This window comes from Triturus cristatus, chromosome 2_2, assembly GCF_964204655.1.
Source record: "Triturus cristatus chromosome 2_2, aTriCri1.1, whole genome shotgun sequence".
Lineage (NCBI taxonomy): Eukaryota > Metazoa > Chordata > Amphibia > Caudata > Salamandridae > Triturus > Triturus cristatus.
In genome coordinates, this window is record NC_140582.1 from 75,382,633 (window position 1) to 75,605,044 (window position 222,412).

General features: G+C 44.8%; 1 protein-coding gene across 4 annotated transcripts; it reads left to right on the top strand.

Moving 5' to 3' along the window:
- Window positions 1-37,852: 37,852 nt before the first annotated feature.
- Window positions 37,853-170,976, top strand: LOC146861881 (uncharacterized). 4 transcript variants are annotated; one of them, XM_085641052.1, is made up of 8 exons: window positions 37,853-38,063; window positions 49,165-49,285; window positions 106,607-106,717; window positions 120,619-120,741; window positions 139,824-139,934; window positions 148,201-148,314; window positions 154,647-154,763; window positions 169,907-170,976. In XM_085641052.1, the coding sequence occupies exons 1-8, from the start codon at window positions 38,040-38,042 to the stop codon at window positions 170,584-170,586; spliced, it is 1,401 nt and encodes a 466-aa protein (XP_085497178.1). In that variant the 5' UTR covers window positions 37,853-38,039; the 3' UTR covers window positions 170,587-170,976. The 4 variants fall into 4 exon arrangements, with proteins under 4 accessions (XP_085497178.1, XP_085497179.1, XP_085497181.1 ...); XM_085641053.1 differs by having other exon boundaries at window positions 120,619-120,729; XM_085641055.1 differs by lacking the exons at window positions 37,853-38,063; window positions 49,165-49,285 and adding an exon at window positions 84,339-85,198 and having other exon boundaries at window positions 120,619-120,729.
- The last annotated feature ends 51,436 nt before the right edge of the window (window positions 170,977-222,412 follow it).

Below are 222,412 nucleotides of genomic sequence, written 5' to 3' on the forward strand. Positions count from 1 at the left end.
GCAGGCAGCCAGCATAAGAGCGTGGTTTACAGGCAAAGAAGATGGCTAATCTGACACCAACATTCCATGACATCACTTATATACATATAGAGTGTTCCATAATGACATAACAATGCAACAAGCAAGTGTTAAGGTGCTGAATGTTGTGAAGACAAACTATAATAAAAAACAACTTTATAGATAATAAAAGTAGGATGCACTACATCTCCCTTTAAACAAAGGGGTTAAAACAAAACAAAACAAAATCATGATACTTAGTTGGCATTCTAGAAACTATTCCAGAAATTGTTGAAGTACCATGAAAAACATTTTGTAAACAAATGTTACTAGAATCCTGCTGTTATTGTTCAAATTGCATCTATTAGAATTTGTGCTGGAGGTATAATATGCCTGCCTATTTACAATAGGTGAATCAGAAGTTTCAATAGATTCATCATGTTGTACGGCATTACTTGAGTTAGATATACGGTTGTCCAAATTACTAGTACACCATGCCTCAGCATTATTTTTACAATGTGGATATATAACAAGTTCTCTGTTTCTGCCCTTGGCGCTCTCAAGTTCATAATATAAATAATAAAAACTGTGAGTCAAATATTATGTGTGACCTTTACGCTACTACAAAACTGAAAATGAGTACTCAGTAGAGTCTGGCTGCTAACGTATATATATCAATATGTATATATATATGCATATGTAGAAAAAGGATTCCCATCACCCACTAGAAGTGGCTCGCTTCATCATCTGGGAACCCGGAACTAACAGAGAACCATCCTCTACTACAATGATGTAGATATTGGTTCATTGTATGTCCCAGATGCATATAACAGTATGTTATTCTTATAGTGAAGGAGACAAAATAAGTGATGGTTTAGGGTGATGTTTGCAGTGCAAGTGATAAAGGAGAAATATGTGCTGTTTAAAATTGACTAACAAGGCACAAAAAAGTAGTTTATTAAGTATTAAGGCGCAGCCCTGATGCCAAAAAATAAAAACAGTGCTTTAACAGTTTGAACAAATAACTGTAATAGAAAACTGGTCTACATGTTTCAGCCAACGGATATTTCCATCCAGGCTTTCGTCAGGACCAAAGAACAGCTACTGCAAAAATTAGTGTTGTTGTGCAAACATAACAAAAAAGAATCAGTAACAATACAACCTGAACCCTGCTGTTAGTCCAGGATGATCTATAGAGAGTGGCTCTGGAAGGTTTACCCGATTTGTTGTGGGTGTGCACCTCGCCTCACCTGGCAACCGCTCAGGCTAGGAGGCACCGCTCTCTCCGTCGGTATCCCTCTCTGGTGCTGAACTGGAAGGGGAGGTCATACACACCATTCTCCTTCTTCTGATAACATTTTTTTAGATTTGTCTATAAGTTCATGTTGTCCATGTTTGAGTTTAATGGCATGACTTTTGTTTCTCCACCCATTGTTAGTTAAAAGAACTGACCCTCCTGCAACTTCAATTATCCTACAAGGTTCTGAATACACAGATTCTCCTTTTTGAACTTTAATAGGTTTTCTCACAATTACCCAATCTCCTTTTTTCAAATAGTTTCTCTTTGTACCTTGTCATGAAACATTTTTGACAAAAGTTTTTATTTTCTGAATTCTATTTTGGACTTAAAGTTTATCATCATCAATGGCAGCAAATTGCTTAGTCTTGTTAACATTTGCACCAAACTTTGGAGAAAGTAAAGTATTACCCCTTCTGCCCCTCATCAAGAAAAAAAGGAGTCTATCCGGTTATTTCATTGGTCGTGTTATTGTAACAATGAACTTTTTCTTGAATAAATTCATTTACAGATACATTTGATGCTAATGCAAGTTGAATTCCTTCTTTAATGAATCTGTTGACTCTTTCAACCTGCCCATTAGATTTAGGTGAATAAAAGGGTGTTTTCTCCTGTATGATTTTCATTCTTTTTCAAGAATGAATTCATTTTGTCTGATATAAATTGTTTTCCATTGTCTGAAACAATTACATGTGGTAGATCCTCATTAGAAAAAAGAAATTCTAAAATGTAATTACACATTCTGTGTTAATTTCAGCCAAGAATTCAAAATAAATCCATGTACTGTAATAGTTGCTTACAACAACAATAAATCTGGAATTGCGCTCCAAAACATTGAAGGAGCCTGCAAAATCAATGTCGATTTTTCTCCATGACAACGTTGGTATGCTTACTAATTGCATTTCGTTTACTCATGGTGTTCAGTGTTTGTCAGATTTGAAACAAACTGAACATTTATCTACATGGAGATTTACATTGGTGTCCAAACCTGGCCACCAACAATACATTTTCAGAAGCCTTTTGTAGAAGTAGTCCCTGGGTGACTACTGTATGCCAAATTAATTAACAGTTTCCTAAGTTTTGTAGGTGGAATGAACAAATCTCCTCTTAATAACAAACCATTTTCAATACTTAACTCATCTGCAACCTGTTGATATGGTTTCAATTCACTAGATAAGTTCCTAACGGGTGGCCATTTACCAGTGATATGCTCTTTGACTTTTATAAGCACTGGATCATTATTACTTAAGTCAAACCATTCAGTTTCAGAACAAGTGCAATCAGTATCTTTAAAAATATCGACACACTCTGTATCTTTATCTACATTTGATTCTGAATCTGAGATTGGAAGTCTTGAAAGACAATCTGCACGAATATTATGTTTTCCTGAAATATGCTTGATTGAAAAATTAAATTCCTGTAATTTAGCCAATCATCTTACAAGTTTTGAAGATGCCTTGCCATTGCCTCTCCCACATTCATCCATCATGTAAGTTAAAGGCTTATGGTCCGTTACCAGTTGAAAATGTTTTCCCCAGAGATACATTTTGATCTTCTCAACAGCCCACGCGCAAGCTAATGTCTCTCTCTCTCTCTCTCTCTATATTGCTGTAATAGAGTACCACATTATGTAAGCTTCTAGATATAAATGCAACAGTTTGCACATTTCCTTTAACCCTTTGAGTGAAAATTGCACCAATACAAACTGCACTTGCATCAACTGTAACAATATTACTTCCTTCAGGACTATAAGGATTCAATGAAGCTGCTTCCACAATTGCTTTATTGATATCTCTGGATGCATAATCCTGTTCTTCTGTCCATAAATATTTGTCACCTTTTCTTAATAAGACACGTAAAGGTTTTACCTTATCAGCATAATTTTCAATGAACCAAGAATAATATTCACTAAGACCTAAGAAAGATCTAAGAGAATCTTTATCCTCTGGATTTGGTGCCTCTGCAATTGCTTTGACTATATCAAGCTTTGGTAAAATACCATCTGACCTTAAAACATGTCTCCTGCTTAAAAATGTTTCATTTACTCCTTGAAACTGTCATACTTCTTTTTTTTAGATTATGAAGAACTGTGTAAAAAATTATTTTGTGTTCTTCAACTGTGCTTGCATGTATAAGTATATTGTCCTGGAATTTTTCGACCCCTTTTACATCCTTTAAAATATATTCCACCTTCCAACAACAGTTTCACTTATTTCAAACGAACTGACCTCAAATAAACTTTTCTTCAGATTGTAGAAATCTTGCTGTGACGTTTTCTTCAAAAATTAATTACGCTGTTGCAGGCCTCTTTGTTTTAATCGAACAGTTCTTGCCAGGAACTCATCGCTAATTTGTAGTGGCAAATGAAGGTCGATGCTTAGAATTAATCAATAAAACATTATTGATAAAAAGGCCAGCAGGCAGCCAGCATAAGAGCGTGGTTTACAGGCAAAGTAGATGGCTAATTGGCACCAACATTCCATGACATCACTTATATACATACAGAGTGTTCTGGTGGAGCAGGTAAAACAACATTTTGTATACCTTCTCTATTTTGCATGAAAATACTAATTATGTAAATTTCTAATTACTAAAGTATATTAATTGTGTGCCGTGGTTTAATTAACCAACCTTACAACTTAATAAACACAAATTACACGTGGGACTAAATGCAAACTGCATGGCAAATAACCCTAATGAATAATTGTGGTACGCATATTAACGGTAGATTGTGTTGATATAGATAATTGCATGGTTATATTGCTTTTGTGATGTTTTGCGTTCCTGCTAGGACGAAATGGTGAGTAATATTGCTTTAAATGTTGCTATAAGCTAGGAAAATACTAATATAAAAAGGGATTAGTGTGGGTTTAAACAGTAGAATCGTAATTTCCGTATATTCATTATTCTTTATGTTTGTTTCGCTTAAGTTGGCATTCGGGCCTACTAGGCCGCAATATCCAAAATGGAGTTCTGAAGTGGCCACCGTCGTGTGAGCGCGATGTCTACTGCGCAGAATCAGATGGCACTGAAGATCTCCAGGCATCCTTTTGACCAAATCACAGTGTTCCTCGTCAAGGATAGGAACGTGGAGGACTGCCAAAGTTCAACTAGTGTGACTGTAAGAGAAACAAAGGACACCTATTCCCAATAGCCGTGATATGGATACTTCGGACCCTTTCACATGAGAACTGTCCCAGTCATAGAATGACTTCTTCAGTAGAGTATGGGAACCAAGGAATTTTTCGAAAAGTCATCAGAATTTGCTAATTTGATGGCTCGACCAATCGGAGCCGTCTCCAAAGTAGTAAATGTAGTAGGATTATCCAAAGTTATTATAAAAGGGGGGTTAGTAGATGGGTGTTGTAGCTGCGTTCCAGGAGTGTGATCCGAATCCCGTTAATTGATTTGCTTGCACGAGGGTCAGGTCCCCGGAGATCTTTAGGACTGTGTTGTGCGGGGCAAAATAACTTTTCTCCGGACTAATTGGGTCTTAGCCTGCATTCGATTGGAGGGTTATATCGGAAGAGCTTTGATTTATGCAGGGCTAATGGTCGCTGAAATCCAGATTTAGGTAAATATAATTGCCATGCTAAATTGTGCTGAATAATCAAATTTGAACTCTGTGTTGACCAAAATGCTGATTATACCAATGAAAGCAAATTAATTAGATAAACTAAACATTGATTAACAGAAAATGAGTTTGTGATTCTTTAGGTAAGGTATTGATTAAAGATTCAGATGCTTTAATGTGTTTTAGCTGGTTCTAAATCACCATCAACCAGTCCAACTAATTGGTCCGTCGACCAAGTGGTGGAGTGCCTTGATGCTAAGGTTAGGATTCTATAGGTATTGATGTAAATATGTACATACTGTAATGAATTTCTTTTCTTATAGGTAATAAGGTACCCCCACATGTCCAGCGCTCCTCTTCCTCCTGTGTGCAGATTCGAGTGAGACATATGAGTGTTGGTGTTATGGGCCCCACCAATGAATGTATGTGTGAATGAGTAAGAGTGATGACGGGTCTGTGACGCAGGGAGGATACGTAAATGTGCCCTTTCCGTGCTGGAGCATTTTTTCTGGTAGCAGAGTTATTGTTTTATTGTATTGGTTTGGTGATTATTGATTACTGATTGCGGATGTTTTGTTGATTATTGATTTATTTTCTAACATTCTATGTTGAGTCGCGTTGCGTTCTATGTTGTCTTGAAGACTTCCGGGATGTAGGAATTTGGATGCCCTGTAGGTACACGGGGAAAACGTGTGGCAAGTGAAGTCGTACGGTGTATTGTCTTGTTACCCTGTAGGTACACGGGGAAAACGTGTGACGATTGGAGTCGCACAACGCATTGTCTGGGTTCGAATTGGTAACATCGTCGTGTGTTATCGTTAGGGACATTTCTGTGTGTAAGTGCGTGGGTGAAATAGCATCAGGTTCTCTCGTGAAACTCTGGCCTTAATTCTCAGGAGCAGTGTAGTCTCCACATGTGTTTTATCCCCAGAGAAACAGTTAGCCTTTTTGCTTGTTAGAAGGGTAAGGTAGAGGGAAGTGCTACTTTATCGACGAAACGGAATAATTTCGTGGAAGGGCAGAGGTAAGCGCTGCTCTCGAGAAATACGGAATTCTTGTGTAATTGAACAAAACTCTCACTTTGGTTTAGCGAAACAGGCAATGGTGGTGTTTTTATGTCGTTACTAACAGATGTTTGAATGAAGAGAAAGTAAGGAAAAATGTTGCCGATAAATCTTGTAAAGGAGGGGTCAGCAGAAGCCGGAGTAGCAAGGAAAAGCTGATGTCAGTAAGACCGCGCTGGGATGGCCAGCTGTGGAGTGACGTAGACGCACAGGATTGGTGCGCTGGTGAGTGGCGCGCTAGGGGTGGAGAATTTCCAGTGTGACGTGAACGCTCTCGATTGGTGCGTTAGTGTGAGTCGCGCTGCAGTCGGAGAATTTCAGAGCAAAGGGAACGCTCCCGATTGGTGTGTTAGTGTATGTCACGCTGTGACTGGACAGCAACCAGAACAGTTGTAATAGACCGATTCCAGAAGCCTAGTAAATCGAGACTACAGATTTAAGAGAAAATGATGTATTATGATCCACCCGAGAGGGAGAAAAAGTCATGGTTTGGGAAGATCAAGAATTTATTTAAAAATGATAAGCCGATTGTGACTAGAGAGGGACAGTTGCTTCCTCCACCGAAATCACCAGCATCCTTCATGATTGCAAAATATGGGTACCACACTTGTATCTGGCTAGATAATTGGGCAAAGTACACAAAAGATGATAGAGTTTTAGCCTTTCCAGAAAATCGTTCTTTTAATTTAGCTGTATTAAAGAACTTAAGAGAAAAATGATGAGATTAGAACCGAGACCTAGACCTACTCAGTTTGAAGCTTTAACGGAATGGGAAGATGAGATGTACGAAAGAGAACGACAGCGGAGTGGCGGAAGGTATAGTTATATGTTTGGTAGACCGTATGGACAGGAAAATCATGATGATAGGATGAGGAGATGGCGGAGTGCGAATATGGCTGATGGGATGTTTCCGTTAAGAAATGCATAAGAGACCAGTGGTAAAAAATGTACAGAGAAGAAAAACAATACAGGGTCAGAAAGCTACAAGTATGGTGTGACTGAGTCGGAGGATGATGTGCTTGAAGACATGTTTTATAAAAATCCTCCCCCGTACCAACCAAATTCAACGTTGCTGATGCTGAGTGCACCAGTAAAAGAAGTTCCACGAAGTAAACCTTTTGAACAAACACCCCCTGATGTAGGAAAAATAATCCCTTTAGAGAGTCTGAAATATCACAACCCGTTAGGATGCTAAATCAGAATTCAGCAGAATTGGCTAGGACTACTTTGGAACTGACTGAGAAAATTAGGGAATTGACTAAAAACATGGAAGCTGTAACTGTGCCTGTAACTATAGGACCAGTGATGCCTGTCTTTGATAAACAGAAAGATAGCGAGCATTGTTTGACCATTCCATACCATAGTAATAAACCAATTGAGACAGAAGCAAGACGTTCGGGAGAAAATCCATTGGGAAAATTAGTAGGAACGTCAGGATTAAGTACTCCTAAAAATCTGACACTGAATCAAAGCCCAGCAAGTAAAACGCTAATGACTACAGAATCAGCCCCAGAGACCCCAGAGAGAAGCGTAGAGCGAATAAGGAATGAAACGATTCCTGTAGGTCCCACGTCTGAAGAATAAAGTGATTGGTTAAGAAGCTTACAGCGAAAAGATACAGAACCTCAACCTTTAGATGTGGCAAAACTAAAAATAACACTGGAAGAATTGATAGTAGGGACGATTCCAACTGAAAAATTAAAAGCATATCAGGACGAAGAGTTAATGTTTCTATGTAAAAGTATAACTTGAAGAGCTAGAAATTTGCATGAGAAATTAGAAGAGACAGCAAGCGAAATGGGTATTGATTTTGAAAAAATAAGAACCTTACAGAAACCATATAGAGTAGATTTCTCCAGAAAAGATATCGAAAATGTAAATACTGCAGGAAGACTAACTCAAATAAAAGAACTGATTGCCTTACTAAGGAAATGGGGTGATGTGGATAGGTGAAAAAGTAGATGGTTTCGGAAAAGAGATGAGAATACAGATAAGACTTTTTCAGCGTTTCCAGTAAGAGAAAAGGAAACGGTGGTAACAGAATGCCCCATGAGGGAGATCCCAGGTGGAGGGTATGTGCATGTTCCTTGGACTAGACAGGACATTTTGTCATTTACAAATGATTTCCCCCGACTTCGCGAGAAACCCATGGAGTGGTACCGACAGGTAGAAAGGTTTGTAAAATTATCAAAAGTACTGTGGATAGATTTAAATGGTCTGTTCGATATAATTGTACCAGCAGATCTATGGGCAGAATGTAAAATTACAATTGGTTGGCCCACTCAGGAGTATCCTAGGGACCCTAAAACAGGTGCCCCTGACCCCGAAATAATGAGAAAGTATGAACAGGTTATCACCTTTCTGAAAAATAAAGTGCCTCAGAGAGAAACGGATTGGGTAAAGATTGATAGAACCCATCAGGAAGCAAAGGAATCTGTACATGCCTATTATGAGAGATTACTGTTGGCATTTAAACAATACAGTGGTGAGGAAAAACTAAGTGAGAAGGATTTAAGTCATTTTGTATATCGGTTTGTGTATGGGTTAAGGCCTGAGGTAAGTGAGATGATTAAGCAACATACAGTGGATTGGCAAAATAAAAAGATAGATGAAGTACTGAGACATGCAAAATATTTTAGCGACAACATTTAAGCAAAGCAACGCATGTTAAAAGAGAAGGCCATGTGGGCTCAGGTTAAAGTAGCGGAAAGACAAGAAGCCCAACTGATTGAACAAGCAAATGGGATGGGCAATGTAAAATTAAAACCAAATATTGGAAAAGGAAAGGGACAGATTAGTTTAGAAGAAGCCAAGAAGAAGTGGCCATGTCATAATTGCGGAAAGGTAGGGCATTGGAAATTCGAGTGTAAATTACCCCCAAGTGCTAATGGCGATAATGCCTCATTGAATCCACAGGTGCAGAATGAGGTGAGTTGTCAACCACAGCGACAGCAGCAGCTTGTTGCCCAATAGTGTCAGGTGCCAAAGCCACCTTTTCCACAGAGCGTAAACCCTCAAAGATACAGTAATGAGACAGGATTCTACACCGAAGAACAGGTAACAAAGCTACTGTGCTCTAGTGCTGTTTCGCAGTATTGGCTGAACCGCGATGAGAGTGAGTCAGAAGAGAGTTATTGACGGTGCAGAGGAGAGGAGAAGATATGAGGTTAGTGAGAAATGTAGACCCTGTAAAGATTACTATAAAGGAAGGCATAAGTTATCCAAATATGCCTCAGCATAAATTGACACCCGAAATAATTGCAGGAGTTATTCCTATAATAGACAAAATGATTGAACAGGGTATTTTGAGAGAAATAATGAGTAGTCCATGTAATTCACCAATCATGGGTCTGAAGAAACCTAACAGAACCTTCGGAATAGTGCAAGATCTGAGAAAAGTGAATAAAATTGTTGTAGCATGTTGTCCCATAGTACCGAATCCTTCAGTGATACTATATTAGATTCCTCACGATGCAGAATGGTACACGGTCATCGACCTGTGTCATGCTTTCTTTTCCATCCCATTGCACCCTGACAGCCAACAGATTTTTGCGTTCCGGTTCGGCATGGTGCCGAATCCCACAGGGGTATACAGAAAGTCCATCAATATTTAATCAGATTCTAAAGAAATCCCTGGAAGATCTAAAAATGCCCGAAAACTCAGTGCTAGTTCAGTACATCGATGACCTACTGGTGGCATCGAAATCCCGAGAAGCCTGTGTAGTAGATACAGTTGCATTTTAAATCATTTGGCAGATGGAGGACTTAAAGTATCCCCATCAAAATTACAGTTTTGTAAAAAAGGAAGTACAGTACTTAGGCCATAAAATCGAAAAGGGCTTGAGGAAGGTGACTACAGACAGGATCAGAATAATAAAAGGAATGAGAGCACCAATGACACAAAGAGAAGTGAGAATGTTTCTTGGAATGGTTGGATATTGTCGTCAGTGGCTCAGCAACTTTTCGCTGATTGCAAAACCCTTGGTGCGATTGACGAAAAGTGATGTGAAAGACCCTCTTGAGTTGAACAAAGAAGAGTTAAAGACTTTTAAACAATTAAGAGACAGTTTGTGTGAAGCCCCAGCCCTTGGAATGCCTGACTATGAGAAGGAGTTCGAGCTTTATTGCAGTGAGAGAGATGGATGTGCACTTTCTGTGTTAGTTCAGAAACATGGAAAATTAAGACGACCGATTGCATATTTTTCAGCTGTGTTGGATCCTGTAGCAGTGGCATTGCCTGGTTGTTTGAAAGCAGTGTCTACTACCTGTAAGAGCTTGGAACAGAGTGAAGGAATTGTGATGGGATATATTGTAAGAGTGTTTGTACCACATGATGTGGCAATCCTTTTAACCAGGAGCCGCACACAATTTATGACGCATAGTCGTCTAACTAAATATGAGAAAGTCATTTTGGGAGCAACGAATGTGAGCCTGGTGAGGTGTCTCAATGTAAACCCCTCAACGTTGTTCCCCGATGCTGAAAATGTGGAAGTGAAAGAGGACATGGATCATGATTATTTGGAAGTGCTTGACTATTGCACCAAGCCACGTCCGGACATAAAGGATGTGCCTCTGAAAGAAAGTGACCATGTGATGTTTGTGGATGGGTCATGTTTGCGAACAGATGAAGGGATTTTGAGTGCAGCATATGCAGTGTGTACTGTGGCAGCTGTATTGGAAGCGTCTTGTTTGAAAGTTGTGAAATCAGCTCAAGTTGCTGAACTGTTTGCGTTAACAAGAGCGTGCAAGTTGGGAAAGAATCTGAGAGTCACTGTGATTACCGATAGCCAGTACAGCTTCAGAGTTGTGCACGACTTTGGGCAGATATGGTCCCAAAGGGGGTTCTTGACATCAAGTGGGACTCCTATAAGGAATGCCGAAGTGGTTGGAAAGTTGCTTGAGGCGATACAGCGGCCTAAGCAATTAGCAGTGGTAAAGTGTGCTGCCCACTCGAAGACCGCTGACTATGTGTCAGCGGGAAACGAGTTTGCAAATGACATAGCGCAGTATTGTGCGCGTAATCAGAATTCGGTAAACAGAAATAGGTAAAAGGAAATGAACTCATGTCCCTTACTTTTTACTAACACCGTAAATACGTGGGACGAAGTGAGACAATTGCAGGATGAGGCAGGAGATGAGGAAAAGAGACAGTGGATAAAATCAGGATGCGCACCCAGAGAGTCAGACAGAGTTTGGGTTTATCGGGATGGAAGACCAGTCATGCCTGACAGCATGGTCTCTACCATGGCACAGATGTACCACGGGCAAGCACATGTAGGAAGGGATGCTATGATCAGACTTTTCAAACAGACATGGTACAATGCTAAGTTTCGGCTTGTAGCGGAGATCCTTTGTCAAAGATGTCTCTCATGTCAACAATACAATCCAGGAAGAAAGACAGTGGTAAGTCTGGGAACAATAGGACGGGAAGGAGGTCCTTTCACCAGAATGCAGATTGATTTCATTGAAATGCCCCCATGTAATAGACTAAGATATGTCTTAGTAGTGGTTTGTCTGTTTTCACGATGGGTAGAAGTGTACCCAACCAGAAGGAGTGATGGGGCTACAGTAGCCAAGCTCCTATTGAGAGAATTCATTCCTAGATTCGGTTTCCCAGTTACGATCGAGTCAGATAGAGGAAAGCATTTTAAAAATGAAATTATAAAATTGATTTGTGAAGTATTGAATGTACAACAAAAACTGCATTGTGCTTACCGTCCAGAGGCTTCTGGAGTGGTGGAACAAGTGAATGGCACCATTAAGAATAGATTGGGAAAAATGAGTTTGGCCACAGGATTAAAATGGCCTGATGTCTTGCTTCTAGTGCTCATGACTATTGGATCTATCCCTGATAGGAACACGGGACTGAGTCCTCACGAAATTGTCATGGGTAGGGCGATGAGACATGTTTTCATTCCTGTCAACAAACTACTGCCTATAACTGATGACTTCGTGTTGGATTATTGCAAGGGGTTGGCTGATTCCATTCATTCTGTGTTTCATCAGGTTGGATCGGATGCCACCACCCTTGAAAAGAAGCCAGCTCATGATTTAAGTCCAGGAGACTGGGTAAGGATTAAAGTACATAGAAGAAGAAATTGTCTGGTCCCACGCTGGGGGAAGCCACGTCAGGTGATTCTGACCATGACTATGGCTATGAAATGTGCCAGAGTAAAGAATTGGATTCATGCAAGTCATACTCTGCGAATTCCTAGTCCAGTAAATAGACCTGAAGAAGAATATTTTGGAGAATCCGATACCAGTTCCGAGTCGGACTCAGAAGAAGCCAGAGCAAGACCAACCCCAACAAGGGAAGAGTTGGAACCAAGTCCAAAGAATTTACCATTAAGAAGGCGATTGGAGATTTCTGATACCAGTTCAGAGTCAGATCCTGAACAAGAGAAAATATCAAAAAGCGTAAAGGAGAATATTGAAGAAACTGTTAAGGAAATTCTTGAAAAGGAAGCTCCAAGTGCAAGTACATGAGAAATTCCACCTGAGATCGTAGAAGTAGAAGGTGAGGAAATAGATACAGAGAGTAAGGGTAAGATTATTGCGGAAGAACCCCAAGGAGGTGTAGGGAAACCACACATCCAGGTAGAAGAAGGGACAGTTAGTCAGCAGGAAGATTCCCTCTGTGAGCTCTGACCAGGTCCCCAGCGCCAGGAAGCCGCTTGGCCGCAGTGCGCTTTATTAAATACTTTTTTCATTTCATTTCATTTCATTGCGTGGAAGAAACACGAGGAAGGACAAATTTAGATAGAAAACAGGAAGTTGTGGAAGGGGATTATACAGAAGGTAAAAGTCAAGTTGAGACTGAATCTGAGGATAGTGAAGGAGAAGTACAAGAAGGAAGAGTCCTGAGAAAGAGAGCTTGGAAAACCGAAAGAGGTTAAAAGGGAAATAAGTTGAAAAGGCCAGCGAAGGAGGAAATTTGGCCAAAAAAGGTAAAAAGATAGAGGTATCGACTGACACGAGTAAAGTCATCTAAAGCAGAACAAGTGAATGAGGTGTCTAGCCAAGAAAACTCAAAAGACACTGATCAGACACACCTGGAAAAGGGAAAACAAATTAAGAAACCCAACCAGAGGTATAAGTCGCCGGAATGGACATATGTGGCACTTCCTGAAGTACCAGAGGAAGCAGATAGCCAGGAAGGTCTAGGAGCGACTGTACCGGAAGGGGTTGAAGAGGAAGAGGATTCGGAAATCCTGAGAGTTATCTTTTCGGATATGAGAGAAGAAGCGGATGTTCAGGAAATTATGAATCAAGATTGTGAAAACAAAGTGAAAGACGATCAAATGCCAGATTGAAACTATAAGAAAAGGCTGCGGAGAGATTGAATTACCGGATAAAGACATATGACTGAAAGAACCAAGTAGGCGCTCAGAGCCTTGGGTTTAGACAAAACTAGTTGTGAGTGGACGAGGCCAAGTCAAAAGACACTAATCATTTCCGAAATGGCAAACACAGAAAGTAGAAAATCTACATGTGTGTTCCTTCGAAGATGGTGCAAAGAGTGTTGTTGTTGTTGTACAGGATTACTAATGCTTCTATGGAGTGTATTAGCTTTAATAATTTCATTAAAAGTAACGTTTGAAACGATAGAGGATTATACCGAGAATAAGACTAATAAAGAAAAGATTCATGATACTCACACAACCAGATTGATAGATAGAACTGATTTACATAAGGATAGGTCCATAACTGATTTTTCTAACAACGTTCTTTCGAAATTATTGTATGAATATGTCAAAACTATGGACGTTGGAGACTGTTATGTCTGTATTCAGTTACCTGCATCAGTGTCAGAGGGTGTTACATATCACCACCTTCCTGTGACTTATGGAATAACATGTAGTGTGTTAGGAGGTCTGTTTTACAAAACAGGGAAATTAGAATATTATTGCTCCGATGTAGATAATATTTTTTCACAAGTACCTGTAGTCCCTGAATTGAATAAGATAAAACCTGGTAAAGTTTTAGGTGAATATTTCTTAGAAACTAAAGAATTGACTTTAGAGGCAGTATTTAAGAATAATCTTACTTGTAGTTTAAAGAAGGAAGAAAATACCTTTTTGGACATGGTGGAAGAGAGGAGAATTAAGATGCAAAGAAAGATACCTGAGGGAAAAGGAGAGAAGGCAGTTTGGGGTGTAGAAAGAGAAAAACATTTGAAGGGAGAAACCAGTGCAGCTATGGCTTTAGATTGGCCTCAGAAAGGGTGTGTCTAGCACCAGAGTCAGCCATGACCCTCACATCCTTATTTCCAATAGTAATGGTGCAAAACGGAGCATCCTTCATGGTACTATTAACCTCATACACAGCTAAAAGAAATTCATCATCATTGATGTCATCTTTAACTTCTTTATCATTTTCATCATTATGGCTCCTATGCTCGACATTTTTGTTTCTTATCCTGTTCTTATTTCTACACATCCTTGTATAATGTCCTTTTAATTTACAATATCTGCACACTTGACCAATTGCAGGACACCTTTTGTCGTTGGCCAAATGACCAGGAATACTACATTTAAAACAAATGTACTCCTTTTTTTCTTGAATGACCTGAGTTTTAATTTTCGCTTTACCAGAAGAAAATTCCATAGGATTAGATTTGTTGACAGTGTTGACTTTGGATGCTTTTTGCTCAGCAAGTTCTTTTAGACCCAGGTCCATATCTTCAAAGCAATGAGCTATGTCGAGAGCTTTATCCAAGGTTAAATCTTCTGCAGCCAGTAGTTTTTCTTGAAGTCTAACATTGGCAACTTTGTGTACCATTTGATCTCGGATCATTTGATCGTGAAAAGTGGAGTAATTACATTTTGATGCTAATATTCTTAAATCATTAACAAATGTATCTGTTGATTCATTCACTAGTTGACCTCTGCTAAGAAATTTCTGACGTGACACTACTTCGTTGACTTTTTTAATGTACCGTTTATCCATTTTTTTTTATCGCTTCTTCAAACACATCAGTGTCATCTTCGGACGAAGATAAGTGATCTGCACTGGGTGGTAGATGACTTCATATATGTCTCCCCTCAGCACCAAGACAATGTTTTAGCATTGCAAGTTTCCTTTTTTCAGTATAATCTTCTCCGCCTATTGCTTCAATGTAGGCTTCAAACCCTTCTTTCCAGCGTTTCCACTCTAACACTGGTTCACCTGGTGATGGCAGGAATGGAGTAGGGGCATTGAAACCTTCCATTTGACTAAACGGCAAATTTCGTAAAAAAAACAAACTATATTTAAAAAAAATACTGATGATAATTAATCTTTTTTTTTTTTTCCTTATTGCTCCTTTTCTATATTGTGCCCCTCAATGCCATGTCAAGTACATGTGCATTGAAATCAAAAACACAAAAAAAAAAAAAAAAAAAAATTAGATATGACAAATAAGTCTTATGCCTTATATGCTTTCAGTAGAAAATGCATTTCACTAGTTTATAAAGTTTCCAGTTGTGGGATATCAGCTGGTATGTTAAATGTAGAAAATGCAGCTCAAAAGGTTGCACTGCTGTGAATTTGGCAGTTCATTGCTAAATTGGTTTAAAACTCTGACTTAAAAGATGCTTTCTCCCAGAAAGTAATGTGTTCTTTATTGCACCTTTGACATCAATTGAATTAAATTAATTGCTGTGCGCATCAGTGATGCACAATTTATATATATGTAGACAGAAATGACAGCAAATAAACGTTTTGTCCAGTTCACACGGCTCGCGTAGAACTTAACACGCTAAATTGACCTTAAAATGTCGGTCACGTTGCGTGCCGATATCCCAAAGTATGGCCACCGATCTTCATCTACGCGATGACGTGGGGCACAGAAAGTGCGCATGCGCGTATAGAAAGACAGAGCTGAATAGGATTTTTTTTTAAATAGTCTAAATGCCTCACCGGATACTTTTTAAAAGTCCGCCTTTCAGTAAATAGCAGTCCTGAACGCGTGTGTCACTCGACAGTAACACAACGCTTACGAGGATGACAGCCACGCTTACGAGGATGACAGTCCTTGATCCGCTGATGACGGGACTCCAGGCTCGCTTCCTTGAGTTTTCCGATTGTCGCCAGTGTAATAACGAGAGAGAACTGCACGTTTGATGAAAGGTAAGATGATTTATTCTCGGGAGAGATGAATAACAAATCCTTTCTACGAGCCCGGGTCTAACTGTCTCCTCCGGAATCTCGAGCACATCAGGTGTTCCAGATTCCAGAGGCGTCAGCAAGACACCACAATGTGTTTTCTGGAGGAGCTGCCACTGCCGTCTCAGCCTTAGTTTTAGTACCTCACTGACATTTTAGTAGGGACTGTGTGACGCTTTAGGCGATCATTGGTGCGCTTATAGGAGCTTCTTTTTTTTTTTTTTTTTGAAACCGTTTATTACAGAATCCAAAAAATATACAAAGATGGGCCTACAACCTTCAGGCCGGCCGCTAGCAAACAGAAGGAGCATGTAATACAGACAATAGAACGCACGCTGCGGCAAAAGGGAATTCACAGGAGTTGAAAGAGACGTTGGCAGCCACACCATCCGGACCCCACACGACGGTTTCATTTTTATATAAATAACAACAAAAAACAAGTCCACAAGGCAACCCACAGTCGGAAACAACAGCATGTGCTCCCCTAGGGGGGGGACCCCACCGATTCATAGGAATATCGAGGGGGGGAATAGGTCAGGACGGGGACTAAGTAAACTCATTGCCCAGAACCGGGAAGACAAACAGGCTAAGGAGACGGGGCCGGTGACGGATCAGGCAGTAGCGGCGGGGTACAGATTCCCCCACGGTAAGCGTTCCAGGGGCCCCATACTTTCACCCATGTCCCAGGCTTACCTCTAGCAACATACACCACCTTTTCCCGAAACATACACCAATCCATGTTGTCCTTCCACGCCGAGACAGTCGGCGACCTCTGGGAACCCCACAGTTGCGCAATGTCACGTTTGGCCACCATATATCCCAGAGTCGCCCACCACGTCTGTGGCACTGAGTAGTCGGTTGGCTCCCATACATTCAAAAGACATCTCCTCGCCTCAGGCAACAGCGGCACATGCGTAACTACCTGCAAAACCTCATGCACACCACGCCAGAATCGCATCACCTCCGGGCATTCCCACAGAATATGGAGAAAGGTCCCTAAAGAACCACACCCACGCTTACACAACCCGTCCACAGCATAGCCCATACGCATCAGCCTCGGCCCCGTAACATAGACCCTATGGAGTATCTTGAGCTGGACGAAGCGAAGGTGGGCCGGTATGGCCACCTCTTTCGGGGAGGCCACCGCAGACACCCAGTCCTCGTCATCCAGCTCCAATCCATCAGCCCCCCACGCCTCACGAAGGCCGGTCAGCAGTCCCGAACGGTCATTGATGAGCTTTTTGTAAATTAATGAAATCGTGCCGTCCGGGACATGCCCATCTAGCACTCTATCCTCCAGAGGGGAGTACTCCGGGATGGAGGCCACGTCCGGAAATACGGAGCACAACGCATGACGGATCTGCATATAACGAAAGTACTCCCTGTCCTGCAGCTGGAATTCTGTCTGCAGCACATCGAACGTTTTGAATCCCCCCCTCATCCAGAGATCGCCCACCCTGCTGATGCCTATCATGTCCCACTTCTCAAAGCCCTTCGAGGTCCACAGGGAGCCCAGCCGCTCAGATGCGTATAGTGGCATCGCCCGGGTCAAGCGATCCTTCCACCCCATCGCCACGTTAGCCGTGTGCCACACCCGTACCATGACCCTCGTGGGGCCCGTCAGCCGCGCGTCATGCGAGCTAGAATAAAGCGCCCGATTATAGTCACCACCCGGCAGTAACATTTTATCCATCTCAAAGGCCGGGTTTAGGGCGGGCCCGTAAAGGCCGTGATTGATCGCAGCCAGCTGGGAGGCCCAGTAATATCGCTTGATATCTGGGAGGGCAACCCCCCCCGTCGTACCACGGGAGCGTCAGCTTCGCCAGGGCGATACGCGGCCTACCCTCCCAGAACAGTCGGCGCTGCAAACTCTCCACCTCGCGAAAGTAGCGCGCCGGGACAACATCCATTGTATTCTGCAAAGCATACAGGAAACGTGGCAGCGACATCATCTTAAACAATGCCGCCCGGCCGAGCGGCGAGAGCGGCAAGCGCCTCCAACGCGCGACGTCCTCCTTCAGGCGCTGGAGGGGGGGAAGCAAGTTCTGGTTATATCGGGCCTCCGCGTCCAGGGTAATGAAGACACCCAGGTACCTAAATCCCCGCGGGGCGATCTGGATAGGACAACCCCGCGGAAGGATAGGATCCTCCCCAGAGAGGACATACACACACGATTTAGCCCAGTTGATGATCAGGCCGGAGTTGAGGCCAAATGAGTGCAATACATCAACCAGTACTATCAGTGATTTACGTGGGGAAGCCAGGTACAGAAGAATATCATCAGCGTAAAGAGATACGCGGTCCTCATACTCGGGGGTCCATCGGAGACCACGAATAGAAGGATCCCACCGCAGCCACTCCGCCAGGGGCTCCAGGGCAAGCGCGAAGAGGAGCGGTGATAATGGGCAGCCCTGCCGCGTGCCCCTGCCCAGCTCAAACGGAGCCGACACTCTACCGTTCACAACCACCTGCGCCAGCGGTCCCGAGTACAACAATTTCACCCAACCGATGAATCCCGGGCCAAACCCAAACTTCGCCAGTGTCGCCCAAATATATGGCCACTCAAGTGTGTCAAACGCCATAGTGGCGTCCAGGGATGCCAAAATGGCCGGTTCCCGTATAAACGGGGCACGCTCGAGCACCCCATGCAAGCGCCGCAGGTTAAGCGCAGTGTTGCGATGAGGGATAAAGCCGGACTGATCCTGGTGAATCAAATCGCACACCACGCCAACCAGCCGATTGGCCAACACCTTGGCGAGAATTTTGGGCTCCGCATTCAGCAGCGAAATAGGCCGGTAGGACGTGACCCGGTCCCGCGGCCTCCCCTCCTTGTGAATGACCACGATAGTAGCCAGACGCTGGTCTAGCGGGAGGGAACCCGCCGAACGGGCCGCGAGGAACATCGCACGGAGATGCGGCGCCAGCGTATCCGGTCGCAGCTTGTACAATTCGATGGGAAGACCATTAGGACCCATGGCCTTGCCGGAAGCGACCGAGCGTATGGCGAGGGCAATTTCTTCAGAGGTTGGGGCGGCGTCCAACAACACTCTGTCCTCCTCCGAAAGGGAAGGCAGCGCGATATCCATAAGCAGGGCATGGGAATCCTCTTCCGAGCGGGAGGACACCGGGGAATACACCCCACGGAAATATTCTGCAAAGCAATCGACTATTTCTTCCGGTTCCGTGACACACACACCATCCAGTTTCTCAATCGACGGGACAACTCGACTCGCTCTCTCCTTTTTATCCAGCCACGCAATCAATTTCCCAGCCTTATCACCCACATCATACAGTCTCCCCTGTTGCTCTCTACTGAGGCCCCTGGCCGCCTCCGTGATGAGGGCCTTATAGGCCGCCTGCTTGAGTCGGAGAACATGTAACTTGTCATCCGTCACCCCACATTCGAGGTCGCCCTCCAACTCAGTTATTTCAGTTTCAACACGGGTCACCTCCTCCCGCTCGTGCCTCCGGGAATGGGAAATAAGGGACAGGGCATCCCCCCGAATCACCGTCTTAAATGCCTCCCATAGCGAGACCGCAGATGACACCGACCCCACATTCTCATCAAAATATCGCTTAAGGGACTTAACCAACTCTCCGCGAATGGTGGGGTCACGCAGGTACCAGGGATTAATCGGGGCCACCCTACCCTCTCCCCTCGGGAGAATATCGAAGTGCAATAAGAGCGGGGAGTGGTCTGAAATACCCCGCGCCAAATGGCGCACCTCCCCGATCCTCCCCGCATGCGCCGCCGGCACCAGGACATAGTCTAGCCTTGATAGACTGCCATGGGCCCCGGAATGAAAAGTGTACTGTTTCTGCGTAGGATGTTTCAAACGCCAACAATCCACCAGCCCCAAGGCATCCAATAGGCCAGACAACCACGCTTGGGCACGGGGGAGATCCCTAGGGGGGTGACGGTCCTCAGTTCCGGAAACCACAGCGTTAAAATCCCCCCCAACCACCAGAATCCCCTCCGGAAGGCCAAGGAGGAGGCGCCCCAGATCCGCAAAGGTGGTCGTCTGCAACCCTGGCGGGACATAGACAGAAACAAAAATAATCACTCTGCCCTCCATTCTACCCACCAGAACCGTGTAACGTCCCCTGTCATCATGGAGCACCTCATCAACTTCCAACGGGAGCGAGGTCTTGGCCATGATGCCCACACCCCTTGAACCCGACGTGAAGCCCGAATGGGCCAGAAGGCGGTAGCCCCGTCGGTTCATAGCACAAAAGGAGTTGCCAATGAGGTGCGTCTCCTGCAGAAAAACTATGTCAGGTGAAATTCGTTTCAGGAACTGCAGGACCACACCTCGTTTTATCCTGTCCCCCAGTCCATTAACGTTCCAGGACAAAAGACTCAGTCCCCTACCCCCCATCATAAACGAAAGCAATCACTCGTCCCCCCGAGAGCACTTTGGGAATAGCACGACGATACTTTTGCCTTGTGGTACAAATGAACAACACCCCACCCCAACCCAACCGCCCCAACAAAACTCCCCCCTCCCTGCACCCCTGCATGAGCCCAAACAGCCCCCCCAACTTGCAGTGTGCCTGTCGCCCCTATATAGTTGAAACTAGGTAAACCCCCTAGAGGAGGAAAGAGTACCCCTTCGAGACCCCGCACCACCTACAAAGGAGGGAGAACGAGTACAAAAAACGAGAGACCCTAAGCTTGGCCGAAAGCGGCAGCATCTTCGTCCAGAGTGAGTCCCAGTATCAGCACCTCAGTCCCGGTCCAGTGGGCCTTCTCCTCCCGCAGCCCCCCCCCGCCATCCCGATCTCGACCCCCAGACAAAGTGTCCAGCCAGTCCCCGGCCATTTCAGGACGGTCAAAAAAGTGAGTGCGACCATCCACCTCCACCCGCAGCCTGGCCGGGAAGAGCATGGCGTATTTTAAGTTCATGTCCCGAAGCCGCCGCTTGACGCCCAAGAAGCTCAGTCTTAAAGGAGCTTCTTTACTTGTGTGCTGTAACTGCTTTGGGTCATAAAGCATTTTCTATTTGGACTCAACATGGCCGTGTTCAAATTATTCTAGCTCCTCTTGTTGCACTTAATGGATCCAGTGCAAGCTCCCTCTGGATCCTGACAGAATGGAGCAGGGCTGGGACCAAAGGCGAGCGCTTTGGGCGGGGGCACGAGTTTGGTGCAGGGACCTTTACTGGTGCATATTGGTCTGGAGTCCTCGAGGTGGGTGCTGCTGCCTTTTTACTTATGGAGGGTCTCCGCCGGGCCCCATTTTAGAGTCAGGCACCCAGCTCCAAGTGCTCCTTGCCGCCTCAGAGCCCCCATCAATGGGCCTCCACCGACCCCCAGGCTCGTTGTTGTCCCTGTCGTAGACGCAGCAGCACCGGGACTTCAGGCAAACTTTATCGCTGGGAGCACGATATCTAGACTGGGGGCCGGTGCCTTCCTTTAATTCGCACTTCAGGTCCCGCGCTCTCCACTCACCGGCACCATCCCCGGCGATGTCCAACTTCTCTAGGGTGCTCTGTGTGGTGTCAGCGTCCTGGACAGTCAGCGGGGCGGTGCGGGACCACGCCTTGGCATCCTCGCCACGCTCGTCGGGTTCGGCCTCGGCCGCAGGTTGTGTCTTGGCCCGGGCCTAGTTCCTCCCGGCCCTCGAGGAATCTGCCACCATCTGCAGCCGATCTCCTCCTCTCGACCCGATCTGGTTCAAGCACCTCATTCCTACTGGATCAAGCGGTAAGAATTGTCATTTTCCGAGCAGAATTGTCCACTAAAACATGCTCTAATAGGGCCTCAGCAACGGAGCCCCAGCTTCTAAACATAACATCAACCTAACCAGAAACTATTTCCAAACTCCATCGCTAAACTATGCATTTTTTCACAACTTGTTTGGATATCCTACTTGTAAGTCTAATCTCTATTTTCCTGCCCCACCTTTTTGTTACACTAATATTTAAACTCTGTTTTACTGCAAACCGTGCTGAAAGTTTGGAGGAATTCTGCTGACCGTGATCTAAAAAAATCGTAGATCTTCACGTGGTTGAGAGTGGGCAATGTTATTCTTTTGATAAAGTCTGGTTCATGTATTGTTAGACATACAGCATTACACTTAATAGGACCTCCCACCAGAAGCAAATTCACCTGTGGCAGGGCCTTGCTTAGAATGTGACAATAGTTACAGGATGCAGGTAGCACAGACTAGCAAACATTAACACAGGTGCATTGCTCACAATAGAGTTTTACTTCAAACTCCATCCTGAGTAAAGGAATGCATCTACGTTAGCTGGAGATGCCATGCTTGGTGCTTCAGGGACACACAGTGTGTGCAGTGCAGATACACAGAGATGCTGACTTACACAGATTTGGCATGTGTCACATATTGCACGTGACACCACCAGAAAGTGGACTGATCCTCTAAGACTAATGCTTTAAAAGCTTTTTTCATCTTTGAAATCGACAAGATCCAATAAATATGCTAGATGGCAGCTTAAAGCTGTTACCGAATGCCGTTCCCAAAATTGTGGTTTTCTTCTGTGTTTCATGTATATTCTAAACTTCAGAGTTTCTCTGCTCAAGCTATTATTTTAAATGGACAGCCTCAAAGATCAAGTTAGAGATATTTGCTCCACTGGAACATGCAATATTTATGGGAGTTGCAAATAAAATAGGTTATTTCGGAAAGTTGCTGTTAGCAAGTATATTGTAACTTGCTTTAAAAGTGAATGTTTCAGTTAAAATAGTCGTAACGTGTACCATATTTGTTTGTTTGTGGACACCCTTGAAAAAGAGCACATTCTTATTTTCCACCAAACTATGCAGTGTATTTTCCTTGCATATTTAGCTGAAAAACATGTAAATAATTTGTTGTAGTGTGAAAGTGCATGTAAAACAAAATCCGAAAAAGCTCATTTATTTACGTATAAGTGTAACGGTTCAATAGAAAACAATGTGAGTAAATTGATGGTCTGCCAAAGAGCACCACAATCTTAGAAATATTGTTTACATATAATTCCAGAAATATAACACTTGCAAACATGCAGAAATCACTCTATGATCATCCGTCTTCCCTTTAAAAAAACAGACTCGGATGAGCTACTCTTATCTGCAATTGAGCATGTTGAGATCTCTGTATTCACTTTATTTACATTGTAAAACAAAGCATAAGCTCTTGCTTTAAGCACGCTCTTTTCACTGTAACCGATAAATAAATGCATGTGCTCTAATATCAAACAAGCATTTGCAATGCAATAGGTCTCGCATTACTGAAAGTTTGAGCTATTGGTGTTGCATTATTATTTGCAATGCCAATAGGTAAAACTTTCAGTAATGGAGACCTATTGCATTGCAAATGCGTGTTTAAATCTTGATCTTACCTCCGGGATCCCATGACCTTCTTCAGCAGCCCAGTGGCCTGTAGAAAAGGGCCTAAATGTTGCCTCTCTAAATAACGACACAGATAGACACTGCATTTCGCATGATGGGAGGGGAGGGGAGGAGGGTGTGCCAGGTTGGAGGCAAGAGGTGGCCAGCGCTGGCCAACCAAAAGAATCAATTGGTGATGTCAACTGAACAGAGCACTGAAAGGCGGGACAGAGGCACAATATTAACCAAACCGAGAAAAGGATTTTTAAAAAGCAGCCCAACTAACCAACCAAAAGTGGTGGGCGTGTCCAAAGTCCCCGATAACCCATATAAAGTAGGCTGGAACCTGATGTGGGACTACTCAGAATGCCCTGTCTAGTTGTACATATCAGGCATCAGTAGTTCACCGTTCCTTTTCAGATATATTCGATGACTTGTACTTTTCAAGTTTTTATTATAATCCCAAAAATGGCACATATGTGCACTTAATGGAAAGTAAAAACACTTTCACCAGTTTCCATGTGCCCTGCGATAAAACACAATCTAACATTTGAGAACATATGAGGGAGGTTTATAAAAAAACAAAAGGAATGTAATTTAGCAATTGACTTGCATTAAAGTGGAAGAAATCTGGTGAGAGGGGGTCTAAACAAAAGATATTTAAGCTTTTAAAAAAGGGGGGAGAAATCTGAAATGTTTTCTGTAACAGATGTGACAAACCGACCATTGTGTGAGTGCCCGATTCACTGGCGAGTTTAATCAGACAAATACTGGGGCATCTACATTAATAGATATATTTAAACAATGATTAGAGATGATTAAGGCCTGCTAATGGATACGTTTGCAGAACAAATTGATAGATGGATATTGCTACCATTGGCAATGATGGGGAGAATAGCATTAATTAAAATGATAGTGCTGCCGCAATTACTTTATCTCTTCACTAACATCCCCATTCCTCTGAGTAAACATGTATTTGCTAAGGTTAGAACACAGTTTACTAGACTGATCTGGGAAGGCTGCAACTTTAGGATGACATGGGAAACACTCGTGTTGCTATTTGGGAAGGGAGGTTTTGTGGTCCTAGATCTTGAGAGGTATTACTATGCTGCACAATCTTCATTTTGCTGTCTATTGGTTTGATCCACATAAGCGTGCACCACATTTTCCCATTGAAAGGGATCAGTGACAGGCAATCTGAAAATGGCTATTGCGATATAGTTGCGCAAACCTACTCAATACATACAAACAGTCCATTGCACTAACTGGTTGTTTTGAACTATGGCCTGGGTAGCCATTTTGACACACATATATATATATACCCTGTCTATCAAACTTGCTAATAATCCAGCATTGTTGCAAACATTAGACAAATGAGTGATAAATAGTTTTGGTAAAGCAGTCCTAAAGCAATTGGGACAACTATTTATACATGTCAGATTCCCCTCTCTAGAGTAGTAGAGATGGCCCCTCTGAACCTGATAGAATATGTAGGGTGGGTCTGTGAGCATCCTTTTTGACATTACAAATTACAAATCATGCTTGACATGTCTGCTGGGGTCTTAGATATAACACTTGGGGCACACTACAAATGGTGAGAACAGGATGCCAAAACAATTCTTGTGTATCCACTTGTCTGGTTGCTGGAAAACTATGCTTTATTCTACCACACTTCTGTCTCTGAGTTTATTGTGGGTACAGTGGCTGCTCCAAACTGGATTGCAGTGTTAGATGTGGGAGGACACAAGGATTACCATAGTACACTCCCTCCCACACCCACATAACCCACAGAGTCCAAGTTTAATATAAACAAAGACTTATGTCATCTTGAAAAATGCCCAAAGTTGGTAGGATTAGCCTTAGGAATGTTTACAACATTGGTTAGGGTGTGCCCAGGAGACATTTCCATCCCCTAGTGCGTGCCATGATTAAATGTGGCCTCTCCAGGCATGCACTTCAGAACCCTCCTAGGCCTGTGGAATATGAGAAGAGTACTGAACCTGATGTCTGGGGCCTGAGAAGAACCCTTAAGGATTGGGACTGCTCTCTTTTGTACCAGTGGACTCCAGAGGTCATAAGGCTGACCTCCTGTTAAAGCTACGGGGACACGACACGCTACAAGAGGCCTTTTCCTTCAATTGCCCAGCTGACAAGTGTCAATTGGACCTGGACGTGACCCTTGCCTGTCAATCTGTGAGTTTCTAAGTGTCTCAGAGCAAAGGAGGAAGTCCACATGCTGCAGTCCATGACTCAGGAGGAAGAAGATGAAGGGGCTGAGCAGTTGCAGGAAGTGACTAAGAAAGAAAAAAATGACATTGCAGCGATTCCAGTGCCAGGGGATGGTGTGCCTGTAGGTGCTAGATCATGTGCATTGTCCAGAGCAGTGTGTCTTCTTGCAGGTTGGCCCAATCAGAGTTAAAAGACAGGCAGGCAGAGAGGGCAATGAAGTTTAAAATGGCTACCTTGACCATGAAGGAGAGGAAATAGGCAGCAGCAAACATGGCCCTGGAAGAGAAAAGGTTGCCTCTGGAGGAAAAGAAGAGTCTGCTGGCCCATGAGAGAAGCCAGAAAGAGCTGGACCTGAAGGCCAAGAGGTCCTGAGTCCAGTGATGATGGTGGCAATGACAGTGAGGTGCCTATGTGAGAAAAAAGAGTGCCAGCGACAATGAGGTGCCAGGTGAGCTAAAAGAGTATCCATCGCCAAAGACCTGGTGCCTAGTTATGTATCACAAATGTGGTATCTCCAGGCACCCATTTCAGAACACTCCTGGATCAGAAAAGTAATGAAGCTGGCATCTGCGACCTGTGAAAAGCCATGGAGGACTGTACCTGCTCTCTCTTGTACCTAGGACAAAGAAGTAAACTTCATAATTTGATTTCTCCTGTATATTGTTTTTGTTGGTTTATAACGGATAACATTTTCAATAAAAAGAATCCCCCCCCAAAAAAGAAGTAAACTTCAAAGGTCAAAACGTTTACCTCTTGTTAAAGCTACAGGAGCACAAGCTACAAGAGACTTGGATGCACTTAAAGTGGAGATAATGTAGGTATATTGTTGAGCTCAAATAGAATTGGTCTCCATGGATTAATAGGCATATATTGCTAAATTTTAAATTAATAAATAGATTGTATTGTACCCCTAGTTTTCTACACAAAATTGATAATATTATGCTACCATACTGTATGAGATTCCCCCAGGACTCAGCTGGCTTTTTCCATCTAGCATGTGACTGATTGCTGATACGGTAATTTTGGACAGATATAATTCTGCTAATATAGGAGATAGTTGGTACGTGTACTAACAGTACAACCTTGATGCTGCTATCGGGATGTATTAAACCACTCCTGAGTCTATTTGGAGATTAACTGCAGTACTAATATTGTTAGCAAAGTGCGGGTTAGTATGTTCATGGATGAAAGAAAATTGCCCTAAAAGTGACACTGATTAAGAGATGCAGTATATAGCATTGACATTGCAGAGGCATTTGCGGAGCTGCATGTACAGCAGACTAGACCGAGAGACAAATGGGATTCCCCCAGACAGTATTTGGCAAGACAAGCTGGCAAAGTACCTACATGAGGAGGGAGACAGTGTAGTGTTGTGAGACTATGTGCACTAGGAACCTTGCATTTCTGGGCGGACTCAACAAGGAATTACGTAACTTGTTAGGAAGTGTTAAAGGTTTGTTTATTAATTGCCATGACATATTGAGAGGCAGTTTCTGATTGTATGCTGAGGAGTAAAGATGTACACTGCAGAGCTCCATATGTGGCGTACTTTTTCGCATGCTTCCGGGGCTCGGGAGGACGCTACAACTGGTGACGTGGATGGGATCTGTGCTCCGAAGAAATAAGACTGCTCTTTCCGGACAGTTTGCAGCACTACATCAAACTGCGTGTACATACCAAATGCACCCAAGTCAATGAGAAGTGGCTTGACATTGGTGTGTGTGGAGTTGAAGCCCTGCTGCAGCCCATACATGGCCCTCAAAGAAGGTGAAGGCACTGCGGAAGAGCGCATTCGAAAAGCCCGCCACAAAACCCCTGGTGAAGCCAAAAGAAGAGATATTGCACCACATCATAACACAGAGCCATCATCAATACAAAACAAAACACTAAAGGCAGCCAAAATCAGGTATGATTCAGAAAGCTAAAGACAGTGATGAACAAGTACGAGAGATTAAATCATTACTGACTATCAAGAAAGAAAGTGCCACCTTTCTGATAGGGCGTGATGACCCAAGTACAAGCACACTGACGGTGCTTACAGAAGGTACCAGCCCAGAAGAACTGCTGCCATCATCTGAACAGCATATACTCTCAACAGCAGTAGAAAATAGTGTGAAGTACGATGCAGCTGTGTTTCTGAAACTACCACCGCCATTCGACACCGTCAAAAAGCTAAATATTGGCACGAGGTGGACTGCATGGATTGAGAAGTTTCATGACTTTATAGATGACCTAGAAGAAGCGGATGATAAGAAAATCATTAAAAATTTAAAGAAGCTTGCCAGTGACGGGGTGAAATAAGTGATAAAGAACATTTCACAAATTGAGGCTATATCATATCATCAAATCAAAGAAGCATTGGGAGCCAAGTTCAATCTAATGCTCAATGTTGACTATGAAAGGAACATTTTCGATCAAGCGAGGCAGCAAGCTGGTGAAATGATGGAGGAGTTTGTTGAAAGACTTGATGTGCTTACCATTAAGAAGCCATCGTCTTTGAGTCACCAATGGCGTTCTTTCAGACTCTTTTAGAAGATGCATGTGGGGAAAGACACTCAGCTTGGAAAAAGTAGTAATGGTTGCAAGGGCAGAGGAAAGAGCAGATATGGAAGCTAGAGCGGTGAAAAATGATTTCAGCGTTGTCATGAAAAGCAAACACAAGTACAAGGTAGATGCATGCACATCGATTTCCACAAAGAAGAAAAAGTTTTGTTTCTGATGTGGGTTTTCATTTCCCCATGAAGGCAACTGTCAAGCCGCGGGACAGACGTGCAAAGGTTGCGGTACAGAAAAAGACTTCATAACGGTTTGCAAAGCGAAACAGAAATTAACGAAGTCACTGCGAAAAGAGAAAATGAAAGTCGGAAGGTTCCAGAAGCATTCCTGCAACACCCACAAAGCCAGAAAGCAAGATCAGGTATGACAAGTAGAAATCAGAAAAAGTAGATCGTCATCAAGTTTATCCTACTAAGGCTCTTCAACATTATTATCGAGCGCCAGTGAAAAAGCTGTTGCAGACTCAAGGATCATTCATAGTGACACAATCAATCAGACATATGTTGGTTGCGATAAATCACCCCTGGGGGTCTTGAGGCACTGGAGCTGTTTGCTGCTGCATGGAGGTTTGAGCATTAAAACATCCAGGTCTTTAGTTCTCTTCTGAATTGCTGAAGCAATGGTGCAGTCCTGGAGTGCAGAGGGAGGTCGTTCCAAGCTTTGGCAGCCAGGTGCGAGAAGCAGCGTGCTCCGCTGTTGGCTTGGTGGATCCGTGGGATGTCTGCGAGGGAAAGGGAAGCTAATCAAAGGTGTCTGGTTGGTTAGTGGAAGGTCAACTGTTTATTGATGTATGCTGGTTCTTCATTATGCAATGCCATGTAGGCGTGAGTCAGCATCTTGAACTGGCATCTCTTCTGAATCTGGAGCCATTGTAGTTTCTTGAGATGGGGTGTGATGTAGATCCTTCAGGAGGTTGACTATGAGTCTTGCCATTAAGTTCAATATTGTCTGTAGTCTCTTCATGAGGTGTGCCATGATTCCTACAAAGAGTTTGTTTCCGTTGTCAGTCTGCTGGTGATGAGAGCCTGCATGAAGGTCTATCTGGCGTTTACAGGGAGCCACGTAAAAATCTGCAGGGCATCAGAAGGGTGTGGAAGCAGGCGGATGAGACTGCATTGACTTGTTTTTCATGGATAGCTTGCTGTCCAGGATGATGCTATGGTTGCAGGCGTGGTCTGTTGGGGGGGTGGGGGTGCCGAGTTCTGCAGACCACCATGTGTCATTCCATGGCGAGGTATTGTTCCCAGAAATTAGGACTTCTGTCTTGTCCGTGTTGCGCTTGAGACACTTGTCCTTTATCATTTCTGTGACGTTCATCATGCATCTGTGCAAGTTGCCTTTTGTAGCGAAGGGATCTTTGGATAGTGAGAGAATGAGCTGTGTGTTGTCGGTGTAGGAGATGATGTTGAGTCTGTGTGATCTAAGGATGTCAGCCAAGCGGGTCATGTAGGTGTTAAAGAGGGTTTGGCTGAGGGGCGATCCATGGGCCACTCTGCAGATGACCTTCTTGGGCTTTGAGGTAAATAGTGGGAGATGGATCCTTTGAGTTCTGCCGGCGAGGTACGAGGCGATCCATTTGAGGCTGTTTCCTTGGAGCCCGATGTGGTGAACTCTGTTGATAAGGATGTGGTAGAAGACTGTGTCAAATGCAGCGAACAGGTCCAGGAGGATATGAGCTGTTCTTCCCCATAGTCACGGAGGGCTCTGATGTCACTGGTGGCTGCGATCAGGGCTGTCTCAGTGCTGTAGTTGGCTCAAAATCTGTATTGAGATGGGTCGAGGAGTTTGTGATCTTTTAGGGGTAGGTGAGTTTCTGGTTGATCACTTTCTCAAAGGAATTTTGCCGAATAGGAGGAAGAGGGATGGGCTGGTAGTCCTTTAGTTTGGCTGGGTTAGCAGATTACTTTTTCAGGAGGGGCCTCACTTCAACATGTTTCCAGTCCTCAGGGAGGGAGGCTGCAGTGATTGAGGTGTTGAGGACATTCCTGAGTTTGTCTGTGATAGTCTTGCACCCGAGGTTGAATACGTGGTGGGGGCATGGGTCTGTGGGTGCCACCGAGTGCACGGAGTTCATGATGGCAATGGTGTCTTGCATGGTGAGGGGCTCCAGTCGGTGAGGTGCTCAGGGTTTGTGTTTGTAGGTGTGAGCTGGTTAATGTGGTCAGTGGTGGATGGTTGAAGTTCGAGGTTTTCGTGAATGGCTGCGATCTTGTCGTGGAAGAAGTTAGCTAGGTTGTCGCACAGTTCCTGGGAGGAAGGGATGTCGTTTTCGCTGGTTGTGGAAATGATGAATTCCTTCCCAATGGTGAAGAGTTCCCTGCTGTGGCTTGTGCTGGCTTTGATGCAGTCTTCTAGGGCATTCTTGGTTTCTTTCAGGAGTTGGTGGTACTGGTTGAGAGCAGTCCTGAAGGCGGTGTGGTCTTCCGTTTTTTTGCTGATGCGCCACTTCCTTTCAAAGAGACAGAAGTTGCATTTGGTGGAGTGCTGTTCCTCTGTGAACCAGCTTGCTCTATTGCTTGGGTCTTTGGCCTTGGCTGTCTTGGTGGGGGCGATGGCGTAGGCGAATTCTATGATCCATTGGGAAAAGTTATTTGCTACTTTCTCTGGGTCGTGTGTGAGGTCTGCAGGTGAGAGCAGAGAGTGTTGTTCCATTGGTCTTCTGATAGCTTTCTCCAGTTTCTTTGTGTTGATCTGGGGGGCACGGTGCCAGAGTAGGTGGGTCCTGAGATGGTGAAATGTATACTGTGGTGATCGGACCAGGTGAGTTGTGTGGTTGTTCCTGACTCTGTTGCTGAGGTGAAAATGGGGTTGAGTGTGTGTCCTGCGATGTGGGTAGGGTCAGTGACGAGTTGCTTGAGGCCGATGTGGCCCGTGCTCTCCAGGAGGTCGGTGCCCTTGGCGTCTCTGGGGTGATCGAGGTAAAAGTTGAGGTCCCCTATGAAGATGTAGTTCTCTGAGTCAATTGCCAGTGGGGTGATGAGTTCGAGGATGGGGTTGAAGAAGCTGGGTTGAGGTGCTGGTGGTCTGTAGGCAGGGGTGCCAATGATGATGCTATTTTCGTCCTTGTGGAGTTGGAATTTTAAGTGTTCCATTACCGGTGTCGGGTCATTAGGTGAAGTTGTGCAGCAGGTGGTGTCTTTGTGGATGATGGCGATTCCACCTCTGTGATTGTTTGTTCTGTCCCGGTGTTTTATCTTGTACCCTTTGAGGATGGCGATGTCTAGAGCGGAGGCGGGGTTTAGCCAGGTTTCTGTGAGGAAGATGATGTTCGGGCTGAGGGAAGAGATCGTGTCCCAAATCTCTGTGGCGTGTTTTTTTAGTGAACATGCGTTGAGCAGGATGCACAGGAGTTATTACATGGTAGTCGCGATCGACGTAGTGGATGCAGTTGCATTAGCAGTATCTCTGGTGTCATTAGTTGCATCGGTGCTGAAGGTGAGGTGGCAGTGTTGGACGGAGAACGGTCTTCTGGTAGTCCGTAGGGATGTGATGCAGCAGTGGTTGTTGGTGCGTCCAGGGTCCAGGGCTCGGCTAGGGTGTAGCTGTGCGGGATGGAAGAGCTAGGGAACTGGGTGCTGGGCTAGGTCGAGGCATAGATGGATGCAAGCGGGCTTGCTTTTGGCGTGCCTGCTGCGTGCGGCCTCAAAGTGGCCTCCATAAGTAATCCTAGGAGGTGGGAGGGGCAGTCAGGGAGGTGGGAGATCAGCCGGAAACTGGCAAGAGCTGGAAAAACAGAAGGAGGAGAAGGATAATGAGACACAAAACAGTATTAGTCCAAGCGCAATTTCACCTTCTTCAAGGAGCCTCGCCAAGTGCAGGCCTATTCAGTTTCGCCACTGCTGATGACATGGGACTGATATCTCTCAATTACAACCTCCACACTCAATCCTAAGTTGTGAGTCAGTTCCCGTCTTTATTGTATGGCCTAAGCAAGTTCAAGGGGGATACAGTAACAATTAAAAAAGCAGTGTGCCAGTACACAAGAGAAATATTAGAAATGTTATATATCAATTTATCAAAAAGATATAAAACAACTGTAGCAAGTTTTAAAAAAACAGATAATCATACATAGTATATTTTGTTCAAAATCGAAAAACATCACACTATAGATAAACAAATAAACAAATGAACAAACTCTATAACAAAGACAATTCAGATGAGAGTATTGAAAGACACTAAACTTTGTCATAAAGGGACCATATCCGTGTAAAGTAACGTTGGGGCTGGACCCTGATGTACGAAAGTGTTCCCAGTAACCTTTTCTTTGAGTAAAAAATGTTTTTTAATGCACTATAGAGTGGCCATTTAATAGTAAATGGAAGTTTAATTTGTGGGGTGTATAGAAGCACGTCTAGATTAGTATGTCTAGATAGGACTATCCCCCTTAGTATTGCAGTCCTGCCCTGAACATATGTAAGATGTTCTTTGTTTAGGCCCTATCAAGTGAAGGGTAAGAGTTTTCTTACTATTTGCCAACCAAAGGATATACTGGTACTTTTCTAGATTGAACCCTAGTCCTTTGGTTTAAAAAGGGTCCCTCTCATTTTTTCAAGAGAACTAGGCAAGTTCAAGACAATGAAAGAGTGAGTGCACATCAATGAGGACATTCGCCCTGTTGCCCAGGAACATTGCAGAGTCGCTTTCCACTTGCAAGTAGCTGTTGAAAAAAAACCTGAAACACTATTGAAGAATGACATCATTTAGAGCTCCAGCAGTCCTACGTCCTGGATTTCGCCCATAGTGGTGGTGTCAGAAAATCATAGTGGAAGAGTAGTGCCTATCTGTGTTGATATGCGCCAGGCCAACAAAGCAATTGGGAAAGAAAGACATCCTGGTCCTACATAGCAGACATGATCTTGCAACTGAATAGTGCCAAAGTCTTCTCCCATTTTGACCTGAACAAGGGATACCATCAACTTGAATTGGAAGAAAACTGCAGGTAAATCACTACCTTTTCTACTCATGTTGGCTTGTTTAGATACAATAGATTGATTTTTGGAGTGTTGTCAGCTGCAGAAATATTTCAGGATGTTATACGTTGAATAATTCAACCAGCAAGCCATGCTTTCAATTACAGTGATGACATATTGGTATTTGGGGCCATGAAAAGGAGCATGATAAGGTTCTTACGCAAGTGTGCCAGTTACTTGCTTATGCAGGTCTCGCTTTAAATGCAGCAAAGTGTGACTTTCACAAGGTCAAACTCAAATTCTTGGGGCACATATTCACTGATGGGCAATGATTCCTGATCCAGATAAAGTGCATGCACTATCAGCTACCTGCCCCCACAAGTTGTCACTATGCTGAGATTCTTCTTAGGCATGGCCAGTTATTGCTCAAGGTACATTTCAGGCTTTGCTACTTGGAGTGTTCCTTTAAGAGACTTGACATAACAAGATGCTCCTTTCCAGTGGTCTGCCAAATGTGATCAAAGCTTCAAAAGAATAAAACATGCGATTGAAAATGCAACTGAGATGGCCTATTTTGACCCAAAATGACATACTGAGATCACAGTCGATGGAAGCCGGGTGGGGTTAGGAGCAATCTTTGCTCAGCATAATGGTCATTCGACACATTGTGGTCCATGCTGCTCGAAGCCTGTCTGACACCCAACTTGCCTATTCTCTGCCATAGGAGGAATGTCTGGCTGTAGGGTGGGACTGCGAACATTTTCATGTGTATCTATATGGAAATGTTTTACTATAATTACAGACCACCAAATGCTGCTCACTATTTTTAGACACCCAAAAGCCAAGATGCCCCTAAGCATTGAGGGGTGGGGGGGGGTTGCACTTGCAAGAGTATGACTGTGCAAGTATACACAAGCCGGGTAAAAATCAGAACCTTGCTGATTACTTTTCACGAGTACCGTTACAGCGGCACAGCTCGACATCCAAAACAGCTGAGGAGTACATTAACTTCATTGTGAGGTCCAGCACGTCGGCATCCCTATCCATTTAACAGATCACTGCTGCTACTAATGATGAGAAGAACATGCTTACTCTCAAAGACATCATTTCAACTCAGTTGTGGAAGAAACATGCTCAACCTTTTGCTGACGAAGTTGAATTTCAAAAATTTGAAAATGTAGAGGATAAAATGTCCGTTACCAAGGAAGGTGTTGTATTGAGAGACTCATGAATCGTCTTACTTGAGAGCCTAAGACAACAAGTCATTGAACTAGCGCATGAAGGACATTGTGGCATTGTAGCCACCAAAAGAGCTCTAAGAGATTGAGTGTGGTTCCTGCGCCTGAATGAGCGAGTGGAGGAGGAACTAAAGGAGTGCCATCTTTGCAACTGCCTTTCTCTCAATGTGGCGCAGCACCCACTGACAATGTTTGACCTTCCTGCACATGCATGGGAAAGACTGGTCGTTGATTTCTTTGGACCTTTAGATAATGAACATCGTCTCATGGTAGTTATCGATGAGTATTCACATTTTTCTTTAGTAGAGGAGTTCTCGTCAACTACCCATGACAGGGTTATCGAGCGGCTGGTTGACATTTTTGCAGCATGGGGTATCCCCGCCAATCTCAAATCTGACAATGGTCTGCTGTTCAATAGCAAAGAGTTCAAGGAATTTCTGGTGTGGCTAAATGTCAGGCATCAAAAGAGCACACCTCTGTAGCGCCAAGCTAAAGTTTTTGTGGAACGATTTATGGGAACCCTCAAATGTGCAATTTAACGAGCATTGATGGAGGGAATCAAGTTAAACCAGGCCCTGTGTCAAGCCCCCTGTGCCAATCATTCAACTCCTCACTTCTGAACTGGTGAGAGTCCTGCCACCTTGCTATTTGGGAAAGCCATCTGAACCAAACTGCCACAGTGGACAGTAGACCAATCCTTGAATACAGATACAGTTTGTGTCACGGACACTTCTCGGAAATGCCAGATGAAAACATATGCTGATCGTCATCCACAAGCTCAGGAAACAGCCTTCGATGAAGGTGACTGGGTCCTGGTCAAGCAGAAATGAAAGTGAAAAACAAACACTTCATTTGCTGTCGATCCTCTGAGGGTTGTGACATGCAAAAGACATATGGTAACAGAGCATCGTTCAGGAAAGTCCATCACACGGGAATTGTCACACTTTAAGCACCTACCTCAATGGTCATCAGCTCCTGAAATCATGAATGAAGCGACCCAGTATGACAGTCCAGATAAACCATCAGAACCTGTGCCATCCTGTGCACAATCTGAGTGCACTTCATCCATTGTATATCACTCGATCTGGTTGACTAGTGCGAGCGCCTCAACGCCTTATTGAAGAAATGTGATGTGATCATTGTTTGTACTTTTTATTTAGCAAGGGGGAGACGTGGTGTCATGAGACTATGTGCGCTAGGACCCTTGCGGTTCTGGGCAGACTCAACAAGAAATTACGGAACTTGCTGGGAGGTGTTAAGGTGTGGTTATTAACTGTTATGACATAATGAGAGGCAGTGTGTTTGATTGTATGCTGAGGAATAAAGACGTACAATCCAGTACTCTGTGTGTGGTGTATTCCTTTGCATGCTCCCAGGGCTGGGGAGGATGCTACAGGCGGCACTGGGATTGGTAGGGCCTCAGGTGGGTTACCTGTCAATGCATAAGTTACAATTGATTAGATATCCGACTACACGGTGGAAGAAATTAATGCAAGTGGCCCACTGAACTATATTGCTAATGTATATGCAAGCATGCCAACATTTTCAAGAACGGAGTTGTGGGAGATTCTGAAAACAAATTGGGGTAATGTATCTTCCCCAAAGTATTATATTGAAACAAAATCAATTATGGGCGGGAAACACCTAAAATAAAGCCATTTTGGCAACAAAAATGTGGAGTCTTCCCTCCTAATCGGATCTAATGACATGTATCTATGTGCGGTTTAGACTGAATGCATCATATTGAATGTTTAACCCAGTAATTTATATATGATTTAAGATGGCAGCCTATACGACTCAGTTACCGGTTGAATTCAAACTCATTGTGTGAGATGCTCGCATTTGTTAATGTACTTATGTATTATCAAATTAAAAAAGGGCATCCCCATAAATTTGGAGTGTGGACCAGTATGAATAAAACGCCATGCATAAGGCATGTAGCGTCATCAACAGGCACATTAAAAATTGAAACATCCTACAAATCCCACACCAGCACCCTGCCAAAGCCCTCAGTCCCATCTGATGCAGGAAGCTGCCAAAATACATTCAAGCACTGCTTTCTCATACTGATGGAACAGTGCAAGCTGCATCGCAGTAATGATGCACACCTGGGAGAGATCACCATCGCGAGCAGATTTCAACACCCCCTGTTTCCGACAAGCAAAAGAGAACCAGGCGAGGTTATCCTTGGTGTACACTTCCAGACTGTGTGCTCATCTCACTCAACATCAGGATCATTCCTGCCCTCTTGCAATTCTGAAAAGAGCAACTTAAGGGCCTTACACTCCTCACATTTTACTTTTAGCCAATAGGAAGTCTCCGTGATTTGAGCCATAGCCACTACAGTTCTTGATTTTGATTCCTACAGAGGTCAACTTAGCCCTCCATCCTTCCTCAGGTTGGTAAATTGAGTGCTATAAATTGGGTAATGGTACCATCTTTTTCGAACTTCGCTTGGAGCCATCGGTAAAGCGGTACAATGCCCTACATAGATGTTATTATTTATTCACCTTTATGCATGGCTCATTTGCCATTCTCTCATTGTTTTCCCTTCTCCTACAACCTCTTGCTCCTACATCCTAGAAGAACCCAACATCAACCTATTAACTTTTAATTCTTTGTATTAAAATCGGGCCAGTGTTTACATCCTTTCCCTAACCATATTTCTGTATGCTGTAGGCCACAATGTTATCCCTCCGCTATCCTTCTCACTCCAAATAATGGACTGATATCTGCCACTCAAATTACTTTCATATTTCACTATACCAACTCACCACTAATCCTTTACGGGTTCCGGAGTAGCGTGCTACTCGCCAAAAAAAACGCATCAACACCCCATCAGGGGTAGCAAGCGCTATATAAATGCAAACCTTCATCCCTCTTCTATCCCTGCACTATCCTTCTAAATCCAAATAACTGACTAACTTATCCACCACTCAAAATACTTTCATATTTCACTATACTAATTCAACACTAATCCTTTATGGGTTCCGGAGTAGCGTGCTATTCGCCGAAAAGCGCTTCGACGCCTAGTCAGAGGTAGTGCTATATAAATGGAATTACAATACACTACATATGAAAAGTGAAACTTTAGCAGCTACAACACAGTCAGCTAGACTTCAACCTACAGCAGTCCACCACACAACCCCAGAGAGCATGCGCACTGGAAGGATACTTTTCAACGCTGTAGCGCTCTCACCTGTGTGAGCCAACATAGCAATTACATTTAATGTTAATCTTATTCATTCATGCTTGATGCTTGCCGTGACCGGCGTAAGGAGTAAGACTGATGATCACCGGGAAGGGTCTTTTAGAAAAGCAACAATGGAAGTACAGTCCCTAAACCCACCCCCCAACAACACATATCCCTCCCGGAGCAGTAACGCTTCTATTGAGCGTGTCCAGTCAGCTGTTGTTGGGCTCTACGACTGGGCATGCTCCGAAAGTTAGTATCGTTCCACCGAGCGTGCACAGTCCGGGTCTGAACCAATCAGAGCTCTCCTACCTGAGTTACAGAAAGGAGGAAGGCGGAAGCTGTGTATCTGCACCGCCGTCCCAGTGGCAGTGCTGGACTGTTTACAGGGAGGAGGAGAGGCAGGGGGCCTCTGGACTAATTCTTCTTCTTCATACTCTCCATAGTTACAGCTCAGACGTTGACCATTCACGTGGACATTATTCTAAGAATTTTAGAAGAAAATGCCCCCTCTGAATTCAGATAAGGTGAGAAATCCCCTGTCAAGTGTGTTTCCACGAATAACAAGATTGCTGTTAACTAAGTTACTATACTGGTTGTCGTCAGTTACTATTTGTTAAGCGCAGGATTTGACATTCCTGTGGTGTCTTGGCGCTTTTGTAATATTTTTTTCCACAATGTGTATAAAGTTGATTATTTTTAATCATAGGACGCATTTATCATCCATCCAAGAATCTTCGTCAGTCTTTCCTTTTTCGTGTGGTGACCCCGTCTCTTTTTGTCTTCGTTTCAGTGTCGCTGTCTGCCTTGATAGGGTAAAACAGTGCGATCAACGGCAGATATTATATTTGTGTGAGCGCGTGCTTGAATATGATGGGCCTGTGCTGACGTAAATTGTAACAGATAGCTCCGTCCTCCTTTAAAACTGCAGCCAGTTGTCCAATGTGGTCGGTGCTGGAATTGGAAACAAATTAAGCCGAGAACCCATAAATTGGGCGTCAAAGTGTGACAGAGGAAATCCAATTAAAACACCAGTCCCACCAGATTTCCTTTAGTCTTCAAAATGTTCTTTATTAGGAAACCTTATACAGATTTCAATGCTTCATGTACGCAACATTTAGCAAGTGACAGCCAACGTGTTTCGAGGAAAATCCTCTTTTTACAGGCATATATTTTAAAGAACAGATGACATAAATCTCACTAATTGAAGCCACACCCTTATCTGTTTATTAATCTGTCTCTTTCAGACCGAAAATATCCCAATTGCGGGTTCTGTCTAGCAGACTACCTGCTTGTTTATGAGTAGTGCCGGTACTCTCCAATTAAAAGTATAGTATTTCTCTTGAGAAGTGCCGGTACTTTCCCTGGTTTCAGGAGTAGAGGATACGTTCTTATCCCGCTCGGTTAGGCTGGGCGTATGGAGTTTTCATCTACATATCTACATAGCCGAAGAGTGTGAACACATTACTCAAAAGTGCTAAATCTCTGAAATGGTGCACAAAACAGCCAGTGGAGTTTGCCTTGTCCACACATTGCTGCTCTGTAGACTGAGTTTCATGTGGTAAAACGTTCCGCCAATTGTGAAAGAAACAATTTAAAATCTAATATAACAATGGGGCCCCAGGGGGAGCGGAGAAACAGTCTCCCCCTGGGCTTTTCGCCCGAATGGAACGGGCCACGTAGGGACGTAGCGAGGGGCGCGCGCGCGCATAGATAGTTTTAGTCAGGTGCGCGTTTTGAATAGGGAAGCGCGAGCGTGAGGGAGATTAAGCAACGAAGTCCCACCGTCCCAACCCAAAAAAAAAAAAAAAAAATATATATATATATATATATATATATAAATAATAATAAAAAAGAAAAGCCACTATTAGACAGGTTACTCTTGGGCAATGTTCGTTGGTAAAGCAAGGTTTGGGGTGGGTGAGGCAGGAGCGGTCTTACCCGGCATCCCAGGAAGACGGGTAGGAAAAAGGGGAAGAAAAGAATGACAACGTAAAGGTAACACAGAGAAGTTTGAAGCTTGGTTTAAAGTTTTGAAATGGGGAAATGTGATTTTAGAATTGGTTTTGGCTCAGTATTCTAAATTGTAAAGAGAAATAATAAATTGCCGAGTTTATTTGAGAGTTTATCTGTTCTAAATAAAGTGGCCTTTTCTACTGTACCAAAGATGTGTGAGGGTCAGTTCGTTTTGGGCGATGTCTTTCTCGATCTTCGTGGCCTTACCAAAGCTGCTGCCTTATATCCATTTGCATGACTGAGCAATCTTCGTCTGATATAATCATTTACCGCTTGCTCCTAAGACGGCCATCTGAATGCTATGGAACTGCTACTGTGGTGAATGCGAATGACATGACAGTTTCTTTTTATGCTTTTTGATCCTTATAATGGGCTATTTGAAGATCTGTGAAATATAATGTATTTGCTGCTTTTGAATTTGTTGTGGAACTGTGGTGCATGTTGGTGATTTTGCTGTGAAGATTGTGAGCTATTAAGTGGTTTCTGAAATGTTTTTTTAGTATTCATTCCTTGTGGATTGTTTGTTATCTTTTTAGTGATATTCAGTAGTGATGGGATTCTTTTTCTACTTATTGCTATGACACCTTTTGTCTCAGAAGAAGCAGTGATGTGGTACAACTAAACATGTGCTTGCTGTTGGGAAGGTGAACTTGCGCCACTCAAAACAGTACAAAATTTGGCTCCCAAATTAATCTCAGTCAAAAGAAAATTTGACCATGTCACCACATACCTCTTGATCTCCATTGACTTTCAATACATGTAAGGATACATGTCAAGTTCTGTTCACCTGACAAATATGATCTGCTTTCCATTTGAAGTGGCCAAAGAGGCTTCGGACATCAAAACTCCTTACAAATGAAATTAATTAGATTGAAAGCTTTTTTTGCCATTAAGAACTTCTCCTTCACTGGAACCACGCTACCTGGAACTCCAAATCTTTTTGACATAATGAAACAAACCCATCCCATTTTTAGAAGGCATTTAAAATTAACACTTTCAGTCTCATCTTAAGCCAATACAGCTTCCCTTACTTAAACCTACCAAATGTCATTCTAACCCTTGATGTTAATTCCATGTAAGAACAATACATCTTCTGTACCGAGAACTGTATACTACTGGGTGGCTGGTGGCCTTGTCTTCCTCAAGGAATTTCCCTGTATGGAACAGGTACGGTTAATTTTCAACCCCAAGCAGTTCTGTTAAGGCTTCCTTCCTACAGTTTTTCACACAGTTTTTGCAATTAACCAGTAGGTGGTCAATATTCCCTATTTTTTACAGTTTCTACCTACTCGCAGCTTGTGGCGGAAAGAGGTTTGAAACCCATGGTAGAACCTGGAAGGCGATACATTTCTGAAAAGCTGGCAAATGTCTGAATTCTGCATGAGCTCATTTGTGTAGATTGCTCATGATTTTCCCAAAGAAGTTAATTGTTGAAATAAAGAAAAAAATAGTGAAATTACATATATGAAAAAATAGAAACAGATGGCAATATTTTCATCTGTATTTTTTGCATTGAAGAATGATTTACGAAAGTAATATGCCGTTATGTCCCTCAGACATTTCTTGGTATGAGCAATATACAGTGTTTGTCAGTTGGCGAAAAACACCAAGGGCCATATGTAGGTAGCTAAATACCGGTCGGTAACGTCCGAAATTCGGTAAATACCCCGTTACCGACCGGTATTTAGTCAAGTGAGATGTAGGAGGCCAAAAAGAAGGTTTCGGTAAATATGAATCGGTAAATACCGATTCATATTTACCGAATTCTAAATTACCGATTCATATTTACCGAATACATATTTTCCGATTCGGTAAATATGAAGTGGTAAAACGAGAAAAGAGATGTGGGTAAATTCGGTATTTAAGAAATCCAGGAAATTCAGTATTTAAGAGTCGGTAATTAACACAGATTGAAAGCAGGTGGTAATCAGCAACAGTGCATATAAGCAATCCCAAAATGCAACAGCGTTGACACCATGGCCGCTCTGTATGTGATTGCAAGGCGGCTACGTCTACAGGCAGCAGGTCTGAGGATTTGGAGACGGGAGGAACGCATTTACAGACAGCGCATCACACTCTTTCAACAGACTGAGGCTGAGATACATGAAAGGTACAGGCTACACCCCCAAACCATCATGGACCTGATAAGGGACCTGCACCCACTCCTGGACCAGCCAACAAGAAGGGCGCATGCCATACCACCACATGTGCAGGTTCTCTGTAGCCTACATCTACTTGCATCTGGCAGTTACCAGGGGGTGATAGCTGCGGTAGGCGGGGTATCCCAGAGTTGCCTGTCCCGTTTCTTCAGGAAGTTCCTGGATGCTATGATGCAGAGAATGCAACACTACATCAGCTTCCCAAACACACAGGCTGAACTGCACAAAACCAAGACAAACTTTTACCAGATGGCACAGTTCCCGCATGTCATAGGCTGTATTGATGGCACACACATTCCAATCTGCCCACCAGCAGCCACTGAGCACATCTACAGGAACAGAAAGTCCACCCACTCCATAAATGTGCAGGTAATCTGCGAGGCAGGCAACATAATCACTGATATCGTGGCTAAGTTTCCTGGGAGCACCCACGACTCCTACATCTTCCAGAACAGTGGGATCTACACACGCCTGGTTGCCGGAGAATTTGGAGAAGGATACCTGCTAGGTAATACATTGTGACGCTCCCTAATACTGATTGCATATGATTGTGTATTGAGGCATGTGACTAACGCTACTCTCTTACTCACCTAGGCGATAGTGCATATGCCGTGCGGTCATTCATCCTCACTCCCTACCTACACCTCAACCCTGAGTGAAAGACGATATAATGTGGCACACAAATCTACACGCAACGTTGTGGAGCGCACGTTTGGACTATTGAAAAGCAGGTTCCGCTGCCTCCACAAAAGCGGAGGCGCACGCCAGTACACACCCATCATCTGCTGCAAGATCATTGCCACTTGTGCAATGCTGCACAACCTTGCCACGAAGAGAGGTACAGAGGTGGAAATAACTGATTGCGAGGACAATGATGATGAGTCTGCATAGCCAGAGGCCAACGCAGCAGGAGTGGCAACAGCAACAGATGGGAGAGAGAGACGGGCAGAGATCACATGCAACTATTTCTGAGTAAGTAAGGGAACACAGCCAGTAGTTGGATGCCATGACGTAGTTTAATCATGCGGCACTACGCCACAACACAAAGGAAAACCTGTCCCATCAATATTGTGCAATCACTATTTGTGAGTCAAGGGTTACTGCACCCAATTGTCTCATGCTATTGTGTGCAGCATTAGTGTCTGCGCCCACGCACTCCAGTGCGGGATGCCATTGAGTGTGCGTCCTCACTGGTTGTGGGACCAGTGGCAGCCCCATGCCGCCTGCTGCTCCTCCGTGTGTCTGGGACAGGGGGGGTAACGCTGCTCCTGCTGGTGGTTTCTTCGCTGTCCCCAGCATCCACAGCACCAGTTGTGGCAGACTGGCTGGTGAGCAGCACTTCTAGTGCACTGGTGACCCTCACCATCCCCCTTGACACGTCAGTGCTGCAGTGCGCAAGGCCCTCCTGCATTGCCACCGAGCGCCTGCAGAGCAGCGAAGTGGCAGTTGCCAGCCCGTTCACTGCCCTTGTGTGGTGGTCTTTCCTCTGACGTTCCCGGCGCCGTGCTGCCCTGTCCTCATCAATCTTCGAGCACAGCAGCATGACGGACTGGGACATGTCCCGCATGCCCGCAGCCATCTCAACCATTCCCTCAGCCATAGCGCTGATGCCCCTGTCTATATTTACAAAAGTATCATTGAGGCCCCGCATTTGGCGCTGTACCGACATCATTGCCTTTGCTTGGAGGCGCTGTATTTTTACCATGGTGGCCTCAAGCCCTGAGAAGACTCCATGGCTCTCACCTTGTGGAGGTGGACTTTGCACCCGAGCCCTGCGGCGATGTCTGGCACCTGTGTGTGCTCCCTCAGAGGCGGAGGGCACACTGGCATGGCTAACATCCAGGGGCACAGTGGACGTTTCCGCCCCCCTCGAGTCTTCAGATGAGGACTCCGATACATTCAACCTGGCAGCAGCACGCCTCCTTGACCTGAGCAATGCAGGTGGTGATGATGCCGGTGACTCCAGCAGGAGTGGCGAGGCTGGCTGTGGTGGTGAGGCTGGCTGTGGTGGTGATGCTGGCTGTGGTGCTGATCCCTGCCCAGAACTTGTGGTGGCCTGGCTGTGGTGGTGAGGCTGGCTGTGGTGCTGATCCCTGCCCAGAACTTGTGGTGGCCTTCTCAGAGCTGTCCTTCCGGTGTGCCCTCTCTCCCTTCTCATGTGCAGTTCTGCGCAAAGTATCGCCTGTGGACAGAAATGCAACATCAGCTAAGTGTACCTGAAGCACAGCATTGCTAGCATCACAATACATTTCTGAAACACTCTCTCATTGTCCTCTGCCTGCTTCTTGCTAATGTGTGTAACATGCCTTGTTGTTCTGTGCTATTCGTCTCATGTTTGGGGTTTCAGGGACTACATCTCCCATAATGCATTGCTAGTATGCACTAACACCTGTACTGGAGTGGGATTCTCATTGCCCATTTGGGGAGTTGGGATAGGGGTAGGGGGGGGCCCATTGCTGTGCATGCGTCTTACCTTGTTTGGTGGCGCCTCTGGCAGAGCTGTCTGCATCCCCAATGCCCACGACACTCTCGGGCTCAATTGTTGTCTCCACCATCTCCTCAAGTTCTGTCAGGGCAGGTGCCCTGTTCCTTCCCCCTCCTGTCCGGCTGGCCTCTTTCTGCAGTTTCCCCAACTTCCTCTTTGTGACGATACGGAGGTCGTACCACCGCTTCTTCAGCACGTCGATGTCCCGGGGGGTCACTCCTATTGCATTGACCTGCGCCTGGATTCCCAGCCAGATCTTCCTTTTCTCGGACTCAGGCACTTGCAGGGACTGCTTCCCGAACAGCTTCTGGTGCTGCTTGACCACCTCCTCCACTAGTACCTGCAGTTCCTTTGGGCTGAATTTTTGTTTTCTCCTCCTTTCCCCTCCATCTCTCTGTCTCCTGGCTGGACATTGTCAGTTTGAGGTTCACAATCAGGCACTGGCTCCCTTGCTCTGCTCTGCACTACCAGCCTCTCCAGAGTCTGTTGATTGTGTGCACCTGCCTGGGTGTGGCCACTTCCTGATTGGGTGGGGTTGGCCTTGCACAGGATTGGCTGATTCATCAAGTGATGTATATTTGAATTACCGATTCGGTAAACTCCGATTCGGTATTTACCGATTCGGTAAATACCACCTCGGTATTTACCGATTCGGTAAATACCGATTCATGATTCCGGCCGGTATTGTGGATTCGGTATCCATTTACTGAATTTTACCGAATCGGTAATTTTTACCGAATGTTTACCTACATACTATTTACCGATTCATAAATACCGATTCGGTAAAATTCGGTATTTATGAATCGGTAAATGGTATGTTACCTACATATGGCCCCAAATAACTAAAGTCATCAACTGGGCTGTGGCTTACAAACTTTCCCCCATCTCCAGGGAAGCACACCCAGTACTATTTAGCAAGGTGAAATTGAGCTCCCCTCTGGACCCGGCACCACCCCATATACTCCTACAAGGAGCACAAGTGATCTTCCCCACACAATTGGACCTCCTCAATCTATCTCTTACTACTGGACTGGTCCCCCCAACCTAGAAACATGCGGTGTTCCAAACTCTAATTAAAAAAAAAAAAAAAAAAGAATTAACCCCTCATGTCCGGGGAACTATAGACCGATCTCCCTGCTTCCAGCCATAGGGAAGGTGCTGGAAAAACATGTTAACCAAAGTCTCTCCTTATTACTGGAAGACATCTCTCTCCCTTACCCCACACAGACAGGATTCCGACCAAAATACGGTACGGAAACCGCACTGCTACAATAACAGAGGAGTTAAAAATGCTGCTGGACCAGGGAGGAGCTGCTGCCAATATCCTCCTGACTTGAGTGTGGCGTTTGATACGGTGGACCATGAAACCATTATACAAAGGATGAGTGAAGCCGAAATAAAGAACCTCTCTCTTAATTGGCTCACTTCGTTTCTAAAAGATAGTTCTTTCCAAATCTGCGAATACTCATCCTATTCAGACATCCTCCCCCTGAAGTGTGGGGCTCCGCAGGGCTCTACTTCCACTAGCTGACATTGTCTCATCAGGTGGATACAGCTTGGTTCCAGTGATGCAATGTGCACGTGACCCACGTCTGTGCAACCCGTCCCACTTAGCTCGCCATATTAAAGCATACAAAATGTGATGGATGGAATGCTTGTACCCGATGAGGAGCCCATAACTAGGGCAAAACTGGTCGTGTGTTGCTTGTGTTACGGTTCAGAGCGGACCAGACTTGGCAGTTCGGCCTGGACTGTTCCCATTGGAGCAGGATCAAGACTGATTTGCATATGACCAGGTCCAAACTGAGGTGGCATGGTGTGCAAAATAATAGTGGACTGGGATGCGGCCAGAGTAATTACATGTGGCTGAGATTAATTCAAGCATTCCATCCATCACCTTTTGTATGCTTTAGTATGTTGCCGTAAGAGGGACGGGTGTACCCACACGTGGGCCCCGTGTACACTGTGTCAATGGAACCAAGCTGTACCCGGCAGAACCCCTTCTATGACGATCTGCCCAATTGCTCGGCTACTGCAAGCCACTGTGACTTGAATTACGTACAGCGATGAGTTTCCGTGACCTAAAACACCAAAAGCTAGGAAGGATTGCCCCGGTCACCCAAACAACACAATTGCTAAGTGCTGAAGTGACTTGTGCTGACTCTGCGGATTGACACAGTCTACACTTGACACTCTCTCACATGCTAGCAGAGTTCCTGGGCAGATTGAAGCGTTCTTACATCCTGAGAAAATCTGGCCTTCATCTAACTCAAAAACCCTGGACATACATTCATTGTATTCCAGCATCAGTATCCAGGTAAGGAACAATTGAACTTCCATGTATGCCTCATGTATTGAACTAAAGTGGGTTGGGGCAATGCCATAACTTTAACAACTCAGTGCTGGGACATATGTAAACACTGACCTACTGGTCACAGAACCAGGAAGGCTGCTCATGTATTCTTTAGTCAGCCTTCACCTGAGCCCACTTTAAACCTGAATAGTTTCTGAACAGAAATCCCTATAGTTCATTATTTCTGCGTGTAGTATTACAACATTATGATAAAACTTTCCCACGGTCTTATCTACGGCCCACTGTTCTAGCATGCCTCCTGTATGTGGGAATAACATCAAGTTACTCAAACACAAAGTTATTCCAAAGTAGGGTAGGCATGTTATAGCAGTGGGCTATATGAAAGACCATGGGATTTTTTTTGAGTTATATGTGTACGAGCATAGGAGTGGATATGCATCAGAAGCCTTATGTTGGGCTCTAGAAGGCATCAATGTGTTAGTATCTCATAGAATCTCACTCTTGAGACTCTTAACAAGGTAAGTGTTGTGTGGAAATTTTCATATGATTAATTTCTATATGAAATAAAAGGAGTCCTGAACTCCATAGTGAATTCATACTTTTTGAATGAATGCTGGTCTTGAAGAAGGTGGCAATAAAGGAATAGTTGCCACCGAAACGCTCATTGGCTGCCTCTTTTTAGGTGCATCATCTTGGGTCCAATAGTGTGCAATATATATATATATATATGTCTACACAGCACACCAGTACCTGTTGTGGGCACAGTGTGAGATGTCTGGTAACCATTGTTAATTTAGAGAATGATAGAGTGTGAATGAATGCTGTCGGTACAGGGTTAAAATATTTTGAGTAAATTGATTTAAAAAGAATGAAATACATTACTTTATAAACAATTAACTGTTTAAGTGTTAAATGTATAATGCATTTTAGAATAATTTTGTATAAATACATTGCCATAATATTTTTATATGAAATGAAACTGAATAACTTCAGTTTGTAGTGTGATATGTCATATATCCTATAGATGTTTCACTAAACAGAAGAAATACAGATTGAGTGGGAGGTTTGTTGCTGGTCTTATTACCCCATGCCCGAACATAGAAGTAACACCTGGGGGGTTCCTTTTGGGTGCACACTAAGGGCCTGATTACAACTTCCGCAGTCCTGGAGCAGGACATCGTACCGATGCCTCGCTTCCTCACTCCAGGACCGCCCAAGCTGTCCACACCCCGCCTGCCGGATTGCGAGTTAAAATCCGACGGGTGGTCCTGCGGCAGCTGGCCCATGGCGCTGCCTTTCAAAGGCTCATTGGAGAGTCTTAGAAAGGAAGCGCCGTGGGCCAGCCACAGCGTGTTCTAGAATGGCATGAACTGTAAAGTCCATGCCGTCCTAGATTTAGTGGTGCAGGAAGACAGGTGCCCCCTTGCATGCACCTCTGTGTACCTGGACAAGAGGGGTCCCTGTAGGGCCCCCTTTCTTTCCTCACGGGCAGCAGTAACATGGAGGAAGAACCTCCATGACACCGCAGGCAGTGAGGAAAGTCGAAATATGCTTGGCTGAGCCTCAGGGCACCTCCAAGCAAAATGCGGTCCTCAGACTGCAGCGGGACCGCAGTTGTATTGCTGCGAGCAGTCGTGCAGTGCAGCGTTTGTCAGGCTGCCACCGCGACTACGCTGGGCCACCCTTAGTCAAAACCTGCATCGGAACATGTCTGAGCAGATTTAGAATTCATTTTAACAAAATCTCCTTCTTCACTAGCAGAAAATTGTAATTTGAAATTACTTTTTCTGTGCCGCTACATGCATGATTGTTTCTACAAGCACCTGTGTATTCCACCCTGGTGTTCTCACATATCCATCCATATATTCATGTAGTTATCATTCAATCCATAGACATTCATCCATCCTTTAACACACACCTACCGACTTTGCATACATCCCCACTCATCCATCATCTACCAGCTCCTAAGCACATACCAACCACCTAGACCCAATGATTGATCCATTAACTGATGCTTACGTCTATTTCGCTATGCAGCCACATACAACTATCCAATTGTATGCAGTCTCATCCATTCAGCCATCTATTCAACCTTGTATACAGCAACACAGCCACCACACCATCCATGCAACATAGAGAGAGAGAGAGAGAGAGAGAGAGAGAACACATATATCTGGGTATTGCTAGTGCGCATATGGGTGTTTATATGTACGTTTTCTGTTTGTGCATTCAAACATGTCACACAACAACATACAATCATTACAAAACAAGAACATTTAGCCCTACAACAAGCCTGGTATGTTGACTTTGTCAAAGCTTCTATTTATTATGTTAACAAGTTAAAGGAAATTGTGGTATACTTAATCCTTAAGAAATGTTTTTCTGAAATGTATGTTAATATTAATTTCATAAGTTGCTTTTGTTGAAGTAGTGATAGGATTTATTTTTGTCTATTCAGAAATGTAGTGCTTTTAAAACCCCGTATCTAAGGAAAAACAGTGCCGCCTGCTAACATGTTTTAAGCTAGGACCTGCATGACCCTGTAGTCTTATGAAAGTCTATCCCATTTATGTGACTATATTGTCATTTCACTGTTGACCCCACTGCTAGAAACTGCTGATTATGTGATGTAACATGTATTGACTTGGTTACAGGTTACATTCCAGGATGTTGCTGCCTGTTTCTCTGAAGAAGAGTGGAAGCTTTTACATGAGTGGCAGAAAGAGCTTTACACCAATGTGATGAAGGAAATTCACCAGGCCTTGGCGTCACTGGGTGAAGTTTACAGTTTTTCTTTATTGGAAGGGTTTTGATTGAAAGAAACTGACACTATTGTCAGATAATAGTTTGCATGTGTTTATTTTGGCATTTATTTTAGGATTGTTATACAGCATGACCTGAAGATTAGCATTTGGTTCAGTGAGCCCCTTGGGCCAGTGTTTTTCAATTGTTTTGTTGGATCATGTTAAAACATAGGTGCTCTACTATGTGTACAGACATCCCTGGTACCTATTAACTTGGAACTCAGCCCTCTGGCTTTCATGGGAAATATGCTGGTAGAGAGTGTGATATCCTAGGTGGGGATATGTGATGTAATTATCTATGAGGCCCAATCCCTTTCAGGGAGTACTGGGGAGTCTTACTGATGGTATAAAGGCTTGGCACAGCTTTACATTATTCTATGACTGTTGTGTTCCGGGTTAGAAACTACATTCCAAGCTATTTGAATGTTTTGGCCACAGCATAGTGAGGAACCTTCCTCCCTGTGTCTATCTTTTGAGCCTTATTTTGCAAAGATCAAGTGGGCTTAGGACCGGTGGAGATAATGGACAATGGTAGCCATACACATGCAGTGTGCCTTGTGCATAGTGCATGGTGAATGTTATTTATTCATCATTTGTCAGCCAGTGAAGCCTTCATGAAGGTGGGGATCCATGTTGATCTTTTATTGGGGTTGCAGCCATCCGAGCTGCCCTGAGCTGCAGGATTGTTTTGGACTGGCCAGTGTTTATATGATATATAATGCAAGAGAGCCCACCCACTCAAGCTTCAGTGGGCTTCAATATATTTTAATGGGGTACAAATCAGTATGCTTTTTTACCACAGTTCTATCTCCAATAATTGTAATACAGTAGTGCTGAACTCACTAATATTCTTCAAACATTTCTCCAAACATACATTCAGTGGAATTGTGTTGCCTTGCGACCTGATATTGGGCCTAATCTATTTTACAATAGGTCCAGTGAATGTAATTATGCCTCTTTATCGTGCTCTGATCCTGCATGCAATATCTTGTGCCTTCCACCTCTGTTTAGTTTGCTCTCTATACAGCAGAATTGTGCCCATATGTGTTTTGACAAAGCTTGTGCTTTTATGCTGTGTCTCATTTCTGGTTACCATGCCTCAGTATCTGCTGTATATCATAAAGGCTCAATTTAAAAGAATGCAGTTTTTGACATTAACAGTTTACATCAGTTGACTCACTTGACTCACACAGGCTTTCACCATGTGCCTTGGTCGACCACTCTTCACAAATATTTATTTAGTTAGCAAATTACTGAATATTCACTCCTGTAGTTGTGGACTTTTTCCATAGCAGTAAGAGCAATCTGCTATTGCGAACAGCAGCCTACTTTGTATTACCTGATGAAACCTGGTCAAAGTGTACCTCATCCATTTGAACTTGTCTTTGCTCTGGTCAAGCAACGTGATTAAATCCCTCCACCTACCAATGCCCTCCATAAGCAAGATCTACACAGTACCTTCCGAGCAGATCATTTATTTCAGTCAGTTGCTGCTCTAAGATCTCCTGCGTCATGAAGGGTTAATGATTTGCCAATTGAAAGCCATTTTAAGCTGTGGGTTTCTTCAAACTTTGACCTCTACACTATTAACTTCTAGGGCCCCAGCAAGCACTTACTCTAAACTAAACATAGCCAAGCCTCTAGGACTTCAGAATCTGGTTGTCCATCTACCTTGCCTTTCTGCCTACACTCTGGTATCAGTCTGGTAAGTGCTCTGTGTCTGCTACATAGTGAGGCGAGGCACATTACATCAAACCCCCCCCCCCCCCAATAAAAAATATTTCAAATTAAATAAGCATGTGCATGGTTAAAAGAAAAAGCTCACCAGTAGAGGCAATTCCATCCTTCACACTCTCATTAGAAGAAATTTAAAAAGAAAATGTGAAGTTTCCAAAGCAGGAAACCTCATACGAAAAGCAATAATGCCAGAACTTGTAACAAGACCGCCTTCAAGTGAGATTCAGAAAACAAGGAGTCATTGAAGACCATTATCCGTCACATCTTCAGTACAGGAGTGGGCATCTGCCACAAAGTTACAGCTTCAACAGACATCTTTTTGTATTTATCAAAGATCTCCTTTTATAGCCAGACAAAAAGGCATATGTTTATCAGACTACCTTTTGGACTGCTCGTGTTAGTCACCACCATGTCTATATTACAATGTCACTTGGTCCTACTTATAATGTTGATCTTGTTGAGCTAATTTGCAACTTAGGCCTAGTAAATAAAACCCTGAGCGTCATCTTCAGTGGTTGCCAGAAATAGAGGACTCATGGGAGTCTGAAGATGTCAAGACAGTGATATTGGTGTTGTTTCTTCTCCTCTGGATACTTGGTGTCTCTAGTCTGCTGACTGTAAATATCCTCTCTCTCTTGATGAGGAGGTGATCTTTCTCTATTTGATCGAGGTAATCTAAGTAACAATTGCAAGCACTTTATGTTGTCCAAGGATTAAAATCAATCCCTCCGGAAAAAGGGAACATTAGAAAACGTATTGCCCTGCCTATAGCAAACTGGATATCTGGGAGGTGTATCAGGAAACATAAAAAAATAATGCTGCATTCTTGTGGTTGCTAAATTAAAGGGACTCAGAGCATCGAACCTCAAAGTAAGAGGCAGTGGGTATCTGTTCTCAGCCTTTGATGCAATCAGAGGGTGTCTGCCTCATAGAGTAAAGATCAGGTCATGGATTGTTATCCAAGTGTCCCAGGCAAAACAGTAAGTGTCACTGCTGAATTGAGGGAAAAGGTCTTTGTAGCCAGCGCCCTGTCTGGGAGGCATGGCAACTCCCCCATGATATTTATAAGATAATTCAAAGTGTGAAATGATATCTGGAGATACACAGACCACCTCCCTTGACCGGATTGGTTAGTAAACAAAGCTTTCAGAACCTAAACCACTACAATCTCTATGAAGTGAGCATTTTGACCAGAGATGCTTAAGACTAGCTCACCATTTCATAGTATGAACCATTTCACTCAACAGTTCATTTATTTCTGAGTTTTCTAAAGCAATGTGTTGCCTTTCTGTAACTTCAGAGCACTGAAGTTAAGGAAATGGTGTCTGCTGCTTGGAAATGGAAGTTAACGTCCAATTGGAGATGGAAAGTAATTATTCACCCATTTTTCTTACCCACACACCATTTTTTTATGTTGATCTCAGTTAAAAGCAAGGATGAAGACTTCAATTTCAGGAGTTTCCTAAACTTGATATTCCACTTGTAAGGTGTTGTTAAGGGTGTTACAGAGTCTTGGTCGCCCAGGTACTTAGTCTTGAAGGTTTTTCAGCAAAGGTCTCTGGTAGGGTGTAGTGAGGTGTCTGTATCTGAAGGTATGCTGGACCACTGTCCCGGTTTGCTATGTGATAAAAAAAAATATATATAGGCGGTATGTAGTGGGGTTCAATTAAAAACAATATGAGTTCTTCACAATGAAACAATCAATTGTCGTTAGACACCTGATTTAATCGGACATGATTTAAACAAGGAGTTAACTGGAGAGGACTCAATTTATTTCCTTACACCTTGTCAATCAATTCAGTCGTCACAAAAAATTATTTAAACAAAAGATTCCTCTGTAATGAAAGTCGACACAGTTCAGCCATGTAAAGTTCTGCCCTCCTCAGGACAAAAAGAAAGACAGGAAAGAACGTACATATAGAAAAAGACCTGTAACAACACGTGTATACCTATTTACAGAGATGCATTCTGACATTTTAACTACTTTAAAAAAAATTATCTTTATTAACATTTAAGACACTTGTGACAAGACATACGTACATTCTCGGAGTTACACATTAAATGGTGTTGTATAATCATAGGCACAAGTATACCTGGATTAATTACGTTCCACAGCTTTGTATTAGTTCCATAACGAACACTTTAGCCCCAACGACGTGGGCCCCTTGATATCGATCCTCCTGTCTATAAAACTGAAGTGCCTGATCCAGCTTTTCATTATATCCAAAAGTACTTCTGTAACAAATACCGCAACCCCCCCCCCCTCCCAACCCACAACTTTATCCCTCCCCACCCCCCTTGTTTGGTATACTCTATATAATATAAAACTGGGTGTCCGCCAATTGTACAGTTCACTGCGTTATCCAGCACATCAATTATGTATGTTCTCCTCTGTCTCTCAGTGGTCTCCCGACTCACTACCCAATCTTACAATTCTAGTAGCCTTCTCCCGTGATTCCTCATCCCCTTCATCACTGTTAAGATCTTCTATCATCACCATCCATGCCCCCAGATCATCTTCCAGCTTTTCATCATGCCTGACCTGTTTCATTCGAATTACCTCCGCCGTTGCTTACTCCTTCACATCCCCCACCCATTGTGCTTTTTGAGGTGGTTTGCGACTTAGCCAGGAGATGACTATCCGACGTTTGGCTAACACTAGTCCCAGCATGGCAAACTTCCTACTAAGATTTTTAGGTCTCGCCTGACACAGCGCATGCGCTGGTCTGGCGAGACTTTTTGAGAGGGTTCCAAAAAGTGCTACCAGTCCAGCCTAGAGCTACAGTACATGTACGTGGGCGCGGGCGCTGTGCTTGACCGCGATTACTTTCACTTTCGCGGCAGCACGGCCGCTTTGATGTTTGATCGCGATCACTTTCACTTTCGCGGCCGCACGGCCGCTTGGCATAGCCAATAGGTCTCGCTTTAGGGACCTTATAAGTATTTAGTTATGCAACTGTTGCATGGCTAAACACTTATAAGGTCCCAAAGGCGGGACCTATTGGCTATGCCAATGCTTGTTGTTTTTGGGTCGGGGTAATAAACCCAGCAGGACCACCTGTATCTCCTGTGGTAGTACCCACTCCGTTGCGGCTCGCAACGCAACCAAGACACCATCCCAAAATATTTAGAGCTCTGGGCAGTACCAGACCTTATGAATGAATACAGACTCTGCTTCCCCACTTCTGTAGCATCTTTGGTGTGAGGTATGTCTGGTGTATACAATTAAATTGGATCAGCTTGAACCGTGCATTGGAGCTCACCTGCTTAACCACTTCATGTATTTTAGTCCAGTCTGTCTCTGTTATAGCTCCCTCTGTCAATGTCTCGTATCTGCAGTGCCTGGACCGTCTTGACATCTCTGATGGATTGATATAGGTGGGATATCAATCTGCATCCTTTAGCCATCGTTATCAGGGTCTGTAACACCCTGGACACGGGGGGCTCTTCGGGAAACATGGTCCAGACCTCTCCAGCTACCTGGGCAATCTTTGCATTTTGTAAGAACTGTCCTGGGCCCAACGTAAAGGCCTCAACTGCCTGTTTGTGTGTGATATATTGCTTATTAATGTACAAGTCACCCATGGTGAGGCATTCCCCTCCCGCCATCTACGCACAGACAGATGTGGAGATCTGGAGAAAGGGGCGAACAGCCTATAGGGGCATATCCGGGGCATATGGGGCCTTTTGCAGCACTCTCCGAACGACAAGCTTCCAAATCTCCACCACATGTTGTATGATATACGTGCTCGTTGAGGGTATCTGTGTCCCCATCATTAACAATTCAGGGAGTGTTTTATTTCCGTAGGTCCCCGCCAGCAGGGCCTTCTCCCAGTTCCCCTCATTGTCCAACCAATGTACCGCGTGTTGCAACTGAGAAACTGCATAGTAAAATATCAAGCATGTAACCTCTAGTCCACCATTCTGCAAGATCCTTTGGAGAGTGACCAGTCTTACCCACTTACGCTTGGGCCCCCACAGCAAGTCAGTCAGAAGTCTATCTAAAGTGATAAAATAGTGTCGGGGTATCTTTAAAAAAGAGTGTTGCATTGTATAAAGGCATCTGGGCAGGACGACCATTTTAGACAGGGCTATTCTCCCCATAAGCGACAAAGGTAAATCTCGCCAAAAGCGTACAGAGCCTCGTAGTCCCTCAATTACCTACCCGATATTAAGCTTCAAATATTGTTCGCCCGTTTCTGCCAATCTAACTCCTAGATATTTAGGCCCAGTTCTCACCCATGGGAGCTCCACCCTTGGTAGTTCTCCCTCCGGGAGCGAGGCCAACCCCCCCAGTGGGATTAATTTCGACTTCCCTGCATTAATCCGTAATCCTGATATTTGCCCAAACCTGTCGAGGACGGTAAGGAGTACCGGTATCGCCTCGCCGGGGTTTCGAAAGTACACCAAGGTGTCATCTGTATACATAGACACCACATGGTTAGTCTCCCCTAGCTGGATCCCAAAGGTCACCATCTCTCCTCGTTGTCTCACCGCTAAAGGTTCCATTGCCATGGCGTAAAGTAATTGCGACAATGGGCACCCTTGTCTGGTACCCTGGTGTCGTCTAAAAGCTTGCGACACTAGCCTCCCCATCCTTATCTGAGCATGAGGTTCCGACTACAGGAGCCGCATCCAGCTCAGGAAACATGGGCCCACACCCAGCACCCTAAAGACCTCCCAAAGATACATCCACCCAACTGAGTTGAATGCCTGTTCAACATCTAACAGTGCCAAGGCACACTCTTCCTGTCGCAATAGAGGGGAGTGCCACACATGGGCTAACCGCTGCAAATTGTGCGCTGTGCTGCGTTTGGGGATGAAGCCCGCTTGATCAGAATGGATCAAATATTGCATATGTGATTGCAGTCGGGCCGCCATGATCCCACTAAGGACTTTTACATCAATATTTAACAAAGAGATAGGCCTGTATGATCCCGGCAGTTGAGTATCCTTATCCGCTTTGGGGATCATGACCACTAATGCCTCATTCATAGAAGGCGGAAGCGTACGATTCTGGAGCGCCTCAATATACACCTCCAACAGGCAATCCACTATCAGGGGTGCAAATCTCTTATAGAACTGGGCCAGTAGGCCATCACTTCCCGGGCTCTTTGCGGATTTCAAAGACTTTATACCTTCTAATTCTTCCTCCCTCGAGATTGGTTCATCCAATAATTCATTAACCTCATTGTCTAGACTGGGTAGGTTCAGTGTGGTAAGGACTTCCTTTATGTGTTCCACATCAGACGTAGGGCGCCCTGCGTGTACCCCTGCCAGGTGATCAGCTAGGGTATCTAAGATCTTCTACTGACTGTACACCAAGCTTCCATCGGCAGATCTCATTTGCTCAATGAGAGACGTTGGTTTCTCATTTCTAATTAGTTTAGCAAGCAGTGCCCCGGACCTGTCACCCTCCACATGCAATCGCTGTAGATATGCGGTGTAATTGAACTTCTCAAGTCGACAGAGCACCGCCAACAGCTCTTCCCATATCTCCTTCCACTCATTTAATCTGTCCTGGTTTGCGGGCAGGGTCGCCTCCACCGTAGCAAAGTTCTCTTCTAGAAACTTATTGTCCCTCTCAAGTTGCTGTCGAACCTGATAAGTCGTACTAAGACAGAAACTCTGATAACCACATTAATTGCCTCCCATTCTACTCCCCTTGAAGATGCCGAGCCCCAATTTGTTGCTAAATAATTCACTATCTCTTCCTGCAGCTTCCCTGCAAATGGCGGATCGGTAAGGGACTCGGTCGCCAACCACCAGGTGGGGATTGCCGCCCTGGGTCTATAAGTACTTAGAACTAAAAATCACTATTAAGGACTCGCAAACAGCTACAATAAATCTGCCCCATAGTCTCTAAATGAAGACCTTTCTCTCTCTGTCCAAAAGATGTACATAACAACTTTATCAGTACTTAGTGCACTGCCAGATATCTTCGTTTATCAACAAAGATCAATATATAGGTAGTATGCAACCCACTTAAATAGAGGGTCTCACTAGGCACACAACACAAATGCCCTGGTGGAAATTGTTGCCCTTCCATTTAGATCCAAAATCTTGTCAGACCCGTTGTGATAATAGTCTTGAACCATTTACATCCTTTATTTATAAAGTAAAAATGCATTTCCGAAGAACAGGAAAAGACATTTGGGTGATACCCACTCGCGAGATTTCCCGTCATTTGGCATAATTCATCTGATAAAAACACGTCTCTATATCAAGTGTGCAGTCTGTAAACACACACAGAGCTTTGCAGAGTTCAGGAATTATTTTCCGCATTCAGTTCTTTTTGAGTTCTGTGTAATGTTCATTTATCAAGATTGTAAAGTGTCCATAAAGCATCAGCATTCACAATTATTCAATAGTGTTGTTTCTGATGATGGCAAGTAAATGAAGTCACAAAAAGAATAATTATTATAGTCCACAATGCATTTCGGACATGCAAGTTTACTCAATTTGCCTTAGCTAACACTGTAAAGGAAAGGCATTGTGATGTTTAAATAGCCCCTGTAAACTTGTAAACCCTCCCCCCCTCCATGGAAGAGTTAGCGTACATTCCTTTCCAAGTGAGTTATTATGTTTAGGGAAAACTGCTAAGAGTGAACTATCCTCCACCCGCCTGGACCATGGCCGCAGTTGAAAAGATGTCCAGAAGCACTGCACTGATGTGGAACTACGTTTATTCAAGTTCTCAGCTTAAAGAAGAGTCTGATGATCTTGATGTCTCCACTGATGAAGGTTTCCAGATATGTCCACGTGTGAGAAGACGCTCATGGCGTCACTGGACAGACTATGCACAAAAGGTTGACAATATAAAGACTAAAATCATGCCAGTTGAGAAAAAGCCAAATGCCTTGTCAGAACTGTGTTCTAGCAATTTAGGAAGAGGCCTGATGAGGTGGAAGTTTTTGTTACATGAAACAAGAGACAATTGCAATTGGGCCGACTTCACTCACTGTGCTGTATTTTTGATTAAGTGGTAGCCAGGTACTGAAAGATCTTTTGATGACAAAATTACAAAAGCATGTGTTTGGGGTATCAAAGGGCTGTAAAAAACAACTAGGTTTATCAGTATAAATCAATAATTGTATTTTTAGGTTAAAAAAATGTTTTACAGTCGGTTCCTTTATGGCACTGGAGGAACTGTGTTAGCAGGTGAACATTCAATTTGCTTCATTGTAATCCATGGCCCAAACTGCGCCAAGTGGGTCAGCAAAGCATTTGAGTCACTCAGAGAAGGATTGCTATTTAAAACAATGCGCAAAAATGGGAACATGTTTTAAAAATATTGGGCTAAACTGTTTTTATTGAAAGTTCTGAAAGAGACACTCGTAGACTATTCTAAATATGTTAAATTTTCTAGCTAACACAAAAGAACATTAAGAGTTCTATTAAGGACAAGGAAGTGTCCAGGAGAAGGGGGTAGGCTCAACTTTTCTTTTACTGCACAGTATAAACACCAAACAAAAAACATTAAACAAAAAAACTTCAAACAGACCACATTTCCTAGATCACTCAGGAAATTAACTACATAACAACATGTGGCTTGTTGCCACTGAATTGACCATGAGCCGCAGAAAATCCCTAGATTGAAGTCCATTCGTGTGTTCTTTCACTGGCATCTATCAGTCTGGATCTGTCATCTCATATTTTCTGTCTTTATCCGTGCTTTTCCATAGAACCTGGGAAAATTGAAACATGTACTTTAGGCTATGCTAATAGCAGCATTCCTAATTATGAAGATTAATTCAGATTTAGTTTTGTTATACATTGGGTCGGTAGCAATCCTAAAGTATTTTGTAGTTTTCGGGATGATAATCCTCTCCCCGGTATACTGTAATTTATAGTCTTTGTAAACAAGGGTGAATTTATGTCCTATTGGGCAGTAAGGAGAAGTGATAGGTCTCTCCTTGGGTTCTTCAGTTGCAGTGTGAAGGTTGTCTGTATATTGCCTGACAAAGCTTTCTAGACTAATTTGCCTGGGTGAAACACGCCATCTGTTACAGTTATATAAATCAAGGTCTTCTGTTTCATTGAATATGAATCAAAGTTTACTCTTTTCATCATGACCCAGAAGTCTAACATCAACTGCAAAGGACTACAACAGTACCTAAAGAGAGTGCTGCATCCATAAGTCTTGATCTGCAGCTGAAGTACACTGAATTTGAAACTGGTCAGCCTCGATACAATGAGGTCCCTGAAACACAGACCCCCACCTTTCTGCAACTGCTTCTAAGACTGTCAGGCCCATTCTTCAATCAATGGAATCCATCAGGAAGCTGAAGCGATGGGTTTGGTTTTGCCCCAGAAATACTTCACAGTTATTGGATTTCCCAGCCCAGGCTTACATTGGCAGATGTCTTTGGTCAGATCTCCCCCATCCTGGACTTAGTGGCTCCAAGTACATAACGTGCCTCACTGCCTATGCGTTGCCCATCGTCAAGAGAATTGAACTGTGGAACTTGTTGTTTGAAATACATGGTGATCACAAAAGAGACGATTAGTATATGTAGTTACAACTTGATCTCCTGCCCATTTTCCTCTGGTGACCAATTATTGATAGCGGACACCCAAGCCAAATCTGCTGGTGTCTACTTGATCTGTTGATCACCATGTCCAGAATGGACCCATAAACGGCTTAGCCATTACAGACATCCATGTGATCCAGCCACCACACAATCCCTAGTTTTGGCCTCCTATGATACATTGATCTCTTCTTAATATAAAACCTTCTTCCTCAGAAGCAAAAGCATAACTTTCACTGAATCCATGAACCTTAATTTTGTTAGGGACCAGATCAGGTTTTGTTGTGTTGCTAGTGCATCACAAGTCCTGCAGGTGAAGTTTCCCCACTTGGAGGTGGCAGATCCGAGTGTTCCTTTCCTGAGTGGTAAAATATTATGTTGTCTTAATAAATGATCATTCTCACTTCCTGGACCATGAGTTGGACCATCATAGGTTTCTGGAGACTGAAGACAGGCCTAATGGTAGACTGAAATCTCCGACCTTCCCCTGCTGCGTAAACTGCGTTTTTCAAATGCACCAACTTCTTTTCTTCCAAGAAAAAGCTTATGAGTTGGCCATCGTGACTGTGCATGAGATTTGTAGAACTCTATCCTGAAACTCCGTGCTACAGGTAAGATCCATGCATTGAGTATGATCTCTAGCCACATTCAAGGACACAAGATAAGCCTCCCTCAAACTTGGAAAGGAAAGGAGGAAGGGGGGCATCTGTGGAGTTTCCAATATCACATTTTGCACTTATTCTGAAACTTTGTCGCCCAAGATTGAGATCCATCTCTTTAAAGGGCCCAATCCATCTAGGGATGGCTAATTGCAAATCTGCAAGTTAACCGCAGTTCAGCTACCAGATTTGTACATGTATTCATAATCTACCAATGAAGAAGGAAGAGGAATGACCTTTTGATCAACTAGTGGGGAAAATGTCTTTATGCTTTAAACCAGTCTTATTTATACTCCTATAGCAACTGCAGTACATGTCCTGGTGAGCTTTAGACTGTATTATGGTAATTCTGTCTTAAATGGTGTCCCTCAATCGCATCTACCTCCTTTAAAGTCAGATTTACATTCTGCACCCAGGCTAGTGACATTGTCCAGAATGTAAAGCCACACCTTGCCAATACTATGTGAACAATATTAAGCAACCATTGTCAGCAAAGATCATTTTCATATTATGCTGCCTAACTTACAATTTATTAAGTTCATATACTCTATTTTACCTTCTGGCCCTTCCTTTCATCTCTATAGGCAAAATAATATCTGTTACTAGAATGACCTGAGAATAAAAATCCCCAAATGGAAAATGTCTTTTATCAGATTAGATCCTTCTCTGGAGTTACTACTTCCTCCAACAACTATCAGAACTCAGCGTGTTCTTATACAGAAAACACCCAAAACACATTTATTTTGTCTCTTACTTGAATAAAACCTTTCACTACTTCCCTTTTGCCTTCTTGCTCCTCCAACCCTCTTACATCACCTCCTGATTGTTCATACTGAGCTTGTATACTACCGTTATGTTTGACTTTCCTGTCAAAAGCGCTAAAACGTTACTAGTGAGTTAAAAAAAAAAACTTAAATGTATGGTTACTGTTAATTGCAAAGTAACTAAACGGATGCTAATGTGAATGGACATAAATAAATAGTGATAATCATAACGATAGTAGCAAAAGATACAGAGAGAATAATATAAAAACATTATCATCATTGTTTATTAGTGAGAATACTAGTCTACTTTTATTTCCAGCTCTGCCAGGGTACCTAAAACCCTCCCAGCATACTGTGCTAAACCCTACATGACTGGACCACTGGTTTATTGACCGTGGTCAGCATGGCTACAGTGAGTACAGATGCTTTTTCCCCTCTCATGGAAGAGACCAGGTTATGTAGCTTTATTCCTGAATACGGTGGTTGCCTGGCAGCGATGGCACCGCAGCCAGTTGCTGTGTACGGGTGGATGGCATTCTGGTGCTGGATGAGCATGGCTGATAACCCATGACTAGACTTTATTGCTGAATAAGGTTGCATAGCCATCAATTACTGTAAACAGTTTTCACAGGATCTCAGCTTGAAAGCTGTTCATGAATCACACACTTGAGTAGTAGTTGTTAATATAGGGTATGTATAGTTTGAAAACTAACTAGACTGCCTGAGAATGCGGAACATGCCTCCATTCAGTTCAATCATTGGCTCATGTCGGTAGCTGATAATATAGCTCCCCACAAAAAAGCCTCAAGTAACAGGAAAGTTCTGTCAGCTCCTTGGTTTTCAGAAGCCCTTAGATCTAAAAAACAAGATTGTAGAAGGCATGAGAGAAGTTGGAGATCAAACTATTATGGAAATGAGCTCTCCCGGTATAAGACTTCACTATCTTAATATAAAAATCTGATCTTGATGGAAAAGCGTTCCTACTGCGCTAAACAAATCAAGGAGGCAAAAAACTCCACTAAGGAACTTTTCCAGGTGGCAACCAAATTGTCCGTACTCCCAGAAAACAATGTGAATGAACAGTCCCAAGCCTTTTGTAATTTACTAGCCCAGCATTTTCAAAACAAAGTGGAGCAAATCTATGTCACTTTTGACAACAGGATCAGATCTGATACACATGCTTCGGTAATTCCGCGATCCCCGAGTGCTCCAGTATTCGAATTTAGACCAGTAACCAACAATGAGATAACAACTCTTATCCTACAGGCCAAATCGGGCTCTCCCTATGACCCTATTGCCCCCCAGGATATTCAAACAGGTCCCTGAGATTTTCGGCCCTAGTCTAACCACCATCTTCAATTCTATGTTTACAGAAGGGGTTTTTCCTTCAGTTTGGAAGAGGGCATCAATTCTACCCCTTCTGAAAAAAAAAACGTTTTGAACCGAACAACTACCAGGCCTATCTCGCATCTTCCACTCTTGACTAAACTGGTGGAAATAGTCATGAATGACCAGCTTACACTCTATCTTCATGAACATAATTTTCTAGATGAGTCCCAGTTTGGTTTTAGGGCAGATCATAGCACCGAAACAGCCTTAATAAAATCTACAGATGAAATCAGAGCAGTTCTAGATGTAGGAGTTGCTGCGGCCCTTATCTTGCTCGACCTGTCGGCAGCGTTTGACATGCTCAACCACAATCTGTTACTCAACCGTCTGAATACTCTTGGCATCACAGATAATGCACTAGCATTGGTTTCTTCTTTTCTATCTGGCGGAACACAATTGGTTGCCTTGGGCAGCTACGAATCCACGTCCTTTGTTCTCCCTTGTGGGGTCCCACAGGGCTTCTCAATGAACCCTACTCTTTTTAATATGTACATGTCAGAATTAGCAGCGCTAATCAGATCCTTTGGCTTGGCATTAACATCTTATGCAGACAACACTCCAATTGTCTTGTCAGTCTTTAAAAAACAGCATGCCACGAGTTAAAAGATTCAGGGATTGTATCATGAATGAGTTCACACTGCATGTAATCAGGAAGGGGGGACACGAGAGCTGGTTGTTTAAAGAGGTCCTGTTCTAATGCTCCCAGGGGTCTACGTAGGAAAAGACAGGTAAGAGCAGTTCCTCTAAATGGCCAATTTGGAAAAAATAGTAATGATTAATCTGATCTGAGAAGGGAAAGTTCAATTTCAGATCTTGTTGCCCTCACACACCTGTTAGGGTGTCATGCTTCATCATTGGGCGTGCTCCTCGTCGGACCGGCGCTGCAATGTCCGACGGGCCTGGTGGCATCTTTATCGGAGATCTTTTGATCTGAGAACGCCGTTTTGTGTGAAGACCATGTAAATGATTGTGGAGGGTAATAGCTCCTAAGAATGTGGGGATTCGAAAGGATTAAAATAGGCCCTGGCCCCTCAGTAGTTTTAATAAGGTTAGGTAGGGCTGGGACTAGGTAAAACCAGGGAGGCTACTCAGGTGATTCTAGGTATCAGGGTAGCCTATAGTTGACAGGGGTCAACATGTTTCGTGTCACAGATGCTCAAGTTCGAGCGACACTTCTTCAGGACCGTGGGACCAATAATAAGTACATATACCTCAGTTTCGGGGTATTGGAGGTCAACCACATGTAAAGCTAAACCTAAGTATGGTACAGAATAAATGGCTCCGCCTCAGAGTGAGGGGTTCAGAGCTTCATAGGTAAAGGAGTAGCAACCGGACCACTGGAACGGTCCCACCAAACGCTGGCGGGGGGCAGGCCAAAACAGGACGTGTCTGCTCCTCACCTGAATATATATATTCCTGTTTTGGCCCTACCTAACCTTATTAAAACTACTGAGGGGCCAGGGCCTATTTTAATCCTTTCGAATCCCCACATTCTTAGGAGCTATTACCCTCCACAATCATTTACATGGTCTTCACACAAAACGGCGTTCTCAGATCAAAAGATCTCCGATAAAGATGCCACCAGGCCCGTCGGACATTGCAGCGCCGGTCCGACGAGGAGCACGCCCAATGATGAAGCATGACACCCTAACAGGTGTGTGAGGGCAACAAGATCTGAAATTGAACTTTCCCTTCTCAGATCAGATTAATCATTACTATTTTTTCCAAATTGGCCATTTAGAGGAACTGCTCTTACCTGTCTTTTCCTGAGTTCACACTGCCTCAAGCTGAACTCAGGAAAAACAGAGATTGTCCTTTTTGTCAACTATTGCCCAAGATGGTCACAGATCTGGTGGCCGGACGAATTGGGGGCAATACATATCCCAGCTCCCAAAGCAAAAAAATCTAGGAGTGATTATTGATGAGAAATTGAACTTTGAGGCACAGGTCAATGCTGTCGCCTTATCTAGCTTCTTTTTACTTAAGGTGAATAAGAAAATCCTACCTTTTATTCCAGCAGATAGTAGGAAAACTGTGGTTACATCTCTAGTTCTTGCACAACTGGACTATTGCAATGGGCTCTATCTCTGCATGCCCGAGAAGCAGTTACATAAGCTTCAGATGGTTTAGAATGCCGCTGAAAGGCTTCTTCTAGGGATCCCCAAGTTTCAATCAGTAGGAAAGCATCTTCAGAAGCTGCACTGGCTTCCAGTTAGGAGTCGCATTAATTTTAAGGCCTTATGCATTACATATAAGGCACTGCATGGTACCGGCCCTCAGTTTTTTAGGCGGTCACTGCATTGGTATTCTCCAAACAGATGCCTTCGTTCTGAAGGGGCAAAACTGATGCTCCCTCCCAGATTTTGTGAATCCAACTGGGGCGGCAGGAGCTTCACAGCGGGGGCTTTGAAGCTCTGGAACAGCCTCCCCATTTCCATCAGATCTCTCCCTTCTCTGACAGCCTTCAGGAAGGCTCTCAAAACTTGGCTATTCATCAAATAGAGGTCCCAGCTCGCTCCGGCATTTGCGTGCTTTATACATTTTAATAATTAAAAAAAAAAAATAGGCTGTATTAGTTGCTTTATATGGTTATGACGCAGTGCTCACAGCCAACATTCTCATGCCCTTTAGGCTCATGCCAGGGTTCCCACTTAAAGGATATGGTAGGCATGGTGAATGGAGCCTAGGTTCAGGGTCCCTCACATGGTCTGCCTAAACTCACCGGGGTACCATTCAGGGAAAGCCTCTACTGTCCTGCAAAACCTTCTCCCTGGGCAAACAGATGATAGAGAGCATAACATGGAGCTGGGGGGAATCACATGGGTGAAAAAGCATCACTTGGGGCATAAGCACACAAGAGCATCACAGAGGAGGGTAATGGAGATGCATACCGGCAGCAAAATAGCCTTCTTGATTTATACAGTGATCTTCAAGTTAGTGCTCATGCTTTCCCATGTATCGGTGAATACAAATACATTGCTGCTTTGGTTTGGAGATTAAGATTTTTATCTTGAACAGTGTTCAAAGGCTTGTTACCTCTTTCCTTGGGTGTTTCAGTTTGATTATTGTTATTGAGCCATGGAAGAATGTCACTGGCGTTTTCTGTGATATATATCACAGTTTCTTCTATGAATTCCACAAAAGTTTCTTCATATCTTCATATCTTGGATTTTTAGGTCTCGCCTGAGCCAGCGCATGCGCTGGTCTGGCGAGACATTTAGTGAGTGGGCTTCAGAAAATGCTACCACACGCTTTTGCTGGCCTCAAGCTTGCGGTTACACGCGTTTACGAGCAGAGGCGCCATCTGGCTTTCCTCGTCATGCTCATTAAGCGCATCGTTCACTTTCACAGCCGCGTGGCCAATGTTTGTTAAATAGGCAATTATTGCATACGTCTGACATGACATGCGCACATGTATAAAGCTCTGTTTAAAAACAAGCTATCAATACTTTATCATTGTAGAGGAATGTCGAGGCGTCGAAGCGCATTTGAAGCCTGTGCTTTCCTTGTCTTCACCAAGCTAGCATCTCACAATTGGTTTCGCTGTAACCCCCATAAGCCCGCTTCCACCGCAATGTTCCTCATACCCGTGGTGCTTACCTATTAACATGGTGCCCGCTTCATCCACAGCCACTCAATACCTTTAATGTACACAGCTGCCGAATACTTAGTTATTAACATGGCGCCCGCTAGTCACGCACATCTTAGAGTTTGCATTTGCAAGTAATGAATCCTTCACTAAATCTAAGTTACGCGTTTCATAATTGGTGGCACTTAAACACTGGCTCGCACTGTATGAAGTCCAAATAACTTGATAAATGTGCTTGTCAGGGTGGAATCTAAACGTAGATCTTTGCTTATGTCAGCTGCTTTCGAGCCTAATGAAGAGTGTCATGCAGTAAAGGAACGCCCCTGGTTGCTGCCTGCTTGTATGGGGCACAACACAAGGTAAGGACCGGTTTATCTTTCACTGCTGCAGGTGTTCAGAATTCAGGTGAAATGCGTGGTTTGTTTTTACATTGTAATGTAATATATTCACACCGCAATGCCCGCATTCGTAAGTCACTTTGTTAAGCCATCTGTCTTTCTCAGCCAAAGATAACACAGTGTCCCTAACAACTGCCAGTCACAGCAAACACCACAGCTTCTTAAACCCCCCTATGACTACACAGAGCCTAGGCTATCAAATCATAAAGATTTGCTTGGGCTTTGCTGTACCTTTTAATGCGATACCTATTGCTTACAGTTCAGCAATCTTCTCACCTAGGCATATTGCCTGTGTATTTAGGAAATGTGTAAAAACACATGCCACATATCCTTCCCTCTATTAAGTCAGATGGTGCACACAGAATAGTGTCTCTGTCTCGCTCACTCTCATCCCTCACTCGTTCTGCTTCCTTCATAAACACTCCCTTTTTTCCTCTACTGCCTTCGAATTTCACTTCACTCTTTTTCTCACTGGCCTGCTCCCTTCCCACTCCGTTTACCTTTCATTTTTACTCTGCCTCAATCTTTCTCTATTTTGCTCCTTTATCTCAATCTTTCACCCCTTGCCCCGCCTGTCTCATCCCTCCATTCCTGTCTCGCATTCCTTCCTCTCTCTCCTCTCACCTTCTTCTTGAGAGCCACACTGTTTTTGCTCTGCCTGCCCCAGTCGCCTTTCCTTCAATCTATTTTCTTTCTCCCTGCACCTTTCCCCTGTACCCTCTCCCCATCAGCGACTATCTCACCTTCTGACTTTTATCGGGTCCCCTCTCTCCACATATGCTCCTTTCTGTTTACCGCTCTTTCTGTCACTTTGATATTGTGCTGGATAACTTCAGGTCAATATCCTTGGTGCAACATCAACTGTTGCATGGCTAAACACTTATAAGGTACAAGGTTTAGCCATGCAACAGCTGATGTTGTTGCACCAAGGATATTGTGCTGCAAAACTAAATACTTATAAGGTCCCAAAAGCGAGACCTATTGGTTATGCCAATGCTTGTTAGACTATGTTTACACTTTCCTTAGTCTGTCTTTTAGCCTAGGTAGATTTCTGATTTTTGGCATTTGTTTTGGCTTATAAAGTTTGGCCGTCTTTATTGTTATTTTGTTTTCATCATTCAAATCTATTTCGATAGTAGATGCAGGATGAATATTAAGTCTCACTTCTCGTTCTTTCCTCTCAGATCGCACCTTTTTTCTGCAATCTATTTGTTGCTTTTGTTATCGAAAATGTGGAGTCATTAGCACATTGATGCTACTTTTAATCCCATATGTGTTTTAGGTCTGTCAGCAGCGATATTTGTTCTTGTGACCATAGGTTTTTTTGTTGTCATTTTGATAGAAAGCGCTGAAAGTCTAGCGCTTGCGCTCTTGAGTGTTCATGTCTTGCATGTTGAGAGACTCAAATTTCCATTGCAAACCTTAAGGTACTTAAGGTAGATAGGCATTGTAGCTCTTTTGTTTTTTTACCATTTCATCCGGCATAGTGACATGCAGTGTGGTGGAACTCAAATTCTTTGTCACATTTCAAGCAATATGTTTTTAACCAGAATACTTTGTGCTTATTAGAAACTTACTTTTTAAGTTCTTAGAAGTTTCCCATTATGCCTATGCATAGATTGCAACGTGAGGGTATTTCCACTAGGTGACTTTTCTTAATGAAGTCAGCCTTTATTCTCATTAGGTTTGTTTGCAACATCATAGACGTCTGGCAGTTTTTCAAGGTTCAATGTGCTTGTCACTTCAATTGATGAGGCTACAAATGTAAGACTTTCACTGAGATCAATGACTTCCTCATTTTCAAGTAATACAGAGGGTGAATATGGCAATTATATTGTGATTCATTTTATTGTTAATTGTGTTAAAGGAGTGGGGTGTAAGGTTCACCGAATCTTTGAGGAGGGTAATGATTTGTGGGAAAGACACCACCTCCTTTTACCATCTTAATGGGGAGAATTGACGATCTCTGCTCTTATCTAGAGTCCCCACCACCCCAGTGGGCGACACCTCATCCAGCCACGGAGCATGCACAGCCTACTTTATAACCCAGCACTTAGAGACAATACCTATTCTGAAGTTAGGTATCTGACAGAGGATGTTAAGCTTGGAGACCTACTGCTTATATGGGTATGGCATGGGGTGAGATTTACACTGGATTTTCAAGGAGCAGCGAGAGCTCCCCAGACACCGCTGGAACAGCAAAGCTTTCCTGCTCTTCACAAAGAAAAGAACACTCTACCTGGGGTACCTGCAAGATTCTCTGGGATTGTTTGCAGTACTGCACTGGATGCTGTGATGGCGTCCGTCTCTGCCACTCTGGATTTTAGGATCTGAACCACACTCTTTTTTTGATCAGCTGAGGGAAACGAAGGCTATCCTTTGCCCCTCTGAACAGTACTTGCCCAACTCTTTGGAATGACTAACTCCTATTCAACTGCTGATCATGCAGAATCCCTACCCACTTTGGCTTTCCAAGTTATTGTTTGAATATTTGCTCTTACCTCCAAGATTTGCACCTAAGGAAGCTCCACCTGGGCCCTCGATCTGGGCTTTCATGCTTACCACAGCAGTCCCCCTGGCTTTCAGCGAGGGCCGGGTATTGGCCTGACGATCCATTTTCATGGCTAGTTGATATGGTAGGTGAGTTGTTACTTGCTATACACTAATAAGTAAGACACTTATACCCCCATGTTTTATAATACTGTATCACATGACACAGGGGAGACTGCATTAACAAAGCAGTGTAAACCACGCGTGCTATTTCAAGCAAGGGTTACCACTCTTGCCTTTACCACTCTTGCCTTTGCCACTCTTGCCTTTGCCACGCTTGCCTTTGCCACGCTTGCCTTTGCCACGCTTGCCTTTGCCACGCTTGCCTTTTCCACGCTTGCCTTTGCCACGCAATTGCCTATGCCACGCAATTGCCTATGCCACGCAATTGCCTATGCCACGCCTATGCCTTTGTAACGCTTATGCCTTTACCATGCATATTCCTTTACAACGATTGCCGTTGTAAAGGTGATAAAGGCATATACGTGGTAAAGGCAGTCAGCAGTCTAACATTGGAGCGAGTGGGCGGGGTATGGAAGGTGTTGGAGACTTCCTACAGATGACAATGGGAGAAACGGCAGCTTGCTGAGTAGTTTTTGAGATTTTTAGTTTGGGTTGGGGACAGGGTATTTAACAGGGCTGAGGCTGAGTTTTAGGGCTCAGGGGGGGTCGGATATTTTTCAGGGCTGGGGCTATGTTGTAGGGCTCAGGGCAGGAGGTCGGGTAGTTTTTAGGGCTGGAGGCCGGGTTTTAGGGCACAGGGCGTGGGGCTGGGGTGTTTTTAGGGCTCGGGTTGGGGTCGTTTTTAGGGCTGGGGTCGGGGGCGTTTTAAGGGCTGGGGTCGGGGGCGTTTTAAGGGCTGGGGCTGGGTTTTAGGGGCCAGGGCGGGGGGCTTGGATGTAAACTTTACCACTCATTTACTTTATCAATCATGCTTTTCCATCGAAATTTGTCATAAAGGCATGCTTGGTAAAGACGCGGTCATGGTTATGACCGCGTCGTTAAGGCAGGCGGAGTAGTCACATGCGTGACATAATGGGCAAAACCTTCCTCAGAAAGGAGTAAAGCCACTCCACAATGCAAATGAATGCTAAGAAGAAGCATGCTTCCCGTACCTACTTATTTTGGCAAAATCAGGTAATTCTCTTCCCTCTAGATACCTTTTCCAACAATAACTGCATGCAGAAAGTGTCCTTCACAAACCTCCTTTTTCAGTATCCCTATAACAGGTCTTGGAACATGTTAATGAGGTCTCGCTTTTTTCATTCATTAGTTACTACATCTCCTGAATATGTGAATAAATAAGCAGCATACAAGTCTGGAACCTATCTTAGATGTAGTAGTTGTTCACCTTGTTGATACCTCTTGTACATAACTTTGGCATTGCTAAGTTACCAGTTCTCTTAGGGTACAGAAGTGCATCACTGTCTTTAGTAAATTCATAGGCCCTGTATCGAACTGATTCATGAAGCATCTTTAAAGATTCTGTCCAGGAAGACCGCTTTCTTAGTGGTGATCACATCGGCCAACAAGATTAAAGATACTGGGGCTTTGGATTCTCTTAAACCAAAAAGAGTTTTCTATAAGAACAGAATTACCATGAAAACTCATCCATGTGTCTCAGTAAGGATGAAGAGGAAAGTGAGGTTAGCAAGCAGGGTCTCAGCTAAGATACAAGAGGCATCAGTAATAAAACAAAGATGAATAATTTAATTTGAATTTTCATATCATATAAACACAGGCATCTTTTTAAATGCATGTTTTAATTGACATTTAAAAGTTATACAGAACAGTAAGACTGAGTGAGGTAGGAGAAGTTTGTTAAATATACATTTTCACACCTTTCCCACATGGAGTTGTTAGGTTACAGGGCACATTTCAAAATGTCCTTGCAGTGGTTCCCAGAATTTCTGATGCTGCTCAGGCCATCTGAATGAGTTTCTTTTTTTTAGGAACATGCATTTGTTCATTCTCTGGATCCATTCTTTAAGGCTAAGGACATTACTTGTTTTCCACTATTCTGCAGTGTCTCTTTGACCTCTGGCCAGACCAAGGTTAACTAGGGTCTTGAGATATTGGTTAGCTTCAGTCTCTCGGGGGGGTGGAATTTATTATAATATCTACTTGTCCATGGGGCAGGTTGCTTCATAAATCTACTTGTCCTGGAACAAAATCCACTTGTCCCTTTGGTGCCATGCAGTGCGGTGACAAATTATGTCAGTAATCCCATTATATAAGAGCTCTGATATAGCTTCTCTGATTATGCCAGGGCTCATACCATAGTAGTGTTTGATTACTTGCAATGTCCTTATGTTGCCACGTTTCCACAGATCTACATACTGGGGCTGAAGGTAGTGGTAGGCAATAGTTCCAGGGTTATAATGCCCTTTTGAGTCTGTGCAAACCTACTAATTTTCATGTTTTCCCATACTGAAAAAATGTTGGAAATTGAGTCCTGATAATGGCAGATGTAAGCCTTCATCGAGAGTCGAGAAAAAAGTGGTTAAATGGAAAGTGAATTTGCAAACACTCAGATTTTCACATGAGAAAATCTACACATGCATATCTGCTCATGCTAAAATGCAGTTCACAAATATTTTCTAGGAGTACTATTTCTTGTTCTACTTTTGTATATTATTGGGAATTCACAAAAGCTGTATAGCTGCACTTAATGCAAGGACAAATACCATGGGTGCACTTTTGAGACTTTCTTTAATTGGGCCTCTAATTTAGTCTGGCCATGACCTTTTGCGCTTATTAAAATCCTGTCACTCTCCCTGTATCAGCTGGCTTCACTGTGAGTGACAGCGTTCTGCTCTTTTACAAGGAGCATATCGGCACACAAAGTAGGTTTGTTCAGTGCCAGTAACTACTGTGGCAGTGTGTGCTTTTTGAGACCAAGAACAATTTTTGCTTTTGCCAATATTTGTTATAATTGTGAAGGCACGGCAGCTCCCACACCAATAAGGTTTTGCAAAAACTATGCCAAAACAAGTCACACATTGACAAAACTAAAAAGCTGACCACTGAATTCAGACCTACTGACTTGGCCAATGCTTGTTTATTTTTGTTTCCCATAATCTTATTGAAACTGGTTACACTGATCTTCCATTATGAATTGTTTGGGAAATACTAGCATGCACCAATACATATTAATAAATGATGCTGCAAAGAAATAGTACCTGAAAGTTTACAGTAGTTTAGCTAAATGTTTTTTTTTCCTGCTTTCATTTTTTTTAGCAACATTTTATTTTGAAAGCAATGATTCATCAATCTTGCTTTCAAGCTTGTGCAAATATTTGCATCCAATCAGAGAGCATTCTGGGAGCATTAGCTATACCCTCATATTGCTAAACTTTGAAAACATGTGTACACATTTTTATACTGGAACCATTGTCAGTAGTGCAGTCAAGCTTACAACATTTACGTAGAGCTCTCACCCTAATATTAAAGGGTAAATAACAGGGGAATTATTCAATTCAGGAAGAACAGAGGTGGGAATCCTAATACATGTGAATAAAACAGAATACCTCTGACACCATAAATCAAAAATCACTTTTTTCCCAAAAAGATTTTTTAATTATTCCTGGGTTATAGTGATATATATATATATATATATTTGTACACTTGTTTTACAAAACATGAAATCCCGTCACGAAACAAGCTAGAACAAAACCTGCTTGCCTTCTTTTATATACATCAAAATCATAAAGGTTGTAATCAAAAACATTGATAGTGCATTAACAAAACATAAACATTTGTGCTTTTTCAAACATGGACCTTATTGTGCATAGAATCCAATTTACATGTAGCATCCTGGAAAATACATCAGGCGAAGAATAGTCCTACTAATTTTTACAAATGAAAAAAATGCAAGGACCTTCTCAGTGGGCTCTATTGTGTCCGATTTTGGGACCTAGCTTATACTCTGTTCTTAAAGGAGCTTCTCTATTGTTTGTCTTTTTTCGTTCACATACTTAGAGTTCACAACTTCGCCCGCCAAGGAACCCGCGAGTAATAGGAAACACGCTTGCCACTACTGAAGAAACCCGGAATAACAGGACTTTCTCCACCGGACCGGGAACGCTGGTGAAGGTAGAACAGAACACAGCCTTCCCAGCTCAGAAAGAGACAAGCATACATTACTTGGTGTGAACGAAAAACGACAAAGTATTTCCCCGGTTCCGCCTTACAAGATGCGAACATATACACGATACATAAGTCCTCTTTGAAAATACCTTTCCCTGATGAAGACCTTCCTATCAAGACACGCCATCTAGAAGGTCGAAACGTGTTGGCTTTAACAATAGAGAGGCTCCTTAAAGAACCGAGTATAGGCTAGGTCCCAAAATTGGACCAAATAGAGCCCACTGAGAAGGGCTCTATCATCGAGTTCTGAACATTATTCTGACCTCTCGCTGGCTTAGATAGTAGTGAATGATGAGGACAGAAAAGTAAAATCAGTCCTTGCTTTTTTTTCATTTGTAAAAATTAGTAGGACTATTCTTCGCCTGATGTATTTTCCAGGATGCTACATGTAAATTGGATTCTATGCACGATAAGGTCCATGTTTGAAAAAGCACGAATGTTTACGTTTTGTTAATGCACGTTTTTGATTACAACCTTTTATGATTTTGATGTATATAAAAGAAGGCAAGCAGGTTTTGTTCTAGCTTGTTTCGTGACGGGATTTCATGTTTTGTAAAACAAGTGTACAAAAAAAAAAATATATATATGACTATAACCCAGGGATAATTAAAAAATCCTTTTGCGGATAAAAGTGATTTTTGATTTATGGAGTCAGAGGTATTCTGTTTTTTTAACCCTAGTATAGGCTTTCAATTAATGAACCATATATAAAAGTTTGAACATCATTCACATATGGACAAAAATATTACTTTAACTGCAGACAGTGCCCTTCCCTGATCCATAATTGTGGTACTTCACACTGGCAGCCAAAGGGTTTGTGCTTCAGGGTGCTGGGCCTACTTGTCCCAAAGACAAAATACACATAAAAATCTGTTGCCCTTGACCCCAAACAATGTGTCCTGGGCGTCGGCCTATAAGAATTCCGCATCCCTGCAGTCTCTTCTAGGATGTGCAAGAAAGCGGATGTAGGAGAGGGCGGAATGGACCCACCCAGGACTTTCGATAGTAAATGAAACAACTTTGCCCCAAAATATTTGAATGAATGGGCAACCCCATATCATATGGAAAAACCGTTTCTACCTTGAATTTCCATCAGAGGCATGTCAGAGTGTAATCTCCAACTATGCATCATAGCTTGACCCTGAACAACAAACCCTGTGCAAATATTTCTGCAGCATAAGTTGATAGTGACGAGATAGAGTGACTTATCTTGGGACTCAAGGGTGCCTCGCCAATCTTTGCCTTTCAGGATTCCTATCTCCTCCTCTCAAACCTCTCGTAGTTTGTGAGAGTAGATATTAAATAGGGAGTGGTATAAAGGGATACTTTTCTTGTTCTTGAGGTGGCCCATTGTAAGTTTGACTTATTATAGGTTAAAATTAGCCATGACACCAGCATCTTCCAAGTAGAGGGTGCTAGCATCTTGTAGCTGAAAATAGTGGAAATATGATATTATTGAAGGAGAACTTCTTTTGTAGCTCTGCAAATGGCCGGAAATGGTTCTGGATGATTGCACCCTGCATTAGGTCTTCTTTTTTATGGGTAGTATTTAATCATTGTGTATTTGTCAAGATTCTGTTAACTTATGAACTAACTTACTCAGGTTATGTCTGCATTCGTTAAAGATTTAACAGGCATATCTTTTTAAACACATGGTTTTTATCGGTTTTTAATGGTTTTTTTTAATATACTTTATATGTGCCGGCTTTTATGAAGGCGTTGCACAATTCGTAATAAGCTTATTTGATTGATTGTAACTCAACCAAGAATAGTTAATGGGTGAGGTGACCACTACTCGGAGTTCCTGTGTAGAGATTCCACACAGGGATACTAGGTAGACTCCCAAGCCTCTGAAGCCCACTGAGACCACCTTTAATTCTGGACACAAAAGTGAAGTGTCTTTGGAGCCTTGTACCAGGAATAAGGTTAAAATAGGCTAGTTGGAGTGCAACTCTGAGAAGCATTTGCAATGTACAAGGATCGGTATTACACATGGGTCAGACAGCAGCGGTAACCAGATAGATTAGGAGGCAATCGACAAAAAAGAAGACACCGTCCTGTATTCTCGCTGCCCAGCGCAATCCCTGTATAGTTGTATCAGTTCACCAAAGTCTTGCAATGGGCTTAATAGCTTGTCAGGTCCCCCTCTGATTGTGGAATGGTTAAGACAAAACGTCATTGTCCCATAATTTTGCTCTGGGGTGAATTTGTAAGAGGTGAACATAGTAATGAAGCAGGAGGTAGTACCTGTGCTTTAGAGAACCTTAAATAGGTATTTCCAGCCTAAAGAATCGAATGTTTTCTGAAAATATATTAAAAGAGAGTGAGGAGGGTCTGTCGGTTCAGCAGTTTTAAAGATTGTTCAGCTTCACTTTGAGGTCAACGAAGAGAGTCCAAGGTTCCGCTTTGCTGGTTATGCTGTGGCACCGCCTTCAAGGTTCAGTCGAAAGGGGTGTCTCTTTCATTTTTATCACCCACTTCTCCCACCAGCTTCAGAAAGTCCTTGGCGTTAACGTGAGTCTTGTGGAGTTTCAGGATGCTGCCTAAGGTTAGACCTCTTACATCCATGCGTAGGCCACTTTGGGGGTATTGAAAGAAGTTTTTTTCTTGGTGGAGAGCTTTGAGTTTGGCGGTGTGGTTGCGGACATAGAGGCTGGCTTGGCTGTTGGCATTGTAGCAATAGCTTTGTAAACAGGAGTGGTCACGAGCTCGGTTCAAAGTAGCTACAAACTGGGCTTGTGGATTTGGGTAAGTATACAGTTTAGTGAAAGCAATGATGACAAAGCAAATCAATGTGGTGAACTGGACAGTCCTTACTGTGGATTAACATGGGTGTGTGTGAGTAGTACTGTGGAAATCGACAGAAATTGCCTTTAGCATGAGCTGAATCCATCTTAGTTGTGGCAGACATTTTTGTTAAGCCACGTGATTCTACCGTCTTCACTGTTGCTTGCTTTTCTATTCTGCTTGAGTCATCAACTGTAGTTAACTCCTTCAGTACTGAGCCAGACCTATGTATATGCTCAGAAAGGCCTGTAGCTGCTAGAATGCACCTGTCTTAGAGTGTAACTGTCAGGCTATTCCAACTGATGTAAGCAGTTCTGTTTCTCCTCCCACCCTGCTGACTAAGTGATTTGTCCATGTTAGTCAATAGCTATTCCTGTGTATCACTGTACTTTCCATTTGAGTCCCCATGCTTACTCAGCAACAAAGCCTGTATAAAAGGCCCATGGTTTCTGTATTCCATGTACTACCTCCTACAGTGGCCCGAGGGTACTGTATTGATGTAGTCCCACTCATGAGTGATTAATAAACTTTTTCTTTGATATTCCAGCTTCCGTGCCAATCTCTACTTTGTTGGTTTAAGAACCAGTGGACAGATAAGTGTGAACCCCTACACCGGTGGGCCCCTAAAAAGGCTCATTTCCACAAAATTGGCTTCCAACTCGTGGGGCTCATCGGAGACGCGGCTATCCGAGGGAGTGGTCTTGACGGAGGACAGGAATCTACTGAGGAGGTACCCTGCACGAGGAGACCCTTTGTCTTTGCAGACCGTCGTGTTTTTCCTGTTTTTCCCGATCTGACCCTCCAGGTGGTGGCCGGTCCCAAATGAGATCTCCCTTGTTGTAAATTTTTTCAGTGACCATTAGGTCGACCCAGAGATTGTCAGGTGGAGGTTGGAGACTTTGGTTTGGTAAGGTCGCTGATGCGACACTCTTGTTTTGGATTTGCTTGGCCAAGATTCTGGTTTTGTTTGTTTTATTTACTTGTTGCAATAAGTAAAGGCAGGTAATGAGGAGATTTTTCTCTTTTTGAAATATTTGTGATAGGTACTATATTTGGGATAAGTACTACTTTAACTATAATGTTATATTTACTATAATATTTTTGGCATGCCTGCTCTAAGCACACTTCGTGGAATGTATTGCTGTCTTGGAGGTGCCAATATGGATCTGGAAAGTAGTCACCCGTTTCCCTTAGAGGGGACACCTAATAGGTTTATGTATATTAAATATGGTATTTCTTCCATAATATATAGTACACTGTGGAACAAATATACGAAAAAGGATCCTAATCTACGATGGCCAGTAAATGGGTCATTTGATGTTAAGAAGATTCAGTATGTTGAGCAGTGTTTGTTTAAGTGAAAGAGTCGGCAAGATATGTTTGTTTGTGTACGAATGTGGGAGAAAGAGGTGAATGAGAGAGTGAGGAGAGAAGAAGCTATAGCAGAAAAAGAACAGTGCAAAACTATTTATGCAAAAGCGTTAGAATTGAAAAATAAAGAAATGAAGGAAATAAGAGAGAGAAGATAGGGAGCATCATTTAGAGGTAACTAGCCAGTACCCTGTTAGGCGCCCTATTTATCCCATCCTTAATAGACCTCAAAATGATTCTATTTTGTTATAGACCTCCGCCCCCATATAAATTCCCTAGTGCCCCTGAGAATGAAGGTTCTGATGAAGGGCATTTTTCTTTATATGAAAAAGATGACGATAAGCAAACTGGGCGAACAACTCGCTCTAATTTATCCACTGAGAATAAGGCCACTCTTAGATCCGCTGCCCGAAAGGCAGCGTATGGGAATGCCTCCGCTCCAGAAATTCTAGCAATAGTTCAGCAATGGTCCGATCTAGAGCAGTTATATTTTTTAGAGACGTTAACTTGTGAAGTAATAACGAGTTTTAGAAAACATTCTGGTGATCTAGAGCCTGCTGATATAAATTCTGATTATAAACAGTTAAGTGATGGCACCTTTCCCTCTTTACAAATTTCCGATCTAATTAGGAGAGTGGTTAAATTACGAATTGCTGCAATCTGTCTGCGAGACGAAAAAAAGGCAGCTGGTAAAGCTACAGCTGAACAAACAGTTCAGATCCCAGCGCAACAAGAAGGAGCTACAGGGACAGATAAAAACACTAGTAATCCTGTAGTTACTATAAAACCAATGCGTGAAGCTGCACCTTTGTATGTTCCCCCAAAGGGAACGGGGACAAGTGACGATAAAACTTCAGATAGGATATTTTATTTATAATTGGGTCTATACCCCTGGGAGTAAAGCAGATGTTATGGCTCTTAAAACTGCTTTGCCTGATCCACGCAAAAATCCAGCCGCTTTTTATGAGGAAGTGGAAGGAGCTATTAGTTCTTGCACTATGACATTGCCTGATATTGACATGTTCTTTGGACTTATTTTACCCCCTGATATGTGGAGATCAATTCGGAAGGTAGATGATAATGTAGCTTATGGTGATACTTGGGTGCATTTAGAGAAAACAGATGCCGATAGAGAGCCTGCGCAGAAACCAAAACAGGTGATATGAAATCTTCCTAAAGCTATTGTAACTAAGTTGAAAACTTATACCCGCTAAGAAAATAGATTGGACTACATTAGCGTCTTGTAAGCAGAAAGCAGATGAGTCAGTTTCTGATTTCTTTACATGATTCGAGGAGACATTCCATGACTTTAGTGGGCAGTCATTGACAGATGACACGGGTAAGCATCTGTTTGTAGACAAATTTGTCGCTATCATGTTACCAGAAATAGCTTATCGCCTAAAGGCCAGCGAGAGTTCATGGACTACGTCCTCCCCATCTCCCTTTTGACTATGGCTCAGTATTATGAGCGCCAGGAATTAGAAGCAAAAGGCAAAGAGGATAAAAAGGTTAAAGTTTTAAAGCAAAAATTATTTTGGCTCAGGTCTATGGTCCACCATTTAGAGGTGGTGGTAGAGGCGGACGTGCGATGTATCGCCCTGGTGCACCCCCTTTCCCTTGAGCACCTTTGTCTTCTGATCAGTGTGCTTATTGTAAGGAGACTGGACATTGACGTTTTGCGTGCCCTCTTTTGCAAGGTCAGCAGTATCAGCGGGGTAGAGGAAACATGAGAGGCCGCCCCGGGAACATAGGAAATAGGGGAGGCCTGGATAATCATACTAGATTTGAGGCAGTTGAGCACAATCAAATTTTTTTAAATACTTTTGATAGGCGCAACCAATATCAAATGTCTGATTATCCGACTGATAGTCCTTAGGATTCTGATTATGCATAGGAATGCCTAGGATGGGGTAAGGAACCGGTTGAGGTCCCAGTAGATCAGAGGGGTCCCTATGTCGATGCACACGTCTTGGGTTCTACTGATCAGTTTTTAGTAGATACAGGAGCTACTCGTAGTGCTCTGTCTAAACAATTGGTTCCTTGGGCTCCCCTGTTCGGCACAACGATAACGTCAATAGGATTCGATGGGACACCTTCCCGTAGCCCACTGTCACAACCACTTGCATTTTAGTCTTGATAAATTCACTGCATCATATCCATTTTTGCTTTCTCCTAACACACCGGACAACATTGTGGGTATCGATATGCTTAAACATTTTCATGCTACAATACGTTGTTTCCCAGAAGGTGTGCATGTTATTTTAAATGACAACTATCCAATGGTTGAGAGTTCTTGCCTTATTAAAGAGGATATTGCTCTGGCATCGCTACCTAGTACCTTGTGGGCTACATCAGATACTGATGTGGGACAAATGGTTATCCCGCCAGTCCATATTCAAGTGAAGGAAGGTGCTTCATTGCCTCGATTGCTCCAATATAAAATATCTCGGGAAGGTGAAGAAGCATTAATACACATTGTTCAGGATTTAATCAGAGTGGGGGTTGTGAAAGAAGTCCCCTACAATACCTCTAATAGCCCTATTCTTCCTATTTTGAAAAAGGACACTGGTTCTAAAGTCTATAGATTTATCATTCACTTACGAGAGGTCAAAAAGATAGTAGTGCCCCAATACCCGGTAGTCTCTGACATCACAACACTTCTTACTATGATTCCGCCTACTTCAACTACATTTAGAGTAATTGATTTGAAAAACGCATTTTTCCTGATACCTATTCATCCTGATAGCCGTTATTAGTTCGGCTTCACTTTGAACAATTGATCCTTCAGATTTTGTAGAGCTCCACAAGGGTATACAGAGAGTCCTGGCATCTATAGCCAGGCATTGAAAAGGCAGCTTGATTCTTTCCCTGTGCCAAAAGGGGTGGCTCTTATTCAATATGTCGATGACATCTTGTTGGCTGCTGATACCCTTGACCAGTGCGAAGAAGGACCACTGTTATTGCTCTCATTTCTTGCATCTCATCATCACAAGGTCTCTTGGAAGAAATTGCAATATTGTAGACAGCAGGTTACCTACTTAGGTCACCTCCTGTCTAAGGAGGGAAGTGCACTCACACCAGACCGCATTCAAGCTATTTTAGACACGCCTGTGCCCTGTACTCAGAAGGATGTTCGTGCACTGATTGGCCTTACTTCTTTCTGTAGGCAATGGATCCCTAACTTTTCCTACAATATCAAGCCCTTGTTGGCCCTTTTGACTAAAGACTCTCCGATGCCCCTCCCATGGACTATTGAATGTCAGAATGCTTTCCCACAGTTACGTCAAGCTCTTTGTTCTGCACCAGTATTAGGAACTCCAGACTACACTAAGGCCTTCACACTCTATGTACATGAGAGGGACAGTTGTGCCCTCTCGGTTTTAACCCAGAAACACAGTGATAAGCAGCATCCTTGTGCATGTTTTTCAGCTGTACTTGATCCAGTTGCTCGCGCGTTGCCTGGGTGTTTTCGAGCGGTAGCGGCGACAGCTGTGTCCATACGTCAGAGTGAGGGAATAGTCTTGTCACATAGATTGCTTGTGTTAGTACCCCATGCAGTTGACTCCCTGTTAAACCAGACGAAAACACAGCATTTGACTAGTGCTCGCATGACAGGCTATGAATTGACACTTTTGGCCCCTCATATTACATTGAAAAGATGTTTGACTTTAAACCCCACTACACTATTGCCATTCCCAGCTACTCAGTCCCAGTCACATGAGTTGCATGACTGTATATCCCTTACTGAAGAACAAACAAAGGGTCGTGTTGACCTACAAGATACTCCCCTTTCTAGTGTCGATGGGGAATTGTGGGTTGATGGGTCCTGCTTGAAATTGCCTGATGGCACAACATCAGCTGCGTACGCAATTACAACACTTCAGACAGTAGTTGAGACAGCCCGCATCCCACAGAAGTCAGCTCAGGCAGCTGAGTTGATAGCGCTAACAAGAGCATGTGAGCTTAGCAATGATCTGCTCGTTAACATCTACACTGATAGCCGATATGCTTTTGGAGTGGCTCACGGATTTTGGGCTACTCTGGAAGGAAAGACGCTTCCTTACATCACATGGGACACAAATAGAGCATGGGGAATTAGTACATAATCTCCTTACTGCCTTGACATATCCTAAGAAAGTAGCGATTGTTAAGTGTAGCGCACACAAGAAAGTGACTGATTAAATAGGACAGCGCAATGCCTTTGCGGATCACACAGCCTGTGAGACTGCAATGCAGCGGAGTACTACATCTGTGTATGTGGTTAAGTCACAGGCTGAACGTTGGCATGATGCCGGGCAAGAAGTGCTGGACATGCAGCGATCTGCTTCTGCTGATGAATTAGACCAATGGTCTAAGGAGGGAACATTGGATGATGAGGGCTGTTGGAGGAATAAAGAAATGACCAAATGGAGATTACCCACAGCCTAATTACACCCCATGATTCACATGGCAAATGGGCCGGCACATGTTGGAGCATCCTCAATAGCAAGTTTGGGATCATCCAGATATTGCCGGCACAGCTAAAAAAAATAGTCCAGTCTTGTCTGATTTGTCTTCAGTATAATCCTGGAAAGTGAACACAAACTCTCACAGGAGGATTTGCAACACCAACTGCACCTTTTGAGGTACTGCAAATGGATTATATCCAGCTTGAATGCTGTGATAACCTGAAATATGTCCTAGTAGTGGTATGTGCCTTTAGTAAATGGATAGAGGCATACGCTACGAAAGATAATACAGTTCTTACTATAGCAAAAGTGCTCCTAAAGGAGTTTATCCCCAGATTCGGCGTTTGCCGAGTTTTGTGGAGTGACAACGTACCCCATTTCATTGGGCAAGTTGTTGAGTATGTCTTGAAAGGATTGGGAATCAAGCAGAAGTTCCATGCTGCTTTCCACCCACAATCAGTAGGGCTAGTGGAACAATACAATTCTACCTTTAAGCTTAAGTTGGCCAAAATACAGGCTTCCACATCTCTGAAATGGCCTGATTCACTGCCCTTGGCATTGCTATCCATTAGATCGGTACCACATACACGATCTGGCCTCACACCGCATGAGGTGGTTTTCGAGCGGCCAATGAATATTTGAGAGATTCATAAGCCATGCTCTAAGCATGATGTACTTTGTGTGTTGATGAGTGACTACTTGTCTCAGTTGACTGACAGCTTGCTTTCTATTCATCAACAGGTTCGGGAGACATTTCCAGACAGGTCGCAGGGTGAGGGTCATGATCTATGGCCCGGGGACTTTGTGGTGACAAAGTCCTTCCAGAGAGCCAGCTCCCTAGCCCCGAGGAGCCGTGGCCCTGAGCAGGTGCTCTTGGCTACCAGGACTGCGGTGCGAGTGATCAATTGGATGAACTGGGTGCATGCAGCCCATTGTCGGAAGGTTCCCCATGACTTAGTGAGCCCAGCTGTGTTGGCAGATCACCAGGACATCCTGGACACAGAGAAAGGACAAGCCACGTCACCTGAAGAACCTGAGGAAGTCTTCCTGGACCACACGATCCCTGGTGCATCTCGATATCAGCTGCGACCCCGGAAGAGAGACACGTTGTTGCAAAAAAAGGAGACCGTTTGAGCCACTGTCCTGGGTTAGTGAAAACCTGAGTAGCAAAGGGGGGACCCTTGTAGTGATACCCGTCTCAACCACAGTGAAGAAACCAACGGCTGCCCAGGATTTCAGGGCCCCATCTGCCTTGTTGATCAATGTCGAGATGAACATGCCTGCGGAAAAGAAATCAACTGCTACGAGAGTCTGTGATCGAAAGACTGTGTTTATTATTGGACTTACTTCCATGGTTATCATCATTGCTACGATAATATGGGTTGTAGAGGGAGTAACTCCTGCTCGAAATCTACTGACTGTCACTACTCCTGTTCCCATTGAGCATAAGTACTTTACTCTCCCTTATCATGAGCAGCAACACAGGATGTCCTACCTCAACAATACGTTTGTTCAAATGTTGCATCACACCCATAATGCTACGAACATCACCAACTGTTGGGTGTGTGGAATGATGCCAGCTCATCAGAAAAAGGGAGGAACTCCTTTCATTCCTCTGCCGTTTTCATACAATGGTTCTTGTAGGGCCTGGTTTGCGCTTCTATGGGCATCTGAAGTTGCTAACATTACTTATGCTGATGTAGGTGTATTGAATGCCTGGTTGAACAGAGTTTGCTACCCTGATGAGGAAGGAGAGCCACAAGCTAAAGGAACTGTATGGGAAATGGAGGAGTATCGCCAAGGAAACTCTTCCATGCGCTATGTTTTCCCTAACACTCGAACTGTCAAGGGTAATGGACCTCCTGTTATAGCTGTGTCTAGAGCACGAGCAGACCTGTGTGTGAACTGTATTGGAAGTATTCCTGTGGGGAAAAGTTACTGTACTCTGGTGTTGAATATTACTGGAGTAAACAATAGCAGTTTTATGTCATCACACAACACCTATTTTATTTGTGGAAATAAAGGATATTAGCATTTACCCATTGGTTGGTCAGGAACCTGTTATGTGTCCTTTTCGCTACCACATGTGTTTTTGGCTCCTGCATTCTACCATAAAGACTAAACTGTACAAAGACATTTCTAAGAGCCGATCAAAGAGAACAATAAATCATGATGAGGTGGATCAGACTGATACTGCACTGCAGCAATATGTTGACTTTGATTTGGGACTGTTCTTCTTTGTTGGTGCTTCCTTAAACAGACGGAAGATCAGACGCTTGACACATGTTGTAGAGGCTGTAACCAATCAGACCGCTATGGCACTTGGAAACATCACGGAAGAGCTACAAATTGCGAGAATTGTGCGCTCCAAAACAGGATGATCCTCTACGTGGTTCTAGCGGACCGTGGTGGAGCATGCCGCATCATTGGGAGCAGTTGCTGCGTGTATATCCCTGACCACGCCCCTTCAGATGAAATTTCGAAGTTGCATAAAATAGCCTCTGAAATCCATCCGAATTCAGGAACTTGCACTTTTACTGGACAATGACCACTACCTGGGGTTGGAAGCTATTGTCAGCCTTTTTTTCTGCTGCTTATGTATACAATGTGGACCGATGCTTTGTTCCCTTTGTGCTGCTACCTGTACCTCATGTATCCCAATCAAACAAAGTACCAAAAATGTAAATACCCGACTAGTAACTGACCAAGAAATAAGAAAACTGATGCTATTTGATGTTAGTGATAATTTTCATGTTTCTTCTATTGCATAGCGAATGCCTTCAGCTAATGCTAAAAGGGGCGCCTGTAATAATCGACAGAAATTGCCTTTAGCATGAGCTGAATCCATCTTAGTTGTGGCAGCCATTTTTGTTAAGCCACGTGATTCTACCGTCTTCACTGTTGCTTGCTTTTCTATTCTGCTTGAGTCATCAACTGTAGTTAACTCTTTCAGTACTGAGCCAGAGCTATGTATATGCTCAGAAAGGCCTGTAGCTGCTAGAATGCACCTGTCTTAGAGTGTAACTGTCAGGATATTCCAACTGATGTAAGCAGTTCTGTTTCTCCTCCCACCCTGCTGACTAAGTGATTTCTATCTGTCCATGTTAGTCAATAGCTATTCTTGTGTATGCCTGTACCTCCCATTTGAGTCCCCATGCTTACTCAGCAACAAAGCCTGTATAAAAGGCCCATGTTTTCTGTATTCCATGTACTACCTCCTACAGTGGCCTGAGGGTACTGTATTGATGTAGTCCCACTCATGAGTGACTAATAAACTTGTTCTTTGATATTCCAGCTTCCGTGCCAATCTCTACTTTGTTGGTTTAAGAACCAGTGGACAGATAAGGGTGAAACCCTGCACCGGTGGGCCCCTAAAAAGGCTCATTTCCACAGCACTTCAGTCAACCATCGAAGAATCCAACCCAAAGTGAGGAGACTGCAGGAGAGCACTTTCTAACCTAGCATGGCCTGCGCTGTGAAAGTAAATTGAGTGCTGGATGCCCCAAGGCTGGGTGAGCCCTTCTGTTACAGCATCATGAAACTCAATGGTTAATAGTAGAAGGGATCTAGAAGAAGCCTGTGTGTCATTTGTCATCAGTTTAACATACTTATTGTGGTAGGTTTCTCTGGAAAAGTCAGGTGAATGGTATCTCCACTCCTGGGGTGAGCGCAGTATAAAACAATGTAAGTCTCTTAATTTGTTATCCTGCATTGTAGTAAGTTTGGGTATTGATCCGTAAGCTGAGCAGTATATCAATATCTGGCCGAATGAAGTGCCTGTGCTCCAGGTCTGCTGATGTGTTGGTCAATAGCTGAGCTCCTGGAGCGAGGGGTGGAGGGCCCCACCACTAGTTGAGTGGCAGTTAATCAATTTTAGACCCCCTATTTGTGGCAAGGCTTGCCCCTGGCTGAGGCAGATCATATCTACCCTGAGGAAGGAGACTCAAGCAGCTGACAAGCTTCACATCACCCAGGGGTGTGTAGGGACAATTAAGGGAGGAGGGCAAATGGCAGCTCACCCGGATGTTGCACTGCCACTCTGTATAGAGGGTACATTGGGCTCAGGAGAGCAAACCGCTGTAGCGTTGAAGCAGCACTGGTAGCTGAGCCCCACTACTGAATCAAGTAGGTGGTAGAGGGACGTATTGGCCAGAGTGGGCATCCCTTGTGGCACCAAACCTCCAGGCTCAACAAAGCCGAGCATCCGCCTGCCACCTGTTAGCCACATCTCCATTATTATCGGAACAGCCAAGAGGTCAGAAAGGTATTGACGTGAAGTCGCCGAAACAGGAGATCTCACACCAGCAATTGACACATGTAGCCTGGCCAGCCAACCGTCCAAGCCCAGAGTGCATCAATTCCATGGTGGGAGGCATGTACAACTGGGGTATACCCACACTGCTCCCACAGCGATGAGGTGGTAAGATGGTGCCGCAAGCCCGTGCATTAGCCTATTTATAGGCGCAGGAAGCAGAATGGTACAGGTGTTGGGTCGGCACTCCTTCAAAAGACATTTGCATCATGAGCAGTCCGATCACTACCCATAAGGAGCATCTTTACCAATTGGAATATAGAAACATTTGTGTATTGTAATACTCCGGTTGGCTCAAGTCAATTAGTATCTGAGCAATAATGATATCAACACTCTAAATCGTAGACATTTTGAGACCGGTCAGATAATGAAGTCTCGCCCATTCTCTGGAGGTCTCAAGTAGCTCTCTTTCACAAAGCCTCCTTAGTTATCAATCCTCTTTCTTCTCTCTGTTGGAGCGCTGTCGCTACCATTTTCAACTTTAGTTTGACTATCTGGGCCTCAAATGTTTCAGAATTGGTCAAATTCAAGATTTTCATGGCTTCTTCCCTGTGTTGGACTGAATGTTGCTTCTCATTTATGGTGAAGAAAAGATAAAAGGGAAACGTCAATCAATATAGAATTTTTTCATTTTGAATCACATTGCTAAACTATATGCAAACATTTCCTCTATATTCATTCCAGTCGTTACAAATGCGGGACCATTTTTTGGGACAACCCCTAGCTACATATAAAGATTTTTCACGAAACATGCACCAGTCCATGTCCCTCTTCCATGCGGAGATCGCAGGTGCCCGTGATGTCCCACATTTCTGAGCGATGTTACGTTTCGCTATCATAAACCCCAACGTGACCAAAGTGATACATGTATTGTTTAGATCCGTGGGCTCCCATACGTTCAGGAGACATCTCTTAGCCTCCAGAGGGAGTGCATGCTCTAACACTTCACTCACCACCTCATGTATCTTCTTCCAGTACTTCTGGACAAATGCGCATTCCCAAAGTATGTGGAGGAATGTACCCTCACTTCCACAGCCTCTTCTACATTTGCCATCTACTGCTCTTCCCATCTGCACCATACCGGGTCCCGTGATATAGATCCGGTGCAAAAGTTTGAGCTGTACTAGCCTCAGCCTCGCTGCAATGGCTACCTCCCGTGGTGAAGCTACCGCTGTAACCCAGTCTTCGTCGTCAAGTATTATACCATCCCTTTCCCACTATTCCCGCAATTTCACAAGGGGGTCTCCGGAGTGATTCACTAACTTCTTGTATGTGGGGGGCGCTAGAGGGCGCCAGACCAACATGGCCGCACATCCGTGAGGCTCTCGCCCGCCGGGCGCTTTGAATCTCCATTAGCCCATCCTACGTCTAAGGGACACGACTCTGACCAGCCCTATTTGATGGGCAGTGGGCGCGGAACAGGTTCACCGACTTAAAGAACATTCTGGCCGGTGGTTCGCCAGCAAAGACCGCCGACGTCCCCCGCGGCCGCTGTGACTGCTCGGCTGATGCGAGGAGGCCGGCTGCCGCGCACACGCTGCAGCGGGGATCTGACGGGCGCGCTGGGCCGCAGAGCGCGGCCAAGGCTGAGAGCAGATACCGGCGCCGGACGCTCCTGCGGTGGCTTCCCCCTGCCCATCGCCGACCTCCAGACATACCGGTGAGGCGAGGGTGAGCTGAAGCTCGGAGGGGGACGCGGAGCTGCGGGGCTGCCTTCGGGGGCCGGAGCATGCCTTGCGGGGCTGGCGAGGAGTGCCCCATCTAGCTCCGGACGGCCCTGGGTGCGGCGGGGGGTGCGTTATCTCTGCTGTTGATGCCCCCCCCCACAGGGCGCGACACGAGGACTCCGCTGCTTGTCCTGGCTCTCCGCTATAATATCAGTGCAGGAGGCGCCTGATTGAGACTGCCCCCTGGGCTCGTGGCCCTTCTCCTGGCAAGAACTACTGCCTCTGACGCATGGTGGCTGTCTTTGGACCCTCCGACTTACCAACTTCGCAGGATTCGCAGGCGGGTCGCTGTCGGCGGTAACCAGGGTGCAGCCCGGCTCTCTCCCTGCCATACACGTCCAGGCCCTAAATATATTGGTGGGGCTGCTCCGTGTTGGGGATCGGGCTCCGAGGCCGGGGGGCCGACCGACACTATGGGGAAGACGGATGCCAAACACGCCAAACAATCCCGGCTTCCATTCGAGGCTCCAACAAAAAAATCCCACGCCCCTCCGCCGGGAGACGATGATTCTGCGGGAGGCGGCACAGAGGAGGTGGATTGGAAAGCGCTCCTCCTGAACATGCAGACCAGCCTCACCTCCATTGACGCCAAGATCGATGGTATGTCGCGCCGCCTGGACTCAGTGGTGCATAGACTGGACCAGCACGAGGAGCGGTTTAAGGAGGCGGAACAGCGGGTCTCCGGGTTGGAAGATGGCGCAACGGTCACCACGTCCAAGGTATCGCAGATGGAGCGATTGCTGAAGGTAATCGCTGACAAAAATGAGGATTTAGAGGCGAGATCGCGACGAAACAATGTACGCCTTATTGGTCTGGCAGAGACTACCTCTGTGGGCAAGATGGAACTTTTCATCGAGAAGCTTCTCTCCGACCTTTTCGGCACGGACGCCTTCTCTCCCCAGCTGGTGGTGGAACGGGCTCACCGCACCTTGGGCCCTCGCCCCGTGCCCGGAGCGCCCCCAAGACCTATAGTAATCCGTTTTTTGAATTACAGGGATCGGGACACCCTTCTACGACTCGCCAGAGAAAAACAACCAGTCCTCTTCGAAAATACCACGCTCTCCTTCTTTCCAGACTTTACACAATCTGTACAGGATGCACGTCGCAAATTTGTACAGGTCAAGAAACTACTGCATCAACATGGACTTCAATACTCCATGTTATACCCGGCCCGGCTACGGGTTGTCCATCATGGCAAGCCCCACATATTTCAGGATCCTGCCCAGGTTGAACTGTTTCTGAAAGACCACAAAACTGAACTGGCTCACTCCCCTTCCGGGAGTGCGCGATCCCGATCACCCACTTCTGCCCTTGACTGACTGGGGATCTCCAGCTGCCATTAAGCTCCGCTTATGTTACTCTTTTGATGTACACTTGTTTTGCCTCTGCCAGTTTTTCTGTGAAGTTAAATTGCTGCTCCATATGTGACTCTGTGCGCTCGCCGTTATGGTGGAGCTACCACCTATCAGTCCTTGCCCTCCCTTATTGTTTTTTGATGGTTCCTTGACGATGTTTTAACTTGATTGCGCCCTGGCACCAACCTCCCCCTCCCGTGTTTCTCCACTGGGTCTAGGCTCCGGGGGATAGCGGGTGCGATATCGGGGGAGTGGGATGGCGGGTCTGGACCCCTGGTGTCCCCCACTTGGGTGTTCTCCAATGAGTGAATGACAAAACATTGTAGGTTTGTGAGGGGTTGGGAAGATGCCCGGCATGATTGGGATGTCGGAGTGGGAGGGTGGGTGGGTTCTCAGGGATTCGTTACAAGTTTGTTGTTTTTTTTTCAGCATGAACATTGCACGCATATTTGTTGATATAGCACAGTATGCCGCCCTTACTATCTGGCTGCATGTCTGGGACAGCCGCCGGTTGGATTTAGTGACCTGGGGTTCCCATGTCCAAGAACCTAGCGCACGCCACACACACTGAGCCAGGTGGGGGGGGACTGCTCACCGCTATTTCTTGGAATGTCAGGGGACTGGGAGACCCGAGGAAGAGGCGGCGAATCTTGGGTGCTTTGGATAGACTGCATGTTCAGGTCGTCTTCCTACAGGAGACACATATGGACCCTCTCCGTAGGGGATCCTTTGCTGCTAGGTGGGCTGCTCACTCGATCTTTGCATCATACTCATCCTATGCAAGAGGCACTGCTATTCTCTTAAAACGCGGGGTTCCTTATGTTCCCCTGGGTACAGCCAAGGACACTGAGGGCCGATATTGTATAGCGTGGGGCAGGATAGGCATCGAGACTATTACCCTGGCCTGCTCTTACGGTCCTAATTCCGATGACCCACGCAGTTTCATTGCTCTGTGGAACAAGATCTGTGAGGTAGGCTCCACGCACCTCATTTGGGGAGGTGACTTCAACGCTGTTTTAGACCCTGCCATGGATAGGTCCAACCCCTCTGCTTGCCACTATGATAACACACACAAATACCTGAGGGACATATGCGACACTCAGGATGTCGTGGATACCTGGCGCCACTTACACCCGACCTCCATGGAGGGCACGCACTGGAATAATGCTTATGCCACATGGGCCAGACTAGATTACATCATGGTAAATAGGGCACTGGCCCCCTCCCTGGTTACTGTACAACACACAGGCCGCACATTCTCCGACCATTCTCCAGTGCTCGCCAAGTTCCGCCTACCAGACATAATGGGTAGATCCCCGACATGGCGACTTCAGCCCAATATCTTACTCGATGAACTGTTCCGATCCGAACTATGTCAAGAACTAGAAGACTTTCTTTCCGGTAACAAGGGATCGGTAGACCACGTGGCCACCCTCTGGGAAGCACTGAAAGTCACGATTCGGGGAGTCTGCATCTCTAAGAGTTCCGGGGTGTTAAAGACCCTACGCGCCACACTACATAACTTAGAATCCACGCTACATACCCTGGAAACTAGTCCAGACTTTGCCGACAACACGGATGCGCAAGCGCAGTACCGCACGGCGATGTCAGAATACACTTCCACTGCTGACAGAGAGGTACGCTTCCGGGGCAAATACTTCAGGGCTCGGGCATACGGGGAGGGTGAACGTCCCGGTAGATCCCTTGCGAGCGCGGTGCGGCCGATGCGTGGCTCCAATTTTGTGTTAGAACTTAAGGGGGAAGAGGGGGTTCCCATACGCGACACACAGTCGCTCTTGGTGGCTTTCACTACACACTATTCTACACTTTACTCTTCCACCAGAGTTGGCGCGCTGGACATGGACGACTACCTGAGAGAGCTCACCCTGGGCTGGCTCTCGGATCGCCAGCGTGAGTTCTTGGCGGAACCCATAGGCCTGGACGAGATCAGAGATGCAATCAATCAGATGGCACCTGGAAAGGCCCCCGGTCTGGACGGGTTGCCCATGGATTTCTACAAGGCCTATATAGATATCCTAGCTCCGGTGCTCCGTGAAGTTTTTCTGGAGGCACATGAGTCTGGTGCGCTCCCCCCATCAATGCAGGAAGCGCTGATTACTTCTCTACTGAAACCGGGTAAACCGCCTCATTCTTGAGACTCTTACCGCCCTCTTTCTTTAATTAACTGCGACGCAAAAATTCTGGCCAAGGTTCTAGCCAACCGTTTACAGTTGTTACTGGGCGGTCTGGTGCTGTCTGATCAGGCTGGGTTCGTTCCTGGCAGAGCCACTTCCAATAATCTTCAGACGCTTTTCTCCATTATGCAAAAACAACAATTGATGGACAGAATGCAGAACAATGTCATACATTCACCCCAGTACAGAGATCTGGGCCTAAATCCATCGTTTTTTTGCTCACCATGCCATTCCAGTTTGAACCCAGCCATATGCAAATCAGTCTTGACCCTGTGCCCCATGGGAACAGTCCAGCCCGAACTGCCAAGCCAGGTCCTCCCTGGACTGGAAACAAGCATCCTAGGACCGGTTTCGGGCTTTCAGCCCTCGTCAGCCAGGATAGCCTGATTCCAGTGGCATGGAGAGCAAGGGACTCACGTCCGAGCATACCCTTCCCACTCGGGGTGACAAATGCAAAAACAACAATTGATGGACAGAATGCAGAACAATGTCATACATTCACCCCAGTACAGAGATCTGGGCCTAAATCCATCGTTTTTTTGCTCACCATGCCATTCCAGTTTGAACCCAGCCATATGCAAATCAGTCTTGACCCTGTGCCCCATGGGAACAGTCCAGCCCGAACTGCCAAGCCAGGTCCTCCCTGGACTGGAAACAAGCATCCTAGGACCGGTTTCGGGCTTTCAGCCCTCGTCAGCCAGGATAGCCTGATTCCAGTGGCATGGAGAGCAAGGGACTCACGTCTGAGCATACCCTTCCCACTCGGGGTGACAAATGCAAAAACAACAATTGATGGACAGAATGCAGAACAATGTCATACATTCACCCCAGTACAGAGATCTGGGCCTAAATCCATCGTTTTTTTGCTCACCATGCCATTCCAGTTTGAACCCAGCCATATGCAAATCAGTCTTGACCCTGTGCCCCATGGGAACAGTCCAGCCCGAACTGCCAAGCCAGGTCCTCCCTGGACTGGAAACAAGCATCCTAGGACCGGTTTCGGGCTTTCAGCCCTCGTCAGCCAGGATAGCCTGATTCCAGTGGCATGGAGAGCAAGGGACTCACGTCTGAGCATACCCTTCCCACTCGGGGTGACAAATGCAAAAACAACAATTGATGGACAGAATGCAGAACAATGTCATACATTCACCCCAGTACAGAGATCTGGGCCTAAATCCATCGTTTTTTTGCTCACCATGCCATTCCAGTTTGAACCCAGCCATATGCAAATCAGTCTTGACCCTGTGCCCCATGGGAACAGTCCAGCCCGAACTGCCAAGCCAGGTCCTCCCTGGACTGGAAACAAGCATCCTAGGACCGGTTTCGGGCTTTCAGCCCTCGTCAGCCAGGATAGCCTGATTCCAGTGGCATGGAGAACAAGGGACTCACGTCTGAGCAAACCCTTCCCACTCGGGGTGACAAATGCAAAAACAACAATTGATGGACAGAATGCAGAACAATGTCATACATTCACCCCAGTACAGAGATCTGGGCCTAAATCCATCGTTTTTTTGCTCACCATGCCATTCCAGTTTGAACCCAGCCATATGCAAATCAGTCTTGACCCTGTGCCCCATGGGAACAGTCCAGCCCGAACTGCCAAGCCAGGTCCTCCCTGGACTGGAAACAAGCATCCTAGGACCGGTTTCGGGCTTTCAGCCCTCGTCAGCCAGGATAGCCTGATTCCAGTGGCATGGAGAGCAAGGGACTCACGTCTGATGTCTGGCTGATGATGGCTGATAGCCAGAAACCGGTCCTAGGATGCTTGATTCCGGTCCAGGGAAGACATGGCTTGGCAGTTCGGGCTGGACTGTTCCCATGAGGCACAGGGTCAAGACTGATTTGCATATGGCCATGTCTGAACTGGGGTGGTGTGGTGAGCAAAATAACGATGGATTAAACCCAGATCTGTGACTGGGGGTGAATGTTTTGCCATTGTGCAACATTCCGTCCATCATTTTGTGTGTTTTGCTGTTCACCCTATGTGGGAAGGGTATGCCCAGACGTGGGTCCCGTGCTCACTATGCCACTGGAGTCAAGCTATCCTGGCTGATGATGGCTGATAGCCAGAAACCGGTCCTAGGATGCTTGATTCCGGTCCAGGGAAGACATGGCTTGGCAGTTCGGGCTGGACTGTTCCCATGAGGCACAGGGTCAAGACTGATTTGCATATGGCCATGTCTGAACTGGGGTGGTGTGGTGAGCAAAATAACGATGGATTAAACCCAGATCTGTGACTGGGGGTGAATGTTTTGCCATTGTGCAACATTCCGTCCATCATTTTGTGTGTTTTGCTGTTCACCCTATGTGGGAAGGGTATGCCCAGACGTGGGTCCCGTGCTCACTATGCCACTGGAGTCAAGCTATCCTGGCTGATGATGGCTGATAGCCAGAAACCGGTCCTAGGATGCTTGATTCCGGTCCAGGGAAGACATGGCTTGGCAGTTCGGGCTGGACTGTTCCCATGAGGCACAGGGTCAAGACTGATTTGCATATGGCCATGTCTGAACTGGGGTGGTGTGGTGAGCAAAATAACGATGGATTAAACCCAGATCTGTGACTGGGGGTGAATGTTTTGCCATTGTGCAACATTCCGTCCATCATTTTGTGTGTTTTGCTGTTCACCCTATGTGGGAAGGGTATGCCCAGACGTGGGTCCCGTGCTCACTATGCCACTGGAGTCAAGCTATCCTGGCTGATGATGGCTGATAGCCAGAAACCGGTCCTAGGATGCTTGATTCCGGTCCAGGGAAGACATGGCTTGGCAGTTCGGGCTGGACTGTTCCCATGAGGCACAGGGTCAAGACTGATTTGTATATGGCCATGTCTGAACTGGGGTGGTGTGGTGAGCAAAATAACGATGGATTAAACCCAGATCTGTGACTGGGGGTGAATGTTTTGCCATTGTGCAACATTCCGTCCATCATTTTGTGTGTTTTGCTGTTCACCCTATGTGGGAAGGGTATGCCCAGACGTGGGTCCCGTGCTCACTATGCCACTGGAGTCAAGCTATCCTGGCTGATGATGGCTGATAGCCAGAAACCGGTCCTAGGATGCTTGATTCCGGTCCAGGGAAGACATGGCTTGGCAGTTCGGGCTGGACTGTTCCCATGAGGCACAGGGTCAAGACTGATTTGCATATGGCCATGTCTGAACTGGGGTGGTGTGGTGAGCAAAATAACGATGGATTAAACCCAGATCTGTGACTGGGGGTGAATGTTTTGCCATTGTGCAACATTCCGTCCATCATTTTGTGTGTTTTGCTGTTCACCCTATGTGGGAAGGGTATGCCCAGACGTGGGTCCCGTGCTCACTATGCCACTGGAGTCAAGCTATCCTGGCTGATGATGGCTGATAGCCAGAAACCGGTCCTAGGATGCTTGATTCCGGTCCAGGGAAGACATGGCTTGGCAGTTCGGGCTGGACTGTTCCCATGAGGCACAGGGTCAAGACTGATTTGCATATGGCCATGTCTGAACTGGGGTGGTGTGGTGAGCAAAATAACGATGGATTAAACCCAGATCTGTGACTGGGGGTGAATGTTTTGCCATTGTGCAACATTCCGTCCATCATTTTGTGTGTTTTGCTGTTCACCCTATGTGGGAAGGGTATGCCCAGACGTGGGTCCCGTGCTCACTATGCCACTGGAGTCAAGCTATCCTGGCTGATGATGGCTGATAGCCAGAAACCGGTCCTAGGATGCTTGATTCCGGTCCAGGGAAGACATGGCTTGGCAGTTCGGGCTGGACTGTTCCCATGAGGCACAGGGTCAAGACTGATTTGTATATGGCCATGTCTGAACTGGGGTGGTGTGGTGAGCAAAATAACGATGGATTAAACCCAGATCTGTGACTGGGGGTGAATGTTTTGCCATTGTGCAACATTCCGTCCATCATTTTGTGTGTTTTGCTGTTCACCCTATGTGGGAAGGGTATGCCCAGACGTGGGTCCCGTGCTCACTATGCCACTGGAGTCAAGCTATCCTGGCTGATGATGGCTGATAGCCAGAAACCGGTCCTAGGATGCTTGATTCCGGTCCAGGGAAGACATGGCTTGGCAGTTCGGGCTGGACTGTTCCCATGAGGCACAGGGTCAAGACTGATTTGCATATGGCCATGTCTGAACTGGGGTGGTGTGGTGAGCAAAATAACGATGGATTAAACCCAGATCTGTGACTGGGGGTGAATGTTTTGCCATTGTGCAACATTCCGTCCATCATTTTGTGTGTTTTGCTGTTCACCCTATGTGGGAAGGGTATGCCCAGACGTGGGTCCCGTGCTCACTATGCCACTGGAGTCAAGCTATCCTGGCTGATGATGGCTGATAGCCAGAAACCGGTCCTAGGATGCTTGATTCCGGTCCAGGGAAGACATGGCTTGGCAGTTCGGGCTGGACTGTTCCCATGAGGCACAGGGTCAAGACTGATTTGCATATGGCCATGTCTGAACTGGGGTGGTGTGGTGAGCAAAATAACGATGGATTAAACCCAGATCTGTGACTGGGGGTGAATGTTTTGCCATTGTGCAACATTCCGTCCATCATTTTGTGTGTTTTGCTGTTCACCCTATGTGGGAAGGGTATGCCCAGACGTGGGTCCCGTGCTCACTATGCCACTGGAGTCAAGCTATCCTGGCTGATGATGGCTGATAGCCAGAAACCGGTCCTAGGATGCTTGATTCCGGTCCAGGGAAGACATGGCTTGGCAGTTCGGGCTGGACTGTTCCCATGAGGCACAGGGTCAAGACTGATTTGCATATGGCCATGTCTGAACTGGGGTGGTGTGGTGAGCAAAATAACGATGGATTAAACCCAGATCTGTGACTGGGGGTGAATGTTTTGCCATTGTGCAACATTCCGTCCATCATTTTGTGTGTTTTGCTTTTCTCCATTATGCACAATGTAGACCCTGAATTGCCATTGGTGGCGGTCTTCCTGGACGCCACCAAGGCCTTTGACTCCCTGGAATGGGACTATCTGCACTGTATCCTACGCAATATGGGATTCCCGCTGGGTTTCACACGCTGGATCGATATCCTGTATGACCGGCCGATCGCTAGGGTGGGGATAAATGGGCGGATATCGGAGGCTTTCGCGATCTCGCGGGGCACCCGTCAGGGGTGCCCACTATCCCCGTTATTGTTCGCGGTGGCGATGGAACCGCTGGCTGCCCGGCTCTGACAACATCACCGAGACAAGGCGTTGCGTTGTCTCCAGAGAGAGGTGCTAATCTCCTTGTATGCGGATGACATCACACTATACATCCGGGATCCCGCCACTAACCTAAATCCCATCCTTCGGGAGTTTATTCGCTTCGCGGGTTTGTCTGGGGTTCATATTAACTGGGGCAAGTCCACTGTCTTTCCGCTTACCGCGTCTGCTCAGCCGTTCCAGCTGGAATACCCCTTACGCTGGGAGGAGGATGAAGTCAGATACCTAGGCATACTTCTCTCTCGTGATCGGGAGGAGTTGATGCGGCTGAACTATGGTCGCACCTTTGACCACATTCAGACCTGCGTGGCCAGGTGGATCACGCTGCCTCTCTCCCTCGCAGGCCGAGCCTCCCTCATCAAGATGGTGGTCCTTCCTAAGCTCCTCTACCTCTTCCTAAATATCCCCTATTACCCTGGCCGGTCCTTTTTTCAACTCCTGCGCTCTGAGCTTATTCGACTGGTCTGGGGAGGAAAGAGGCCACGTCTCAGTTGGGAGACATTGACTCGTCCTTTCGTGCAGGGGGGGTTGGACCTGCCGAACTTTGAGCTGTACTATTACAGCGCACAAGCCCACTTCGTTCACCACTGGATCCACCCCACTCCCTTCTTACCACAGACAGCTGTGGAACATTGGCTGGCGGATCCTATCCCACTGACAGGGGCGATATTTAGTGCGCCAGAGACACGATCGACATATCGCACCACTATTTCCAGCTCCATTCTAGCGTGGCGATACATAGCGAAACTCACCGACACGACTTTGCTCTATTCTCCATTGCTTCCCCTGGCATATCACCCCCTACTGCCCCTCTTACAAGAACAATTGTTTAAAAACTTTATGGCCAAATTCCATATCAAGACGTGGGGGGATCTCTATCATGATGGCCTCTTCCGCTCCCTGACACATTTATTCAATGACACTGCCCCAACCTCCATGGACACATTCCTTTATATCAGGCTTCGTAGTGGTATCCGAGCACTGACGGGGGACTTCCCTAGCGAACCACCTATTTTAGAGCCCCTCCATCAACTACTCAAGGCTGTCACTCCTTCACACGCGGTCTCCACCCTATACCACTCATTACGCACTTCACCAGATTCCCTGCCTTGTAGGGCACGGGCCAAATGGGAGGAGGAATTGGGTCAGCCCATAGATGACGAGCTTTGGAGCTATTGTTGCTTGCAAACCGACCAAATCTCCTCCGCAGTAGGTTTAGGGTGATTCACTATAAATTCCTACATCGGCTGTATTGTACTCCGGCGCACATGCACAGGGTGGGTCTCCGAGAGGAAGATCTCTGCTGGCGCTGCCATGCTCCCGCGGCAGATTTCCTTCATACGGCATGGGGATGCCGTGAATTAGCCACTTACTGGCAACATGTGTATTCCGGCATTTCAGAAATGATTGATGTCCCTCTTGTACCCTCTCCGACGCAGGCACTATTGGGCTACACCAAAACTATTAAGAAGCCGGTTCGTAGATTTGTCATTATCGCCCTTCTCATGGCTAAGAGACTCGTAGCCTGTAGATGGGGGAGGGGTAGAGCTCCCAAATTTAAGGATTGGATCAAAGACATGCTTCATTGTCAGGACAATGTGCTTCTATACGCAGAACTCCTCCCTTCCGCATCCCGGCCAATTGACATTTGGGGTCCCCTTCAAACGTATCTGTTGTCACACCCGCAGATATAACTCACTCTTTCCACCCCGTCAACATTAGATTTTCATGCAGTTCATTGTGAGGCTACACCCCAACTGAGGAGGCGGGAATTATTGGGATGTCGCCAAGCAACGAGACCTTAGTCCCCCTCTACCTCTCTTGTTCTCCGGCATGGATGTATCTCATGGTACTGCTATGTTGCGCTGGGTGTTGGAAGGGGGGGGAGGGAGTAACATTACACAGTACTGAAAGTCGCCTTTACACGCCCGGGGTATGCTACTATGAAACGATTACTGACTGCGAAGTCTTCCATGGTAGATATGACCTGTTCTTCGAGTTTGCCTCCTATTATCACTGTTTATATGCCGCAGCCGGCCCCTAGAGGGTTGTAGGCAGGCAGCTGTGTTCAACTCTAAACTCCACCTTCGTACCAGGCCGCCGGCCACTTGTTGGTTGTAGGCATGGGGCTGTGTAATGTGTAATCATGCTGAATAAAGGTTTTTGAAATACAAAAAAAAAAAAAAAAAATTCTTGTATGTGAGCAAAATGGTCTTCGTTGGTAAATAGCCATTGAGGAGTCTGTCCTCAAGAGGCGTGGACTCAGGGGGGTCTCTCCCTTTTGGAGGCAGGATTGTAAGGCTGGCAGGTATCTATAGTACTCTGTGGGAGCAAGATCATATTGTTGCAGGGCGGAAAAAGACTTGACCTCACCTTTTACCCATTGGTCGCCTATTTTTGATATACCTATGAGGTCCCACTTGTCGAAACCTTTAGTTGACCACAGGTTCCCAAGCCGCTCTGAATCCCATAGTGGCGTAGCCAGGGTTATCCTATGGTCCCACCCCATACTTCTGGTGGCTGCCTTCCAGACCTGCACCGATTGCTTGGTTGGTCCGGTCAGGTGGTGTTTCCCGGCGTTCGAATAGAGTGCACGGTTACAGTTCCCTCCTGATAGTACCCAGTGATCCATTGCATAGCCCGGGTCGCCCGCCTGCCTGTAAGTGCCATGGTTAATGGCTGTCAGATGAGCTGCCCAATAATATTTTTTAAGATCGGGGAGGGCGATTTCCCCCCAATCATACCAGGTGAGGTTCAGTGCAATACGTGGCTTCCCATTCTATAGTAAACGGCGTTGTAGAGTCTCGATCTCTTTGAAATAGCTTGCGGGAACGAGGTCTAATGAGTTTTGTAGGACGTAGAGGAACCGGGGCAAGGACATCATCTTGAAAAGGGAAGCTCTGCCCAGCAGCGAGAGCGGAAGCTTCATCCAACGCTCCAAGTCTTTCTTCAATCTTTGCAAGGGAGGGAGTAGGTTCTGAGCGAATCTATCTGTGGGGTTAAAAGTGAAATAGATACCGAGATATTTGAAGCCCTGTGCAGTGATCTGTATCGGGCAGTTCCTGGGAAGTCCGGTGAGAGGTCCCTTTAGGCCATACAATACTGATTTGAGCCAATTAATGGAATACCCTGAATATCTGCCAAAGATGGCGAAGATATTGAATACCGCTGTGAGCAAGGTCTTCGGGGATGTCAGAAACAACAATATGCCGTCCGCATACAATGAGATGCAGTCCTCCCAGGTTTCAGCCCACTTAAAGCCACGAATCACCGGATCCCTCCGGACCCAGGATGCCAAGGGTTCCAGGGCCAAGGCGATTAAGAGAGAAGAGAGCGGGCATCCCTGCCTAGTGCCTCTATCCAGTTCGAACACCTCAGATTTTTTGTTGTTTACGACAATCTGGGCTAGTGGTTTCGAATAGAGGAGTAGCACCCACTGGATAAATTGGGGCCCAAAACCCATTTTCTCGAGAACTGCAAATAGGTATGGCCATTCGAGCATATCAAATGCCATAAAGGCGTCCAGAGACACCAACACCACCTCCTCCTGTATGGTGTCTGCCCTCCCCATCACCCCGTGCACGCTGCACAGGTTTAACGCTGTGTGGCGCTGAGGCATAAAACCGGATTGATCTGGGTGTACCAGGTTATTAATGACTTTGATCAGTCGATTGGCGAGGAGTTTAGTTAAGATCTTTGGCTCTGCATTCAACAGGGAGATGGGCCTATAGGAGGAACAATCTGTCCGGCATTTACCTTCTTTGTAGATCATCACTAGGGTTGCGATTCTTTGGTCTTGAGGCAGCTCCCCAAGCTCCTTACTCTCCTCAAACATTTTATACAAGTGGGGGGCAAGAGTGTCTATCCCGAGTTTCTAAAGCTCAATCGGTAGACCATTGGGTCTCGATGCCTTCCCCGAATTAAGCCCCCTAACTGCCAGTGCCACCGCGTCCGGTGTGAGCGCCCCCTCCAGGTATTCTAACTCTGACTCTGAGAGTTTAGACAGCGTTATATCTTGTAAGAGGTCGATGGAGTCATGTAGCGTGTAGGGGTTCTGGGAGGTATAGATCTGTTTAAAGTGGGCGGCGAATGCATTTGCGATGCCCTGGGGGTCCGTGATTATGTGTGCGTCTTTGTCAGTTAGTTCCGGCACCAGTCTACTTGCTAGTTTTTGTTTGTCTAACCATGCGATTAGTTTCCCTGCTTTATCCCCTTGATCGTATATTCTACCTAGCGTTTCTCTTCCCAGTTCCTTGGCCCTGTCTGTCACTAAGGCCCTATAACTAACTTGTTTTAACTGTAAAATGTGTAAGGTGTCTGGATGAGGTTGCTCCTTCGTTTCCTCTTCCAGTCGGAGGATCTCCGTCTCTAGCGCTTCCTCCTCCTTAAGCTTCTCCTTTCTCACCCCCGCTATTTGGGAGAGGGCTTGGCCCCTAACCACCATCTTAAATGCCTCCCATAGTGTCTGATACGAGCTCACCGATCCCTCATTTTCTTGGAAGTATTGTTCGATCGTGGTATGAAGTGCTTTGTGGACTACCGGATTGCGGAGATGCCAAGGGTTGTTGGGGGCCACCCTTCCCACTCTATGATGGCCCACTACCAGGTGCATCCACAACGGGGAATGATCAGATATGCCCCTCGCCATGTGCCTGACATCCTGTATGTATTGCAGGTGGTCTGGGGGAACTAGTAAGTAGTCTATCCTGGATTGGGTGTTGTGGGCCCCCGAGTGGAAGGTGTATTGGGTAGTGTCAGGATGAAATGAATGCCATGTGTCCTGCAACCCCAAAGCCCCCAGAAAATTCAGTAACCAGCTGTTGGATGGGCGAAGCTGTCTCGGCGGGCGTCTGTCTTGTGTGCCGTCCAGCACTGCATTGAGGTCCCCTCCCACTATTAAGAGTCCCTCTGGGATCGTCAACAGAATAGATCCCAGGTCTTTAAAGGCTAATTCTTGGAGAGCTGGCGGGACATACACCGACATGAGGGTCAACACCTTCCCCTCCCATTGTCCCGTGATACCCACGTATCTCCCCCCGGCATCCACCCATGTAGATTTAATCGTCAGGGGAAAGGAGTTCCTCCGCAATATGCCTGTTCCTCTCGACCCTGAGGTAAAGCCTGAGTGCGCCACCAGGTTGTAACCCCACCTGTTGAGGGCTTTACACGAGTTACCCACCAGATGTGTCTCCTGTAGCAGTACTACGTCAGGGGCATGTCTCTTCACATATTGTAGCACCACTGTTCTTTTAACTTTGTCCCCCAGACCATTAACATTCCAGCTCATCAATTTGAACCCTTTGTCCCATTGCGTACTCATTGACATTCACGTGTCACCTATGTGTCTGTGTTGCCGGATTGCGATGCCTTGACAATTCCTTAAAAACATTTAACAATACTTGAACCCCTCCCAGCTCCCCCTTATCCCTGCAGTCTGGGCAAATATAAACGGTATGCTAGGTCTTTCGCATTCCAATCGGCCTGTACTGTCCATAAAGAGAAAAATTGAAACCAATCAATCAAACGAAATCCCACCACCCCGAACAAACCCCCAATCCAACATCCCCCCAGCCTGCTTCCCTGCACTCTGGGCGCCCAACTGCCCATGTAAACATGCAGAGCGCCTGTCACCCCAACTAGTAAACTAAAAGTAGAAAAAAGGGGGGTATACTACCAGCCCCGTTGCCCTTCCCCATGCATTACGTTTATGAAACCCTTACCCCCTCACGCAAGTCATTGCCTACTGGCATCTCAGTCGACTGACCGGGATGGGCTCCAGTCAGAGAAAGGTCTTCCTCTGCCTCATATAGGTAGAGGACGTCGGCGAGGATCCGGCCACTTAGCAGTTGCGATCGCTAACATGTAAAGTCAGCGTCAATCTTCTTGCCAGGCTGCAGAGCGGTCACCACGACTGGACTGTCCAGGATCACGGTCCATTTGATTGTCTAGCCATTCCGAGGCTATCTCCGGTTGATCAAAGAACCACACTCGACCCTCCGCCTCCACTCTGAGTTTAGCAGGAAACAGCATGGCGTATTTGAATCCTCGCTCCCGAAGTCGTTTCTTTACTGCCAGGAAGGATATTCTCTGTTTTTGAACCATCTGAGTGAAGTCTGGAAAGAAGGTTATGTTGGCATTTTCGTATCGGAGAGGGGCAGTTGTCCTTGCGTTTTGTAGGATGACATCTCGATCCCTAAAGTTCAACACCCTCGCCAGCAGGAGACGTGGAGCGGCCCCGGGTTTCGGACATCCACCCGGTAGTCTATGGGCCCTTTCTATGACGAAGAATTTGCTGAGCCCTTTAGGCTGTAGGTGCTTTAGGATAAGTTCTTCAACTAAAAGGTCCGGTGTCTGTCCCTCCGCCTTCTCAGGGACACCTAGTATGCGCAGGTTGTTTCGTCTAAGGCGCCCTTCATAGTCATCCAGCTTGTGTTCTGTGAGTTTATGGAACGCGCACAGGTCATGAACATTTTCTTGAAGGTGCGCTACATCTTCTACCAGACTCGCCGTCGTAAGTTCAACTTGTTTGATCTTCTCAGTGGCTTTGGTCAGATCCGCCCAGATGAGATTCATTTCACTGGAGAGCGAGTCCATTTTGTGCTCCAGCGAGGTTCTGATTCCAGCTATGGCCTCCATGACATCTTTGAGTGTCAGTTCTCGGCTTTCTCCTCCCGCTTCAGGGATCAGGCGAGTCACAGGACGCGAGTCTGGAGGCGAATCTCTAGGGACCGTGTAGCGGTCCAGTTTGTTTGATTGAACTGACTTGTGGCCTCTCGGGCCAGTAATTTTCAGTTTTTCAGAGGTCGCCATTTTCCTGTTGGAGGCCGCAGCAGTTAGGCCCAGTTACTCTTCTTGCGCCCGTTTGCCTCGCAAATTGAAGGGAGCTGCGTGGGATGGCCAAGGATTTAGTCTTCTTCCGCCCTGTAAATCAGTCCAAGAGAGCAGCACCGCCAATGTGGGAGCGACAGTCCCAGTTGAGGTCCCTCACTGAAGATGGGGTACACTGGGCACTACTTCAACCCCTCCCAGAGTCCATCTATGCGAGGAGCACCCTTGTCCGCCTTCAGGTCGAGTTGCGACAGTGTCTCTGTGTGGGGAGGGGCAACCATGAGCACACAGTCGCATCAGCTCTCATAGAGGGGGGGCCTTGGGTGGGGAGGCCAGACTCAGCACTGGCACCAGGAATTATCCCCCAGCCTCCGTCTTCGTCCCCAGGGACCTCCTCACCCCCTCACCTTCAACCGGAGAGCAGGAACCACCGCACCGGCTTCCAGGCACACAAATCGCCACCTGGCTTCCGGAGGGTGTTATACCGGTAGTGCACGCCCCCCTCCGAAACGCGGGGGGGCTCTGACGATCAGCACCAGGCGGCGGCAATTTTTGTTATGAGGGCCGCCCGGGAGTTGCGTCGCCAGCCAGCCGCGCCTCCTTGTTTCCACACCGGCCGCAGTCAGCACTGCAGGTCCCGGCTCTTGAGGACGTGCAGGCCCCACAACAGCGAGGGATGTAACTCTGGCCCCCTCTTTCTGATGGACACCGGAGTGCCCTGGGGGGAGTCCGCACCCCCTCCGGTAAACAAATCTGGCGTTTGGGTTTCTGAATCTATGAGGCGGATAGACTTTGGGGAGAAAACGAGGACGGAGCACTAGGCTTACACGGCCATCTCTCTGCGCCGCTTGGCCACGCCCCCCTCATCCTCTATCTTGTTCCATGCCAAACCAGTGGCATCCAAACTACTTATAATTACTACTGGGAGTCTTACATGAGGATGAATTTGACAAGACACCCACTCCAGCGTTTTCAATGTTTGCCTTTGTTACCCATATGTTTTCTTACATTGCTATGATTTTGAGATTTCTGCTTCCTTTGAGAGCAGTCTAAAGCTCTCGTATGTGCACCTTTATGCTGATCAGCTGACTTTGCTGAAGTTGTGGTGTAGCTGTAACCTGGTTATAGCACCTATCAAAAGTACCTAATATAGCACTATCTCACAAGTGAACAATACAATTCTTTCTCCAGTTTTGCATTTTCAAATTTCTCAAAAAGCATCCTCTTTTTAGTCCTAAAATCCTGTATGAAATACTGACCTTTCCTTAAAGCTTCTGTTTGTTGCATCTTCTTTGTTCCTTTGAATGAGCCTCTCCTTTTCTTCCATTTTCTTCATGCTCCTCTCTTTGAGCTCAACCTACAATAAGTCACATGCATGTTCCGGTAATTCCCTTATTGTTTTGTACAAATTGCGTACAGCTTCTTTCAAAGATCACAACTGCTACTTCTTTTAAAGTCTTACCCCTGCAACTTAACGTCAGCTAATCTCAGCTATCTCATCTATTAACCCCACCAACCATCTGCATGCACTAGCACACACCTCCCTCCGCTAATGATCACACCCAACTCCTATTAATGTAACCTAACACCAAGGTACTGGAGTTAATTTGTGTCTGCTTGAGAGCCCAAGACTAATACAAGTAACCAACAATAACTCTGGACTAACCACTAACTTTGGGTTCTGGAGCAGCATGATGCTAGACATAAAGTACTATATTGTCTCATCAGGCATAGTAAGCTCAATTTACACAATTAAAATACAGTGTAGGCCAATCACTGTTATATCCAGGTGCAATCCTCAGGCGCATATTGAATTCATTTCCCTGACTCAATTCTCTTTAAAGCTCTTCTAGAGTCCTGCTCACTCCCACCTGTCTTCAAGGCACATTGTGGACACTTGACAGCAATGTTGAGGATCGATTAATTAGCCTCTCTCTCTCTCTCCCTCCCTCAGTGGCATTTTGGGATTTCGTCCTCCACAGCTCATCTGTAGCTCGCCGGGCTGGCATTCAGCTTCAGTGACATTTATCACCGCTTTGCTTCGCTTCTACACCTCTGGACGTCTGATCTTTCAGTGGTGTAGTTTGTCATAGGAGAGTCACCCCCCTCTGCTCCCTGAAACTCATGTTCATAACGGCTGATGTGACCATGTTGGATCTCTGCAGGGCAGAGTAGATAGTTACGGGTCCAATTGTAAAGGTCACAATATAATTGACACCGCTATGTGATTGTTATTTGGTGCTCCACTTGTTGCTTGATATTAGAAAACCACATTAAAACATATTGGAGGGCCTCACTTGGACCTCGGTCATAACAAGTACTATAGGCTTTGTAATATTGACCACATTATGCAAAATTACATTACTGCCCCCCCTAGGTCGGATTACCAATATTAACCACTCCTGCGCATCAGGTAAGGTGACGATCAGTATTGTCATAAAAGCTTTATCAATATGAAATACCGGTGCATCAGTAATGCAATAGCAGATAGCGCAGCAAGTCCCCTCTAGGCCCGAAGAAATATCTGTAACTTTACTTGCCACGTCCTCACACACACATTGTGACTGACAGCAGAAGGGCTTGGGGGGGGGGTGTAGCTTCAACAATTCCATTCACCATGCATTTTTGTCCTATTATGACTGGTTATGCTTCAAGCCCCTTGATGTCAGTCACACTGTGTGACGTTGGGGGCTCTACCATTTGTTTTTGTGTATTTGTTTATCACTGAGCAGCATAGTCTCCTGCTTCTTGTGTCTGAAGCTGAGCTCTTAACACCTCCAAACCAACAGAAAGACAAACTATCTCTGATCTGTTAGCCAGCGCCCTGCGAGGTACGTAATTCTTCATGCCGTTGACACCGCCACAGGAAGATTACTGAATGCGAGCACCAAACGAACAAAGTAATGGGCATGATGCACCACACATACAGCACATTCTTTCCTGATCAAATGCCGGATGGGAAAAATTGATAGATTTATTATGCTAAAATGTAAATAGCTAATTCATTAGATGACTTGCATGAGAATAGGCATGGTATCACATAGTGTGTGCCACGCCCTTTGTTATTTGATGAATGCCCTTTAGGCAAATTTGTCTTTATGGGGCAAAGGAGGAGCTGCGGCGGTTTTTACCATTTCTGTAATATGACCCTTATTAATTATTGTCACTGCCCAAGATGCTATGGGGTTCATTCCCCTAAGCTCCACATAATGCATTGGTATACCATACTGAATACTGTGTGAGGGCATAAGGAGCTTTTGATTAACTTTTATTTTCTGTTTTCTTCTAATTGTAGGTCCTCTTATTGCTGCCTCTGTCTTTTCGTTGAGCACAAAAGAGAAGGATGATGTTTGTCATATGGACTATAGGAGTCCAGAGAGACAGCACAGCAATAACCATTCTCCAAGTGAGTATATAGAACAGATGTGTTTGTTGAGAATCTGATTGTGTGGATTCACCACCTCCCTTTCTTTTTAAACGTATTTATTGGGTTTTACACTATGTACAACATTTATGACCAGGCGTGCCTTCCGAATTTCAATTACTAATGAGCATACCATGGAAACATACATTGATGCAGCAAGATTGTACAGTGGTACCTACATAGCATACGAATGCCAACAAAAATCATGAAGAATTTATTGTTATGGGCTAGTGAGTACTACCTGCACCTTGCTGCAATGTCGTGAACTGCGGGAGTCCAGAAACTGGGGAAGAAAGAGGGCATGTAATAGAGATGGCGACAGCAGGCCGAAACTGTTGAGAGGAATAAGTAAACATAGGTTGGTGTGCTTGTTGAGATGGTGTCACGAAGTGTAGCTGGCAATGAACAGCAAGTAGGTGGGCCCTCAGGGAGGGGAGGGATGGGGGTGGAAAAGAGAGACCTTGCTGCTGTGCAATCTGTGAAGGACAGGAATCAGCGTATCATTCCAAGTCTCCAGATGGGGAGTCCCCACCCATGTGCATGCTAGACAGTGTCCACTGGGCTATCCGGCATAGTTCATTTCCCTCCCCTTGCAGGAATTATGTGGATTTGCCACTTTCTTGACACAACTAGGATACATGTATATGAGTAAACACTCAGTTAAAGAGCCTCATTTGAGCACACATTTTTTTTCCGCTTTCCCCCCCGTTTGCCCCACCCACGCAGACCACACATGAAACCTCGGCATCATCCTCGACTCCTCCCTCTCCATGAACCGCCAGATCAACGCCATCGCCTCCACCAGTTTCAACTGCCTATGCATCCTCCGCCAGATTTTCAAATGGATAATCCCAGACTGCAGAAGAACCGTCACCCACGCACTCATAACCAGCAGACTAGACTATGGCAACGCCCTATACTCCGGTATCAACAGAACCCTTATACACAAACTCCAAACCATCCAGAACGCCGCAGCCAGACTCATCCTCGGGGCACCACATCACGAACACATGACCCAACACCTACGAGACCTCCACTGGCTCCCCATCGAGAAGAGGGTTACCTACAAACTTCTCACCCACGCCTACAAATCACTCAACAACATCGGACCCAAATACCTCAATGAGAGATTATCCTTCCACGCACCCAAGAGGAACCCCCGATCCGCCGATCTCGCCCTGGCAGAGGTCCCCCGCATCCGCAGAAACGGAACAGGCGGGAGAGCCTTCTCCCACATCGCAACCAAGACCTGGAACGAGCTCCCTGTGAACATCAGACGCTCCCCGACCCTTCACACGTTCAGGACAGACCTCAAGACCTGGCTCTTCAACTGATCTGGAGCTGCCCACCCCCACTCCCCCAGCTCCTTGAGACCCTCAAGGGTGAGTAGCGCGCTATAGAAGACCCTGATTGATTGATTGAACATACAACAAACTTCCACCCTAAACATTCAAAAGAGTAATATTAAAGGAATACTAATTATTGTATTCATCCAAGCTTTCATTTTAATTGAGTTTTCAAGTTGACCAGAAGTCTCAGAGGGTAGTCTGGAATTGTTAATAAGCTGAAAGATTATTTCATTATTTTTACTGCTGTTGAAGGCACGTTGGGTATTTGCTATATTGAACCAAAGAAGGGGGACTAGGGCTTTTCAAGGTCCAGCATATGTGCCCAAAAAAGTTAAACACAAACGGGTATGCAGTTCCTGGTAAGGCAAAAGGAACGAGGTCAGTTGAGAAGAAAAAGGTTGTCCCTAGGAGAGGAGGGAAAGGGGGATCCCTCCTTTCGGAATTAGGGCCCTCCCACACCCAGCCAGGTGGATGTCATGCTTCATCATAGGGCTTGCTCCTCGTCAGGTCGGCGCTGAAATACCTGACGGGCTCCTCATGAGCGGCTCTTTGGCAGAGATCTTTTATTCCTTACTGTTTGGTGCAGTGGGTTTGACGGACCTAAAAGTGTAGGTGTACTAACTGAAGGTCAAATGACCGTGCAAGAGTAAAACAGGAAATGGAAGTCCAAAGAAAATCACTTTAATGAATTTGGCTCCCAACCTGGTTAAAAAGTAGAAAGTGGTGTCTACCTGATGTAATGCCTCAGGATGTCGCGTTCAACTTAATGTGGTCGACATGTTTCATGCCTATGTGTCAGATTGATCTAGCGGCAATTCATCAGGACCTAAAAGGACTGTAAAACTACACTATTCATGGTGTTCTGGTTGACTAAACATGATATACCACACAAAGCACCCTAAATGTAGTACCTGTAGAGGCGGTGGCCAACCCAAGATCTTTTGGTGACTGGCACCATCAACTCCCGGCAGGTAAAGACACATAGTGGTTCCAGTGTCGTGGCATCAACCGCGGTGATGTCGGAAGACCTACCCATACGCTGCCGGGGGCCGGTATGTACTGGTCATCTCCCTCATTACCTATTATTAATTGATTCAGAACACAATTGTTAGATTCATGTTAATTTATTTGTTTTACTTTATATCCTTAATAACTCCTTTGTCTAGATAATGCCGGTACTATCGGTTCCCTCTCAAACGCTCTGTCCTAATAGGAGAAATGTCTTCCCTGCTTCTTTTCTACTCTTTCCCTCCCCCTGGGGGTCCCATTCATTGCCTTCTCTTGCCCGATCCGGCCGTTCTGGTTTTTTTCTCATCTCACTCCGGACCTTGTGTCCACCTTCCAACGTGATCACGTCATAAGGACGCTCGCTCACACTCGCACACTCCGACCGTCTTCACGGCACCCTGCTTGATTTACGCCTGACGCATGCTGGTTTACCGACTCCGGATTTAATTTGCCCTGAGCCTCCGCAGGTCTTGCATTCTTGCAGATACCTTCCCGGGTCAGCCAAATTACAGATAACCTCTTTCCAGCATCCGACCCTCTGCAACATCACCCGTCTCAATACAGTTTTGCAGAAACTCCATGACTCACACCCTTACCTTTTACCTTCTCTCCCCAGCTGGTTCCCGGAATCCCGTTTACCCACAATCGAGCTTGGACTCATTACGTGTTTGTTCCATTCCCCGAAACACGTCATTTAGTGACCTCAGGCCTCACTCTTACTTGATTGTCTCTAGCTCCTTGAGAATACTTCCAATAACCGTGGTAAGCCTTTACGTTCCTTCATCTATGACCATTTTTCCTAGGCTTATTATCCTCTCATGCTCTCCGTAATTATTCCTTTTTCCCCCCTCAGACTGGCCTAAGAAGCTCTTCCCTTGCATTGATTGACCCCACTCCCCACGGGTACCTTGCAACTTCAACAGGTAGTCCTCTATGTTCTCCTTTTACCCCTTTTTACCCTATTACGCCATGTATAAGTACCTCCTGGTTCTTATCTTTCCCCTTGTTTCACCCCCTATACAGCACTCTTGTAATCTATGTAACCCGGTCCTGATGATGACCTGGATTTAGGTTGAAACGCCATCAACCTTCTAGCGCAATCGTGGGCGCTATTGTGTGGTTTCCTTAAACAGCTGAATCTTTTTGCAGAATTACTTACTGACTGTTTTCGTGACCATAAATCAATTTGTTTTTGCGCCTTGTCCCGCTTTTACTTCACTATTTTGTCACGTGTCACTTGCGCCGTTCACTTGCTTCACGAGCACGTATGTTAATATTTTACAATTTGGTTACTTTTGCATATAATGTAATGTAGTGCTGATATAACTACTTTCATTAAAAAATATACCCTATTTTCTTCTCTCAAGCTTTTGTGTTCTCCCTCACTACCCTCTCGTCGACATTTAATTGTCTTTTTTACTTACTCAATGATTCCCGGCTGAGACATTGTTACTTTGTAAAACTTCACCAGGAGTTAAGCAGCACAAGCGCGGTGGTGGCAACAAACCATGTAACGTTCAGTAGGAGTAGACAGGTCCTTTTTAGGTCGAGCTTAGCGCAGCGCGCATGCTTTGCTCTATGGGAGGCTTCATGTTATCACTCTAAACTTTTCTGTGTGGGTCTGACTCCCCTCACGCAATTGGTTTGCTGTTTGCTATGCCAATTTGAAATGGGAGGCTGCAAATGGGTATAGACGGGTGCATGTCACACCTCTTTTGCAAATGTTCACTCCCACAGCGTTTTGCTTGCGCGAGCGAGCATCGGTACGCAGAGTGGCAGCTGCATTCCTTACATTCCTTGCAGCACACGCGCGCGCACCACTTGTGGGCTTGTTTTTTTGTTTTCACAAATGTAGCACTGACCCTGTCCTTGTTGAACCTCTTTCCTTCTCACAGAAGCCCCTTGATCTCCCAGCAGTACGGCCTCCCAGGCAGGCACTCTCCCCCGGTGCGGGGGCCTGTGATCTCTGAGCAGCGCAGCGTGCTCCTCATCAGCCAGCCCTGTGATCTCCTTGTGACTCACCCTTGTGTTGTTCCCGTCTGGCCAGATTCCTCCCTCTGTGGGCATACTGAGCGGCCGCAATGTCAGGGGGCTTTACTGTGTTCTCACTACCACACGGACTCCTCCCAGGAAGTTATCCCCTGGTTTGAATCGGCCCCTGCTGGGCGGTCTGGTCTATGGTCGGGTCCCCGACTTCCCCCTTCCTTCCTCATACAGTTGCGCGGGTCAGAGCGGGAGCATCCAGACTTACAACTCGTAATGCCCGGCCCTCCCGTCCTGCATCCCATGCATCACCGGCGGGGAGCAAGTCTGCCTGCACCCTGCCGGGGGGCAACCAGTACGCAAGAAAGCACTTGTGGTTGCATTAAGGGCGGCATCCCACCTGTCCCTCAGTTTGGGAGGGGCTGGTGAAATATGTGCACACTGGCGGCTGCTAAGCGGCATTTAATTTTGAGCACAGTGGAGTGCTGAACCGGGCTGCTGCTCACATCCTGGGCCCCTGGGCAGTGCCTCGTGGAGGCCCCATGCTTGCCCCGGCAGCTCACCACGGGGCCGTTCAAGTTCCCGGACCTTCCAGAGATAGTGGTCTGGCATCAGCAGTCTGGTTGCCCCTGTATACCATATGTTGCGTGGTGTCCGATATGTCGCATGGTCACCGTGTTCTCGAGTGGATGGGACTTGTGGGTATTGTTTTGCGTTCTGAGGTGGAGATGTGGCTCAGAGGCTGTATGGCTGGTCACCGATGGAGGTTCAAGCACCTCCGCATGTGGAGATTAGTAAGGGGCTCTTCTGCTGAGCGGGGGCTGAGCTCGGTGGCAATGCTTTAGTGTCCCTGGTTGGGTTCGGCATAAGTCTGATTCATGGGGTTGCCGGGCCCTAATGTGAGGACATCCAGTGGTTGTACTTGGGGCACAGCGGGGGACATGAGACGGTTTCTGCCGTGGGATGAGGACTGGGTTAGGCAGGCACATGTCTTGGAGCTTTCACAGGGCCTTCATTTTACAATCATTTATTGCCATTAACCAACTGTGGCGAAAGAACCTTGGTAGCGTTTAGTGTAATATTTGGTAAATTTTACAAGCAGTTAAACTGGTCGCGGCACAGGTTCAGCTCCTTGGTGAGAGCAGCGAACTCCTAAGGTATAGAGACAGAGAGGCCAAAGAATGACATGGGGTGGGAGACGCACATGCAGCGCACTTTACACTCAAAGGAGCCGTGCTTTACAGAGAACATTTCATTACTGTAGCACGAGCAACAACCGGCATGTCCTGAAATGCTTGCGTTGTACGCTGCATGTGTGCACTGTAAAATGTAGCCACAATCATATTTTGGTAGAGGGCGGTCGTCTGGGTTACAACCAGTGCTGGAAATGGAAAAATAGAAGTGCAGGTACTCTGTACCAGAGTACCTGCTTGTTTTTGATAAGTACCGTCACTCTCCAATTAAAAGTATTACGTCTCTCTTGAGAAGTGCTGGTACTCTCCCTCTCAAAATAAAACCAGCATTGGCATAGCCAATAGGTCTAGCTTTTGGGACCTTATAAGTATTTAGTTATGGAGCACAATATCCTTGATGCAACAACATCAACTGTTGCATGGCTAAACACTTATAAGGTCCCAAAGGCGAGACCTATTGGCTATACCAATGCTTGTTACCCTGTGTCACTGGGTGGAGGGCTACATGCGTAATCACTTTTTAAAGTTCCCCTGCTGTGTGCTTAACTCACTTTTGGCCTACATTAGGTAACTGTGAAGTACTGTGCAGTAAAGGAGTGGGCACTCTGCACTAATTGTATGTGTGCCTAGGAAGGTTACAGTACAGGTATAAGCAATGCTGTGCAGTGCATGCATTGTGAGTGAATGCACCTGCAAGAAGAATAGTACATAAAGGGTGGAGTGTTATGCAGAATGCATGCGGTGAATGACTGCACTGGCTGTAGGTGTGCCTGCAAGTGGCACCATACAGAAATGCTAAAGTACTGAGCAATGTGCGCAAAGTGAATGTGTGTTGGGTGTATGTCTTCCCGTGGTGGCAGGTAACAGTGTTTGACTGTGTTTGTGTTCTGCGTGCATACATTGAGTGCAAGTGTGCCTGTAAAGGTATGTTATATTGTGGCCTGCCTGGTGAAGAGGTGAGAACATAGAGGAATCCTCCCAGACAGATTCATGCATTACTGCATTCCTGTGAGGCACACTGGAGAAAGGAGAGCAACACCCCCCCTGTAGACTTCAAAGGTTGCTCTTTGATTCAGTGAGAGATCACAAAGAAGGGGCCTTGACACATCTCAAGAAGGAGATGGGATTGATAAAGGAATCATAAAGAGTGGGGCTGGGAGCCCGATAATAAAGTTTCGATGCACATATAAAATCAGTGGTACCGGGGTATGGGTGAGGGCGACAGCAGGAGAGAGAATTCCTCCTTATGGAATGGAGACCCTCACACACCCAACAAGCGGGTGTCTTGCTTCATCATCGGGTCTAGCTCCTTATCGGGTCGGCGGTGCAATACCCGATCAGGCACCCGAAAGGGGCCTTCTTCGCGGAGATCTTTTTTCCAATGCCGATGGGTGTGGTGCGTGTGAGGGCCCTATAGTAACTAGTGTAGGTGACAGTGATGTGTGAAATAAGTGAAATATATAAAACAGGAGATAGTGATCCACTCTGAACAATTTTAATGAGTTGTGGTCACTACCCTGATTAAAACCAAAGTGAAACGCACATTCTCACTCTAAGGTTTGTGAGGGTATGTGCTGGAAAGGTCAACATGTTTCTTGCCTGTTTATCTATTAATTGGCAATTCGTCAGGAACAGGATAATTTCTACCTACACTTTTTTTGGTGGTGATCACGACCTCATGGAGGTATCAGAGTTGACCACACGTACACCACCCTAAAAAAATGTGTAGTACCAGTTGATTAACATCACAACCCTCATTGGGTTTGTGGTGAGTAGCATCGGACAACAGTAGAGGAATGCACTAGAATAAAGTGTTGATTCTTGAGACAATAACCATCCGTATTCCTACTCCTTCCCTCTACCGGACCGGACTGCTTCCGTGTGGACTCGTAAGCGGATGTTTATCGTCGGCCGGCAGAGGGTGGGAGGCGGGACTTCCGGCGGGACCGGCATGTTGTGTGAGACAGGGACTTGCCAATTAAACACTAAAGCACCAAACTCAAGGGGGTAATGTGTTGGTGTCTGTGAATACTGTAACCGACCTTTGAATGAGTTGTAAATAAAATACTTATTTTGGTAATAAAAGTAAGTATTTGGCTGGACATCGATTTATTGCTGCTGCTGCGCCCTTTTTAAGTTATGAGCCGTGTTCGCTAATCTGTATCCACACCTCCTCCCTGAGGGAGCCTTAGACTGCTCATTTACATCTAACACTAAGAGTCACGTGCAGAAGGGGTACTTGGCCAAGTTGCTCAGGGTCCATAGTAGGTCTGACTCGAGACATTAGTGGTAAAAGGTCTGGACCCTCAGGGTTGGACCCTGTAACACCTGTGTGCCCGATGGCCCTCTGAAAGGGGTTCTGATACCTAGGTATATAGCATCAGAAGGACTGAGAAATGTGATCAACAGCATGAACCCAAGGGTGGAAACATGTAAAAGAATATGTTGAATTTTCTCCTGAAATACCCACTTCTCTTACCCACAAGATGGATAAAAAGTACCTCAGAATTATCGACACCTGGAATACAGATTGCAACTATCCAAAGGGCCTAAATCTCCACATCTATTGAAGTAATCCAAACAAGTATCAAGTAGGAACAAGAAATCCTTTAAATCCATATTAAGTGCCATAAAGATGAAAAATCTAACCTAATGTTTTCTAGAAGGAAAACCCCCTTGTCCTATCCAGGATCACCAGTACAATCTCAAAATCCCATCCAAAAACCTAAATAGAGCTCTCCATATAACCCTCGCAAAGCAAAGTCCAGAACAATACTAGTTCTGCATATGAAAAATAGTACAATAAAGACTCAAGTGCCCCCACCCCCCATAATGCTCACTGTTACAAATGGACCAACAGGGGAGCCTCCCGTGTTCAAGGGCACCATCTGTAGATAGTTGTGTTCCACAGGGCTGCTTGTGCGGACTCCTCTTGTATGCAGTCCAACTTCCTTGCATAACCTCTGCCAGGCCTCTCCCGGTTTTTGCACATCCTGTACGACTATACCCATACTTGGTAATCTCTGAAGGCATCATTTATTTCTGCAGTACTGAGCTGCCCTACTCCATGTCAGACCGCATGGACTGGAACACTGCAACACATTGAGTACTGACAAAGGGGTGCCATGCTGCTGACTGCCAAAACCGCCCAGGTGATCTTGTTGGTATCCTTGTTTGAGTGGACTATCAGATGGCATGCTGGAAAAGGCACCCAGCTCCTGACAACAGGCCTGTGAAATTGGAAGCAAAATTGCTCTAGCCTAAAACCACTTATTGAACACTAACTGTTTATTGGCATAGCCACACTCCTCTAATGAACTGAAATCTTCCTATCCCTACAGAAGCTGCATGGAAGCAAATAGTGAGGAAACGTATTGCCCCATGAATGCCTACAATGATCATTACGAGTTGCATTGAAACAAAGTATGAGGAAATGTATGGAAATCACGCATGAAAGTTGAACCATCTCAGAACTGTCCACAGTGGGAAATAATGTATTTTCTAATTAGGGATGAAATAAAAGCATTTTTTCATGGAGGGTGTCAGAGATACATATCTATTCATTTTTTTAGAGGTTTTTCAAACCTGGCTCCAAAGAGCAGCAGAACACTTTGCAGTGAACATTTTGACTGTGACAGGAGCAACTAAAACAAAAGGTGTTGTGCACAGAACAGCACTGTGCCTGGGGCATGGACATCAGGATGTGCTTTATGTATTTTTGTGAAGGTACTCAAAATGTGACAGTGCTCCAAAGCCATACAGAAGGCAAGGCCTGTGCAATAGAGGTCTCTCCAACATACAAAATAGAATAGTGTTTGCTAACTCTTTCACTTCTTTGTGTTTTAGAGTCACACGGTCGTTTGTTAACACTGCAGTCTATTCTGTTAGGGGGATTTGAATCTTGCAGACTCTGCCTAACCTGTGTCAGCTTTGGCAGTGTTATCTTGTATGTACAATATATTGTGTGCCCTTCCAGATGACCTGCACATGGTAGAGTCGTTCTAATGTAGTATTTGTGACACTTTTGTCATGTCTGGGTTGCATTATTTCAGATTAAGGGAAGAGCAGCAGCTTCGCTGTAAATGAGTGGGCCTCAAACCTAGGCCTTAGCAGTGTTGATACTCCGCAAAGTGCCCAAGAAAGTATGCCGCACTATGCGGAGTTCCACAAGCGGAGTGCGTTCGGTTAGGTCACACCGTTCAAACACATTTTTAGTGCCAGGTGTTTGTCCCGCACTAGAAAATCAGCGCGGAAGACACTACTTCTTTCTGCCAATTGAATAGATATTCTACCCGAGCAGCAGCTTCCTCAAAGCAAATGGAAGGCTTCTCAACGAGAGCGGTAGTGGTCATCTGCAACCATTCGGCATTGTGAAATCTTGCTGGGAGGTGGTCTGGAGTAAGATACTCCTTTCTCGCCAACTTAAAGTTGGTGAGCATGAGCGAGGAAAAAACTCTGCTCCTTGCGGAACTCCACATGATGCGCAGAGCGGGAAAAACTCCGCAAGTGGAGCGAAATTTCATGTCCAAGCCTACTCACTCCCAGCCAAATCTGTGGTTCCATCTCCTTATTTAGAGATGAAGGGGGGCATAAGCTTTCCAATGACTTCGCTGTCTCTGCCATCAGAAACCTATGATCTGGTAGCCCATCCGTGAAAGATTTGCCCCGTCGATGTGTTGGAGGTCTGCTTCGCTTAGTATCTTGTCTTCCTGTCTCACGAGAGATCTGTTGTCTTCTTGCCCTATTCTTGTTCTCGGGTCTGTTGTCCTGGTGATTGTCGTTTCCTGCCCTCATGTCACTCTGTTAGAAGCTTCCACTGTCTCCTGTGCCCCATGTTCTCCTCTTATTTTCCATGCCCCACCTGACTTGAGTCTTTTTTTTTTTTTTTTTTTTTTTTGTAAAAACCTTTATTGACATTTCAACAAAAGACAAGTATGGGCCTACAACCCCCGGGGCCGGCCGCTAAGCAGTCAGAGTAACAGAAGCAAATTTTAATCACAGGCAGCACCTCGGGGAGCAGATTCTCCATGCTAGCATACTCTTGGTCACTGAACAGCCCAAATAGGGACCAGGATACAAAAGGTTTTCATTTTATAATAAGGGATAGAAGGATCAGGTGCCAAACAATTTCCCAGCAGCAAAAAATGGCAGGCAGAATAGTAAACGCCAACAATAAACAGCAATCTATCCAGGCAATGGCGCTAAAACAGGAGGTTCAGGATGTGGAGGAATATCACGGCCATTTGCGCCTGCAGTCCCCTGCCCTAAGACCCAGAAATCACCACGGAAATTGAGGCACACATAAAAAAGCAGTGATTGGCAGCAAAGGAGACCTACCGTGCTGACCCCAGAAAAGAAGACAAAGAAGAATAAGAGAAGAAAAAGGAGGCCATAGAAACAAAGTAAAAAACTAAAGAATCCCCTCCCCCAACCCCCCACCCTGCACCTCTGCAGATGAGTACGGCCCCCCCCCCCCCAGCAGTGTGCCTGTCGCCCCGGAACCAGACCCGAAATATAGAAGAAACAGAGAAAATGGAGTAAGAAAGGAAACCCCACCAGACGGGGGAGTAAAGAGAGTATTAATAAACTGGAGGAGGGCCTTCAAAACATGCCCCCGGCTTCTCCCTCCCGCACAATATGTTCCTCCCCTAAGCAAACAGTAAACAAACACAAAATCGACCATGTCAAAGAAAAAATGGGGAGCATTATGCACCTATTACAATATTAGTTATGTCGTGAGAGCACGCAACCCCTGTGCCCGCCCGCCTGTTAGATGACAACCTCTGAAGGATCAGCCTTATCCTTGGCCACTCTTTGCGAATCCACCCATGCATACCCATCGACCCAGTGCCATGTCCAATGTTACAAGGAAGAGGAGCGTCCAAAAAAGACCAGGAAGCGACACACACATGTAGGGTGGACGTCTCTGAACACCAACACAGTCAACATTATGGAGGACCATCTTTCCCAGTACTGCCCCAGGATCTGTAATGCACACAAGGTCCAGGAAGGCGGAATCAGCCAGAGCAGGCGACTGTTGCTGGAATATTGCCTGGGTCGCCGGAGGTTGCGCGTGGGACAAAGCCACCACCCCCCGCTCAAATCCAAAACCTCCGGAACAGACCGGACCCACAGCCAGCCGATCACACGTTGGCACATTGTCCGAAGTTTCCAGCTTTCCCCTATTCACAGGGGCGGCCACGACACTGTCCTCCTGTGTGAAGTGTGACAAGTCCCTGTGTGCCTGGGGACAGGCAGATCGCAACTGTTCCGACGCTGAAGCAACACTATCAAGCTTTCTCCCCAATACCGAGGCGCCGTGAACCAGGGTGGAATGAAGGGCACCGAGAGCTTCGAGAAGGTCACCGTACTCCGGCGCCCGCTCCGCTACGCTCCTCTTAGGCACACACTCCCAATCTTGCTGAGACCCAGTGTACAGGATGATAGACTCCATCCTAGCAAGATGGCCGCCGGGTAGGTTCATCCCAGATTGGGACCGGGACTCAGGCACAGGCGCATCAAGTTCCATGTCACTGGAAACAGGGTTCCGGGGGCAGACAAAAATATATATCCAGTGTGTGGCCACAGGTGACAGTCATCCCCACCACGGACCAGCGCCCGCGAAAATCCGGGAGCAGCCCGCGGAAATCGGGACGCGTTACGGGCAGCGTCCGGGCAGCTCACCGGCGAAGGCTCAGGCAATTACCGGAGAATCCTGGAATTGCCACCCCGGGCATGCACTCGTTCCGCTACGCTCAGTGGTAGGAATGACCACAGCGAAATTCAGGCCAATATTTGCACCGCTCCGGTACTCCGACTCCACCCAGTCACCAATGGCCGCTGTTGTTGAACTGCCGCCCGGCCATGTTGTCCACCCGAGGTCCCGGTTCCAGGGTTGCACAGGCCGCAAACTTCAAATGGACATTTCTCCGGCGGTACCGCCGCCAGAAACTTCAGAATCACACGATCGGTTGCCGCTCTCAGCCACCAACACGGGCATATAGCGCAGGCTAAGGATCTTATGCAGGATATCTGTGCGGGATGTGGAGGTTCACGGAGCCGGGAGCCTACGCTGCCGTCCCGATCGCCATCTTGGCTCCTCCTGACTTGAGTCTTTTGTTTCTTTTTTGTCCACAAGGCTCTTTGCTCCCTTACACTGTTGCTCAGGCATCCTTGTCAAAGAGAGCTCATTTGGATTGATAGATGTAGATAAAATATCAAATGAAAAGATACATGAATAAAAGTATGCACCATGCTAGGAATAAATCAGTGGAGCGAAGCATAGTCCTACTGTCTCTGGCAGGTTAAGGATAGGCCTACCATCTACAGTGTGTGAGTTATCTGTCAGAGGAGCAAGGGATAGCTTTGCTGGCACAATGTAATCAATAGGTTTCCTATCTGATGTATGCGAGGAATATCACTACTGTCTGTGGCAAGCAAGAGTTAGCTCTGCTGTCCAACAATTGAAGGATTGCTTTGTTATCTCAACAGAATAATGAGGTATCAGTCAGCTGGGTGAGGGATAGCTCTGATATATTTCACAATTTTGAAATAGCCTTGCTGTCTGTAGCAAGTGGGGAAGCACTGCTGTTTGCACCGAGCAAGGAATAAAACTGCTGAGCATGAGATTGTTCTAGTGACTGGTATGCGAGTGTTTGACCTATTGCACATGTTTATGGTCGTGTGACAGTATATTGCCTCTCCTATCACTAGTGGGTGAGGCTGCAGGATTTGGCAGGCTGAGGGAGCCTGCAGGAACAGGAATTGGCAGGCTTTGCTGCTCAGTCTCACTAATCAATACATACACCAAACACCTCAGCTCACTTTTAATATCTATTCATTTAGGATAATGTTCCCTACTTAAGCCCTGAATGCGTGGTGTTAGAAGTACAATTATTCCAAAGTATCGCATGTTTCCCTTTTGCCCATCAGAAAAGGTGATATTGTATCTATTCGTTCTTATGCCTCTATTTGGAGACCCACTACCAGAATTTCTGATTTATTAAGGTTATCTGAAAATCAGATACCTCTATAGATATGCAGTAGTTCTGTCATCCTTCTGATGGGTTATTCAGGGTTCTGTAATGGTAACAGTATATTGTTATTGAAAACAGCGGAAAAAGAAATGCAAATAAATACCTAATAGGGTATATACTATTTTAATTGGCATTATTATGTGTTTTTATATCAATTGTTGATTATTTAGTTTATTATCAGTCTTATATGCAAGTCTTCTATATCTAACTAACTTATTGTGTGTAAAACTATTATTAAAGATAAAGACTGAAATCCTAATACGAATCAATACACTTGAGAAATTCTAAATCATAGCTTGCTCTTTTTATGACAGGTGAGGCGATTATCAATACAGAAGTGTTATTCAGAACAAAAATAGAAGAAACCCAACACCAGAATAATGCTAGAGACAAAGGAAGAGTCCGAAATGATTCCTTAAGCACAGGTGATAAAGAGAGTATGTGTTAATTCATATGTTTACTGTTTTAACCCATTACTTAAAATAATCATCTCTACACGCTCATTACACCATATATAACAACTGTGATATGTGTTTCAGCAGGACACAAATCTTAAATGTTTATGGAGTAGTAGATCAAAGCTAGCTATTATAAAAGGTACTGAATTTAGCTAGAAGGTGTTTATTATATGTGTGGTTGTTAAAGTGACCTGTATACCGGAAATTAACAAATGTGCTTTTACAAAGGTGAACATTGCAGCAGAAAATCACAGGGAGTGGCAAAAGTACCTGCTGCATTAATATTTATGGAGCTGAAGTCCTTTTATGACTCCCTGTAAATGGCTCTTAATACATGGATGTAGGCATGTGAAGGAAGAATCGGCTTTCAATTTTTTCTTGTGTTTATTGTGTGCTATTAGGATTGCTTTTGATTTCCCGAGGGTTGATCTGCATATGAGATATGGATGAGGTGAAGCATTTAGTTAAGTAAGTGTTATTATTTGCAGTGCTTTAGTTGTGGAACATGCATTGGTATTTAAAAACGTATAGTTATCAAGGAAAGTGGCTATGTAATTCTGACCTCACTCAGCTTTCTCTTGTGCACCTGATTTCTAAAAGTTAACTCTCTATTAGCATGTGTCATTGACTGTTGGTTCATCCTTGAAGTCTTGAGAGGAGCATGATGTGCTTGTGAGATTTATAACTTTTTAATACATTTTTCACGTTTGTCAGGACCTATATTGTACGCTCATAATCCTCTTCAATGTGCTTCAGTCCATTTCTCACTCTCCCTGTTGGCTTTTCTCCACATTCTCTCTCTGATCTGGCTTTGGCTTAGACCCAAGCCTGTCACAGCAGAAAGATCAAAACACATATGTGCTAGCCCGATCTCTGTTCAACACAATCATGAGAGACAAAGGTGCCATGGACTAATGAAACACTGAGAACATCAGATTGTCAGAATAAAAAGCATTTGTGTTAAATAACTCAAGTACCACTGCACTGTAAAGAAGTCTTCCAAGAAGTGTGGTCACTCTTTATAACGCTTTAGTCGACAGAACTCACTGAATTAATGTGCTCTGAATACTTAAAAGTCTTATGTATCACAGCCTACAGCTTGAACCTATTTATATTGAATTAAATCTGTGCAAGGTAGGAGCACGGAAGCATCAAGAATCAGGGTTGAGAAACAAATTCTCTGAAATCATTGTGGGGCTAAGAGTTAGAAATCCCTCTTGTCACCGTATGAGTGTGGGGAATGAGTGGTGAGAACGTCAAGTGGGGTTATTTGTTCTATTTTACTTCCATGATGCCAGCGTCCGGGTTGTAGGCGTGGTTGTATGTTTTATTTTCTATTGTATGCAGAAGTTCATAAAAATAGACTGGATCCATAAACATCAGGTTTAGAATTAGACTTAGAATAATTCCCCGGTGTGTGGGGAGCCTGGACCACTTCAGATCTGCATAGTCTTAAATTGAGTTCTACTTTGAAATAACGAGGTAAACCAAAGAATCAAAGTCAACCACAACCTTTCCAACAGTAAGCCGGTCTCAATTGGAGTTCCACAAGGATCCGCACTCTCACCAACTCTTTCCAACCTATATCTGGAACCTCTTACCGAAATTCCGAAACGGACTAGCTTACAATATCCTATGTAGGCGTATGATACTCAATTGTATATGAAAATTCCTTCACCGGACGACATCAGTACTCTAAACTATGCTCTTTTAAAAACCTAACAATGGTTATCTCACAACCAACTTTTGATTAATACACTCAAAATTGAATTCCTTTTGTTTGCCCTCCACACTCATTATGCACCCTTTCAGTACTGGCTCAAACAACTAACAGCCCTCAACTGCACCCTCCACTAGATCACTTGGCCAAATCCTGGACAAATGCCTGAATATGCAGGATCACAACAGTGTGACAACAAGAGGAGCCAATCACCAACTCTGCACATTAAGGAAAATCAAACCGTTCTTGTTGCCCACTGACCTGCAACAAGCTGTCAAATCCCTTGTTATCTCCCGTTTAGAATACAGAATTGCGACCCTGGCTAAGCTGCCCAAAGCTAAATTACCCCCTTTAAGGGCCACTCTGAACTCTGCTGCCAGAGTCATCACCAGCTCAAGAAAGCGTGACCACTTCATACCTGATCTAATCCAACCAAACTGGCTTTCCCTCAATACCAGGACGCACAAAGCACTGCATCAGAACACGCCCATTTACCTGGCAAATAAACTTGAACTATCAAGTGGGAATCGCACCCCAAGAAGTTCAAACACTTTACTGCTGAAACCACCTAAGTTCAAAAAGAAGGGAACCTACAACCGCACCTCCTCCGGTCTTGCTCCGATGATATGGAATGCTCTCCTGCCAGAAATCAGAACAATCCCCTAGACCTCTACATTTAAAAAAGATGTACATACTCTTGCGATGTAGTGTTGGGTTTGGAGCTAGTTTTTTCGAAGAACTCAGAATCACGAGACTTGTTGTGGCTCCTCCTACAGTCCACAATGCACGAGGACACAGGATCCACATACATTTTTTGCTTCTGTCATTAGGTTTGAATGTATTGAGTACTTTGTCCTTACTATTCGGGCCTAGCTCTTCAGCACTTCAAGACAAATTATTCAGAAGACAACCGGCAAACCTCAGAACAAGTGCTTTCTCAGCAAATCATGGTTGTGGACCTTCAGCGTCCCGCAACTCGAACTTTGGCACTGACCTCCAGGCTCAATCCTTTATGAAATATGGGTGCTGTAGTCAGAAAATGCTTAGGGGAGAATATGGAATGAACAATATGCAACATCACCCTGGGTGCAACATCAAATACCGGCAGTTGAACCAGCACATGTTTGTAACTTTTGTCTCTCCCTGATAAAGGTCTAATGTTTATAGACCTAATATATGTAGATCAATACTGGTTATCATGGATGGTACAGAATTTTAAGGTAGATGGTGTTTATTATATGTATGGTTGTTGAATTGACATGTAGACGAAAAATATATAAAAATGTGTTTTTACAGACTACTAATGTTGAAAGCATTGCAGCAGAAAATTACCATTCACACGGAGTAGCAAAAGCACCTCCTGCATTAATAATATGTATGGGGCAGTAGCCCTTTTCTGACTCCATGTGAATGGCTGTGAATAAGGGGATGGAGGCTTAAGAGGAAAGAATCGGCCACCAGAGTTTCCATATCCCTCTTAATTGGTAACAGAATGGGTTGTAACTTCCTTAGGGTTGATATGGTTGAGATGAAGCAGTTAATCGAGTAGGTGTTATTATATGATGTGCTTGAGTTGTTGAATGTGCATCAGTATTTAAAAACATATAGTAATTGATGCAAGTTGCTGTGAGAGCCCAATAGACAACTAATTTACAAATTGGCAGACTGAAAACATTTGTATTCAATGAATCAAGAAATAACGGTTATACCCCTGTACTGTAAAGGAAATCAATACTTGTTAGCACCAGCAAAGTCATGGTATTATCTTCACGCCATAAATATGAATGAATGCAGAAATACTGTTTTTTTTAATGTGATAAACACTAAAATAATTCCACTGTGTGTGTGGGAACCCCGGAACACCTCACATCTCTATCTACATCTATATATATATATATATATATATATATATATATATATATATATATATATATATATATATATATATATATATATATATTCGTAGAATGTGTGGCTGTAGATACACATGCTCTGCATGCTGCTGCCATTTGGTGTTGTGCACAGACGTTTTTGTTCAAAGAACTCAGAATCACAAGACCTGTTGTGACTCTTCCCATAGTCCACAATACATAAGGAGTCAGGCTCCACTTCAGTTTGTTTTCTTCTGCCATTGGGTTTGGATGTTTCGAGTAATAGCTCTGAGACCAATACGTTCCCGCTACTTTTCAGAAGACAGCTGCAAACCTCTGCACAATAACTTCCTCAGTGATTCCAGGTCGAAACCTTCAGCTTCCCAAACTCTGGCACTGATCACCGAGCACAAACTTCAACAAATATGGCTATTGTCATCAGAAATTCCAGGGGAGGATATGGAACATAAGTCTGTGGTCCGACCAGTACGTAGTTTGCAATCTTTTTTTCCCACCAACTATGAGGACACCTCCTGCAACTTCTGCCTTGCCATCGGCTGTAAGAAGACAGTTACCACAGAGAAAAAGGCTGGGCTTCTCCAACTCCTCCAAAGATAATCCAGACAAAGCCACATCTCCAATTCTTAAACCTTACTGCCTTTAAACCAGATCCACAACCAGGTTTGCAGCTCATTGCCCAAAGGCTAGCTAACAAAGCCTCAACCCCCAAAAGTGTGCCCAGGCCAAAGCACAGCGCCGCTCCCATGGGAGTCGGGCATCGAACCCTGAGCCAAGCCATAAAAGGCAAAACCTTCTGGTTCAGCTTCAACAGCTGGTTGACCTCGAGACCGGGATTAACACCTTCTGAGCCTGCGTCCAAAAGCATCAAGCCACACCAGCTGGTAACTCTGCATCGATCCAAGGCAGTGAGTATCCTCCTGAGTTGAGATCGATGCCAAAAACCTCAAAAGCAGCTGCAAAACTGATGCAGAAACCATCTTCATTGCCGATGTCAGACACTACCAATTCGTTCAGAGGGATGCCCAACACCACAAAATGGACATGCACATCCCTTAAGATGAGGGTTACTTCTCTGTAGAGACGCTTTCCAAAACTGAGAGAATGGTGTAATTCCTTTCCATACTGAAAGGCATGTTGAAGATCACCACAGACAACTTCAGGAGCCAGTTAAGGCTAAGATTGTCATACCTAGATTGAACAAAAAATTCAAGGCCTCATCCTCTGGCCCTACATTCGCAGTTAGGTTACCCTAGGCTCACTTGCTGTGTAAACAGCAAGGAAACCTGCTTCAGCACAGGTGCTAGGTGAAATCCCTCTGTCGGATTAGAAGCACGCGTGTATTGATGCAGCTGGAACTCATTAGCGCATCGCTAATTCTATGGGCCTCCTACCCCGATATAGATTCCATTGAGAGGAGATGGAGGAACTGGTAAAGCACCTCCCAGAAGCCCATAGGCAAGGGATACAAGAGTTTGTGGGCCAGAGGTTATCTCTAAGCTAACATCCGCTATGCCCTAAATGCAGCAGCTATTGCTTTGTGGCTCATCAGCATAAGTATCTTCCTGCGGCACGATGTGTAGCTACAGACCGTGGGGTTCAGGCCAGAGGGGCAACAGCACCTTCTCAATCTTTCATTTGATGTAGAACATCTCTTCGGCCCTCAGGTCGATGAGATGCTAGAGAAAATCATGAAAGATACTCAGACATCTAAATCTATGGCTGCTATTAAAGCTACAATCCTGAAAACGTTTCAGAGACAGCAGTTCAGTTGCGGAGGGAATACCACTCTACCCAGTCAAGTCCAAGGTTATCAGCGCCACAGGAGTCCTTTTAGAACGCTGTAAGAAATCTACCTTCTGTGTGGTCACCCCAGAATTTTGCCCGATCTTCTTTGCTGGCTTTGGAGCTCTGTGCCCTTTACCCCTGTTAACCTGAAGTAAAAGTGCCTGTACTTCCCCTTTAAACACGGTTGAAGTAGCTTATTCAAATTCCCTATAAGTGCCTAGTATGTGGTGTAGAAAGTGCACCCAGGGCCTGAAAGTTTAATACCACTAGTGGACTGCAGCACCTATTGTGCAATCCATTACCCACTACGGTGACCTGGTAAACCTCACTTCAGGCCTACCCTGTATTGCATACCTGCTACAGTGTAAAATCTTCAGTATAACCTGTTATAATAATTTTTGACAGGTTAAAACTTCCCTTTTCAATATTATTAAGTCACCCTGTCTAAGCCTTAATTCCCAGCAAGGTAGGGTGCATGATATTTAAAAGTGGGCCATGCCTAGCTATCATATGAAGTAAACCAGAGTATAGCTTAAAATACTAATTCTGCTAACTTGGAAAAGGAACCAGCTAGAAAATTATTTAAAACTCAATTTTTTACTATTTATTAAAACACCAATTTAATAATGAAGTCAGATTGTTAAATATATATTAAGGAAAAGTAACTGTTAGAACGTTACCCTTCACCTGCCTGAACTGACAGAAAGCTCTGCCAGCCCTCAGACTGTGCTCGGCCTTCAGTAGGTGTGAAAGAGGTGTGAAATGCCTCCCAGGAGCAAACGATAACCCGACCTGACTGGGCAGAAATTACTTCTCTGAGCTCAGCAGAATATTCAGAGTGGGGGCTGTGGGTATCCTGTGACACCGCACTGTGAAATCCTGCTTGACTGGTCTGTTGAGCCACATGTAACACTTGAGGCATACTTGAAAGAGAGCAAACAGATTGCCTAGACATTTTTTGTGGATCCTCTGTGTGGTTGCTGAAGGGCCCTGCTTTTATTCTAACAGACTTCTGCTTTTGGGTTTTTTGTGGTTACAGAGCCTGCCTCAAACTGGATTTTAGTGTTAGATGCGGGAAGACACTAGAATTACCATAGTACACTCCCCATTCTCACCCCCAGCACTCAAAGCCCAAAATATCTGAAGACTTTCACCTTCTAGAAAATGCCCTGACACATTGCATTTTGGGCCTGCTTGCAGGAAGATAAACACGCCTACTGAAATAGTGGGGTAAGATTGTCCCAGTGAACATTTAGCCCATTGGTTAGGGCATACCCATGGAGTCACACCCAGCCTTTAGCTGGTGCCAGACATAAATGGGGCTCCTTTAATCACCCACTTCAGAACACTTTCTGGACATGCTGAAGATCAGAATAGGTCTAACCATCCTATCTGAGACCTGAGAGGAGCCCCAAAGAATTGGACCTACTCCTTCTTCTACCCAGGAAAAAAAAGTGGACTCTGTCAGCTGACTGATCTCCTGTGTGGCTACAGGGAGACAACAAGTTGCAAGAGGCCTTTTCCTGGAAGTACCTAGCTGACTAGTTGCAAGTGGCCCTTGACTGGACCCTACTGTTGGCTTATACTGACACTGTGTAAGTCTCTATGTACCTCCCAAAGGGCCTGGGGCTTTATAAGTGTACTCCGGTGGTTGATTGGGACTTAACAGACTAAGTCAGAAGAGTTTGACCAGAACAAACCTTATTGTTGAACACAACCCTTGCTCCATTGCGGTCAGTGTTAGTTGCGCCTTAACGCTGTTCTACTGCGACCATTAACTATCATTGGCACTTTGCGGTTCTTGGTGCTATTTCTACCTAAAACTTTAACAATTCATGTCTGTGGTTCCATTTATTTGATTTTTGTCAATTTGGTGTTGGGATTGTTATTATTTTGTTTTTCAACATTACTACTGTTTTAGTATTGAATGTATACTTTACAGATTGCCTCTAACCTAAGCCTGTCGTCTCTGTGCCAAAACTACCAGGGGCTTGTGCTCAAGTTTATTTAGTGACTTTAGTGGGTCACCCTGGTAAGGATTGTGATTATTACTTGAGGTAGGTACTTACTCCCCTCGACTAATAACCCAATATACTTGCAAACCCATACTGTTAAAAGAAGGCTGCCACAGACAAACACCTTTTTGTGTGGTTTGCTTACCATCTTCCCTTTTCCTTAAAGGAATGCAGGTTCTGCAAAACAAGATGTAGTAAAGGACCCTCAAAGACAGGGAGGGCATCCGACTTAATGGGAAGTTAGAATACACAAGGGAAAAAGAGAGGGAATAAGAGCCAATGGGCCCTGGAGAGAACGTCCAGGTTTCACAACACTTGTGCCTACAACCCCTAAGGACACTCAGAGCGGCAGATCCTAGGTCAGAAAAAGGAGACCCAGACATCCTCATTCCCATGAGTGTGGTTCCTGGTTGGCGTGAAAGACTTTGACATCAGCTAAAGTCTCAGCCTGACATGTTCAGTGTTAAGAACTGAAATGACCTCAAAACACCTTCAGCATCAATTTAGCAAGTCTTCAATGACTAAGCACTCTAGTCATACACTGACCCATTTAACTCAATGTCACTACACCAATCGCCATCAGTGCCAATGCCGCCAGGACACTGTTTGATGTTGCCCAATTCAAAGCTGAGGTTTTCAATTTTAACTTTCACACTAGAGAAGGATTTTACTTCTCAGAAGAGAATAAGACTATTACCTTCTATGAGCCAATCCAAAAAATTTCATGAGCACCAAGGTAAAGGTGGTGTCAAGGTAGACTTTCATACCGCCTATGAGGAAACTAATTTGGCCACCCAGACCATCTCTGGTTGGCAGTATCCCAATTAAATGGCCTCTTTCATGGATTTAGGTTCACCCCATATGCTAAAAAAGTGTGGGCATGCCAGATCTCTTATGCCATCAATGTCTTTCTTACTCTGGCGATCAGGACATGAGATCTCCTGCACTGCTACATCTTCTGCTGGTTCACTTTTGAGAGTCCACTTAGTGGACATTTCCACTTTCCATGATGTTCTAGTGCCAGAAACCTCCAAATGGAACATACCAGTGGAGTCTTTACCAACATAGTTGCCATTCATCAGTCAAACTCTCCAGAACTGAGAATCACCAAGATCTCGTGTTACCTCTGGTACCAGATTAACTAGAGATGTCTAAATAAGAATTCCGCACTCCACCCTCCGTAAAAGCCTCAACTCCTTGCCTGCTCAAGAAGTACAAGCCACCTCCACAGACATCTGACGTCTTAAAAACAGACCCTAAGCCAGTCTCCATAATCTCTGCAGTAAGGAGACATCATTCAGCCCCTGAAAATGTGGCACCTCCCAGTAGGGAAACAGGGAAACTGAGAGGATGGACGTTACAGACAAGATGTGTGGAACTGTTGCCACAGCACTGAAGGCAGCTACTGCTACTGATTGTTTAGGCTGGAAAGTCTGGGATGGACTTAAATAATTTTCCAAAAAATGCTTAAGCATAGCAGGCAGGATTTTGAAGAAATGGTTTGGGAAGATGACCTTATCTCTTCTGTTAAGGCTGATGCTCAGCTTAAGACTCAACCTATCATTTTCTGGCGCTTCATTATTCAGAAAACACCCAGACACCAGGGTAAAGAGAGGAGATGAAGTATGAAAAATGAGGCAGAGACTCTGAACTTGGATCTCTGGAGAGAAGTTCTTCAAACACCAGTAGAGACAGAGAAGCCACCACTTTTATACTTTCCTGAAAGTTTAGTACCCTCTTTGGCCCTATCTGAAGCAACAGAAGTAACAAAATCAGCAGCTAAAGGTAACCTTACCATCAGACTAGAGAATTCAAGAACAAGTCTGGCCAGTCCCAACCGGCCAACTGTTCAGGGTGACCACGTTTAAAAAATAATATATGTCTTTTTTTTTTAGTTTTATATAGTGCGAACTCGACCTGAAGGTATCAGAGTGCTTTACTTAAGCACCAGTTACGTTACAAACGGACACATTCATTTTTGGTAGGCCCAGGGTGATTAAGTGATTTGCCCATAGTCACAGGATGTTGAGCGTCTGTGCTGAGACTCTAACCCAGTTTCCCAGCTTCGAGGTCGACCACTCTAGCCGTTAGGCCACATTCTTATTCACTAACTATTCCTCTGACCCTGCTATCCGCTCCAATATAGAGCAGGGTGGAAGGAGGAGAAAGAGTGGGGAAAAAATTTAAATGACAAATGGGTACTGACTATTGTCAGATATTTTCGATATATTTCAAACACCTCCTCTGCTTGTCAGAAATAAATATTCAATATATTTCAAGCAGCTCCTTTGCTTGTTTCACCAAAGCTGGCATAGCAATTCTACCTCGCCGACCTGCGGAAGGAGTACTCTATATTGCTGAAGAAATGTGCTATGTAACCTGATCCTTCCCCACATGGGGTGTGGCTTTACTCAAGATAATTTCTGTTTTAGAAAAAGGTCCAAATAAGTAAATCAGACTGGTGTTAATTTTTTTGCTGGGCAGCACGTGAAAATACTCAATTTATTAGTACCCCATAAAATATTTCCGCATCTGACATGGGTACTGTATGTGTAATGCAGATCTGCAAGATTCCTACTTCCACATTCCACTAGCAAAACGACACCGAAAATTACTGAGATTTGTAGCAAGAACATCACACTACCACAATGCAATTCATCCCTTTGCCCAAAAGTCTGCTCCTTGGACATTCAAAATGCAAGGCAGTAGAGGCAGCCCACCTGTGATTTTTCTGTATCTAGATGATCGGCTCATAAAAGCCAACAGTGCTAAGAGAGTAGCACAGCACTAGAGAGAAAATCCCTCTTTGTGTGTAATCACTCACAGTTTTCTTCTATCTGGCATTGCTGTTTTAACTCTGCACACTGGGGGTAGTGCTGTCCAGTCCTTGGTGTATGTTCCATGTCCTCTAAAACATGGTAAAATTGTCTAATGCCCAATTGGCATATTTAACTTCTCAGTCAGGGAATAGTATATGGTGTAGGAAAACACACCAGTGGCATGGAAAGGTAAATTTCACCTATGGATTGCAGTAGTATTATGCAATCCACTAGGATGACAAGGCCCCCAAAATCAGACGTAGCTCTGGAACTACAAGTGTAGTGTGACTGCTGTCTGTCAAAATAATCTTTTTTGGAAGGAACGAATCATCCTTTTACTACACTTAGGTAAGGTACACTGGGGTAGAACTATTTAGAAGCATCAGATGAGTATTCACATTTTAGCCTGTGTTATTTATGTATGTATTTTTACGAAGATATGTCATAGCTACAAACCATGCTATTGCAGTATTATTTTATCTTACTGCTAAACCTGTACGTATTGTACTTCGCATCCTGTCTTACGATTGTAGCAGTTCATATCTCTTGCATGAGAAATAAGACTGTTCAATAAACCCTTTTTATTGAAACGCCTGTCTCTCTATTTCTTTGCAACTCTGTAGAAACGAAGCATGCACGATTGACTGAGTGAAACTGTTATCTATTGTTTCCACGGTTCTGAGATTGTTCCGACTCTAAGGGAAACAAAATTGTCAATTTTATGCGGTTGTCAGAAACTAATCCCTTCTTGTATATTCGAGAAGTCTCTAGTGACCTCTGAGTTAGCTGGCACACACAAGTAATTAAGTTTAATGTACTTGATAGAGACATACTGACCTCAGTCCTATGTCAAAACTATAGTGTATATTATTCCAATGCGCAGAGCCTATCAGGGATATAGGAACTACACTACATGCTCATTTTCCTAGACATACACACAATTGGGACAGCCGCGAGGACAGAAGAGTTCTACTATGTTGGTTTTCACTAAGAATAGTGCACTGTGGTATATTTGCAGTAAGACAAATAGGTTGTGGTGCAAAAGGGCAAAGGGTTGCTCCTGAGGACTTTCTGCTCATCGGTTAGGAAGTGTCCAGGAATGACGATTCTCCAATTATTATGCAGGGAGAATCTTGATTTCATTAAAGACAAACGGAGGCTAACGTTTCACCCCCACCCAATGACTAGGAAATCCTATAAAAATGGCACCTCACCCCCAGGTTTATTCCACCGGCAAAAACTTTCCTCAGTCAGCGTAAACCCTTCTCTGATGGCCGGAGATAAGCCATCCGACTGTCTGCCCTATTTAGAGTGGGTGGGTGGTCCTCTGGATTTTTTTTTCTAATGCATTCAACGCCAGGAATATCCGGGTGGTGAGGAATCGTAAACATCAAACAAATGACCCACACCATGGAAAAAAACTTACGGAATGTCAAGGCTGCTAGTGTTTTCTTTTACATAAATAAACTCCCACTAAGTAGTTTGTTTACAGAAAAGAAAAGTGTTTAAAAGTTTGGTGTAAGGGTCCGTGACAGAGGTTCATACAAACCCAAAGACTTTACCACAGGACCATCAAAGAAGAGTAAAGGCAGGATGGCAGGCGTAAAGTCCTCTGCCAATCTGACTGCCTTTACTCCGTCTGCCAAACTGTCAATCATACTCAAGATAGCTGCAAGGTCTCATATTGATCCGTTATACATTTTCATTAAATGCGATGCCATCACCACCAGTGCTATTTCTCTCTTTATTCTTTCTCACGGTAGCCTGGCATCAGGAGAATCTGTCGGCACCCTTATTATTTCGAGCCCTTCTGCAAGTTTTTCGACAATCCTTTTCTCTTTCCTTCTGATTCTAATGTGCTGTTCCGTTGCCAACACCCACTCCAGCACCGTAGTGCTGCGAACCTGTGTCTCATTTTGTGGCCATTTTAGGTCTCGCCTAGCGTTGCAGCGCGCATGCGCTGCTCACTCTGCAAGAGCTATAGTAATCGATATTTTAGAAGGACAAGTTTTCAATTGGCTGGCATCCTAGTTTAGGGTAAACGCTGGCTTGTGATTGGGAATCTTGCTTTTTGGTTACCGCCCTGTCGCTTTTTGGGATGGCCCATCTGGACTGGGCCACGCCATCTTTGTTTCCCGTGATGTAGGAGGGTGTGTTGGTAGCTTGTTTACTATTTTCTGATTGGATTTTGTGCTTTTTTGTTACCACCTTGTATTTTTTTCGTACGGCCCATCCAGACTGCTTTGTACATTGGTGGTCACACACACACACACACACAGAAGGAAAGGAGGTGCGCTTGTTGTCTAGGGTCTGTAAATGTTAGATCTCCGTCTTTGTTTCTTTGTACAAGTTTTTTTGTTTTTTTTTATTTTCTGCAAGTCTTACGTGAGTATAAAATAGATGGGGTTTGGCTGTAGGGCTTTTAGCGGCTACTGGTGACGCCTCCCATGGTGTCAAGGCCCTTTTTAGGTGTCGCCTAGCGTTTCAGGTCGCATGCGCTGCTCGCTCTGGTGTTAGCCACGCAAATAAAAAATGGCATATGTCACCCTGACCCCTACTAATATATGAAAATATGACACAAATGTTCCGAGTCGTGTTAGAAACCTCCTTTTATCTGGGGTCAAACTTTACCCTGATTAACTTCTAATGTTCTTTGGCGGGACTGCCCGTCTCCACACACTACATGTAAAAATATTTTCTGTATATCTGTTGCGCCCACCAGTTCGTGCTGCAACAGAGCGCTTATTGCAAGGTTAAGATCTAAGCACTATGCACGACAGGAGAGGAAGGTTCGAGATGGTTTACGAGAGGAAGGCGTGGACCCTAAACTACCTAATGCTGCTGTTTTAGCTCGAGGGACACTGATTGATTTAAAGGCTATTTATAGTATAGAATCATTCAGGGGACTGTGTTACATACGCACACACACACAAACACATAAACAGATACGTACACACACAAACACACGCGCACACATACATACACCCACACATATAGATACTCACACACATACATAAACACACACACGCACCCATATACAAACACTTCCTTTTGTTGCTCAGCTCGCTGAGATGCATACATGGCTTAGGTACTAGAGGGATACAAAGAACAAAAGTTTCTCCATCACTCCCACCGAATCCCAGTGGCAGGCGTGTGACTTGCAACTTATACGGTATGACCCCTGCGCACGCAACAGAGCGCTCATTGCAAGGTTGAGATCTAAGCGCTATGCCCGATAAGAGAGAAAGGTTGGAGATGGTTTACAAGAGGAATGCGTGGACCCTAAACTACCTAATTCTGCAGTTTAACCTCAGTTTCAAGGCTATTTTCAGGGGACTGTTTTTGCAAAAAATTAAGCTATTACTATTGTAAATAACAATGCCTTTTAATTATGTTATAAAACAAAAAACATTACTAAAAGGCATTACCATTTACAATTTCAGTAGCTTAAACTTGCATAAATGCGAGACCTATTGCATTGCAAATGCCTGTTTTCTTTGGGAATACCATTGCAGACAGTGTTTGATGGTTTTCTCGGATAACTACCCTGTGGCCTGGTGCAGTTATTGCATGACTATATTCTAGCATTCCTGAATGTGGGGGCACAGCCATGCCTCATGTAGGAAGCCACATGGGTCATACCGGTGATCTAGCAGGATGCATCATGTCTGTGGTGTGAGGTGGGTTTTATGAAGGTACTAAAAAAAGAGCCTGATTCGCGGTTGCCATGGAAGATTTTGATGTTAGCAATTTTGCTTTTGAGAGCTTGCATGACCTCAAAACTTCGTCTTCAGCATCAGTCTGCTTGAACCTGGCATTGGTTGAGACATTAACTTCATCTTCAGCATTAATCAGCTTGGACCTTGGACCTGGCATTGGTGGAAACATTTCACCTGCACACAGACCTTCTTCCATTCCCCATACGATATCTGGCCTAGGCAAGCTTATGACCATTTTCCCGCACCCTGGAGGCCTTTCCCTGTCTGCCCTTCCCTGTCTGCCCTTACTTGCTGAGTATAAGTTTGTACCTAATCTCCTTCTCCCCACTAGGCTTAGTATTATGTTTTTGTGATCATTGTGGGGGATCGTCTAGGAATGTTGTCCATACCTTTCTTGCTGTGCATTCCAGCTTTAGCATGCTGTCTAACCTGAACATGACCGTGTTCCACCCCGAATGTTTCCTCTCCTTTTCTAAAGGTGAGCAACATTCTTTTGGAGATACAAGTCACCTATCGTCTTAGATCTCACCCTCCCGTCAACTGGTTACTGACATTTTATGTTTTGTAAGGCCTCAATCACCCGTAGTGGCATGTCATGTGCAATCGGCGGGTGCTTCATTTTTGCTTTCCTAACTGCTGAATACATACACTTTATTTGCAGGTACTTATAATTTGTTGTGTGTTGCAACAAAACACCCTGTGGCTTTTCCTTTCATATTCCTTCTATCCCAGAAAGATTGTCACACAATTCACTTTTTTTTAAAACTCATCTCACTTTGCAGTCAGAGAAAGAAAAGTAAACACCAACAGCAATTTGTCAGAAGACATAGCCTGACATTTAACTCTGTCTTTGTAGCACCGGCAAATGTGACAAGTTAAACACAGAATTTAAAGGCATCTTCATTTATTGCTCGGACTTTCCGGACATTCCAAAAATTATCTCACAACCACCGTTTAGGAAACGCTGGAGAGGTTGAATCATCGGCTGTTGAGTCGCCGACTGTGGAAAAAGAAGATATGGTTGATTTTACTGTTCGTTAGTGTTATTTTATTCGATTTGTATCAATTTTGCACTGTTATGCACTTTTCTCACTACATCGCCTACATTTTCACTTTCGACACCCATATAAATCATTTGTAATAAAGTTAAGTTTTCATTTGTCTCTCTACCCCCACCTTTATGATTTTGCTTTAAATGTATTAATTTTATGGATTTTGCCTATATTGAATGCATACGTGTTAAGTTTTTACCCACACCTAAAACTTGTAGCACTTTTTTGAATGAGTCCAGAAAACAGTCATTTACGTTGTGTTCATACCCAAATCAACCTTAGATATACTTGGGTATTTACGTTGTGTTCATGCCCAAATCAACCTTAGATATACTTGGGTACCTTTGTGGTTTTTTTTTTTTACTCCTCCCTTGATTTTTATACTCATTCCAAGTACATTCTGTGTCATATCTTGGGACTGAGAATCATCCTGAACAGGACAAGGCAGACAACTCAAAAATATGCACAAATCTCATGTATTTAACAGTACTATTGGTTAGGACAGAGAGATTTTACAGGTTCCCAATGAGGACAGGTTACACCAATATTACTGAACCAGGTCCCAGATAGCTGTGAGGCTAATGCTTTATCAGTACAGATGATGCAAAGCCCCTGCTCTAGTCATCAAACAAGAGCACATGCCCTCTAGCACCAGAAAAAAAACCATTAACAATGTATTTCCCTAACTCTGCATGAATTGTTGCTCAAATTTCGCTTCGTATTTATATATTTTTATAGCCAGTCATTTTGTCACCATATATCGGACTGACCGTGTATGAAATTATATAGTTCTGCAAAACCCTAGATTTGCATTCTCATGAAAAAAAAAATCTCTATAAATAGCATCTTATTCGTTTTGATAAACATGAAGGAAGGTGTTTACACAACAGCTTGTCATTGTCTTCAAGTTTTCACAAGTACAGCTCTAAAACATGGGCAAATACCGCCTTGCATGCTCATGTCTCACCATCACATGATAGCAATGCTTATGATAGGCCAGGCATTGCACTATTACGTACGAAGTGGGGTGCTGCACACCAAGGATAGCAGTGTATGGTAAGTAGTGCTGTCATTATGCTAGGGCCAGCATTATACCAGAACTGGCCACAGTCATGTCTTCGATGCCCACAGTGTGCCGAGAGTAGGCCTGGTCGGTGAACTTTGCTCTATTCGCGGAGTTTGCAGAGTTTTCTGCACTCCGCGGAGCTCGCAGAGTGCAGTAAACTGCGCTTCGCGATGTGCAGCAGGTTTTTTTCCCTGCTCGCGATCATGAACAGTAAGTTCGCGATCGCGAACAGTTATTTTGCGAGCACGAGCTGCCGCTCGGGTAGAATTTCTACCAGAGCTGCAGAAATACCAGCACAAACTGCAGTTCGCACTGCACTCCGCCGCTCGCAGAACTTCGCGGAGTTTTATTTGTAAGTTCGCGGAGTTCCGAGTAGCAAAACTCCGCAAACTACGCCCAGACTTAGCCAAGAGATACCACCATTATACCTGGGTCACCATTAAAGTACAATAGTAAGGAGTATCATGCCATGAATATCCACGATATGCCAGGAACTACCACCATTATGTCAGAAACATCATTATACTAGGAATGGGACCCATTATGTCAGATGTGCGAGGGGGAGGACACCAGAAAGCACAGGTGACTGTTGAGGGTTGGGTATGAAGGCAGGAATGGACTCTTCTATGCAGTGTAAATAACAGTGCATGTGTTACAGCAAACAAATGATGGACGGAATGCTGACAATGCAAACATTCTCCCCCAGTCAAAAGATCTGACTTAAATCCATTGTTCTTTTGCCCTCTATGCCACCCCAGTTTGGACCCAGCCATATGCAAATCTTGAACCTATGCCCCATGGGAACAGTCCAGACAGCACTGCCAGGCCAGGTCCTCCCTGGACCGGAAACAAGCATCCTGGGACCGGTTTCAGGGTATGTCACCCTTCTTCAGCCAGTCTAGCTTGAATCCAGTGTCGCAGTGAGCAAGGGACCCATGTCCGGGCATACCCATCCCACTTAGGGCGAAAAGTGCTACAACAAACAAATGATGGACGGAATGCTGACAATGCAAACATTCTCCCCCAGTCAAAAGATCTGGGTTAAATCCATCGTTCTTTTGCCCACTACGCCACCCCAGTTTGGACCCAGCCATATGCAAATCAGTCTTGACCCTGTGCCCCATGGGAACAGTCCAGACAGCACTGCCAGGCCAGGTCCTCCCTGGACCGGAAAAAATCATCCTGGGACCGGTTTCAGGGTATGTCACCCTTCTTCAGCCAATCTAGCTTGAATCCAGTGGCGCAGTGAGCAAGGGACCCACATCTGGGCATACCCATCCACCTTAGGGCAAAAAGTGTTACAGCAAACAGGTGATGGACGGAATGCTGACAATGCAAACATTCTCCCCCAGTCAAAAGATCTGGGTTAAATCCATCATTCTTTTGCCCACTACGCCACCCCAGTTTGGACCCAGCCATATGCAAATCAGTCTTGACCCTCTGCCCCATGGGAACAGTCCAGACAGCACTGCCAGGCCAGGTCCTCCCTGGACCGGAAACAAGCATCCTGGGACCGGTTCCAGGTTATGTCACCCTTCTTCAGCCAGTCTAGCTTGAATCCAGTGGCACAGTGAGCAAGGGACCCACGTCTGGGCATACCCATCCCACTTAGGGCGAAAAGTGTTACAGCAAACAAATGATGGACGGAATACTGACTGATTTGCTCAAACGCTTCGTCCATCATCCCCTTTGGTATTGCTTTGTTCGCCCTAAGTTGGCAGGGTATGCCTAGATGTGGGTCCCTTGCTCACTTTGCCACTGGATTCAAGATAGCCTGGCTGATGAGGGTTATGAACATGAAACCAGTCCCAGGATGCTTGTTTCCTGTCCAGGGAAGACATGGCTTGGCAGTTCGGGCTGGACTGTTCCCATGAGGCACAAGGTTCAGACTGATTTGCATATGGCCATGTCTGAACTGGGGTGGTGGAGTGAGCTAAAGAATGATGATGGATTAAACCCAGATCAGTTGACTAGGGGTGAGTGTTTGATTTGCTCAAACACTCCATACATCATCTCCTTTGGAATAACAGTGCATGGCCAGCAGTATAGCTAATCACATTGCAGGTTGGACTGCACAATGTTTGCCTAGGTGACCGACCCGTCACTGTTAATCATGCTGTAAGTGAGCGCACAAGACCTACCAGAACCCGGAAGAACAGAACAATTCCTGTGAGCTACAAGCTGCAATTTCAAGACCCAGCTCTCCAATGAAGGGTTAGTACACCACCCCCTCCATCACGCCATCACACAAATGTTTTTTTGTTTGTTGTTCCTGTCATTCAAAGAATTTGGAGTTGTTAGGTGCAGCGCACAGCTGTAGACCTTCCCGCCCCCCAGAGTGACAGGGAATTTTCCAGTAGCACTCCACTGAATGCCCAGATGGGTTAAGCCCGTTGAGTGGGCTACGCTCACTTATTCAGTCGCAGGCAGTCCCACATTTGCTTGATAAAAATATGGTAACTTTTCTGTGTATGAGTATAGATCTTACAACCCCCTCTCCCTGCTCAATCACTTTCTATTTTAAGAAAACTAGAATGATAGGAGCATGTTGACCATGTGTAGCACTACACTGCCTCGCAGCTTAGTTTGTGCTATGCAAATACCAAATACATACATACATAAATGAAACCAACAGTAAACAGACCGGAGCAAGAAGAGTAATTTACTATATTAGTCTTTATTTTGATTTATTTGTACAAGGATTATTGTTTAGCCTCTAACGAATAAACGTAAGGGCCTTTTTAAAAACGTGTCCGAATTTTCAAAATCCTGTATCTAAATGCATCATTTGAATGTGAAAATCACTCTGTGAGTTGCAGGAAATGTATAGTCCCAAGCAAATCTGAAAGACTACACTGTGTATGCTTTATAGTAGTAATGTGTCACAATCGGGAAGTTTAAAAATGTTTACAATCCCTTCCGTCTTATCTGCTTAATATAGTTTGTTTGCAAAATGATTTGTTTTACAAAAGCATTTCTAACATTTCCTACAGGCTATCCTTTTCACAATCCCAACATTTGTTTAAGGAAAGAAGAGTTAAGCACCAGTTTGACAGGTAACCCAGGTGCAGAAGTGGGAGAATGCTGCGTTAGCCCCAGCTCAGGTAATGTATTAAGCAATTTCTTGTGATTTGTAACAGTTCTGTGATTGGTTAACAAGTCATACTGTTTCTAACTTAGAAGTAATACAAAAGATTTTCAGTTACTAAAATACTGGGATTCACTGAGTGTTCAGCTTCCAAAGCCTGCATATTACAATCGCTGCCAATGCCCTGCCACACGGATCCCTCATCTCGAGGCTTCCGAGACCCCTTGGAGACCACCTGGTCACACAGCTAAGAATCTTGAACACTACCGCAGCAACGTCCCTCCTCTTAACATTAAGAAGATTACAATATCCGCTGACAAATAACAGGTCCTGTACTCCTTTAAGCAACTCTTCCCAGATGAATTAAAGTACCTGTTGCCGGTCTGAAGGCCTGTTGTCTCCCTGTTGGACCTTTGCCTGCCTCAAGGACATTTCCCCTCCAATGCCATAATCCCCTCAATAACAATTCTCTAAGCTCAAGCATCTATTTCAACGACATAAAAACCTCCTAAAATCTTAAAGAATATGAAGAAGTAGAATCTCTCAGACTGAGTAAGCTGCAACCGCTTCCTTACAAAACAGTTTGAATATGCTGCTTTTACTCACTGCAAACTCATTGAAGAAAAGAATCTCTACAACCACCGGACCTACTATCCTGATCTCAATGGGGCAAACTGAAGTCCACAGTCGATAAAAATGGAGTTGCCACCATTTTACTTCTGCACTTGTCTGCCACCTTTGTTGTAGAGGTGATGTCATGGCAACTCCCTTCCTCTGAAACTAGATAGTGTTGGTTTTCATCCTGCATGTCCCAGCAGATCTGGTACCACCTAGCCCCCCCCCATACTCCACACATATATTCTGCAATTACTTTGGAGTGCCTCCAGGCTCTCCTTTCTCCATTCCTGTTTACACTCAAAACTCATTACCGCACTTCATCTAGTTTTTCGTCTCAAACTATTACTACTAAACTGACAGCAGCTAGATCTGCCTCAAACTTCAACACTCATTGGTTCCAGATCACGGACCAATAGATACCAACTGAAGCTCCGCTCCTTCAAACCGAGATCCTCACCTGTATAAAGGTGGAGATATACCAGTCCGTAACCATTTTTCCCTGCATCTTGGTCCTCCCCATAGATCAACTGAAGTAAGAAATGCAGGCAAAATGTTGAATTCCAGCCTATCACTTGCCCCTTAAGTGTACCAAGTTACCAAATGCACCTGCCTCAACAAATGACCCAACTTGAGAGCACTGTTCTACTTACTGCAAACAGGGCTCTTTTCAGTCATATGAAGTGTTATACAAATTAAACTAAAGTCCAATAGAATGCACTGTTATGTTCTACAGCAACAGGTTGGTCATTTCACATACATGTTGATTGATTATCATAGTAATCATCGATCCAATGTAAATTGAATCTTCTGAGAGTTTAAGCGATCCCAGTTGTTAAGAGTCCGATTCATACGTAATTGGATTCATACAAAGTTGCTTAACTTTATGACCTCCCTTCCTTCTTTTGGTGGAGAGCTGCCTTAAACAAAGATGTATCATGCGTAGCTGGTAGGTGAAACATTTCCACCTCTTAGCTATTGCCAACCCATCGCTCATATCACTTGCTGGCTGGTATGGATAGGCTATCCGAAAAATAATATAGGGCCTTTTCATTTACCCTAACTGCAGAAATGCATGTGCATGTTTGTGTGTGTTCATTGTGAGTAGAAATAAATTCCTATTTATTTTAAATAAATGCTGATACAGTTGGCTGCAGTTCCATCACTGAGGATTATTTACTTTACATTGTTTTCACCTTTTCAAGTATGTCTTCTGAGGCTACATAGACATGCGGTGAAAGTGTAGTTGCACGTTAGTGGCACTGTTGCTGACCCATGCAAGCATCTATCATAAAATCATTCCCAGAACAAACCTGTTCAAACGCCTGGCTGAGCTAGTGTGCGTTCCAGAGTAGTTTGGCTGCAATTTTGTGCATCAGACTACAGCTTTGTCTTTGTACTCCCGGAACTGGCAGCATTCAGATTTCATGGTTTTAATGGCTTTATGAAGTTATCCAACCTGTGGGTCCCATGGCGCTCTATAGATTTTAAGCCATGTCCTTTCAGCTGTTTGAATTGCAGGGGATGCATGCCTCAGAGTTGTACATTCAGAGAACAGCTTCATCCTGTTCCCTGAGACATCAGCTATACATGAATTATTTGTTTGTGTCTTTTGCTTCTTACCACAATAGAAGAGGAAGTGTGCTACCTACTCTTCTATCGGCACCCAAAGAGAGCACTTAAGATCTAGACCAAAGAACCAAGAAGTTCCCTGGTTGGTAGTGACAAAATATCATCCCCACGTGGCAACAGTTTGGTGGCTTCTGAGAAATGAGTGTGTCATTCTCTATCCACATCCTAGAGATTAAGGTTAATAAATACTACAAAAAATGAGTAATTAGCACCAACATTGACAATTTTTGGCAGACATTTCTAATTTAAGAAAATATGTGGATTATTCTCAGAATCCTTGAATTGCATGCACACATATATTACTACATTTTAGAAGGTCTCTGGCCCTGTGATCTGACTAAGGCGTAAACATCTGTGATACTGAAAGGTTGACATTGAACCCTAAATCTCCATAAATTAACTTATTTCCACTCCATTTTCTGCTTAAGGTTAAGGACAGGATGGTGACAATACAGACTATTTAGCTAACAACACAATTTACATCTTTTACTGTGCTTCAGAGGCCTTGGTCTGATGTTTGCCTTAGGGCACAGCATAAACTGAGCCTGGTTTTTAGACAAGTTCCATGACTCCTAATAACAGTACTCTCGATCCACTCTATTTTCTTTGACTGTCGGGGCTTGAGCACACTGATGATGAGAGATACTCTGTTAGCCCGCCTCCCCCAATTTAACATGGTGCTGAGAGGAGTTCCTGCACTGTAATTGAAGCCTTGATCCTTCTAGTGGCACTTGCTGAAAGCAAATATACAGCTATTACCTGATGCAGAACTAGAAAGCATAAGTTAAATATGTGTACCTAAAGAGTAGAGGTGTATTTATTGGGCAGTGGCTTTGCACCCGTTTTCCTCGGGCTCAAGTGCCTTTCGGCCATCAGTTCACTAACCCTCTAAGCTATCTCTATCTGGAAAAAGTAAATTTTGTTTCAATTATTTTTTGGCCTCTATGGATTAATATTTTTTCTCTCTTGGACCAGCAGTCCCACATCCTTCAGTGCACTACCAGGACAAGGAGGGAACTCATTTGTGCTGAGACAAAAATCTTGTTGAAAGGCAAAAGTAGGAAACCAGTTCTTCACCGTGGGATTGCCTTGGAATTCAAAAATACTAGACTATTTTCATGCAAAAGAGCATCCCGAAACAGATGTGTTTATAAACATAGTTTTCAACTATAAATACTTACAACTAGAAAACCTACTTAATTAAGTAGTGTTCTGTCTTTTTTTAAAACAATTTAGACAAACATAACCATTTCAGTGCATTTGACTGAAAACGCTAATGCTATTTAATATTTTGATATAAATGCGGAAAATGCTAATAATACAAGCACTATGAAAAACTATAAAAAATGCCCCTTTAAGAATCTTGTGGCTGTCTATCCCTTCATACCCTGTATGGAGTCAGATAGGCAGTCCATTTTCGCAGCACTGCAGAGATAAGGATCACCAAGACTCACATTCAGAACTAAGGAGCTGAGACCCAGGATGTGGGTAGAGCTTTTATTAATTCAGTAAGAACACCCATAGTTAAGAACTAGGATCACAAGTAAGTAATATTTTCCTTCTTCACCATGGGATCCTTCTTGATATTTATAGAAGAAATTGAAATATTAATCGTGATAGCAAAAAAGAGCCAATTGCAGCTCTCAGGCTTACAGTTCCAGGTTGGGTTTATGTAAACTGGACTTGTAGTACACTTCTGCATACAGTAATGGAGAGCAAATACACCAGAACAGACTGGGACAGTCTGCTTAAGAGTTCCGTTTCCAGATGCGAAACGAAATAAGTATTTACCAATATATCTGGACACGACAAGCTGGTATTTTGCATTTTATTAATGCATGAACATGACATGACACAACAACAAAAGGAGAAAAAAATGAGCCACTGTCAGGGCCATATTCTTGCAATACAATTTTAAATAGAAATAAAACCATCACATATGATTTTAATAGAGAAGTACAGATGTTTCCTAACAGGCAGATGTACTTAGAACAGGTATAGACACAATTTATAGCTTTAATGTACATTACAAGAATGGAAAGAGTACAAAGCACAGGTACTTTTTGCTTTGAATTATTGTAAACGGAAGACATAAATGCACAAGGATAACAACAACAAAAAAGGTTAAGGATGAGAATATTTCTGGGGGTAAATTAAAGTATTGGCCCACCAGCACTTGCACTGCCGTGCATATCTTTAGGAGGATGTGCATGTGATAAGGAAAAATGGCACCACTTACTGTGCAAGACAGCAAATGACTGAGGTGGGCACAACCATTGCCCCATGCTATATTCTGTGGTAGGTGGAAGCAAAATGTGAATGACAGTTGATTCGTCAATCAATCAAAATAATTTGTATTCAGCCAGAAGGCCACAAAAGCACAGAAATGAGAAAAAGGAATAGCACTCGTTACAACGCGTACCAATACATCGCGTACCATTACAACGCGGGTATTAGTACGCGTTGTCAATTCCAACGAAATACCATTACAACGCAAACTTTTACCCCGACTATGCCTTTACCACGCATGCCATTACAACGCAAAAACACGCATGCGTGGTAAAGGTATAGTCGTGGTAAAAGTTTCTAAGGTAAGTGACAGTCCTCTCACTCCATTTACACTACCCAGCACGACCCCCCTACACTACCCTAAAACACTACCCTACACATACACGACAACACTACCCTAAAACACTACCCCAGCACGACCCCCTACAACACACAAACACCACTGCACTTCCCTAAACCCTAAAACACTACCCCCAGCATGACCCCCTACACTACACAAACACCACTACACTACCCTAAAACACTACCCCCAGCACGACCCCCTACACTACACAAACACCACTACACTACCCTAAACCCTAAAACACTACCCACAGCACAACCCCCTGCACTACACAAACACCACTACACTACCCTAAAACCTAAAACACTACACCCAGTACAACCTCCGACCCTCCCTGACCCCCCTAAACCCTAAAAAAGTAACCCCCACCCCATGCCCAATACCCCTTACCTCTTTCTCCTCGTGGTTCCTGCTTCACGTTGTCTCAGAGGGGCGGTGCACATCGTTTATTCCACCAAGTAAGACCGTATTTTCCTAAGGTGCTGTAAGAAACCCCAGAGCTCTGCGGTGACCGGTCATACTTATGGCAGCTGACCTGGAAAAAGGCCTTGGTCAGGTGTTTTCTATCAGAGTCACTCAGATGATTTGGCATGGGGGAAGTTTATAACCAGTGTATTAAATTGCTGTATCACAGTTCCACTGCCAGAGTTAAGTCAGGCTGACTGATATTACCCTCCTATTCCACTAGGAAGAGCCAGACAGGGCGGTACCCCAATCTTTTTGCTCTTGGGATAGAGCAACTGGCGGAGTTCTTGAGATAAGAATATTTTTTTTTTAATTTTAAAAAAAATCTTTTTATTAAACAACAAAACGACATCCCAATCACAATTTCGGCAGAGTAATTCACATTTACATGATTGTGTGCACATTCATCACTGTTATACAATGAACAGTAATACAACAATATAACGATCACTATGGAGTTACAGGATCTTCCAATGAAAGAACAGCTGAAGGGTCACAAATATTGCCACTGTAGTTATTCCACTTGCTCCAGATATCTATCCATTTCTTGGGCAGAATCAGTTTATTTTTTATGTCCGCACTGTGTCCACTTGGACTGAGCATGACTTATTCTCATAGGGGGCCTTATTCACAAAAGCAACATACACCTTTGAGTAAGTTTACGTTTTTTTGCTATTCATTAACTGCACTTTTGTAGAAAGTCCAGCCCTATAGATCCAGCCACTGGTACTGCAACACCCTCCCATTGAAAATAAGGGAGGTGGTGACTTAAAATGAAACCCCATACAAAATAATGTTAAATAAAATTATTCAAAATGGTTCAAATTTAAACAATATAAACTGATGTCAAACATATATAAAATAGTACAGATTTATTATGTAATGATACAATATTTAATAAATGATTTTTAATTAAAAAAATTAATGTAACAAATGTTATAGTAACATTCATTTTATAAATTCAAAATAGGTTATTAAAACATGTTACAATAACATTGTTTTTGAAACTTTGTTTATTAAATTTCCAATATAATAGAGATCTTATATGATTTGACAAAGACAGAAATTTGACACATAGAAACAGGATCCTTTCAAAGGGATAGTCTGTCACATCAGCCCATGCCCATAGAAGCAAATGAAGACAGGTAACAATGAAGTACAAACAGTACAGCTTCACCGCTATCATGTTCCCCCAGCGTGCGAGGGTGAAATTACAGCCATAATAATAAAAATAACCATTGCATTTCCTATATGTGGGGTAGGAGGCGGGGGGAGTAACTATAACATTTATTACATTATTTCAGAAATTCAAACTAGGTTATTCTGTATTTTATAATTGAATAATAGATTTATACTATTTATATATTTATTAACATTAATTTATATATATTTTTTTTAACGATTTTAAATAATGTAATTTTACATTATTTCCTATGAGGTTTTAATTTAAGTCCCTACTCCATTATGTTCTATTGGAAGTTGTTGCAGTACCACTGGTTAGCCATGTGTTTTCCTGGACTTACTACAAAAATGTGAGTTACTGCAAAAGTCCAATTTGAGAATCAGGCCATGGGTGTTTTCTTTAGTAAAGGTGACTTCTCACCTTTCCTTAACGAGTGAAGAGAGTGAAGAGAGTGTCATCACCACCACGCAGATTTTGACTTATGCTTCTCTAGCATACGCTAAGAGATGTGGTTGGGGGCACAGGACTACCAAACTGGTGACACAAGGTGCTACAATTACGCTTCCAACTGGTGACACTTGCTAATTAGTGACATGGTTTTACAGATCATTCGTTGACATGACAAAAACCACCCAATTGCATAGTAAGTCCAAGTGGGAATTAGACCTAGTCAGGGAACTGGCTATTAAAAAAGGGATGACCCCTTGAATCATGCCAAGAAGTGCTCTAAGAGTATTAGATTCACGTACATGCAGTTTAATTATGTTCACTTGATCTCTATGACCCATAGGAGGCTGAAATGTGTCGGTTATGGTATGCAACGGGCTGCTGTAGATGTAATCTATATGAGGCAGATTTTTTCCTCATGATCTGGTCTTGCCATGTACTTTGGCATTACTGGAGGGAGAAAACTGAAACAATGGAGAATCTTTTGAGTAGGGATGGTCTCCACTCCCCCGATGGTTGTTACTAGGCTTAATTTTTTGTCTTAAGGCTAGACTTCCTGGTAATAGATTACTGGATTTGGCCATAGTGTTGACTAGATAATAGTGCTATGCATTGGAGATCTGGATCAGCTCCTCTTTTGCCAAGGTAGCACACTAACTTGTTTAAGTAGGTGACCTCTAAAAAGCTCAGCCTATAATGTTGAAGAAAAGAGAAAAGACTGGACTAGACCAACGAAAGCTTGCTCTGGTACAAAATTGTATGTAGTTTTGAGAACTCTGATGCCATCATGGATAGGAACTCTGAAGGTCTGTTACTGATGCTCCCCATCTCTAAAATTTCAATCTTATTAATTAACCACCCCCACCTGACTGAACGCCTACATTATTGTTTACCACATTTGGAACCTGTGCACACCACCATTATTTTGTTCTTGTTGTTTCTGGTTTTTCTTAAACAAATCTGTTGACGACACGCTCTTAACACCCAAGACTATGACAAAATATACTATCACTGCAGACTGTAGATCGGTCTTACTACTGCACTACAGCAAATAAATTGTTGTGTTCAAAATGTTTTATTCCAATAGGGCATGTAATTTATGCAAACTCAATTGTATGACATACTGTTGATAACTTTGAAAAATCAACAAACCGATTTGAAAAAATTCAAAAATGAGTGACTGAAAAGTTCTCAATCTCTTTGTTATATTCTGTGTGGAATCATGAGTTGTGAAAAGTATTTTGAATGTTTGTACCTGACATTGAGTTAATTTACTGAAACATTGATCTGTTTTATCTTGTTCTGCAGACTTTCCCTTTCTTAATACAGACTTGTGTTTGAGAAAAGAAGGCAGGTCAGATGTAAGGGCGTTGAATTTTTCTGGTACAGCCGCAGTAGAACCAAGCACTGTGCCCCCGCCAGGTACTGCATGTCTTCTCACTTTCTAAATGGCAGGACTGTGGACTTGAAGACTCCAGTGGTAGCTCTAATGCTTTCTGTAAGCACTGCCAAATGGTTACAGTGCTGGATGTTGATGAAGGGTAGCATTTTTTTTTTCCCCTCCCAAGTCTGTTTTGTTTCCTGTTCAATTTTTGCTGTTACAGAGTGAATGATCGTTAATTCATCAGTGTTCTAATGGTATCTAAAAATATGAACATGTACTTTTTTTATTGTCATTAATCATACAAAACATTTTATTTTGAAACATAATACATTCATCGTATTACCATACAATCAACAGTGATCATGTCCCAAACAGTACTACAGTATTATCCGTCAGTCACATGACTATCAATGCCTCTATGTCCCAACAAACTGGACCCAAGCCCGGTTTCCTGGTGCACCTCTTGCGGCATGTTCCCATACCATCTCCCCCTGACTCCAAAATAAGCAACTCCCAGGATGGAATCCCTTAGCCCTTTAGATAGGGCCTTAAGTTCTACAAACCCACCTCCCAGAATACCAACAAATTCTGGCATCTCACAAACATATACATCATTTTGGCATCCTCCTCCCTTCAGCGGTTTCTCTGTACATCCATCCTGACCCTCATTTGTGAAGTTCTCAATGTGTGTTGCGTAAACAGTGAATCAGCATAAATTGTTGAATTTTTAAATCTACTATATTGAGAAATCTTTGAGCCCTACTGAAACTCTTTAGAATCAACAGAGTGGCGCTTTATGCATACCATTTCCTAACCTGAATAGGTATTCCATCCTACAGGGTATCCACAAAAAATAATAGAGCCCTCTTATACTCAAAAGCTTTTCCTTCTTCTGTCCTTCACACCACCAAAGGGAAATTACCTAGATCCATTAAATGTTCAGCCAGTTGGACAAGCACATTCCTAATGTGTAGATCTTAAACAAAATAACAAAAAAAGATTTCAGGATATGGAAATCCCTCTTCAAATTCCCATATTTGCTTAGAACCACCGGTTTTGGTGTTATATAATTCAATGTAGATTTAAGCCAGGGTGGACAGCCAGAGTCTGAAATCTATCTGATATGGGACGGGCTATGATATAGAGGTGTATATAGTGTATATTTATGTGTGATGTATAACCTTCCCCAGTCCATTCAGATGTTAAAATAAAAAAAAAACCTGAGGAAGTCTTAAAATGAGCATAGCTAAAATAAGTTGACGCGTTATAACAGCGCAAGAATCACGTTTTCCTTTTCCTGCAGATGGAATTCAGATAAGGAAAGACCCAGTGATCATCCTGCCATCAGGTTCCCCACTGTTCTCCTCATTGCAGCCCAGTGATACCATTTTAAGCACAGTTTTCAACAGAGTTACTTCTATTTTTTAATGAGGTTTGAGTATAGCAACACTGTAGATGTGCAATACCATCAAAGGGTCTTACACAAATTAACATCAGTTCCCTTTAAAACAGTAACCTCAGTAGTCCTCTACATTACACTAGATCCACATCTAACATATCACAATATTTCACTTTACACAAACAACCTAAAAAAGCATCTCTCATTAGGAGCCTTCAGGAAGACACTAAATAACACAGAAAGGCATGAAACAGTTGATATACAACAATGCAACCCTATAAACAACATCCCCCTAGAAAATGTAACAGTGCAGCACCTGTAGGCCAGGCTCTATCCACCACTTCATCTCAAGATTGTACCCTGACCAACATGGAATTATTTTATCTCTCCAGTAGTATCTCTTTAACCCCTGTAAACACTACGGAAAAGACCAAGCAGCAAACTCTGTGTAACTACAATTTGTTTGCCCTAGTAGCATATCTTTAACTGTAGTGGCATCTTCACAGTAAGTAAGTAAATTTTATTGTGCAGTTAATCAAAACCATTACAAGCAATCATCAATTTACAGTTTCGTTGTACACAGAGAAATTACAAATTACACTAGTGTTATGGCAGTTCATGAGTAAAAAAACACTGTTAAAAATGCAAAATGAGAACTTTAAAAATATGATTAGTGGTTTATAAACATAAGATTAGCCTAAAAGCTGGCCCAATCCTCTGCTGCCTTTGCGGCGGGGTGTGTTAGGAAGGGAATTAAGGATCTTCACAGTAGACTTAATGATCATTGGTAGCAAGTCTCTCCTGATATCCATCAGTGGTTTTTTTAGCGTGGACTGTGTTGCTGGGCACACATGTGAAAAAAGTTAGTTGCACAGTAGGTTTGACTTTCAGCATCATTCTTAGGATTGCCTCCCTAATTTCTGGAGAAACCACCATCACCATACTTTGCAAATCAGAATTGCCAGCCATCCCTTTAGCTGCAAGCCTTTAAATCTTTCGCACACCTCAGTGTATATACCCATTCAAGCCACCCATCAGATCACCCAGGATATTCTCCATTATTGGCTTCAATACAAGGAAGAACTAGTTCTCTTAATTGTGCTCTTGCAGCGCGTGATGTTCTCTAGGACTTCACAACAATGCTCAATCTGCACTATGCTCCCAAGAGCACAGACCTTAAAGTGTGCCAGGTTACTCAAAGCATCTTTGGTCAACGAGTCCTGGCCCTCCATCATCCGAAGTGTAGCTGACAGCATCTTTACAGATTGCTCAACCTGTGAAATTCAGTTTGCAAGCCCACAATTGTCTCCTTCACTGCTTGGATTAACATTTCAATCATGTTAATATTCTGTTGTTCTGCTATGAGCACGTTAGTTGACTTGAGTAGTTACTGTTCTGTTCTCATCATGTCCACGCTGCCCAGGAGTTCTTCCCACCTGCTCTTGCGGCTTTTACTCCAGGAACCATTTCTCAAAATATATGTCTGCTTTCCATTTCTTTGTGGCAGCAATTGTCTTCTCTGAATATGTGGAGGATCACAAAGTGCAAACTGCTTAGTGGGCTGGCGAGGTGTCACCCTCTGCAATACGTAAAAACATGGAGAGGAACTCTGCAAACACAGGGGGGTGTCCTATGTCTGCACCTGGAGTGCAGGCCTCACCTTGGTTGAATCAGGAGCAGAGTCCAGCAGGCAAAAATAGCCCTGCTGTTGCAGCCTGTGACTGCTCCTCCCCAACACACATCTCTGGCTTGTCACTGTGCTAGGTGATCCTTGTGTTCCTATATTTTTGGTAGCCCTGAATCGCCACTCACTTCACCAAGCTTCAGTGTTCTGGTATTCCTCCAGGTCACATGTGTGCCACCTTCTCCATGCACTGACACATTGCAGAGTCTGCCAGAAATGGTGCTGATCAATATACTCTGGGCGAGAAAGCAAAAGACACACAATTGATGGACGGAATGCGGAACAAATCAAAACATTCACCCCCTGTCAAGAGATCTGGGTTAAATCCATAATTCTTTTGCTCATCATGCCACCCCAGGTTAGACCTGGCCATATGCAAATCAGTCTTGACCCTGTGCCTCATGGGAACAGTCCAGCCCGAACTGCCAAGCCAGGACCTCCCTGGACCAGAAACAAGCATCCTAGGACCGGTTTCGGGGTTTCACCCCTCATCAGCCAGGATAGCTTGAATGCATGGCACAGTGAGCCCGGGACCCACGTCTGGGCATCCTCCAGTGGCCCACTGGGAGACACAAGAGCCTTCACTTAATGTGATGCTGCAAAACCTACCTCGACTGAAAAGGGCCTGCTTCCCAACTTAGCAATTTTCCCACATGTGCACCAGGTCTGGCAGACCGCTGGACATCTCAGGTATTTGAGTGGGTGAAGAAACAGTGCATTCACTAGGGGCTCAGAGAGCACAGACATCTTGGCCTCTAGCGAGGCCCACCTTTGTGAGTGTTGGGGGGAGTTTATAAAATTTCATACAAAACTGCCAAATGCAGCGTCTAAGCTTTTAAAGTTAGAAAGTTTCAGTGAACTTACAGGGGGATTGTCATAAACAAGTTATAAACCATTGAGTAAGATGACCATCTTTGCTATAATATACCTTCTCTTTTACATTTCTTAATCAGACCAACATATTCAACATGATTCAAGCTGATTATCCAAACTACATCACTTGCACTCATGACCCCAAGTATTTTGTTTAACTAACTCTGGTATTCGCTGCAAGAATGTCTTGGTTTGTAAAGATCTGAGGTTTTTCTTTTGATTTTATGAGATTTGCAGATATTAAGCCAAATTGTCGAGCATCCAACTTAGTAACCCTAATTAATGATTCCACATCTACCGAGTCATTGGCACAAGCTGAAATTTTCTTTTTGTGACTACACACAAAAGTCTATTTTCTCTTAGCCTCTGGTGTGCAAGTATGTTCTAGATAAACTGAAAATGGAATAGGAAAAGTGGTCAACCCGGTCTCAATCCCTAAATGACATTAATTAACTTTGATTCGAACTTTGATTGGAACCCAGTATTAACCTGGATTGGGGGTATTGCTCTTGTATAATATCTATGCACAACCTAAATATATAGGTGCTAAACACATCTTACCCGCTGTATGCACTAAGAAAGGCCTTAACCTAAAAAACATTTTCAGCTTCCAATAGAATGAATGTTGCATAGGGGAGACAATTTTGGTGATGATTTTAATAATGTGTGTGGCATATCCACATTGGTCTTTGCATCTAAATTAATCAGTGCAATCGGTCTATATGAACAGCAGACCTTTGCATGTCCTTGTTTTACTTAGGGATGATTGTCCTATTCCTCATTCTATGTGCTGAAGATCCTGAGCCCGTTGTCAAAATCAGAGATTACTTGTAAAACTAATGTGAAGAGCCCTACGATAAACTTAGACTATTTTGCTGGGATGGCATCTGTGGTTTTTCTATATGGGAAATTTTTTTAAGCCTGTTCTCACCACTTCAAGCATAAATGGACGCTCCAAGGTAGAACTAAATTGCTCCACGAGCTGCGATCAATCCAAACACCTTAATTCTTTCCGCCCTTTTACATCTACCCCAATTGTTTTCCTGGTACAAGCCCTGGTAGTAGTCCGTAAAGACCTTGACTATTTTATCTAGTTGTTTGAACTTGAGGCACTGCTTATTATAGGTACTATAAATACCAGCAAGTGATTCCCTTTCCTGTGGTTTTAGTGTAGCCTCCTTCTTATACACTGTGTTTGAGCACCTTTATATGATATATGAAAATGCAATTCTATTTAGGAGTAAATAATATTCACTTTGTTATCAATATACATTTGAGTACTCTGCACTCCTCAGTATGCTGTATGGGCCTTCCATTAAATGATGAAAAGAAAAAAGTGATGGTGGAATTGCTCGAGTTAACCTCAGCCACTGGTAACTACTCTTGCCAGCCAATCATTTTTCTTCACCACCATGCCACCTCAGACAAGAACAAGTCATATGCAAATCAGCTTTGGTCCTGCTCCTATAAGAACAGCCAAGCCCGCGTGGTCAGGCCAGGCCAGGCCCCCTCTGAACAGGAACACAAGCTACCCCAGGTGTGTTTCAGCCTATTTGGACCTTGACAGTAGGGTTCGGCTTGGATTCTTTGGTACAGTGAGCATGGGATCCAATTCTGGGCATACCCGTTGCACTGAGATCAGCTTTGGTCCTGCTCCTATAAGAACAGCCTAGCCCGCGTGGCCAGGCCAGGCCCCCTCTGAACAGGAACACAAGCTACCCCAGGCCTGTTTCAGCCTATTTGGACCTTGACTTTAGAGTTCGGCTTGGATTCTATGGTACAGTGAGCATGGGATCCAATTCTGGGCATACCCGTTGCACTGAGGAAAATAAAATGTGATGGGTGGATTGCTTGAGTTAATCACAGCCACTGATAAGTACTGTGTGTCTCACAATCCATTCCATCTGGTCTGGGGTTGCTTGTGTTACCATCTGAAGGTGACCTGGTGTCGCAGTTCTGTCTAGAATGTTCCTATTGGAGCCAGACTAAGGCTGATTTGCATATGACCGGCATGGTGGACAAAATTCTTCGGACTAGAATGCGTCCCTAAAGCGATTGTCAGTGGCTGAGAATAATGCAAGCATTCCTTCCTTAACTGTGTTGTTTGTTGCATCCATTAAAAGGTGTTACAGTTCCGGCCCAAACAGAAACCAAATAATGGGACATTCTGTAATCCTCACTTTTTGTGTTTCTTGATTAAGGGGAACTGATTTTATTTCCACATGTGGCCCTCTATCGTCCTATACCTATTTGGATTGATAGCCATTAGAGGTTTTTGGACCTATCAGCACGCATTTTCTTTAAGGCACAATCATATTGGTTTAAAAAATGTAGATAGCCACTGCCAAATATTATATGTTTAAAAGCTGTGTGGTATGAAATGTAATTTAACTTTACTTTTTGTAAATTAACAGAACATGGCAGTATCCCAGGAGTTCTTCCTATACACATAAAAGAAGAAGAAGAAGAAGAAAGCTATTCCGATAACCAGCAGGAAAACACAATCATAGGATGCACAACTAGTCCAACAGGTGAGCTAATAATATCATGTTATGTTAATGACATTGTATAGCACTTGTTTCCCTAAGGTTTCATGGCGCTAGTTGAACTTCAGAGACATGCACACTACACATAACAAACACTAAACGTAGTTCATAGGAGATGCGTTACAATGCCTGTTATAAAAGTCCAGTTTTAAGCTCATATCTAAATTCATTAGAGAACCATTAGAACTTAGAAGTGAATTCCAAGACAGAGAAACTACACCCTCACAGTTTATTTTTGGACAGTTTGGCTATTATCAAAATGTTAGCTGTGGAGTAACGCAATACTCTAGCAGGTCGAAACACTTTAACATGTTTTTGAATGAACAATGGAGAACAACGGTGTGTGACCTTAAGTACAATAATAAGTGGTTTGAGCAGAATATGTTTGTTTAGAGAGATCCAAAAGAAAAGCATGACTACATTTTGAGACTCCCATGATCAGGCAAGTAGCCTTCTTCTGAAGAGTTTGTATTCTCATTGGTAAGTATTCTGGTGTGCTAGATAAAAGGAGTCCAGTGTCATCCTTAATTAAAAAAAGATTGATCTTTTTAAGATTCTTCACATTGAAAGAGAAAGTTGGGACAAGAGGAGATATCTTGCTTGCGAGAGATAGTTTGGAGTCAATTTCTACTCCAACTTAACTGCAATCTAACAAGGGCTTCTATGATTCTACAGCATGTTGGAAATAGTTAAAGCTATGCAAGCTCACAATTAATAGTTCGGACACGGACACCTACACCTACTCTAAAATTGAATTGTACTCATGTAAATCTGCATACACAACTCGTAGAGGATATTACACATTTCTTCGCATAAAATATCAAAACAAAACTAATAATTTTCCTAGAATCCCAATGGTTTTCTTTACTTATAGTTCTCCTTGGCACTAGGATGTCTTCTTCCTCCAATATTCAACTCCTCACTCTTCACTAAGAGACCAATTTCCAAATTATCACTTCGGTGTGGCAGTAAAAACCAAAATGATACCCAGTTCTTTTCTGCAGTAAGACAATAAAATGTGTACAGCTGCCCTTTGTGTTTCATTTGTATTGACTGAAACTCATTGTCCTACTTTGCAAACTTGTGGTGGCACAAGTGTGACAAACCATAGTGCACCCAGACTATCTGATTCCTTCAAACGTGGATTTAATCAATTCCTGCTCTTTTAAATGACTTTGATAGTTCTGTGTGTCACCCTTCTCCTGTTGCCAACAGTGTCTTGATCCAGCTTTTTCCCAATCCACCATCATTCCTATTAAAGATGTTAACCGTACACAAATTCTACACTTGTACACACAGCATATTTTGATTTCTCTACTCCGTCCAAAGTTATTGAGAAACATGCCTGTAATGTACTGCTCAAAACAACCTATTTTCTTGTTAGCGTTTTTCAAACCCTTACCATCTATGATCACTCTCCCTATTTTCCGGTTGGGTGACGCATTGGTCCCTCAGAAACGTCTCCTGTATGTCATCTTTCTAGGTGTCCCATTAAAGACCTCTCTCTATTTACATTAATTCAAAATACATTTGAATCCGTTAACCTGGCAGGTAGTTTCTGGTTGGCAAAGTTCATATTTTTTGTTTGTGATTTCCCCTCAGACTCAGTATTTCTCCCTGGCTGTGGATGTTAATTATTTGCCATTATTAATCAGAATAGCAACTAGGAATCCCTCCGTCCTATAACTCTCCTCCATGAAAAAGAGATGGTGACTAATTGTGGGTTTGCCTATTTCTTTCCAGTCCTCTCTAGGTTCCAATAAATTCCCTTAGTCTTGCATCTTGTCTTGCATGTCCTTCCCAAATATCAAAACATGTTCCGGAGGAAACTGCATTATCTGAATGTCATTAAAAAAACAAAGGATCACACTTTACAAAAAATGTAGTGGGTTAAAATGGGCCAAATGGCATCCTGAAAAAAACTGAAGACTGGCGACCCACTTTTGATCTGAGAAATGTAACCAAATATACAAAAAACAAATATATCACACGATTACCATGCTGGATTTGAATCAGTCATTTCCTCACTTCAGTCGATCAGCTAGTTGCCTATTATCATATCCCAAATATCTTCAGTATGCCTATTTGATGATCAACAATACCAACACCAAGTGCTAATATTTAGACTCAAGTCTGCATCACAAATCTTTACAAAGTGCACTGCACCATACCTTTGACATCAAGGGTGACCTGCTACAAAAGATGAAATCGTTACAGAAACTCAAACTAACAACATTTACCACCTTGCAAGTCTTGAAAGAATTAGATCTCACCCTCAACATCAGCAAATTGTCCCTTCTCCTCATAACCTCCTGAGAATTGCTAGGGGGTGGAGGCTGAAACCCCTTAACAACAGTGTACCCCACATTGGACAGAGGCAACTAGCTCATATCTTAAACTTGCTCGGTGTTACTGCAACAATGCATGGTTTGAAAGTGGAAATAAATGCCTGAAGGTCATCAGAAGCATTTATAGCACTGGAACTTTTCTCATGGCAGAGACCTCAACTAGTAGCCTCCAGGTCCGTCAGTATGAACATCAACAGAACCTAAACCATAGCTGGCGGGGATCTCAATGTTATGAAGGAAGCTGCCACCTGCAACTGTCTTCAAAGCACTGAAGGTTTGCCAAAGCATGTGCAAAGTTTAAATCATTACATGGTGGATATGGGCAGGTAAAATCAGTGGCAGTTGTCCTTCCCTCAAAAGGGTAGGGTATCAGCACTAGAACGCTGCAGTCCTGTGGCAGACAGGTGACAGAGCCAGGGATTACTGTTGGGTCAGCTATTAGAAGCTGCAGAGTCAGTAACCCAGTGGTTCCTCCACTTCTAAAGGCGGTGGGGAAATTTTGGGGTTGACAGTGGTACTAATTTATGGCATTCTGCAGTGTCTGCCAAACCCCAGAGTAGCCCCTTGCTCCTCGTTAAAATGCGCTGAACAGCACCCCAATGGAGGGTGCATTTCCATCCATCTCCCTGCATGGACAAGGACACATGGATGCTAGATATTGTACAGAATGGTGACGAAATCAGATATTTGGTTACCCCTCTTCTTATTCTTCTGAGGGATCCTCCTATTTTGGACTGGCTTGTTCAAGAGACAGAAATCCTACCGAAGGAAAGTGTGACAGAGATAGGTCAGAAACCTCAAAGGAACAAATTAGAATTTCCTGATGGAAAAAAAAGAAAAATCCCGAAACAGGCATTTAGTCCCATTATAGATTGCAAGAATGCAAACAAGTCTGTCAAGGGGTAACTATTTAGGATTCTAGTGATACATCTGATTTTCCCACTTTTACAGCAAGGGCAAAAGAACGGTTCCATTGACCTGCAGGATGAATATTTTAATGTCTGATTTTGCTCGAAACATTGGTATTTCCTTTGTTTTAAAGCAACAAAGAAAGGCCATCAATGTAGAATTCTACCTTTATGTCTGAAGTCAGCTCCCAATGATTTTTCAAAATACATGGCAATAGTAGCAGCTAACGCTTGAAAAAATTGAATATTTGCTTACCCATAGCTAGACAACTGGATTGTTAAGACTTCCTTTAATCAAAGTATGTTGGAGTTTTTAAGAATGATTATAGACCTTCTACGTAATCTGTGTCTCTAACTCACAAAATCAACACTGAATGAATCCAACTCACAGCATCCAAAAATTGGACAAGGCAAATGGAAGAATGTCTTCTTTGCACAATAGATTTCTGTCTGTTAAGCTGACACATTCTCAGATTCTAGAACAAAGAAGGGTCAAGGCACACAAGTCCTGCACTGAGTAATTGTAGTAAGAGATTATATTTGCAACATGGTGCAAAGAACCAGAGACGTGACCCACCTACGTCTCTATATGGGGGAAAAGAAAAACCCCTAACCAAAACACACAACGTGGTTCAGCACTCAGTTTCACAGTTAGTTAATCAGGTAACATGGGTTGTAATCCATAGTCCACAAATAGAGAAAACAAAATAATATATTCTCAGTAAATCATTGTACGAGTCGTTCTTCCTTCGAAAATATATTCTTTATTAATGAGTTGTTTTTAAAAACACAGCATGCAATTGATAGCCGATGCGTTTCGTCCCTCTGGGACTTCTTCAAGGCTTAGCATGCAAATGGGGTTTCCTGCATGTTCTCCAGGTTGTATTTTCTAGTTTGGATACAGTGATGTATTCAATAGTTGGAGTATGTTAGCTCCAAAAGCGTACTGGTGTGATGTCTGGTTCTTTTTTAACCGGATGTCATGCCAGTAGGCTTTTGGAGCTAACATACTCCAACTATTGAATACATCACTGTATCCACACTAGAAAATACAACCTGGAGAACATTTTCAGATTCTGTCTCTCAGTTTCCTTCAGTCATACAAGTCTGTCCTCTTCCAGACTATATTGTTTGTACATCTTCCTAATGTGGTACTTCAGACTACAAGTGAAACCCCTTAAAGCATGCTTAGAGGTTCAATGGTATCAGGAGATGGGGACTTGGACAAGATTCAGATAACTACCTAACACAACTTTTCAGTCCCTTAAGTTGTGCTGTCAAAGAAAGAATGTACTCAAGTGTGCCTTCTTCTGTTTTCCTCGGACCATTAAACATTGGTAATGGATGCTTCTTGGGTGCCCATATGCACAGCATCCCAGCTTAGATGATGTGAACGCTCAAAGAAAGAAGCAGTAACATCAGCATACCAGAACTGAGGGCAGTGCATCTTGCTTCAAGGTCCTTACTTCTGGCTTGCGCATTCAGTCCTATCCTCCTGCAACTGAGAACACAACCACTGCCTTTTAAATAAGCAGACAAGGATGGGTGAGCTCCATGATTCTTCCTCAAGACGCTGAATCTGCATGGCATTGGATGCTGGCAAGGAATATCAAGTCTACAGAACACCAAGGCATACTAGCCTCACATTACGAATCAGATTAGCTGTCTAGAGTGTCTGTTAGGATCATCCACGGAGCGAACTGTCACTGAACTTGACCACCTGTCTTCTGGGCAGTTAGAAAATGGATAGTTGAATCTTCCAGATAAGTACATGCCTATTTTAAAAGAGACAAACCATCCTAAATGAGATCTGCTTATGCCTTAAAGTGTAGGGGAGTTTGTATGTGGTGTCCTAGCAGGCAGATTGACCTGGGAACCTTAGAGGAAGAAATTGCATTATTTCATTACGTTATCTTTTTTAACTGTCTAAATCTGGCTTGCGGTGTCCCTCTATTACAGTTATTCTGCTATTACCGCTTATTTAATGTCACCTTCTCTGGCATATGTTTTTTGCGATTTTACTGATGGAAGAGTTCCTGGAGGGCCTATGGTATGTTTTGCCACTAGTCAGATACTCACCCTCATGCGAATTAAACCTTACTCTTGCTAAATTTATGGGCCCACTGTTTGAACCAATGCATAAAGTTGATCTACAGCATCTTTTCTGGAAGGTTGCTTCTATGGTTGTTATAACGAATATATGACGTGATCCCGCAATCGATTACCCCGCATACCATCACCCCGCATGTTTTACAACACGGGTGCAATTACTCCGCAATACCATCACCTGTTAGAACATCACTCAGGACGATGAGGGAACTACAAGCACTATCTTCCAATGAGCCTTAAATGGTCTTTCATTGTAATAAGGTTTAACTGATTTTCATATTCATCAACCTATTTCTGCAATAATATATTCACATTTTCAACTTCTGTGGTGTAATGGTACTTATATACTCTGCATATTACTGTTTAGCAAATACAAACGATATACGCTAGGACAAATTTTAATAGTCTCTTGTATTGGACATTCCTACTAAAAACAACTAAACCTTTACTAGGTAGTCCAAGAATCCACTCTAAGGAAGGAAAGCAGCTACAGCTGTTCTGATGAGAAATGTACCTATGCCATGTATTTGTAAAGCAGTCACATGGAAATAAGGCCATCCTTTTGCTAAACGTTTTTTGTATTTGGTCTACTGGATTGATAAATGGATCACACCTCACTAAGCAAGTTGTCTGCATAAAAGATCTTACCGTATCTGTCATAATGCATTTAGGGTTGGGTTAGTTTGCTACTCTATTAAACTTTTTATGAATATTGGAGATAATCCCATGGTGAAGGAAAACTTCAAATCCTAGTTTTTCTTTTTATTTAGAGTTGTTTGCAAAAAAAGATTAAAGATTCATTTGTTATATGTTGACTCGCAATCCATAATGTATTTGCACAAACCAAGCTCCAACAGAAAGAACCCCGTGGGACTACGAATTTGTGGTAATAAAGACAAAATAATTAGATTAGTTTAAACATTAAAGTAAGAGGAAGGATCTTCAGGGCACCTCAGTAGGGCAGTTTGCAGGTCCGGTGTTATCTCACCTTCACAAATTTTGCTCATATCGGTAAAAATAGTACTTCAGCTCAAACATGAACAGAATATGTGCACTCAGTCACCTGTTGCTCTAATGTGGATTTTGCAATACATTAAACCCATCCTGCATCATTATAAAATATAACGTTGATCTTGTCAGCCCAATTAACTCATTTTATCGTGGTACGCTTTAGAGAGTGTTTATAGACCCATGTACTATAGCCTGCAGATCCATGTACTATAGCCTGTAGAGAAGCTTCCCCGAAATGCCACTTAATAAAATACAGGCGTTGCCCCCTTATCAGTTTTAGACATTAGGCTCCACCACTGGTGAAATTTGTAGAAATTATCACAAAACAGGAACACATGCTTGTGTTCAGGATTAGCAATAGAGATTGGCTGGAAAAGGGAGGGTAAGCATTTTTACATGTTAATCTACCTAACCAAGGAGAATGATGGAGGTTCCCACCGCACAAAGTCCTTCATGATTGTTGGACCCGGCCTCGTGGCGTGGATTGTGCCCGTTCCCCGCCCCGGCCTTCACGGGCCACCCTTCTGAACTGCACCGAGGCCCTTCATCCTGAGCTGCACGAGGTCGCATACTCCTCGTGGCTCCGCCATCTTGTTGGCACCCACGTGACTCTGTGCACCAGCCAGCGCGGCCCCGCTCAACCCGGCCTCGACCCCAGCGAAGCTCCGACATCGAGGCACCACGAACTGGCCAGGGGGTGCCACAGGAACCATTCATCGCCCCCGGCGGAGGACAGTATAGATGGGACCCCCAACTGTCCTCCCCTCTCGAGGTGTGATCGCCCTGCAACTCCCTTGGGCCTGGCGCCTCTCCTGCTGGGCGTCTGGCCACCTCCACCCGGCCTCTCCGCCCCCACCGGGCGCCTGGGTCCGGACATCAAAGGGCTCCAGACCTATATCTGGGGCGACCCCGCCACAGATCGGCAGTTGTATCCCGGAGTCGAGAGCCCTGCTGATTGAATCGCGGCTGACCCTACGGAGAAGAACTCTTGTCGGAACCATCACGAGCCCTGCTGACTGCGTCGCGGCTCCTTCTTGAACACTTTGAAGCCACCTGGAACATCGGAGCCCTGCTGACGCTGTCGCGGCCCAACCTCGCTGAAACCTCCCTCGGAGCCCTGCTGACGACGTCGCGGCTCGAGCTGAGCAGAAACCATCTTGAGAGCCCTGCTGATTGGATCGCGGCTCTCCACGACCTGTACGCCGGAGCCCTGCTGACGCCGTCGCGGCTCGACCCCTCCGAGATCCGGAGGTCCTCCAGCTTGAGGATAAGAACTGGGCCCCAGGTACCCTCGTACCGCACTCCTGCCAAAGACTGTCCCGCTACCCCTACCCTTCCAAAGAGACACGGAGACTTTTGGTGGATCCCTCGATCCCTTCGTGTAAATATTGACCTCGTAACCTTTTTATTGCTGATAAAGAATTGCTTGTCTTGAGACAACCTCCTTGAGTCCTGTGTGGTGGTGTTACTGTGCTAGTACGTGATAGGAGAAGGATCTCTCAGGAGACTTCTCGGCAGCGCTCGGCTACTTCGTACCAGTGTGAGGGCCCCCCTTGGTGGTCTCGCCGACTCCTCGGGGTCCGCCTTCCAACATTTGGTGGCCAGCGACGGGATCCGAGCCGAACGCAGTACGTACCAGCCAGTACCCACTAGCTACCCATCCAAACGAACAGTAATCATGAGCAGCCAGGAAAACAACGCGACAATTGAGTTCCAGCCCGAACGGCTGGAAGAATATACGCATAAAGAGTTAAAACAGTTCTGCAAAGACAAAGGCATTGCAACCACCGGCCTAGGTACCAAAGAGGACATGCAGAAAGCTCTGAGGACATGGCTGGAGGCCGGGGCAGGCCCCTCCCAGGAAGAAGGTCCCTTGCCCCTGACTGAGACCACATCAACCGCACTGACTCCGGCAACCGGAGGAAGAAAGAGCCTAGAAACCGGCCTCTCCCAAGAAGAAATAAGAGAGCGGGAGAAGGTCCGGAACCACGAGCTAGAGCTCGCACGACTGCGGCTGGACGGCGAACTCCAGCTGGCAGAAAAGAAACTGGCCCTAGAGCAGCTACGGCTTCAAGAGGAGATAGAGGAGAAGAGACGACACCGGGAGTTGGAGGAAAAGAAACTGACCCTTGAGCACGAGCGCAGTCTCAAGGAGCTCGAAATCAAGGCCAAGAACGGAGGGACCAACGCCCCCAGTACTAGAGACACTCTACCGCCTGCCGAGACCAAGGTACATATCCCGAAAGAGGTCGTCAAGGAGTACTACAAGAATGACGACATCCAACAATGGTTCAAGGCCTACGAGGTGGCCATGACCTCTCATCGGGTGCCCCGAAAAGACTGGGGCGCGGGCCTGTGGGGGCGGTTCCTGAGTGAGGGTCGAGACACACTGCTCCAGCTGCCGGAGGAGGAGATGACCTCCTACGATCACATGAAGGAGGCTCTGCTCACCCGCTACGGGCTAACCGCCGAAATGTACCGCCAGCGGTTCAGAGACTGCAAGAAAATCCCGGGTACCACCTGGGTGGAATATGTGGACTTTTTCAGTCGGGCCCTAGAAGGGTGGATCAAAGGTAGCAAAGTAACCACCTACGGGCAGCTGGTCGACCTCATCGTGTGGGAACATCTCTCCAACAATTGCTTCGTGGAACTGAGACAGCACCTCCTCGACAGCAAAATGACCGACCCGCGAAAACTCGCCGTCGAGGCCGATCGATGGGTCAACTCCCGGGTCCCCCGGAACTCAATGGGGGAGTACCAGAGGAACCCCACCGGACCCCCCCGCCAACGCGGTGGAGGGGGAGGGCCGAACAGGAACCGAGACCCTCCCGCCGGGGCCCCCAGGAGCCCCCCTCGAGGGCCACCGCAGCAACAACTCTCCCCGAGCCTAGCCCGAAGGGGGGCGCCCCCGGCCAGACCCGGACCACGGCCACCAGTAACGTGCTACGGCTGCCAACAAACCGGACACTATGCCAGCGATCTGGTCTGCCCCCTGAACGGAAGAAACGGGGCCGGCGGGCCCCCGACCCCGACAGCTGGCGGCTGCCGCCCTGGGAGAAGGAGAAGAGGAAGAGGAGACCCTCGACCGAGGGACCACTGAATGGGAGCCGGCAGCCATGTCCCTGGTCTGCCTGGGTAGCCGAGAAATGGTACCCTGCACCCCCATCCCAAGCAACACCCAGAAGTACCGGCAGCTGGTCACGGTCAATGGACAACGGGCCGAAGCCCTTCGTGACACCGGCGCCAGTGTCACCGCTGTCCGCTGCCACCTGGTGACCCCCGAACAGATCCTACCGAATGTGCTGTGTCCCGTCCGGACGGCCGACAACAGCGAAAGCCTGTGCCAGATGGCCCTGGTCCCCTTCGAGTGGGGAGGGGTGACGGGCCTGCTGAAGGTGACGGTACGCGACGACGCCCCCGTCGACTGCCTCCTGGGGAACGACTTGGAGAGTTCCCCCTGGGCTCAAGTAGAGCGACGAGAGCACCTCCGAATGCTGGGACTATCTGACTGGGCCTGTGCCATCACCCGGTCCATGACCGCCCGGGCCCCCCGCGCATCCTCGGCCTCCGGGGCCGCCCAGCCCGAGGGGCTCGCACCACCTCCCGCCAGCAGCGAGGGGGAGGCGGACACCGACCCTGGACCTAGTGAATCCTCCCCCGAAGAGATGGCTTCCCCGTGCGCCCTACCAGAGCTGACACAATGGCGACACGAAGGGGGCCCCACCCGGGAGCAGTTCCAACAAGAGCAGCAGTCCTGCCCCACTCTCGAAGGGGTCCGCCAACAAGCGTCCGCCCAAACCAACGGGGACCAGACCGGCACCCACTGGGTCTACTGGGCCGAGGGCCTGCTATACAGTGAGCAGAAAGTGGCAGAACTCGGGGCCAGCCGAGTGTTGGTGGTCCCCCTCCGCTTCCGGGAGTTCCTGCTCAACCTGGCACATGATGTGCCCCTCGCCGGACACTTGGGGCAAGACAAAACGTACAGCCGTCTGGTGACCCACTTCTACTGGCCCCGGATGCGGAGAGACGTGGACAACCACTGCCGGTCCTGCCAGACCTGCCAAGCCAGCGGGAAGACGGGGGGTCGGGTCAAGGCCCCCCTCCAACCCTTTCCAGCCGTCAGCACCCCGTTCGAACGGGTCGGAATCGATATCGTGGGGCCCCTGGACCCCCAGACCGCCCTGGGCCACCGCTTCATCCTGGTCCTCGTGGACCACGCCACCAGGTACCCGGAGGCGGTCCCGCTAAGAACTATAACGGCCCCCGTGGTAGGCCGGGCCTTAATGGGGATCTTCTCCCGAGTGGGATTTCCCCGCGAAGTGGTGAGCGACAGAGGCACGAACTTTATTTCCAGATACATGCGGTCCCTGTGGCAGCAGTGCGGGGTCACATACAAGTTCACGACCCCCTATCACCCTCAGGGGAATGGACTGGTTGAGCGGTTCAACAGAACATTAAAGGGAATGATCCAGGGCCTAGAAGAGCCCCTCAGGCGGAGATGGGATGTCCTGCTGCCGTGCCTCCTGTTTGCCTATCGGGAGGTCCCGCAGAAGTCCCTGGGGTTCAGCCCGTTTGAACTATTGTACGGACACCCGGTCCGCGGACCGCTCAGCCTGGTCAAAGAGAGCTGGGAGACGAAGCCCCAAGGCGCCCCTCCTGACGTCTACCGATACCTCCTGACCCTCCGAAACCAGACCCGCAAGTTCCGAGCCATGGCCGAAGCCAACCTCGAGGCCAGCCAGGAGGACATGAAGCGGTGGTACGATCGGAACTCCTCTACCATAGAATTCGAGCCAGGTCAGAAAGTATGGGTCATGGCCCCGGTTGAACCCGGCGCCCTCCAGGACAAGTGGACCGGGCCCTTCAAGGTAGTGGAGAAGAAAAGTCCCGTCACCTACCTGGTCGACCTGGAGTCCCCCCGGAACCCCCTCCGGGTCCTACATGCTAACAGGCTAAAACCCCACTTTGCCCGGACCGAACTGAGCCTGCTACTGGCGACCGACGAGGGGGGCGAGGACGACTCCGAGCACCTGCCCGACCTCTTGCAGTCCAACGTCCATGATGGAACAATCGAGGGTGTCCAACTCGCCTCTTCCCTGACTCCGGAACAGCGCAACGACTGCCAGCAACTGCTGCAGGACTACGCAGCCCTCTTCTCCCTCACCCCGGGGGTGACCCACTGGTGCGTCCACGACGTCGACACCGGGGAGAGCCCCCCCGTGCGACACAGAGCCTACCGGGTACCCGACCGAGTGCGGGCATGCATCCAGGCCGAAGTAACGAAGATGCTGGCCCTGGGGGTCATCGAACCCTCCGACAGCCCGTGGGCCAGCCCTGTCGTCCTGGTGCCAAAGGCCGCAGCTCCCGGCCACCCCCCGGAGTTGCGATTCTGCGTGGACTACCGAGCCCTGAATGCAGTGACCAAGACGGACGCCCACCCTATACCCCGGGCCGACGAATTCATCGACCGCTTAGGGGCCGCTCGCTACTTGAGCACGCTGGACCTCACCGCCGGGTACTGGCAGATCCAGCTCACCCCCGGCGCCCAAGAAAGATCCGCCTTTTCGACCCCGGATGGGCATTACCACTTTCGGGTAATGCCCTTCGGAATGAAGAATGCCCCGGCCACTTTTCAAAGACTGGTGAACAAGGTTTTGGCCGGGCTTGAGGCCTTCAGCGCGGCCTACCTAGATGACATTGCCGTGTACAGCAACCACTGGGCAGAGCACCTCCTTCACATTAAAGCCGTCCTGGCCGCCCTCCAGCGGGCCGGGCTCACAATCAAGGCCAGCAAATGCCAGATCGGCCACGGATCTGTGACCTACCTGGGCCATCAAGTGGGGAGCGGGCAGGTGGCCCCTCTCCAACCGAAAATAGATGCCATCCAGGCCTGGGAACCCCCCACTACCCAGACCGCTGTCCGGGCCTTCCTGGGTCTCACCGGATACTACCGGCGGTTTATCCGGGACTATGGGAGCATTGTTGGCCCCCTCACAGAGCTAACGTCCAAAAAGCAGCCCAAGAAGGTGCACTGGACACCCCGCTGCCAAGCAGCCTTCGACACCCTAAAGACCGCAATGTGCACTGCCCCGGTGCTACAGGCCCCTGACTACAATAAGGAGTTTGTGGTGCAGACGGAGGCCTCCGAGTATGGGATCGGGGCCGTCCTGTCCCAGGCCGATGAAAAGGGGCTCGACCGACCAGTGGCCTTCATCAGCCGACGGCTACTGCCCCGGGAGAAACGATGGAGCACCATCGAGCGTGAGGCCTTCGCTGTGGTGTGGGCCCTCAAGAAACTCCGGCCCTACCTCTTCGGTACCCACTTCCGGGTCCAGACAGACCACCGGCCCCTGCGGTGGTTAATGCAAATGCGGGGCGAGAACCCCAAGCTGCTGCGGTGGTCCATCTCGCTACAAGGGATGGACTTTGACATTGAACACCGGCCCGGCAATGACCACGCCAACGCCGACGGCCTGTTCCGCTTCTTCCGCCTTGACGAGGAGAATCCCCAAGGAGATGGGTGACTCTCCATGCCTTCGCCTGGGGGGGACGCCTGTTGGACCCGGCCTCGTGGCATGGTCCTTACCCCCGTGGATTGTGCCCGTTCCCCGCCCCGGCCTTCACGGGCCACCCTTCTGAACTGCACCGAGGCCCTTCATCCTGAGCTGCACGAGGTCGCATACTCCTCGTGGCTCCGCCATCTTGTTGGCACCCACGTGACTCTGTGCACCAGCCAGCGCGGCCCCGCTCAACCCGGCCTCGACCCCAGCGAAGCTCCGACATCGAGGCACCACGAACTGGCCAGGGGGTGCCGCAGGAACCAATTCATCGCCCCCGGCGGAGGACAGTATCGATGGGACCCCCAACTGTCCTCCCCTCTCGAGGTGTGATCGCCCTGCAACTCCCTTGGGCCTGGCGCCTCTCCTGCTGGGCGTCTGGCCACCTCCACCCGGCCTCTCCGCCCCCACCGGGCGCCTGGGTCCGGACATCAAAGGGCTCCAGACCTATATCTGGGGCGACCCCGCCACAGATCGGCAGTTGTATCCCGGAGTCGAGAGCCCTGCTGATTGAATCGCTGCTGACCCTACGGAGAAGAACTCTTGTCGGAACCATCACGAGCCCTGCTGACTGCGTCGCGGCTCCTTCTTGAACACTTTGAAGCCACCTGGAACATCGGAGCCCTGCTGACGCTGTCGGGGCCCAACCTCGCTGAAACCTCCCTCGGAGCCCTGCTGACGACGTCGCGGCTCGAGCTGAGCAGAAACCATCTTGAGAGCCCTGCTGATTGGATCGCGGCTCTCCACGACCTGTACGCCGGAGCCCTGCTGACGCCGTCGCGGCTCGACCCCTCCGAGATCCGGAGGTCCTCCAGCTTGAGGATAAGAACTGGGCCCCAGGTACCCACGTACCGCACTCCTGCCAAAGACTGTCCCGCTACCCCTACCCTTCCAAAGAGACACTGAGACTTTTGGTGGATCCCTCGATCCCTTCGTGTAAATATTGACCTCGTAACCTTTTTATTGCTGATAAAGAATTGCTTGTCTTGAGACAACCTCCTTGAGTCCTGTGTGGTGGTGTTACTGTGCTAGTACGTGATAGGAGAAGGATCTCTCAGGAGACTTCTCGGCAGCGCTCGGCTACTTCGTACCAGTGTGAGGGCCCCCTTTGGTGGTCTCGCCGACTCCTCGGGGTCCGCCTTCCAACAATGATTTTGGAGAGCTGTCATAAATAATTTTAGTCTATACACCTTCAAACCAGTTGGTGAACCTAGCTTTTCACAATGGGTAGTTGAAATGCCACTTCCTGCATCCCACCCACCAACCTCCTCGTGCTCCAAGTCTACACTCTTGAACTTGAAAATATAGAAAAATAAACACTCACCTTTTCCGGCAGCCGCGTCTCTCCTCCACTTCTCTGCTCTCCTGACTCCAGTCCGGAAGAAGCTGCAGGAACCACCCAGCACACAGGCTCCCAGCGTTTTGATTGTTCTGAGCGCAGTGGATCGGCACTCAGATCTGGACAGGGAGCCCATCACAGTGGGGAATATGCAAAGCGCGCATGACTGCTTGGCCCGCCAAAGCAGCCAGCCAAGCAGTCATGCTCACTTAGTGTGCACAGTCCACTCCTCCTCCCACCCTGAGCCACCAGCCCTGCCCCCTCGCCCTAACCCAGCCCGCAGCACCCAAAAATAAAAGGATGATCTTGTTATTATCGTTTTATTTTTCCCCATTTCACTGCTCTAAGAGCAGTGGGGCGATGCCTCTCCTCCTTAGGGGAGGAGCCACCACAGGTGGCAGGCTGAAACACTAATAATCATGAGGCTCTTTGCGGGTACTTATCACAGCTAGAATCTCACATTTTTTGTTTTATTGATGCAGAGCTAGATTTGTTTAATCTAATGTAATATTGCCAGGAGAATGTTCTGACACTTACCAGTGTACAACTAGGCCTGATAATCGTACACCTCTAGACACACAGAAAAAAACAATAACCTAACCTCTACTTTTTTCACAGAGGATTTTAACATCTTAACTGGTGAGAACTGGATTTAATCCCACATTTTACTGATCCCTTTCATCGTATTGGCCACTATTCCCCATTTTTTTGATTTGATACCCAAAGACAAAATATATGAATCTTTATCTGTATTAATTGTATGTATGCTATTTTTCATGTGTCTAACCTGTTTAATAATTTCAAAATATTCTCTTAAATAGCAAGCTAATGTGAGCTGTTTCTTCCTGTCCAACAGGTGTTACAAGCATCAACAGACAAAAGGAAGTGGAAGAGCCTATGCAGTTTAGTAAAAACAGCCAACCATGTGGTGCTATATTGGAGACAAACAATGCCAGCGAGCTCCAGAGTTGTCACAACAGAACAGACTTTACTAGTCAGCTGGGGCCAGAAAGATACTGGGAGCCAAGAGGAGAGAGAACTATGTTCTGTGAAAGAGATTTCAGCAATTTAATGCATTTCAGTGTACATCAGCCAAGGTCAAAGCTAGGACTACCACTGAAAAATAAAGAATGTGAAAGTAATCCGACAAACATAACAGTACTTCATCAACCTCCAAAGCTGAAGCAGAGTCAAAGTCAAACACCATACAAATGTACAGAATGTGATAAAAGATTCGATCTGAAGGGAGAGCTTATTCAACATATGAAAACACATACAGGAGTGAGGCCATATGCATGTACTTACTGTGAGAGAAGCTTCTTTCGGAAAGCAAATTTACTCTCCCATTATACTACACACACAGGTGATAAACCATATATGTGTTCCTTCTGTCACAAAAGATTCAATAGGAAATATAATCTGAATGGGCATGTTAGAATTCACACGGGCGAAAGACCTTACAAATGTACTGAATGCGATAGAAGCTTCATATGGAAAGGTGATCTTAATCAACATCGAAGAAAACATACTTTATAGGATGTATTTCCAGGAAAATTGAAAATAAATTAACAAATAATATAAGGTTAATACATTATTTATTGGTGCTCAGAAGTACGATTTACAAAAGGTGATGGATACCATAGAAGGGAAGTTAGCAACAGCGTTTTCAACAAATAACATCATACCCATGAAGGACACAATGAAGACTGCCAACCACCCAAACTATTTACATATCCAACAACTAGCCGAATACAAACAGAACTGACCGCTGGCTTACCAACACGGTAAGCAATGGAACAGGAGTATGACGCTAACTCGTTCTTGAATTCCAAGTGAATTTCCTGCTTATAAAAAAGAAAGCAGACACATTAGTTATGTAAATACCTTCAACCTGTGTTTTGAATACAAGCTTTTGTTTTACCACTATGTCTTTGTCTGTTTTTTGAAATACCTTATTATAACCCTCTGGATCCTATTCACTTGCCATCTGCCACTGCGACAGACGGTGCACTCTTTCCTTTGGGACTTTTTTGTATCTCTGTGCTTGATCTTTTTCTTCCATACTTATTCAGTGATCTTCTCTTTTCATTCCAATGCTCCATCTGTTTTCATTCCCCACTGACATGCTAAGAATCCCCAACCTCTTTACTGCAGGTCTAACCCTCCTATAGTTTCATCCCTGTGTCTGATCCTCCCCTCAAAGAAAATATGATTCGGCATTGACTAATCCTTCTCACATATCCTGGTCTTGCCTACCACCACCCGTATTCCTGCCTCTTGTAGCCCTCCACGGCTTCTCTGACATTCTCCTCCAACTACCCTCTTATGTACCTTTAGCCCATCTGAAAATCTGGCAGGAATACTGTAAAAGGGGCAATACAGTATGTGCGTTTTACAGCTATGTCCATTAAAATGCATCCCATTATACATATGCCTTGTTAAACATTAAAGCCTATCCTTATAAGGAAACTGTTTATCATAGCACCTAAAGCCCTTGGAATTAAACCACTAAAAAACATTTTAGTTGATTCTGGGTCTTCACATGAGACAGATGCACCATTTGAAATCAAAGGTAATGGCACCACAGATGCAGTTGATGGATTTGGTGTGGACCACAAAAAAGCATAGATTGGCGCTGCTTAAACTCTGCCCGCCTAACAACCGAGGGGGCTTGGACCTTCCAGACTACGTGTTATATTATCTTGCTTCCCAGATACAGTGGGCAGCAAGGTGGTTGGATGAGCATACAGGGACTGACAAACGAGGGGGCAATGAATCACGCCAGTAGGAGAGCTAATGGGCATACTTCTTAAACCAAGAGTTGGGGCAGGAAATTGACCCGGATTGCTGGAGGTTCTGAAGGCGCTGCTGCTTGCGCAGACTACAGATTACACATATGCGGATACCATATGCAGCAGAGATACCACTGATTGTGTTGCTACACCTTCAAAGTGGAGGAGACAAGTTGGTTACCGGCTTGTGGAAGTGGGGTTTCAAACAGACTGGAGTCTTTTATGAGGACTGGATGCTTAGAAACTATTGGTTATATGTAATGCAAGACTACAAGATTCCACCAGGTCAGTTCCTACTGCACAGGTTTTTAATAGCTGTAATAAGGCAGATGTAGAATACAGGGGGCACAGAATCACCCATATGCAAGGGACTACAAATTATCAGCACATTAGGCTGAAGGAGTAGCGCTGTGTCACTTTTATAGCAAGCACTTCTCAAATATGTTCTCTCGACAGGCTACGAGACGTGGGCAATAGATATCAACAAGCTCATTGAAGATGGTGGCTCATGGCACTGTCTTGAGTGTTTCTAGGAGTCTTCATTTTCAAGTTAATGCAAGTTAATTTTGTTACAGTAGACGTACATCACAGGCAGAAAATCAACATGTTCTACCCAGGAGGATCAGCATGCTGCCAGAAACAGGGAAATGGATGCAAATTCCACATGTTCTGACTTTACTTGAGCCTCGAAATATAATTGAATTAAACAGGGAGGAGATTGTACTCTTTATCAATGAAGCCACCAACCGCCTGAGACATGCTTGCTGGGCCTGACGCCTTCAAAACAAGAAAGCCACTAGTAAGTTTGCCAACCAAATGTTAGTACTAGCAAAGTTACGAATAGTGATGAGCAGGAATGCAAGGTTTTTTTTATTCAATGCCACTTGTCATACAGGGGACGGGATATCAGTCTATCACACATAATTGTGGACCCAGATGGGTCCCAGAAGGGTAGAGAGGTCCTCAATCGCGAGGTTAGAAAGGACACGTCCTCCCTATTTAATGTACACTGAACCTAATTGGTGTCCCTTTGTAAAAACGCTGTTCGTTCCTCCAGAGTTAAAGAGGCAGGGGGTAGGGGGTTGTGGGTTCCTATGTGTTTGGTGGTTAATCTCTCAAGTTGGGTATACTCAATGTGTGACAATAAGGCCCCCCTCCTGTGCTCCTTGGAGAACTGACGCCCTGACTACATGGGGCAATCCCTCATCTGAATCCAGCAGCAAGTATTAGACTTGTTCCTACTACTCACCTAGATGTGCCCTATGCAAATTGCTTGAATGTTAATGCCCTCACGTCTTTGGAGGAAGTAACCTCTTTCATCCCACCCTGACGAAAGCCCAGGACTTATTTAGGCCTTAAGGAGGGCTGAAACATGCCGGTGCCTATTCTAGTGTCATAGGACCATCACATCCGGATACCCGCATATAGAGTGTTTTTAGTCTTCCCTCCCACTCCATCGATAAAGGATACATTAGGAGTAGGTGAGGAATTTTATCTTTAAAGGTACACCTCGTACACCTTATCATAAGTGATCCCGAAAGATGGTTTAGCCCACCCGACCTTTTGGAGCTGGGGTGAGCCCGATGATGACGCATGTCACTACTAGAGTGAGTGAGGGCTATATAAAGAAAAGGGTCTTTCCCCCTTCCCAAACGTAGCAACTGGGTCGTTGCATCCCAGATTCTCTCTGTATACCCCTCTTGAGAGATTACCCACCAAACACATAGGAACCCACAACGCCCTACCCCCTGACTCTGGAGAAACGTGCAGCGTTTTTCTGAAGGGACACCCATTAGGTTCAGTGGACGGGATATCAGTCACATTTGTGACTGAGTAATCCATCCGACAAACTCTAAATCAGGCCCTTATTGCTCAAATGCAGCACCTGGAAGAATGCACCCTTGTATGTGGCTTTTTTAGATTTTTCCTCAGCATTTGACCTGGTTGGCTAGTCAAAGCTGGGGAAAAGTTGGGGAGGCTGGCATGAACGAAAACCTTTTGTCAATATGCTGACTTTGTATACACATGCCTCAGCAAGTCTACACCAGAAAGGGAAACTGAGGGCCCGACTATGAACTTGGCAGACAGGATTACTCTGTCACGAACGTGACGGATATCCGCCAAATTACAGTTCTATTATATCCCATGGAACTTGTGACACGTTTGTGAAGGAGTATCCCATCCGCCAATCCTGATTACATCCAAGATTGTAATCAGGCCGTAATTCAGTGTTTTAATACATTACATGGAGTCAAACAAGACTGGACTTTTGGCTCTCTCCTTGTTCTCCGTATATTTAAATGCTATGTATTCTGAAATACTCGAGGTCTCGCATGATATTTAAAAAAATAGGAAAGGTACAGCTTCTCTAAGACTTGATGATTTTTACACGCACTCTGAAAGCCCTTACACCACAACTGGGTACCATGGACGTATACTGTGGGAAGAAATCTTGAAAATTATTTCAAAATTGTTGAAAATTAGTGAAGAACCTGTGTGAAACAAATTTAGCAATTTCAAGTTAAATGTTAAGTGTCTTGACAAGGTTACATTGTATCTTGTAGTGATGACTGCAGGAAACTTTAACTGGGATACTCTTTTCCAAAATGGATGCGGGAAGATAAAGCCCATTATGTCAAAATTAGTAAAATCTGAGTACTCATGGAAAATAGCTTTCGGAAAAGTGAATACACTTTTTTAGTATATCACTTACAAACTTGCAAGGTGTTATACAGTGCTGAAATGTGGGACTTGACAGAGGTGCTGGTCATCTAGCACTACTGGAAAGCATCTTCAGTGACAAAGCAGCAGGTGCTACTTTACGGTACGTTCTAAAAAGGACATGTTCTAAACCAAGCACCTGGTACATAATACTTGGTAAGAAACTTTGATGATGCTCAGCAAAATAAAACTGAAGGTTTGAAGTAGCTGGAATCTTTGGGCCTCATTGAACCCAGGTGGGGTTTGGGTGTGCTGCCTCATCAGTCCAGAAAATGGCCTAATAAAAAGGCACAAGGAGCAGAAATGGAAAGAGAGACTAAGGATTTTACTAAAAACAGAGTGTTTGCTCAGGCAAAGGCTAGCAGTCTAAAGCTTGGAGCACAATTGGCCAAATGAGTGATGTATGAAATGAGACCACAACCTAGTCCAGCCCAATTTGAAGTGTTAAATGCATGGGAGCATGTTGCACATGGGAAACAATACAAGCTGATAAGGACTCAGATTATACATACTGTCGGACACATGTATCAAACTTGGAAATTGCGATGACCAGATAGCGACATTTAACGAATCCCTCTTAGGGTAATTGCAAAAGTATATGTATGTAGAAACTTGCATTCCCAAATAGAGATTACCTAAATGCGATTCTCAAAATAGCGAATTCGCTATTTGAGAATCGCTATTAGCGAATCTAACATTCCGATGCAGCATGATGACCTCACAACCAGGACGTGAGTCATGCCATGCTGTTACCTGTGTAGTGAATGAGAGGAGGAGGCAGACTGCAGGAGCACAGCACTAGGAAGCCTGTTTGGACAGCTGAATCTGTGCAAGAAAACCAGCGTGGCGTCAAAAAACAATAAGAAGGAGCCAGCACTGAGCGAAAGAAATCTAAAGGTTAGCGAGAAAAAGTTGGAAGTCCTAATAGAGGGAGTGGTGAAGAGCCATGAGAAATTGTTTTTAAAACAGTCACTGCATGTCCCAGAGTGTGAAAAAAAACAATTTTGGGTATCCAAAGGAAAATAAGCGCACTGGGGGTCACACAGTGCTCTATTGCAGATCTACGTAAGCGTTGGTATGATCTGCGGAGCAGGGCCAAGGAAAAGGTTGCTGCAAGGCTTGCAGAGGCGAAGAAGACTGGTGGCCCATCCACACAAAGTGCGTCAACACCCTTAGGAGACCTGGTGGAGTCTACCCTTCAACCTGAAGCTGTCATTGGAGTGATGCAGATAGACACCTCTGCACTGCCCAAGGTACGATGCATGCTAAATACCATATTCATGGTAAATGTAACAAAATACCCCTTTAGTGAGATCAGGCTTAAAGGAGCAGTCCACATTTTACTTAATACACACAAATGCATTATGGGATTAGTAGTCAGAAACTCCAATAGGAAAGGCAAGAAGGAAAATCAAAACAGCATAGGTGCATTTAAGTTTGACAAGCAAGTGAAATTTATACACACCGTGTGTTGCTAAATAGCTTTATTAGACAAAACAATGCACTATGTGATATACATGTCAAAATCATAAACTGAAATAGTACTATTTAACACCACAGTTAGACCTGTGCAGGAGTTAGATGAAAGCAAATCTTATGACCCTCTGGAGACTCTGGCACAGTCAGGAGATGACAACGCAGTGGCCCCATCACCCCCAACACCTGCACACACAGGACGCAGGACCACAGTGGCACCACTGCCTGATTTTGAAATGGAAGAGGAGAGCCAACCTGACCTTCCCAGAACACAGGCTGAGCATACACCAACACCAAGACCCTAAGTCCAAATGCGGCGCAGCAATGTCCACATCAGGAGGCGCAGAGCAAGGGCACAAATGGGAGCTGATGAAGGCGATGGATCATCTGTCTGCGGTGGGCTGGAGAACGCAATGTTGAAGGTGCAGCGCCTGCAATACAAACACATGCCTTCAATGCATGCACTGCTAGTTTCCATTAAAAGAAATATGGTCGATATGAAGGACAGCATCACACAGCTGACTACAGCGGTGGTGGAAGAACAGGGGGAAACAACAGACAACTTCAGTCACATGAAACAAGCCATCAAGGAACTATGTAATGTAATGCAAGAAGACCATGTGTCCCACCACAAAAGGCACCATCAATTACTTGGCTGCTTAGATGGCTACACTAGGGCCAACAACCGCTTGAGCAACACAACAGCTCTCCTGTCTCGACGCTCTGTGGGCATGCAAGTAGAAATTACCAATTGTTGTGGGAAGGTGGCCTGAGACTTGATACAGGTCACCGATGCTGTTGAGCATTTGCAAACTGCTACAGTTGGTGGCAGTAATACACTGGCTGGAGGGAATAGTGAGGAGGCCTCAAGCCTCAGTAGCATCATTGCACCAGTAACTGAATGCAGAAGGCGTAGTTCCAGTAATACTTCTGCCTCAGAAGCTTCAACAAGGGATGTGACAGAGCTCACAGACCGGGCCATCGGAGTGCACAGCTGCAGAAATGAGTGTGTCATTGAGCCCAGGAATGCCATTAGGTGAGTTAACCAGTGGCATTCATTTGTCAGGGCTGACGATCAACTACAATGGCAATGTTATCTAGTTGCATTATTACTTTCACACTGCACGTATTTTATTTTTTATGTGAGCATTTACACTACCTGATTTTTGTTTTAAATAAATCACAATAGCAATGAAACCATGTTCATTGTCTCATCATTACCCACCCTAAATATAATTATGAGTTATTTCTGCATGTCTGTCTTTCTTCTGCTGCCCTCAAACCGTTTGCTGCTTGTTGATGTTGACCTGGCTCAACATCTTCATCAGATTCACTATCCGTAAGGTCCAAGGGAATGCCTCTTGAAGATGCGATGCTATGCAACATGGCACAAGTGGCCACAATTTGGCAACATGTATCCGGCCTGTTCTGCAAAGCACCTCCACTTTTATGTAGGCAGCAGGTCCTCTCTGTCACACTGCATGTCGATATGATTTGATTGATTTGAAATTTATAATGCGCAGCAATTTCCCTAAGGCATCAAGTCGCAAGAGACCGGCCGTCCAGCAATAGGAAGGAAGGGGAAAAGAAACTCCAGATAGAAGCTAGACCAAGTAAAGCCAGGTCTTAAGAGCTTTTCTGAAAGGGAGCAAGGGGTAGAGAGTTCCAAAGCTTGCTTGCTGCCACTGAGAATGCTCTGTCCCCCCCACTTCCTCTTCTTGGTTCTTGGTACAACCAGTTGCATTTGGAACGAAGCCCGAACGCAAGGGTCTGCTGGGGGAATGCCAATTGAACATTGTCTTTAACCTTGATGGGTAGGGAGCATGCAGTGATTTATGAACCATACAAAGTGATTTAAAACAAATGCGTTTTTCAATGGGGAGCCAGTGCAGGAACTCCAGACCCTTCCGGGCGGATTGTTTCCTAGGAATGTCCAGAACGAGTCTTGCCAGTGTGTTCGGCATCACCTTGAGTTTGTATTGCATACTCTTATTGGCGGCCAGGTATAAAATAGATATGTGTGCCGCATTGTATCGCTGCATTGTATCGCTGTTCACTTGGTGTAGTCGGGTTCAGGTATGGTGTCAAGCTGAATGAGCGCACAGCATATGCGCTGTCACCTACAGGGTAGAAGGCAATGTTGTAGTGTAGTTCCTATTTCCCTTATAGGCTCTGCGCATTGGAATAATATACACTATAGTTGTGGCATAGGACTGAGGTCAGTATGCCTCTATCGAGTACATTAAACTTAATTACTTTTGTACCAGCTAACTCAGAGGTCACTAGAAACTTCTCGACTAAACAAGAAGGGAGTAGTTTCTGACAACCGCATAAACATGACAACTTTGTTTCCCTTAGAATCGGAACGTGTCTCAGAATCGTGGAAACAATAGATAACAGTTTCACTCAGTCAATCGTGCATGCTTAGTTTCTTCAGAGTTACACAGAAATAGATAGATGGGCGTTTCAATAAAAGGATTTATTGAACAGTCTTGTTTCTCGTGTAAGAGATATGAGCTATTACAATCATTAGACAGTAAGCAAGATATAATATGCACAGCGTAAGCAGTAAGAAGAAATAATACTGCAATAGCTGTCTTTTAGCTATGACATATATTCATATATACATACATAAATAACACAGGCTAAAAAGTGAATACTCATCAGATGCTTCTAAATAGTTCTACCCCAGTGTACCTAACCTAAGTGTAGTACAGGGTAAGAAGTAGGTGCTGTTTTCTATAGTATGGTATATACTAAGTTTATATGCCAAGAGTCCCTCTAGGTTCTAGTCAGCTCCATACCTTAGAATGAGAGAGGTGGGAATCTCTTTCCGAATCTCAAACTCTAACACCCCACGAAGGGAGTCAGAACACTGGAAGCTGGATTCTCGGCGAGCAGGAATGACAGCGTCTGGTCAGTGCTTCAGACGGGGACTCGAATTCCTTCCGAACTTGCCGTGGCGCGCTGTATCGAGCTGAGCCGTGCCGAGACGTGGTTTTCCATGGTAAGGGAAGGTATATTTATACCTGGAAGGTACTTAGGAATGCTAGCATTGACATAAAGTCAGGCAGAGGAAGACGTCGTGAATGAACCCCTAAGGAATAAACTTGTAAAAATGGGAGGGCGGGCCTTCTCCCACTGTGCCCCTAAATATTGGAATGCGCTACCTTCCTCCTTGAAAACTGAGACTAATTTTCTCACCTTCAGGAAAAGACTTAAAACATTTCTATTCCGATGATTCGCATGTTGATCCAATTGTCTCAGGGTGCTGCTTATACTGGTCCGTTTTTTTCTTCTTTAGTCTATCCCTCCGCGCCGGGAAACCCATTGCGGGTAGCTGTTGCGCGTTACAAGTTCAAATAAATAAATAAATAATAAATAAGGAATAGTAGTTCATGCATAATAAATGAGTTCTTGGAGAAATCAATAATCCTAGCTAGGGAAAGTCCCGAGGCTTAAGGGTCTGGTTTCTAAGAATTCGTTGGGATGGACGGATGTAGGTGACCATGCCTGTATTTGGATAGCACGGCTAATGCCTAAATAAGGACTGGGATTCTATACCTAAATAAGGGCAATGGGAATTGTGCCTATATAAGGACATGATTCAGGGAAACCTATGTACGGGCATCTAAGTCGAAACACAACACCCACTCCATTGACGAATGATCGATATTACTAAATGCTAAACATGCTAAACACCTAAAATTGAGTATCACATGTTCGCTAAAAACTTTTCTAAAAGCATATTTAAAAAAACTAAGTTCATGTTAAAAACTCTCAGGTAAACATGAAATGCAAAGGTGCTGTACATACTTAAAGTAATGTTACCATCTGAAGCATATGTTTACAATGGGTGCTAAATGAATGCACAGAAATATACAATGAAATGGTCCACTTTTACAGAAAGGAGAAAAATATATCGGAGCCATTTCATGTCATGTTTACATAAATGCGAAGAAAAGGTGACGTGTCCCTGGAAGTGTTCAAAGAAGTCTGTTCTCTATGAATAGTTCTACTGTAATCAGAGTTGTTTTAGCCATAAAAGAAAAAAGTTCCAAAATGTGTCTTTTGTTTTGAAAGATGAAGGCCAAATTCATAGATTATCCGGTACACTGTGAGCCAAATCAAAAGTCAGTGTAAGATGTTGGTGAAAACATGAAATCCTCTAATCCTGTAGACAAAAAATCGTCTACCGATGTCAGTGATAGGTCGATTACCTCGTTTAGAAGACTAACTGCACATAGATGTGACGCATCGTCAGTAGCAGTGTTCGTTACCGATGTTACCTGTGTGCCTGTCGATCCATCTCTGACCTCAGCAGAAGCATGTTGCGTCTGTGAGATCTCAATGAATGCCGTCATCAGGATCGGTAGCCTCTGGAGACAACACAGAGCATAGGCCGTTATCGGGTCCAGCAGAGTATCGATATCCGTTTGCATGACTGATGGGAGTGTTAGACAGATGTCTAGCATGCATTCTTCACCGCAAAGCAGGCAGCGTAGAACAGGTAAGATGCAATCTTGCCAGATTGGTCTGAATGACAGAAACCATGTAGTATTTATTTCTCGTAGACAAGGTAAATCCAATAGCTGTACTATGCGCTCACGACACTTCCTCTCCAGGAGAGCTTTCTCCAAGTCGCAGGGAATGATGCTGGTGGATTGGCTTGCCATAGCATAGTAGTAGGAATAAAAACAGGATTTCTGCAACGAGTGCTAGAATTAGCGTCAGATCACCAAACACCGAGTGCACGAAGTTTGGAATGATTCCGAGGACGCTTGAAAAGGTGTTAACAGTCATGAACATATGGTCTTAAATACACGCACAATACCGCTCGTATCAGACATGTTTAAGATGCGTCCCAACATTTCTGTGAAATGCGTAGGGCAGTTTGTCCTTAACAGAGCCTGTATCTCAGCCGAAGTCCTAGCAACTTGTAAATCATAGGTTTCTTTGGCCGAGGGCAAAGGCACGTTGTTGTAAAAGAATAGCTTTTATTCTGCTTAAAGTATCAATTCGTATAGAAGAGATGTTCAGTGAACGCCATAAAGGCGACTCCCTGACTGTGTTCATTTAGGGAATACAGCAAGTGACCCTGGAACTAACCGTTACTAGATATGGGATACCTGGCAACATGCCACAACAGCTCTGATCATTCAACATGAGGTAACTCCCATTTGAAAGTTGGCCAAACATTGGATTAATCACAGCAGCCGGTGAACCTTGCAGGTGGCAGGACAAATTTGCAGTAGAACCGCCACAGGCCCAGTGTAAACTAATATCCCGACATATGAGTGAACCGCTCAGTGCATTTTCACAGGGTGTACCGCTAAGAAACACTTCACGCCCCCCACTCCAACATCTGTGTGTGTAAGGTAAATCCTAGGATGTCCTGATGTATTCTTTACCCAACCTTTCATATTTGCCTGCTGGCGTGTGTTTGAGGCAATACTGAAAATGGAAAGTTGTAACAGGCAAAGTTATTTGCCATGAATGATCCATTCTGTAGCCGGTTTTTCTGCTACCGTAAATGGCAATTTTTCCAGTTTTTCAATGCTCAGCACTGTATACTTTGCTCCCCTTTGTGCCAGTTCAATCTGTTTATCAGTGAGATTGTATTCAGAAAACAGAGAAGACGTGTTGATGAAACGCCAAGGCACATAGCCTGCACGCAAGTTTTGTAGCGTCCAGCATAATAACAGAATAGAACGTAATTGCGACTGGCCTTGTCGCAGCAGGACCAAATCTTGTTCTACAATGTCTATAGCAGAGGATACAGTGTTGCCCAATGAATATATCCTGGATGACAGAGTCGTTAACCCATTGTCGACCACAGCGAGCGAATTCTCTAATGCGATCAATTTCTCGTATTCTTTCTGCGGCGTCTGCTTGGGTAACCTTCCATATTTCATTATAAGCAGCATATATGAAATGTTTTTTACGCGGTTTTCTTGAACCTAGCAAGAAATCCCTAAGGTTTGCGTCTTCTTTAAGTAAAGATAAGTGTTGTTTCACATCCTCTAGTGTAGATGTCTGTAGCCAATCAAGGCATCATTTTCCTACACTGTATGTTGTTACTACCCCTGGATGCTGTCTTTGAACATAGCGTGGGTATGGCCTATTGATAGTAAAACCCTGTATTTTTTCAGGAATCTTTCTTGACAGATGTTTGTGTCTGTGGGCCAGAGCAACCATTTTTTCCATTCTGAATCTGATCTGTTGTTTTGTAAAAGTGTGTCTACTGTCACCGCTCCCTGTTCTGTGCTATTACTAGCTGGAGTTGGTACAGAAGGTGTGTTCATGTCTTTGATCTTGGCTAACCCAAGGCAAGACGTTTGTTGGACAGTGTCATTCAAAAACATTATTTGCTGTGGGATGATGCAGGCTCTAAACAAAGCTTCAATTCCCTGCACTTGCCAATCTTTTGTACACCAGACAGATTTTGTGTCAATTGTGTTTTTCCAAAACTCAAAACCCTGTCTAGACAGTTGGGCAATCGAGGCTGCAGAATAAATCTGTTTCGTATTGGTTAGCATATTTTTCGTTCCTGTTTTGTTCACATTTTTAAAGTAAAATGTTTCTGGATTGGATGTATTGTACCCTGAAAAATAAAGAAACTTCATTGCAAACGTTTTTCAGCTACCCCTCGGTGGTGTAGGACAATGTTCCCATTGGTTATACATAAATACATTTCTAGGTGTTGCAGATTTATGCAAGAAATGATGACCATAGTGGTTGTAACAAAAAAGCTGTTCATAGTCTGTTGAACCCTTTAAGTATTCGTGGTTAGAGAATGCAGCAGATCTTTCTAGATCAGACATCATGTTATTAACAGTCTCAAAGTCCCAATCATCAGAATAGGTACCGAGGTAATAAAGTCACTTAATGAAATTTTAAATAAGTGTGGAATCTTCAAGAATTCAGATGGGCCGAATATATCATAATCCGTTTTGTCCCAAACTATACCATCTTGTATAGGAACGGATTTGTGTGGTTTCAAAAGTAAGTTCACATCTTTACTTTCTGTGTCCAAGTGAATATATCTTCCATTTATCAGCATGCTCAGAGTCATCACTAAAGCTAGCCAAAGCAGAAAGAAAAGTATTCCAGAAATATTCCATAGTTCAATCCAGGGTGAAACCAGATAAGTCTTTTTTACATGATGAAAGAAGTCTTGTGCTTGTTCTTTTAAAGTTCTTTTGACTGTCGTTGTTTCAGGCTCGCTTGGATCCTCAGAAAACGTATCAAAGTTAATGAAATAGCCAGAGGCAGTTCTGTCAATGGTTGAAATTGCATCAGGATTCGTTGAAATCGCTGGCACTAGTTGATTACTTGCTACGTTGGTGTAGACAGGACGAACTGTTATTTGGGTTTCAAGAGGAATGAGTTCCATAGCATTGTTGCTTAGTCCTTCATTTCTTACTGTTGAACTCTCAATGGTGATGAGTCTTTCAGTTTGAACCTCTTGGATAGTAGCTAGAGGAGTGCGTCTGCTACTTGGTTGGAGTCCACATGGCCTACTGCTTAGTACTGGCCACATAGTGTGGTTTGATGAGGTCGATGGACACAAATCTTTTTTCCTTTTTACCAGAAAGGGGCGGCAGAAGTACTGTTCTTGTCCCGTGGATGGCTAGGACAAGTACTGGTTGTCTGTAAGAAGGCCCAAATTCCTTCTTGTCCGCGATCTTCTCTCTGACTAGATGCCTAAGCTTCGGGATCCAGACAGGCCTTGCTGGGACGGCTGGATTTTCCCCAGTGGTGGTTGGCTTCAGGAACACATTGCTTTGTTTCGATCTTAGTTCATTTAAGTCCTGTAAGACAGCCAAACGATCATTGATATCAAATGGTTTATTGTCCACCACTGTGCCTTTACATTCGAGATCAGTAACCCACATTCTTGTCCCAAATAGGACCTCATATGTTGTGACCCCCCCCCCCCCCCAGAGAACTTCTTGGCAAATTGTTTAATGAGCGTTGGACCCCATAAAGATGTTTGACTCACCCATCACCCGAACCTAATACTCTAGCTGTTATAGACCGCTTTATGTCCCGGTTATTCCTTTCCACAACAGAATTTCCCTCAGGATGGAATGGAGAGGAGTACCGCCATGCAACGCCCAAACTGGCCATGGCTTCTTATTAAGCCCAAGAGCCAAACGCAGGGCCCTGGTCAGAGTGTAGCGTGCCTATTGCGTATGTGCCGATAAAGACTCGCAAATCTTTTGTAACAGTTTGAGCGTCCGCCGAGCGCTGAGGCCACATCCATAGGAACCTTGAGCACGAATCCACTGCGACCAAGATATATTTATAGTTACCATCCTTTTGCAAGGGATCGCAGTGATTCAGGTAAACACAAGCTAATGGTTTATCTGAGGTTAACAAGGGCGTCTGCGCAGGACGTTTTACTGTAGAGACTTTCATCTTTTGACATAATTCACATTCCAAAACATTGTTTTTGGTCTGTTTCTTAATGCCGGGATACCAATATCTCTGTTTTAATAACGATACTGTGGCATAAACAACTGCATGGGCAGAGGCTACTAGGATTAGTCCTAATCTATATTCCATGTTTGGAATTACCCTATCCCCCACTCCAGGGATTCGAGCAAATGGAACGTTGTTTGCATCAATTATATACGAGTGGAAATTTTTTAGGTAACGCTGCACCACTGCCTTTGCTTGAAGCATTGACAGCCAACAATATCTCACTTTCTATTTTTGTTTTTGAAAGAGTGATCACAGCTACGAAAGCCGTTTGCACAGCTCCCTTTGCGGCTTCGTCAGCCAATGAATTCCCTGCAACATGAACGCCATCACGTTGATGACTCAGCGTGCGTATCATGTGAGTGTTTTGTAGTCCGTTTCGCAACTGAACTACTTGTTCCCAAAGCGTTTTATGCTTTATTGTGCCATCTTTTGCATCTTTGAAACCATTTTAAAGCCAATTCTGTAAATATTCATTATATGATTGAACACAGTAAAAGGAATCGCACACTATGAGTGTGGGGAATTCGCGATCCATATTTTCAAGTGCCAATTTGAATGCTTGTAGTTCAGCTCGCTGAGCTGTACAATCTCCTAGAAATTGTGTTTTAGTGACCATCGGTCGGAATTTACCATTGCGCATACGACCTTTAACGATCACGCATGCTGCACTGTAAGCTTGCTTACTTTCCGTAGCGGGTTGTGCTGATCCGTCAGTATAAATTATAAATTCATACTGGTCAAGAGGGAGAATCTCAATAGGCAGAGGACATTCGTGTTCGTATTGCAGGAATGCTTGTGTTTTTAAATTAGGATAAAAAACATATTCAACATTGTATCCATCTCGGATGTAAAGCTTTTGCATTTGGAATGCTCGCTTTTGTAACCGCCTCCAAGGCTGGTACCGGAGTCACGACAATAATGCGTTTCCCCTGAGCTAGAGCTCTTTCTTTTGCTACAGCAGTTTGAACTGCTGTCAGAATTGTTTCTGTTGAAGTGAATTGCATTTCCGCTTGTGTATACAAATGTGATTTGTATGCAATTGGTACTTATTCACCTTCATTAAAAGTTAAGTATGTGAATTTGCATTGACCCGAAATTATTCGGATCACTAAATTGCGTGTATTTACACGTGTTTGTAAGTAATTTGTTGCTAACATGTCAGCTTGTAGTGAACGCACGCAGGATATCTGTGTGTTCCTGTGTCCAATTTTTGTTTTTAAAATCATGTTTGATTAATTCGTAGAGGGGTTTAACCCTTTCTGCATAATTTAGAATGTAAGTTCTTCCAAAATTTAGGAAACCTAGAATCGACTGTAAGTTTTTTTACGTTTTTGGAGGTTGGAGCAGCGCACACCTTTCTAAAAAGTTAGCTGCCAGGCTTTTTCCTTCACTTGAAAGCTCATATCCTAGGTAAAGGACATTGAGATGGGCAATTCTTGATTTTTTAAAATTGAATTTGTAGCCCTCAGAGGCAAAGCCCAGTATAATGGTATTTACCCTGTTCAAGTGCCTATCCAGATCACCGTCTATCAGATAGATATCATCGACATATGACAATGCCTCGTCATAAATTTGTAGTAACTCTATTACTCTTGCTGAGAATAACCCCAGGTTGTTCTTGAACCCTTGTGGGAGTCGACAAAAGTAACTCTGGGTCCCCATTATTGAGAAAGCTGTCAAGTACCTACTTTCAGGTGCTATGTTTTGACAAAAGAAACCATTTGAAATATCTAATGTGGTTTTATATTTTTTACACACAATGTTATTCATTAATGCTGTACTGTGTGCATTTTGCACAGCAAATGTTTTAGAACAAGTGTTCAGGTGTCTGTAATCCAGAACTAAACGATATGTGTTTTCTGGTTTGGAAACAGGAAACAAAGGATTTTCATTGATGAGGTGCATGTTTCAATCACCCCTTGGTATTCAAGTTGATCTAAGATCTCCCTGACCTGTTTTTTAGCTTCTTGCTTAATTGGGTACTGTCTTTGTGCAGTTGGTTGACATTTTAATTGGACTTTATAGTGAAGTGAGTCCTCATCCCATCCTACATGATTTTTGTATAATGCTGGGGCCTGGGCTACTGCCCATTTCCTAGCATAAGTATATTTTAAATTTATAGGAACATGGTTGGAGAAGGCTGGCATAATGATGTCTTCGTCATGTGGGCACTCCCTGACAAATTCTGGTGGTCAGTCCCTTTCTGCTAGAAGTATGTCATAGCCCCTTGAAAGTTTTCCCAAAAGAGTGTTTTCACTTTTCTTCGTATGTCTCCCTCCATCCAGAGTGTTATTTCATATAACGTTTGAGGAGAACTAACCCTAGTGTCTACAGTCTCCACTGTGATGTACTCATTTAAGTCCACTATCTCCAGAAGTGCCTTCAGGTTCTGGCGAGCTATTGTTACTTCTGCTGCACTGTCCAGCATTGTCTGAGCCCATTCTCCGTTCTTGAATTGTGTTCTCAGAATTTTCAACATGTCTGATCTTCAGACCTGCTACCTTTTTGTTAGTGAATTGAGGTTTTGGTTTGTTTTTCTGAACGTGTTGATCGTCTTTGGACCTCACACGTTCTTCTTTGTGATCTGACCGTCTTCTTCTTTCGAATGTCTGTGACGATATCTGAAAGGTACGAGAGGAACGTGTATCAGTATCTTGATACCAGTCAGGTTTTTTCAAATTATCCCTATTCCTGAGGTTATACATCCTTTCAGAGGGCTCCATTTGAGGAGACCTACCTCGGGATTGAGAACGTTTCTCTTTTGAATGTTGTTTGTTATTTTCCTACTTCTTTTTAGAAGATGTAGGATTGTGTTTAATTGAGTCCTTCTCAGGACCTTCAGACAGTTGTTGTTTAACTGTGTAATTCTATTAATTCTTGTATTTGATTAAGTAATTCCTCGTCTGACATTGCTTCAATGCCAGGATGAGGTGTGTAGCCGGGTAAAATCGGCCATGTTGCTCCTGGTCAACCTAGTGGACCGAGCCTGGTAATGTGATTGTAATGTTTTAGGGCGCTTTTAAACCAGAGCTGATGCTCCTGGTATGTGAGTGGAATCTCAATATCCTCGAAGGGAATGTATTCCTCAGGTGGTTCATCTTCTTTGAAGAAGTGAAACACTTTTGTTATTGGATTTGATTCTGGGAATACTATCCATGAATAGAATACCTCTGTCTGAAAAGATTCATGTGCTTCTATCACAAAAACTGCTCTACCACCTCTTGATGTTTTATACGTTTTAGAGTAATGGCTCTCCTTAAGTTTGGATGGATGTTTATAACACCCTCATCGGTTTCATTTACCTGTAGTATTAAAAGCTGTTACAACTTGGTTAGTCGTGGCCACACCGTTCACAGTATTATTATCCCCGTTTTGGGACATTGTTTTTTGAAAATGTAGAACAAGTTATAAGGAAACAAAGATAAAGTGCACAATATTTTGGAACACTGTATCCTTCAACGTTGAACAAACCAAACAGCTAATACATAGGAATCTCGTCCTACTCAGCTATGGCGGATATTGACCCTACCCACTCCAGACGTCTTATGGAGAATTATGAGTAAGGGTCTCTGAGAAAAGCATGACTGAGTTACTTCAGTATCTAGCGTTAAATTAGTGCCTTAGCAAACGTTGGGCGCCATGTAGTGTAGTTCCTATTTCCCTTATAGGCTCTGCACATTGGAATAATATACACTATAGTTGTGGCATAGGACTGAGGTCAGTATGCCTCTATGGAGTACATTAAACTTAATTACTTTTGTACCAGCTAACTCAGGGGTCACTAGAAACTTCACGAATAAACAAGAAGGAAGTAGTTTCTGACAACCGCATAAACATGACAACTTTGTTTCCCTTAGAATTGGAATGTGTCTCAGAATCGTGGAAACAATAGATAACAGTTTCACTCAGTCAATTGTGCATGCTTAGTTTCTTCAGAGTAAACACAGAAATAGATAGACGGGCGTTTCAATAAAAGGATTTATTAAACAGTCTTGTTTCTCATGTAAGAGATATGAGCTGTTACAATCATTAGTCAGTAAGCAATATATAATACGCACAGCGTAAGCAGTAAGAAGAAATAATACTGCAATAGCATTGTCTTTTAGCTATAACATATATTCATTTATACATACATAAATAACACAGGCTAAAAAGTGAATACTCGTCTGATGCTTCTAAATAGTTCTACCCCAGTGTATCTTACCTAAGTGTAGTACAAGGTAAGAAGTAGGTGCTGTTTTCTATAGTATGGTATATACTAAGTTTATATGCCAAGAGTCCCTCTAGGTTCTAGTCAGCTCCATACCTTAGAATGAGAGAGGTGGGAATCCCTTTCCGAATCTCAAACTCCAACACCCCGCGAAGAGAGTCAGAACACTGGAAGCTGGATTCTTTGCGAGCAGGGATGACAGCGTCTGGTCAGTGCGTCAGGCGGGGACTCAAATACCATGCCTGTATTTGGATAGCATGACTATTGCCTAAATAAGGACTGGGATTCTATGCCTAAATAATGGCAATGCGAATTGTGCCTATATAAGGACATGATTCAGGGAAACCTATGTACGGGCATCTAAATCGAAACACAACAATGTTTCACCATGACCAGAGAGTCAGTAAGAGAGTGTTACATGCATTTACCGCAAGTATCCTTCCCCAAATTCACCCCCAAGGAGACGATTATATTTTTGGCATTGCATATGATTTGGCTATTCAGTGAATTTTATGATTTCCTGTTCCTGTAAATGTACTCATTCACCGAGGGGGGACATATAGCTACATTCATCCAATCAATACACCCAATTACATGGGGAAAATGGGCTAGCTGATAAAAGTCTAATTTAGTTTGCTGCAATTCCTGTGGTGTTGTAGGAAATCTTATGTGTGGTGTATCCTCTGCAACATGGCATCCAGGAACTAAATGAAAAAAGCACTGTAGGATACCCCTCCTGCTGCAGCTATTACCCACTGGAAGCTTCCTGAGACTAGGAGGTGCAGTGAACATAGGACCTGCACATGTGTGCATATGGCATGTGTCTGGCGAGTCTGACGCTGCATTAGTGGATCTAGTTCAGTCATCCGCTCATAGATCATGTCTGAATCCAACCTATATTTATCATGGATCTCTTCCTCTGTCTGCCCCAACGATGTAATGCACACTCTTAAAATGCGTTCCTGTCTCCTCCTTCTTCTCTGTGCTGCTGCTGCTTGTATCCTCAGCCTCCTCGCCATGATGTACAGCGTGGACATTGTGAAACAGTCTGAGGCCTTCTAGGCCTGTTTAAATAGTTTGCACCTGCTTACTACCTAATTGGAATTGGTGCAAAATTGCAAATGGATCATACATATGTTTGCGAATTTCAAATAGCTAATTTTCTAATACAGATTTTCTATTTTGTATTTGCTCAATACGAAATTGCAAATTTTGTGAATTTCATGGTACTTCTGCAAATTCTTTTCATACATTTCCTACATCCATTTTGCATTCACTAACGGCCGAATTTTGCGATTCACACTGTTTGCGAATGCAAAATAGAGTGATGCATGTGGCGTGTCACTAATTGGTTCGATGTAAGGTGGAGTTCGAGGCATGTGTGCTGTAGATACACATGCTATGCATACTCCTGCCATCTAGTGTTGGGTCCGCATGTTTGCAAGTAGTTTTTCTTTGAAGAAGTCTTTTCCAGTCACGAGGTAAGGTGACTGCTCTTTTCGGTGATAATGCGCATGGGCATCAACTCCATTGTTAGATTGTTTTCTTTCTGCTATCGGGTTCGGATGTGGTTTGCGGCCCTCCGGTTCGAAACCATTGTTCAGGATCACCTAGGTATGCAACACACTGTACCCTTGTCTATATTGTTTCCTACGTGCTTCACCATTCTCTGCGTGTTGAAAAAATAGGAAAACTCTCTGTCTTCGAGCGAAAATACATTATTGGCAGCCTTCGGGCCAAGCCGCGTTGGTCGACTTCCACTCCATTCTATCCAGTCTTCCGTTGATGGAACTGACTCACTTTCATTTCTGTCCTCGGTGCCACTCCAAGCATCCACGCACCGACCTGCATAAAGTCTCCAACTTGTGTCTCTCACCAGAGCACAAGGAAGATGATTGTGAAGCTTGTTGATCGTTCCGCTCGAAGAAGACTTTGCAGGATCGTAGGGCTTGATGAAGGGACATGCAGCGGCAGAACATTGAACACACCCCGAATATCTTCAGAGAAGATACCGAGCAGGGAAAAATTGAGGTGTCGGTAGCGGAAGAGGAGTCGGACTCGGAACTGGAGATCGAGCTAGAGTCCGAAGGCGTTCCAGCGTGACAGGATGCCATGAGTAACAGGTGCAAAAAGAAAAATTGATGGACAGAATGCAGAACCATGTCATACATTCACCCTAGTACAGAGATCTGGGCCTAAATTAGTTGTTTTTTGCTCCCCATGCCATTCCAGTTTAAACACAGCCATCTGCAAATCAGTCTTGACCCTGCGCCCAATGGGAAAAGTTCAGCCCGAACTGCCAGGCCAGATTCTCCCTGGACTGGAAACCAGCATCCTAGGATCGGTTTCGGAGTTTCACCCCTCATCAGCCAGGATAGCTTGACTCCAGTGGCATGTAGAGCACGGGACCCACATCTGGGCATACCCGTCCCACTCAGGGTGACAACCGCAAAAAGAACAATTGATGGACAAAATGCAGAACAATGTCATACATTCACCCCAGTACATAGAGCTGGGCCTAAGTCCATAGTTTTTTTGCTCCCCATGCCATTCCAGTTTGAACTCAGCCATATGCAAACCAGTCTTGACCCTGCACCCAATGTGAGCAGTCCAGCCTGAACTGCCAGGCCAGGTTCTCCCTTGACTGTAAACAAGCATCCTTTGACCACTTTCGGGGTTTCACCCCTCATCCACCAGGATAGCTTGACTGCAGTGGCATGGAGAGCACGGGACCCCCGTCTGGGCCTTGCCCGTCCCACCCGGGGTGACAAATGCAAAAAGAACAATTGATGGACAGAATGCAGAACAATGTCATACATTGGAGGGCTTGCGATCATTCATATGGATGAGCTTAACACTTTCTGCTCATCCATACCTACACCGGAATGTGAGGCAGTACATTTTAAAATTTCCATTGGTGACCAAAAGACATTTAATGGTATACTAATATACCGTCCTCCCGGCCCCAGAAATAGTTTCCTTACTACTGTTCACTCACTATTAGAGATAGGGCTCCATTCGGAATTCTTCACTATCCTAGGGGATATGAACTTCCATCTTGATCTTCCAGAGGAGAGAGATACACGAGAACTTCTTGATGCCACCATAAGATTAGGGCTACAGCAGATCATACACTATCCCACGCATGTAGCAGGTCACACTTTGGATGGACTTTTCACCAACAATCCAGCCATCTCTAAGACATCTTCACTCCCTTTGACCTGAACGGATCACTATGCTGTCTTGTTTAGCTATAACCTGCCCCGATTTTATGCTGGTAATACTGCCAGCAGTAAAATTCTGGGCAGAGCATGGCATAAAATTGACCAGAGTACCCTGGTTGCCAAGCTAATACAAAGCCAACCTGCTTTGCACAGGGAAGCAGAAGCCTCAGCCATAAATTACACTGCATGGCTAGAGTCAAACTTTGCAATGGTAGTTCCGACCTTAGTGATAAAAAAAATAGGAAAGTTCCATCTGCCCCTTGGTTCTCAGAGGCCCTACGATTAGATAAGCAAGCCTGCAGAAGGCAGGAAAGAAGATGGAGGAAAAGCTATGAAAAAGCAGAGAAGGAACTATATAAAGCCATACTGGCTGACTATAAGAAAAAGTTAATTGCGGAAAAAAGTCAGTATTATACGACGCAAATTGAAGGGGCTGGCACGTCCAGCAAGAAACTCTTTAAGACTATAAAGAACCTAATCTCAGCACCCAAGGACGACTGCCAACTCTAACCAAGATTTCTGCAACACTCTTGCCCACTTTTTTAAGTCCAATGTGGACCAAATATACAACCAATTCAGCACGCACAGATCAGTCACTAATAACGCATTACATGTACCATCAGGCAAAGTGACTTTCTTAGATTTTTCACTGGCTTGCTCCGAGCAATTATCTTCTCTTCTCTCTTCTACCAAATCAGGATCCCGGAGGATCCTTGTCCCCCCAGGATTCTCAAAAGCATCAGCCACATTATTAGCCCATTGCTAACTAACATGTTTAATCAGATGCTATCGCAAGGGCACTTCCCTGAAATATGGAAACAGGCTTGTATTCTGCCTCTTTTAAAAAAAGCTAATTTAGATATAACTGATCCTGCCAACTACCGTCCTATTGCTAGACTCCCTGTTCCCGAAAAAAAAATTGAGAAACGGCTAAACACTGAACTCTCCACCTTTATTACCGAAAACGAAATCCTGGATCAGAGTCAGTTTGGTTTCAGAGCGGGACACAACAACGAGACGGTGCTAATAAAAACCACTGAGGAGATCCGAAAAACACTAGACGGTGGGGGGTCAGCAGCCCTTGTTCTCCTCGACCTGTCCGCGGCATTTGATACTGTGGACCATACGAGCCTGGTCAAACGTCTAAAAAACATCGGGATAGGAGGAAGGGCCCTTTCCCTCTTGAGGTCATTTCTTTCAGACAGAAAACAAACTGTGCAACTGGGCAATTTTAAATCTGCACCCTTCATCTTGCCGTGTGGGGTGCCCCAGGGGTCCTCTTTGAGCCCGACGCTTTTTAATATTTATGTCTCTGAACTAGCCTCTCTAATTAGAAATTTTAACCTATGTCCAACCTCTTATGCTGACGACACTCAGTTGGTCATCTCAGCAGTAGATAAGGACATCAACTATTCAACCACACTTCATGATTGTATGGTCTCCCTGAGCAACTGCATGGGTACTCACTGCCTTAAACTGAACTCAGGAAAAACTGAGGGGGTGCTATTTGGTAACCTCTCCCCTCAATGGTCACCAGTTTGGTGGCCGAATACACTGGGCATTACTCCTACACCAGTGGCCAAGGCTAAGAATTTGGGGGTCTTTATAGATGATAAATTCAACATGAAGTCCCAAGTTTCAAAGGTGGTCTCTTCCGCATTTCTCACTATTAAAATGGTACGGAAAATACTGCCTTTCATTCCTATAAACACTAGAAAAACTGTGATGACCTCCCTTATGTTATCCACATTGGATTATTGTAATGGACTGTACATCAATCTGCAATCCAATTTACTCAGAAGGTTGCAGGCAGTACAGAACGCCGCGGCTAGACTAGTCCTGGATGCCCCTAAATATCAGTCTATTAGTGCGGGCATGCGAGAATTGCACTGGCTACCAGCCGGCCAGCGGATCAAATTTAAGGCACTTTGCACGGCCTTTAAGGCCCTGCACGGAGAAGGACCACGATTTCTGAAGGATCTTTTCAGGTGGTACTCTCCCAACAGAGCGCTTCGCTCAGCCAATGTCTTCCTGATGCTCACCCCCAGAATTAAAAGGACTAATTGGGGGGGGGGGGGGGGGAGTTTCAGTTACAACACTATTAAGGAGTGGAATGCCCTTCCACTCCCTCTCAGGAAGTCCTCCTCCTTGTTTGAGTTCAGGAAATTGCTCAAAATATGGCTTTTTAGAAATTAGCTTTCCTGACACAGTTTTTGGAGACCGTGAGCGCCTAGACACCTCCGGGTAGTAGTGCGCATAATAAATTGTTATAACATAACATAACATTCACACCAGTACAGAGATATGGGCCTAAATCCATCGTTTTTTTGCTCCCCATGCCATTCCAGTTTGAACCCAGCCATATGCAAATCAGTCTTGACCCTGCGCCCAATGGGAACAGTCCAGCCCGAATCTACCAGGCCAGGTTCCCCCTGGACTGGAAACAAGCATCCTAGGACCGGTTTCGGAGTTTCACCCCTCATCAGCCAGGATAGCTTGACTGCAGTGGCATGGAGAGCATGGGACCCACGTCTGGGCATACCCGTCTCACTCGGGGTGACAAATACAAAAAGAACAATTGATAGACAGAATGCTGAACAATGTCATACATTCACCCTAGTGCAGAGATCTGCCAGGCCAGGTTCTCCCTGGACTGGAAACAAGCATCCTAGGACCAGCCCCTTTGCCCCTCAAACTTTCTTCCATCAAACAAAAGGCTTCTTGACCACCACTGCTTTCTGGCCATGGTCGGCACCGAGAGACTGCTTCCAACGCCTGCCCTTGGGCTCGGCACCGAAACAGACAGTCATGCCTTCCGGCTCGGGACCGAGTTGAGAAAAACTATCTTCAGCACCAAAACCTTCGGTTCCAAAGTATAAAAAGGACAGGTCAAGCTCTGCACCGAAAACTTCGGTGCCGAAAACAAAGGATGCTCATCAAAAGCCTCCGGAACTGATCCTGGAGATTATGCAGGAAAAGCTGGTTTCTAAAGAGAAAAAAATCTACATTAATCCAGACACTGAACACGTACTAGCTAAAAATGTCACATCTTCCAAAAAGAACATTCCTTCAGAGGATATAAGTTACAAAACTCCTCTAAAGAAGAAAAAGGACATGGCTGCAAGCCCTATCCACCCTGTTCCTCAAACCCCTGCACCATCTTCACCACCACTAGGCCCAAACCCTTTAGACATTACACCACAGGGTTCTCCGCAAACTCAACCTGATATTGATTATAGGGGTGACTATAGTCAACCACCAATGGACCCTTTGAATGATTATAACATAGATCCTCGAATGGATAATGATCCTGACCTATACCCTACAAAGCCATCACCTCCTGATGACAACACAGCATACCAGGTGCAGTATCATGCCATGGGTTCACACTACATAAGGAATCTTTAGAGGAATATTTTTTTATTTGAAACTTTAGGAACATCACATAGGACGGCAGAATCTTTACCTTTGTTAAAAGGCATGATGTGACATGCTGATGATATTTTTAAATACCCTGTACGTGCTCGTATTTGTACACCAAGGGTTGTCAAAAAATACACACCTATTCCAACTGATCCTATTTTTATTAGAGGATAGTTGCCTTTTAATTCCATAGTTGTGTCCAATGCTCGGATAAGAGCAAATTCCCAAACTTCAGCAGATGCACCGCCTCCAGACAAGGAGTCTAAGTTATTAGATGCATCAGGGAAACGGGTGGCGGAACAATCCGCCAACCATTGGCTTATAGCCAACACACAAGGCCTATTAGCAAGATATGACAGGGCACACTGGGATGAAAAGGAGCAGTTGCACCAATATCTCCCAAAAGAACACAGGAAAAAACAACAAGAATTAGTACAGGAGGGGAAATTAATATCCAATTCTTCTATCAGATGTGTACTACCTGCTGCTGATACTGCAGCAAAGGGGATTAACACCAGCATTCTCCTTAGAAGACATGCATGGCTGCAAATCTCTGGGTTTAAACCGAAGGTTCAACAAACTATTCTTAATGCTCCCTTTGACAAACAGAATCTTTTTGGACCTCAAGTAGATGAATCACTTGAGAAAATGAAGAAGGCACTGAAGTGGCGAAATCAATGGGAGCACTTCAGTTACCATCCAATAGAGGCTCTTTTCGCCGCTCATTTTAGAGAGGAGGATCCAAAGGTAATTGCTCAGATCCCAATGTGTCCTCATACAGGTAAAACACACAACCCTCGCCATCACGAGGTTTCTATAAAGGTGGGTAGAAAGGAAAAAATGTCAAAAGAAGAGGTAAAGGCACACCAACACGTACCTCTCCATCTCCCAACAAACAGTGACTTGCCTACAATTCCCCCGACCATTGTACACCTGTCAGGGGAAGACTACAACAATTCTTTCCCATTTGGAAATCAATAACATCAGACAAATTGGTATTAGACATTATCCAACACGGTTATTGTCTAGAGCTTACCAGCAATCCTCCCAATATTCCACCTTGAACTCACAAACTCTCGCTACAACACCAACAGCTCCTCAAATAAGCACAAGCTCTTCTAACAAATGGAGCTATAGAACCAGTTCCAATACAACACCAAGGATCAGGAGGTCACTCACTTTACTTCCTAATCCTCAAGAAGGATGGGTCTCTACAACCAATCTTAGATCTCAGAACGTTAATCCTAAACATACTGTCAGAACACTTCCATATGGTTACCCTTCCACAAGTGCTTCCACTTCTACAACAAGGCGACTTCATGTCCACACTAGACTTAAAGGACGCATACTTCCATATTCCTGTCCACCCAGCACATTGCAAATATCTCAGATTTGTGATAGCAGGAAATTGCTATCAATTCAAAGTACTCCCATTCAGAGTGACTCCGGACTCTTACAATTCAGGGTTTATGGGACACCAAACACAAGACTCTCCACATTAATTACTCGGAGGTTCTAGCTGTTTATCTAGCACTAAAATCTTTTCAGCCGCAAAGGGAAAGTTGTCCTAGTCCGGACGGACAATAGGACAGCTATGTACTAAGTACAAAAACGGGGAGGGAGGGGGGGGCTGGACACACTATTTACAGTTCTCATGCCTCTCTCAGACCATTTGGCGCTGGGCAATACATCACAAACTTCATCTTCTGGCAAAACACCTTCCAGGCATGCACAACCAATTTGCTGACCTCCTCAGCAGGATGCGGCAACAAGTACACGGATGGTAACTTCTTTCCCAGGTTCTCCTTACATACTTCCAAAAATGGGGATTTCCACAGATAGACCTTTTTGCCACAGCAGAGAACTCAAATGGCCCAATCTTCGCCTCCCGATTCCCACACCATCTATCCAAAGGCAATGCCCTATGGATGAACAGGTCAGTGATATTTGCTTACGCTTTTCTGCCTCTCTCTCTTCTTCCATTTCTGGTTTGGAAACTCAGGCAGGCAACACTCACACTAATTCTAGTGGCTCCCACAAAAGCTTGTCAACCATGGTTCAACACACTACTAGAACTGTCAGTGGTTCAACACCAAAAGCTGTACCTCACTTCCAAACTTCTCACACAGAAACATGGAGAAATCAGACATCCAAAACCCAAGGAGCTCAAACTAGCAATCGGGCTCCTGAAGTCATCGAGTTCGGATACCTAAATCTACTCCCAGATTTTATAACCATTCTTAAAGAAGCAAGAAAACCTACCACTAGAGCAGGTTATGCAGCAAACTGTAAAAGGTTTTTTATATATTCTAATAATAACACAATTGATCTGCTAGATACATCTATACAAAATATTATTTGTTATCTTTTGCATCTATAGCGAGTTGGCTTAGCCTACACATCTATTCAATTACATGTGGCAGTAGCTGCATATCTGCAAAATGGACAACATTTATCCTTGTTCAAAGTTTCAGTAATTAATGGTTTTATGGAAGGACTTAAAAAAATAATACTACCCAGTGTACCACCTGCACCTGTCTGGAACCTTAACATTGTTCTCACAAGACTTTTGGGTCCACCCTTTGAACCATTACACCATTGTTCATTACAATTTCTTTCATGGAAGGTTGCCTTTGTAATTGCTATCACTTCATTAAGACGTGCTGGTGAGCTACAGGCATTAACCTTAGAAGAACATTTCTTTCAACTTCATAAAGATACAGTGGTTCTTCGTACAAACCAAAAATTCCTTCCAAAATTAGTTTCTGCTTTTCATATTAACCAATCAGTTGAGTTACCTGTGTTCTTCCCTCAACCTGATTCAGTATCAGAAAGGGCTCTACACACATCATCATCATTTAACTTTATTCGTTACTTTTCGGTAACACAAAAGTACAATGCACAATAAGATAAAACACTTAGTAAAAAACATGTTATCAAATCTATTTTAAAGCACATTCCATATGTATAATAAGTTATTACACTTCTTGAAACACCTTTCATATATATAATACATTATATAGGCCAGGTGTAATCTTTACAATGGGTTTTCCCACGTTATGATCCCCCGCATACTTTTCCTTATTTTCCACGCTTGCCACAAATAGGGAGATATTGCACAGCATACAAGTGGAGTAGAGATAGAATGTATCTCTTCCTTGGTATTACATAAAATTTACAAAAAAATATGATGTGCAAATTAGTTATTGGGGACATTTTAACATACGGGCATGGTGATAACTCATAGAATGACAATTATCTGGGAAACCTAATATCAACTGGAGTTTATTTACCTTGAATTGGGTTAAAATAAATCTCTGCTGGTCGTTACAAACCCCTGTCAAGTATGATTTCAGACTCTCCTGGGGGATCAAAGTATTATAAGTCAATACAGATGGTTTAATCACCTCCACCAGTTCTCTCTTTTCTAATAGCTTGTACTGAAGACGTTGTTTCAGCTGGTCTTTCCCTGTCAATTTACTAGTTTCTGGGCCAAGAAAGAGTTTTGGTAAACCGATCCGCCCAGCCCAAAACATGTTTTGCATAATAGGATGACTCGGACATCCACAGGTAAGCCAAAAATGCAGGTCCCTCCTTCATCCCCACATGATCCGGAGGATATGTAGCCTAGAAGTCAAACACTCAAATCAATTAGGAACTTTGCAATAACGGGTCTTTACAGGAAAGGGTCTTCATTCAGTCAGTCACATTAAGCAAGGCCACCCATCCAAAAAAGCACAGAAACATGTAATAAAAAAGAATTGACTTATTTGCATATGGTCCTAAAAATATGCAGACTATGTGTCAGGTCCTAAGCTGGAAGGGAATGTTAAATGCTCTCATACATGATGTTTATAATAAAGAGAAAAGAAGAAGAAAATGACGAAAGAGAAGAAAAAAGAAAAATGTCTCTGGCTTGTGCTTTACACAGGAGAAGTAAAAACAAAAGAGGAGTGAAGGAGAGTAAAGCAGGTAGGGAAGGGTCGGGTATCTGCACCCAGTATGTGGAGAAGGGGAGAAGCACTCCATAGGAGGTTCTAGTACTCCAGGGTATGCAGCAAAAGTCGCAATAAGAGGGGAGAGCGGGGGAAAAAGAGGCAGCCAGTGCAGTTAGTCGTCATAAAGCAATGAAGGGGGGGACTATACAGGATCAGCAGTCGCACCTACCCGGTTGGTAGGTCTGTCATCCTCTGAATCGCAGGAGGGGCTGCTCCCATCCTCCCCAGGCATCTGACTCCCAAGTCTCCCCTACCCCCTCCCTCTGGGTGTTCCCAGTACTCCAGCACCTCAGTCCTCAATGCCGCCATCGGGCATCGCCGTATACCCCTAGCATCTTCGCAGATTAGAGCCCTCTCCTCAGCTCAAGCTCATGCAGTAATGTCCTTTGTCCAAGGGTCCACCACCGGTCCCAGTGTCGGTTTCCAAGCCATAGCTAATCTCCTCCTAACCAATACTAAAGCCAGATCTAAGAATCGGGAACCAGCTTTATGTTTTCAGGGCCTAGGAAACAGTCCCAACAAGCAGACCTCCAATGTGCAAGCTAAAGTCCTGTTCAGGGTGGCATTCAGGGCACTGCTCACTGGCTTTGTGACCGGGGGCAGCTCCAGGTGATATGGCAGAAGTCTGCATCCGGAAGAGTACACCTTAGGCAGTGGTGTGGGTTGCCACCGTAGATGACCTGTAGTCTATGGGGCGTAAGTTAAGTCATATGGACAGAGTTAAATTGAGTGTAATTTAGTGGCATGTTTTGGTACACCTTCTTCTGGTATGCCAGGACTTTAAGCCATTCCGAATCAGTAAGGCCTCAGCCCAGTGTCGCCTCCCACCTATGTATAGTCGTCAACAGGGGCTTCTGAACCATGGCAGTCCATGAATTTTAAAACCACTTCACTAAGTGGCCCGCCAAGCCCATCGACACTAGCATGGGTAATACTGTGTGTGTCGGTGGTTCATACCGTCTGCAAGCCCACAAATCCTCGATGGCCCACGTCCGCGCCCCATAAATCAGAAACTGTCCCGAGGGGAGGCCACACTGGGTCACCAGTTCGGCCATTGGGAGTAGGACTCCCTGTTTGAAACAGTCTCCAGTTGTTACCAACCCAGCCTCTTTTCATATGGATAGTTACCCAGGCATGAAGAAGGTGAGTGGGTCGCCATGGGGAGGCCGACTAGGGGTAGGGCAGGCGAGTACAGAGCGTCCCGTCATGTGCCGCATGCAACGTTTCCAACACTGCCGCGTCACCACCAGCTGCACCCCAGGTTTAATGATTGCTGTTGCTGAACAGAATAATCGGGCCAGTAGTACACTCTGGTTGTGAGCTAGTCCCTCCGTGCCTACTTCCTCTTGCCACTGGATTCAAGGTAGCCTGGCTGATGAGGGTTATGAACCCAAAACCGGTCCCAGGATGCTTGTTTCCGGTCCAGGGAAGACATGGTTTGGCAGTTCGGGCTGGACTGTTCCCATGAGGCACAGGGTTAGACTGATTTGTATATGGCCATGTCTGAACTGGGGTGGTGGAGTGAGCTAAAGAATGATGATGGATTAAACCCAGATCAGTTGACTGGGGGTGAGTGTTTGATTTGCTCAAACACTCCATCCATCATCCCCTTTGGTATCGCTTTGTTCGCCCTAGGTTGGCAGGGTATGCCCAGACGTGGGTCCCTTGCTCACTTTGCCACTGGATTCAAGATAGCCTGGCTGATGAGGGTTATGAGCCCGAATCCGGCCCCAGGATGCTTGTTTCTGGTCCAGGGAAGACATGGCTTGGCAGTTCGGGCTGGACTGCTCCCATGAGGCACAGGGTCAGACTGATTTGCATATGGCCATGTCTGAACTGGGGTGGTGGAGTGAGCTAAAGAATGATGATGGATTAAACCCAGATCAGCTGACTGGGGGTGAGTGTTTAATTTGCTCAAACGCTCCGTCCATCATCCCCTTTGGTATCGTTTTGTTCTGGCCCCATTGAGCCACTGGGTGACCCATTGGAATTGAGCTGCTAGGAAGTACAACTTGAAGTCAGGCACGCCTAGGCCCTTCTCATCAGGTGGGCATTTCAGGACCTCCAAGGAAACCCTATGACGGCCCGATCTTAAACCAAATCCTGGAGCAAAGAGTCTAACTAACAGAACCAAAAACGGGGTACACCGGCCGAAAGGTTGCAGAAGAAATACAACAGTCGTGGGAGCATGACCATCTTAGACACTGAGATCCTGTCCATTATGGGTAATTTAAGGGACCTCAAGAAGGGGACGCAAGTTTTAAGGGATCAGAGGGCTTTTTCTCCAGATTTCCAGGTATTTAAAAGTGGAGAGGGCCAAGCCAACTTCTGCGGCACCACCAGCCACCTTTGGTTATCTGGCAATATGGGAAATAAACAAGTCTTGGCCTTATTGACCCGGAGGCCAGAGAGTAATGCAGATTCCCCTAGGAGATGCAGAACGTGTTCAACCCCCATTGTGCCGTCAGCGAGATAAAGCAGGAGGTCCTCAGCGTAGAGAGAGATCATTTACTCCAGGCCCTCAACTACTATGCCCACACCCACTCCCTCCAGTCTAAAGAGTTCCGCCAGGGGATCAATAGCCAGGGTAAAAAGGATGGGGATAATGGGCATCCCTGCCTAGTGCCTCAGTGAACATTATATTGTGAGGAAATGGTGGTGCCTTTTTCTGTTCGCGCAGTCGGGCGGACTAAAGCAGTCTGGACCACTTGATCCAGAGCCCACCCAGTCCCATCTGGTGCATATCCTTGAGCAAGAAGTCCCACTGGATCGAGTCAAAAGCTTTTTCTAGATTCACTGACATGAGTATGACCCCCAGCCAAGATCTCACCCCTGGGTGATACAGGACATGGTACAGCCTCCTGAGGTTAAGGGACGTGCTGCGGGATGGAACAAATCCATTTTGGTCCTCATGGATCAGTGTGGGCATATGGGTAAGAATCAAAGGGCCAGGACCTTGCTGAGAATTGTGAAGTCCATGTTAAGCATAGACAGGGGAGAAAAAGCGGTGGTGCTGGTGCACTGGGACTGAGTCTTGGGGAGTGAGACTACCACTGCATCATGGGTGGACGCCGGCAGTGCTCCATTCTTTATGGAGTCGGCGTAGAGCAGTTCCAGTTTCAGGTACAGGCTCCCCACGAAGGAGTAATAAACTTCAGCAGGTAGGCCATCAAGTCCTGTGGTCTTCCCCGCAGCCATTTCCCTATTGGTGATTTTAATTTCCTACACTATCACCTGGCTCCCCAAGGACTCCTGTGAGTCCGTGTCGAGCTCTCTCAATGGTAGTCCTTGTTGGAAGGCTCCCTGCTTCTCTAGCGAAGGATCTTCTGGCTTCCTATATAATTGTTCATAGTATTCCCGGAACTCCGTATTAATGGCTTTGGGAGAGTATAACGGTGTTCCGTCCCCTTTCAAGAGATGCATAATTGGGGTTCCATTGGACTCGGGCAAATAAGCCAGGCCAGTAGTCTGCCCGGTCAACCCTCCTCATCATGCTCTCTGGCAATGTAACTCTTATAATCATGGCAGCGTAAGCGTTCTAACACTGCATTTTACTGTTCTCGGGTATCCCGGAGGTGCTGGGCTGCAGAGTCATCAGGACCCAGAGCACTGTCCTGCTCATGTAGCTTAGCATACAGCATGTGCAACTCCCTGTCCAACTCTTCTTTAACCCCGACCAAATGACCCAGGCAGTGACCTTGAACCACAACTTTAAAAGCTTCCTACTCAACTAAGCTAGAAGAAGCAGTGCCAGCATTAGACTCAAGGTAGTTAGAAAATGAGTTTCCACGGTGAGTCTTGAAAGCAAGCATCCTCTAATGATAAAGGATTAAGGGGCATATTAACAAGGGCCGGCGATAAATATCGCAAAGCGCGCATAGCGCTTGCATATTTATCGCCGGCTATCTCTGGAATTTATCGCCCGGTTTGTGCGTTATTAACAACACGCATCGCCGAGGCGATAAAAATTCCAGAGATAGTTGGGATATCACCGTTTTCCATGGTGGAAAACGGCGATATCCTAGATGATAGGGCCTGTGGTCTTAGCCACAAAATCCACCCCCCATGTTAAGTATGCCTTAGTCAGGAATTTAACAGATGTTAAATTCCTGCGTTAAGGCATACTTAACGCGATTTTAAAAATCGCTACCCTCCCTTGTTAATATCGCGAAGCTGCCTTCGCGATATTTTCCCAAGGGAGTCTTGTCAGGCACGCCTCCTTTGCATCTCATTAGCGATGCGATCGGAGGCGTGCTGCAAACGGGCGCTAAGTCAGCAAGACACGCGATAGCGTGTCTTTGCTGATAAGGCGATTAAATTATTGCCGCTTTTCACCCGAAAACGGACACAAAAGCGGCGATAATTTCATATCGCCGCCTTGTTAATATGCCCCTAAGTCACCACATGGGGATTGGCAGGCGGTCCTCTACTGGACAGAATCCTAGTAACAGTGAGCCTATTGGAGCGAGCAAAGAGATCCAACCTCGTGTAAAGTAGATGAATAAGAAAATATTAGGAATAGTCCTGCGTCAAGGTATGTTGCAGTCTCCAGAGGTTGGTCAATATCCATCTATGGAGCCAGTCACTAAAGCCCTCCACCATCTTGTGCATTGATGCCCCAGGCGGGGGGTGGAGTGGTCCATGCTCACATTAATTACATAGTTAGAGTCTCCCCCTAACAGTAAGTCGTTTGTCACCGGGGATGCCATGGGGTGGAGAGCAACTGTAGAAAGGTTACCTGGTCCTGATTTGGGGGGTAGACACTTCCTAGAGTCACGTCACGGCCCAGCAGTCTGCCCTTTAATAAGACTTAACGGCCTTTCCGGTCAGTAGTGGAGTGTATGTGCTCAAATGGTGTCCCTAACCTAATATAAATCAGGGTCCGCTAGACTAAACGGAATAGGAGGTGGCATATAGCTAGCACCGCCACCTACACCTCAGGTGCTCCACCTCATTCCCTGCAAGATGGGTTTCCTCAAGCATGGCTGTCTGTACCCCTTGCCTCCTCAAATATCGAGCAATGTTATGCCGTTTAGAAGCAGAGCCCATTCCCCTTATATTCCAGGTCATGAAAGTCAAGGTATGGCGCTTGTCTTCCATCTGGGTTGATTACACCAACGACTCCAGTACCTCCGTACGTCCAACCCTCACCCAGTAATAAGGTGCATGGCAAACCCCGAGACAAATTATTAAAATTCCAACTATAAACTCTCCAACCAAGAGCAGCCCTGCAACGGCCGGCCACCCAAACCTAGGAAAAAAATATGGTTAGGCAAAAGCTGCCTTCAGCATTCTGATAGGGGCTAATTGGAGAGGGGTAGGTCACGTAAGGAAGCAGAGGACAGCTTCGAGGTCGTCTGCCACACATGCCCCCCACAGGCAGAAACTCCCATCCAGTAGTGGGTCCTAGGATCATCCGCCCCAGAGCCATTGTAAGAATCTTACAGGAGACCCACGGGTATCCCCAGTTACACTATATGCACCAACTTGCCAAAAGAGAAACAAAACATTTTGGCCTACTAATACCAAGCAGACCTAACACCAATAGTGCAGTGATTTAGATCAACTCGTCCACTGATTGAGGAGTCAGCACAGGTAGGGTGACATCGTGCACCACCGAAGTTCCGGACTCCAAAACCACAGATTTCCCATCGGATGGTGGGCCGGTGCCTGAGCATGATTGTTGCAATATTACGGGCTCCGCCACTTCTTGGAGCGCAGCAGTCCACTCATGTTCCGTCTGGGAGAGAGAGAGGTTCTTCCACAGTTGGCCCCTCGGCTTTGTATGTTTCCAACCATTCCCAAGTTTCATCAGGGGTTGTCACGGATGTGTGTGGTTCCAACCAGAGCAATCCAGGAAACATCAATGAGTATTGCAGGCCCTTTGCTCTGAGTGTTTTTTTAACTGTCGGGAAAGAGGCCCATTTTGTCTGCAATGCAGCCATTAAATCAAGGAATGCAGATACTTTGCTAATGTTCACTGTAAAGGGACCGTCTGTTAGTGCCCTTTGTAATATGATGTCCCTGTCCCTAGAAATGAAGCAGGCTTGCCACTACTGGGTGGGGAGGGTGGCACAGGGCAGGCGGGTAACCTCTGACTGGAGCCATGTCCTCAAGACCTGGCTCTTAGAGCAGTAGCGGCACCCCTCCACTCAGCGCCTTGAGACCCTCACGGGTAAGTAGTGCGCTTTACAAGTACATTGATTGATTGATTGAAGCTAAATCAAGTTAAATCACCAAGTCTGTCCCTTCCACTCCCTCAGGAAGAGCAACCACTTGAATATTGTTGCGACGGTTGCGCCCTTCCGCATCCTCAGCCCTGTATTCAAGGGTGCACACTCTATTGGTCAGCTCCGTCAGGTGGGTGAATAACGATTATATGCAGGTTGCAGTTCCATAAGGTGGTCCCTCTTTGACAGTGTCAGCCAACTTGTGGTGTTCTGTTTGGAGGAGCCCCAGTGCCACCGACACCATGCTGATATTTTGTTGGAGGGTATCTTTCGTGTCAGCTGTGGCAGCCAGAATTTTGTTGAGATGAAGATGGATTGATGTTGACACTGGGTCTGTGCCCTGTATATCCTTATCCGGGAGCGGAGTGGGCTTTTCTGAGCCAGGTTGAGCGCCAGTGGTTCTGGTTTTGGTTTCCCCATGGGTGCTGGGAGTTCAGGCTTTTGGGAGCAAGGGGGAACCCACGGTGAAGGGGCACACCTCTAGGTGGCTGGCAGGCACCACCAGTATCTTCAGGCAGCTTAGAGGTGTAGGCAGACCTCAACACCAATATGAAAGCAAATGCTTTTTCGAGTAAATTCATAAAGTCATATTTCTAAAAACGACCTAGTTCTGAGGTTAGTTGCTTGCTGTTTTTCCTGATTCCTTTTACGATCTGAGGACTGGACTGATAACTTCATCAGTTATGGACGTGGTATGCCAGATTTATTTACACACTCCCTTACTATCCCGATCATAAAAAAAGACAATCCAGATCGAGTAAAATCTCCTAGTTATCAACCAATAGCAGGTCTTTTTATCATGATTAAATTGACCCCTCAGCTAAAAGCCAATCTCAGTAGATACGTTCTGAATTTTGTCATGCACCAGGGACTGCAAATGCCCCATTGGAAGTTACTTACAAAATCAGACAGGTTCTAGACAAAGGTCATCAGGTGATGATCGTCTGTATTCACCTCTCGACTTCTTTCAAAGCAGTTTATCATGCTATTCTTCTGACCACCACAGCAGGGATTAGTGTACGGTTACGACCAAATGTACCTTTTTTATGCCTACCAGGAATCCACAAAGGGATTTGTGACAAGCAGGACTTGGTACACAAAGACAGGATACAAGTAGAAAGTTTCAAGTGCAGGTTTCTTCCTCATAAGGATCCCATCCATCCAACCTCATCAGCAGCTGTCAGGAATAATCAGCCATGCTATGCTATACATTCCATATAACATCACATCATTCCACTACCATGGCTACCCACACTTAACATGTTTCAATATATACAAGTACCTTTAGATGTCACAGGATTCCTGGCAGATGGAGATCCATTTAGAACTGCAAGTTTCCCTGCCATGAGTGCAGAGACGTCCTCAGTAGTAAATCAAAATAAAGGTTGGCGTTCAAAGACTTGGTTTGCCTTGTGAGTTTGGGAACGCCCACACACATCTACCGTTATAGGCACTTCAATCTCCATGTAGGTGTACATGTAAAAAATAAAATAGGAGACAATTGGACCACATTTGAAAAGAAAAAAAATATTATCTTCACATGTTTGTGAAAGGATCTGTCTCACCTGATGATACTGTGCAGGGACACACATAATGGTAAAACAAACACATTATGCGGGTGAATGATTTGAAGTAGATGAAAGGCAATCTCTTTCAACACTTTGCAAAACAACTCATTAAAAAGCAGAACACGCACAAAAATACCTCCGCATTGGTAAGTATCAGAAATGTGTATAAAAGTTACAATTCTCCAAACAAGGTTTTGCTATGTTACACTGAGAACTGAGTTTTGACATTGTCATGAATTTGGAAGCACTGTGAATGTATATACTGCCTTGAACGGTGATAAGGTAACATATTTCATGAGATATTGTGGATTTCCAATCAGAGGAACTGGCATGCTCTTTGTCTCTGTTGAAGATGGCAGATCATTTTGACAATGCCAACTACAATTTCAGAAACATGTCCATTTGGCATACACCAGCTTCATAAATTCTCTGTAAGGGGGGTGGCGTTGTGACCAATGGCAACTCTTTCATTGAGGGTGCAGGTCTTCCGCTCTAGAATCATGCTGATGATAACAAGAGACTGATAAGCCCCTGAGTCAGTATTCAGTGAGTGCACTTTCATGATTTTGATTGATAATTCATGTCTGAAGCAGCTATGTGCATGTTACATGCAAGTATTAGGTACATGATTAGAAAGGCCTCATCAGGCGCTTTATTGAGAGCCTTTTAAGCTCTGCAGACAACCATTAAATCAGGGGAACAAAAGTGAACAAGAGTGATGGGCTTTCTGCATTTAGGGCTGGTTTGACCATGAAAAGCAAGGACTGTCGCTCGATGTTTATAAAGCTGGTGAGACCAAAACAAGGAAGGCATGGCTGGAGGGAATCCATCTGGATTTTTGGTGGCAGCCCTCGTGGATTAAACATGATGCTGTGAAGCCCAGTTCTCAAAAGTGGGTGATACTCTGTGAGTGTGCATCTAAACCCACCAGAAGAAAGGTGGGATCACTGGAATCCAGGCAGAAGACAGGAAACATGACAGTCTGCATTTAGGACACTGTGAGAATCAGGCGATTGGAGAATTAAAACTCTTATTCGGAGATGTACAGAGTTGCAATTCTGCCTGTTGTTTGCTGAATTGCCACCCTGAACAATTACTTAGGTGTACATTTGAACCAGGTAAAACCAACCGTTTTGTTCCACCTAGTGAAACCTGATAGAAAATTTGAGTGAGAAAAGCATCTCTACATCTCGAATTGCATGAAGAAAATGGGCCCAGTAAACCTGGGACTCGCATTTTATTTTCCATTCTAATGGATACTTCTAACCACAGGTTCCTCACCTTAAAATATCTGCCAGGCCCCAGACTGGATTCAAGGAATTTTCTAGCAGTGCTCCCGTCTGCTAATAGGTGGCATCATATGGTTCCATGCTGACTGCATACCACCCCAGAGGTGGAGCAGAGCTGTACATAAGCACCATCCCTGCCCTGATGTCAGTTCCTCTCTATTCTTGGCTTCTGATGCAGATCTGGAGCTGAAAAGGCCAGCTGAGACCCGCTATTTGGTAGAATCAAGTGCAACCCTTTTCTGCACAACTACCAGTGTGGCTTTAAGACATGGGTCAGCATGTAAAAAGTGAATGATGATGCTTGCCAGATGACAGGCAACTGTGATCCCTGCTTTAAATCTGGAGATCCTTGGACAGTGTAGATGGTCTAGTTATGTTTGATGCCCTCTTACTTTAAATGAACTTTGGCATGGAGTTGTGCCGAAGACACAGATTAAGCTGGTTCAGGAATGCTCCTTCAGGTCAGCGCCCATTCTTTTAACATATAATGTACTCCAAGGCTCCATTATTACATAATTGATTTTAATTTTGTACATGGAGCCTCTGTGAATCCTACTGGCTGTCCTGGGTAATAGCATTCATCAGTTTGCAAAAGATATCTAGCTATACCTTCAAATCTAACCATAACATTGCACAGCCGATGAATTTCCTTGCAACCATTCAAGCCTGCAAGTTCAAAGACTATCTTATGATAGTACTGACCAAGACTGAGTAAGTTCCATTGCTAATGACAGCTCCCACATCATTTTCAAGAATGGTTTGATTAAGTTGATCCTGATTGATTTGCCCAGCTACTCGGTAACAGTGCCAAATCCATGGTACTTACCTCTTACTAACTTCATCTACAGAATTCAGTCAGATCGTGAAAAAAGCCAATACTTTCTGGCATCAAGTTACTATGTTCAGCAGAGTGAAGCTATAACATCCAGAAGATGACTACAGAATAGTTGTCTAGGTGCTGGTCTTGTATTACTTTGAGTGCGACAATTCTCTGGTGGCATTTTCCAATTTATGCATATGTACATAACAGCTTTTTGTGGTGGACGTCTCTTTATTTAGAAGATAGAAGGTTTGTCCATCAGCCCAATATGTACTAATTGATGAGCCTCACCGGCCAGATGGTATGATCCATGAGAATACATTGTTTTATCCACTCTTCTAAGATCAAACTGCATTTTCAATCTTGTATTTTAATAATGTAAATATCAGTGTCTGATTTACTATCCCCCCGGTGCAGATTTCTGATTTTTTTAATGAATTCATTGAGGTTTTCTTGGAAACTCCTCTAAAGCAGTGGTAGTCACAGAAATCCGATGGAACTCCTGTAAAACATTTGTGATTTGCTACTTGGGTTCATGCAATTGGCTTTTCACATGCACATTTGTGCATAACATACAATTATGGATGTGAAATATCTTTGTCAAATTGGAATTTATGAATCTTTCATATTTTCTCCATGCATAGAATTTCTTCCTCAAGACCCCTACCATCATATTAGTGAGTTATATGCTCCGAAGACATCGCTATGACATCTGATGATGGGTATGTTTTTTTTTCAAAGTACTGTATTCCCTGAGGCCAGCAAGACAACCTGTGCTGGACCCTTGTTTCCTTGTGCCAGCTATACAGTTAGAATATAGAATCCTTGTAAGTAACAAGGGCTCTATTTGCAACAAAGACCTAGACAGGGCAAAGAATCAATCGTGCATGATTCTTTTATTCCTAATGTATGTAAATTTACTTGACTTGAAGAGCCATTTGGGGTCACTGGTTCTTTAGTTAGATTTTTGGGAAGTGCGGTCTGAGCTACCAAACACAAGCCATCTTCTGTCATGGTATGCATTTTAGTGACACATTATATGTAATAGTATACAGGAGAGGAGACACTCTAGAGTTTGAATGAGACATGGAAAGTTGTTTTTGTATTAGACATGGAAAGCCTCATATTTAATACTTCTTACAAATAATTGTAATTGCATTTATATAGCGCTTACTACCCCTGACGAGGCGTCAAAGCACTTTTCGGCAAGTAGTATGCTACTCCAGAACCCTAAAAGGATTAGTGGTGAATTAGTATAGGGAAATATAAAATTGATTTGAGCAGTGGACATGTGAGTTTGTTAGTTGGATTGAAAAGGATAGTGGAGGGATTGAAGAGGCAAGGGTCTCGAAAGTATTTATTTGAGGATCATAGCAGTAGGAGTTAGTTTGGGAACAGAAAGGGGGAGGTGCATGGGGGAGTGAGAGTGAAGTGTTTAAAAAGGCTTGATTGGGAGATCTTAATAGTAAAAGAGGTTTGGGAGGATGCAAGGAGGGATAGAAGAGGGAAGAGTCTAGAAAGGGTTATTTTGAACATCTTAGTAGTTGAATGAGGTTTGGGATAAGTCAGAGAGTGGGGTTAGAGGGTATATTGAGAGAGTTATAGGGTGAGATATAGGGTAGTGCATTGGACATCCTGACTCAGGAGTAAAGTAATAAATATACAGATACATAAGTGCATGGAAGGTATATATGTATAAGGAAGGTAATATATATAGATTTAAGTTGTATTTAAATAACTGAGACTTTCAAATGTTGCTGTGCTTTAAGCAAATTTATTTGCTTTCACAATTTATAATTTCTTTTTTTTATTCAACAGTGAAGAAATTGTCAGTAAATAGTTGTGATAAAATTGATTTATTTATGAAGTTACCTATATACATGTTAAACGTAAAATAATATAACCAGAAGTTGTGTGTACATTTCTTAAGCAGAACTAACAAATATTTATATATTTATAGACATAATTATTATACACATTTATACAAAGGAATACACATATCTAGGTACACATATATAATCCAAATAAATGATTATATACACAGAGATGGGCTGTATATTTATGTTTGAGTATGGTGGTTATATGGAAAAGAGCCAACTCTTGAGTAGTCTTCTGAAGATAAGGTATTTATCTGTGTATCTTATGTTTGTGGGTAAAGAGTTCCATAGTTTGGCTGCTTGAACAAAGAAGGATGTGCCACCTATGTTTTTTTCTTGTATGGTGGGATTTTAAGGCAAAGTGCCACTCTAGAGCGGAGGTTCCTTTGTTGAATGTATTTGGTAATTTTCCTGATGAAGAGTGGCCCTGTTCCATGTATCACTATGTGGGTGAAACAAAACAGCTTGAATGTGGCTGTTCTGGCAACCTGTAGCCCAGAGCTTTCCAAACTCTGTGTCGCGACACGGTGCTGTGTCGCCTGCCATGTTTTGTTGTGTCGCGCAACGACGAGGAGACGTGCTCTATTCTTTGATTGAGCAGGACGGTACTGCGCATGTCAGTGACGCAGAACACGGAGGAAGGCGAGGGAGACCGTCAAGCGTGTGCGCGCGGCTTCGTTCCCTTTGCCGCACGTGTCAAATGCGCAGTCCAGTCCACAGAGCCCCCTCCGCTTTCCATTCCCAGCGCTCGGTACATTTTGACACGAGTGGTAGCCCAGGGACAAGGAGGAACGTCGGGGAGTAGATGGTAAGTGTTATGGAGCATTAAGGGTCCACGCAGAATATTCTCACTTGGGTATTATGGAAACTTCCAATGTGTGCTTAATAGAGGGGTGGTGTGAAAGCACATATTCCCTGATAGCACATTGCGCAGTATAGTTGGGCTGGAAACTTTGCTCTCATAAACACTGGTACCGTGCTGGAGCACCCCGATAGTGCTGTTGCAGATTATCCCCATAGAATGAGAATAGATGTGCATACTCAAGTTTTTGGTTGAAATAAAACATTGAATACCCAGTTTGGTGGGGCTTAATGCTGCCACTTAGCAGATGCCCAGAGCAGGTATTAAATAGAAGCAAGGGGATGGTGCAGGGCAAGTGTTGAGGGGAGTGGGGTAGGGATGGAATGAAGGCGCTAGTGGAGAATGTGGTAGGGCAAGTAACTCCTCCACCCCTCTCCCCCATGTGTTAGAAGGGGGTCAGGTTGCAGATGTCAGGCTAAACTGGATTTATAGCCCAGTCCCAAACCAATTTTGATGGCTGGATTTTCTGTTCAATAAAATAGGGTTCAGTTTTCCTGCACCCAAGAAATCCGGGTGCAGAAATACCAGGCCGGGTATAATTTGGCAGAGCGTTATCAAACCCATAATACTACTTTCTCCAAGTTATAGGGCCAAAGTGTACTAAATTGGGCTATGCTGAGAACATTTTGAAAGTATGCTTTTAATAATTTATAAAAATAGGAGCAGCTTTCAGAATGCTGGTATTATAAACGTGAGTGTAGCTGAAAGGGTGGGTTGCTAGACAGACACGTATGGGTCACGAAAATGTCATGGGGAGCTAATAGTTCCTGAAGGGTTTTGGTAATTTGTGTATTCTTTACAGAGGTTATTACAAGCAAGTATACTGCAAGCTTTTCCCTTTTAATAGCATTATTTCAATGGCACAAGGATGACAAAGGATTGGTTTTGTCCCTGTCCCACTGGCCTTTTGGCGGAACAAGTTTAATATGTTTCTGACTCTGCTGCAGCCCACAATAATCGAGCATCGTGACATTGACGAGAAGGGACAGATACATACAAAAAGGGGACTTAATACATGGAGCTGATCATGGGGGAAGAGAGTGCAGCATTGAATGCATTGTGTTAACTGCAAAATAGCCTAGAATAGATAAAAGGAAGATACATGAAGACGCCATGTCAGAAGAGTAAGTAGCGGCAATAGTGCATGCCAGTTAAACCCTATTTACTCCAGTATTGGAGCTTTCATAGATTCAGATGACTGAATCATTCCCCGTCGTCGAGAAGGGAGTCTCCGGTATATAAAAAAGCAATGCTTAGTTGGATATCGAACTGAAAAGAGGCCTAGACCCATTTCCCTTTTGCAACCCATAACCTTCGTTATGTAGAAGAGACCAAACTTTTCCCTGAACCAATCAGAGCTCCTCACCCTCTAGAACCCTCCTGAGAGAACTTTTGCCCCTCAGATTTTCTACTGCACATTGTGCTAGGGAGTCTCCTTTGAGCTCTGCTCAAATTCTGGTTTTTCAACTTCTTTAAAGAACTTTGTTCTTAGAAATTCAACTGGATTCTGTACTACTCTGGATTGTCTTCAAATACATTCTTTAGAGAATGTCTGGAAAGGAGAAGAAAGGTTTATTTCGGGCCTGTGCAACTTGTTCTAAGAAGAGGCTCTACACTGATGACCCTAATTCTGACTGCATCTACTGTCTATAGCCGGATCACCAGGCCAAAGACTGTAAGGTATGTCGCACTTTCTCAAGTAAAACTCTGAGAGGTTGTGAAGGACGCCTCTTGATATGGCTACGGAAGATAAAGGCTAGAAAAGAGGCTATGGGGCAAGCACTAGCATGGTGGACCCACAAAAGGTGGGCCTTTCCTTCCTGACCGAACCAGCTCCATTGGTAATTACCACCGATGCATCCCTGGAAGGATGGGGGGCGTTCCTTCAGGATCTACAGGTCAGCGGTCGGTGGGGATTGCAGGAACAGCAGCTCCACATCAACTTGCTGGAGCTCAAAGCAATAGGCTTGGCATTGTTGGCTTTCCTACCAAGAATTCAGGGAGCATCTGTTCTGATAAGAACAGACAACACAGCTGCAATGCACTATATCAACAAGCAGGGAGGTACAAGATCACTCTTCCTGTCGCAGGAAGCACAAAAGATATGGAAGTGGGCTGTTCAACACAAGGTGTCTCTAAAAGCGGAACATCTTCCAGGAGATCAGAATGTCAAATCGGACACTCTCAGCAGACTGAAGTCCACATGCCACGAGTGGGAAATCAACCAGGAGATTTTACAAAGCATCTTCTTCAAATGGGGAGTTCCGACAGTGGATCTGTTTGCGACAGCTCAGAACAAAAAATGCCGGTTCTTCGCAAGTTGGTATCACCAAAGGGGATCTTGGGGGAATGCGTTTTTGATGGTATGGTCAGGCGTCTTTGCCTACGCCTTTCCTCCGATTCCCCTCCAGCCACGCGTTCTCACAAAGATAAAGAAAGAACCGTGCAAAGTGATACTGATACGTCCGTGGTGGCCCAGGCAACACTGGTTCACAGAGTTGCTCCTGCTGTCGGAGGATCATCTGATTCGTCTGCAACCAATACCATCACTCTTGACAATGTCCCAGGGACAAGTGCTTCATCCAGACCCGAAATCGCTATGCTTAGCGGCCTGGCTCCTGAACACTGCGAATTTCAACACCTAGATATTTATTCAGAATGCAGAGATATACTAGCAAATGCCAGAGCGGAAAGTACAAACAAGACATATAGGATGAAATGGAAGAGATTCTGTTTGTGGTGCCAATAACGTAATATTCATCCTCTAAGCTCAGCGGCACATGAAATTATTCCATATATTTTAATGTTAGCAAAGTCTGGTTTAGCCCATGCTTCTATTAAAGTGCATCTTGCTGCGATTTCTCGATATAGAAGAACTTCCTCGAGTCCACCACTGTGGTCTGAAAGGATTAGCAAACAGTTCATGAAAGGATTGTTTCGGACTTATCCTCCCATAAGACCTCCTCCACCTCTCTGGCAGTTGAACATTGTTCTATCTCAATTGATGAAGCAGCCCTTCGAACCAATTCACAGGGTGGATCTAAAGTTCTTATCCTGGAAGGTAGCTCTTCTAATAGCTCTCACTTCAGCCAGACGAGTTGGGGAAATACAGGCTCTCACGACACAAGAACCATTTTTGCAGTTTAAAGAGGACAGGATTGTTCTCAGGACTAATCCAAAATTCATTTAGAAAGTGCCTACAGACTTCCATCTGAATGAACCGCTGATCCTTAAGAGGTTTTTCCCTCATCCGTCAACTGCAGCGGAGAGAGCTCTTCATTCATTGGATGTTCAACGTTGTCTGAAGTTTTACTTGCAGCAAACAAGGCCTTTCCGCAAGTCTTCCCAACTGCTTGTGGCTTATAGTGCCCCTAGGAAGGGGTTCCCTTTGTCAAAGAGGGGAATTGCCTGATGGATTTCAACTGCAATACAGTTTTGTCATCAGGCGGCAGGGAAGCCGTTGAATACACGTATCCGTGCTTATTCTACAAGAGCAGTGTCAACCTCCACTGCTTTATTTGCGGGAGTACCTATCCAGGATATCTGCAGGGCTGCTACCTGGAAGAGTATGCATACTTTCACCAGACATTACTGCCTCCATGCACCTGCCGAGAAAGATGTGGCAGTAGGACAAGCAGTACTGAGAAACCTTCTCCAGTGACGGTGAGCCCTCTTTACCATCCCTCCTTCCTTTTATTGGTTACATATGCACATTTTCTTGTTGTATATTGTATTATATGCAATTTGGAAAGTGTTTTCTGTGTGCATTGGTATATGAAGACCGCTTTTATCGAGCTACATATGTTCCCTTGTTCCAGGTCTTGGGTACCAAAAAAAAAATGTGCTATGTTTTACTGATCGCTATTCTGATTCAGGCATGTGAATCTATGAAAGCTCCAATACTGAAGTAAGAAAACAAGTTACTTACCTGTATCTGTAGTTCTCCAGTATTGGAAGCTTTCATAGATTCACATGCGACCCACCCTCCTCCCCTGAGAGGCTAACCTTGGATTTAGCACAAAAGGTGTCTAGGGCACAAGTGCACGAAAATCTGAGGGGCAAAAGGTTCTCTCAGGAGGGTTCTAGAGGGTGAGGAGCTCTGATTGGTTCAGGGACAAGTTTGGTCTCTTTTACATAACGAAGGTTATGGGTTGCAAAAGGGAAATGGGCCTAGGCCTCTTTTCAGTTTGCTATCCAACTAAGCATTGCTTTTTTATATACCGGAGACTCCCGTCTCCACGACGGGGAATGATTCAGGCATGTGAATCTATGAAAGCTTCCAATACTGGAGAACTACAGTTACAGGTAAGTAACTTGTTTTCTTCCTCCCTATAAAAATGATGAAGATAGCTGACATTCTGCCCGGCTGTGTCCCTTTAAAAACAAAATTTGATTAATACTGTGACTTTCATTTTAAACGGGCAGGGCCTTCTCTATTTAGCGCCCCTTTCCCCTAATTTTGGAACCTGCTATTTTACAAATTGCATTCTAGCTAATCCTTCATAGGCTTGAAAAAGGAACTTCAGACTTACTTATTTTAGGAATATCACATTTTGTATGCCCTGCGCCTAAAGACCCTTCAGAGTACTATGTGGGCCTGAGTAAAGCAGGCAGCCAGTCAACACTGAGTGCACAAGAGCATTACGTGGCAGAATGAATGCAATTAATTATGCATTGGGCGACAGTGGAGCAGTCAGTAAGCAGCCTGAAGTCTTTAACCAGCAGGACGTAATTACGAGGGTAAAGTAACACGTGGGGCATTTTTTGGTACTTTACCAGATAAACTTTACCAAGCAGATATTTTTTCAATGTCAGAATATTTATTTTATGCCATTAAAAAGGGGGCGGTTTAAGGGTTCAGCTGGCGGGACGAGTAAGGTTTCAGTGTGGGAAGGGTTATAAGGAGTGTTTAGGGTTCATGGGTGGGGGAGGGTAGGGGGTATTTAGGGGTTTTAAAGGGTTTAGGGATCGATAGGGGTATCCTACCTTCAGAAAGCTTTCTGCGAAGTAGTCCATAATCATGTTTACAGTTTAAACAAGCCACAGGTGGTAGCTCAGCGTTCTAGTGTTAAATGTTAATAACCTGCCTGTTGCACAACTGTCTGTTTTGTTTGCTCATTCTTAAAAAAGCAGACAGGCAAAGGGCAGTTAGGTGTTTTTTTTAAGAATGGGGTTGCCAAATGTGGCATGTGGCCTGCACAATTTGCCTTGATGAAAAGAAGACCGCTGTTTAGTTTCTGGGATATGAGGAATCGTAATTTTATATTTCTGCTTTTTATCGCATTTAAGGGCTCTGTAAACAAAGAAGCAGTCGCAGCTGCTGCCTGGAAGCAGCAGTGGGGTGGGAAGGGGTGGAAACCACCGGTTTATATTAAGCTCTGCTCTTCTCCCTATCTCCATCCTCACTCATCTATCCTTCTTTCACCTGGTCTCCTTCCAATCGCTTCATGTCTCTTCCCCTCGTGCCTTTCACTCATTCTTATCGCCTCCCTTCATCTCATTTTTCCATCCTCGTTCATCCTAAACCCTCTTCTTTGTTTCTCTTTCTGTTCATTCTATATCCTTCCTCTCATATCCATCACTAGTCTTTATGTTTCTCTCCATCTTCCACTTGTTTTTTCTTTCCATGCCACCTTTATTTCTGGTTCTTCCCCACCTCCTTTGCTCATTCTGATCACCCTTTCTTTTTCTGACACTTTTTTTCTCTTTTTTCAACCTTTCCTTCCACTAATTTACTCTCATAAGTAATGTTTGAGATAGGAGAGCAAACTATCCTATAAATTGGTCTCAGTTTTCCAAAATGGGCTTTCCCCCTTCTAGTGTGAACTGGCTTGGGTGTGATCATCGTCACTTGCCACAATGTTGGCCTGGTAGATTTTTTTCTTTTGGTTCTAGGTCTGGTAGTGTACAGTTCTAATCCAACTCGTTTAATATGTTTTGTTTACCTTACTGGTGAGAGGCGGATTTAACTTGTTCACTGGAGGATGGCATTGATCCCTTGTCAAACCAGAGTAGATGGAACATAATTGAACATAGACATCAACAGGACAATTATGTTGACAGCATATGTATTTGTCCTTATCTCTTATATGCAGTTAATTTTACCACAAAGTGCTGAATGGAAAAATATATGACTCGTGTTATTTCTGCAGTCTTTTGGCGCGCTGCGCTGAGTAGAGCGGTCCCACCTGAGTTCAATGCGCAGAGACCGGCTGATAAGTTGCATGATTGTTTTACCACTCACAATTTCCCCTTCCTGAACGGATTTTTGTATAAATCATATTCAGCAAGGCAGCAGGTGGACTTTGTGCATGGTTGAAAGGGTTGGCAGTGCGTGCACTTGCCCTTTTTGTGCCGTAAATCACTGGGGCACGTGTCAATGTGTGCATGATTATATTCTTGTTTCAGGCACAAACCTAACCTTACACCCAGCTTTGCCAGTCACTGTCTTTGTTAGAACAGATTCACAATTGCTTTATTAATTAATTTCCTGCTTTCTCAAATTTGCTTGAAAATGCACCAATTGCCCCCTTTTTTTAAAAAATTCTCTTGGGGGGGTGGAAACCCCCCCAAACCACACTTAGGTGGTTCGGGATCGCTCACTACGTTCGCTCACTTCACTGCCTTACCGTGTTACAAAATGATGCATGTAGAAAAAGTGTTTCACCAACATGAAAAGTTTGGAAAGCTGTACTGTAACCAATGTAGGGCCTTCAAGGCAGGGGAGATGTGGGCTTGTGGCTTTATATGTAAGAGTAGTCTGGCAGCAGAGTTCTTAATGCGTTGTAGTCTTTTCATTGTTGTTAAAGAATATCTGTAAATAGGTGGACAAGATAGGACGTGCCTCTGTTGCTCCGTCCTTGCCACGAATTTCGCACTGGAAATAGCCCCCACTCGCAGAGAATTTTAGCCCCGGTAGCTGTCCGGGTCTTTCCGCAACCAGACCGGTCAGCTGTCAGTGGTTGCGACCCTCAGACCTTAGTGCCGGCCGACCCAGAGTTGTGGTCGTGAGCGCAGAGGCCGCGTGCAGCTGAGTGCGGCCTCTGCAGAGAGAAGAGCCTTGTGACCGGCGGTGCTGCGGAGCCCTGCTCTTTATTGCTTCAGGGCCCTGAGGAGCCGAGGACGGAGGTGGGCGGACTTGGAACGTGGCTGGGAGCTGCTCCGGTATCCTACTTAGCTGCTGGCTCGATCCTGTGAGGTCCAGTGATGGTGAGGAGGACCCTCTCTGGCCCTAGGCCATGGAACTCGCCTAGACTTCAAAGCCCAGCAGAATTAGACATGGGGGAGGGGACGTAGCAAAGCCTTTCCCTCCCCCTGGCATTGATGGCAGAGCCCCCGGCCGGCTGCATGACCACACAAGTCTGTGTCTCTGGGACCCCCCCAGCTGTATGCTGGGCTGTATTATCTATGCTGCTGCTCCCATCCTAACGATAGGTATTACATATTCTTCTCTGCTGTACATAGGACATACGCATGCATTGATCATTTCTTGAGTACCCCAACCCTGTTGGTTCATATTGTCGACTCTACTATCTAGCCCTGCTCTCTCGGGCCACGCACCCATAAACTTTGACGCTGTGGTTGCCCACGGCTCATTCCCAGAACCCAAGTTGGCGACTACGTGATGCTATGTTACAGTCCCCTACTAGAGTCAATGAAGTTCTAGCGGTGATTAAAGATTACCTGGCCCTCAACAACAATGGGGGTTCACGTTTGGCCTTGCTGTGGGGTTGCCCAGGCGGGGAGCTTATCGCTATCACAGCTGCTGCGAACCGTAGACGTCGCTAAAAAACAGGGAGATCTCGAAAAGAGGGTCTCTGAACTAGAGGCTATCCAGAATAGGTCGGGCGCCCCAAGGTTTGGAGGGAGCTAGAGAAGACCCTCGCGCAACTCAAGCGACTAGACTTAGATCGGGCAGAATATGCTATGTTGCGCCTCAAACATAGATTCCATCAAGGTAATAATTGGTGTGGGCATATGTTAGCACGCCGCCTTCATAGCAAGCATTCTGCTGGGTTGGTGAAAGCTATTACTACCGACTCCAATAAGGAAATCAGGGATCCCGAGGGTATTATGGCGGCCTGCCAGACTTTTTACACCTCACTGTATTCCACCTCAGAGTGGCTAACTGCCGACCTTTTGGATATCCTAATAGTACCGCTCTCACTCCCTTATCTCCTGCCACGGCTGACACGTTGGATCGGCCAGTCCGCGTGGAAGAGGTGATCTTGCCCATTGCTCGCTCAAAGCCTACAAAATCACCTGGCCCAGGCAGCTTCAGCGCTTTGCTCTACAAAACCTGCTCTGACTTGGCCCTTTTGCTCACTCGACTTTTAATTCTTTCTCCGACTCTGGCACCCTGTTGAATTCTATGCTGGAAGCTTCCATCTCTGTAATCTCGAAACCAGGCAAAGACCCGGCCTTCTGTGGGTCTTATAGGCCCATTTCTCTGCTGAAAATCAACGCGAAACTCTTTGCTCACCATCTCAATCCCCTCATATCAGGACTCATTGACCCGTATCAGTCAGGTTTCATCCCCTCTCGCCAATGCGGGGACATCACTAAACGCATATGCCACCTCATAGATAAAGTACACCGGCCACATAAAGAAGACTTACTGCTCTCAATTGATGCTGAGAAAGCCGTTGACCGTGTGCATTGAATATGTTTTTGAAACACTGAAGAGATTTGGCATCAGCAAGAGATTTGGGAGATGGATTCGGTGTATATATAGCGCTCCCCATGTGGTGGTGAGGGGAAATGGGGTCCGATCCCGATCCCGATACTTCCCCATCTCTCGGGGCTGCCCACTATCACCTCTCCTCTTGCCACTATACATAGAGCCACTGGCGCAGAAACTGTGGGAAAACCTCGCTGTCATAGGAATCCCATTCGGTGCCGGGCGCCATCTGATTAGCCTGTATGCTGACAATGTCATCTTCTCGATTACAGAGCCCCTAACCTCACTTCCAGCCATTGTTGCGGAACTTCGAGCATTTGGTTCGGTCTCGGGATTTAGGGTCAATATGCAGAAATCGCAGATTTTGAATTTCATGGTTGCCATGACGACTTAATTGGTCCTGCGGTTGCAGTTCCCTTTTGAGTGGGTGACTGAGGGCCTTCCATATCTGGGCCTCTCCCTTGCGCAGATGTTGGCCAGGACAGTTGCGGCAAATTAACCATCCCTTGCTATTCATAAAGCCTCAGTGATAAGGAACAGTTTATCCCTGTCCTGATGTGACAGGTCACGGTAGTCAAGATGTCCATCTTTCCCCTATATCTTCCAAACTTTACTACTGGCCATGGCCATCCAACCCAGTATGGTCAGTTCTCTCTAGCTGGATATTAATAACTTCATGGGAGGGGGGGGGGTAAGAAGCCACAATTGCATAAACAGCTGGTCTAGCGATCAAAATCGGAGGTTGGGATGGCGGTACTTTTGTTATCTTGATATCACCAAGCCTCTCAATTACGATATCTAGTTGAATGGAATAGATCCTTTTCTGAACAAAAGTGGGTCTTCATGGACCAGGCTGTGCCTGACGCTCAAGTATGGAAGGAGATGCGGGTTCCTTGCCAGCATAGAGCCTGGGATTATCTTCTTCACCTGTGACAAGCTCTGCCCTAAAAGTGTGGGGCACGGTTGAAGTTAAATCTGGCCTTACCACCATCTCCTCACCTATGACACCTCTTTTTGCTCACCCAGACTTTCCCCCAGGGATGGTGCAGGGCAGATTTAGAAGATGGGTAGAAGTGGGCTGCAAGTGACTGGGCTGTTTATTTGATCTAAATGGTCTCCTTACTTTGACCAACCCAAGCGTGACTATTCCTTGACGGAGACGGATTATGCCTCATTTTTACAACTTTGCCACTGGGTGATGGGTGCTGACACTCGACGAGGAGTGGGTTGGCTGTTGACTTCATTTGAAAAGTGGTTGTTTTTCAAAACAGATAAGCGACCTGTCTCTGAGATTTATGCTCACTTAGGGAGATGTGTGCCACGACTTAGATCATTTGGTCAGAGGAGATGGGAATCTGAGATTGACAGACGTTTTTCAGATAAAGAATGGGAGGATAGTCACTATAGGGTTCACCACATCACATGCGATGACTGGCACTGAAATAGCTTAGCATCCCAGTAGATGTATACCTTTTACGATTTGGATACATGGTCAAAGTATATATTGGTTATAGCCAACATGATAGCAATGGGAGCCCCCCATACCATCCTCCTGGCAGGGAGCAGAAGTAGTGCTGGTGTGTACAAAAGAGTGACAAAAGGCTGCCAGCTATCTACAGGTCCATTAGCCTAATTGATTGTCTCCAGAAAGTCTTTTGTCGAATGATACTACCAATGATTCATCAATGGATGGAAAGTGAAG

Coding starts and splice junctions, on each gene's coding strand:
- LOC146861881 (XM_085641052.1), top strand. CDS start 38,040: ATGCCCCCTCTGAATTCAGATAAG. Junction 49,286..106,606: donor CCAGGCCTTGGCGTCACTGG/GTGAAGTTTACA, acceptor TTCTAATTGTAG/GTCCTCTTATTGCTGCCTCT. Junction 154,764..169,906: donor ATGCACAACTAGTCCAACAG/GTGAGCTAATAA, acceptor CCTGTCCAACAG/GTGTTACAAGCATCAACAGA.